Source organism: Nelumbo lutea, chromosome 7, assembly GCF_056320005.1.
Source record: "Nelumbo lutea isolate HS-2025 chromosome 7, American lotus-T2T, whole genome shotgun sequence".
In the NCBI taxonomy this organism is placed as follows: Eukaryota; Viridiplantae; Streptophyta; class Magnoliopsida; order Proteales; family Nelumbonaceae; genus Nelumbo; species Nelumbo lutea.
In genome coordinates, this window is record NC_142690.1 from 46,319,978 (window position 1) to 46,608,335 (window position 288,358).

At 39.7% G+C, this 288,358-nt stretch overlaps 3 protein-coding genes and 1 long non-coding RNA gene across 8 annotated transcripts; 2 read left to right on the forward strand and 2 right to left on the reverse strand.

The window, feature by feature from the left end:
* Nucleotides 1-31,030: 31,030 nt before the first annotated feature.
* LOC148846253 (putative LRR receptor-like serine/threonine-protein kinase At1g56140) lies at nt 31,031-161,418 on the forward strand. 4 transcript variants are annotated; one of them, XM_088954469.1, is made up of 25 exons: nt 31,031-31,051; nt 31,879-32,049; nt 33,805-33,991; nt 34,151-34,222; nt 46,134-46,205; nt 79,975-80,046; nt 80,745-80,816; nt 81,377-81,448; nt 81,569-81,640; nt 81,756-81,827; nt 81,908-81,979; nt 82,066-82,137; nt 82,296-82,367; nt 82,476-82,541; nt 83,088-83,150; nt 84,611-84,655; nt 84,826-84,887; nt 122,475-122,863; nt 157,049-157,247; nt 157,356-157,523; nt 157,862-157,980; nt 159,976-160,186; nt 160,296-160,527; nt 160,655-160,805; nt 160,892-161,418. In XM_088954469.1, the coding sequence occupies exons 2-25, from the start codon at nt 31,932-31,934 to the stop codon at nt 161,201-161,203; spliced, it is 3,042 nt and encodes a 1,013-aa protein (XP_088810595.1). In that variant the 5' UTR covers nt 31,031-31,051; nt 31,879-31,931; the 3' UTR covers nt 161,204-161,418. The 4 variants fall into 4 exon arrangements, with proteins under 4 accessions (XP_088810595.1, XP_088810594.1, XP_088810592.1 ...); XM_088954468.1 differs by lacking the exon at nt 31,031-31,051 and adding an exon at nt 31,057-31,198; XM_088954466.1 differs by lacking the exon at nt 31,031-31,051 and adding an exon at nt 31,174-31,700.
* Nucleotides 161,419-199,092: 37,674 nt separating this feature from the next.
* On the reverse strand, nt 199,093-199,905 carry LOC148846254 (uncharacterized). Its single transcript, XM_088955953.1, has 2 exons — nt 199,405-199,905; nt 199,093-199,299 (listed from the first exon to the last, which is right to left on the reverse strand). Exons 1-2 carry the CDS (start codon nt 199,903-199,905, stop codon nt 199,093-199,095), a joined length of 708 nt encoding a protein of 235 aa, XP_088812079.1.
* Nucleotides 199,906-202,921: 3,016 nt separating this feature from the next.
* Nucleotides 202,922-238,170, forward strand: LOC148846255 (putative LRR receptor-like serine/threonine-protein kinase At1g56140). 2 transcript variants are annotated; one of them, XM_088954463.1, is made up of 24 exons: nt 202,922-203,419; nt 206,479-206,665; nt 208,274-208,345; nt 211,064-211,135; nt 212,684-212,755; nt 214,503-214,574; nt 215,304-215,375; nt 215,488-215,559; nt 215,691-215,762; nt 215,849-215,920; nt 216,026-216,097; nt 216,259-216,330; nt 216,415-216,480; nt 216,770-216,832; nt 219,756-219,800; nt 219,920-219,981; nt 223,328-223,719; nt 224,445-224,640; nt 224,742-224,906; nt 225,261-225,379; nt 236,461-236,671; nt 236,792-237,023; nt 237,149-237,299; nt 237,403-238,170. In XM_088954463.1, the coding sequence occupies exons 1-24, from the start codon at nt 203,284-203,286 to the stop codon at nt 237,793-237,795; spliced, it is 3,138 nt and encodes a 1,045-aa protein (XP_088810589.1). In that variant the 5' UTR covers nt 202,922-203,283; the 3' UTR covers nt 237,796-238,170. The 2 variants fall into 2 exon arrangements, with proteins under 2 accessions (XP_088810589.1, XP_088810591.1); XM_088954465.1 differs by lacking the exons at nt 202,922-203,419; nt 206,479-206,665; nt 208,274-208,345; nt 211,064-211,135; nt 212,684-212,755 and adding an exon at nt 213,473-214,201.
* Nucleotides 238,171-265,097: 26,927 nt separating this feature from the next.
* On the reverse strand, nt 265,098-266,093 carry LOC148846256 (uncharacterized). The gene is made up of 2 exons (XR_016102285.1): nt 265,863-266,093; nt 265,098-265,731 (listed from the first exon to the last, which is right to left on the reverse strand). It is a non-coding gene; the product is annotated as an uncharacterized LOC148846256 (long non-coding RNA).
* Between the last annotated feature and the right edge of the window lie 22,265 nt (nt 266,094-288,358).

Here is a 288,358-nt window from a genome sequence, read left to right on the forward strand (position 1 = left end):
AAAATCGGACCAGATCTGAAACCAAAAGGGAAGTAAGGGATATACCTGATACAAAGTAAAAGGAACTCCCAACATAACTGTTCACGCCTAAAGAGGATACCAAATCTGCCTCCACTAAAGATGACACAGTGTATGTTGAAGCAGGATTAACAAGAACGGATCTTCAACAAAAACCTGAGATTCTTCACCAAGAATCGATTAGAGTGATGTGAGCATGAATTCTGATTGTCTCTTCACCAAGAAACAATACTAAGAACACTTCTTGACCACTCCAGTAGGTGGAGATCGAATTGGGATGGTGCCAAGAGCTGAGGGGGAAAAAAGACTGCAGAAAGGAATTGTGTCTTGTTCAGGGGAATTCGCCCCCTATTTATAATCCCTTCAAGACCAGCTTCCAAATCTGATTAGGAATGTGATTTCCTAATCTAAATCTTATATTTAGATCTGGACTCTCAAGTTGATAAGACTTATCTTATCCAACTATTAATCCCAATCATATTATAAAACCAGAATGGCCTAATTTAATTAAACCATTTAAGCCCAGTTCGAAATGGGCTTTAGACCCATTAAGTCATACTACTACTTTCACCCATTATATGATGGCTAGTTTACACTAATTGTGAGTAGATGCAAGATTATCCCATCAAGTATTACCCTTAATGGCCTTACACTTAACCTCTCATCCCTTAATGATCAAACACTATCTGACAAGAGAAGACCTCTCCCTCTGCTGAAAGGCACAGTGCTGCACTCTCTACTCACATGGATCCTGGGAATTAAATCATTTTTGCAAACAATTTGAAACCATAATATATAAGTATATCTCTATATAATTATATTTTGCAAAACCAAATTTCAAACACATTTGAAATCCACTATCGGCAGTTTAGGTTTTCATCAAAGAGAGTGCATTCCCTGATCATTCCCTTTGTCCAACAAAGGGGCTGATCCTGTCACTATGATCACCCACTCAAGTGAATTCTCAGACTGCCAATACATACCCAAGTTTTGACCCGGTAAAGGATCTCACTGATTGTCATATCAAAGACAGCTCAATTCAACACCTAGCGTAGTACCATAATCGAGTCTAGGGGTCAGGTGTAACATTTTAATTTTGCCCATTTATCTCCAAGGTCTAGGGAAATATTGGAATTTGGTCTGGTTTAGGGTTTTGAAAAAAAAAAATCACACTACATACACCTCAGGTTTCACCCCGGTAGCTGAGACAAGCCACCCAAACCAACTTGATGGCACATTAGTATCAACCTTAACAGGATAAATCTCCCCAAATCTATCCAACGACTGTGAAGATTCTAAACTAACATGAGTTTCATAAGTGTCCAATTTAAGGGTATTACACAGAAATGCACCATAATAACATGAATCAATTATGCACTTTATTCATTTACAATAAATGACAAAAAGTACATCAATCTGATTGGAGCTAAGGGCATACACTGTCTAACAGCTCCCACTTGCACTTAGGTCCAATTAGGTACAAGCTAGAGTTTCATACTTTCCACGTGTTTTTCAAACGTTTTTTGTGTCAATGGCTTAGTTAATGGGCCTGCTACATTTTCCACTGATGCTACCTTCTGAATCAGGATGTCCCCTCTACCAACTATCTCCCGTAGTATATAGTACTTCCTCTCGATATGCTTTGACTTTGAGTGGGATCATGGCTCCTTAGCCTAAGAAATGGCTCCAGTGTTGTCACACAATAGTGGAATGGGTGATATACTAGATAGAACTACTCCTAATTCTTGAATGAACTTCTTCATCCAAACAACTTCTTTGGCAGCTTCACTTGCGGCGATGTACTCGGATTCGATTGTGGAATATGTTGTGGACCCTTGCTTGCTGCTCTTCCAGCTGACTACATCGGACCCCATCGTAAAAATGTAACCAGATGTAGACTCTCTATCATCTAGGTCTGAGTGGAAATCGGCACCAATATACCCTTGGATCTATAGTAAACTACCATCGAATATTAGATAAAACTCTTTTCTCCTTCAAAGGTATTTCAATATGTCTTTCACTACGGTCCAATGCTCCTGACCTAGGTTAGACTGAAACCTACTTACCATGCTCACTACCTGAGCAATGTCGGGCCGAGTGCATATCATGGCATACATGATGCACCCTACGGCTAAAGCATAGGGAGTCTCTCTCATGCCCTCAATCTCCTCGGGAGTCCTGGGAGACATACATTTGAAAAGAGTGACTCCGTGCCTGAAAGGAACATTTCCTTTCTTAGAGTTCTCCATACTATATCTTTTGACAATCTTATTAATGTAAGTAGACTGGGATAATCCTATTATCCTCTTCGATCAATCTCTATAGAGTCGAAGACCCAAGATGTAGGGGGCTTCTCCAAGATTTTTCATGGAGAATTGTTGTGAAAGCCACACTTTCACCGTAGTTAATATCACTACATCATTCCCAATAAGTAGGATGTCATCTACATACAGAACCAGAAACATAACCTTATCTCCCACTGCCTTCCTATAAATACAAGGCTCATCCGGATTCTGCTCAAGGTTAAACTATTTAACGGTAGAGTTAAACCGAATATTCCAGCTCCTAGTTGCTTAAGTCCATATATGGATCGATTAAGTTTATATACCATGTGTTCCTAACCTGCAGCAATGAATCCTTGCAGTTACTGCATGTAGATATCTTCAGTAAGATCGTCGTTCAAGAACATGGTTTTGACATCCATTTACCAAATCTCGTAATCATGGTATGCTGCTACAACTAGTAGGATCCAAATGGATTTAAGCATAGCCACGGGCAAAAAGGTTTCCTCATAGTCGATTCCCTCTTTCTGAGTGTATCCTTTCACCACAAGATAAGCTTGTAGGTCTCAACCTTACCATCAGGGCCCTTCTCCCTCTTATAGATCCATTTTCAACCAATTGCTTTTACCCCAAGGGGCGGATCTACTAGAGTCTAGACTTCATCAGTCTCCATTGAGTCCATCTCAACTCTCATGGCATCTACCAACTTCAAAGAATCTATATCCAACATAGCTTTTGTATAAGTCACGGGATCCTCTTCACTAGTCGTGGCTTCCACCAAGTAACTTTCTTGGTTATAGCCATAATGAACCAGAGGCCTAGAAACCTAGGTAGATCTTCTAGGTTGGTTCTTTTTTGGAGTTGGTGGGACATCTCCCACTACCCCTAGGCTTTTCTTATCAAGAACAACTTCTTGATGAAGATTATCCATGATGTAATCTTCCTCTACGAAGTAGGCATTTCGATAGAAAAACACATTTTGGCCTTTTGGATCATAGAATAAATAACCTATAGAGCCTTTGGGGTAACCAACAAATAGACAACAGCTGGTCTTGGGTTCCAATTTGTCAATACTAGTTCTTTTAACATGTGTTGAACAACTCCAAATATTCAAGTGTCTCACACTTGATTTCTTACTGGTCCAAAGCTCATAGAGAGTCTTAGTAACGGATTTGGTTAGAACCCAATTCAACACGTAAATCGTAGTCTCTAATGTGAAACCCTAAAAAGATGTAGGTAACCCTAAGTGGATGAGAAGTGAATGAACCATATCAAATAGAGTCCAATTTCTCCTCTCTGATGCATCATTTAATTGTGGTGTAGTAGGAGGAGTCTGTTGTGATACAATCCCGCTTTCCTTTAAGTAGTCTTTGAATTCGTCAGAGAGATACTCGTTGTCTCAATCTAATCAGAAGGTCTTAATTTCTCTCCCTAACTATTTCTCGACCTCTTGCCTGAACTCTTTGAACTTTTCAAAGGATTCAGACTTATGTCTCATTAGGTACATGTAATCATACTGTGAAAAATCATCGGTAAATGTTATAAAATAAATGTGCGAGTTACATATCCTAACATTCATGAGACCACATACATTAGTATGTATAAAGTCAAGTGTGCCTATAAATCTTTCAGGCTTTCCCGTAAATGGCCGCTTCGTCATCTTACCCTGAAGGCAAGGTTAACAGGTTAAAAGATCTTCTACAGTTAGAAAATCCAAAGGGCCATACCAACCTTGTGATATGATCTATACTAATGTGGCCAAGTCGGTAATGCCACAAGCACGTGGGATTAATTGTATCACGAGTTCTCTTATTGGGGATTATTTCTGACGTAGTGATTGTTCTCAAGTTTTTCATATGCGAGAAATTTTTTATTCCGTTTAAAAGTATACATATTACTAAATAAGATAGAATAACCATCCAAACATAATTTTGAGACATAAATCAAATTTCTTCTTAAATTAGGTATGAAAAGACAATTCTTAAGTACAATTGTTCCATCTTTGAAAATTAGTTTTACAGTTCCTATAGTTGTAGTTGCAACTGTTGCAGAAATCCCCAAGTAACTACGTTACTTCTCCGTCACCTAGTCTTCTGCTTGTCTTGAACTCCTGCAATGTGTTACATGCATGAGTTAAAGCCTTGGAGTCAATACACCAAGAAGCAGAAGTGACCAACAAATTGGTATCTATGATAAAAGATTTGAAATTACCTTGCTTCTTAGTCTCCAGATATTGAGGACAATTCCTCTTGCAGTGGTCGGTCTATTTGCAAAATTGACAAGCATCTGATGCTTTGTCCTTCTTCTACTTTTTTAGCTTGTTAGTCTTCTTTTAAGGCTTTTTCTTTGCCCTCCTCTTCTTCTTAATCGAATTGCCACCTTCAACAAGCATGGCTATTGGTTTATCTCTCTTAATCAGTTCTTCAGCCCTCTATAACATATTGTTGAGTTCTTGAAAGCTAATATTTAGCTTATTCATGTTATAGTTCATGATAAATTGATTGACTGAAGGAAGCAAGGAATTTAGGATGGCATCAACCTTGGTGACATGATCTAGTCCTAACCTGAGTATCTCTAGTTCATCAATGTAACCCATCATCTTAAGACAATGGTCATGAACCATCTGACTCTCGATCATTTTAGCGGTCATGAATAGCTTCAAGACCTTCTGACGAGTAGAATGATTATGCTCTTCATACATTGTCCTTAGACTATCCAGGATATCCTTGGACACTTTGATCTGATCGAATTGTCGAGGAAGGCTATGATGTAGCACTAGGCAAGAGAGTTCTTCTCTTCCCATTCTTGATACTCTCTCCTACGTGCCTCAGAAGCCCTATCACCCAAATGATCTAGAGCAGGGTTCTTAGCAACCTTGTCCAATTTCTCAGACGTTAATACCAACATAACATTATGGAACTAGTCAACATAAATCAATTCATGTTATTACATAAATATGGCTTTTAATCTATATTCCATTTATTCATCTCAAAGTTTTTCCTCCAATCTCTTAGTTACGGAGACTGCGAAGTATGTCTCTAGAAATGTGGGAAACCACATACAATGCATGGAGCCAACTATTTCAGCTGCATAACCCCACCACCTTCCGTGAAGGATCATATTCACTCATCTTATGAGCTTTCTCTTTGGCCTCTGTCAGACAAGGTTCATTGCCATTTTAGGTTAAACCTTTCTATCCAGTAAGTGCTTACCTATCATATTCATGAACGCCAAAGTACCATGAGAGAGTCTTCCATTTTAGGATAGGCTCCTCCCACATTAATCTATGACGCTCCTATTATCTTATGAAACAATCCAACATATCCAACAGCAAATGGATAACCCAATTTTATGGTGCATCTCCTCATTACTGAAGGATCCATCTTCATGCTAATGATGGAAGGCTTTTAGAGATTTCATCATACGAATCTCCCTATCTCATGCACTTATATTTTGCTGGAGGAAACAAATAATTATGCCCTAGTTTTATTTAGGTCAAACCAAAGTGTCTCCCACTGACTTTCTTAAAGTCATATTCAAATGGGCCCTAAACGGCTAGGGTTCTGCACGGTTCCTCTTGGGGAGGAAACTAATGTGGGGCCCATTAAGAAGGGATGTCATCCAATGATCTTAAGGACACCATGGCAATGATGTGCATTCAGCCATGGTGTGCAAAAGAGCCACTATTGAATTAACATGGTCCATGTATGTAGCATATCACACATCATACATCACATGCATGAAATAAAATCACAATTGATCCAATCAATTTTAATCATCTATAAAACCCTAAAATTAATTAGGTTAAATTAGTATCAGCCCATTAAATCCCATAACATTATCATATAATATTATCTAGGTATATGGGTTGAACTGCAAAGGGCAGTTTGGCCCATATAGCTCTTATGTTGAATTAGGGCTGATGCAGATATAACTTAATTAAATTGTGGCTTTACAGGTAGGGCCGAATTATATCTTGCAATGGGCCATCAAATCCCTAGTCCATAATAAAAGTTCTAAGGCTAAAAACAGTCCCTATTGAACCACAGGTTCGGTCTAATCTGTGTCAAATGGGCATAGGGTTTGATGTCTAATGCAAGATTAATTCAAGAAGATGATGTGAAAATTAAAAGGCTGAAAACAAGACAATCAAGAATCAGCAAACAACAATCAGGGGGTTGTTTGTAAAGCTACAACCCTGCAAAACAAAGGTTAGTTCACAAATTGCAGGTTCCAAATATGCAAAACGTAGTTGGCTGAACTCGACTCTGCAACACTTCACCTCCATGTGCTTCCATCATTTCTTCCAATGAAAAAAATAGAAAAGCCTAATCTTCTATTAATTACATTAGAATTAAATCCTATATATTCCATCTAAAAAAAAATTATTTACAAACCAAGAATGAATAGAATAATAAAACAGGGGCACAAATTCTTAGTGCTAATAAAAGACTTCGATCTCCACCATACGAATAGCCCATAATCCAAGAAATATAAATAGAAATTTCTATAAATATTGCAGATAAATAAATATTTAATTTTCATATCGTTCACCCAAAATCTAGGTATCAATTCCCAGAGAAGCTATAATTTGTGCAAATAAGGTAGACCGATTCTGCCTATTTACGCAGGTTTCAATAAAGTCCGATTTGGTTCAAGAATGTGAACCTGGCTCTGATACCACTGAAGAAATTGGAAACCTATCATATGGATGGTTGAACCCTGCAAGAAGGTTGGGTGAAATTTCAAAAATTTCTCTCTCTCTCTCATCCGGGAATCGTATTCCTTAATTTATAAAACTACACTTTCAAGGTTCGTTCTTGAATCAAAACCGGACCAGACCTGAAACCAAAGGGAAATGAGGGATATACCTATTACAAAGTAAAAGGAACTCCCAACATAGGTGTTCATGCCCAAAGAGGATACCAAATCCGCCTCTTTTAAAGATGACATAGCGTATTTTGAGGCAGGATCAGTAAGAACTTGAGATTCTTCACCAAGAATCGAGTAGGGTGGTGTAAGCACGACTTCTGATTGTTTCTTCACCAAGAACACTTTTTGATCACTCAAGTAGGTGGAGATTGAATTGGGATAGTGCCAAGAGCTGGGGGGAGAAAAGACTACAGAAAGGAATTATGTCTTGTTCTGTGGAATTCGCCCCTATTTATAACCCCCTCAGGATCAGTTTCTTAATTTGATTAGGAATGAGATTTCCTAATCTAAATCTTGTATTTAGATCTGGACTCTCAAGTTGATAATACTCATCTTATCCAACTACTAATCCCAATCAGATTATAAAACCAGAATGGCCCAATTTAATTAAATCATTTAAGCCTAGTTCAAAATGGGCTTTAGGCCCATTAAGTCGTACTGCTTACTTAACCCATTATATGTTGGCTAGTTTGGTTCTCTTTAAATGGCGTGGGACCCTAGCATTAATCTACACATTATCCACATGTGTTCAGGCCAACCTTTGTTGTAAGGCCTGGCCGAATTCACTGTAGGTCACAGTAAACCCCTGAGTTCATCACCAGGGGCTCTTAATGGGCCCAACATTTATACTAAATGGTCTATGGGTTGAGCCATCTTATGAAAACCCAAGGACTGTGGGCATATGCAAGATTAGCCCATTAGGTATTACCCTCAATGGCCTTACACTTAACCTCTTAACCCTTAATGATCAAACACTACCCGACAGAGGACCTCTCCCTCGGCTGTAAGGTACAGTGCTGCACTCTCTATTCACATGGCTCCTAGGAATTAAAACTTTTTTGCAAATAATTTGAAATCATAATATATAAGTATATCTTTACATAAATATATTTTGCAAAACCAAATTTCAAACACATTTGAAATCCACTACCGTTAGTTTAGGTTTCCATAAGAGAGAGTGCATTCCCCGATCATTCACTTTGTCCAACAAAGGGGCTGATACTATCATTATGATCACCCACTCAGGTGAATTCTCGGACTGCCCTAGCATACCTAGGTTTTGATCCGGTAAAGGATCTCACTGATTGGCATATCAAAAACAGCCCAATCCGGCACCTAGTGTAGTACCATAATTAAGTATAAGGGCCAAGTGTAACATTTCAGTTTCGCCCATCTATCTCAAAGGTCCAAGGCAATATTGAAATTTGGTCCAGTTTAGGGTTTCAAGAAAAACTCACACTACATGCACCTCAGGTCTCACCCTGGCAGCTGAGACAAGCCACCCCAACCTGAAGGGCTAGGATATCCATCACATGGACGCCCAAAAGTTGCGGAATAAGGGGTGAATTTTAAAAATTTTTCTCTCCCTTCAACTGGGAATCGCATTCCCTATTTAGAAAATCATATTTTCAATTATCATTCTTGAACCATAAACTGAACCAAATCTGAACCAAAAGGAGTAGGAGGGAGGATGTACTTGATATAGAGAAACAATATCTCCCAATGGAGGTGTTCACGCCCAAGGAAGGATCCAAAATCTGCTCCCACTGAAAATGGCGCAGTGCAAGATGGAGTAGAATCAGCAATGTTCTTCCAAAAGAATGTGACCCTTCGCAAGAATCAACAGGATGGTTTGTGAATACAACTCCAATCAATTTTTTCTCTAAAAGATTGATATCAAGACCAAATCTTGATTACTCCTGTAGAGTAGGAGATCGAACTGCTGGAGGCGGCGACTGTAGAAAGGAGGCAGAAGAGACTATTTGCAGGGAGCAGAAATTCCCTCTTCTTGTGATTTCAGCTCTGAAGACAGGAATTGTGTATTGCATGTTTAAAGGCTTCCGCCCCCTCCTCCTTTTATAATCTTAAAGGGATCAGCTCCTAATTCCATTAGGAGTTGGTAATCCAAATCATATTTGGATTAGAAGTCCATTTAAGTGATAAGGGATAACCCTTATCTTATCTGCAGATCAGATCAGCCAATTCCTAATCTAATTAGGAACAGTATTGCACTCTCTGCTTATATGGATCCCGGGAATTAAAACCTTTTGCAAATCATTTCGAAACCATAACATATATACTTTCATATCTCATATAAAATATATTTTGCAAAACAAATCTCAACGATTGAAATCGGCTGCCGGTAGTCTTGGTTTCCATCAGTGAGAGTGCATCCCCGATCATTACCTTTGTCTGACAAAGGGGCTGATCTTGTCACTATGATCACCCACTTAGATGAATTCTCAAACTGTCCCAACATACCCAGGTTTTGACCCCCGCTAAGGATCTCACTGATTGGTACATCAAAGACAGCCCGATCCGACACCTAGTGCAGTATCATAATCGAGTCTAGGGGTCGGGTGTAACTTTTCAATTTTGCCCATCAGTCTCCAAGGTCCAGGGCAATACTGGAAATCTTGTCCAGTTCAAAGATTCAATTAATCTCACACTGTATGTGCCTAGGGTCTCACCCCGGTAGCTGAGACAAGCCACCCCAACCGACTTTGTGGCACCACAGTGTCAGCCTTGTCAGGATAGATCTCCCCAGACCGACCCACTGGCTGTGAACATTCTAAACTAACACGAATCTCAATAAGTGTCCAGTTTAAAGGTAATACACAGAAACATACCAAGGGAACATGAATCAAATATGTACTTTTATTCATTTACAATAAACTCATAAAGTACATCATCTTGATTGAAGCTAAGGGCATATAAAACTGTCTAACACAACCAACTTGGTGGTACATCAATGTCAGCCTTGATAGGATAAATCTCCCTAATTCTATCCAATGGCTGTGAAGATTCTAAACTAACATGAGTCTTATAAGCGACCAATTTAAGGGTATTGCACGGAAACATACCATAATAACATGAATCAATTATGCACTTTATTCATTTACAATAAATGAAAAAAAGTACATCAATCTAATTGGAGCGGCATACACTATCTAATAGTTATAATAAGCTAGCTTATTTCGCCCTTAATTTGTCTTCACTTTCTAGATAATTAACCATTGATCATCAAGTTCAATTTCTTATTAATTTTTCTTCATTTTCTAGATAACCTATGTGAAGTCTAAAGACTCTAAATTATAAGATGCAATAGAAAGAAAATCTTAATTAACTTGGTCCTTTGTTTGGTGACCTTAAATATTGGTTGCTTGGTAGAAGACATTGACAAAAATTTGTTATAAGAAGGACCATCAATATTTTGTTATGATAAAATATTTAACTAACATTGGAGGGGGTTGATTGGTCAAAGTTCTTGTGGTATCATACCTTTCGGGCATCATAAAATTATCCTTGTCTTGAATGAATGATTTATGAGACATAATATAAAACTCTAACAGAGGAAAACCATGTTTTTGAAATCAGAAATTCAAAACGTTGAGAGGAAAACCTTGAGTTGAGATCCTTTCTGTTGCTTCTATTTCTACTCTCTCATTATGCTCATCTTCCTTGCCATTGTCCTCAAGCGGTAACTACGAGTTCTGCAAAACCAAAAGTTCTCATTATTCTTAATTACTTGAACAGATGTACCATATTTCAAGTTTTTAATAAGATTGGTATTAACTTTTAAGTTCCAATTTGAATTTCCATTGAACCAAGGAAACTTGGTGTATCCACCATAGCTAGTAGAATTTGGAACAGATATACCTTCTCCTTATCCAACTGCTTTGATAGAAATAAAAAAAAAAAAAGCTGGAAAACAATGCATTGATGAGTGTTGTAATTACATCATATTTATAGAATAAAATCAAACATCAAACCAATTCAAACTCAAACTCTTACACTCTCTCTAAGACTATATATTTTATCTTAATCTATCTCAAACTTTATCTTAATGAGAACTCCTAAGTCCAAACACATGGGAATCGGAGATCTTATGTGTTTGATCACAAATGGCTACAATATGATGATAGCTACAAGGATGTGACATGCAGATGATGAAATGGCGATCTTGATGGTGTCCTGTTTTGAGGATGATGACAAGCCTGCTAGGATGATGATGATGATTAGTTGGCATGATGAGATCCTGTGAAAGAGAAGACCTCAATGGATGAATCTCAAAATGCCTTGATGGGCCGGCTTTTCAAGTCAATACAAAATGGGCCACAACAGGCCAACAATGGCCAATAAAGATTTTAAAGGAGACCTTTACCCAAATGTCTTGATGGGCTAGCTTCTCAAGCCAGTATGAAGTGAGCCACAACAGGCCAATCTGAAAAAGAGCCAACAACGGCCAATAAAGATACTGTGTTGCACCCTCTACGGTGCCAACTGTCCATTCTTTGGACCTTGCTTCGGTCATCAGGAACTCAAGAAGAACGAGATGAATGTGTGCTATGTCGATTGTAATCGATGTGTCTGCCAGCACTGCTTCTCCTCGTCTGCTCATTACCTCTACTACTTCAGATCCACAGATATGTCTATAACGACGTGGTCCGCCTCCATGACATGCAGAAGCACCTTGACTATTCCAAAGTCTAGCCATATACAATTAATGGTGCAAAGTCATATTTTTGAATCCACGTCCGCAATCGAAGCCTTCCAAATCGAATTGTGGGTCGTCCTGTTTAGTCTGCGAGAGGGGCTTAACTGAACCAAATTGTTACTACTCAATCGCTTGTAAGGTTTCTGTGCTCAAGGAGGATGCAAAGAGAAAACCGAATCCGCCATATATTACCTTCAAAATTCCGGAATTCAGTAATCTGGAAACAGGAAACAGGAGTCTGCAAGTCAGTTCTGGAACACCAAATAGGGAGTCCCAGGAAAATATGCCGACAACAGGGAAGGCAACACCAAACAGCCGCTGCTGGTTTATCGATTGTTTGTGCCGGCTGGAAAATTAAACAGTGCATCAATCGGAACTTCAAAATCGGAAGAATGAATAAAATTAAGGGGACTATTAAGGAGGAGAAAGGAGCAGCGGCTCCGAATACACCTTGGTCTGATCTTCCAACCGAGCTTTTATGGATGTTTGCAGAGCGGCTAAGTTTCATGGAAAACGTGTTGATGGCTTCTGTTTGCAACAACTAGCGTTACGCAGTTGAAAGTTTCTTTGTTAGGAAGGATCAAAACACCCTCTCCCGCTGTGGGACTCAACCATGGATCATGCTCATCAAAAGTATCAACAGCAACAATCGGGAGTTTGTTAGTGCCTCTACCAAGGACACGTTGAGCCATGGGGATTTCCAAGGAGCTGATCTCATTTCCTTGAAACAAGGTTGGCTGCTGTTGTCGGCAAAATCCCGAACTCGTTCTCTTTGAGCTCTGCTTCTAATGATTTTGCTAAAGCCATGGACGACGGGACGGAAGGTGGGTTCCATAGGCACATCACGCTCAGGAAGTTAAGAATAGAATAGGAGGGTGACCTCATCTTTGCTACCTTCTTTTGTTTTGATAAAATGAGATGAAAAACGTAGAGTTGGAAGTAGAAAAGTAAACAGGAAATCGGGGACCCGATGGGTGGCTAGGATTCCAGCCACCCGCCGGAAATGCAAGAAACACGGTGTGAGTCTCTAGGTTCAGACCTTTGGTTCTGATACCATGATAGAAATAAAAGAAGGCTGGAAAGCAATGCATTGGTGAGAGTTGTAATTACATTATAGACTAAAACCAAACATCAAACTTAATCTATCACAAGCTCTATCCTATCATAACAAACTCTATCTTAGTGAGAACTCCTAATCACCCTTATCATAATAGCCCATGCATCAAATCTTATCTCAATTCCCTAACACTCTAGAGCTTTGAGGTCTGGAGACACACCCACCTTTCTCATTCCAAGCAGCAGATCCCACCATCAAATAGGCCCTACTTAATTAGCTGGGATAGAAATCAGGCTCCTGGAGGCAAAAAATTAGTTCCACAACTAATGAAGAAATCAGATGGTTAAATGCTACCTAAGTGGATTGATTGTTTAGTGCACTCATGATTTTTAATATGTTGAGAACAATTCAATGGTCAGTCCTGATTCTTGAAGCATTGAACAGATCTCAAGGCTATTGAGGTCCAGACCCTTATATGTGTCCTGTATCCCCTGACCCAATACACTCACTACTGTTAGCAAATCTCGGAAGCTAGGCTTTCTGCCTATAGCTTAAAAAAATGTCAAAAGGTTTTCACTAATAGTAAGAACATATTTGATTTCAAGAGTGCCAATCTGCAAGAGATCATCACTTTTTAAATAACTTCAAAAAGAATTGAAGATCTAAGTACAACGTTGGAAACTTAATGGAAAGCAGTCCCATCCTAAGCACAAATATAGAATCATGTTGTATCACAAATGAACTAGAAACTTTCCTGTTTGTAGCATACATTACAGCCTCAGTCCCCATTCTCTCTACAAGTTAATTGTTATCTGAGGCTGCTCCTGCTGTATATATTACAGCCTCAGTCCCCATTGCTGAAGCAGCATCAGAGCCTTTTTCCTGTGAAGTAATCCACCTAATGATGAAACCCACTCATCCACCAACAAATATGCATTCAATATGATTTCTACTATGAGAATATAAGGATATACTCTTAAGGTTGTCCTTCAAACGGTGGTCAAAGATCAGGAAATTTTTATCCTAGGGATCCAATGGTCTCAAGTTAAGTTCGCACAAAATACAAATACATCAACATTTGCAAGAATAAAGTGAAGGCATCTCATCAACTGTTTTTTGTTTCAAGCATCATGTGTTGCATTTCATTAAATGGGAGCAATGTCCGCAGGAAATATTCTCTCTAGAGTTGGGGTTTAAAGGAGATGATTTCTTCTAACAGGTAACATTAGAGATCAGCTTTGTTAAAAAAAAAAAAAACCAAAATAGAGAGGTAATAATTAGTTAGAGAAGAGACAAAAAGAAGACAAGTGTAGCAAAGAAACAAAATAACTAGTTAATAGTCCAGGAAATCTAAGTTATACAACTGGTAAACTGAAACCTAAGGTACATAATTGTAAATTCTATGGGCAGTCAAGTGGCATAGGAATGCATGGACATGCATAGAAGGGTGAGGAACCAATGTGGCAATATTGTCACAAGACCCATATCTGTATGATTCTAACTACTGAACCTATCAATCACTCAATATTCCATAACAAGAAAGGTACAATATCTTCAGTGTTTTATCAGCTAGTAAAATATTTTTTGGACATATCACACATGAGATATCCTACATAGGGGCCATTAAAGGTCTGGCATCCTATACATAATACAATCACTGATGTCCAGCTCTAGTACAACATCCTCTAACAGATGGAAATTTTAGACTTCCTCTTAAGATGTCAAAAATAATCCTAATTAGGAAAAAAAACTCACCTCTTCAGCATTCTCAGCAACATCCATTTCAATTTCATCAACAGTTTCCCAACTAGCAGCGTCATCACTAGCTTCGCCACCAGCCCCGACCGACCCATCATCATCATCCCAGTCAACCACATAATCTTCTTGAGGCCCAACCTGAGACCAAAGGATCACTCAAGGATGAATTGACATTTTATGGTCATTACTAAATATTTTATCAACAAGTTCTCTTCTTCTTTTTCTTTTATTTTGGTCTTTTTCCTGAGTGCCATTAAGTGCCTATGCTAAAAATATGAGGGCTGAGTAATTTTTAGTAATTTTTAGTAATTTTTATTTTGGTCTAATTATGGGATTTGCCTCTATTTTATTTATTCTTGGATTGTGTTGTTTTAATTTTAGTAGTTGTTTTCTGATTATTTGAGTCATTAGTTTTTTTTATAAGTAACAAATAAATAAATAAACTCATAATCACCGTAATATTAAGAGTTGGGTTTCCTAATTAGGTTAGGGGTTTAGCAAGTCAGAATTCTATTAGTAAATCAAAGTCGTAGTCATGAAGTGGGATTTCCTTGTTCCTAGTCCCAAGTCAACTAGGATTTGTCTAAAGTTGAAGTCCTAGTCCTTAGCCAACTAGGTTTTATTGGTGTCTCAATTGTGTTTCTTAATTCTGTTTTGTATTAGGAAACAAAAAATAAAAATCCTATCTTGAACCTTTGGGAGCCTTAGTACTTAAACCTTTCAACTTTCTTGGGCTACATGGAGACATTGAAGCCATTAAGTGGAATGTGTTTGGTTGCCTCAGTCATTTCTTTGAGTCTGCCAAAGGTGTGAAGAATGGATTCTTCTGGGTCTTTTTTTCTTTTTTTTGAAAGGTAAGATAAATTTTATTAGAAACCAACTAGCAAATAGTATAACTGCTCCCTAGCCTCACTGAGATTGTCCAGGAAAGCATATCGGATTACAAATTCCAAGGGAATGGGATCTTAACAACTCAGACACATTCGGGTTTTTGAAATCAGAATTTGCAGATACCCGAGATATCAGTTTGTTAACAGAGAAACTGGTTAAGTCTTATGAACTCTTCACTTTGTTACAGAACTTTCTATTGTTTCTTTTAGTCCAGATAGACCAGATTACAGTTGTAGGAACAGACTTCTAGACAATATTTCCTTTTTTTCTTCAGATCTTGGGAATTCCAGGTGGTGATAGGGCACATGAATATGATTCAAGAAGTTCCACTTAGAATAAATATCTGATTCAATTGGACAAGTAGATCTGCTCACTTTAGCAGATTTTATATAGACAAGATCTGCTCACTTTAGCAGATTTCATGACTTTGGACAAAGTACCTCACAAGGTCAAATCTGGAGAGAAGGGGATTGCAGATCCTGGATCAGTCTTGTGGCCTCTGTGGTCTAGTAACTGAAACCACTAACTACCTTAGTCTCCACTATACTGTCACCTCTAAGGTTTGGGATCACTTTCTCAAGGCTGCTGGGCTGAGCTAGGTAATGCCGAAATCAGTTAAGGAGTTGTTGTGCAGCTGGAATGCTCAAGGTATGAAGAAAAAAAGGAAAGATTGTGTGGAAAGTTGTTCCTGCTGCTGTTCTTTGGTCCACCTGGGCTGAAAGAAACAATAGGATTTTTAGTGACAAAGTGAAGAATTCAGAGGACCTTATTCACTTTGCTGTTTGCAAGCTGATCTCCCGGGTCTCTATGAATGCTGAGTTTAAGAATATGAATGTATCTGAGTTGTTAAGAACACACTCCATTCGGAATTTGTAATCTGTAATCTGCTCAGTTTTTCCGGCCAAGTCTAATGTGGCTTGGGAGATGATGTAATATTTGCGTGATGTTCTAATAAAGCTTCACCTTACCTTTTCAAGAAAAAGATCACAGGTGGACAGGGAGGAGCTATATTTTGGAGTTGTCATACCATGGAGGTTATTGAGTTGGTAGATCTGCAATTTAGCATAGTGTAAGAATGTCAACAAAACAAGATTTTATCTTGGATGTTGGTCCACAAAAAATCACCTAGCATATGGCAAAGAGTGTCTATCATTCTATTAATGATATATGGTATTCTTGATAGTTTTAGTTTAATTTATTAATGATGTACACAATCTGGATCCAACCTGAGTGTGATCTAAATAGTACAAAAAAAGATCCAATTAAACTCCAAATATAAATAGATGAAATTTGCCTCTAGGTATACCAGATTCAAATCAGATTCCTTTGCAGTCCTACTAACTTCAAATCGTTTGGTGCTAGCTAGAGTTGCCAAGCAATTTTAATAAAGATAGATATCATAACTATATTTCATTTCCTTTTTGTATCTTAACTATCTAAAACCCACTTTAGCCTAACATGTCCTAATTAGACCCAAGCTCAACCAACATAGCTGAACCTAGTCCAACTTAACCCAACCATAGCTGATCCCAACCTAACCTATCTGAACCTAGATGAGCCTAGCTGAACCCAATCCAACCTATTTAAAATTGCCTGAACCCCGTCCTACTTAACCTAACCATAGCTAAGCCTAGTTGAACCCGACCCAATCTAGTTAAAATTACTGAACCTAGTCCCAAGTCCCAACCTTAGCTGAACCTAGTCCAAACCATAGCTGGACCCAATCCAACTTGTTGAACCCAACCTAACTCAACCCGTGTAAACTTAGTTGAACCCAGTTAGAACCTAAAACTTGCTCGAACTTAATCCCAAGCACAGCTGAACCTAAACCTTTACATGTCTATAAAGCAGCAGTTTTGGTTATTGACCCTTATATCTGCTTCAAACTATAACAGTAGATCAGCCTTGAACCCACTACCCACAACCCTTATAAATGTTGCAAGTCATAGAGTTAAACCAGCCTTGAACCCACCCTTATCAGCCCTTCTCACTACTGTAATTTATATCAGTAAACCAGCCTTGAGCCTACCTCCTTAGACCCCCCCCCCTCCAACTGCTGCAATTTACAGTAGTGAATCAATCCCAGAACCACCTCCCTTAAACCTTCCAACTACTATGATTTACAGCAGGGAACCAACCTGGACCCACTACTAAGAGACATCCCAGCAATTGCAATTTTCAGCAGTAAACACATCTCCTACACTACTCCTTTTAACCCCTCCATCTGCTGTGGTTTTATAGTAGAAAACTGACCCAAGACCCACTTCCATAAGGACCATCCAACTACTAAAATTTGCAGCAGAAAACTAGCACCAAACCAATCCCAAAACCACCCCCTCTAACCTCTCTATCAGCTGTAATTTACAACATATATACAAGCCAGCCTTAAACCCACTCCCTTTACCCCAGCCAACTGCTGTAATTTGCAGCAGAAAACCAGATGTAAAACAGTCCCAAAACCACTTCCTTTAACCCTTCACCTGCTGTGATTTTACAGCTGAAATCCAGCCTTCAACCCACTCCCTTTACCTCATCCAGCTGATGTGGTTTGTAGCAGAAGCCCAGCAGCAAATCAGTCCCAAAACCACCACCTCAGACCCACTCTCACTGTTGTAATTTACAGCAGTTACCTACAGTAGAAATCACCACCTTAGATCCCTTCTCACTGCTGTAATTACAACAGTAATTTACCCCAAACCCATTTCCTTTAACCCCTCTATCTAGTGTAATTTTCAACAGTAAACCAATCCGAACTCACTCCCTTTACCCCATCCAACTGTTATAACTTGCAGCAGAAAGCCAAACACCCAGTCAGCCCCAAAACCACTTCCTTTAACCCCTGTCTACTGTAAGTTACAGCAGTAAGCCAAACCTGAACCCACTCCCTTTACCTCATCCAACAGCTACAATTTGCAATAGGAAACCAAACCCAATTTGTCCAAACTTAGTCCCAACCTAGGCTGAACCTACCCAAACTTAACCCGACCATAGCTGAACCTGGACGAATCTAGCTAAACCCAATCCAACCAGTGTAAACTTGCCTAAATCCAGTCCAACTTGTTTAAACTTGCTTGAACCCGACACAACCTACTGGACCTAGATGAACCCAGCTGAACCCAACCCAACCTATTTAAACTTGATTGAACCTAACCCAACTTAGCCCAACCTAACTTAACCTAGATAAACCCAATCCAACCAGTCTAAACTTTCCTAAACCTAATACAAGCTGTTTAAACTTGCCTGAACCAAACCCAGCCTAGCTGAACCTATTAAAACCTTGGTGAACCCAACCCAACCTGTTCAATATGATAAACTTGCTCACCCAACCCAACCCTGGTAAATCCAACATGTTAATCAATATGATAGACTTAAGTTCACCCAAGGGTTTTGCATAGAAGGGGTGTGAAAATTGTTAAAGTTCAAGAAGGAATTGCACTTACTCAAATACACAGACATGTAATCATGCACACTAGAATAGAAAATTTGTGATTATAGATACATTTATAAGGGAAAAAATGGAAAATTATGTTGAAAGAGATCAAAATCAAAGCTTAAATGATCACTGGAAGAATGTACAGTGTTTCTTCAACAACAAAAGAATGACTTGAAACTTCAATAGAATGAAAGTTTTCATTTTGATTCTATATTTTCATTTGATAATAAGTGAGATTTCATTACTCAAAAGGATTTGTTCTTCATCTCATTAGATTCCTAAACAACACCGACCTAACTGTTTCTTTTCATTTCCCCTCTTACCTAAAACCCTTATTAATTGCCAATTAAGATTATCTGTTGGTTTGCCAGAGCAGTTACAAAAGGTGCCATCTAGAATCTTTCAATTTTCATCCAACTTGATGAATATCCATATGATGGATGAATTTTGGTGCATTATATATATAAAGATAAACTTTGGTGCAGCAACTCAACTTTGATGGATGAATATCCATCCCTATATCTCATAACAGAAAACAGAAATGTTATGGTGGCAAATTAATATGATTTGAATGGGAGAGAATACAGTGTACAGCAACTCACTCATGAACCTAATACATGGGGCTAGAAGACTAGTGTGCCAAAACAAACACAAAAAAGAATATAGTGTGTCAATGTTCCGTATACATGTGTACAACATGTTTCTGCATCCAAACACCATATTTTGCCAAATTCCTTTCATAGTAAAAATCAAACAGTAAAATCACATAAGAATGCTTTCTGTCTTTGATCTTTCAAAAGTACAAAAGCAGAAGGCTATCTGAACACAGCTTTAGTTTTCCCCTACATTAGGATGGAATCATATCTAGGTGCATTGAAGATGATCTGCATGATTTAGAAGGATAGGAATGATAGAGTCTTCACATATCTGACCTGATATAGAACTGATAGGAATGATAGGGTCTTCACATATCTAAGTGATAATCTCATAAAACCAACTTCTATTATTTTAATAGTAGACATTCAGGACTGCTATCAGTCTTGAACCCTAATGGATTTCAGGTTCGGAAATAGAAGAAAAGGTATAGAGAAGAGAAGAGAAAGAGAAGAGAGAGCAGTAGAACACAAGAGTTGAAAGGACGAGCAAAATCTTAATGTTCTGCCGCCGCCACTTCATTTAGTATTTATAGGTTATGCTCATTACATGAAAATGACAGATCTGCCCTTAGTATTTACATAACAAATAGAACAAAATAAAACTGAAATAAATAACAACTAAAATAACCAACCGACCACCAGTTAACCCTAGGATGACTAGAACACCCTCTACCCAACGAACACGGTGAGATCACAGCTGTGGGACCCACATCAGTGTTCTCTACACTCCCCATCAAGTTGGGAATAAATGTATATCATTCCCAACTTGGAGAGATCTGCCTCTAGCTTCTTCCTTGGTACAGCTTTGGTGAGGATATCTGCTAGCTGCATGTTGGATGTGATGTATGGGAGACACACTTCTTGTGATGAAACCCTCTCTCGTACAAAATGTCGATCAACTTCAATATGTTTAGTTCTACCATAGCTATGGGGCCCACATCAGTGTTCTCTACATTAATTAAGTAACTAACCTACCCCCTGCACTAATAAAAGCAAGTACTTAGTTGACATTTGTAGCTTTTCAAAACTACATATTGGCCTTTGGCACCCTTTCGGATGTTAGATGGATAAAATGCCTTTATTCATATTTCTTGAGGGGATAAATCCTTTTTCCATCAATAAAGTTCAGGTGAGAATGAAATGTTGAAAAAAAAAAACTTAAGAAAAAATAAAAACATGAGATGGTAAGTTAGTTGTCATAATTGGAATTATATTAGGGAAAATCTTTGCTGTCAGAAAGACATGATATCAGAAGGCGTTTGACCAGTCAAACTCTCCCATGAATTTTGATAAATATCATCTGATTGGATACCAGTTTTATGATGTTGGTTGATTGAGTACAAGTTTTTCTAGTATCATAGTTGAACCCACTATATTATTACAAGCATTCCACAAATTAAATGTACATTTTTTTCTTTTGTTTTAACTTTGAGATTCCAGATGGCAGCCCAATGAATAGTCTTTCCAAGAGAGGTTTCCTATTCTTGCTACTAATTTCACCTCATCCACGCTTTTATTGTACATAGAATGATTTAAAATAAAAAAAAAAATCCTTTTCAATGTACTATTCAAACAAGGAGGTCCTCTTATGGCCTAGTTGACACTTGACAGGTTTATTTTTACAATTCCAGTTTTGTAGATACATTGAACAAGTCTTTCAATGTACGCGTTCTCTAGAACTTGTTCATTAGAAATTAAATCGCTTACTCAATTTACAGTATTTAGTTCAAGTTTCATCCCTAAAGTATTTTTATGGGACACATGTCACAAAATTTCCCAAGTAGAAAACTATAAGGGACTAGACTCCCCCGAAAAATGGTGCTATTAAAATTAGTTTTGATGGAAGCAGCCTTAGGCCCTTCTAGTATAGGAGGGGTGTTTAGAAATGCGAGGAGGGAAGTGGTGGGAATGTATTTAGGTCTATGTGGACAAGGGGATTCAATTACAGCTAAACTGACAGCAATAGTATTTGGACTACAAAAGGCAACAAAAAGAACATGCTCTATGGTTTTTTAGGAAAGAGTTCAAGAAAATTAAAAGATTTATAGAAGGTATGCAAGTGGACTTTCAATGGATGTCAAGATTGGCTAACAACATGGCAGATCAGTTACCAAAACATGGAGTACACAAGGAAAGTTGTTTCTAGGCTCAGATGTAATTACTAAAGTAAAATTGGGTATTTCTTATTTTGTACTTTTAGGGGCAACCGAGGCTACCCTTGGTGTATCATTTGGTTTTAATCATTGAGAAATTTTTCTATTATTCATCAAGAAAAAAAATGCATCATATCCAAAAAAATCTATGACTAATCAAATCAACCAGTATCATAAACATATTTTTAGAAAGAACTACATATCATTATAAAGAGGGTGCACATGAGAAGATATACACCATCAAAATTATAAAAAAGTATAGCTATATAGAACCACCCCTCATCCATAAATACCTCATAAAGGTATATAGTTCTTAATTTCAAAAAGGTCTTTCTACATCCAATCTAGCCACGCTATTAGCAATAGAATTAACTTGCATAAGTTTAGATGGACCATAGACCAACAACTTGCATGTGACAAAGTTCATGACATGATTACACCTTTATCAATTGCTAATCTTCACAGATTCCTTAAGGCTTTACAAGAACCAAGAAGCATTATACTCTTTCATATTGGCACAAAAAAATACAATTTGCATATTATTACCATCAACAGTAGTAATAGTGGTAACAACATTAGAACCTTATCCCCTTTTATATTCCTTGCAATCCATCCAAATTGTTTGAACTCGGCAAAGAATATATTTTCCTTCCATTTTGTTCCATGCATCATATCTTTTCTCAAAATACAAGTCTTCAAAATTTTCTCACTACTTTAACCATGTTACTGGACTTTTTCATATCTTGTAAAAAACTTCAGCTATTTCTAAGTTGTTCTTCATCAAATCTGCCATTGAAGGACCATTACCCAAAGTAACTCTGACTATCCCAAAATATTGAGAATGATGGTTTTGTAGGGATAGGAAATCCATCACATGGATGCCCAAAGATTGCGGAATAAGGGGGGCGAATTTCAAAAATTTTTCTCTTCTTTCAACTACGAATCAAATTCCCCATTTAGAAAATCATATTTTCAATGATTATTCTTGAACCATAAACTGAACCAGATCTGAACCAAAAGGAGCAGGGAGAGATAATACCTAATACAGAGAAGTAGTATCTCCCAATGGAGGTGTTCACGCCCAAGGAAGGATCCAAAATCTGCTCCCACTGAAGATGGCGCAGTGCAGGGTGGAGCAGAATCAGCAGTGTTCTTCCAAAAGAACTTGACCCTTCTCAAGAATCACCTAGATGGCTTGTGAATACAACTCCCACCAATCTTTTCTCCAAAAGATTGGTATCAAGATCCAATCTTGATATCTCCCAAGAATTGGAGATCGAACTACTGTAGGCGGCGACTGCAAGAAGGAGGCGGCAAGAGAGTATTTGCAGGGTGCAGAATTCTCTCTTCTAGAAATCTCAGCTCTGAAGACAATGATCTGTGGATTGCATGCCTAAAGACCGCCGCCCCCTCTCCTTTTATAAACTTAAAAAGGGATCAGCTCCTAATCCCATTAAGAATTGCTAACCCAAATCATATTTGGATAAGAAGTCCCTTTAAGTGATAAGGGATAATCCTTATCTTATCTGCAGATTAGATCAGCCATCTCCTAATCTAATTAAGAGGCTTCCAGATCTAAATCTTATTTAGATCTTGGACTCTCTAAGTGGATAGGGTCTGGGCCCAATCCTATCACTTGATCCATCTCAGAATTCGCCCCTTAAGTGACTAATCAAATTAGCCCAGTTTGAAATGGGCTTAAGGCCCATTTAAGGTTATGTATTCATTTAGCCTTCCAAACTGTTGCCCAGTTGGGCTTCCTTGTATGGCGCGAGACCCTAACATTGATCTACACATCAGTCACATGGGTTCAGCCCAACCTTTGTTACAAGGCTTGGCCGAATACACTGTTATGGACAGTGCACCCCCTGAAACCCATCAGATGGGCTTTATGGGCCCAAAACTTACCCTAAGTGGTCCCTGGGCCAAGCCACCTTGTAACACCCAGGGACTGTAGGCAGATGCAAGATTAGCCCATCATGTATTATCCTCAATAGTCTTACACTTAACCTCTCAGCCCATAATGATCATACACTACCCGACAAGAGAGAACCTCTCCCTCGGCTGCAAGGAACAGTGTTGCACTCTCTGCTTATATGGATCCCGGGAATTAAAACCTTTTGCAAATCATTTCGAAACCATAATTTATATACTTTTATATCTCATATAAAATATATTTTGCAAAACAAATCTCAACGATTGAAATCGGCTGCTGGCAGTCTTGGTTTCCATCAGTGAGAGTGCATCCCCGATCATTACCTTTGTCCGACAAAGGGGCTGATCTTGTCACTATGATCACCCACTCAGATGAATTCTCAGACTGTCCCAACATACCCAGGTTTTGACCCCCGCTAAGGATCTCACTGATTAGTACATCAAAGACAACCCAATCCGACACCTAGTGCAGTATCATAATTGAGTCTAGGGGTCGGGTGTAATTTTTCAATTTTGCCCATCAATCTCCAAGGTCCAGGGCAATACTAGAAATCTGGTCCAGTTCAAAGATTCAATTAATTTTACATTGTATGTGCCTAGGGTCTCACCCCGATAGCTGAGACAAGCCACCCCAACCGACTTGGTGGCACCACAGTGTCAACCTTGTCAGGATAGGTCTCCCCAGACTGACCCACTGGCTATGAACATTCTAAACTAACACGAGTCTCATCAAGTGTCCAGTTTAAGGGTATTACACAGAAACATACCAAGGGAATATGAATCAAATATGCACTTTTATTCATTTACAATAAACTCATAAAGTATATCATTTTGATTGAAGCTAAGGGCATACAAAACTGTCTAACAGGTTTCTATATGGACCTAATTTTTTTTACACAAGGTAGATGCCCTCAAACTTGAACCCTTACACAATTGTTAGCCTCAGATTTTACAATTGCACCAAGCAATGGCCCCTTCACCAAATCAGCCATACATTCTTCATCACTAAATGGTGTCATGTGTAAACTACCTGGTGATCCCCTTAATAAATAATCTGGGATTTGCTTTAAATTGACTTGCCTTTCCACTCGTGCCACTTATCCATCTCAATATGCTTATTTCAGGGATTCTCATTCTATAGACATCTTGTCCCCCTAATTGTTCACTATCCTACTTCAAAAGCACGTCTTTTTCATAATTTATCCTTCAGTTCAATGGTGATTTAGCATGTCATGATAACATAATACTATGGAAGGGTGCCACTATTGATAAACTTGTCATTTAGTTGGATCCAATGTTTTAAAACATGGAAGCATAACGTGAGGCATTCCGCTACCTAGAGGCATGAGGTGTAGTTCAGAATGCAAGAGGCATAAGCCTCTTGAACACAAGGATGTGTAAGCCTCCTTAAGAGGAGGGGGGTTAGGAGGAGAATGCAGATGAAGGGGCGATCTCATTTTTTCTTTAGTTTTAATAAAAAAATCTTTTATATTAAGAAGATTACAAATGCATAACATTAGTTGAAAGGGGGGTCTTATCGAAGCGGAGGCAAGCGGAGAAAGACCCCCTAACTCAAAAAAAAAAAAAAAAACAAATTAGGCTGCATCAAAAAGGGGGTGGGGGTCTAGGGGGCAAAGCATTTGCCCCCCCAGCCAAAGGGGCAGGGGGCAAACCACTTTCTTTCCCCTTATCTTTATTTCTCTTCTCTTTTCTTCCCTTTCCTTTTCTTTTGTTTTCTTCTCTTTTTTTCTTCTCTTTCTTTTTCTTTCCCTTCCCTTTCATTTCTTTTCCTTTTCTTTTTCTTTCCTTTTTTTTTCTTTTTTTTTTTTCTGTCTTTTTATATAAGAGTTGGTTATACCTGAAAGGCCTAATTCCCAATCATTAGCCAATGTCTATCTAATAGGATTAGCCACTTGAATAGTTTTGTTGTTGGCATAACAAGTTGCTCAAAGTGCAATTTTTTGGTTAATTTTGGCCTTTCGGGTATAACCATATGGCAAATGGTCAAGTGCAATTTTCTGGTCAAACACTAACTACTTGATAGACGCTACATGGCTACGGATTAATATTTTCAGACCCAACATTAAATGGATCCCACTTAAGATAGAGATGACTATTCTTCAATCATGAAATAAAGAAAATAATATAAAATACATCTATTGATAGATAGAGGAGAGAGAAGAAATACCCTAATCACTATATTTTCACTAATCACATCTCTATCATCATTGACTAACCATCAGAGTAGAAATACGTTACTTGAACTAACCACTTCAACCACTATTAAAGTTGAAAATGTCTTTTGTTCAGAAAAAAACATAATTGCTAATAGAACTTGATGCTATTTGAAAGTTCTATAAACGATCTCTAATCAAAGAACACACTAGATTTGTTGAAAATCTACAACATATATGCTGGAACGTGCAGAGTGTTGTCATTCATGTTATTCTACTACTAAAAAAATTAAAAATTAAGACTTGAAAAAAAAAAAGAATGACTAGAATAAGAAGAATATTACTAGAATAAAGAGTTGTGTTCTTTTTTCTTGATGATTTCTTTCAAACCCTTATTTGGAGAAATGAGAAAAAGGAAGGTCATTTTCTTGTTGATAAATACAAAACGGACTAAACTTGTTGGAAGGTGGAAGCTCAGAGATTTCCGCTCGAGATTCCATCCACATCCCTGTCCTATTTCCCCTCTTTCCTTTTATCAAAAACTACGAATAGGTGGAGAAACTCAGAGATTTTCGCTTGAGATTATATCTTGTAGCATTTCTCTCGCATTTTTCCCTCTATCTCTCTCATTTGGATTCTTCGAATCTCAAAACCAAGCTCATAGATTTCCGCTCAAATTTCCTCCCTCGCAAGGTCGCACCATTTTTCCCTCCCTTTTGATTCTTGATTGAAAATGTGAATAGGCTATAATCAGCAGTTCACTGAACTACTGGCTTAAAGTGAAAAATCATTGGTCTAATATTTATTTATAATGACGGTTCTATGAATCGTTGGCTTAGTCTTTAGTTTCATCGCCTTTAGTTCCATTGCTGACAGATATGTATAAACTGTCGGGAAAATGCTACATCTAACGACAAATTTAAAAAACCACCAAAAAATTTTGTCATCCAAACCCCAATTTCTTGTAGTGCCTAGTGATGTGAACACCATTGTCGCCAATTAGATGATGGGGACATAAGGTATTTACAAGTCTATCTGAATTACTTAACACATCCAATTGGTAGTTTTGGATGTCATAAACACTTGCATATTCATCAAAACTACCAATGGTGAAATAATTTAGGTTTTTTGATCAATCATGATGGAATTTAATTCTATTTTTGTGTGAAGTGTTTGGTTTTCAATGAAGGAAGAGCACCAGAAAAGCTTGGTAGTAGAGTGGCTTCTCAGATCAAACTGCAAAACAAAGTTAGGGCTCCATAAATCTAATGGGACCGTTTTCATGAAAGAATTAAGACTTGATGGTATGTATTGACATGTGTGCTAGAAGAAACCATCCTCGCTACAATTGTAAAATATGGGGGACTTCCAGGCTCTATAGCAATCTTGTATGCACAACCTTGGTCCTTTCCCAACCTTCCCCAACTGTAAAATATGGGGGACTTCCTACAATAAGAGAACATCTACAATATAGGTCATTATTTCTCTTTAGCATCTAAAAATGGATATAAATATTGATGTGGCACTAAACAGAATAGAATGGTATAACAAAATTTCATGTACTATAAGACAGACCATTTGGTAAGTGGCTCGATCTACCAAGTTTTTAAAAACGTCTTTAGAGGCTATATATCACATATAAAGATTAGAAAGCTTCATTTGAAGTTTCCCAAAATTCGGTGTTTTCGGACTTTTTAGGTCTTTCAATACGTGTTTTCTCATCTTTCCAGCTTTTGGTTACAAAATGGAAAATACCAATTTTTGGTCTTTTGATCTTGTATAAGCCCAGAAGACCGCACGGAAAGACTTGACAAATGTCGCCTTAATTAACGGACTGGATTCCAATATACTTATTGGATTGGGTTATTTATAGATTATTATAATATAAATACATATAATAAATTAAACGTGTATGGATTTGTGAGGCAATTTCACAAAAGAGATGTGAAAAGCAAAGATAAAAAACTAATCATAAATCCTATAGCCTTTATCGGTCCCCCTTTTTGGTAAAAGTACCTTATAAGTACTCTTAGGTCTTACCTTTTTGATAGTACTCTAGCCCACTATACCCATTTGAATCTAGGGATTTTTGGACTGCGATCCCCCTCAGAAATGAGTTTGGCTTTAGTCAGGGCAAAGCCCATTCAAGCAGCCTTTACTGCCTCGCATTGAGAACATCTCCGTACTTGTGTGTTTTATTTCATGGAGATATTCCCAATGCAAGGTTGTAAAAGGCTGTTAGAAAGGTGTGGGCACAAATTTCCCTGATAGAAGCCAATCTCCTCAAAAATGGGATTTGCAGTCCCCTCTTAGTCTACTAGTAGCTCCCCCTCCCCCCTACCCCCCTCCCTATAAACTGCATTCTGCCCGTGAAATCTTAGCTCCTGCTAAGGGTGAATTGAATGGTAAAAACCCATTAAATCTATCCACAATTGAAAGTAGAAAAGCAAACCCCGAGACAAGACTTCTTCATCACATGGAATGCGTAATGTTTTTCTTTTATTCAAAGGATTCAGGACAACAAACATGAAGAAACAAACCAACAAAAAGAGAAAACTAGCATAAAAGAATAAGCACTATTAGGACAACTACGCCAACTAGAGTAACCGGCAATATTCACTGATAACATAGAACATAATTCATTTGGAGGAGTTTCAGAAAAGATAAACCATCTACTTTGCCTAGTAGCTAAATTGGCTAAAGTATCTATCTACTATTGGCTTCTCTAAAGCAATGCTGAAGGATGACAGCTCCATGATCTTGCAACATTTGAATCGAAGATTGAAACAATATTTCAGCTTGCCCTAATTGGATAGTTTACCATTAATTGACTATGTGAGAACAATCACTGCTTGTAATTGCAAGTTTTAATTGCCATCACTACAACCTACAAATCAATTATACATACCAGTAGCAATTCGTCGACCAACACAAAGAAACTATTGAGTGAGCTTTGGTGCTTGAGGGGTGCAAGTCAGGTGGGTTGGATTGGGCTTGGGTAGGGATGCAAATCGATTAGATCATGATCCAATATTATTCTATTTTATTGTATTCGGATATCCCCCTAACCCCTTCAGATTTTTAGACCCGATTGGATAAGATAATAGGTTGGGATGAAGATATATGTTGCACTTTTCTAATATGCACTTTTCTCATATGCAATACATACATACATACATACATATATATATATATATATATATATATATATATATATATATTATTTTTCTAATTTTTATATTATTTATTTCTTTTATAAAACACAGAAGGGATGAGGGATCCATCATATGGATGGTCAAACCCTACAAGAAGGTTGGGCAAAATCTTAAAAATTTATCTCTCTCCCATGTGGGAATCGCATTCCCTGTTTTATAATTACATTTTCAATGATCAATCTTGAAACCAAACTGGACTAGATTTAAAACCAAAAGGGAGGAGATGAATATATCTGATATGGAATAATGGTAAACCCCCAATGAAGGTGTTCACGCCCAAGGAGAAGTCCAAAGACTACTTCCACCAAAAATGACATAGTGCAGGATGAAGCAGAATCAACAAGACAGTTCTTCAGCAAGAATCAAATTCTTTAGAAAGAATGTGATGGAGGGCTGGTGAGCACGACTTCAAATTACCTTTTCTATCAAAAGATAATATCAAGAACCTTTCTTGACCACTCCCACAGGTGGAGATCGAACTGACAGGGGCGGAAAGAGCAGGAAAGAGCAAAAGGCTGGAGTAGTCAAACTGCAAATCCTTCTCTCTGTGATTTGCGAACCAAGAATTATTGATTTGATTTATTCTTGTTGTTATTGTACTTTGGAGGTTCACATTGCTCCTCTATTTATAGTCTTTAAAGAAAGGATCTCCTAATCTCATTAGGAGTTTCCTAATCCAAATCTTGTATTTGGATCTGAACTCTCTTTAAGAGATAAGAATAATCCCTTATCTTATCTACAGATAAAGATCAACATTCCTAATCAAATTAGGAGTTTCTTGATCCAAATCTTTATTTGAAACTAGACTCTCTGAGTGGATAGGGATAATCCCTTATCCTATCTATTGATCTAAATCCCATAACTGCCCCTATTTAATTAATCTCATTAAGCCAGTTCGAATTGGGCTTTAGGCCGATTAAGTCTATATGCTCACTTAACCTCCTAATCTGCTGCCCAGTTAGCTATCATTGTATGGTGTGGGACCCAAACATTGATCTACACATCAGCCACATGGGTTCAACCCAACATTTGTTACAAGGCCTGGCTGAATTCACTATAGGAGATAGTGAACCCCTTTGCCCATCTATCTCCAAGGTCCAGAGCAATACTGAAATTCTGGTCCGGTTCAGGGTTTCAAGAAAACCCACACTGCATGTACCTCAGGTCTCACCCTGACAACTGAGACAAGCCACCCCAACCAACTTGGTGGCATACCGGTGTCAGCCTTGGCACGATAAATCTCCCTAGATTTATCTAACGGCTAAAAAGATTCTAAACTAACACGAGTCTCATATGTGTCTAGTTTAAGGGTATTACATAGAAACACACCATAATAATATGAATCAAATATGTATTTTATTCATTTACAATAAATGTCATAATGTACATCATTCTCATTGGAGCTAATGGCATACACTATCTAACAAAAACATGTATATATATGATGAAAATTGTTGGAGAAATGCTTTGTATTTTTTCTTTATATAAACAATTATATTTGTAAAAATTTTCAGAAATAAAATCGGATCGGATCATATTTAGATATCTGACATCATTAATGGATTCGAATTCGAATCAATGCATATGAGAACCAATCAAATCGAATTTGAATATACTCCACTTCAAATCCGATCCAATCAGTTTGCATCCCTAAGCTTGGGCCTAGACCGGACTGGGGTTGGTCAATCAGTCCACATGAAAATCTAATGCAAATATATGTATATACGTATGGATATATGTATATGTGTAGGATTTATTAAAAATGTATGCATAGTCAGGCTTGGATTAGATTAAGATAGGATTAAGTTAGGTAGACTTGAGTCCAGTCCAAAAAAAAAAAAAACCAAACTTTTAATCCAGGCCCAACTTGAAGATCGAAAATCTAAGCCCAATCCGTATAAAATTGTGGATTGGATTGGTCTAAAATCAAAATTGGTCGCGCCCAAATTGCACGACCAACCGCAATTGATGCTTGCCGCCAGGCTGCTATTTGTACAAGTTTGATCGTTGAAGCCCATAAAACCAGAGATTTGCAGATATGGGCTGGTGGTAATCTTTACAACATTCCCACTTTCTCAGAATATCACCATGGAATTTTCAATGTTCCCATGCATATGCATATCCTATCCATATTTTGATAAATAGAATCAACTCGGATATCCGTCAGTCCATTTGAGTCAAATTCGAATGGGTGAGGTGAGATATGCGATAGATAAACAGATTTTTTTTTTTTTTAAATCAGATATGCGACGGATTCAAGACGAATTTGGATATCAAAATTCAAGAAGATTAATTTTTTCTAATCAAATTCGGATATCAAGATTTGTTTATCGAACCGTTTGCAGCCCTGAGTTGCTCAATTATTGCCCTTTTATTTAATAAGCCTAGCCTGGGTTTGACCGTTTGAGCTCAAAACTCAATACCAGTAAACCAGTAAACAATCTCTTCAAAAGGCGAGTTTTGGAGAAGGCAATTTTGGTCATTTCGTTTAGAGAACACCCAAGTTGACCCACTCTCCCACTCTTCTGACTTCTCTCGCCAACTATCCAGTTTCTGTTTCACGGCATCGTCCAGGCTCCCAGTCCCCTCCGTCGTTCGTCGGTCCTTCTTATCTCAATATCTCCAAATATCCAGTCGTCCCGCCGGTGATTGCAGGTTTTGCGGTACCATCTATCCTCTTCTATCGAAAAGATACAAGGTTTTATAAAGAGAAACCCTGTTTTCCTTGGCAATTATGCAATATATATTCAAAGATGAAGTGCCCTTAAGAAGATACAATTAAAACTTTAACTCTGTTTCTCTCTCTAGTTGAGTCGGTTTTACTCGCTCGGGGTACATTCAATCAATAATCTCATTCCGGTTCTTTCTTTTTTCAGAACATGCGGTATTTCTTCAGTGTCTTGCTGTTCACAGAGTGATTACAGGGAAGATGAAGGTCGCGTTGATGTTTCAATCTCCTGTAGTATTTGCCATTATTTGCAGCTGTATTTACCTCTTGTTTCTGATCAGCAAATCCAATGGTCAAGCGACTACAGACCCAATTGAAGGTATCAATAGCAGAGATCTCTCTATCATCTGGTGCTATTAAAGTGCGATGGTCCAAGCTGCATTGGATGATTAGTTAGTCCTTAGTCTACAGTTGAATCCATGCCAATAGATTGTAAGTAGAAATTGAAGGGTTGGGTCAGGAAAACAGTAGCTGTCACCTTCAGTTCGGAACCTCTAATGTTACTCTTTGATATCAGTCTCTAGTATCACCCTTTATAGTCTTCCACGTCCCCTTTTCCTATGGCCAACTCCTCATATGCGCCTAATGGAGTTTGGTAAATACTAATCTAGCCCTGTCAATTATTGCCTAGTGGAGTTTGGTCGGTTTAGGTCTTCAATGATTATTTTTCTAATTTGTTATTGCTTTAACAATAGAGTATATACTGATAAAAAAGGGTATATCATTTTTGAGGGTAACATAGTTTAAAGTATTTATCGGAATTTTGTTTAGTACTTTGCAAAATTGGAAGTTGTAATCACACCACTTTTCTTCAACCTTATTTTAAGGAGGTCAAAACCTTGCGTGTTGTATGATTTTGGTGTCACCTTGGGACATTGGTGTCACCTTAGTGGGGAAGGTTCCTAAGTCACCATGGGACACAGAGATCTTGAAAAGTTACCCAAACTAAAAAATAAGATCACACCCAATTACATTGGAGTACAAAGTTATGGCCTCCAGAAGTTTGCATACATATTTAGTGTGCAAACATGACCCGATTTTCAGATAATGTGGATTTGATGAGTGTGATTTACCTCTTAAAGATGGACAATTTCCAAGTGGATAAAAAATTGCATCCAGTTTTCAGACGCTCACTATTGGATAGACTAGGTTTTCAGATTTGATAAAAATTAGAAAAAACAGTAATGAAAACTGTATAGATGCAAGAAAAGGAGAGGAAGAAAAGAATAGGGGTGCCAAAGGTTCTAGCAGCTGCCCCCTTTAAACTCTTATGAACCCCTAAGAGGAATACTAAGACACTAACAACTTAGAAAATAAATATTAATAGACGAATCAATAAGCCAGAAACTAGAAAATTGCCACTCATGTAGGAATTTGAAGAATTGGGCCAATTTTAAATCATTTGAGGATTATTTTCTATTATGTTAGTGTTTTAATAACATGCTAAGTCATCTAAGAGGGTCATAGTAGTTCAAAGAGTTTTTAGATGGTTTTTCGAAGTTTGGAAAGTTAAAGTTGAAATCGTCTTACTTATCTTTCGCTAGATAGGTTTCCAATTACTCATCCAACAGGATCAAGATCTTATGAATCCCATGTGTTTTGAGAGAGTTATAGCTGTTTTACTAATAGGGTGTTAATCTGTTAAGGAATTTCAGTCTTGCTATTTTCTAGGTCTCTCTAGGTGTTGTTTTTGATTTGTTTGATTATAGTCAATTAAGCAAAGTGTTATTAGGGTTGTTTTAGGTATTAAGAGTCCTTATTTGAGTTTTCTTGTAGTTTATTTATAGGTTTGCCTCTTGGTTTTGGAGTAATCAAAAGTTGTTTTGGATTAGTTTCCTAGTTGTGTTTGGAGTCTATTGTGGGAGTCTGTGTCCTGATGTTAAGTCTACCAAAAGAGTTAGTATACTTGAAATTTAGAAGAGTTTATTTGATGAATAAAAGCTTGATTTAGTAAATTCTGTTTGCAGTCATGGTTTCTTTCCCTTTTCCATGTTGCATTATATTAGGTTTCTTTCTAATGTCTTCATGACATGTTTTGGTTTGCTCAATTAACAAATATTGTGTATGAGCACAGTGAAGGCTTTAAACTCTATCTTCCAACAATGGGGAATATCTGATGTTAGTTCATGGAATATAAGTGGAGAGCCTTGTAGTGGTGTTGCCATCCTTAACTCAACTAATATTGATGATACGGATTTCAACCCTGGGATTAAATGCAATTGTAGCTACAATAATGGATCAACTTGCCACATAACTCATTTGTATGTTTCTTTCTCTCTCTCAACTTGCATATTTTCTCTTTTCCTTTACTATCTCTTTGTTTTCGTTTTGAGGAATTTGTCTTACATGTTGTCTACATCTGCACCTCCATCTCCAACAAAAAAAGGGTTTTATTTGACTTACTTTTTCTGTTTTTCCAGGAAAGTTTATGAGAAAGATGTAAACTCAGTAATTCTGGAAGAGCTTGCCAACTTGACATATCTAACTTATCTGTATGTTTCTTCATTATCCTACTATCTACTAAGATATTTTTAGCAACTGGTGAGCTTGAATGTGGAATATCCTAGCATGAAGAGAATGTTATCCTAGTATTCTTTTTTTCCTTTTCTATTTGATGACGAGAAGTTATTAATGATGAGTAAAAAGGATGAATATTATGATCATTTACTGAAGGCACTAAAGTCAGCGAAAGAAACAGACCTACAATCATATGATCATACAATGAGGAAAGAAAGATACAAAATGGTCAAATTGTGAAGGTCTTGTGAGCCGAATTGAGAGCAAGAAGAAAACAGAATTAGGGGTGTCTAGAATAGTTGACCCCCACCCCAAAGAGTCTCTTTTATATTAAAGAGATAAAAGATATGTACAGTTACAAGAATGCCCTTACAGGGATGAAAGATAAAAAGAACAAATAAAATAATAAGAATATGATACTGTACAACAAGGACTACTCTAATAGTGTACATCAAGGTATATCTTCACACTCTCCCTCAAACTAATGCGTAGACATCAGCATTAGTTTGCCTACAAGAATGAGGTGGCAACTTTTTGTCATGGCCTTGGTGAAGATGTCGACAATCTGCATGTGAGAGGCTACATGAGGAAGAGATATAGAGCCTGCAACAAGGTCTCTAATAAAGTGACAATCCACTTCGATATGTTTAGTTCTCTCATGAAAGATTGGATTAGATGTGGTCTTGATAGCTGGTGTTGTCAGCATATAGAGGGATAGGAGTAGGAAGAGGAGTATCAAGATCTATGAAAAGAGATTTCAGCCAAACAATCTCGCTACATGTAGAAGAAATAGCTCTACACTCGGCTTCAACAGAAGACTTGGAGACAGTTTGTTGTTTCTTGCACTTCCAGGAGATGAGAGAGACCCATGAAGACTTCAGTAGTGGATTGACGAGTGTCAAGGCAACCAACCCAATCGGCATCAACATAAACCCTCAATTGCATAGATGATGAGGAAGAGAAAAACAATCCCTTAGAGGTTGTGTCTCTAACATAACGGATGATGCGGCGAACATCAGTCATATGAGGTTGTTGCGGGGCAGAGACAAATTGACTGACGACCTGAACAACATGAAATATCAGGCCTGGTCATAGTAAGATAGATCAAAGAGCCAACAAGATGACGATACAAGGTAGCATCAGGAAGGATGGGGCCTTCGGATTTAGATAGCTTGACATTCAGCTCTAGGGGGTATCAACATGTTTCTCATCAATGATTCTGGCTAATTTGATGAGATCAGAGGCGTATTTTTGTTGACAAATAAAATACCCTTGACTGTTACGATGAACCTCCAAACCCAAGAAGTGAGTAAGAGGACCTAGGTCCTTCATGTGAAATGAGTTATGAAGTAAGGACTTCAGCTCACAAATGTGGTCATGATCATCCCCAGTTAGAAGCATGTCATCAACATACAATAGGAGGATAGTGATACCCTGGGGTCTTCTCTTAACAAAGAGGGAGTAGTAAGAGGAACTATGATTATACCCAACATCTAGCTCAACAACAACATCCCGGAAGCGCTCAAACCAAGTTCTGGGTGCTTGCTTCAGACCATATAGAGACTTCTTTAGGCGGCAGACATGTGAAGGATCACTGCAATATCCAGACGGAGGTTTCAACAGACTGTTTCCTTCAGTTCACCATGAAGAAAAACATTCTTCACATCAAATTGGTAAATAGTCCAGGAATGAACAACAGATATGACCATAAGAGTCTGAACTGTGGTGATCTTAGCAACCGGGGCAAATGTTTCTTCATAATCAATCCCATATTCCTGACTGTATCATTGGGCAACTAACTGGGCCTTATATCGATCAAGGGAACCATCTAACTTCAGTTTGATCGTATAGACCCATCCCAAGTATCATTCTCATGGAGGGCTTGAATTTCGACATCCATGGCTTCTTTCCATTGAGAACTTCTAATGGCTTTCTGATAAGGTCTAGGGATATTTGTGGAAGAAAGTACAACAGAAAAGGAACTATGGTTTGAAGGAAAACCATAGCAGTCAGGGGGTTGAGAAATACGGGTAAACGACACAGTGGAATAACCGAACTACTATCTGAAATAGGAGGATCTTGGGTCAATAACGGAGATGGATGCTCTGAACTGGGTGGAAGGGGGGTTGTAGACGCAAGAGCCAGGACACATAGCCGCTTGCAGGTGAAGACAAGAAAATCTCTCTCAGTTGAGGAAATAGTAATATCATCTGAATCAAAGTCCTGCAAACAGAGATGGAAGGAGTAGACAATCTAGCAACCCCAGCAAAGGAGATATGTTCAAGAAACACAACATTATGGGAAACCCGAATACGACGAATAGTAGGATCATAGCACAAAAATCCTTTATGGTTAGGACTATATCCCACAAAGGCACACATAGCAGACTGAGCAGATAATTTAGATCGTTTATGAATAGGAAGATGAACAAAACAAAGACAACCAAAAACATGAAGACTAGAGAAATTTGAGGGATGACCAAAAAGTTTTTTGTAAGGGAGAAGTGTTGCTTAGAACAGAGGAGGGAAGAAAGTTGATCAAATACACGGCTGTATTGGCTGCTTTTACCCAAAACGAAGTTGGAGTATGAGACTCTTGTAGTAATGTCCGCACAACACTAAGAATATGTCCATTCTTCCGTTCAGCCACACCATTCTATTGTGGAGTGTTGGGCAGTTGCATTGAGACTGAATTCCATAAATCCTCAAGTAGGCCAGAAAGCCTCCATCTCTATATTCTCCCCCTGAATCTAAGCGAAGGATAGTTACATTGCACTTGAATCGATTTTGCACCATAGTATGAAATAATTTAAATGTGCCAAAGACTTTTGATTTGTGTCGCAGAAAATAAATCCAAGTATATCTGGTACAATCATCTATAAACAATACAAAATATCTGTATCCCAATCGTGAAGTAATAGAAGCAGACCAAACATCACTATTTGTTATCTCAAAAGGTTTAGTGGCATGTTCAGATGTATGAAGAAATGCTAAAACATGACTTTTACTCAAACAACACGTAGTGCAAGAAACATCAAAAGTATGAACATGAGTTTTATTCTTAATCAAATCAGAGTCAAACAAAAATTTTAATTTTTGGGAATATGGATGACCCAACCATTTATGTCATAAATCCCAAATATTATTTCTATAACTCAACAGAGAATCAAACAAAGAAGAACTAAGTAAAGATGAGTATACTCCTGATTGAGATTTCTCAAACTCCTGTGCAAATAGACGACCTAGCCTATGCCCCTTCCCTTTCACCTTCCTAGTGTACCGGTCCTTTATCAAGCAACCATCATGAGAAAAGGTGAGAACATTTCCTTTATCAACAAGTTGGCCAACAAAAATCAGATTAGTAGTAAGGTTGGGTACTAAGAGGGTTTTGGAGAGAGGGAAGGATCTAGATGGTGACAGTTTAAGGGACAAATCATTGCTACCAATGATGTCTAACCTTTCACGATAAGCAGAGAACTTACCAAACAAGCCAATGGCAGAGAAAGCAGAGGAAATAGTAGAAGATACCAATTGCCGAACCTTTTCTTCATCCATGACACTTGTTGAATCACCTTTCACTGAAGAATCACCCTTGGTGGATACAGTGTTTGTTGCTTGTCCATTTGTTGATTGATAGGCCCGGGGCTGAGTCTTTTTCTAAGAACCCTTAGCTGGTCGGACTGGATAGTTTGGAATGATGTGACCATGTTGCTTGCAATAGGTGCACACATTCTTCTTCTTATAGTGAGATGCAATGTGTCCAAAACCTTGTACTCACAACACTGGGTTTTGGAGAAGTCCTTGAAGGTTGTCTTCTTCCCTCCATGAGCAACAAAGGCTGTTTCAGCCCCATCTTCAGCCATCTTCCCATCAAACCCGATTGTAGTGAGAAGTCTAGTCTCTTCCCTCAGAAGTTCCCCTAAAACAGAATCCATATCTGGAAGTGTTCCCCTACTCAGAATGTTGGACTTGATTATCTCATATTCAGGTCTAAGTCTCATCAAGAACTGAGTCACCTTTCTCTTCTCAAAGTGCTTCTGAACATATTTCACACTTTACTGGATCCGAGGGTTCAATATGAACAATCTCATATTCAGCCCATAAATCAAGAAAACCAAAATAATATTCCTATATCCTCCTATCTCCTTGGTTGTGGGAAAATATTTTTGATTCTATCTGATATTGTTTAGATACGTTGGACTGTTGATAAACTTTTTCTAGATACAAGTACATCTCATAGGTTGTTTTCATTCTCCTCATAGGTACAGATATATGTGAAGGGATAGGAAATCCATCATATGGACGCCCAAGATTGCGGAATAAAGGGGGGGCGAATTTCAAAAATTTTTCTTTCCCTTCAACTGGGAATCGAATTCCCTATTTAGAAAATCATATTTTCAAGGATCATTCTTGAACCATAAACTGAACCAGATTTGAACCAAAAGGAGGAGAGAGAGATAATACCTGATACAGAGAAATAATATCTCTCAACGGAGGTGTTCACGCCCAAGGTAGAAACCAAAATCTGCTCCCACTGATGATGGCGCAGTGCAGGGTAGAGCAGAATCAGCAGTGTCCTTCCTAAGAACTTGATTCTTCCCAAGAATCACCTAGGCGGCTAGTGAATACAACTCCTACCAATCTTTTCTCCAAAAGATTGAATCAAGATCCGATCTTGATTTCTCCCAAGCGATGGAGATCGAACTGCTATAGGCGGCGACTGCAGGAAGGAGGCGGCTAAAGAGAATTTGCAGGGTGCAGAATTCTCTCTTCTGTGGTCTCAGCTCTGAAGACAAGACTGTTGCCAGTGATTGTTGGATGTCTAAAGGCTGCCACCCCCTCTTCCTTTTATAGACTTAAAGGGATCAGCTCCTAATCCCATTAGGAGTTGCTAACCCAAATCATATCTGGATTAGAAGTCCCTTTAATTGATAAGGGATAACCCTTATCTTATCTGCAGATTAGATCAGCCATCTCCTAATCTAATTAAGAGGCTTCCAGATCTAAATCTTATTAAGATCTTGGACTCTTTAAGTGGATAGGGTCTAGGCCCAATCCTATCAGTTGATCCATCTCAGAATTCGCCCCTTTAAATGACTAATCAAATTAGCCCAGTTCGAAATGGGCTTAAGGCCCATTTAAGGTTATGTATTCACTTAGCCTTCCAAACTGCTGCCCAGTTGGGCTTTCTTGTATGGCGTGGGACCCAAACAATGATCTACACATCAGCCACATGGGTTCAGCCCAGCATTTGTTACAAGGCTTGGCCGAATACACTGTTATGGACAGTGCACCCCCTGAAACCCATCTCATGGGCTCTATGGGCCCAAAACTTACCCTAAGTGGTCCCTGGGCCAAGCCACCTTGTAACACCCAGGGACTGTGGGCAGATGCAAGATTAGCCCACCAGGTATTATCCTCAATGGTCTTACACTTAACCTCTCAGCCCATAATGATCATACACTGCCCGACAAGAGAGGACCTCTCCCTCGGCTGCAAGGAACAATGTTGCACTCTCTCAAGTATGGATCCCGGGAATTAAAACCTTTTTGCAAACATTTCGAAACCATAATATATATACTTTTATATCTCATATAAAATATATTTTGCAAAACAAATCTCAACGATTGAAATCGGCTGCCGGCAGTCTTGGTTTCCATCAGTGAGAGTGCATCCCCGATCATTACCTTTGTCCGACAAAGGGGCTGATCCTATCACTATGATCACCCACTCAGATGAATTCTCAGACTGTCCCAACATACCCAGGTTTTGACCCCCGCTAAGGATCTCATTGATTGGTATATCAAAGACAGCCCAATCCGACACCTAGTGCAGTATCATAATCGAGTCTAGGGGTCGGGTGTAACTTTTCAGTTTTGCCCATCAATCTCCAAGGTCCAGGGCAATACTGGAAATCTGGTCCAGTTCAAAGATTCAATTAATCCCACACTGTATGTGCCTAGGGTCTCACCCCGGTAGCTGAGACAAGCCATCCCAACGGACTTGGTGGCATCACAGTGTCAGCCTTGTCAGGATAGGTCTCCCCAGACCAACCCACTGGCTGTGAACATTCTAAACTAACACGAGTCTCATTAAGTGTCCAGTTTAAGGGTATTACACAGAAACATACCAAGGGAATATGAATTAAATATGCACTTTTATTCATTTACAATAAATTCATAAAGTACATCAATTTTGATTGAAGCTAAGGGCATACAAAACTGTCTAACAATATGATAATCAATAGAACTCGGAATCCAAGAAACAAGCTTACCATTATCCAACTTCCATTGTTGTAAAGCCTTGGCCTTGGTCTCAGCTGGTTTAGTGACCGTTCCATTCAGATATCCTTCTAAACTTTTCCCTTCAACATAAAAGTCAAAATGGAACTTCCACATCCCATAGTTCTGTCCATTCATCTTCACAGGAATGATATCACCTCTGTCTGAAGCCATTACAGCAAGAAAATAGCACAAAATAGGGTTCGGTTGAAGTTTAAAGGAACTAGACTGAAGTAAAACTTGATAAAAAACGAGTGAAATAAGCTGTAATCGAATCCAAGAGAGTCAAATACTGAGAAAGAAACCCCTTACTTTCACTGGAGATTGTTCAAGATCCAATAGAAGAAGAAAACTGAACACAAAATCCAGAAAAGGAAAGTCCAGATCTCTCTCAAAACTTCACAGATCTCAGTAAAACTTTCAGAGTATGTTGAGAAGTGCTAGGCGACAACTCCTTTCAAATCTTGCTGGAAACGGATGGCAAACGAGAGAAATCCAATAAAATCTCTTTCTCTGGATGCGCAGAAAACAGAAAAAAGGTTCCTGGAAAGATCAAAACAGTCCAAGATCAATCGGCAGATATGCAAGTTCTCAATGGATCAAGAAAACAAGGTGGATCAAAGAGAAAGAAGATCAAAGGGCAGCCTGCTCTGATACCATGTGAACCAAATTGAGAGCAAGAAGAAAACAGAATTAGGGGTGTCTAGAATAGTCGACCCCCACCCTAAAGAGTCTCTTTTATATTAAGAGATAAAAGATATGTAAAGTTACAGGAATGCCCTTACAGGGATGAATGATAAAAAGAACAAATAAAATAATATGAATACGATACTGTACAACAAGGACTACTCTAATAGTGTACATCAAGGTATATCTTCACAGGTCTACAATCATGGTCATATATCTTCTTCTGACTTAGTTTCACTTTTCCACACCACTCCCCAATCCACTTGCCTAGCACCATCGACCACTCTTTGCAACCATAACAAAGTTCTATCATTAACAAGGATTGTACCTTAGCTGCTTTCCCTTATCTTCAAACTGGTTCTTCTTCCTACCTTGCATGTTTCTAGTAGGAAGCTCTTGACTTCAATGTCCAGTCTAGCTATCCAATGTGACGTTTGCTGAAACCTTTCCACTATCATTCTTCTTTTATGATAAACAGTGGAATTTTCTATAGACATGAACACAATCTCAAAAGCATTGCTCCATTTTTCATTAGAGAAATGTTTGTCAAAGAGTCATTTAATAGCCAAAGGAGTGGCTATCACAAATCTGACTTCCCACTCAGTATGGGGATGTCCCACTAATTTCCATATGTTTTTTATCATTGAAAGCAAAACATGATAGGATCTCCTACAACCTTTTTGATGATACATCACCACATTAGGATCTCCTTTTCTTACCAAATTTCTTAGGGTTAAAAACTTTAGTCACACAAATTCCTTGCACAATTGTTGTTATCTCCACTAATATGGAATTACCTTGGCCAGGAGGTCTTGAGAAATATCGCTAGTATGCTCCCATAGGAGTCCGTAAAGGTTCCTTCTATGCCCGAAGGTCATGGATTGCCTCTGCTACAGCCATCAAAGTTCATCATCATTGCAGTCTCTATGGGTGGAGGCTGTTAGGCATGGAAAATGAATTTTTTATTTTTTATTTTTTATGAGAAGTTGCCACCAAACAAACCTAGCTTTTAACAATATCTTCAAGAGAGAGTTTCAAAAAACCTTGATGTAACCCAATGTGCTACCCTTATTGCAATGCCATTAACAATGGTGCATTTATTTATTTTTTTGTTCTTGGTCCTGTTATAAGAAACTTGTTTGTAGGGTATTACCATCACGTTTGTATTTGGTCTGTCCTCTTAATAAAGGGCATTTTTGTAGTTGTAAATATTTTTTCCCTAATCAATAAAACATTGCCCTTTGGGGGGTGGGGTATGTTAATCTGTGTGAGAGAGAGAAGACAGGGAGAAAGCCAAGAGTTTAGATCTATTAGGGTTGATCAATATGATTGAACCAACCTTGAAAGAAAGAATTTATATTAAGATGTGGATGGACAAGATTTTCCTTACAAAAGAAATAAAGGTACAGTGTTGTACAAGATAGAACACTAATGTACATGCTTACTAGTTTACAATAAAGAAAAATTAAAATTACAGAACTACCTGTTGTACAGGAAGAAGAGAGGAGAGAAGAGACAAGAGGATTGAGAGCCTCTAAAAGATACTGCAGGCCGGCACAGTATGTTATATTTATACTAGGGCGACAACAACTAAACATAAAGAGAAGTAAAAGTACAATAGTACCCCTGCGGTACTATACATATGAAAAATAACATCTGTTAACACTACCCTCTATCTTCTCTACACTCCCCCTCAAATTGATGTTAGGGAACAAGCATTAGTTTGTCCATAAGAAAATTATGCTGGGCTTTGGTCATAACTTTGCTGAAGAGATCTGCAAGCTACAATCCTGAGGAGACATGTGGGAGAGACATGTGACCCGCAAGAAGAAGGTCACGAATGAAGTGACAATCCACCTCAATATGTTTAGTATACTCATGAAATACCCAGTTGGATGCAATCTTGATATGATTGCACTCATGTTGTTAGCAAACAAAGGGATGGTGGATGAGTGTTCAATGTCCATAGTAGAGCCTTGAGCCAAACTATTTCACTCCATACAGAGGACATTACTCTATACTCTACTTCAGTAGGTGACTTGGAAACCACTTGTCGTTTCTTGCATTTCCAAAAAATCAGAGAATCACCACAAAATATACACCAGCCAATAGTCGAATGACAAGTGTCAGGGCAACTTTCCCAATTAGCATCTGCATAAGCTCGGAGCTGAGTAGAGGAAGAAGATGAGAAAAATAAGCCATGAGACAACGTTCCTTTGAGATAACGAATGATCCAGAGAACTGCAGAAAAATGGGGCTGATGTGGAGCAGATACAAACTGACTCACGAGCTGGACAGCATAAGAAATATCCAGTATAGTCATAGTCAAGTAGATAAAACTACCTACAAGCTATCGATATAAAGTAGCATAAGGAAGGAGCTCACCCTCATCCTTATTCAACTTACGGTTGAGATCCAAAGGTGTGCCCATTTGTTCGGTATTAGTCAAACGAGCTAGTGCAACTAAATCAGAGGCATATTTCTGTTGGTTGACAAAATAACCTGAGGACATCACTGAATTTCAAGGCCAAGAAAATAGGTGATTGCCCCAAGGTCTTTCATTTTGAAGGAGTTGCTGAGAAGGAGCTTCAAGTTATTAATACCGTCCATATCGTCTCCGGTGATAAAGATATCATCAACAAATACTAGGAGGAGAGTCAACCCTTGTGCTCGCTTGAGGGTAAAAAGACAGTAATCTGAAGCACTTTACTGAAAACCAGCCTCCAACACCACTGTATGGAAGCGGTCAAACCAAGCTTGTGGAGCTTGTTTAAGACCGTATAATGATTTCTTTAGTTTACACACCAAAAGAGGATTCTCACAGTATCCAGGATGTGGTTTCATATAGAGTGTTTCTTGTAAATGCCCATGGAGGAAGGCATTCTTGACATCCATTTGATGAACTGTCCATTGTCCACGAAACAACCGGTGTATTCTCAGTTTTCCATTGTTTCAGTCTTTTGACATCACTAGCATTGGGTATGGATGTAGAGCTATCAATATAGCCCCACGTACCCTTTCCTTCAACAAAATATTGGAAGTGAAACTTCCAAAGTGCATAGTTGCTTCCATCGAATTTGACTAAGATAATTTCACTCTTTTCAAGACCCATGTTGAGTAAAACGCAACGCAAAACTAGCCAAAGTGAGCAATACAAATTGAGAATCAATTGAAGAAAGTCAAAAAATAAGAGAAGAAACCTCTTATAGTCGAGAGAAGGTGTCCAAAGCACAGCAAGACTGAGATCTGAAAGCACAATCCAAAAAAGGAAAGACTGATTGCCGCTGCCTAGAAGAGATGTGTAGATCTCTGTCAATCCTTCTCCAAACTCGATGAAACATTTAGAATATGCAGAAAAGGGCCAGGTGACACTTCCTTTCAAGTTTTACCACAAACGGAGGCCTTTCTAGAGAGATCCAATGAGATTTCTCTTGTTGGTTGCACAGAACAAAGAAGACTGGTTCTTGGATTGATCAAAACAACGCAGAACCAATCTCAGAAGAGAAGAAACCTCAAACAGTTCAAAGGAAAAGGAGATGAATCAGAGAAAAACCTCAAACCCATGTTAATCTGTGAGAGAGAGAGAGGAGACAGGGAGAAAGCCAAGAGTTCAGATCTGTTAGGGTTGATTAGTATGATTGAACCAACCCAGAAAGAAAGAATTTATATTAAGAAGTGAATGGACAAGATTGTCCTTACAAAAGAAATAAAGGTACAGTGCTGTACAAGACGGAACACTAATGTACATGCTTACTAGTTTACAATAAAGAAAAATTAAAATTACAGAACTACCCTCCATCTTCTCTACAGGGTATTCACATGGTATCAGAGACATGAAGATTTCATCTGCACTTGAAAAACAAGAAGTCTCTTGTATTGGTTACTCTTTCTCTCTCCAGCAGCTTCTTGAACTAGGTATTGTGGGAGTTTTGAATCAGTATGTAACCAAGTTTCAGATGGATGTTTAATCTAAGGTATTTTGAGGGATATAGTACATATTTTTCTTGGATTTTTTGATCTCTTTCTGGATCTGAAAGTTCAGATACTTAGGTAAGCAAGAAATTAATTTTTTTTGGTGAATAGCAAGAAATTGGAATTAAAGAGGGACAGTTCTGATCTTCCCTCTTTTTTCTTTAATCTGGCAGAGTTTGGGCAGTTTGGGCAAGGGAACCTAGATTCCCTTCCATTTTTGAGGGACCTTTTGGACTGTTAGGAATTCTGTTCATTAGTCTTTGGTGAAGGGGTATATCAGATTCTCTGTGTTTCTCCTGGTCTTTATTACTTAGTCATCTAGGAGATGCCTGGTTCCTTAGTTTTTAGGACCTTTGTGTTCTGAAAGAGAGTACATGATCTCTCTAATCATGTTAAATTTCATGCATTATATTGTGTCATTTTTCTATTGTTCTCTTCTGTTCCTTTTGAGAGAATAATTGGTCTTATGTTTTGTTTGTAATTCTGTAAGCTTAGGTTCACAAACATGAGATGTCTGGTTCCTTAGTTTTTTAGGACCTTTGTGTTCTGAAAGAGGGTATATGATCTCTCTAATCATGCTAATTCCATGCATCATAGTGTGTCGTTTTTCTTTTGTTCTTTCTGTTCCTTTTGAGAGAATAGTTGGTCTTATATTTTGTTTGTAATTCTGTAAGCTTAGGTTCACAAACATGAGATGTCTGGTTCCTTAGTTTTTTAGGACCTTTGTGTTCTGAAAGAGGGTATATGATCTCTCTAATCATGCTATTTCCATGCATCATAGAGTGTCATTTTTCTTTTGTTCTTTCTGTTCCTTTTTGAGAGAATAGTTGGTCTTATATTTTGTTTGTAATTCTGTAAGCTTAGGTTCACAAACATGGTTTAAATGTTATGATATACCTGTTTGCTCCACTTATTTTGTTCCTACTTCTATGTTACCATTCTTGCAGGAATTTGGATAGGAACTACTTCACAGGATCCATGCCTACTTTCCTCAGCCAGTTATCAGCAATGCAAAACTTGTGAGTCATTTTTTTAAGAAGAAAATTTTACACGGTGAAATTCACTCTATAACATTAGAAAGTGTTAAAAGAAAGATGTTAAAGTACATATTTTTCAATTTAGCATGCGTGTGGTGAGCTTCCAAGTGCTTCAAATATTGAAGATGTAACCACATTTCCTTTTTCTCTCATTTTAAAGATAATGGTTAAGAGACATGATCTTCATTTACTCTTACAAAAAATTTGATGGTCTTCATTTCCAGGAAATTTCGACATGATAACCTGGATATGTAATTTTGAGCAGTGGTGGAATATATATTTTTTGGAAATATATTTGGCCTTAGGATATTTCAGAGAAATATCATTAGCACTACTCCTGTTCTTTCCTTTAGCGGATTTTTTTTCTCAAATCTTCCTTTAGGAGTTCGATCAAAGACTAGAAAATGAAACAAAACCAGGTTTCTGATCCTGCCCATCACTTCCCCTAAATCCTTTATCCTTGGTTGTGTCATGGAATGTAGATGTCTTGAGTCTCAGCTTTCTCTTCATATAACTCTCCTCCCTCCCCAATGGAGAAGTTGAACGGTTGACCAAGTACTTTTTTGTGTTTTCTGGGGGTGGCAAGGTGATTTGGTTGTTTCATATTGTATGTGCGCTTTAAGCTGTAGAATTCACTTAGTTGAGTCATATTAAAATGGTATATAGATACTCTTTTTTTTCCCAGGGATGTTTTGATATGATAAAAGGTTGATCCTAGTCATTATGAAATACTTAAACCTGAGGTCAATCTATGTAGCTAAGAAGAAACTGAAGAGTGGAGGCAACAAGAAGCTGATAGAAGTTGAGGAAAGCAGCTGAAGGAAGTCAACAAGTTGATGACAAGCAGCTGACAAATGTTACTTGCTTGTGAAGATATTAGTCTGTCCAAGTGTTTATATACTCTCTGCTCTAATCTTTGAGATAATAAAATTTGAGTACTTGAGTCCATGACTTCGGTGGCTGATTTGTAAACACACTGAGTTGTTCTGGTTTTTCCTCTCACTCTGCTCTCATTCCCTCTCTCTAGTTTCCTTATTTCTACAGACGTATCACCCCAAAGAAGATATTTTAAGTCTTGGAAAAAGTGGATTAATCTATAAATGGACTAGAAATTTGTTCATAAGCTATTTACCCAGATATAGGGGTGCAAGTTAGATGCCTGATCAGAAGAATTTACATTGCATTGGGCCTAGTTCATTCATATTTTAACAACTACTCAACCCAAGCCCACCCAAGTTGTATCCCTATCCAATGCAAATAGGACATGGGTGAAAAAGGTTTCGTATATGAAATCTACATTGAAAATTTAAGTATTTTGCATGATAAGACACTTATGTTAAGGTATCCTGGTATCATTGTGTAAGAGCCATGGATATGCTTGACACCATTGGCTAGCATGAATGGGTATGCAAAGCAGTCACCCTGTGAAACAGTCTCATATGCACCCTGATGTGTGAAACAGTACTACAGTTAACATCATATGGCTGGATTGATGTTGGGGGACACGCTTGGACCTGAGAGAGATGCTTGGTCCAGTACCAAGTTTCCTTGTTCCTTTCTTGTACCCACTTGTGCTGATCTGGCATAATTAATTGAAATACCTTTTTGACAAAAAATATTCCTACACTAATCATGTCCTTGCTTTTCTCATGACACCCTAAAGGCGGGAGAAAAGAGAAGAGCAACTATAGAAAAGGGTTAATTGAGAAACTTTAGAGGCAAGAGTTCGTATCTGACTTTGGACCCTTAGAATATTAAGAATACTCAGATACTTGCAGAAGTATCAGAGCCTTCATCACAACTTTCCTTACTCAGAGGAGGATCACATTCTCCTCCCCTATCTCTCAGTTCAGCAAATCCCTAACTACCCCATTCTCCAGATCAGGAGTCTCTGCCTTTTCTCCCGATCCAATCTCATCACTACCTGCAGCTAACTTTCAGAAACTCCACAGACCATTGCTACTCCATCACCTTACATTAAGAACCTCTGGTTGTTTTTCTGATCTCAACCCTTTCCAGCTCCAATCTCATCACTACCTGCAACATTCACTCCATCACCTTACACATTGTTCATTACTAAAAACTTCAAGTTTTCACAAATCCTTGCTTGAAACATTAATTTTTGTGAATTTTCTATAGTTTTTATTTATGATCTGTATTTGACCATACTAAGCCAATTTTCCATCTTGGTCCTGCATTAAATTGATACTAGAGAACTTGTTCGTTAAACTCCACAAACCACCTTATGTCAATTTGGTATTAAGAAATTATTCCTACATCTCTCTCTCTCTTCCCTCCCTCCCTCCCAACCCTGAATCCCATTTATTATTTGATACTAATAACTGGCTGGACCAAACCAAACCGAAGTCATGTTCCATTTATTTGATTGTGTAATATTTTATAATATTCTTTTCATTCATTTGCTCTATCTCTCTCTCTCTTACACTCTCTCTTATTTTAAGTTCACATGGTAAGACTTAATGTCTTAAAATAGATAACAGGTCAATTCTTACCTGCTATCCCTTAGGGCTTAGCATGCTAGGCATGATAGCCCAAGCTGGCTTAGTTCTACTTATTTATTATGCTTGGCTAGACCTGTTTACCTTTTTCTTGTGGGTAATGGACCAAGGGAATGCATTAATAACAAATCAAAGTAGGTTTTAAAAAAATTGAAAAAGACAAGGGAATTAGATGAGGAGGCCTTGAGTGCTTTAGAGGAGGATAGAAAAGAGAGATGGAAGATTAAGAGAGAATTAGAGGGCATCTTGAGGAAAGAAGAGATATTTTGGAGGCAAAAATCCAGGTGCAAATGGCTTGTGGAAGGGGATGGCAATACAAAAGTCAAAAAAAAAATGGCAATACAAAATTCTTCTATTCCTTGGCAAGTGGGAGAAGGAAAAAAAATCATTTACAATTTAGTGGTTGGGGTAGTACCAATAGCTAAGTAGCAGTTTGGGAAGTGGAGGAAGGGGATAGAGAAACAAAATGATTTGTAGACCCAGTCAGATGGTCTGAGGCTCCAGATTTTATAACCCAAGATCTAGAAGAAGATGTAAGATAAGTTATACTTGACTTAGTTAGGGTAGCAAAGATGGATGAAGTTTTTCATACTCTTCATGGGTAATGGATATCATCTCCTTCTCCTTCCCAGAATTCAAGGCAGAGGAGTCTTTTTTTTTTTTAAGAATAAAAATAAAATTTCCTGAGAAAAGGAAAAAGAATACAATAGGAAGGTGATAAGACATCACCTGAAGAGGAAACACACCCAAAGAACTCAACAAAGACCTCAAAAAGCCCCATACTAAAACCCAAAAAACCACTTAAGTAACAAAACTTTAAGATTCACCCAATCAACCTCAAGCAAAGACGAGGGAAAAAACCCAAGAGGAATCCCCGTGAAAGCATATACAACCAACACAACCTCTGATAAAAAACGCAATCCCTCCTTGCACAACAGCTGAGGCCTTGATCTTCCTCCATGAGCTCATCCTCCTGGCTTGGATCATCTTTGTCCCAAATCTTGTCTCCTTCCTGATGAACTTTTTTGTTCAACTTCTCTTCCCATCTCCTCCTTTCAAACTCCTCAAAAGACTCTTCTAACAAACTCCTCATCACCCCAGAAAAACAAACCCTGGCTCTTACCAATCATGACCTCTCTATCCACCTATTTCCGGAGAGCCACACACCCTGATCTAGTGTCATTGCCATCATTATTTATCATCATCCCGCTCGGACCAGAATAAGAGTCAAGACCACTCATTTTGTTCTCCTGTTTCTTCTTCCTCAAAGCAGAGTCAACACCACTCATTTGGGCAGTCATCAAGGTTCACACCTGTTCCACCAATAATCCTCTGCTTACTGCTCTTATCATACTTGGTGATCACCCGAATACACCTTTCTCCCTTTCTCTTTCTAATTCCAGACGAGACACTTCTATTCAGTGTCCCACTTCTTTTGAAATTTGGTCTGTTAAGACCTAAGACCTTTCTCTTGTTAATCTATCCTCCCTGCTCTGATTTTTCTTCCTTCCATTAAATAGATCAACGCTGCAAGCTTGAGCTTCATTTGAAACTCCAATTGGACGAGATGCAAACTTTAGGCAAGTACCTTGAACTAAGGAAGATGGTGATAGATGTGAATCACAATCTTTAATGAGACCCACTTGGCCATGTAATACTTCACACGGAACCAGTCAAGCCACATGCTCAGAACCTCGAGACATTCTGTTGGGTCACTCAAGGGCCTTTCCATTCAAGTCACGATTATTTAAATAATCACCTAACCTGATTTAGTTGTATGACAGTTCTCTCCAACTAAAGCACAATTGCCCCATGTAGATGGTGGGTCATGTAAATCATAACTGAAGTTTGTTGTGTGTCCTTCACATCCAGAATGGACACACTCACTATACCACGTCCTCCAATGCCTTGACCTCTAACAGCCCCCTGCATCACTACCACCTCCATGACCATCTCTAACAATACCACCTTTGCCATACAGACCACCCATAGTTGTCAAGGCATCTAGGTGATTCTTAGTTGCTTAGTCTCCTAGGTGGGCACCTAGGTGATGCCCAGGCCATAAGAATTTCATAAAATAAAAATACTAAATTTTTCTTAATTCCCTAGTTTTATATACCTTTCAACAGGAATATTAACTAAGAAAAGCATTTTCTTTTTTAAGAACATTATAAGTCTTTCAAAACATGACAAATCAACATATCCAGGACAAGGGTAGAGCTGCAGCAGCTGCTGTTGTTTTATTTAAAGTAAGAGGGAGAGAGCAAAAAACAGAAAAAAAAACAAATAAAAAGAAATTGCTTTACTTATATGCTTTATTTCCTTTTATTTTGTCCTTAAAACCCTTGGATCTTTTTAAATTTGAATAGTATAACTTTAAAACAACATACAAATGACATATGTAGTATATAATAGAATGTATCAGGCCATTGGCATACATATTAGTAACATATGGCAGTATGAATGATCAGTTATTTAAAAGGCATGCCTAGGTGCATAGGCGCATAGGCGAGGCATATTTTATGGTATGCGCTTCACCTAGCCCCTAGTTCCAACACTTTCAAAAGGTGTGCAACTGGTGCGCCTTGTGCTTCAGTCCAGGCACACGCCTTTTGAAATTTTGTGACTTCTTTATTTTTTTTTTCTGTTTTTTATGCTTAGTGGCTGGGCCGAGGCGTCCACCCCTATGAAAAAGATTTTCTTACTTTAATTGTCTTTTTAAAAATATCTTTTATTAAGATGAATGAGCAACATTAGAAAATATGGGGTTTTCAAAGCTTTGATGAGGTGAGAAAAGTTATAAAAGATACTTTTAAAAGACACATAAAGTTATAAAATCTTTTTACACGGGCTGGGCTTGGATTTTCGGTCATCGGGGTGGGCATGGGACCATGATGTCAAGATTTTTTAATTTTTGGGCTGGGCCCAAGCCTAGTTAGCCCGAACCTGGCCCAAGCCCGGTGGTCCAACTATACTCATTCATACATACATATGTATATACGTAAAATTTTCATACATTTTTACATATATACATACATATATATATATGTATATGTAAAATTTTCTACATATTTACATATGTACATACATATATATATATATTGTTAGAGTTTGACCTGCCCTAGAATTCTGTCTTGTTCGTTGACTGTAAAGTAAAGTAAAGTAAAGTAGGAGAAGAAAGAAGAAGAGAGAAAGATGAGGAAAGAGAGAAAGGCTGGTTCGAATTAGAGAAAGATCATTCTCCCTAGATTCGGCCAGACCTGTTATTATATTATTAACTAAAATGAAAAAGACTTAAGTGCCCTTCTTTAAGTAAGAAGCACTCGAACTAACATAACAGTACACATCAACCTTCTCAACAAGTACAAAGACTGAAATACCCCTTCACTAACACCACTAACACTCCCCCTCAAGCTAGTGAGTATATATCATATAATCCTAGCTTGTTACATATGTAGGCCACTCTCCCCCGACTCAAACCTTTTGTAAACAAGTCTGCTCACTAGTTTCCCGTACTAACATATGCAGTTTCTATCACCCCATTCAGCACCTTCTCTCTCACAAAATGACAGTCAACTTCGATGTGCTTGGTTCTTTCATGAAACACTAGATTGGAAGAGATATGAACTGCTGCCTGATTGTCACAATAGAGCTTCATTGGAGTACTGATGTCATATCCTATCTCCTGTAGAAGGTTCCTCAGCCACACTAATTCACAAGCAGTATGTGCCATGGCCCTATATTCTGCTTCTGCACTGCTTCTTGCCACAACTGTTTGCTTCTTACTTTTCCACGTTACCAGGTTACTCCCCAGAAAGGTGCAATAGCCTGTGGTGGATCGTCTGTCAGACATAGAACCTGCCCAATCAGCATCGGTGTATCCTTCTACTACTAGTTTTCCACCACTCCTGTACAACAAACCACGACCAGGAGCTCCTTTCAGATACCTCACAATCCTTAGCACTGCATTCCAATGTGGGACCAAAGGTTTCTGCATGAACTGACTCACCACACTAACCGCAAATGAAATATCTGGCCGAGTAATGGTTAGATAGTTTAGTTTGCCTACAAGCCGTCGATATCTGCCAGGGTCTTCAAATACTTCACCTATATCACTGCTCAGCCTCGTATTTGTTTCCATAGGTGTCTCAGCCAGTTTAGTACCCAACAACCCTGTTTCTTCCAATAATCGAGCACATAATTCCTCTGACACAAATTAATGCCATGCTTAGATCTTGCTACCTCTATGCCCAAAAAGTATTTCAACTTGCCAAGGTCCTTTGTCTGAAAGTGTTCCTGTAGGAATGCCTTCAATCTGTCAATGCCCATTTTGTCATTCCCTGTCACAATGATATCATCCACATACACCACCAATATTATTTTGCCTGCTGAAGACAGAGTGATCGACTTGGCACTGTTTCATACCAAACTTCTTGACCACCTCACTGAACCTACCAAACCATGCTCGAGGGGACTGTTTAAGTCCATAAATGGCCTTCTTAAGTCTGCATACCTTACCATCCTCCCCCTGAGCAACAAACCCTTGTGGTTGCTCCATGTAGACCTCTCGAGCAAATCACCATGCAAAAAGGCATTTTTGATATCTAGCTGATGGAGAGGCCAATCATACATAGCTGCAAGAGAGATGACGGCACGAACTGATCCTATCTTAGCAACCGGGGAGAATGTCTCTGTGTAGTCAATGCCATAGGTTTGGGAGTACTCTTTGGCAACCAGCCGCGCCTTCAGGCGCTCAACAAGACCATCTGGCAAGTACTTAACACTATACACCCACTTATAACCGACAGCCTGTTTCTTAGGAGGAAGGACGGTGAGATCCCAAGTGTGATTATGATGCAGAGCAGAGAGCTCTTCTTCCATAGCACGGCACCACTCTGGAGAGGTAAGGGCTTCCTGGACATCCTTAGGAACAACCACGGAGGATAACAAAGAGATGAACTGGCGATGGGAGGCGGGGAGGTGGGTAAGTGAAACAAAATTGGAAATAGGGTGAAGGGTGCAAGTACGTTTATCTTTCCGGAAGGCAATAGGGAGATCTAGGTCGGAGGCTGGTGTCGGAGCCGGAGCTGGATCTGTCGACGGTGATGAAGCTGGAGGAGCTGCAACCGGTACACATGGGCCATAAACGTGACGGATGGGTGGACGGTCAACCGATGGTGGCACCGGAGGCAAGGACGTAGGCATGAATGGAACCAGAGGAGGTGGATCAGCCACGGGAAGAGGAAGAGGAGGTGGTGATGAGGAGGAAGCAGCAGCACTGGACTTGACGAAGAACGGAGTAGACTCGAAGAATGTAACATCAGCACATACCAAGGAACGACGAGAACTGGGATGATAACACTTGTACCCTTTCTGAGTTTGGGAATAGCCAAGGAATATACATTTCAGGGAACATGCATCTAACTTGTCAGTCCCGGGACCCAGATTATGAACGAAGCAGACACACCCAAATACCCGAGGAGGAAGAGGAAACGGAGACATGTTGGGGAATAAGACACTAAAAGGAGAACGACCATCAATGATAGATGTGGGCATCTGATTAATTAAGAAACAAGAGGTGAGCATTGCATCACTCCAAAAGGTTTTGGGAACATTCATGTTGTGCATGAGGGGGCGTGCCGTTTCTACAAGATGACGGTTCTTTCTCTCAGCCACCTCATTTTGTTGCGGAGTGTAAGTACATGAAGTTTGGTGTATAATGCCATGTTGGTCCAAGTATTCTTGAAAAGATGAAGACAAGTATTCACGTCCATTATCAGAACGGAAAATTTTGATGTGAACGCCAAATTGATTGCGGATCTCAGCATAAAATTTCTGGAAGATGGCAAATAATTCACTTCTTTCTTTCATTAAATAGAGCCACGTCATTCTTGAACAGTCATCAACAAAAATAACAAAATATCGGTATCCATTATATGACATCACTTTATAAGGACCCCAAACATCTGAATGAATTAAAGAAAAAAGACTCGACACACGATTATCGACCCTAGAACGAAAGGGAACACGATGGTGTTTCCCAAATTGACACGACTCACAATCTAAAACAGAAAGTTGACTCAATGAAGGGACTAAGGACTGCAACACTTTCAACGAAGGGTGACCAAATCTACAATGCCACTGGAGAGGAGAAATGGATGACTGAAGGGCCGTTGACGTTCGTCCACCACCATCAAGATAATACAGTCCACCGGCTTCATGCCCTCCACCAATCTTAATCCCCGTCTTGAGATCCTGAAAAACACACATAGAAGGGTAAAATGTGATGGAGCACTTAAGGGACTTGGTCAGCTTACTAACAGACATAAGATTAAATGGAAACTTAGGTACATATAAAACAGAGGATAGGGATACAGGGTCTAGGTCAACATTACCAACACCACAGATAGATGATGTGGAGCCATTAGCAAGGGTAACAGATTGTGATGTTGAGCAATGAGTGAGAGATGAAAACACACCTGGAGTTCCCGTCATGTGATCGGAGGCTCCAGAATCAATAATCCAGGGGTTGGGTGTGGATGCCAAACAAGCCATACCTGAGTGTGCAAAGGAAGCTGTGTTTTGCTACGATTTGGATTGAACAAACCTCTCATACTCATCTCGAGGAACACTCACCATCTCCTTGCCTGGGCCATCTGAGGGAGTAGAAGGCAACGGGTCAGCTGACCGGCTCTCCTGTCTAGAGCTGAAACTGGTGTCACTAGTCATGTCATGGTTGGCCCACGTTGAGGGAGGACCATGTAAGTCGTAGCAGTAGTTAATGGTATGTCCATCCAATCCACAATGAGTACACTTCCGTAGACCCGAGCCACGTCCTCTACCACGAGCTCCCCCTGAATCTCTGCCTCCAGTACGACCACCACCACGGGTATGTGTAGATCCACCACTACCACTTTTGCCAGGCTGGGCTCCTCGAGCCCCACTTCTGCTCGACCTCTCGACACTGCAAATGCTGATTTATCGGAGACATTAAAATCCATAGATCCAATGGAAGCCCTCTGAAGATGGGCAAACACCTCCTCTAAAGATGGAAGAGCAGATCCCCCTAGTATCTGAGCTCGTATTGGTTCATACTCAGACTTCAGCCCCACCAGAAACCGTGTCACATCAAGCTGCTCTCGCTGTTGCTGTTGAACTTTGACATCAGAAGTGAGAGGATGATAGACATTTAACTCATTACGGATATTCCTCACACTGGCATAGTACTCCTTAAGGCTCTGACTTCCCTGTTGCAGATTGAAGTATTCCTGATACAGTTGATATACCCTAGTGGTATTATCCTGACCTGAATACAATTTCTTAACATGATCCCACACCTCTTTGGTTGTGTCAAGAAACATGAAGTTCACACTGATTTTGGGTTCCATACTGTTCCACAACCATGTAATGATCTGTGCATCTTCCTGTTCCCAGTCTTCATACTCTTGAGAATTAGCAGGGGGTTTCTCCTCTCTTATATGCTTCACTTTCTTCTTTGCCTTCAGAAAAACCTCTACAGACTTGGCCCAAGGAACATAATTCTCTCCATTCAGTTTAATGGAGGTCATTTGGACATTCAGGTAGTCAGTAGAGATCATGACACTAGGTTTACAATCACTGTTATCTGCCATTTCCGAACTCCTTATCACTGAATTCTGAGCACTGAATTATGAGCACTACACATTGCACACTACACACAGACACTTAACCGAAATCTGCACACTGATTTCAACAGTAATAAATGCTGAGAACTGCAACACCACAAACCCTACTCACGAAATCTGCACACTGATTTCAGCAGTATTAAATGCTGAAAACTGCAACACCACAACCCCTACTCACCGAAGTCTACACACTGATTTCAGCGATATCAAATGCTGAAAACCACACTTGTAACACCACAAATCGTAATCCACAGTTATAGAGAGTTTCACCATTAAGTAGACACTATTGCCCTTCGATTCACACACAAACCAGAATAAACCCTAACATAAACCCTAGCCCCTAGCATACTGCAATCTGAAAACTCATCATGCGAACTGTACTACACCTCTCATGTATTCCATAGCAGATAATAAAAAAACTTTACCTCATTGCCTGAAGGCCAACCACACGAAGGGCTGAGACACCACTGTACCACACGTACCAGCCCTAACTAGGGCTTAGAAACCACAGCAACCAATCACCAACGACACAATCGGAGGCATAGGAACCTCCTAGGGAAGAGGGCGATCACTCCTTTTCAGCCCTTTTCCCAGTCTCCAACTCACAGCTGAGAAACCCAAGAGAAACCCTAATTCGAATGCGCAAAAGACAGAATTTTAGCAAGTTTGATTTGTTGAACCTCGCTCTGATACCATGTTAGAGTTTGACCTGCCCTAGAATTCTGTCTTGTTCGTTGACTGTAAAGTAAAGTAAAGTAAAGTAGGAGAAGAAAGAAGAAGAGAGAAAGATGAGGAAAGAGAGAAAGGCTGGCTCGAATTAGAGAAAGATCATTCTCCCTAGATTCGTCCAGACCTGTTATTATATTATTAACTAAAATGGAAAAGACTTAAGTGCCCTTCTTTAAGTAAGAAGCACTCGAACTAACATAACAGTACACATCAACCTTCTCAACAAGTACAAAGACCGAAATACCCCTTCACTAACACCACTAACATATATATATATACTACTTATAAAAGAGCGAATGCCCTTTTTTTCTTTTATTGGACGTTTTTACCCTTTTTTCTAAGCATATAATGAGTATAAAGAAGGTATATATGTCCTTTATTCTCAATTTAGAAACTACCCACTTATAACCATTCAAAAACTACCAGGGTATTGGAACCATGAATCGTAACTGTTCAGAAACTGCCCACATAATACCTTAATTAATTTTTGGATAAATAAATTATAAAAAATGATCATAAATTATAAATAGTTTTATCTTAGAGATATTGCCACGTGCAAATGCACGTACGCGTTTACTAGTACATACATACATACATACATACATACATACATTTGTATACATGTTTACGTATACATATTTTGCTTACATATTTACATATATACATAAACACATATATATGTGTATAATTTTAGAGTGGGTTCATTGACCAACCTGAGCTCAACCCGGGTCCGTGCCCAACCTGAGTGCATCAAATTATAGTGCGGGCTGTGCTCGGGTTGGGAAGATCAGGCTTGACCTCGGGCTCGGGCCTTAAGCCCAAATTTTAGGGCCGAGCCTGGGTTGACCATAAACTTGACTAAACCCTCCCAACTCGCACCTCTAGATATCATCTACTTCAAACCCTTGGAATGATTCCATTGTTTTTATCCAATGGATAACCCTGTACATTGTACCCTCCAATAATATCTTCCTTGGACCTGCACCTTTTCTTAAAAATTCTTTTGTTTCTTTCTTCCCAAAGTGTCCAGATAGTCACTGCCCTGGCTTCCTTCCATAAATTTTCTCCCCTCTTCTTTGGTTGCAAGACACCAAGGCTAAAACAAGTTTGTCTAAGGGTGAGTCTGACCATTTGCTTTTTGTTGAGTTGGGTTGATTTCAAGTTATTGGGCCCAGTCATTTATTTTTTATTTTTAAGTTGTTAAGTTATGAAGTTTTTGGGCTTTAGGCCCATTAGTTTATGTTTTTAAGTTGACTGTTCAGCTACTTAAAGTAGCTGCCCTACTAAGAGCATTCTTGTAATCTTTCATTATTTTATTCTAAGTATATGATTCAAAGAGGGGTTGGCGGCCAAATCTATTCAATTCTGGCGACATCTCACTCTCTTTTCTTCTCTACTGTTGAAACCTTTCAACTTCTTCTCTTTTCTTCACAAGGCATTCATCTAAAACTGTAATCAGCAACTTCTACTTTGTATCAGAGCAGGCCGAAGGTTTCTTGAGCTGCTCTATCATGCAGCCCTAGATCGGCCGACTGCATGGTGATTTGAGAGGCTGATCGAAGATCTCAGGTAAGCATAGTTTTTGGATTTTTTGGTGGACCTGTTTTGCCTTGTAGCTGGTCTAAGGTTTTTCATCAAATTCAGGAAGAACTGGAGAAAGGGGGAGAGTCCTGGTTTTGTAGGACTCTTCAATTTTGACCTAGGAAGTGGCGCCCTAATCTTTTAGGGTTCCTTGGAGTTTTTTGAAGAGGGCAGTTCAAGTCCTACCTTTTTTGGAGGTCTTTGGAGAGAGCGGCTACCTCTTCTCTCTCTTTTCCCGTCACGTAGAAAGGGAATCTTTTGTGGGAGAATAATCTGGGGTACTAGAAGGGTGTCTGTGGTATCTGAAGGGATTTATTTCATATTCTTCCATCTTAAAGTGACCTTCTAACCCTATTTTGAGAATTATGGAGGGTAACGGAGCTGAAAACAAACCCGGGAGTGAAATGAGACCAGTGAGAGGTGTCGGAGACCTTTTTGGGGTTGGAACCATCACTACAGTTAAGTTAGATGGTACAAACTATTTAGAAAGGTCACAATTTGCAAAGATGGCCATTGGTGATCGTGGGAAGTTGGGGTATATCACTGGTGAGGAAGTGAAACCCGAGACTAACAGTTCCCGGTGGGCACAGGAAAATTATATGGTAATGACTTGGCTATGTAATTCGATGTTGCCTCATTTAAGTAAAAATTTTTTGTGGGCAAATACAACTAAGGAAACATGGGATGGGTTTGTAGAAACCTACTCACAGAGTGAAAATGTTGCTAGGACCTATCAGTTGAGGAATCAGATTATTGCTACTAGGCAGGGAGATAGACCTATTGCTGTTTATTTTTCAGCCCTTGAAACCCTGTGGTAGGAGATTGACCATCTGGAGATAGTTGTTTGGGAAACCACCAAGGATGCAGCTGCCTACCAGAAGCTCTTAGAGAAGTATAGAGTCTTTTAATTTCTTGCTGGTCTTAATCTCGAATATGATATTGCAAGGCAACACATTGATAGGCCCCCAATTAATTTTACATACACCAGGAAGGGGAAAGGTCAGCTGGCGGCCAAGGGGGGGAAATAATTGAACATGGGGGAATTTATGGCTGGAGGGAATTAGGAGAGTTTTTGTGGCATTTATAGCTTGTCAGTTGAGAATAGGAAGAGTATAGAGCATTTAGCATTTATAGCTTGTGAGTTGGGAATAAGAAGAGTGGGGCATTTATATTTTGGCCAGTTGGGCATTTATTATGGAAGGCAGTTTTGCTGTAAGATGTGTATAAGAAGGGGCTTTGGGGGATGGAGAAGAGGGACTTTTGCTGAGTACAAAATTCTGAGAGTGCTTGGGAGAGCCAGCGGTCTCTCGAAGAACCGACCTACTGTAAGTGATCTTCTTTTCTTCTGAATGAATATCAGTTCCCTGTTCAAGTACTAGTGGTTTGGATTCTGCTGTGAGTTCGTGAATTGCGTGTCAAATTTCTAGGACATATCAGTGGTATCAGAGCACATTTTTCCTCGGCCATGGTAACAGCTAAGGAAGTGGCACCGCAGGGGGAGGGTTTTGAAGAACGCTTGACTTCTCTGCATTCTGAAGTGGATGGCTTGCGTGATGAGATAACAGTTGGACTGTCGAAGATCACATCCCTGGAAGGAGGCGTTCAAGACTTGGTAAGGCGTTTTGATCTGTTGCTGCAGCAACAGTCCTTGTAAGCTCCTTTGTCTACAACTGACAATGTTCCTCTTGTATCCGCATCAAGTTGTGCGGCTGACAAAGGGAAGGGTGCAGCTTTCCTGACGTCCCCTTCAATGACAGTCCCGGAACATACTTCCGATTCACTTCCTCAGAAGTTGGAGCTGCCTATTTTTGATGGGGAAAACCCATACGGCTGGCTTTTTCGCACGGAGCGCTATTTTGAGATTAATGGCTTGCTTCCGGTGGAACGTCTACGGGCGGCAGTGGTCTGTTTAGAGGGTGATGCATTTTCGTGGTATTATTGGGAGGATGGTTGGCGACCCTTTCGTAGCTGGGCAGAATTCAAGGAACTCCTCCTTGAATCTTTCCGATCAACTCATGAGGGAAACTTGCAGGAGCAGCTTCTATCATTACGTCAATCCACTACTGTCAAGGAATATCGTTGCCATTTCGAGGTGCTTTCTACCCCCTTATGTGACCTACCAGAATCAGTCCTTGAAGCAGCCTTTGTGAATGGGTTGTGCCCAGATATCCAGGCCGAACTCCGACAGAGGAAACCGTTGGGCTGATTAGAAAAATGGTTGCAGCCCAGAAAATTGAGGAAAAGAATCAAGCCTTATGGGCTTATCAATCCAGTTCATATCCTCGTGGGCCCGCAACGTCCCTCTCTGGAACCCACTTTAACTCACGGGTTTCGCAAGTGACTACTTTTGCTGTCACCCAACCTACACGAGCTGCAATCCCTCCTTCTCCTGCATCAGCCCCTATTATTAAGGCTCCACTTCCTGCTTTCAAAAAGATGACCGACAAAGAGATGCAGCAGAAATGAGCAAAGGGTCTATGCTTTCGTTGCAACGAGAAATACAGCCCGGGACATCGTTGTGCTCAGAAATCACTTCAGGTTTTATGGGTTCAAGATGATGTGGAGGAACTTGATTCTGATGCGTCTAATTGGGACTGCACTTCTGGGGACACTGAAATTGCTCCGGCTCCAGAGTCGACCGCACTTTGTGTCTCGTCTCTTGTTGGGTTGTGTGCGGCAAATTCCCTTAAGGTGTGTGGACGCATTTTGTCACGTGAGGTGGTCATATTGGTAGACTCGGGTGCATCCCACAACTTTATCTCCACAACTTTAGTGGAAGAATTGAAATTACCCCACACCCTTACACACGAATTTGGAGTTCAGATGGGAAACGGTGATGAGGTGAAAACTTCCGGAGTCTGCCGTCAGGTTTGCCTCAACTTACCCGAATTGGATGTCATTGCTGATTTCTTTCCCTTAAAGTTGGGTTCTACGGATGTCATTCTTGGTTTTCCTTGGTTAGCATCCCTCGGGGACTTAGTGATGAATTGGGGCAACATGTCTATGAAGCTCAATTTGGGAGGTGTTCGGGTAAAGTTGTAGGGCGACCCTTCTCTCTGTTCCTCTCAGGTATCTTTGCATGCCATGATGCGCAACTTACAACATGAGGGACAAGGGGTTTTGATACAATTAAAACAATTGCAGATAGTGGATCCTCCGCTGAACTCTGTCTTGCCTACATCCCCACCAATCTCCGCCTTACTAGATGACTTCAAAGATATTTTTGACATGCTTACGGGCTTACCCCCTGCACGGGCTACGGAACATGCTATTGTCTTACAGGAAGGCACCTCTCCTATCTCTGTTCGTCCTTACAGATATCCTCAATTCCAGAAAGATGAGATTGAACGTCTTGTCTCTGAGATGCTGGTTGCGGGTATTATTCAGCCAAGTACAAGCCCCTACTCGAGCCCGATCCTTTTAGTCAAAAAGAAAGACGGAAGTTGGCGTTTTTGTGTGGATTACAGAGCCCTTAACCGTGCTACGGTTCCAGATAAGTTCTCCATTCCGGTCATCGAAGAACTTCTCGATGAGCTCCTTGGTGCTTCTATTTTCAGCAAAATTGATCTTAAATCGGGCTACCACCAGATTCGGGTCCGCTGTGAGGACATTCCCAAGACTGCATTTTGCACCCGCGAGGGCCATTACGAATTCCTTGTCATGCCTTTCGGTCTCACCAATGCGCCCTTGACCTTCCAATCATTAATGAATACTGTATTCCATGATTTCCTCCGTCGCTTTGTCTGGTATTTTTTGATGATATTTTGGTTTACAGTGCTTCCAAAGCTGCCCATTTGGATCACCTTCGACAGGTCTTCTCTGTGTTTCGCGCCCACCGTCTCTTTGCCAACTCAAAGAAATGTATCTTTGCTCAGCCTAGCATTGAGTACCTGGGTCATATTATTAGTGTGGCTGGTGTTTCTACTGATCCTTCTAAAATCCAGGCCATGGTTGACTGGCCTCAACCATCTTCACTTAAAGCTCTTCGCGGTTTTCTGGGACTTACATGCTATTATCGCCGTTTTGTGCATAACTATAGTAAAATAGCATGACCATTGACGCAACAGCTTAAAAAGGATGCTTTCTCAAGGAATGCAGATGCTGAGAATGCATTTCAGGAGTTGAAACGGGCTATGACGACCGTATTGGCCCTTCCAGATTTTTCCTAGCTCTTCTTGATCGAGATAGATGCATCTAGGGTAGGTCTCGGGGCGGTATTAATGCAGAATAATCGGAGTAGATGTTCAAGACTGATATCAGCCTTGAACCCTGATAGATTTCAGGTTCGAAAAAGGAGAAAAAAGGTATAGAGGAGAGAGGAGAAAGAGTAGAGAGAGAGCAATAGAACACAAGAATTGAAAGGAAGGACTGAATCTGAATGTTCTGCCGCCGCCACTTCTATTTAGTATTTATAGGTTATGCTAGTTACATGAAAGGACAAATCTGCCCTTGGTATTTACATAACACATAAAACAATATAAAACTGAAATATAAATAACAACTGGAATAACAGATTGACAATCAGCTAACCCTAGGATGACTAGGGCACATTCTACCCTACGGATAGAGTGGGACCACAGCTGTGGGGCCCACATCAGTGTTCTCTACACTTCCCCTCAAGTTAGGAATAAATGTTTATCATTCCCAACTTGGATAGATCCGCCTCTAGCTTCTTTCTTAATATGGCTTTAGTGAGGAGGCATACTTCTTGAGATGAGACCCTCTCTTGTGCAAAATGTCGGTCAACTTCAATGTGTTTGGTTCTGTCATGCTGCACTGGATTATGTGCTATATTAATAGCTGCTTGATTATCACAATACAACATCAGGGGCTTCTCATACTCAATACCCAACTCCTCAAGTAGAGATCTCAGCCATAGGATTTCAGCACTCCGTTAGCCATTGACCTGTATTCTGCTTCAGCACTAGATCGGGAGACAACACTTTGTTTCTTACTTCTCCAAGAGACAAGATTACCTCCCACAAGAGCACAATATCCTGAGGTAGACCTTCTATCATCAACACTCCCAGCCCAATCGGCATCCGTATAGACCTCCACCTTCATGTGGTTATTGTTCTTGAATAGTATACCCCTACCTGGGCATCTTTTCAAGTATGCTAATATTCTTTCTGCCACAAGAAGATGTATGGTTCTAGGAGAATGCATGTACTGGCTGACAACACTAACAACATAAGTAATATCTGGCCGAGTGAGGCAGAGATATAGGAGCTTTCCTACCAATCGCTGGAACATAACCTTGTCTTCCAGAGGCTCCCCACTCTCTGCACTAATCCTGTGGTTCTGTTCAATGGGTGTATCCGCAGGTTTGACACCTAACTTTCCAGTTTCTACCAGCAGATCTAGGACATATTTCCTCTAAGAGATAAAGATCCCCTGTTTGGATCTAGCAACCTCAATACCCAAAAAATACCGAAGTACACCAAGGTCTTTCACCTCAAATTCTTGATGAAGGAGCTGTTTAAGGGACTCAACCTCATGGCTATCATTCCCTGTCACCACAATGTAATCAACATATACTTCAAGTAGTGTCAAGGAGGACTCTATCCTCTTGATGAATAGAGTATGATTTGACTGGGCCTGTACGTAACCAAATTTCACAAGGGCTAGTTTGAATTTATCGAACCAAGCCCTAGGTGACTGCTTCAAACCATACAAAGCCTTGTTGAGTCGGTAGACCTTCTTACTTGTTTCTGCATCATAGAATCCAGGAGGCAAACGCATGTAAACCTCTTCCTGCAGGTCTCCATTCAGAAAAGCATTTTTCACGTCCATTTGGTATAAAGGCCAAGTGTGACTTGCTACAAGGGATAATAGGACTCGAATGGTGGTCATCTTGGCTATCGGGGCAAAGGTCTCCAAGTAATCTATACCATAAGTCTGGGTGAACCCTTTTGCAACTAACCGAGCTTTATACCTCTCAATGGATCCATTTGCATTGTGCTTCACGGTAAATACCCATCTGCAATCAACTGGTTTCTTTCCTTTGGGAAGATCAACTAGCTCCCAGGTGTTATTTTTCAACAGGGCATCCATCTCAACCTACATTGCATCTTTCCATTCCGAGACGGATAGGGCTTCTTGCACTGTTCTTGGAATAGGGGCATTGGCAATGGAACTAAGGTAGGACCTGTAGGTAGGAGATAGGCGATCATAGGATAAAAACTGAGAAATACAGTGGGCTGTAGATGTGGTACAATGTCGTTTCCCTTTACGGATGGCAATCGGAAGGCCAAGGTCATCTGCAGGAGGTGAAATGGCAACAATAGAGGAAGTCTCTGTGGGCCCTGGGACTGTAATACTTGGACTTAGAGCTGCAGATGAGATTGGAGCTGGCCTGAACTGCTGATGAACGGGATCAACCTACCTGCATCGCCTGTGATAGACCCTCAACTCCTGATCCCTCTGATCACCCTCACCATTGCAGCTCTCATCGCCCAATGGAATAGGTAAAGGAACTGCCCCACTCTCACTGCTCTCCCCCTGAAGAAAAGGACTCAAACCCCCCCTCTCACTGCTCTCCCCTGAGGAGAAACCCGAGGATAATAGGGTGTCTCCTCAAAGAAAGTGACATCCATGGAGACAAACTTCCTCCCTGAGACAGGATCATAGCAGTAATAACCCTTTTGAGTTTGTGCATAACTAAGGAAAATGCATTTGGAGGCCTTGGGTTCGAACTTGGAGTGATGGGGTCCGAGAAGCTGAACAAAGCAGGTACAACCGAATGTTTTAAGGGGAATAGAAAACAACTCCTCACTTGGGTATAGAAGGGAAAAAGGAGATCTCATATCAAGGACCTGGGAAGGAACCCAATTAATAAGATATACCACTGTGAGGATAGCATCACCCCAGAAGCGAAAAGGGACATTGGAGGTAAACATAAGACTTCTAGCCACCTCCAAGAAGTGCCTATTCTTCCTTTCTGCAACTCCATTCTGCTGAGGTGTATGAGGGCAAGAGCTCTGGTGTATAACCCCATGATTAAGAAGGTAAGATGCCAATGGTTTAACAAAGTATTCCTTTGCATTATCGGATCTAATAACTTTGATCTTGGCATCAAATTGGGTTAGGATCATTTGGTGAAAGTTTTGGGTCAGAGCAGAAACCTCATCTTGTGAACGCATGAGATAAACCCAAGAAAAACGGGTATGGTCATCAACAAATAACAAGAAATATCTGTACCCACCCATGGAAGGGATGTGATAGGGCCCCCAAACATTAGTATGCACAATATCAAAAACATTATTACTCCTTTTATTACTCAATAAATAAGACTTTCTACAATATTTAGCAAAGTCACAACTTTCATGCTGCAACTGAGACAACTCAATAGACTCAAATAAAGCATGAAACACTCTTTAGAGACTGAAAGGACAAATGACCCAATCAGTTATGCCAAAGCATAACCGGACTCACACTCTGAGAAACAAATGACATCTTCTCTACTGACTCTTCCTGACGAGACCTCTCCCCAAGCAGATAGATCCCATTCGTCTCACGGCCAGTCCCAATCACCTTCTTCGTCTCCAAGTCCTGAAAAACACATCGGTCAGGGAAGAAGGTTATTGAGCAGTTCATATGCTTGGTAATACTACTGACTGAAAGAAGATTAGTATCAAGCTTAGGAACGTGCAAAACAGATGACAGAGAGATAGTGTCTGATAACTTGATGTCACCCTTCCCAGAAATAGGAACCAGGGAGCCATCAACAATAGATACTTTATTCCTATCAGAAGACAAATGGTAAGTGGTAAACAGTGAAGGCAAGCTAGTCATGTGGTCAGATGCACCTGAATCTATTACCCAACAAGGTTCAGTAGTACCTGGAGCTGAGGCATGGTAGGTTGAACCTCGAGTACCTGAATGTGTGAAGGTAGATGTGGCAGGAGCTGCTGGTGACTGTGGTGGCTGAGCTTAATTTCCAACTTCCTTTTCTAACTGTATTAGGGCAGCCCGAACTGCAGCTAAGGTCTCTAAAGGTGTTCCTCTTGTGCCAGATGAGGATGCTGAATTAGTGTTCATGGCCACATGAGCATTACCCTTCTTGCTTCTCAACTTTGCCAGAACCAAGTGAGGATGCAGTTTCCAACATGTTTCTTTTGTATGTTTGGGTTTTTTACAATGTTCACATACCACATTCTTTTTGTCTTCCTTCCTCCTGTCCTTCTCTGAATCACCCCCTAATTTGGGTTTGACAACTACAAAGGCTGGTGTCAGAGGCTGAGGTTGCATCATAACTTTCTTTCTGGTCTCTTCACTATGTACTAAGGAGTATGCTTGAAAGAGAAAGTCACACTCTCCCACTCATGAGTCTCTTAGTGATCAATCTCACGCCACAGAGACTGCAAGGTAGAGAAGTATACAGAAATCGGTTTCTCTCCTTGTTTAAGGTTTTTCCCTTCACATTTCAATTCATATGCTCTGGCAACATTAAGGGGTTGGGAATAAGTTTCTTTCATAACATCCCATATCTCCTTAGCTGTCTTTGCCCACAAGTAATTTTGGCTAATATGAGGCTGCATAGAATTACACAACCATGTCATAACCAGGTAGTTTTCTTGGATCCACTTGGTATACATAGGGTATGTTAGACAGTTTTGTATGCCCTTAGCTTCAATCCGATTTGATGTACTTTTGTCATTTAGTGTAAATAAATGAATGCATGTTTGATTCATGTTGTTTGGTATAATTCTGTGTAAGACCCTAAAGCTGGACACTTATAGAGACTCGTGTTAGTTTTAAATGTTCACAGCCATTGGATAAGTCTAGGGAGATTTATCCTACCAAGGCTGATGCTGGTATGCCACCAAGTGTTGGGATGGCCTGTCTCGGCCACCAGGGTAAGACCCAAGGCACATGCAGTATGGGATTACTCGAATCCTTGAACCGGACTAGATTTTCAGTATTGCCCTGGACCTTGGAGACAGATGGGCAAAACTGGAAAGTTACACCTGACCCCTAGACTCGATTATGATACTTCACAAGGTGTCGGATCAGGCTGTCTTTGATATGCTATTCAGTGAGATCCTTAGCGGGGATCAAAACCTGGGTATGCTGGGACAGTCTGAGAATTCATCTGAGTGGGTGATCATAGTGACAGGATCAGCCCCTTTGTCGGACAATGGTAATGATCGGGAAAGGCACTCTCTGATGGAAACCAAACTGCCGACAGTTGATTTCAATCGTTAGAATTTTGTTTTGCAAAATTAAAAAAAATTATATATATATATATATATATATGTATATGTACGGTTTCAAAATGTTTGCAAATGGTTTTAATTCCTGGGATCCATGTGAGTGGAGAGTGCGGCACTGTCCCTTGCAGCCGAGGGAGAGGTCCTCTCTTGTCGGGCAGTGCTTGATCATTAAGGGCTGAGAGGTTAAGTGTAAAACCATCTAGGATAGTACCTGATGGTCTAATCTTTCACCTGCCCACAGTTCCTAGGTTTTCATAAGATGGCTTGGCCCAGGGACCACTTAATGTAAGTGTTGGGCCCATAGGGTCCATGTGATGGGCTCAGGGGTTTACTGAGCTTTTCAGTGAATTCGGCTGGGTCTTGTGATAAAGGCTAGGCTGAACCCATGTGGCTGGTGTGTAGATCAATGCTTGGGTCCCACGCCATACAAAGAAGCCCAACTGGGCAGCAGATTGGAAACTAGTTAAGCACTGAACATTTAATGGGCCAAAAGCCCATTTCGAGCTGGGCTGATGTGATCACCCATCTATGGGGCGGACCTGAGATTAATGTTAGCAAAACGATAGGGCCTTTTAACCTTATCCACTCTGGGAGACCAAATTCAAATCAGATTTGAATCTGGTAACCTTCTGATAAGAACAGGAGTAAGCTAACTTAATCTGCAGATAGGATTAAGATCATCCCCTATCCAAATACTGATTTGGATTGGGATAACTCCTAATTAGGAGGTTACTTAATCAAGAAGAAAAGAGGAGAAACCCTAAGAGAAAAGCATTAGATTTCGAACAAGGGTTTTTGGGAAAGCAAGAAAGCATCCTGCGAACTGAGATTAGATCTCATTCACACTCTAGAGAGAAGAGAGGCAAATCTGCCATCTTCATCCCAAGAGTTCTCCTCTAGCCGCCGCCACTCTTTCTGACAAGATTCGATCTTTGAAGAAGAAAGAAGTCAAGAAATCAGTTCTTGACATTAGTCATGCAGAAAAGACTGAAAAAGATTCAGTGTTCGGAGTTTCTAGAGGATTCTTGTGAAGGATCCAGTGTGTAGGACGCACTCTGCTGGTTCCGTTTCACCCACAGTTGTGTCATCTTCAGCAGTCCGTACAGTTCTCACCCCTTAGGAGAGTTCGAAAACCCCAAAAGGATCTGAAAAATCAGCTTAGAAGCAGGTCTGATATGCTTGGCAGAATTAGGGTTTTAATAAGTCCTTAAAGAAAACATTTCAGTTCCATATTCCAATCAGTACTGTACAGATAGACTTGCAGTAGGGTTAATATGAAACCCTAAAAGCTGATCAATGCTAACAAAACTTGAGGACAGCTCCAGGTAAATTGCAAGGTTCAATCTAACATTAGGGCTTGGCGCAAGCTTATTAGGGTTTGCCGCAAGATCACTTTCAAACCCTAGAGCAGGAGAAAAGAACCCTAAGGCAGTTCGGCCCAACAGTAGGGTTTGCTGTAAAACCCTAGAGAATAGAAGGGAGAAAACTCTAGAATGGTTCGGCCTCCCTTTCCAGATAGGTCCAACCTATCCTCTCTGATAGTACTTCTCTTAGAAAATAAATAACTTACTAGAAAAAAAATTGTTCGCTGCCTTCCAAGGTTACCCGAACCTTAGTCTTCTCTGGTTCTTCCTGAGCACCAACACTCTGCAACCGTGACAAGTCTTCAACGGCTGCTAAACCCTCTGGCGATCTCCAAGAATCAGTCCATGAACTCCACTTTCTCAGCTTCCATCCCTAGGGGATTCTCATGTGGTTAGCTGGACTAGATTCACATGAGAAACCCTACCCTTGCTCTGATACCAAGTAGATGTTCAAGACTGCTATCAGCCTTGAACCCTAATAGATTTCAGGTTCGAAAAAGGAGAAAAGAGGTATAGAGGAGAGAGGAGAAAGAGTAGAGAGAGAGCAGTAGAACACAAGAACTGAAAGGAAGGACAAAATCTGAATGTTTTGCCGCCGCCACTTCTATTTAGTATTTATAGGTTATGCTAGTCACATGAAAGGACAAATCTGCCCTTGGTATTTACATAACACATAAAACAATATAAAACTGAAATATAAATAACAACTGGAATAACAGATTGACAATCAGCTAACCCTAGGATGACTAGGGCACATTCTACCCTACGGGCAGAGTGGGACCACAGCTGTGGGGCCCACATCAGTGTTCTCTACAATCGGCCTATAGCTTTTTATAGCCACAAGCTTCGCCCGTTGGCACAGTCAAAATCTGTCTACGAGAGGGAATTAATGGCCATTGTCTTTGCTATTAAAAAATGGCACCCCTATCATCTTGGAAGATGCTTTATTGTTCGGACTGACCAACGGAGTCTCAAGTATCTGTTGGAGCAGCGGATTGTCGAAGGTGAGCATCATAAGTGGCTTCTTAAGCTTATGAATTATGACTTCGAGATTCAATACAAACCAGGTGCCGATAATACCGTGGCTGACGCCCTATCTAGAGTTCCTGCTGAAATGCACTTAAACTCGCAGTACCTATTTTTCTTGATTTTGATGACCTTAAGGAGCAAGTTGATGATGATCCTTTTCTGGCCAACATCAAGCATACCATACAACAGGATCCGGCTGCCTATCCCGCCTATTCTTTTGTTGGGGAGCACCTACATTATCATGGTAAATTGGTTCTACCGGCTTCTTCCCCATTTATCCCATCTTACTTAAGGAGTTTAATTCGGGAGTTGTGGGAGGACACGCGGGTATCTGCTGGACATATAGGCGCATAGCAGCTGAATTTTACTGGTGGGGGATAAGGCGTTTTGTCCAGGAGTTTGTGCAGGCCTGCAATGTGTGTCAACGCAGTAAATATGAAGCCATGTCCCCTGCTGGCCTTTTACAACCTTTACCTGTACCTGAACAGATCTGGGAAGATATTGCTATGGACTTTATTGAGGCTCTTCCTAAATCAAAGCGGTTTGATACAATTATGGTGGTGGTCGATCGTCTCTCCAAGTATGCTCATTTTATCCCTCTCAGTCATCCCTTCTCAGCTCTCACGGTTGCTCAGGCCTTCTTGCACAACATAGTCCGTTTACATGGCATTCCCCGCTCGATTGTATCTGATCGTGATAAGGTTTTTATGAGCTTCTTTTGGCACAAGCTTTTTACCCTACAGGGTTCAGAATTGCGTCGTAGCTCAGCTTACCATCCTTAGACAGATGGACAGTGGGAGGTGGTTAATCGCTGTTTGGAGACTTATTTGAGGTGCTTTGCGGCTGATTCCCCCTCCCGCTGGTCTTCTTGGATATTGTGGGCAGAATACAGCTATAATACCTCTTTTCACACTGCTGCTGGCATGACACCTTTCAAGGTGGTTTATGGGCGTGATCCTCCTCCGTTAATCTGCTGATGTTGAAGCTGTTCTCCTTCAGCGAGATGCTATACTCAGGGAGCTGCGTGCTCATCTACACCGGGCACAACAAAAGATGAAAGATTCAGCTGATGTGAACCGCCGTGATGTTAATTGAGGTTGGGGATTTGGTGTATGTACGAGTGCGACCTTATCGGCAGCAGTCTCTAGCTCGCCGAGCCAATGAAAAGCTTGCCCCTCGATTTTATGGACCATTTGCTATTGTGGAAAGAATCGGTGCTGTCGCTTATAAACTTCAACTTCCTCCAGAGGCAAGGATTCACCCTGTTTTTCATGTCTCGCAACTCAAGAAGACAATTGGCAATCATATCTCTTCTTCTGTGATTCCTTCCACTCTGTCAGCTGATATGGAAATGCTGGTGGAACCTGCGGCTGTTCAGGGGGTGCGTCCATCCACTATGCCTGGAGTTACTGGTTCGGAAGTGCTTATCCATTGGCAGGACCTGCCTGATTTTGAAGATTCATGGGAGCATTTTGACTTACTTCGCGACCAATTTCCTCATTTCAACTTTGAGGACAAGGTTAGACTTTGGGCGGCGGGTAATGATAGGCCCCCAATTAATTTTACATACACCAGGAAGGGGAAAGGCCAGCTTGCGGCCAAGGGGGGAAATAATTGAACATGGGGGAATTTATGGCTGGAGGGAATAAGGAGAGTTTTTGTGGCATTTATAGCTTGTCAGTTGAGAATAGGAAGAGTATAGGGCATTTAGCATTATAGCTTGTGAGTTGGGAATAAGAAGAGGGGCATTTATATTTCGGCCAACTGAGCATTTATTATGGAAGGCAATTATGCTGTAAGATGTGTATAAGAAGGGGCTTTGGGGGATGGAGAAGAGGGACTTTTGCTGACTACAGAATTTTGAGAGTGCTTGGGAGAGCCGGCGGTCTCTCGAAGAACCGACCTACTGTAAGTGATCTTCTTTTCTTCTGAATGAATACCAGTTCCCTGTTGAAGTACTAGTGGCTTGGGTTCTGTTGTGAGTCTATGAACTGTGTGTCAAATTTCTGGGACATATCACATATCCTTTCCAGGGACAATGTTACACTCTCTTAGGCATATGCCTTTGTATAAGGGGAAGAGAGTAGGAGGAATGTGATGATGAAGAATTCTAGTTTTGAACAATCAGCCGTGGTCAGTATTGTGAAGCCTAAACAGAGTGGAGATCGGGGTGGCAGTGAAATTAGGAAGGAAGATAATAAGGATTTTCTTTGTGATTACTATAAGAAGCCTAAACACACAAGAGATACCTGCTGGAAGCTTCACCCTCATTTTGTGCCGAATAGACTTAAAAACAAGAAGGGAAATGCTAACATGGCAGTCACTGATGACATACCTGGCCCCCCTACTACAGCTACTTTGGAGTCTGTTGCAGCTGCTGCAGTGAGGGCCGAACTTGAGAGGTATGGGTAGTTCCTAAATCAGCGAGATACAATCAGCCCTAATCCAGTACCAGGTGGACAGATAGGTACAGGTGGTTCTGGTGGAGCACATTCTACTTCCTTTGCTCATACTGGTAGTTCACATGCCATTACAAACTATGTTTCTACTACAGGTAAGGAAGGATTTCCTTGGATTATAGATTCTAGAGCCTCAGAGCACATGACCCATATTTCTACTATTTTTTCTTCTTACCAACTTTGTTCTGGTAGAGACAGAGTCTCCATAGCCGATGAATCTCATGTTCCCATTGCTGGGAAGGGGTCTATCAAGATTATTGATTCCATTTCCCTAACCTCTGTCGTTTATGTTCCCAAATTGAGTACTAACTTGTTATCTGTTAGTAGTTTGACTAAGAACTTGAATTGCTCAGTGATTTTTTTCTCCTGGTCATTGTGTTTTGCAGGATCTGGATTCAAAGAGGACGATTGGGAGTGGTCGTGAAGTGAATGGTATCTACTTCCTGAATGTGCTTCCTCATCATCAGGGTCATCATGTTAGCAGGGATATTGAGTTAGAGTCTATGAGTCAGATTGTGCTTCAGCATAATTGTTTGGGTCATTTGTCTTTTTCTTCTTTGCGTTTCTTATTTCCAAAGCTATTTGAGTCTGTTAATTTGTCCAGTTGAGAGTGTGAAGGTTGTTAGCTTGGAAAACATTGTAGACATTCCTTTAAAGCTAGTAATAAAAGGTGTTAATCTGCTTTTGATGTGTAGGGACCATACTATGTTCCTTCTATGGGTGGCTATCGATATTTCCTTTTATTTGTGGATGATTTTTCTTGGTATTCTTGGATTTATTTAATTAGTTCTCATGATGAGGTACCATCCTTGGTTCGGTAATTTCATCAGATGGTGCTAACACAGTTTCGGGTACAAGTGAAGGTGTTTAGATCAAACAATGCCAAGGAATATTTTGAAAAGAACCTTGCTTCGTATCTGTTAGAGTATGGAGTTATCCATCAAAGTAGTTATTACATTCCACAGTAGATTGTTGCAAAGAGGAATAACAAACACATTGTTGAGATTGCAATAAGCATGATGACCTACTGTTCCAATTCGGTTTTGGGGTGATGCAGTTCTCACAGTAGTCTTCTTGATTAATAGGGTGCCCTCTCGTATACTTGGATTCAACACCCCATTCAACCTCCTTTTTCCTAAGGGGGAGATGTTCCACATTCCTCTCAGGGTGTTTGGGTGTGTTTGCTTTGCACATGTTCTTGGTCCTCACCGCTCGAAGCTCTATCCAAAGGCAAAGAAGTGTTTTTTCTTGGGTATGTAGAAAATCAGAAAGGGTACTGCTGCTATGATCCAGTCTCTAGGAGTCGGTATGTTCCTATGGATGTCACCTTTTTTGAGTCCACATCCTTTTTCTCAAAGGATCATTCACAGGGGGAGTGTTTTGGGGAAGTGAGTGAGTAGTCTTTACCACCTCCCTTGTGTCCTGCTTCTCAGTGTTACGATAGCGACTTCACAGGGAGGTTAATTCCATTGCAGAAGAACTCACATCACTTCTGTTAACAGGTTTAATATATGTACTGTTCACAGACTTAGTACCCAGAGGGGTATTTTTGTAATTCTGTAGACATATTGTTACGTAAGGCCAGAATAGTATAAATGCAAAAGCTTCACTCGACTGAAGCTAAGTTTTTTGAGGCCTTAACTCTGTAGCCTCTTCTTCTTCTTCCTTCTTCTCCTTCTGCTCAACATGGTATCAGAGCAGGACTGTCCAGGCCTGGAAAACAACCAACTGAGGTCTCTCTGCACTGCTGCATAGAAGCTATAGTCCTGATGCTCGAAGACAAGGAGAGGAAGCATTCTCTAGTACTGTGGATTGTCTCCACTGTCGAGTTGGGTTCTGCTACATGAAAGCTGATTGTTCAACTTTTTGGCGCAGAAAAAAGGGGTTCTGCTACTGACTGTTCAACTTCCAGCCTTAGGTGCTGGTAGCTGGTGTTGCTCGGCTAAGAAGTCTATGGAAATCCAACCCAGATGTTCGAAGGAAGGTTCTGTCCTGAAGAGAAGTTCGAATCCATGACTGTTCTACCTATTCACAGTTCGGGTGACATAGGGACTGAAACCTTTTTTTTTTTCTTTTCTTGTTTATGGCTCTCTTCTTGCACGACTGTTAATGTCCCAAAAATCTGTGTAGGGACTGTTCCCCTTCCTCTGAGTGTATGTTGCTCTATTCAACTCTCAAAGGGACTGTGGTTGAACCCTAGACCCTAAGTGACTGTTCAACTGTCCTGGAAAGTGGATATCAGCCGACTAGGTGTGGTGTGCCACCACTTGTATTGCTGTTTCTATTGAGTTTTTTTTTTTTTCTCTTGGTTGAGAAACTGTATTGAAGTTGCAAAACTGTAGATCATTCAGATCTGGTTACACTGCAAGAGCAGTTCGTATATTGTTCTGTGGACTCCTACACAGTGTAGGTCATACATCCTAGTACTGCAACTGCAGTGTTTGTGTTTGGTTCTTTGTGAAACTGAAAATCAACAAGTGCCTAGTTGTGGACTGTAACAACTCTGTAAGGCAGTGTACCCGTGTTTTTTGAGTACTTCTAAACCTAGAATCATGAATAAGGAAAGATTGTGGTGCACTAATTGTCAGAGGCCCCGACACACCAAAGATACTTGTTGGTATCTCTATGGGAAACCAAAGTGGGTTCAGGATTTATCTAAGAAGCAAGGCTCAAATGTAATTAGAAGACTCGGGCAACAAGGTACCAAGAAACACCACATGGCAAATATGGTTTCTCGAAAGAATCAGCCCTCCACTTCTACTGTGCCTCAAACACCACATAGCCAATACAACTACTCTGGATCAGACCCAAGGGAGGATATTGTAAACTCCACCACCTCTTTTGCATCCATATCAGGTAATTCTGCCACTGCTTTCCATGCTGCCTCACACAACCTTGACTCTCCATGGATCGTCGATTATGGAGCATCAAAACCAATGACTGGTATGTCCTCTTATTTTCAAACTTATCACCCTCTTTCTGGAAGAGATAAAGTGAGACTAGCTGATGGATTACACTTCCATAGCTGGTCAAGGAACTCTCTCTCTTCCCTCCGGCCTTAACTCTTTCTGATGTTCTTCATGTTCCAAAATTCCCTATGAATTTGTTCTCAGTCAGTAGTATTACAAATTCCTTGAACTGTTCTGTGACTTTTTTCCTACCTATTGTGTGATTCAGGATCTGGCCTCGGGGAGGACGATTGGTAGGGGTCGTATGGTTGATGGACTCTACATGTTGGAGAATACGGCTGGCCTTCATGTTACAGAGTCTATGAGTCGGTTCAAAAAGAGTAAAATGTATTTGTGGCATTGTTGTCTGGGTCATTTGTCTTTTGAAACCTTGAAATTGGTTTTCCCAGAACTGTGTAAGTCAATGTCTATTTCTAATTTTTCCTGTCAAATGTGTCAGTTAAGCAAGCATTGTAGAACTCAATTCCCTAAAAGAAATAGTAAATATGAGTTTCCTTTTCACATTGTGCATTCTGATGTGTGGGGCCTTGTTACTTTACCTTTTGAGAGTGGCTATAAGTACTTCATTACCTTCATTGACGATTATTCCAGATACACTTGGGTATATCCAATGTGAACCCGTGAGGAAGTACCAAAAATTATCCAAGATTTTCAGCGGATGGTCTTCACCCAATTTCAAACCGAGATTCAAATATTCCAGTCAGAGAATGCAAAAGAGTTTTTTCATAGTGACCTCACGGAGTTCTTTGCTTCACATGGCTCTCTTCATCGGAGCTCTTGTGCCCGTACGCCACAACAAAATGGTGTGGCTGAACGGAAGAACTGACACCTCCTTGAAGTGGCACGGGGTTTACTACTCCACATGAATGTTCCCAAACGATTTTGGCTTGAGGCTGTCATTTGTTCTACATACCTCATTAACCGAATGCCCTCTCGTTGGTTAGAGTACAAAGCCCCACATCAACTTCTCTTTCCTAAGGCCCCTCTTCTTTCTATCCCTCCTCGTGTTTTTGGTTGTCGGTGCTTTGTCCAAAACCTATCTCCCACCCTGGGGAAATTGGACTCTCGTGCTATCCCGTGTATATTTCTTGGCTACTCATTCTCTCAGAAAGGGTATCGTTGCTTTGATCCTGTTTCTCGGAGATTCTATGTCTCCATGTATGTTACCTTCTTTGAAGATGAGCCCTTCTTTCCTGTTTCTCCTCAGGGGGAGTGTAGGCATGAGGAGAAACTGGTTCAGCTTTCTCCTCTTCCTAATCCTTCTCCTTCTCCCCTTTCTCTTCCTGATCCTCCACCTTTACTTTTTTTTTCTCGTCGTCATAAAGGCTAACCAAGTTCAAGAGCTATGGAGAATCCAGAAGCTGTACCTCAAGTGCCATCAAACTCCTCGGGGGAAGATCATACCCTCTCAGGTAACTTGACTCCCAATGATAGTCTTGACCTTCCTGTTGCTAATGATCTTGACCTTCCTATTGCTCACAGGAAAGGTGTTAGGTTGTGCACCACAAAACACCCCATTTCCAACTTTGTCTCCTATGAGAACATTTCACATTCATTTCGTGCCTTCCTTACCTCCATTGACAGTATCCCTATTCCCAAGAATGTGGCAGAAGCTCTCTCAGTACCAGAATGGACAAATGCCATGAAGGAAGAAATTGATGCTCTTCATAAGAATGACACGTGGGAACTTGTTGATCTCCCTAAGGGTAAGGTTCCAGTTGGATGTAAATGGGTGTTCACTGTTAAGCATGGGGCTGATGGAATTGTGCAGAGGTATAAAGCTCGTTTAGTGGCAAAGGGTTTTACTCAAGTATATGGAGTTGATTATGCAAAAACCTTTGCCCTTGTTGCCAAAATGAACTCTATTAGAGTACTTTTCTCTCGTTGCCAATCTGAATTGGGATCTACATCAGCTCGACATCAAGAATGCCTTCTTGAATGGTGACCTTGAAGAGGAAGTTTATATGGCTCAACCCCCTGGTTTTTTGGCTCAAGGAAGTGAACAGAAAGTGTGCAAGTTAAAGAAGTCTTTATATGGGCTGAAGCAATCACCAAGAGCTTGGTTTAGCAGATTTCATACTGCAGTTCAGCAGAGGGGATACAAGCAATGTCAGTCAGATCACACACTGTTTGTAAAAAGGGTAGAAGGTAAAATGGCTGCCCTAATAGTATATGTGGATGACATAATTGTTACTGGTGACTGGGAGGATGAAATTCAAAGTTTGAAGGGCTTCCTTGCCACTCAGTTCGAAGTGAAAGATCTAGGACCTGCCAAATACTTCCTTGGAATTGAGGTTGCCCGATCAAAAAAGGGTATCTTCATCTCCCAAAGGAAATATGTCCTAGACTTGCTTAAGGACACTGGAAAGATTGGGGTTAAACCAGTTGACTCTCCCATTGACCCCAACCATAAGTTAGGTGACAGCCAAGGTGAACCTCTTAAGGATGTGAAGCAATTTCAGAGGCTTGTAGGAAGATTGTTGTATCTCTCTATGACTCGTCTAGACATAGCATATGCTGTTGGTGTCCTCAGCCAGTTCATGCATGCACCTAGGTCCACCCAGTCACCCGTAACAATTATGATGCTGTACTGTGATAATCAGGCAGCAATTAACATTGTCCACAACCCAGTTCAGCATGACAGGACAAAGCACATTGAAGTGGATAGACATTTCATAAGAGAAAGAGTGATTTCAGGGGAAGTTTGTCTTCCATACATTGCTTCTGATTTGCAACTTGCTGATGTTCTCATAAAAGGTGTTGCAAAGAACAAACTGGAGTATGATCTACGCAAGTTGGGAATGTGTGACATTTACTCTCAACTTGAGGGGGAGTGTTGAGTTGGGCCGATTTCAAGTTATTGGGCCCAGTGATTTATTTTTTATTTTTAAGTTGTTAAGTTAGGAAGTTATTGGGCTTTAGGCCCATTAGTTTATGTTTTTAAGTTGTGACTGGTCAACTACTTAAAGTAGCTGCCCTACTAAGGGTATTTTTGTAATCTTTCATTATTTTATTCTAAGTATATGATTCAAAGTGGGGTTGGCGGCCAGATCTATTCAATTCTGGCGACATCCCACTCTCTTTTCTTCTCCTTTCTTTTTCCCTACTACTGAAACCTTTCAACTTCTTCTCTTTTCTTCACAAGGCTTTCATCTAAAACTGTAATCAACAACTTCTACTCTTTTCAAAGTTTGTATGATTCTTTTATTCAATATTTTAGAGAAGGGAATGGTATGGCAGATATATTAGCTAAACTTGCTTGTGATCATGAGGCCAATAAACTATTCGAAAGCATTGGGGATGTCCCTTCCCAAATAAACCAAGCAATCATCCTTGATGGCCTTGGCATTCCTTATATTTAACAGACATAATTATCTTGTATTGTTTTTCTTTTTAATGAAATTTCAGACTTGTCTTGTTATAATATGAACTGGAATTTCATCTTGTATAGAATCTCTTTGGATTATTACTAATAAAATTTATGGTGGCTACCCTCCATTGGGTAGGGATGTGCTACCAACAAAACACTACCAACCCTGTCTTAACTGGCCACTGCAGCCTCACATTGGGAACATCTTCCTTGTCATTCATGGAGACATCTCCTGATGTATGGCTGCAATGGATGGTTAGGATGCTGTTGGCACCGTGTGTTGGTAGCTGATCCCAACTACCGTGGGGCTTAAAACTATAAAAAGTTAAAAAGAAAGACCCATATCAACAGAGGAGATAATTGCAATCTCACATAGAACTGAAGGTCACAAGTACTAGATGTTTCAGGACCTCCCTTTTTCTATTAGATGAGGTATTTGGAGAGAGTCGGGCAAACAGATATTTGAAGATAAAGTATGACCAAGATGTAAACTAGCTTCTAACATAGGATCATGGTTGTTGATTGGGCACTATCACATTCAGAGTTTAAAAAATTGAGAAAGGATTTTGGTCTAACTTATGGGCATCTTAGAATGTATAACATGGGAACATAATGTTGGATGGGAGTTGCTTTGCTTTTTCTAGTTAGTAATAATGCATTTCATTATGGTGAAAACTCTTCACAAAATTTGCAACCTCTTTTCCTTTTAATTTAATGAAAATACTACTTAGTATAAAACATTCTTTTATATATTAACGGTTATCTTGGACAAGCTTATGAAATAATTAATACTGATACTCCGTTTGTTATATACCATTTTCTATTTTAATATTTACTTTTCATTTATCCTAGGTCACTTGCAATCAATGCGTTATCTGGAACCATTCCCAAGGAGATCGGAAACCTCAAGGACCTGACTTCTCTGTAAGTTATCCCCATATATATATATTTTTTCTGTATCTACGTGTTTGTTTTCTAAAACCAAAAGGGAAAAACCAATTGAAGTTGATAACCTAGGAATAGGAAAGTTCCCAATTTGACTACAGCTGCAACTTGAATGCATGGTGCTGGATTTAGGAGCAACCAGGGTGAACTCAATGACCTCAAACTTTGGTTCTACCTAAGGTCGAATCCCAAATAGGCCAATTCAAGCCCAGCATGAACCACATACAACATTAATCAGGCTGGATTTGGGCGGGATTAGTTGGGTTTGGTTGGGTTGGTTGTGCTTGGAATTTCTTTTCCTCATGTTTTGCACTTCTTCCAGTCATGAAAGATCTAGTCTTTTTTAGAAACAAAATAAAAGAAAAATACATAAAGATTTCATTACATAAAACATATAAATATAATGTACATAGTTTCAAAAAGATCCATGTACATAACATGCATAATGTATGTCTGTGTTTGTACACATTTGTGCATAGGTTTGGATCTTGGTTGATTATATAGTTTAGATGTACATGCTAGTGTAAATATGTAGTGTACACTTATTTATATAACATGCACAATATCAGGTTGAGTTGGGTGGGATCATATGTCATGCTAAAAAGTACAGATGAATAAAAGAGCTTAGATTTATTGGTAAATGAGATGATTATATGCTAATATTGTGTTTTGTATAGGTCTTTTAGCTCAAATAATTTCTCTGGAGCACTTCCTTCTCAATTTGGGAATCTAGTCAAACTTGAAGAGTTGTAAGTATTAATCATGTGCATGTACATATGTTGTATTCTTGAGAAAGAGAAATATGGATCTGATTTCCTACTGTGAGGTTTTTCAATGAGTCTAGCAGTATGTATCTCGGATCTCTCTTGAGGGTACTAATGTGCTTGAGGCCTGTACTCAGGAATTCAGGCTTTGCCAAGCCAACTGTTGTACCAATTTAAATCCTTGAGGAAATTATCTTAACCCACTTGTTAAATGGCAACAATGGTAAAATTTGGCATGCATATACTTGGTTGGGCTTAAGCTTTGTTGGTGAATAGCCTAACAAAACTTGCTGCTGGTTGTTTTGTTTATAGCCTTTGTATATCATGTGAGTATGTCTCAAGCATGAGCATACTTATCAATGATAGTTAAGAAGTATCAGCTGTTTTTCCAATCACAATTATGCATTAAATATGCATTGCATTTTTTATTTCTCTAAATTCCACTAGAGTATTCAATAAGAAGATTAAAGAAAAAAATGACAGAGTGAAAGAATGACCAAGAAAATTTGGACCTGAGTTTGATTCTTTCTTTCTCGACTTCACAGGTACATAGACAGTTCTGGAGTAAGTGGAGAGATCCCTACGTCATTTGGTAGCCTAGTAAACATGCGGATTATGTAAGACATTGTAATTATTACTAGCTTATTTAATTAATAGTGTTTTGTTTTCCTTGAATGAGTGGTGACATACCTTTTGATGCATGGTTGTTTTTGTTGGAAAACCTTTTTCTATGTCAGGTGGGCTTCAGATAATAATTTTACAGGAAAGATACCTGACTTCATTGGGAACTGGACGAAGCTTACTGAATTGTAATCTAAGATGATTTTGTCTTTGAATACATCTTTGTACTGTTTATAGGGTATTAGTAGTATACGTTCCTTTACATTGAACTGCATTTCACTAATAACGTTAATCTTTTTGCAGGAGATTTCAAGGGAATTCTTTTCAAGGTCCAATACCAGCTAGCTTTTCTAACTTGACTTTATTAACAGATCTGTGAGTCTTTTAGTCATTCTAAAATCCGGTTGCTTCTTACACATGATTTAGTTTTCTAACTGTGTGATACTATTATATAGGAGAATAAGTGAATTATCTAATGTCAGTTCTACGTTGGATTTCATTAAAGATATGAAGGCTTTAACCACATTGTAAGAAATTCTCCTAATCCATGCAATATATACTTATTTATTTACATGCATGTTTCGTAACTGACATTAACACTTATTCTATAAAGAGTTTTGAGAAACAATATGATATCTGGTACCATCCCATCAAACATTGGAGAGTATGAAAAGTTGCAACGATTGTAAGTAATTACTTTCTCCATAGTGATACATATTCTTGTTAATAATCTTACAGCAATCATTCCTGTTAAGAGAGAAAGGAGAAATGAAGAAATAAAAGAAGGAAAGAATAACATCGGTGAATCATGTTCTAATTTCAGTTTTTTGAGTTGATATGCAGGGATTTAAGTTTCAACAATCTAACTGGCCAGATTCCAAGCTCTCTATTCAATTTGAGTTCTCTCTCTCACTTGTAGGGTTATCTCTTCCCCTCACTTATATGTAAGAGGGAGGCTTTCCCTAGCCCTTGTTGGAGATTACTTTTTTCCTAAACTTAGCATTTGATTATTGCAATGAACAGGTTTCTCGGAAACAATAGTTTATTTGGTGCTCTTCCTTCTCAAAAGAGTTCAAGTCTTCTCAATATGTATGTTCTTATGGCCAATGGCATTTAACTTTGTATGATTTGGGCACTTCCCACTTTTGGCATATAGGAAAGCCTCTTATCATTAGTTCAAACATATGGTGTTTAAAAGACAGAATAAAATGGAAAGAACCCTATAATGAATTTTATCATTATAAACTTCTTTATCTTTTCAGCAGGGATAGGTCCATGTTTTGGAAAATGGTATTAATGCCAACTAGTTTCTTTGGTGAAATTTACCTAGTCAAATTACTTGTATACTTTTTTGCCAATTAGTTTCTTTGGTAAAATTTACCTAGTCAAATGACCTGTATACTTTAATACTAAATATGCAAAACTATAAATCTAACTACTACTTTCACTTATTGTGTTACACTGCCTTGATCCGGAAATTCTCCTTTAGTGAAAACCATCAAATGATGCATTAGGGTTTCTGCACTTAAAGCACTAGCTATTTGATTAAGCCTATATAATGTCATTATTTTCAAGAAGCTTACTTGTTTTGCTTAAATGTGTTCTAATTATTATTATTATTATTTTTGGTAACAGTGATTTGTCATATAACCAACTCTCAGGAAGCTTTCCTTCATGGGTGACATCAGACCTACAACTGTATGTATGAAGAAGCTCAAGAATATCCCTTTACTATTTAAATTTAAGTAAAATATATGGTGTTATTAGATGTTGTTTTACATGCCTTCTTTACAGGTTTGGCACTAGAATCCTCTTTTTTCACTTATAATGAGGTAGAATATATTTTAGAAGCTTGCAATGGATGCTAATAGTTTTACTATTAATTTGGTGGAAGATAACACAATACAAGTAATTTTAGTTAAAAGGTAGTAAAAAACATTTACTAGGTATTGTAATAGTTTTAGTTTAAAGGTACCTGATGTTGGTTTAATCAACTTAGTTAAACAGAATTGCACAGATGATGGGCTGAATGGGCCTTAGTTTCTTTCTTTTATTTAGTTTTGTTTATGTTTTATGTTTATGAGTAGTGGGCCTTATTTATTGGGCCTGTTTTCTTATTTTTAATTATTGTTTCAGTGCTGGCCTCCCTAACTAAGGGTAGTCATGTAATTGTGTTCACATTACAATTAAAGAATAAAAGATAGCTTTGGGGGACTGGAGAGATGTTCAAATTATTCTCTTCCTTTTTCCCTTTCTTCCATTTCTTCCTCCATTGTTTCTCTCTCTTCCATCTTCAATCTTCTTCTTCTCTTCTATTTTCTATTTTGTTTCAGATTATGGCAGGCATATAGTTGTCAAATTACTCTTGACAAGACCCCCCCTTCAACTAATGTTGGTCTTCTCTTAATTCTTGATAGAATTGCTGAGATTTGTCTTATTTCTGAAATGGTGTTTCTTTTTGTTTTGTGGCTTTACATTTCTGTAATCAAGAGGGGGTGACATCTTGTCACCTAGTTATGATGTACTGTTTTTCCTTTTAGCAATAAAATTTCTTTTTATTTATCTTCAAAAAAAAATCAGTTAAAAGAAATAAAAGATGGTTAACAGGCCCATGTGGACAAGGCCCATTAACACTAACATAACAAATAAGAGAAAAAGAAACAAAGTAAAGCACTAGGGCCCATCTGGACCAGTTTCTCTACGAGAAGAAAAGAAGAGGAAAAAGAAGAGAGGTTACGGGACAAGAGGGTGTGTTACTGTTAACACCCAGAACACTTCATTTTATACTAAAGAACATAATTACATTAATGTCCATATATGGGTGCCCAAAATACAATTATGTTTTAGTGCTAGCCGCCCTACTAAGGGTATTCATGTAATTGTCCTCACATTACAATTAAAGAATAAAGGATAATTATGGGGGACTAGAGAGATTTTCGAATTATTCTCTTCCTTCTTCCCTTTCTTCCATTTTCTTCTTCCTCCATTGTTTTTCTCTTTTCCATCTTCTTCTCTTCTATTTTCTATTTTATTTCAGATTATTACAGATTGGATCTACAACTAGAATCTATTCCAAAATCCTTATTCTTTCTTTTTTGTTAGTAGTATGAGTGATACCATTGATGTTAATGCAATTTCCTTTGTTTTGAAATGTGTAGGAATTTGGTGTCAAACAACTTTATATTTGATAGTTCAAATATCAGGTGAGATTATGTTGTATTCATACAAAATCTAAAACCATTGCCTAAACAGTGGCATGGTTTCTAAAAAAACATTCCACCTTATCTTGTACTATATCCCTTCCACTTTTATTCTTCTAGGATATCTATTGTGTTTACTACCAAAGATTATAATACTATCATTGTACACACAGCATTTTTCCAATGCTAAATTGTCTTCAGCGAAATTTCCCATGCAATAGAGCGCCTCCACGCTGTAAGTCACACTCCTCTCTCTCCCCCTCCCCCACTTTTCTCTCTCTCTCTCTCTCATAATAGCTTACTTGTTTCAGTTTATAATTATTTCTTCTTTTGTATATTGAACTTTATATGCTATAATATCTTCCCTTTCAGATTTAGGACATTTACTTAAATAAGCTTGTAAAAACTTGCATATTATATAAGATAGTCTCCTAACCAAGTCAAATGTAGAGGCCCTCTAGATGCCATGTAAGAACCCTATTACTGATTTTACTAAGATACTTGGAAAATCTAAATAAATCAAGGAAAATTTTCAAAAAGTATGGATTTGTTAAATCCATGGTTTGCAATATCGGTGAGATTTGATGAATACCCCTCAAAATCTTCCCATTTTTCTAGGGGCAAGGGCAATACATAATTTTCCAAGAATCTTTTTCCCTATTATCTCTGACATACTGCTGATATGTTGGCAGTGTTTCAAATTTCATTAACAAAACTATGCATTTAAGACTTAAAATTTTAGAATATTATTTTTTGTTAGGAATTTTAAAATATTATTAATTTTTTTCCAATATTTTATTTAGAATCATTATAATTTTTCAAAGGAGAAATGGAGATTTGGTGATCAGATAATTGGTTTACTATTCTGATATGATTCACTTACCAAGTCTTTATAATTCAAAAGAAAAAGTAAAAAGAGGCCTAAAACTACAAAAAATGATTATCTAATCAAAATGTATACTAACAAAAAAGAAAAAAAAATCAAAATAGAAAGTAAATGTCATATGTATTGAAGAGAAGATGAATATGTGATTAAAAGGGAGACAGAGAGAAAGGTACCTATTTAAGTTTCTTAATCTTCTCTTATTTAATTTATATAGTTCTTTGCTATGGTTTTCTTGATTTTTTAGATTTTCCAAATATCTTAGTTAGATTAATAAAATACCCTTGAAATTTCCCATCTTTACATGGCAAACTCTCCATCATATAAAAAATTGTGAACCATGGTTAAAACTTAATAGAATTGGTTGGAAAAGTGTAATTGCACATTTAAGGTTAAAGAAAAACTAGATCAAACAACTGTATATATCAAATAAGAGAAGATTAAGAGACTTAATAGTTTCTCCCTTCATCTTTCTTTTAGTCTTTTAGCCATCTTCTCTTCTTTACTTTTGTCATATAATTGCCACCTTAACTTCTGTCTCATGTGACAATATGTTTTAATTAGATTGAGTGTCTTCTTATGTGTTTGTGTGCCTTCTTTTTCATTTGTATTGTAGTGATTTACTAAGCGAATCATATAAATATTGAAGTTAAAAGTCCAATAATTGAATCCCCCATTTGTTATATTAGGAAAATAATTTCACAAAAAATTTGATGTTCTTAATGAAATATCAGAAAATTTCAACGATACAATAGAAATTTAAATCTTTATTGTATAGTTTTGGGGATCCAATCCAACGGTATGAGTGTCATGTGGGGCTATGGGAGTTGCTTCCTAGTTTTTCCAAAAAAGAAAAGAAAAAGAAAGAGGGATTTTTTTTTTCAAATCAATTTGGTCTAAAAATGGGGAAATTTTTGTAAAACTAATTATATGACTTCAAAAATTAATCGCTAATCAGACTAGATTAGGACTATGTTATGAGAATGGAAAGGGTTAGGCACCCATTTTCAAAAAATAAAAGTACAATTTTCAAAAAGATAAGGCTCAATTATCAACTTTGATTAAGTGTCCTCATTTTTCCTCTCAACCTCCTTAAGCGGAAGTTTTGCCAATGGTGAGAGAAAATTCTTCATACAACTTGCAATCAACCAACTTATTCTACATCCCTATGATTAAAATTATAAAATCATTATTTTTTGTGGGGATAACATGGACTTATTTGGACTTGCCTCAAGGGGCTTTGTACAAAGATGGCTCATAGAATCAGGAATGCAAAATGTTTAACAACACATTAGCTATTTGAAATAATGCAATTGGGAAGAAATATGGAGATTGAAAATTTTACATTCTTGAATATGTTTTATATGTTATGTTTTATTTTATTTTTAAATTTTTATTGTGAATATGTTTTACATGTTATATTTATGTTCTTAATTTGAGATAATAGATTTTTTAAAGCATTTATTTTAAAATTTAAGTATATTTTTAATTAATATTATGTTTAATATTCTTAACATTTTGTTTTTTTCTTCATTTTGCACCTTGCTTCAAAAAGGCGTGTGCCTTGCCTTGCACCTTGCACCTTAGGTGCAAAATGCCTCGTGCACCTTTTAGAATATTCCCTTTGCCATACCATTTCACACTTAAATTAGGTCCTAACACCTTTCCCTGTTTTTCTGATGGGAAGGGAGATCCATCATATGGATGGCCGAACCATGCAGGGTGGCTGAGCGAAATTTCAAAAATTTCTTTTCTCCCTTACGAGAATCATATTCCCGGTTTTAGAAAAACTGCATTTTTTAAGGATCGTTCTTGAAACAATCCGGACCAGATTTGAAACCAAAAGAAAGGGAGAGTAATACCTGATACGGAACCCACACGTGTAGCTCCTAACGTAGGTGTTCACGCCTAAAGAGGGTACCGAAACCCACTTCCACTGAACATGGTGCAGCTTAAGATGAATAGGTTCAGCAATGTAGTTCTTCAGCAAGAACTACAATCCAACGGCTTGGATCAAGCAAGGAGTGTGAGCATGAAATCCGATCTGATTTTCTTGCAAAACCAGAGGTAGGAACTGATCTCTATCAGTCCAAAAACTAGAGATTGAATTAGGGTTTTGGTGGCAAGAACAAAGGGAGAGAACTAAGAGCAGAAAAGGTTAAGACTGAAGCAGTTTGCCCCCTCTATTTATAAGCCTTAAAGATCATTTTCTCCTAATCCAATTAGGAGCTTCCTAATCCAAATCTTTATAAGCCTTAAAGATCTGGACTCCTTATGTGGATAAGAATTATCCCCTTATCCTATTATCTAAGCCCATATCCATACCCAAATTCGCCTAAATTAATCTAGTTAATTATGGGCCTTAGGCCCATTAAACTAGCAGGCTCACTTTTCCTTTTAATTGCTGGCTAATTTGGCTCTCTTTGTATGGCGTGGGACCCTAACATTGATCTCACAAAATCCATATGGGTTCAGCCTAGTTTCTGTGACAAAGCCTGGTCGAATTCACTAATAAACAACAGTGAACCCCTGAGTCCATTAGTATGGGCTCTTAATGGGCCCAACACTTACAGTAAATGGTCCTTGGGTCTAACCATCTTATGAAGGCCCAAGGACTATGTTCTTAAGTGAGATTAGCCCATTAGGTATAAAAGCCCTAAATGGTCTTACACTTAACCTCTTAGCCCTTAATGATCAAACACTGCTCGACAAGTGATGACCTCTCCCTCAACTACAAGGTACAGTGTTGCACTTTATGCTTAGATGGATCTTGGGAATTAAAACCTTTTGCAAACATTTTCATAAAACATAATATATATATTTTTTCATATGAATATATTTTGCAAAACAAATCTCAAACACGACTGAAATCGACTGCCGGCAGTTTTGGTTTCCATCAGAGAGAGTGCAGTCCCCGATCATTCATTTTGCTCGACAAAGGGGCTGATTCTGTCACTATGATAACCCACTCAAGTGAATTCTCAGACCGCCCCAACATACCCAGGTTTTGACCCCCGAAGGATCTCATTGATTGGCATATCAAAGACAACCTAACCCGACACCTAGTGCAGTATCATAATCGAGTCTAGGGGTTAGGTGTAATTTTCCAATTTTGCCCACCAGTCTCCAAGGTCCAGGGCATAACTGGAAATTGGTCTGGGTTCAGTGTTTCAAACAAACACACACTACATGTGCTTTGGGTCTAACCCTGGCAGTTGAGACAAGCTACCCCAACCTACTTGGCAGAACATTAGTGTTAGCCTTGGCAGGATAAACCTCCCCAGGTCTATCCAACTGCTGAAAACATTCTAAACTAACACGAGTCTCTTAAGTGTCTAGTTTAAGGGTAATTACATAGAAACACACCAAATATAACATGAATCAATTATGTACTTTTATTCATTTACAATAACTGTTTAATGTTCATCAATCTAATTGGAGCTAAGGGCATACACTGTCTAACAGCTCCCACTTACACTTAGGTCCAGTCGGGTACAAGTCGGAGTCCCATACTATCCACGTGTTTCTCAAACACTTTCTGTGTCAATGGCTTTGCCAATTGGTCTGCTACATTCTCCGCTAATGCTACCTTCTGAATCTGGACATCCCCTCTACCAACAATCTCCCGCAGTACATGGTACTTCCTTTTGATGTGCTTTGACTTCGAGTGGGCTCGGGGCTCCTTAGCCTGAGCAATGGCTCTAGTGTTGTCACACAACAGTGGAATGGGTGATGTGCTGGATGAAACTACTCCTAAATCTTGAATGAAGTTCTTCATCCATACTGCTTCCTTGGCAACTTCACTTGCTTTAATGTACTCAGCCTCAGTCGTGGAATCTGCTGTGGACCCTTGTTTGCTACTTTTCCAACTAATAGCACAGGACCCCATTGTAAAGATGTAACTAGATGAAGACTTTCTATCATCTGGGTCTAATTGGAAGTCGGCATTAACCTAGGATCTGTAGTGAAATACCATCAAATACTAGACAAAACTCTTTTGTCCTCCAAAGGTATTTGAGTATGTGCTTTATAGCTGTCCAATGCTTCTGTCCTGGGTTTGACTGGTATCTACTTACCACACTCACAACCTGAGCAATGTCTGACCGAGTCTACAACATTGCATACATGATGCTCCCTATGGCTGAGGCTTAGGGAACTTCTCTCATGCCCTCAATCTCCTCAGGGGTCTTGGGAGACATACCCTGCTCCCTATGGATGAGGCTTAGGGAACTTCTCTCATGCCCTCAATCTCCTTAGGGGTCTTGGGAGACATACCCTTGGAGAGAGTGACTCCGTGTCTGAAAGGGACAAATCCCTTTTTGGAGTTCTCCATGCTGTTTCTTTTGACAATCTTGTCAATGTAAGCAGATTGGGATAATCTTATTATCCTTTTCGATCTATCTTTATAGAGTCAAAGTCCTAAGATGTAAGAGGCTTCTCGAAGATCTTTCATGAAGAATTGCTGTGAAAGCCATACCTTCAGCATAGTTAACATTCCTACATTATTCCCAATGAGTAGAATGTCATCTACATACAGAACCAAGAACGTAACCTTATCTCCCATTGCTTTCCTGTAAACATAGGGTTCATCCGGATTCTGCTCAAAGTCAAACTGTTTGACAGTAGAGTCAAATCGGATGTTCCAACATTTAGAAGCTTGCTTAAGTCCATAAATGGATCGGTTAAGTTTACACACCATGTGTTCCTGACCCGCAACAATGAAACCTTGTGGTTGCTGCATATAGATATTTTCAATAAGATCTCCATTCAGGAATACAGTTTTGACATCCATTTGCCAAATTTCATAGTCATAGTGTGCTGCTACAGCTAGCAGGATCTGTATGGATTTAAGCATGGCCACTGATGAAAAGGTTTCTCCATAATTGAATCCCTCTTTCTGAGTGTACCCCTTCGCTACAAGATGAGCTTTATAGGTCTCAATCTTCCTATCAGGGCCCTTCTTCCTCTTGTAGATTCATTTGCAACCAATTGCTTTCACCCTAGGGGATGGATCTACGAGAGTCCAGACCTTATTGGTTTCCATCGAGTCCATATCGGCTTTCATGGCATCTACCCACTTCAAGGAATCTATGTCCAACATAGCATCCGTATAAGTCATGGGTGAAAGGGATGGTAGAATCCATCGTATGGACGCCAAAAAGGTTGCGAATGGGTGGGCGAATTTCAAAAATTTTCTACCTACCTTCCAACTGGGAATCGCATTCCCTGTTTTAGAATCAAGATTCAAGGATCCTACTTGAACCAGAACCGAATCGGATCTGAACCAAAAGAGAAGGGAGTGATTATACCTCAGAGAAATAATATCTCCCAAAGTTGGTGTTCACGCCCAAAGAAGACACCAAGATCCGTTCCTGTTGAAGATGACACTACAACTGTGGAACAGAACTGGCAGAGTGCGTCCTACGCACTGAATCCTTCACAAGAATCCTTTGGAAGCAATGAGCACCAAACTGAATCAGCCTTTCAGCAAAGACTGATATCAAGAACTTTTCTTGATCTTTCTTTGACAGAGAAATCAAACTGCAATAGATGGTGGCGGCTTCAACAGGAGGAAACTAGAGAAGAAGGTGGTGAACTGATTTTCTTCTCTAGGGTTTCTGAGATTCTATCTCAAAACTGCAGGATGTGTTGTGTGTTCCCTAGGGTTCGAATTATTGTAATTCGAATAGGGTTTCCTCCAGTTGCTTAATGATTAATAAAAATTCCTAATCATATCAGGAGTTGCCCTTATCCAAATCTGTATTTGGATTAGAACTCTTCTTAATCTTAACTGCAGATTAGATAAGCTATTGGACTCATCCTAATCTCAGATCCACCCCCTAATAATGACTAATCAAATCAGCCCAGTTTGAAATGGGCTTTAGGCCTAATAAGAATCAAGTGCTCAAATGTCTTCCAAACTACTGCCCAGTTGGGTTTCTTTGTATGGCGTGGGACCCAAGCATTGATCTACACACCAGTCACATGGGTTCGGCCTAGCCTCTGTTACAAGACCTGGCCGAATTCACTGGAGAGCCCAGTGAACCCCTTGAGTCCATCACATGGACCCTATGGGCCCAACACTTGCACTAAGTGGTCCCTGGGCCAAGCCATCTTATAAAAACCTAGGGACTGTGGGCAGGTGCAAGATTAGCCCATTAGGTATCATCCCAAATGGCCTCACACTTAACCTCTCAGCCCATAATGATCAAGCACTGCCTGACAAGAGAGGACCTCTCCCTCGGCTGCAAGGAACAATGTTGCACTCTCTACTCACATGGATCTCGCGAATTAAAACCATTTGCAAATATTTTGAAACCATACTTAGATATATATCATATATATAAATTTTGCAAAACAAAATTTCAACGATTGAAATCAATTGCCGGTAGTTTGGTTTCCATCAGAGAGAGTGCATCCCCGATCATTACCTTTGTTCGACAAAGGGGCTGATCCTGTCACTATGATCACCCACTCAGATGAATTCTCAAACCGTCTCAATATACCCAGGTTTTGACCCATGCTAAGAATCTCACTGATTGGCATATCAAAGACAGCCCAATCCGCCACCTAATGCAGTACCATAATCGGGTCTAGGGGTCAGGTGTAACTTTCCTGTTTTGCCCATCAACTCCAAGGTCCAGGGCAATACTGGAAATCTGGTCCGGTTTAGGGGTTCAAGAAATCCTACACTGCGTGTGCCTTGGGTCTCACCTTGGCGGCTGAGAGAAGCAACCCCAACAGTTGGTAGCACACCAGTGTCAACCTTGGTAGGATAAATCTCCCCAGACTTATCCAACAGCTATGAACATTTAAAACCAACACAAGTCTCATTAAGTGTCCAGTTTTAGGGTCTTACACAGAAGTATACCACACAACATGAATCAAACATGTACTTCATTTATTTACATTAAATATGAAAAGTACATCAGAATTGATTGAAGCTAAGGGCATACAAAAACTGTCCAACAATGGGATCTTCCTCACGGATCGTGGCTTCCATCAAGTAACTTTCTTGATCATAGCCGTAAAGAACTGGAGGTCTAGAAGCCCTAGTTGATCTTCTAGGTTGGGTGTTACCTAGAACTTGTGGGACATCTCCCACTACTGTTGGGCTCTCCTCATCAGGAAATTGTTCCTGATGAGGATTATCCAGAATGTAATTTTCTTCTAAGAAATAGGCATTTCAACTACAAAACACCTTTTACTCTCTTGGGTCATAGAATAAGTATCCTATAGAGCTTTTGGGGTAGCCTACAAATAGACAATGACTGGTCTTGGATTCCAATTTGTCAGCACTTATTCTTTTAACATGTGTCGGACAACCCCAAATCTTTAAGTGTCCTACACTTGGTTTCTTACCGGTCCAAAGCTCATAGGGAGTCTTAGGAACGGATTTGGTTGGAACCCTGTTCAACACATATATCGCATTCTCCAGTGTGTATCTCTAAAAGGATATAGGTATCTCTGAGTGGACAAGAAGTGAGTAGACCATATCTAATAAAGTTTGGTTTTTCCTCTCTGATACACCGTTTAATTGTGATGTAGCAAGAGGAGCTAACTATGGTACAATTTCATTGTCCTTTAAGTAGTCCTTGAATTCGTTGGAAAGATATTCGTTTCCTCGATCAGATCGAAGGGCCTTAATCTGTCTCCCCAATTGTTTCTTGACTTCTTGTCTGAACTCCTTGAACTTTTCAAAGGATTCAGACTTATGTCTCATTAGGTACACGTAACCATACTGAGAGAAGTCATCGGTAAAGGTTATAAAATAAACGTGTTGGTTGCCTGTCCTAACATTCATGGGACCACATACATCAATATGTATCAAGTCAAGTATGCCCGTAGATCTTTTAGGCTTTCTTGTAAATGTCCGTTTTGCCATCCTACCAAGAAGGCAAGGTTCACAAGTTAGAAGATCTTTTATAGTTAGAAAATCCAAAGGACCATCCTTTACCAACCTTGTGATACGACATATTAATGTGGCCAAGTCGGTAATGCCATAGGCATGTGGGATTAACCATCACGCGATCTTTTCCTAGGGATAATTTCCAACGCAATTTCGGTTATGTTTGTTTCCAAAAAAGGACCAAGGACATAGAGACCATTCTCAAGTTCTCCGTAAGTGAGGAATTTGTTATTCAGTTTAATAGTAATCGTATTACTAAACAAAATAGAATAACCATCTTTGCACAATTTTGAAACAGAAATTAGATTTCTTCTCAAAGTAGGTACATAATGACAATCTTTAAGCCTAGCAACTTCTCTGAAAATTAAATCTACAGTTCTTATAGTTGTAGCTACAATTGTTGCGAAAGTCCCCAAGTAAAGCGTTATTTGATTGTCACTCAGCCTTCTGCTTATTTTGAACCCCTGCAATGTGTTACATGCATGAGTAGAAGCCCCGGGGTCAATACATCAAGATGCAAAGTGACCAACACATTGGTTTTCATGACAAGAGATTCAAAATTACCTTCTTTCTTCATGGTTTCCAAATATTGAGGGCAGTTCCTCTTCCAGTGTTCGGTCTGTTTACAGAAGTGACATGCATCCAATGCCTTGTCCTTCTTCTGCTTTTTAGGCTTGCCAATTTTTTTCTGAGGTTTTTTCTTAGCCTTCCTCTTTTTCTTGTCTGATTTGCCACATTCAACAAGCACGACTATCGGCTTATCCTTCTTTATCAGTTCTTCGGCCCTTTACAACATATTTCTGAGTTCCTGAAGGCTAACTTTTAGCTTATTCATGTTATAGTTCATGATAAATTGATTGAAGGAGGGAGGCAGAGAGTTTAAGATTGCATCAGTTTTAGTGTTGTCATCTAGCCCAGAACCAAGAGTTTCCAATTTGTTAATGTAGCCTATCATTTTAAACAATGGTCATGGACCTGTTGGCTCTCAGTCATCTGTGTGGTCATCAACGGTTTGAGGACCTTCTGTCGGACAGAACGATTATGCTCCTCATACATTGTCCTTAGACTATCCATGATATCCTTGGACACTTTGATCTTATCAAATTGTCTCTGTATCGGATTGTCTAAGGATACTATGATGTAACACCGGGCAAGAGAGTTCTTCTCCTCTCATTCCTGATACTCTTTCTTACGGGCATCGGAAGCCCTGTCACTCGGATGTTTCAGTGCACGATTTTTGGCAACCTTGTCCAATTTCTCGAACGTCAGAACCAGCATAAGGTTACGAAACTAGTCAGCATAATTAGGTCCCTTAAGCTTATTGTCATCCAAGAGCTTAGCGAATTGTTTGTTTGCCATTTCTGTTAAAAGGCAACATAAATTAGTCCATGACCTAAAATTGATTCATATTAACTACATAGAAATGTCTTTTATCTATGTTCCATTTCCATTTCTTCGTCTCTGAGATTTCCCTCCTATCTCAGTGACGGAGATGCAGTTATGTCTTTGGAAATGTGGGAAATCCTATAAGTGCATGGAGCCAACTGTTTCAGCTGCAAAGCCCTATCACTTTCTGTGAAGGATCTTATCCACTCATCAAATGAGCTTTCCCTTTGGCCTCTGTCAGATAAGGTTCATTGCCATTTTAGGTTAAACCTTTCTGTCTAGTAAGTGCTGACCCATCATATCGTGGACCCCAAGGTACCGTGAGAGAGTCTTCCACTTTAGGATAGGCCCCTCCCACATCGGTTTGACGCCCCTATCATCTTATGAAGCAATCCAACAAACTGGACCAGCAAATGGATAGCCCAATTTTATGGTGCATCTCCTCATTGCCAATGAAAGAATGGTAGGATCCATCTAATGGACACCATGAAGGGTGCGGAATGGGTGGGCGAATTTCAAAAATTTTCCTACCTTCTCCCAACTGGGAATCATATTCCCTAAATTTAGAATACAATATTCAAGGATTCTACTTGAACCATAATTGAACCAGATCTGAACCAAAAGGGAATAAGAAGGATTATACCTGATCTGGAGAAACAATATCTCCCAAAGTTGGTGTTCACGCCCAAAGAAGATACCAAGATCCGCTCCTGCTGAAGATGACACAACTGTGGATGGAATGGAACCAGCAGGGTGCGTCCTACACACTGGATCCTTCGCAAGAACCCACTAGAAACTCTGAACACTGAATCCTTTTCAGTATTTTCTACAAGATTGATGCCAAGAACTGATTTCTTGACTTCTTTCTCCTACAAAGATCGAATCTTGCAAGAGGGGTTGGCGGTGGCTGGAGGAGAACTCCTGGGACGAAGATGGCTTAGTAGCTTTTCTTCTCTCTTGAGTTTTGAGATCTAATCTCTGTGTGTAGAAGACTTTCTTCTCTCTTGGAAAAAACCTCTTGTTCGAAATCTGGTATATTCGAATTGTTTTTCTCCTCCTTTCTTCTTGATTAAGAAATCCTCCTAATTAGGAGTTATCCCAATCCAAATCAATATTTGGATAGGGGATAATCTTAATCCAATCTACAGATTAAGTTAATTTACTCCTGATCTTATCAGGAGGTTACCAGATTCAAATCTAATTTGAATTTGGTCTCCCAGAGTGGATAGGGTCAAAAGCCCAATCCTTTTACTAACATCAATCTCAGATTCGCCCCTTAAATGGGTGATCATATCAGCCCAGCTTGTAATGGGCTTTTGGCCCATTAAGTGTTCAGTGTTTAACTAGTTCCCAATCTGCTGCCCAGTTGGGCTTCTTTGTATGGTGTGGGACCCAAGCATTGATCTACACACCAGCCACATGGGTTCGGCCCAACCTTTATTACAAGGCCTAGCCGAATTCACTGAAAAACTCAGTGACCCCTTGAGCCCATCACATGGACCCTATGGGCCCAACACTTACAATAAGTGGTCCCTGGGGCAAGCCATCTTATAAAAACCCAGGGACTGTGGGTAGGTGCAAGATTAGCCCATCAGGTATTATCCTAAATGGTCTTACACTTAACCTCTCAGCCCTTAATGATCAAGCACTGTCCAACAAGAGAAGACCTCTCCCTCGGCTGCAAGGAACAGTGCCGCACTCTCTACTCACATGGATCCCGGGAATTAAAACCTTTTGCAAATCTTTTGAAACCATACATATACACACACACACACAATATATATATATATATATATATATATATTAATTTTGCAAAACAAAATTCCAACGATTGAAATCAACTGTTGGCAGTTTGGTTTCCATCAGAGAGAGTGCATTCCCAATCATTACCATTGTTCGACAAAGGGGCTGATCTTGTCACTATGATCATTCACTCAGATGAATTCTCAGACTGCCCCAACATGCCCAGGTTTTGACCCCTGCCAAGGATCTCACTGATTGACATATCAAAGACAGTCCGATTCGACACCTAGTGAAGTGTCATAATCGAGTGTAGGGGTCAGGTGTAACTTTCCAGTTTTGCCCATCTGTCTCCAAGGTCTAGGGCAATACTGGAAATCTGGTCTGGTTCAAGGATTCAAGCAATCCCATACTGCATGTGCCTTGGGTCTTACCCAGATGGCCGAGACAAGCCATCCCAACACTTGGTGGCACATCAGTATCAGCCTTGGCAGGATAAATCTCCCCAGACTTATCCAATGGCTGTGAACATTTAAAACTAACACGAGTCTCTATAAGTGTCCAGTTTTAGGGTCTTACAAAGAAATATACCAAATGACATAAATCAAACATGTACTTTATTTATTTACACTAAATGTCAAAAGTACATCAAATTGGATTGAAGCTAAGGGCATACAAAACTGTCTAACAGCCAATACAGTCCATCTTCATGCTAATGATGGAAGGCCTTTAGAGAATTCATCATATGAAATTCCCTATCACTTGCACTTATATTATCTGGAGGGAACAAATTAAAATGTCCCTAGATCTGATTTAGGTCATACCAAAGTGGCTCTCACTAACTTTCATAAAGTCATATTCAAATGGGCCCAAAACGGGATAGGGTTCTGAACGGTTCCTCTTGGGGAGGAAGCTGATATGGGGCCCATTGAGAAGGGAGATCATCCAATGATCTGTGGACATCATGGCAATAATTTGCATTCAGCCATAGTATGCGCAGAGAGCCACATACAAATAAACATGGGCCAAGTACTTATGGCCCATGTGCGAATCACATTCAGCACATCACAAACATTCTCATCCACAAATTGATCCAATCAATTAATTAACTTGTAAAGATCCTAATTAATTTTAAGTTAACAGACAATCAACCATTAAGCTCATGTATTATCAAATAATAACATCTAGGTAGGCAGTTTAGCCCATATAGCAGTTATGTTGTAAACTGGGCTGATCTTGCTTTAACTTAGTAGAAATTAGGTCTTACAAGGGAGGGCCGAATTATTTCATGTAATGGGCCATCAAACCCTTGGCACATAACCGAATTTAAGCCACTTAAAACGTGACCCATGGGGCTAAGATCAGACCCCATCGAACCATGGTTCGGTCCAACCAGTTTGGACCAAACTAGGTCAATTCGGCCTAGGGTTTGGTGTCCAAGACATGTTACAATTTTCAAGATTTTGATCTGAATTAATTAACAACCAAAATTGACATTCAATCACAGTAAGAAAACAAATAACATAGGGTTTCAAGTGTGATGGTCTGAATCTGATTCGGACAAACTACAAGCCTGTAAGAAAAGGGTTAATCGCAGATTGCAGATTTGTTTTATGGAAAAATCTTCTCCTCTGTGTGCTCCAGCAAGTCTTCCAATGTAAAAAAAAATAGAAAAACCTAATTTTCTTTTAATTACATTAGATCGAGTCCTATACATTTTGTCTAAAATAAAAAAAAATATTATTTATAGACCGAAATTGAATAGAATGAAATTGCAGGGTGCGCAAATCTTGGCGCCATAAAAGAATTCGATCTCCATCACACAAACAACCCAAAAAATCAAGAAATAATCATAGAACCTTTCCAAAATTATTGCAGGATAATAAAGACTTAATTTTAGATCAAAACGCCCAAATCAGAGAACCGAGTTCTTAGAAAAACTGCTAGTTTGCGCAAATCGGGTAGAACAGTTCTACCGATTTGGTCTGCTTCAGATCTGATCTAAATTTGGTCCAAGACTTAAGCCTAGCTCTGATACCACTGAAGGGAAGGGAAGATCTATCATATGGATGGCCAGACCATGCAGGGTGGCTGGGAGAAATTTAAAAAATGTCTTTTCTCACTTATGGGGGTCGTATTCCCAGTTTTAGAAAAATTGCAGTTTTTAAGGATCATTCTTGAAACAAACCGGACCACATCTGAAACCAAGAGAAAGGGAGAGAAATACTTGATACGGAATCCACACGTATAGCTACCAACGTAGGTGTTCTCGCCCAAAGAGGGTACCAAAACCCGCTTCCACTGAAGATGGCGCAGCTTGAGATGAAGCAGGTTCAGCAATGCAATCCTTCAGCAAGAACTACAATCCAACGACTTGGATCAAATAAGGAGTGTGAGCACTGTTGACAGGTGTATTATATGTACTGTACGCAGGTTTAGTGCCCGCAGGGGTATTTTTGTAATTTTGTAGTTCTTTTGTGTTGTACGGCCAGTATAGTATAAATACAAATGCTTCACTCGCATGAAGCAGTTCTTTTGAGGCCTTAAGTCTGCAGCCTCTTCTCTCTTCCTCTTCTCCTTCTTCTTCTTCTTCTTCTTTTTTGCTCAACATGGTATCAGAGCAGGACCGGCTAGACTTGGAAAACAACCAGCTGAGGTCTCTATTCACTACTGAGTAGAAGCTATGGTCCTGATGCTCGAAGACAAGGAAGAGGAAACATTCTCTAATGCTGCAGTTAGTCTCCACTGCCGAGTATGGTTCTGCTACAAGAAAGCTGACTGTTCAACTTCCTAGTGTAGAAAAGAGTTCTGCTACATGTTTTCTGGGGTTGCTCGGCTAAGAAGACTGTGGAAAAAACATCCTAGATGTACAAAGAAGGGTTCTGGCCTGCAGAGAAGATTGGGTCCATGAGTGTACTGCCTATTCACAGTTCGGGTGATCTGGGTACTGAACTGAAGTTTCTCTGTTTATGGTTCTCTTGCCCTCTTTCGATGGACTGTTAATGTCCTAAAATCTGAGTAGGGACTGTTCGTTTTTTTTTTCTCCCTCCTTCGACTGTTTGCTGCTCTATTCAGCTCTCTAAGGGACTGTTGTTGAACCCTAAACCCTAAGTGACTGTTCGGCTGCCCTGGAAAGTGGATATCAGCCGATTTGGTGTGGTGAACCACCACTTGTATTGCTGTATTGCTGTTCCTACCGATTAGGTGTGGATATCAGCACTTGTATTGCTGTTCCTACTGAGAAGCTGCATGAAAGTTGTAAAATTGTAGGTCATTTAGACCTGGTTACACTGCAAGTGCAGTGTTCGTATGTTGTTCTGTGGACTCCTACAAAGGGTAGGTCATACAAACTAGTACTGCAACTGCAGTGTTTGTGTTTGGTTTTCTGTGAAACCGAAAATCAGAAAGTGCCTAGTTGTGGACTGTAACAACTCTATAAGGCAGTGTGCCTTTGTTTTGAGTACTTCTAAACCTAGAATCATGAATAAGGAAAGATTGTGGTGCACTAATTGTTGGGATCTCCATGGGAAACCAAAGTGGGCTCAGGATTTACCTAAGAAGCAAGGCTCAGATGTAATTAGAAGACCCGGGCAACAAGGTATCAAGAAACACCACATGGCCAATATGGTTACTCGGGAGAATCAGTCCTCCACTTCTATTGTGACTAAAACGCCACATAGCCAACACAACTACTGTGACCATTTGGAGCTTTATGGTAGAGCAATTCACCAGATGGATGCTCCTCCCTCCACCTCTTTTGCATCCATATCAGGTAATCCTGCCACAGCATTCCATGCCTCTTCACACAACCTTGACTCTCCATGGATCATCGATTCTGGAGCGTCAAAACACATGACTGGTATGCCCTCTTACTTTCAAACTTATCACCCTCTTTCCAGAAGAGATAAAGTGAGACTAGCTGATGGATCATACACTTCCATAGCTGGTCAAGGAACTCTCTCTCTTCCCTTCGGCCTTACTCTTTCTGATGTTCTTCATGTTCCAAAATTCCCTATAATTTGTTCTCAGTCAATAGTGTTACAAACTCCTTAAACTGTTCTGTGACTTTTTTCCCTACCTATTGTGTGATTCACGATTGGTAGGGGACGTATGGTTGATGGACTCTACATGCTGGAGAATACGGCTAGCCTTCATGTTACAGAGTCTATGAGTCAGTTCAGAAAGAGTAAAATGTATTTGTGGCACTGTCGTCTAGGTCATTTGTCTTTTGAGACCTTGAAATTGGTTTTCCCAGAACTGTGTAAGTCAATGTCTGTTTCTAATTTTTCTTGTCAAATGTGTCAGTTAAGCAAGCATTGTAGAACTCAATTTCCTCAAAGAAATAGTAAATTTGAGTTTCCTTTTCATATTGTGCATTTTGATGTGTGGGGCCCTGTTACTTTACCTTCTGAGAGTGGCTACAAGTACTTCATTACCTTCATTGACGATTATTCCAGATATACTTGGGTATATCCAATGCGAACCCGTGAGGAAGTACCAAAAATTATCCAAGATTTTCAGCGGATGGTCTTCACCCAATTTCAAACAGAGATTCAAATATTTCAGTCAGACAATGCAAAAGAGTTTTTTCATAGTGACCTCACGGAGTTTTTTGCTTCACATGGCTCTCTTCATCGGAGCTCTTGTGCCCGTACGCCACAACAAAATGGTGTGGCTGAACGGAAGAACCGACACCTCCTTGAAGTGGCACGGGGTTTATGAAGGGATAGGAAATCCATCAAATGGACGCCCAAGATTGCGGAATAAAGGGGGGCGAATTTCAAAAATTTTTCTTTCCCTTCAACTGGGAATCGAATTCCCTATTTAGAAAATCATATTTTCAATGATCATTCTTGACCCATAAACTGAACCAGATCTGAACCAAAAGGAGGAGAGAGAGATAATACCTGATACAGAGAAATAATATCTCTCAATGAAGGTGTTCACGCCCAAGGTAGAAACCAAAATCTGCTCCCACTGAAGATGGCGCAGTGCAAGGTGGAGCAGAATCAGCAGTGTCCTTCCTAAGAACTTGATTCTTCTCAAGAATCACCTGGACGGCTTGTGAATACAACTCCTACCAATCTTTTTTCCAAAAGATTGGAATCAAGTTCTGATCTTGATTTCTCCCAAGCAATGGAGATCGAACTGCTATAGGCGGCGGCTGCTGGAAGGAGGCGGGTAGAGAGAATTTTCAGGGTGCAGAATTCTCTCCTCTGTGATCTCAGCTCTGAAGACAAGACTGTTGCTGGTGATTGTCTTGGATATGTAAAGGCTGCCGCCCCCTCTTTCTTTTATAGACTTAAAGGGATCAGCTCCTAATCCCATTAGGAGTTGTTAACCCAAATCATATCTGGATTAGAAGTCCCTTTAAGATAAGGGATAATCCTTATCTTATCTGTAGATTAGATCAGCCAACTCCTAATCTAATTAGGATGTTTCCAAATCTAAATCTCATTTAGATCTTGGACTCTTTGAGTGGATAGGGTGTGGGCCCAATCCTATCAGCTGATCATATCTCAGAATTCGCCCCTTAAAGACTAATCAAATTAGCCCAGTTCGAAATGGGCTTAAGGCCCATTTAGGGTTATGTATTCATTAAGCCTTCCAAACTGCTGCCCAGTTGGGCTTCCTTGTATGGCGTGGAACCCAAACATTGATCTACACATCAGCCACATGGGTTCATCCCAGCCTTTGTAACAAGGCCTGGCCGAATACACTGTTATGGACAGTGCACCCCCTGAAACCCATCAGATGGGCTCTATGGGCCCAACACTTACCCTAAGTGGTCCCTGGGCCAAGCCACCTTGTAACACCCAGGGACTGTGGGCAGATGCAAGATTAGCCCATCAGGTATTATCCTCAATGGCCTTACACTTAACCTCTCAGCCCATAATGATCATACACTGCCCGACAAGAGAGGACCTCTCCCTCGGCTGCAAGGAACAGTGTTGCACTCTCTCAAGTATGTATCCCGGGAATTAAAACCTTTTGCAAACATTTCAAAAGCATAATATATATACTCTTATATCTCATATAAAATATATTTTGCAAAACAAATCTCAACGATTGAAATCGGCTGCCGGCAGTCTTGGTTTCCATCAGTGAGAGTGCATCCCCAATCATTACCTTTGTCCAACAAAGGGGCTGATCCTGTCACTATGATCACCCACTCAGATGAATTCTCAGACTGTCCCAACATACCCAGGTTTTGACCCCCGCTAAGGATCTCACTGATTGGTACATCAAAGATAGCCCAATCCGACACCTAGTGCAGTATCATAATCGAGTCTAGGGGTCGGGTGTAACTTTCCCGTTTTGCCCATCAATCTCCAAGGTCCAAGGCAATACTGGAAATCTGGTCCAGTTCAAAGATTCAATTAATCCCACACTATATGTGCCTAGGGTCTCACCCTGGTAACTGAGACAAACCACCCCAACCGACTTAGTGGCACCACAGTGTTAGCCTTGTCAGGATAGGTCTCCCCAGACAGACCCACTGGCTGTGAACATTCTAAACTAACGCGAGTCTTATTAAGTGTCCAGTTTAAGGGTATTACACAGAAACATACCAAGGGAATATGAATCAAATATGCACTTTTATTCATTTACAATAAAATCATAAAGTACATCAATTTGATTGAAGCTAAGGGCATACAAAACTGTCTAATAGTTTACTACTCCACATGAATGTTCCCAAACGTTTTTGGCTTGAGGCTGTCCTTTGTTCTACATACCTCATTAACCGAATGCCCTCTCGTTGGTTAGAGTACAAAGCCCCACATCAGCTTCTCTTTCCTAAGGCCCCTCTTCTTTCTATCCCTCGTGTTTTTGGTTGTCGGTGCTTTGTCCAAAACCTATCTCCCACCCGAGGGAAATTGGACTCTCGTGCTATCCCGTGCATATTTTTTGGCTACTCATTCTCTCAGAAAGGGTATCGTTGCTTTGATAATGTTTCTCGGAGATAATACCTGGTACAGAGAAATAGCATCTCTCAATGGAGGTGTTCACGCCCAAGGTAGAAACCAAAATCTGCTCCCTCTGAAGATTGTGCAAAGCAAGGTGGAGCAGAATCATCAGTGTCCTTCCTAAGAACTTGATTCTTCCCAAAGAATCACCTGGAAGGCTTGTGAATACAACTCCTACCAATCTTTTCTTCAAAAGATTGGAATCAAGATCCAATCTTGATTTCTCCCAAGCAATGGAGATCGAACTGCTATAGGCGACGACTGAAAGAAGGAAGCGGCTAGAAAGAATTTGCAGGGTGCAGAATTCTCTCCTCTGTGATCTCAGCTCTGAAGACAAGACTTGAGTCTGTTGGATGTTGTGTCTAAAGGCTGCCGCCCCCTCTTCCTTTTATAGACTTAAAGGGATCAGCTCCTAATCCCATTAGGAGTTGTTAACCCAAATCATATCTGGATTAGAAGTCCCTTTAAGATAAGGGATAATCCTTATCTTATCTGTAGATTAGATCAACCAGCTCCTAATCTAATTAGGAAGTTTCCAAATCTAAATCTCATTTAGATCTTGGACTCTTTGAGTGGATAGGGTGTGGGCCCAATCCTATCAGCTGATCTTATCTCAGAATTCGCCCCTTAAAGACTAATCAAATTAGCCCAGTTCAAAATGGGCTTAAGGCCAATTTAGGGTTATGTATTCATCAAGCCTTCCAAACTGCTGCCCAGTTGAGTTTCCTTGTATGGCGTGGGACCCAAACATTGATCTACACATCAGCCACATGGGTTCATCCCAGCCTTTGTTACAAGGCTTGGCCGAATACACTGTTATGGACAGTGCACCCCCTGAAAACCCATCAGATGGGCTCTATGGGCTCAACACTTACCCTAAGTGGTCCCTGGGCCAAGCCACCTTGTAACACCCAGGGACTGTGGGCAGATGCAAGATTAGCCCATCAGGTATTATCCTCAATGACCTTACACTTAACCTCTCAGCCCATAATGATCATACACTGCCCGACAAGAGAGGACCTCTCCCTCGGCTGCAAGGAACAGTGTTGCACTCTCTCAAGTATGGATCCCGGGAATTAAAACCTTTTTGCAAACATTTTGAAACCATAAGATATATATATACTTTTATATCTCATATAAAATATATTTTGCAAAACAAATCTCAACGATTGAAATCGGCTGTCGGTAGTCTTGGTTTCCATCAGTGGAAGTGCATCCCCGATCATTACCTTTGTCCGACAAAGGGGCTGATCCTGTCACTATGATCACCCACTCAGATGAATTCTCAGACTGTCCCAACATACCCAGGTTTTGACCCCCGCTAAGGATCTCACTGATTGGTACATCAAAGACAGCCCAATCCGACACCTAGTGCAGTATCATAATCGAGTCTAGGGGTCGGGTGTAACTTTCCAGTTTTGCCCATCAATCTCCAAGGTCCAAGGCTATACTGGAAATCTGGTCCAGTTCAAAGATTCAATTAATCCCACACTGTATGTGCCTAGGGTCTCACCCCGGTAGCTGAGACAAGCCACCCCAGCCGACTTAGTGGCACCACAGTGTCAGCCTTGTCAGGATAGGTCTCCCCAGACAGACCCACTGGCTGTGAACATTCTAAACTAACACGAGTCTCATTAAGTGTCTAGTTTAAGGGTATTACACAGAAACATACCAAGGGAACATGAATCAAATATGCACTTTTATTCATTTACAATAAACTCATAAAGTACATCATTTTGATTGAAGCTAAGGGCATACAAAACTGTCTAACAAGAACAAAGGGAGAGAACTGAGAGTAGAAAAGGTTAAGCTTGAAGCAATTCGCCCCCTCTATTTATAAGCCTTAAAGATCAACTTCTCCTAATCCAAATCTTTATTTGGATCTGGGCTCCTTAAGTGGATAAGAATTATCCCCTTATCCCATTGCTGATCTAAGCCCATATCCATACCCAAATTCGCCCAAGTCACGTGACTGCTTAAGCTGTCAGATGACATCTTAATTAATCTAGCTAATTATGAGCTTTAGGCCCATTAAGCTAGCAGGCTCACTTTTCCTTTTAATTGCTGGATAACTTGGCTCTCTTTGTATGGTGTGGGACCCTAACATTGATCTCACGAAAGCCATATGGGTTCAACTTAGTTTCTGTGATAAAGCTTGGCCGAATTCACTACTAAACACAGTGAACCCCCCGAGTCCATTAGTTTGGGCTCTTAATGGGCTCAACACTTACACTAAATGGTCTTTGAGTCTACCCATCTTATGAAGGCCCAAGGATTATGTTCTTAAGTGAGATTAGCCCATTAGGTATAAAAGCCCTAAATGGTCTTACACTTAACCTCTTAGCCCTTAATGATCAAACACTACTCAACAAGAGAGGACCTCTCCCTCAATTGCAAGGTATAGTGTTGCACTTTCTGCTCAGATGGATCCTAGGAAGTAAAACCTTTTGCAAACCTTTTCATAAAACACAATATATATATTTTGCAAAACAAATCTCAAACACGGCTGAAGTCGATTGCCGGTAGTTTTGGTTTCCATCAGAGAGAGTGCAGTCCCCGATCATTCATTTTGTTCGACAAAGGGGCTGATTCTGTCACTATGATCACCCACGCAAATGAATTCTTAGACCGCCCCAACATACCCAGGTTTTGACCCCCGAAGGATCTCATTGATTGGCATATCAAAGACAACCTAACCCGACACCTAGTGCAGTACCATAATCGAGTCTAGGGGTTAGGTGTAATTTTCCAATTTTGCCCACCAGTCTCCAACGTCCAGGGCATAATTGGAAAATGGTCCGGGTTCAGTGTTTCATACAGACACACACTACATGTGCTTCGGGTGTAACCCTGGTAGTTGAGACAAGCTACCCCAATCTACTTAGCAGCATATTAGTGTCAGCCTTGGCAGGATAAACTTCCCCAAGTCTATGCAATGGCTGAGAACATTCTAAACTATCACGAGTCTCATAAGTGTCTAGTTTAAGGGTAATTACACAGAAACACACCAAGTATAACATGAATCAATTATGTACTTTTATTCATTTACAATAAATGTTTAATGTACATCAATCTGATTGGAGCTAAGGATATACACTATCTAACATTTTCATCTTCTATAGAGCCTCTTTTTCTTTAGTAGATGTAATTTTGCAAAGGTCCATGTTATTTTTACACTATTAGTGTTACGAATTTGATGGTACTCGTCCTTCAAATCTATCTTTGAAAAGACTTGTGAGCTAGCCAATGTGTCTAACATGTCATCAAGGCGATGTATGGGAAACCTGTATTTAATTATAATCTTGTGAATAGAACAGCTACCGACACACACATGCCAACTACCATCTTTCTTTGGCGTGAGGAAAGCTGATACAACACATGGGCTTAAGCTCTCACGAATCAGCCCCTTATTCAACAACTCTGTTACTTGTTTTTGGAGCTCCTCATGCTCTCGGCATTAAATCTATATGATGTTATATATCTCTTAGGGGAGGAAGGCCATTGGGTAATTCCTCAAGCATCACATCAGCATACTCATGAAGTAGCTTACCATCTCTAGAATAGGTGTTTCTTTGCTAGCTTCTTTTGCAACCAGCACATAAACAACATCCAAATTTCCATTTTGATCCAATTTGTTTGAGGGAAGAGAGTAGTGGTTGTTTCGGTTTCCTTCTTTGGAAATGAATCAAGTTGCATTGGTTTGAGAGATCTTCTTATTGTCTTTCAAAAAGTTGTATGTGTTATTGTCCACTTAATGTATGGTCTTATGGGTCATATTGGCATGGGCATCCCAAAAGAATATGGCATGCATTCATTGGGACAACTTAACATCATACCAATTCTTCAAATGTATTACTAATAGAGAAATTAACTAAGCATTTAGTAGAAACTCTTATCTCATTTCCTTTGTTGAACCACAAAATATGATATGGGTGTCGAACAGTCTTGAGCTGTAATTTATCCATCATCTCTTGAGAAACAAGATTCTCACTACTCACTGTCAATGATCAGGTTATACAACTTCCCACCAGCTGTACAATGTGTTCTAAAGATATTCTTTCTCAACCAGCCCCCTTGTAGTGGTTCTTGAGGTGCAACCATAGTGTGTCATATCACTAGAGCTTCACCCTCAATGTCCCCATCCAATTTTTCTTCTTCTAGAGTATTCGTTTTAGTAGTTTTAGGCACTTATCCATCCTCAACATGGCCTATATCATCTTGTTGTTCATTAATGACTTCATCAACCAGATGTGTTTTCCCTTCAATCCTTCTCTTAGGACATTCATTTGAACGATGTCCCAACTCCATACACCTGAAACATCTAATAGTAAGCTGACCTTAACCCTTAACCGCTCTTTGCTGCATTTGAAGTCCTTTGGATTGTAGGTCGTGTTTGGTTGCTCACATTACCCTTACCAGCCCCAACACTTCGGCCTACTGATGAAGATGTACCTTGGACAACACTTAGTATTCGCCTCGAGCTTCGACTCTGTTAGAGTCGACTAAAGAGGGGTATTTTAGTCTTTTGCATCTAAGTAATGTGTTAGTTATATGCCTCATAGATATGCAGGGGCATTTCTATCTTTGTATACCAATTTGTTAAATTTAATTAGATGGTTGACTGGGTTAGACTCTTTGTCTTCTCAGTTCGACACTTTTATCTTCTTCCTCTTCTTCTCTCCCTTCTTCTCTCTCTTTTCTTTCTCTGTTCTCAATTCGACTAGACAGCTTTGACATGGTATCAAAATGCCACTGATAAAGGACGATTACAGCCTTCTCTCAATTAGCTCTTTTCCCTTCCGTCTTCTCCTTTTATTTTCGTTTTTTTGGGTGAGCAATCTGGTGTAGAAGTCTGCGGTGAAACCCAAATATCTGCGGCAACCTCTAGGGTTTCGGTGGCTTGATTTCTGGTGACAGGGGGAGAGTGCAACAGTTTGAGTGAACAGAAAAAAAAAACAAATTTTTTTGTGGACTGCTGGTGTAGCAGTGGTGGTTGAGTAGGTGAACTCGTGGTAGTCTGAACCCTCTAATGAGCAGTTTCAAGAGGGATTCTTTGTGGTTATAATACTGCCTGTTCGCAGTACAGTAGTGTTCAAAGTGGTCGAATGTATGCTAGGGCAAGTTTGTGGTGATTATAAGTGTGTTTGTGTGGTAGTTGAAGAACAGTAGTTGCAGTGTGGAACTGATATTTTTCTTTGTGAACAGGCAGAACCAGCTTCGTAGATTGAAATGGCATCGATTGGCAATGCGAGTGGTGACCAGAAATCGAGTGTAATGATCTCATTTGATTTTTTAAGTGTGCAGATGACATCCATCAAACTCAATGGTGAAAACTATGTTCTATGGGCCAAGTTGGTGGATGTGTTTTTGAAGGCTAAGAAGAAAGTGAAACATGTACGAGAGGAGAAACCTAGTGCTGAATCCCCGGGTTTTAGTGATTGGGAGCAAGAGGATGCTCAAATCATGACGTGGCTATGGAACAATATGAAACTTAAAATCAGTGTTAATTTCATGTTTTTAGATACAACAAAGGATATATGGGAACATGCCAAGAAACTATATTCTGGACAAGACAACACTACAAGGGTTTATCAGCTTTATCAGGAATACTTCAGTTTGAAGTAGGGAAATCAGACTCTTGAAGAATATTATGCCAGTATGAAAAATCTTCGGAATGAACTTAATGCCTATCATCCCTCAACTCCGGATGTCAAAATTCAGCAGCAACAAAGGGAACAACTAGATGTTATACGGTTCTTGGTGGGGCTGAAAGCAGAGTAAGAACCTGTCAGAGTATAGATATTGGGAGGGTCTGCTCTCCCTACTCTAGAAGAAGTGTTTGCCCGTCTCCGGAGGGTATTTCTTAGCCCTACAGAGAGTAACATACCTTCCAACAGAATAACACTTGTTGGCACTCGATGAGGTTCTTATGGGCATAGAGGAGGTAGTTGTATAGTTAAGGGAGGCCATGGTAACCCTATGGGTGGTCGTACTAGTGGAGGAGGTCGTGATTCAGGGGGAGGTCGTGGTAGAGGAAGGGGGAGCACTACTAGGAAATGCACACATTGTGGGAGAGAATGACACAATTAACTTTTGTTATGATTTGCATGGCCCACCATCCACATCGGCTAAATATGTAGTTGTTGATGGTGGTGAAGTCAATGATACTCAACTAGTTGATCCAACATCTTCTACAGTCACAACTACTTCTGGGAAGGAGATGATGAATATTCCAAGAGAGGAGTATGAGAGATTCCTTCAGGCCACTTCACATCAGAATACTGCCGCCCTTGCTCATTTAGGGATAGCTTGCCTAGCATCCAAAGCTTCACCCTGGAAAATTGACTCTAGAGCCTCTGATGACATGACCAGGACTCTAGGTGTGTTTTCCTCTCTTTCTCCAGCCTCCACATCAAATAATGTTACCCTTGCCAATGGATCTACATCCCCCATTTACGGTGATGGTAATGTTTGAAAGAATGGTAGGATCCATCTAATGGACGCCATAAAGGTTGCGGAATGGGTGGGCAAATTTCAAAAAATTTCCTACATTCTCCCAACTGGGAATCATATTCCCTAAATTTAGAATACAATATTCAAGGATCCTACTTGAACCATAATCAAACCAGATCTGTACCAAAAGATAAATGGGAGGAATATACCTGATCCGGAGAAGCAGTATCTCCCAAAGTTGGTGTTCACGCCCAAAGAATGCTCCAAGATCCGTTCCTGCTGAAGATGACACAGCTGTGAATGGAACAGAACCAGCAGGGTGCGTCCTACACACTGGATCCTTCACAAGAATCCTCTGGAAGTACTAAACACTGAATCTTTTTCAGTCTTTATTGCAAGACTGATGTCAAGAACAGATTTCTTGACTTTCTTTTCTGCAAAGATCTAATCTTGCAATGGCAGATGGCGGCGGCAGGAGGAGATCTCCAAATCGAAAAAGGCTGAACTGCTTTTTCTCTTTTCTGGAGAGTATGAGATCTGATCTCAATTCGCAGGAACCTTTCTTGCGATTTTTCTTGGTTTGAAATCTGCTGTAATTCTCTCTATCTTGGTTCGTTTTTCTCCTCCTTTCTTCTTGATTAAGAAACCTCCTTATTAGGAGTTATCCCAATCCAAATCAGTATTTGGATAGGGGATAATCTTAATCCTTTCTGCAGATAGAGTTAGCTTACTCCTGATCTTATCAGGAGGTTACCAGATTCAAATCTAATTTAAATTTGGTCTCTAAGAGTGGATAAGGCTAAAGGCCCAATCCTTTTACTAACTTTAATCTCAAATTCGTCCCAAGGATGGGTGATCATATCAGCCCACCTCGAAATGGGCTTCTGGCCCATTAAGTGTTCAGTGTCTAATTACTTTCCAATCTGCTACCCAGTTGGGCTTCTTTGTATGGCGTGGGACCCAAGCATTGATCTACACACCAGCCACATGGGTTCGGCCCAGCCTTTAATACAAGGCCCAGCCGAATTCACTGAAAAACTCAATGAACCCCTTGAGTCCATCATATGGACCCTATGGGCCCAACACTTACATTAAGTGGTCCCTGGGCCAAGCCATCTTATAAAAACCCAGGGACTGTGGGCAGATGCAAGATTAGCCCATCAGGTATTATCCTCAATGGTCTTACACTTAACCTCTCAGCCCTTAATGATCAAGCACTGCCCGACAAGAGAGGACCTCTCCCTCGGCTGCAAGGAACAGTGCCGCACTCTCCTCTCACATGGATCCCGGGAATTAAAACCATTTGCAAACAATTCGAAACCGTACATATATATATAAATATATTAATTTTGCAAAACAAAATTCCAACGATTGAAATCAACTGCCGGCAGTTTGGTTTCCATCAGAGAGAGTGCATTCCCGATCATTACCCTTTGTCCGACAAAGTGGCTGATTCTGTCACTATGATCACCCACTCAGATGAATTCTCAAACTGCCCCAACATACCTAGATTTTGATCCCCGCTAAGGATCTCACTGATTGGCATATCAAAGGCAGCCTGATCCAACACCTAGTGAAATGTCATAATCGAGTCTAGGGGTCAGGTGTAACTTTCCAATTTTGCCCATCTATCTCCAAGGTCCAGGGCAATACTGGAAATCTGGTCCGGTTCAAGGATTCAATTAATCCCATACTGCATGTGCCTCGGGTCTTACCCTGATGGCTGAGACAGGCCATCCCAACACTTGGTGGCACACAAGTATCAGCCTTGGCAGGATAAATCTCCCCAGACTTATCCAACGGCTGTGAACATTTAAAACTAACATGAGTCTCTATAAATGTCCAGTTTTAGGGTTTTACACAGAATTAAACCAAACAACATGAATCAAACATGCACTTTATTTATTTCCACTAAATAACAAAAGCACATCAAATCAGATTGAAGCTAAGGGCATACAAAAAACTGTCTAACAGCTCCCACTTGCACTTAGGTCCAATCTGGTACAAGCCGGAGTCCCATACTTTCCACATGTTTTTCAAACACCTTCTGTGTCAGTGGCTTAGTCAATGGGTCTGCCACATTATCCGCTGATGCTACCTTCTGAATCAGGACGTCCCCTCTACCAACGATCTCCCGCAGTACATGGTACTTTCTCTCGATGTGCTTCGACTTCGAGTGAGCCCGAGGCTCTTTAGCCTGGGCGATCGCTCCATTGTTGTCACACAACAACGGGATGGGAGATGTGCTGGATGGAATCGCTCCCAATTCGTGTATGAACTTCTTCATCCACACGGCTTCCTTGGCAGCTTCACTTGCGGCAATGTACTCGGCCTCGGTTGTGGAGTCTGCAGTGGACCCCTGTTTGCTGCTTTTCCAGCAAACAGCACACGATCCTATCGTGAAAACATACCCAGATGTAGACTTTCTATCATCTGGATCCGACTGGAAATCGGCATCGGTATGCCCTAGCATTTGCAGTGAACTACCATCGAATACCAGACAAAACTCTTTTGTCCTTCGAAGGTATTTGAGTATGTTCTTCACAGCAGTCCAATGCTCCTGCCCTGGGTTTGCCTGGAATCTGCTTACCACACTCACCGCCTGAGCAATGTCAGGGCGAGTGCACAGCATGGCATACATGATGCTCCCTACGGCTGATGCATAGGGAACGTCTCTCATGCTCTCAATCTCCTCAGAAGTCTTGGGAGACATCTTCTTGGAGAGAGTGACTCCGTGCCTGAAAGGAACGTTTCCTTTCTTGGAGTTCTCCATGCTGTACCTCTTGACAATTTTGTCAATATAAGCAGCCTGGGATAATCCAATTATCCGCTTCGATCTATCTTTATAGAGTCGAAGACCCAGTATGTATGAAGCTTCTCCAAGATCTTTCATGGAGAACTACTGTGATAGCCATACCTTGACCGAAGTCAACATTCCTACATCATTCCCAATGAGTAGGATATCGTCCACGTACAACACCAAAAAGGTGATCTTATCCCCACTGGACTTCCTATAAACACAGGGCTCATCCGGATTCTGCTCAAAGTCAAACGTTTTGACTGCAGAATCAAAACGGATGTTCCAACTCCTAGAAGCCTGCTTAAGTCCATATATGGATCTATTAAGTTTACATACCATGTGTTCCTGACCAGTAGCAATGAAGCCTTGCGGCTGCTGCATGTAGATATCTTCACTAAGATCTCCATTTAGGAACGCGGTTTTGACATCCATTTGCCAAATCTCATAGTCATGGTACGCTGCTACAGCTAACAGGATCCTAATGGATTTAAGCATGGCCACGGGCGAAAAGGTTTCCTCATAGTTGATGCCTTCTTTCTGAGTATACCCTTTCGCCACCAAGCGAGCTTTAAAGGTCTCAATCCTGCCATCAGGGCCCTTCTTCCTCTTGTAGATCCATTTGCAACCAATTGCTTTTACCCCGGGGGGCGGATCCACTAGAGTCCAGACTCCATTGGTCTCCATTGAGTCCATTTCAGCTCTCATGGCCTCCACCCACTTCTGGGAGTCTATGTCTAACATAGCTTCCGCGTAAGTCACGGGATCCTCTTCGCTAGTCAAGGTTTCCACCAGGTAACTATCCTGGTCATAACCATATCGGACTGGTGGTCTGGATACCCGGGTGGTTCTTCTAGGTTGGTCATTACCTGGAATTGGTGGGACATCTCTCACTGCTCCTGAGCTCTCCTCATCAAGAACTATTTCCTGACGATGGGTGTCCAGGATGTAATCGGATTCTAAGAACTGGGCGTTTCGACTGCAGAACACTTTCTGCTCACTCGGGTCATAGAATAGATAACCCACCGAATCCTTTGGGTAGCCTATAAACAGGCAACGACTGGTTTTAGATTCCAACTTGTCCGCACTTGTTCTTTTAACGTGTGCAGGACAACCCCAAATCTTCAAATGTCTTACACTTGGCTTCCTTCCGGTCCAAAGTTCATATGGAGTTTTCGGAACTGATTTGGTTGGAACCCGATTCAGCACGTAGATAGGAGTCTCTAATGCGTATCCCCAAAAGTATGTGGGTAAATGTGAGCGTACGAGAAGTGACCGGACCATGTCTAACAAGGTCCTATTCCTCCTCTCTGAAACACCGTTGAGTTGAGGTGTAGCAGGAGGAGCTAATTGTGACACTATCCCATTGGCCTTTAAGTAGTCCCTGAATTCGTCAGAGAGATACTCGCCACCTCGATCTGATCGAAGGGCCTTAATTTCTCTCCCTAACTGTTTCTCGACTTCCTGTTTGAACTCTTTGAACTTTTCAAATTGATTCAGACTTATGTCTCATTAGGTACACGTAACCATATCGTGAAAAATCATCTGTAAAGGTGATGAAGTACACGTGTTGATTCCGTGTCCTAACACTCAGGGGACCACATACATCAGTATGTATTAGGTCAAGTGTGCCTTCAGATCTTTCAGGCTTACCGTCAAATGGCCGCTTAGACATCTTACCTTGAAGGCAAGGTTCACAAGTGGGAAGATTTTCTACAGTTTAGAAAATCCAAAGGACCATCCTTTACCAACCTTGTGATTCGGTCAATACCGATATGGCCAAGTCGGTAATGCCAGAGGCACGTGGGACTTACTGTATCACGATTCCTTTTCTTGGGATTTTCAACCGACGTAGTTTCGGTTAAGTTAGTTTCCAGAGAAGGATGTAGAACATAGAGACCGTTCTCTTGTTCCCCGCATGCGATGAATTTATTATTCCGTTTAACAGTAATCACATTACTAAAATAAACAGTATATCCATCAGCACAGAGTTTTGAAACACATTAAATTTCTTCTCAAGTTCTGTACATAAAGACAATCTTTAAGTACAAGTATTCCTTCTTTAAAAACTAATTCTACGGTTCCTATTGCCGTTGCTGCAACACTTGCAGTTGTTCCCAAGAATAATGTCACTTCACCTTCACTCAACCTTCTGCTAACTTTGAACCCCTGCAGTGAGTTACACGCATGAGTTGAAGCCCCGGAGTCAACACACCAGGACACAGAAGTAACTAACATGTTAGTTTCTATGACACAAGTTTCGATGTTACCTTTCTTAGATTCCAGGTAGGCAGGACAATTCCTCTTCCAGTGGCCGGTCTGCTTGCAGAAGTGACAGACATCAGATGCCTTGTTCTTCTGCTTCTTAGGATTGGTAGCCTTCTTCTGAGGCTTCTTTGCCTTTCTCTTTTTCTTGCCCGATTTGTTAGCTTCAGCAAGCATAACCACAGGCTCATCCTTCTTGAGTAGATCCTCGGCTCTCTGCAACATATTGCTGAGTTCCTGGACGCTGACATTCAGCTTATTCATATTGTAGTTCATTGTGAACGCATTGAAGGAAGAGGGCAAAGAATTGAGGATGGCATCCACTTGCGTGCCAAGATCTAGCCCGGATCCAAGAGCTTCAAGTTCGTTAATGTAACCCATCATCCGAAGACAATGGTCATGAACTTTCTGCCCTTTGGTCATCTACGCGGTCATGAACAATTTCAGGACCTTCTGTCGAGTAGAACGGTTCTGCTCTTCATACATTGTTCTTAGACTGTCCAATATGTCCTTGGCTAGTTCGATCTGATCGAACTGCCTCTGTATTGAGTTGTCTAATGAGGCAACGACAAAGCAGCGGGCTAGGGAGTTCTTATCCTCCCACTCTTGGTAGTCCCTCCTACGGGCCTCAGAAGCCCTATCACCCGGACGTTCCGGTGCCGGATTTTTCACCACCTTGTCTTACTTTTTGGAAGTTAGGACCAGCATAAGATTTCTGTACCAGTCGGCATAGTTTGGGCCCTTTAGCTTGTTATCGTCTAGAAGCTTTGCAAATTGACCGTTTGCCATTTTCTGATAAAATAGCAAAATCATTAGTCCACAACCTTAGTTTGATTCATGTTACCTACATAGATATGGCTTTTAATCTATGTTCCATTCCCATTTGTTCATCTTTGAGATTTCCCTCCTTTCTCAGTGACGGAGACGACGAAATGTCTCTGGAAATGTGGGAAATCACATGGGGTGCGTGAAGCCAACTGTTTCAGCTGCATAACCTCACCACCTTTCTGTGACGGATCATATCCACTCATCAAATGAGTTTCCCTTTGGCCTCTGTCAGACAAGGTTCAGAGCCGTTTCCAGGTAAACCTTTCTGTCCAGTGAGTGCTTACCCATCATATTCAGGTTACGCCAAGGTACCGTGAAAGAGTTCCCATTTTCTGGTGAAGCCCCTCCCACATCGGTCTATGACGCCCCTATCATCTTATGAAACACTCTAATAGATCCAACAGCAAATGGATAGCCCAATTTTATGGTGCGTTTCCTCATTACTGAAGGACCATCATTGTGCTAATGACGGAAGGCCTTTAGAGAGTCCATCATATGGGTCTCCCTATCACATGCATTCATATTTGCTGGAGGGAACAAAAACGCCCTAGTTTTAATTTAGGTCAAACCAGAGTGGCTCCCACTGACTTTCATAAAGTCAGATTTCTAGTGGGCCTTAATCGGCCAAGTACTTATGGCCCATGGTCGCAGCACATCAAACATCCAAACATCACATGTAAAGGAGGAATTGATCCAATCAATTAACTGCTGTAAAGCCCATTGAACAGCCCATTTAAAAACTAAGTCATTAACAATTAATGACTACTAGGTGTATGGGCTGAATCGCAAATAGCAGTTCGGCCCATACAGCTTATCTCACAGTAATGGGCCTTTTGCAGTTTTAACCCTTTAAAACTAGGCTTTACAGGTGGGCCAAAGTAATCCTTGTAATTGAACATCAGATTTGGAACAGCAAGTGTGAGAAATACTGACTGAAAAACAGTCCCTATCGAACCCTAGATTCGGTCCAAACAGTTTTGGTCCAATCTAGTCCGAGAGGATCCAAAACTGATTTTCAATTCAAGAATTAATTCATGAAAGATCTGAAATTAATAATTTTGATTTCAAACAATCACAAATGAAACTATGGACTGTTCGCACCACCTGCAAAACAGAGGTTAATCACAAGGGTTGCAGTTTCACAAACTGCAAATCGCAGAAAGCGATTTCTCCAACTGCAAATCTCCAGCGCCGCCTTCTTCTTCCTTCTTCTTTAATCAAGAAAAATAACAGAAATCCTATTTCTATTAATTACATTCTTGATCAAATCCTATACATTCAGTCTAAAATAAAAAAAAATTATTTACAAACCGAATATAAATAAATAGAAAGAAAAAGGGTGCGCAGACTATCTGTGCCAAATCTGCACTATGATCTCCAGGTTCGAACAGTCCATTAAATCAAAATAAATAAAGAACAATTCTAAATAAATCTTGGATTTAATAAAATTAATTTCAGATCAATCCCCCTTAACAAGAAACTGTTTCTTGAAATAAAGAAAACAATCTGCGCAAATCCTGAAAGAACACCTTCTATCCATCTGCGCAGGGTCAGATCTAATTTTCTTTTGGTTCAAGATTCGAACCTGTGGCTCTGATACCACTGAAAGAATGGAAGGATCCATATAATGGACGCCATAAAGGTTGCGGAATGGGTGGGCGAATTTCAAAAAATTTCCTACCTTCTCCCAACTGGGAATCATATTCCCTAAATTTAGAATACAATATTCAAGGATCCTACTTGAACCATAATCAAACCAGATCTGTACCAAAAGATAAATGGGAGGAATATACCTGATCCGGAGAAGCAGTATCTCCCAAAGTTGGTGTTCACGCCCAAAGAATGCTCCAAGATCCGTTCCTGCTGAAGATGACACAGCTGTGAATGGAACAGAACCAGCAGGGTGCGTCCTATACACTGGATCCTTCACAAGAATCCTCTGGAAGTATTAAACACTAAATCTTTTTCAGTCTTTTTGCAAGACTGATGTCAAGAACAGATTTCTTGACTTTCTTTTCTGCAAAGATCTAATCTTGCAATGGCAGATGGTGGCGGCAGGAGGAGATCTCCAAATCGAAAAAGGCTGAACTGCTTTTTCTCTTTTCCTTCAGTCCTAGAGTTGATAGTCGTATGTTGAGTCCTTTTGATTTAGTTCATTCAGATGTTTGGGGTCCAATCAGAATTGAGTCATAATGGTTACAAATATTTTGTTATCTTTGATAATCCTGGAAGGTATAGAAGGCTAGTGGGGAAACTGAATTATCTAACTATCACTAGGCTTGATATCTCATTTGCTATCAGTATGGTAAGCCAGTTATTGCACCTTTCTTGGAGGAAATCTAGTGACATGGAAGAGCAAGGAGCAGTGCAGAAGTAGAATATAGGGCCATGGCACACACTACATGTGAACTAGTGTGGTTGAAGAATCTATTGCAGGAAATCAGGTTCTCAATAAGCAAATCATGAAGCTATACTGTGACAACCAGGCTGCAATTCACATCTCATCCAACTCAGTTTTTCACGAGAGAACTAAACACATAGAGGTAGATTGCCATTTTGTAAGGGAAAATGTCATCAATGGTGTGATAAGCACAGAGCATGTGAGAACAGGTGATCAGTGGACAGATCTGTTCACAAAAGGGTTGAGTTCGGGAGGAGTGAATTATATATGTAACAAGCTGGGATTATATGATATATATTCTCCAACTTGAGGGAGAGTGTTAGAGTCGACTAAAGAGGGGTATTTTAGTCTTTTCCATCTAAGTAATGTGTTAGTTATATGCCTCATAGATATGCAAGGGCATTTCTATCTTTGTATACTAACTTGTTAAATTTAAATAGATGGTTGGCTAGGTTAGACTCTGTGTCTTCTCAGTTCGACACTCTTCTCTTCTTCCTCTTCTTCTCTCCCTTCTCTCTCTTTTCTTTCTTTGTTCTCAGTTCGACTAGACAGCTTTGACAGACTCAATTAAGCTTCAACCTTCAGAGCTTGCTGATATGCATCATTTACCTTATATGGGCAGTGTAGGCTGACCTGATCTTGTGTTGGCAACCTTAAACCATTGATATATCTACTAACTTTTTGTTGTTCAGTTTTTGTCATATTACTCCAAATAGTTAATTTGTTAAACTCTTTTTGTGTACTCCTTTAAACTCTTTTCCCAATGCCTTAAATTCTGCACCTTTTGGTAGAGAGTTTGCTCATAATTTTTCCACCAATCCAAGGCTGTCTCACGCATCTTTTACAAGTCTCACTTTTCTTTCTTCATTCATTTCTTTCCAATCAAAATAATTTTCAATGCTGTCCAACCAGTCTAGAAACTTTTTAGGTTCCAACTCACCATTAAACTCGTTAATATGAAGTTGAACACCTTGACCTTGATTGAATTGTAAAGCCTGCACTATTCGATCTTCCCACCGTTGGTTGTTATTCCTTTCATATTGATCACCTTCAGTTTGCTCAATGTCTTCACTTGATTCTTCACTAATAATGTCAATTGGCTGTTCATCAACTCTAAGAGCTTGTTATCTTCTTCCTAGCCCCAAATCACTTCCTACATCACCATTCCTAGCAGCATTTTGAGCTACCAGTTGAGCAAGATGCTCAATTTGTTCTTGCAGCCCTCTTATAGCCTCTTGGAAACCACTACAGTGACTTGTTGTGGTCTTCTACCACCCCTTGCAGCCATAATAATATAGCAAAACACATCAAGGAGATGAACTTTGAAGCAAGCCCATGAAAGAACTTACTCTGATACCCACTTGATGTGGATAGAAAAACAAATTACATGCAACACTTAAAGAATACAACAATAAGCACAAGAAAAACCAAGCTGAAAACAACAAAACAAGTTGGATTTTTAGGGATTTCAAACCTGAAACTGAAGTAAAACTCCTCCTGGAACAGTTCTGCTATAGTAACAATCGTAGCATGCTGGCCTCTTGCGCGAACACGCAACAATAGAGGAATTGAAAGGTGCTAAAATGGGTTGACTCCTCAAAACCCAAGTTCCCGATACTTGATGTGAATAGATCGATTAGCCCTAGATTAGTTCTAGATAAGAAGAAGAAGAAGAAGGATAAAAAGAGAAAGAGAAGAAGAAATGGTTCGGTCTAGAGAAGAAAAAATCATTCTCTCCTAGCCGACCCACTTGTATTTATATTGTATATAAGCTGAATTACAAAAGACTGTATTCCCTCATTATGTATGGGACACAACTTAAACTTAAACAAACAGATTATTCACTCTCAACTAGATAGACAAATGACCAAAATACCCTTGTACTGTCCACTCTAACACTTGAAAACCTTAGCTGGGGCTGAGCTACAGCTTAATCAAAAGAGAAAGAACTAAAAGCCCCTATAGAAGCAACCCCCTTCTCTTTTATAAGACACAATGGCTTGCTGGAGAAGCCAATTAAAATATTTGCACATAAGCCCCTAGAATGTTTCCCCCTCACAAGTCACAAGAAACTGCTTAAGAACAAAACTAACTTCAAATGAACCCCCAAAAGATAACTTTTGTTACAAAAGACCCAAGAGACAAAAACCTAATAGATGTGCACCCAACTGCCCTTGACCAAAATGTCAAAAATACCCCTGGTTCCAAACTGTAAAAAAGCTACCCAAAAACAACAATTTGTTGTCCTACTACAAAATCATGCAAAACAGAATACATTCACTTTTTTCTTTTGTTTTTCTTTTTTTCTTTTTTTGCCTCATCATTTAGATTCTTATCCTAACTTCTATCTTGATAACATCCAACTCGTTCTCAATCCTTGTATTTATAGAGAAATTATCTCATGATCTTCCAAATCAAGCTTTTTGACTATGGTGCCATTTGACAAGTCTTTTTTGGAAAGATCTTCTAGAAGATCTGACATCCAAAAGATGTAGTGGGCTTTTATATAGAGATCTTGGCAGCCCACAGACCATTTGGTTGGAGGCACGTCTTTTCACGTGAAGACGAGACAGAAAAAGGTGATAAGCTTCATTTTTAGCTTCTTGAAATAAGCTTGAATCGAGCTTTTCATATCTTTTTGGGGCTAAGTCTTTTGGCGACTAGATCTTCCCCCAATCAAACGAGAAGAGACAAAAACGCCGGCTTCCGGGCTTCTAAAGACAGCCCGTGCAGAAAGGTGCTCCAAATGGGGCCTATGTCATCCATTTATTGGGTTGACATTCTTTGAGAGTTTCAAACCCAAAGGATGTTACAATAAAAAAACCTAATTTCTGCACTAATTAATTTGATTAAATTCTATGAATTCTTTTAAAATTAAAGGATTTAGATGCTCCTTCCGGCTTTTTATTTTATTATTGTAAATTAAAGATGCTAACCAATAGCTTTTGAAAGAAAACACAACAAAAGCTCAAATTAGAAGAAATTAATGTGGATGCCTGGCTGTTATGATTCTGGGATTACCCTAGTCATGCAGTTGCCCGATCTGCTATATATCTACTTGTGCAGCTGCACGGTTATGTAGACAACTGTTTAACCATGTATGGAGCTGCTCAACAATTGATACTTCCAAAGCTCCTTAAAAACACCTAATGAAGCCTCTATTTACATGTTCAATAAATTTTTTCTTATCTGGTCCACTTTACTAAAATGCCCCTAATAATTCTACAAGTTAGGCAGATGATAGAGGGTCAAAATGGGGAGTCTACAATGGTTTACCAATGAAATTTAAAATTTTGCCACTATATAAACAATGTATTAGAATCATTAGGAAAAAAATAGATTTTTGAAATATTTTGCATCAGAACCTGGCAAAATGGGGAGATTGTGATCATAGTTCTCCAAATATCACCAATATTGTGAACTGTGCTTCTGCAATCTGCATTAGAATGAGTTAACTGCTTGTTGCTCCTTCAATTCAATAAATTACCTCCAACAAGAGTTCAATAACCAATATAGATCTTTTATCATCAATTTCTCAAACCTAACCAGCATCTTTGTAAGCTTCTACATTAAGATGTCTATGATTAGCAAGCAATAATTTCTTGCTAGGAGATGACTTCAAGTACCCAGGTACCAGGACCTTGTTAGCATATTCTTGCTGTGGCTCCCATGGAACATGCTTTTATTGGCTTATAACCCCAGCCAGATATGCAATGTTAGGCTTAGGTCCAATTAGAGACAAATATAGAAATCTTCCCACTGACCTCTGAGATTTTCATACCACAAAGTTACTGATGATTAGGATCAATTTAAGTGCTAGTTTAGCTTCCAATTTCCTTGGTTCTTTCAATAAATCCAATTATATCCTTTCAGGAAAAAAAATGTCCTTTGCAACTTCAATAGCCAAAAAATACTTAAGTTCACCTTGATCCAAGGAATTTACATACTAATTTCAAGCTTAAGATTTTTTTTTTTTTTTTACATCTATCACAAACATTTTGAAATGACTTTCTTTTCCTTTGTTAACACATGAAAGAGCCATTACCAAATGTTTGTCCTAGCTACCTGGGATCTTCAGAGTGGTGGACTGGATAAGGACCTGAACTTCAACATTTTTTGTATAATAACTCCAAAACCTTATGTTCTCAGATGGACCAAATTGAATCATTTTAAATGTTTTACTGGTTTACAGATTCCAGTTTTGCAATCAAGTGTGGTGGTCCAGAGCTGACAGCTCTAGATGGTGTAGTTTTTGAGAGGGAAAATAAATCTCTTGGCCCAGCATCGTACTATGTAACAAATTCAAGCAAATGGGCTGTTAGCAATGCTGGGATGTTCTATGACAGAAAGGGATCATTGTACACCCAAAACTCTTTGGCACAAATTACAGGTGGAGGAACATTAAACTCTGAATTCTTCAGGACAGCAAGACTATCTCCAGGATCATTAAGATACTATGGCCTGGGTTTGGAGAATGGAACATATAATGTAAGCCTACATTTTGCTGAAATAGGATATGATGATCAAAGTTCACGCACCTGGAAGAGTCTTGGAAGGCGCGTTTTCGATGTTTACATACAGGTATGCATGATATGATGGACATCTTGTAAGATCAAAAAATCTTGATCATTATGCCTGTCTATATCTTTCCCTAACTCAATCCCTGATTTTCAGAATTTTCAATGCGAGTATATAGGGCCGTTTTTCATTTACATCCCTAAACTATTGCTTTATATTTTATGAAGTATTTAATTTAATTCAAAGATTTTGGACATGTGGAAGCCTAGAAATGACTACATATCCCACCTTCCAGGGGTTGATCTGGTAAGTTCCTACATTACTGGGGAATATACCCACACTAACCCTCTTATCACCAAAATAAAATATATTAATTACTGACTGATAACTAACATTAAAGAGGAGTTGGGAAAAGCCTTAACCCCTTCCTAGAGACAACCTTAATTCTATTCCACCCTCCCATGGTTGGGGTGCAGGGGTGGGCAAACTGTGGAGAGGGTGACATAGACCTTCTGTCACATGCTAGCCATCCGAAAGATTAAGCAAACTCAGTTCTCTATTGGATCAGTTCTAACAGAAATAGGAGAATGTAAAGACACTTTGTTTTTGTTATTTTTAATCCATATCTACCATATATCTTCCTAAAGAAACAGAATTTACACTCATACAATAAAAGTCTATCATGATATAATTAAGTTTGACTTGAAAACCAAATAATCCACATACAATGATTCTTTAATCTACATATGATGGAAAATAAACTCAATATATGGTCTTAAATAATGTAAATAAATCATTTTCTAGTAGGGGCTTTAAAACAAGTTTCCCTAGACAAAACTAAATATAAACAAAAATAAAAAACAAGGTGGATAACTAATTCTTAATTGAACTGATTTAAATTACAAGAATCATATAAATCTTAAGATTTATGAATCAAATCATAGGATTCAAAAAGAATCATAAGTTTTTCGTAGAAGGGATTCAGACATAAGATTCAAACCAAAACCCTTGGAATTGATGATTCAAATTGTGAAACATATCATCAATTACAAGATTTTGAGAACATTGAATTGCATTACAAATTTGAGCAGAAATTTTCTGCAATGGATCATAAACTTGAGAATTAATTGCCAGGTTGGAAGGATTTCTTACAATGAAGGTATTGTTATTGGTTACAACTTTTTAAATACCACATATAATATCTCAGCCTACTTCTTTGGCACTGAATTCTCAGCTCTTTATTCCTACACTGCCCTCTATTGCACCTATTGTTATATTGTAATGTTTATTGTAGGGGTATTTAGTCTTTTTCTGTTATGTTCTCTCTACTATTTATCACTTCACTTATTTAGGGGTAATAATGTTATTTCAGATTCATTAAAACAAATAAAGAGATGGGCAGCTGTTGAGAACCAGTTACTAACTTGACTGGGTTTCAGCGCTTTTTTCTTCTCCAAGCTCTTCTTCTCTTCTCTCTAAACTTCTATTCCTACTCATTATGGGAAATTTCTACACTTTTTCCTTTATTTATTGTCACCAGCCCAGTTTGTACAAGAGAAGACACAAACTTAATCACAGTTCGGCAAGCCAAACCCTAGAGTAAACTTGAACACAGTTCGGCCCCTCTTTCTAGATAGGTCCAACCTATCTCGGCTGATTGCAATCTCTAAAAATCAGTAAAGAAACAAACTTACTTACTGATTACCTGCCTTCGGTGTACTGTCTTCTAGGGTTACCTGAACCCTAACCTTCGCTGCCTCTTCCTGATTACCAACTCTCTGCAGGCTGCGACAAGTCTTCAATTGCTGCGAACCTCTCCTGGTAATCTCCAAGATTCAGCCGCCGAAAAACTTCTTCAAGACTTCCAGCCCTAGCTAGTTCTCATGTGGTCGGCTGGACTAGATACACATGAGAAGCCCTAGATAGGCTCTGATACCATGTAGAAGATCAAGACTGTAATCAGTCTTGAATCCTAAAAGGTTTTAGGTTTGTAAAACAGAAGAGAAGATGAGAGAAAAGGAGAGAATAGAAGAGAAGCAAGAGAACACAACTGAAAGGAGGGACAGATTCTAACAGATCTGCCGCTGCCACTCTCTTAATATTTATAGGTTTATGTTTTGTACATGATGAAAGGACACATCTGCCCTTGGTACTTACATAATAAAGAAAGTAAATAAAACTGAAATAAATAACAGCTGAATTAGCAAACTGACTCAAACTGACACTACTATAACTGAAACAAATACTGCTGTCCTACGAACACAATGGGGACCACTGCAGTGGGGCCCACATCAGTGTTCTCTACATCAGTGTTCTCTACATCATCCACGTACATGACTAGCAAGATTTTCCCATCCTTTGAGTTATAGCTGAACACAGAATGATCAATCTAACATTGTTTCATCCCAAAGGTTTTCATCACTTCACTGAACCTGCCAAACCAAGCACGTGGAGATTGTTTCAGTGACATAAATTGCCTTTTCGAACCTACACACTTTGCCAGACTCCCCCTGAGCAACAAACCCTGGTGGTTGCTCGATATACACCTCCTCAACTAGATCACCATGCAGGAAGGCATTTTTTGTGTCAAGTTGTACAAGAGGCCAATCATACATAGCAGCTAATGAAATCAGCACCCAAACAGAACCAATCTTAGCCACAGGAGAAAATGTCTCCATATAGTCCACACCATACATCTGAGAATAACCCTTGGCCACCAACCTCGCTTTCAATCGCTCCACACTGCCATCAGGAAGAAACTTCACTGTGTAGACCCATTTACACCCAACTGTGTGCTTACCGGAAGGAAGAGCGGTGAGTTCCCATGTGTGATTATGTTGTAGAGCAGAGAGTTCTTCTTCCATGGCTTGCCGCCACCCTGGGGAGGCAAGAGCTTCTTGGACAGTCTTGGGAATGGGAACAGATGAGAGTAATGATATAAATTTGCAATGAGAAGTAGAAAGGTGAGCAGTAGAAACATAGTGTGAAATGGGGTGAGAAGTACAAGTACGTTTACCTTTTCGCAGAGCAATAGGAAGATCAGGATCTGAAGGAGCAGTAGCAGGATCTGTCGACAGGGGCTGAAGTGGAGGAGGGCCCGATGCACTTCTGCGGGTATACACTTGAGTGATTGGTGGCTTCTTAGTAGTAACAGGCATAGGATGTGCATCTGCAGTAGAAACAGGAGCTACTGGAAGGATGTTCACAATAGGTACAAGAAGGGGAACCACAGAGGGAGAGGAAGAGACCCCAACATCTGAGAAGAACGGAACTGACTCAAAGAAGGTGACATCAGAGCACACAAACGATTTATAGGATTTTGGGTTATAACACTTATACCCTTTCTGAGTCCTTGAGTAGCCAAGAAAGATACACTTAGTAGCTCGAGCATCTAGCTTGTCTAACCCAGGCCCCAAGTGTTGAACAAAACAAACACAACGAAAGATTCTTGGGGTAAGAGGAAATGGAGATAAAGTGGGAAACAACACGGAGAAAGGGGATTGACTTCCAAGGATTGACATGGGCATCCGATTGATCAGAAAACAGGATGTGAGAACAGCATCACTCCAAAAATGTTTTGGGACATTCATATTAATCATCAAGGATCGAGCAGTTTCAAGAAGATGTCGATTTTTTCGTTCAGCTACACCGTTCTGTTGTGGGGTGTAGGCACAAGAAGTTTGATGAATGATCCCATGATGTTCTAGGTATTGCCGAAATGGTGAGGAGTTGTATTCTTTGGAATTGTCGGAGCGAAGAATTTTAATATGAACACCAAATTGAGTGCGTATTTCAGCATAAAATTTTTGAAAAATAGGGAACAACTCACTACGATCTTTCATAAGATAAATCCATGTCATCCTTGAAAAGTCATCAACAAAGATTACAAAATACTTATACCCATTGTATGACACCACTTTAATTGGACCCCATACATCGGAATGAACTAAAGAGAAAGGACTTGAGACACGACTATCAACTCTTGGACTAAATGAGACTCTATGATGTTTACCCAATTGACATGACTCACAATCTAATGATGAAAGATGACTCAAGGAAGGAACCAGTAACTTCAAGGCCTTGAGAGAAGGATGACCAAGTCTGCAGTGCCATTGAAGAGGAGTAAGAGATAACTGAAAAGCTACTGGAGGACCACCACCATCAAGTTAATATCATCCACCTGCTTCATGCCCTCCACCAATTTTCCTCCCCGTCTTGAGATCCTGAAACACACAAGAAGAAGGGTAGAAGGTTACAGAACAATTAAGAGACTTGGTTAATCTGCTGACAGACATAAGGTTAAAAGGAAACTTAGGAACATATAAAACAAATGATAAAGGCAAGGAGGAGAGATTAACATCACCAACACCACAGATAGGAGATGTAGAACCATTAGCAAGTGTAACTGTTTGAGGTGTGGAGGAGTGGGAAAGGGAAGAAAATACATCATGAGTCTCAGACATATGGTCTGAGGCCCTAGAGTCAATGATCCAGTGTGAGTCTTTGGAAGCTAAGCAAGCCATACCTGAATGGGCAAGTGTAGCGGTGTTCTGCTGAGATGTTTGAATGAACTGCTCATATACTTCACGTGGTACACTCACCATTTTCTTCTCAGAAGCACAAGTAGATGTGGAGAGGATTGGGTCAGTTTGCTGACTTTCAGTAACTGTGTCACTACCCTTAGTCCTAGCATGGTTAGCCCAAGTGTTGGGTGCACCACGCAAATCATAGCAGAAATTAAAAGTGTGCCCCTCTAAACCACAATGTGTACACTTTCTCCAAGTATTACTCCTTCCTCTTCCCGGACCTCCCCTTGAGTCTTGGCCTCCAGTCCGGCCACTAGTCCTTCTAAACATGTGACCACCACGGTTGCTTGGGAGTCCACTCTTGACACCACCACTTCTATTTCCACGACCACCCCCTTTAGTCACTACCAAACCAGATCTGTCAGAGAGAGAAGAATGTTCTCCCGACTCAATAGATGTCCTCTTAAGACGAGCAAAGACTTCTTCAAGTGAGGGAAGAGCAGATCCTCCCAATATTTGTGCTCTAACAGGCTCATACTCAGCCTTCAACCCCACAAGAAACCTTGTCACATCAAGCTGCTCACGTTGCTGTTGTTGGATCTGAACATCTGATGTTAGAGGATGATACACATTAAGCTCATTACGAATGTTCCTCAAACTTGCATAGTTCTCTTCTAAGCTTTGACTCCCTTGCTTCAAATTGAAATACTCTTGGTACAACTGATACACCCTAGTTGTATTGTCTTGTCCAGAGTATAACTTCTTAGCATGATCCCAGATTTCCTTAGCTGTATCTAGGAACATGAAGTTCACACTAATCTTTGGTTCCATGCTGTTCCAGAGCCATGTCATTATCTGTGCATCTACTTGTTCCCAGTCACTGAACCCAGGGGAATTAGAGGGAGGTTTCTCCTCTCTTACATGTTTTACCTTCCTCTTGGCCTTCAAGAACACCTCCATAGATTTTGCCCATGGTACATAATTCTCACCATTCAACTTGATGGATGTCATTTGAACACTTAAATAGTCTGGAGAAAGCATGACACCTGTTTTGTTATCATCCCCATTTTCAAATGAAGCCATCTTAATTATTTCACCTTCAAATATACAACACAACCTCACACTCTTTCACAAGAGTTATCTCACTTATAACACCACCAATTCCAGCTTCTTTAAATACACATTACACACCACACACTAAGGCTGAAATCACTCAGTCTTCACATCAAACACCTGGGCTGCACACTGCAGAACCATTCACCATCAACACACTAAGACTGAAACCACTCAGTCCTCACATCAAACACTTGGGCTGCACACTGCAGAACTGATTACACACAAGGTATAGGAGATCACTTTTAAATATTTTGAAACATAGATACACCAATCACCATGACACAACCACCACCAATCTACTGCTGTTGTGAACTTCAGCAGTCGACAACTCTTCTTTCAACATACATACGAAGAGAAATGCAGAGGAACACGACTGAGATGCATATCAGTCGCACTTGGACAAACAATAGTAGTGTTCATACCTATCCACATTCAGCCCTCTTCGATATTGAATAGAGGGTTTAGTATACCACTCCAACGACCACCACAGCAACGACCGGAGGCATCCTCACCTCCAGGCCCACAAAACGACAGCTCCTTTTCAGCCCCTTATCGAACCTTCACTCAGGTCAGTCGAAAAGGAAGAAGATGACTGTGAAAGTTGGTAGCAAACCCAGAAAGAGAACAACAGCAAGAAAGAAATGAGGATACGACCTTACAGCTCTGATACCATGTTAGTAAACCCTAGCAGATTCTAGGTTGAAGTAGAGAAGAAGAAAGAAAAGAGAAAGAAGAAGAAGAAGAAGAAGAAGAAGAAGAAGAAGAAGAAGAAGAAGAAGAAAGAAAGGTTCGGCCAGACTAGAAGAGAGTCAAAAATCACTCTTCCCTAGCTGACCCACTTGTATTTATTCAAAAACATAGAGTTATAGGAAAGACCATTTTGTCCCTCATAGAAGATGGGACACATAACTTAAACTCAGATACAATAGACCTTTCACTCTCAAGAAGATAATCCATAATGACCAAAATACCCCTGACTCGAGCATTCTAACAGTAGAGATGGCAACACCAAAGGAAGTGGTCGTGGTGGTGGAGCGAGAGGGGGTTGTGGTGGTTGTAGAGATGCAAGCATTAATGGTCATGGTACTAGTAGTTGTAGCACAGTAAGGGAGTGTAGTTATTGAAGAGGACATATAGGGAATTTCTATTATGATTTACGTGGCCCTCCATCTACTTGGGCATATCATATTGTAGTAAGAGAGGATGGTGCATTGATTTAAAAGACGCACCTCAGGCACACAAGTGAGGCGCATTTTGGGGTATGCGCCTCGCCCATGTCCTAGGCGCAACCCTTTCAAAAGGCGCACGCCTGGTGTGCCTAGGCATGTGCCTGATGCGCCTTGCGCCTCAGCCCAGGCGTGTGCCTTTTTAAAATTTTGCGCTTTTTGTTGTTTTTTGAGTCTAACGGTTGGGCTAATGTTGTTCATTCATTGCAATAAAATATCATCTTAAAAGGCAATGAAAGTTATAAAATCATTATTTTTTATGTGAGAAATAAGAATTTTAGACCCTAACATAGACTTTTTTAGGTTTGCCTCATGGGACGTGGTACAAAGGCGACTCATAGAATCAAGAATGCAATATATTTTACATCACATTAACTACTTGAAGAAATGCAATTAAGGAGAAAATGAGATTGTGGGTTTTACATGCTTGAAAATGCTTTATATGTTTGCTTTTATTTTTAAATTTTCATTTGAATACGCTTTACATGTTATGTTTATGTATTTTAATTTTAGATAATAGGTTTTTTAAAATATATATTTTAAAATTTAAGTTTATATTTTTTATTAACATTATGTTTAATATTTTTTGAATTTTTTGCATTTTTTTGAATTTTCTGCCTTTTTATTTGATTTTTTAGCTTTTTTTTTTGTAATTTTGCGCCTTTCTTAAAAAGGCATTTGCCTCGCCTTGCGCCTCAGGCGCAAATTGGCCATTGCGCTTTTTTTTGCACCTTGCATTTGTAAAACACTGGGATGGTGGTGCTATAGGTGATGACTCCACTGTTTTAGGATCTAGGAAGGAGAAGGAGATGGTCTCAATCACCCAAAAAGAGTATGAGAAGCTTCTTGTTCTGGTATTATTGTAACCCTTGCAAAGTTAGGTAGAACTTGCCTTGTTTCATCTTCTAAGTCTTGGATTATTAATTCTAGAGCCTCAAATCACATGTCTAGGCCTTCGGACTTGGTTGTATCTTTATCCCCTCCCTCTACCTCCCAATCTATCACCCTAGTTAATGGAACTACATCCCTTATTTCTTGTACCGGTAATGTAGCTTTACATTTTGACTTCTCTACCTTCTGTGTTGTATGTTCCTAAATTTCCCTTTAGTCTAATGTCAATTAGCAAGTTGACGAAAATGTTATATTGCTCTATCTCATTCTTCCTCTCCTATTGTGTTTTCCAAGATTTAAGGACTGAACTAGAACAGACAATACATTTTGAGATATTGTGTAGACAAAATCATAGGAGTTGTGGTCAAAGGAAGGTAATGAAAACACTACATACGTTCAAGCTTCAGTAAGGAGAAGGAACAAGATTTTATGGATTCAAACTCAAGACAGAAGATTGGACAAGCAGAATGAGATTGTAGAAGAGATAAGGAGATTTTACATGAAATTATATAAATGCTACAACCAATCTAGGTATTGACCTGCTGTCTGAGCTGCTCTAGTTCAGCTGGAAAATGAAGTTGGTAATTCAGTTTCACCGCCTCAGACACCATCAGCACCCCTACTCAGCTTTTGCTCATTCAGGTAATCGGGCCTCAGCTCACCATGCCTCAGTTACAGGTAATGTAGAACATTCATGGATAATAGATTCTGGAGCATCTGACCATATGAGTGGCTTGCCGTCACTATTTACTACCTATCACTTTTCTTCAGGCAGAGACAAAGTGTCCATTGCTAATGACTCCCTCGTTCCTATTTCTGGCAAGGGAGACATCAGGTTGCCTAATGCTATTTCCTTATCTTCAGTTTTGCATGTTCCTAAGCTTGGTACTAAGTTGCTTTCAGTTAGTAGCATTACAAAAAACCAGAATTGTTCAGTAACCTTTTTTTCGGATCGATGTGTTTTTCAGGATCTGGAGACAAGGAAGGTGATTGGGACTGGCCGTGAGGCAAATGGAATCTATCTGCTTGGAGGGAGTCCTCATTGGGAAGATAGTGAGACTAAGAGGTCTTGTGTTTCTTAGTTTGTTGATCAGGCTATGCTTTGGCATAATAGGATGGGTCATTTATCTTTATGGGCTTTGAAGAGTTTGTTTCCTAATTTATTTGAATCTATCCAGATGTCTAATTTGAAATGTGAGAGTTGTGAACTTGCAAAACACTGCAGGACAACCTATTCATTAAGTAATAATAGAAGCAATATTCCCTTTGAAATTGTGCATACTGATGTTTGGGGACCTTACCATACCATTGCCATGGGGGGTACAGACATTTCCTATTGTTTGTTGATGATTATACTCGTTTTTCGTGGATTTATCTCATGCATTCTTGAGATGAGGTTCTAGCATTAACCCAGATCTTTCATAAGATGATTTTAATCCAATTTAGGGTCAAAATCAAAATTTTTAGATCTGATAATGCGAAAGAATATTTTGCAAACCCATTAGCCTCCTATTTGCTTGAACATGGGATTATCCATCAGAGTACCTCTCCTCATAGACCACAGCAAAATGGGATTATCCATCAGAAGCATTATGTTTACCTCCAATGTGCCTATACGTTTCTGGGGGAATGTTGTTCTTACAGCAATGTATCTCATCAATAGGATTCCTTCACGGGTTCTCGACATGAAATCTCCATTTACCCTCTTATATCCTGATAGAGAGTTATTTACCATTCCCCTTAAAGCCTTTGGTTGTACATGCTTTGTTCAGATTCTTGGCCCTCATCGTTCCAAGTTTGATCCTAAGGCCTCAAAATGTATTTTCCTTGGTTCTGCACAAACTCAAAAGGGATATTACTGCTATGAACCTACTTCTGGGAAAAGATTTGTCTCAATGGACATCACTTTCTTTGAAGATGTACCCTATTATCCAAGGGTTTCTCCTCAGGGGGAGAGTAGTAAGGATGGGGTTAACTCGCTAGAAGTTCCTTTACTTATCTCATTAAGTGATGAGAGGTGTAATGAGGAGGGTTGTCAGTGATGTAGGGATGTGAGAGTCTATCACAGACGATGGAGACAGATTGATTTCGGAAATCAACAGTGCAGGCTAGTCCTAGTCTCCTTTGCAAATCCAGATCCCGGTACCACAGTAGCCCCAGTTCCTTCTGCAAAGCCAGATCCAGGTACCACAGATACTACAGATGAAAGACATCCCACCATGGAGCCTTCACCTTCATTAGATGATCTTGATCTTCCCATAGCAATTCGTAAGGGCAAGTGCCATTGCCCCACATCTACAGCTCACAGCATTTCTCAGTTCTTGTCCTATGATCATTTGTCTCCCTCCTATAAGTCTTTTGTCGCATCCATTGCCGATGTTCCCATTCCCAGAACAATACAGGAAGCATTGGAAGTACCAGAATGGAAAGATGCAATAAAAGCTGAAATGGATGCCCTCATCAGAAATAATACTTGGGAGATAGTTGATCAGCCTAAAGGTAAGAAACCGGTTGGATGTAGATGGGTATTCACTGTGAAACATCATGCTGATGGTTCTATTGAAAGGTATAAGGCCCAGTTAGTTGCAAAAGGATTTACTCAGACATATGGTATTGACTACTTGGAAACTTTTTCACCAGTAGCAATGATGACCACTATCATAGTCTTATTATCTCTTGCAGCTAGTTTCTCTTGGCTGTTGTATTAGATGGATGTTAAAAATGCCTTCCTCAACGGAGACTTGCAAGAAGAGGTTTACATGTAGTTGCCTCCTCGATTTTATGGTACAGAGACAGGAAAGATGGTTTGTCGGTTGAACAAAGCCTTGTATGGACTAAAACAGTCCCCCAGATCTTGGTTTGATAGATTTAGACAAACCCTTGAAAGGTTTGGATATGTACAGGCCCAGTCAAACCACACCTTGTTTATTAAGAAAGTGGATTCTTCCTTAACCTTGCTTGCTGTATATGTGGATGATATTGTAGTAACAGGAAATGATAACACTGAGATTGAGTCCCTTAAGCAACTCCTGCATCAAGAGTTTGAGGTAAAAGATCTGGGAGAACTATGATACTTTTTGGGTATTGAGGTAGCCAGATCCAAGCATGGGATTTTTGTTTCTCAAAGAAAGTATGTTCTTGACCTGTTGGAAGAAACAGGAAAGTTGGGTGTTAAGCCTGTTGGCACACCCATTGAACAAAATCACAAGATCAATGCAGAGGGTGGAGAACCCCTTGAAGATAAAGCTATGTTCCAACAGTTAGTTGGAAAACTTCTCTATCTTTGTCTCATTCGACCCGACATCAGTTATGCAGTTAGTGTGGTTAGTTAGTATATGCACTCTCCTAGGACTACTCACTTCCTTGCAGTTGAGAGGATACTAGCATATTTGAAGAGGTGCCCAGGTAGAGGCATTTTATTCAAGAGTAATGATCACATGAAGATAGAAGTTTTCACAAATGTTGATTGGGCTGGGTGTGTTGATGATTGAAGATCTACCTCTGGATATTGTGCTTTTGTAGGAGGTAGCCTTGTCTCTTGGAGGAGTAAGAAACAAAATATTGTTTCTCGTTCCAGTGTTGAAGCTGAATATAGGTCCATGGCAAATGGTGTAGCTGAGATCCTATGGTTGAGATCATTATTTGAGGAGTTAGGTATTGTTTATGAGAAACCCTTGATGCTGTACTGTGATAATAAAGCTGCATCAATATAGCCCATAATCCGATACAACACGACAGGACTAAGCATATTGAAGTGGATCGACATTTTATCAAAGAAAGGGTTACATCTCAAGAAGTATGTCTTCCATACATCACCTCCAACATGCTGCTGGCAGACCTTCTCACCAAGGTGGTTTCAAGGAAGAAGTTAGAAGCAAATCTATGCAAGTTGGGAATGACAAACATCTATTCCCAACTTGAGGGGGAGTGTAGAGAACACTAATGTGGACCCCACTAAGGTGGTCCCCGTTGTTCGTATGTCAGCAATAAGTTATGATTAGGATTAGTTCTTTATGATAAGATTGAAGGGATGAGAGATCCATCATATGGACGCCCAAATCTTACGGAATAAGGTGGGCGAATTTCAAAAAAAAAATCTCTCCCTTTCAACTAGGAATCGAATTCCCTATTTAGAAAATCATATTTTCAATGATCAATCTTGAATCATAAACTGAACCAGATCTGAACAAAAGCAGTAGGAGATAATTATACCTGATAAGGAGAAGTAATATCTCCCAATGGAGGTGTTCACGCCCAATGAAGGATCCAAAGACTGCTCCCACTGAAGATGGCGCAATGCAGGATGGAGCAGAATCGGCAGTGTTCTTCTCCAAGAACCTAGTTCTTCGCAAGAAATAGCAGGATGGCTCGTGAGCATAGCTTCCTATCAGTCCTTTCACTAGGAACTGATATCAAGATCAAATCTTGACTTCTCCCACAACTAGAGATCGAACTGGCAATGTAGGCAGCAAGAAGGAGGCGGCAAGAAAGAATTCTGCAGGGTTGCTTAATTCTTTCTTCTAAAGGCTGCCGCCCCTTCCTTCTCTTGTAACCCTAAAGGATCAGCTCCTAATCCAATTAGGACATGCTGATCCAAATCTGATTTGGATCAGACATCCCTTTTGGTGATAAGGATAAACCTTTATCTTCTCTGCAGATTAGATTAGCCTTCTCCTAATCTTATTAGGAGGTTTCTAGATCTGAATCACATTCAGATCTGGACGCTCCGAGTGGATAGGGTTAAGACCATATCCTATATGCTAATCCATCTCAGAATTTGCCCCATATTTAACTCAATAAATTAGCCCACTTCGAAGTGGGTTTAAGGCCCATTAAGGTTATGTGCTCACTTATCCTTCCTAACTGCCGCTCAGTTGGGCTTCCTTGTATGGCGTGGGACCCAAGCATTGATCTACACATCAGCCACATGGGTTCGGCCCAGCCTTTGTTGCAAGGCCTGGCCGAATACACTGTTATGGACAGTGCACCCCCTGAAACCAATCAAATGGGCTCTATGGGCCCAACGCTTACCCTAAGTGGTCCCTGGGCCAAGCCACCTTGTAACACCCAGGGACTGTGGGCAGATGCAAGATTAGTCCATCAGGTATTATCCTGAATGGTCATACACTCAACCTCTTAGCCCATAATGATCAAACACTGCCCGACAAGAGAGGACCTCTCCCTCGGCTGCAAGGAGCAGTGTTGCACTCTCTGCTTATATGGATCTCGGGAATTAAAACCCTTTGCAAACATTTTAGAAACCATAATATATATACTTTTATATCTCATATAAAATATATTTTGCAAAACAAATCTCAACGATTGAAATCGGCTGCCGGTAGTCTTGGTTTCCATCAGAGAGAGTGCATCGCCGATCATTACCTTTGTCCGACAAAGGGGCTGATCCTGTCACTATGATCACCCACTCAGATGAATTCTCAGACTGTCCCAACATACCCAAGTTTTGACCCCCGCTAAGGATCTCACTGATTGGTACATCAAAGACCGCCCAATCCGACACCTAGTGCAGTATCATAATCGAGTCTAGGGGTCGGGTGTAACTTTCCAGTTTTGCCCATTAATCTCCAAGGTCCAGGGCAATACTAGAAATCTGGTCCAGTTCAAAGATTCAATCAATCCTACACTGCATGTGCCTAGGGTCTCACCCTGGCAGCTGAGATAGCCCACCCCAACCGACTTGGTGGCACATCAGTGTTAGCCTTATTAGGATAGGTCTCCCCAGACCGACCCACCGGCTGTGAACATTCTAAACTAACACGAGTCTCATTAAGTGTCTAGTTTAAGGGTATTACACAGAAACATACCAAGGGAACATGAATCAAATATGCACTTTTATTCATTTACAATAAACTCATAATGTATATCATTCTGATTGAAGCAAAGGGCTTACAAAACTATCTAACAGCTCCCACTTGCACTTAGGTCCAATCTAGTACAAGCCAGAGTCCCATGCTTTCCACATGTTTCTCAAACACTTTCTGTGATAGTGGCTTCGTCAATGGGTCTGCTACATTTTTCGCTGACGCTACCTTCTGAATCAAGATGTCCCCTCTACCAACAATCTCCCGCAATACGTGGTACTTCCTCTCGATGTGCTTCGACTTCAAGTAGGCTCGTGGCTCCTTAGCCTGAGCAATGGCTTCATTATTGTCACACAACAACGGGATGGGTGATGTACTGGACGGAACTACTCCCAACTTGTGAACGAACTTCTTCATCCACACGGCTTCTTTGGTAGCCTCACTTGCGGCAATGTACTCGGCCTCGGTCGTGGAGTCTGCAGTGGACCCTTGTTTGTTGTTTTTCCAACAAACAACACATGTGTTAGACAGTTTTGTATGCCCTTAGCTTCAATCTGTTTTGATGTACTTTTGTTATTTAGTGGAAATAAATAAAGTGCATGTTTGATTCATGTTGTTTGGTTTAATTCTGTGTACAACCCTAAAACTGGACATTTATAGAGACTCGTGTTAGTTTTAAATGTTCACAGCCGTTGGATAAGTCTGGGGAGATTTATCCTGCCAAGGCTGATACTGGTGTGCCACCAAGTGTTGGGATGGCCTGTGTCGGCCACCAAGGTAAGGCCCATAGCACATGCAGTATGGGATTACTCGAATCCTTGAACCGGACCAGATTTCCAGTATTGCCCTGGACCTTGGAGTTAGATGGGCAAAACTGGAAAGTTACACCTGACCCCTAGACTCGATTATGACATTTCACTAGGTGTTGGATCGGGCTGCCTTTGATATGCCATTCAGTGAGATCCTTAGCGGGGATCAAAACCTGGGTATGTTGGGGCAGTTTGAGAATTCATTTGAGTGGGTGATCATAGTGACAGAATCAGCCACTTTGTCGGACAAAGGGTAATGATCGGGAATGCACTCTCTCTGATGGAAACCAAACTGCCGGCAGTTGATTTCAATCGTTGGAATTTTGTTTTGCAAAATTAATATATTTATATATATATGTACGGTTTTGAATTGTTTGCAAATGGTTTTAATTCCCGGGATCCATGTGAGATGAGAGTGCGGCACTGTTTCTTGCAGCCGAGGGAGAGGTCCTCTTTTGTCGGGCAGTGCTTGATCATTAAGGGCTGAGAGGTTAAGTGTAAGACCATTGAGGATAATACCTGATGGGCTAATCTTGCACCTGCCCACAGTCCCTGGGTTTTTATAAGATGGCTTGGCCCAGGGACCACTTAATGTAAGTGTTGGGCCGATAGGGTCCATATGATGGACTCAAGGGGTTCATTGAGTTTTTCAGTGAATTCGGCTGGGCCTTGTTTTAGAGGCTGGGCCGAACCCATGTGGCTGGTGTGTAGATCAATGCTTGGGTCCCACGCCATACAAAGAAGCCCAACTGGGTAGCAGATTGGAAAGTAATTAGACACTGAACACTTAATGGGCCAAAAGCCCATTTCGAGGTGGGCTGATATGATCACCCATCCATGGGGCGAATTTGAGATTAAAGTTAGTAAAAGGATTGGGCCTTTAGCCTTATCCACTCTTAGAGACCAAATTCAAATTAGATTTGAATCTGGTAACCTCCTGATAAGATCAGGAGTAAGCTAACTCTATCTGCAGAAAGGATTAAGATTATCCCCTATCCAAATACTGATTTGGATTGGGATAACTCCTAAAAAGGAGGTTTCTTAATCAAGAAGAAAGGAGGAGATTTCGAACCACCTTGAAGAGATATAGGATATCTCCTGCGAATTCAGATCAGATCTCATTCATACTCTCCAGAAAAACAGAAAAAGCAGTTCAGCCTTTTTGGTTTTGGAGATCTCCTCCTGCCGCCGCCATCTGCCATTGCAAGATTAGATCTTTGCAGAAAAGAAAGTCAAGAAATCTGTTCTTGACACCAGTCTTGCAAGAAAGACTGGAAAAGATTCAGTGTTTAATACTTCCAGAGGATTCTTGTGAAGGATCCAGTGTGTAGGACGCACCCTGCTGGTTCTGTTCCATTCACAGCTGTGTCATCTTCAGCAGGAACGGATCTTGGAGCATTCTTTGGGCGTGAACACCAACTTTGGGAGATACTGCTTCTCCGGATCAGGTATATTCCTCCCATTTATCTTTTGGTACAGATCTGGTTTGATTATGGTTCAAGTAGGATCCTTGAATATTGTATTCTAAATTTAGGGAATATGATTCCCAGTTGAGAGAAGGTAGGAAATTTTTGAAATTCGCCCACCCATTCCGCAACCTTTATGGCGTCCATTTGATGGATCCTACCATTCTTTCAACATGATCCTATCGTGAAAACATATCTAAATGTAGACTTTCTATCTTTTGGATCCAATTGGAAATCGGCATCTATATACCTTTGGATCTGTAGTGAGCTACCATTGAATACCAGACAAAACTCTTTTGTCCTTCGAAGGTACTTGAGTATGTTTTTCACAACAGTCCAGTGCTCCTACCCTGGGTTGGCCTGAAATTTGCTTACTACACTCACTGCCTGAGCAATGTCAGGACGAGTGCACAACATGGCATACATGATGCTCCCTACGGTAGAGGCATAGGGAACGTCTTTCATGCCCTGAATCTCCTCAGAGGTCTTGGGAGACATCTTCTTGGAGAGAGTAACTTCGTGTTTGAAAGGAACATTTCCTTTCTTGGAGTTCTCCATGTTGTATCTTTGGACTATTTTGTCAATGTAAGCAGATTTGGATAATCCTATTATCCGCTTAGATCTATCTCTATAGAGTCGAAGACCCAGTATATACGAGGCTTCTCCAAGATCTTTCATAGAGAATTGCTGTGAAAGACATACTTTCACCGTAGTTAACATTCCTACATCATTCCCAATGAGTAGAATGTCATCTACATACAGAACAAAGAAGGTAACCTTATCTCCACTGTACTTCCTGTAAACACAGGGTTCATCCGGATTCTGCTTGAAGTCAAACGATTTGACAACAGAGTCAAAACAGATGCTCCAACTCCTAGAAGCTTGCTTAAGTCCATAAATGGATCTATTTAGTTTACATATCATGTGTTATTGACCAGCAGCAATGAAGCCTTGCGGCTACTGCATATAGATATCTTCAGTAAGATCTCCATTCAGGAAAGCAGTTTTGACATTCATTTGCCAAATCTCATAATCATGGTATGTTGCTACAGCTAGCAGGATCCTAATGGATTCAAGCATGGCCACGGGAGAAAAGGTTACCTCATAATCGATGCCCTCTTTCTGAGTGTACCCTTTCGCTACTAGACGAGCTTTGAAGGTCTCAACCCTACCATCGGGGCCCTTCTTCCTCTTGTAAATCCATTTGCAACCGATTGCTTTTACCCCGGAGGGTGGATCTACTAGAGTCCAGACTCCATTGGTCTCCATTGAGTCCATCTCTGCTCTCATGGCCTCTACCCACTTCTAGGAATTATGTCCAACATAGCTTCCGTGTAAGTCACGAGATCCTCCTCTCTAGTCATGGTTTCCACCAGGTAACTATCCTGGTCATAACCATAGCGGACTGGTGGCCTGGATACCCGAGTGGATCTTCTAGGTTGGTCACTACCTGGAACTTGTAGGACATCTCCCACTGCTCTTGAGCTCTCCTCATTAAGAACAATTTCCTGACGATGGGTGTCCAGGATGTAATCGGTTTCCAAGAAATGTGCATTTCGATTGCATAAAACTTTCTGCTCACTTGGGTCATAGGATAGGTAACCTATAGAGCCTTTTGGGTAGCCCACAAACAGGCAACGACTAGTCTTGGATTCCAAATTGTCTGCACTCGTTCTTTTAACGTGTGCTGGACAACCTCAAATCTTCAAGTGTCTGACACTTGGTTTCATTCCGGTCCAAAGTTCATATAGAGTATTCGGAACCGATTTGGTTTGAACCCGATTCAACACGTAAATCACAGTCTCTAATGCGTAATCCCAAAAGGATGTGGGTAACTCTGAGTGTATGAGAAGCGACCAGACCATATCTAATAAGGTCCTATTCTCCTCTCTGAAACACCGTTAAGTTGTGGTGTAGCAGGAGGAGCTAATTGTGATACTATCCCATTGTCCTTTAAGTAGTCCCTGAATTTGTCAGAGAGATACTCGACACCTCGATCTGATCAGAGGGCTTTAATTTCTCTCCCTAACTGTTTCTCGACCTCTTGTCTGAACTCTTTGAACTTTTCAAAGGACTCAGACTTATGTCTCATTAGGTACACGTAACCTTATCGTGAAAAATCATCGGTGAAGGTGATGAAATACACGTATTGATTTCATGTCCTAACACTTGGGGGGCCACATACATTAGTATGTATAAGGTCAAGTGTGCCTATACATTTTTCAGGCTTACCATTAAATGGCTTTTTGGTCATCTTACCTTGCAGGCAAGGCTCACAGGTGGGAAGATCTTCTACAGTTAGAAAATCCAAAGGACCATCCTTTACCAACCTTGTGATTCGGTCAACACCGATGTGGCCAAGTTGGTAATGCCACAGTCACGTGGGATTAACTGTATCACGGACTCTTTTGTTGGGGATTTCAGACAACGTAGTTTCGGTTATGTTAGTTTCTAGAGAAGGAAGTAGAACATTGAAACCGTTTTCCAGTTCCCCGTATGCGATGAATCTGTTATTTCTTTTAATAGTAATCGTATTACTGAAAAAGACAGAATAACCATCTGCACACCGTTTTGAGACAGAAATCAAATTTCTCCTTAAATTTTGTACATAAAGACAACCTTTCAATACAATAACTCCTCTAAAAATTAACTCCACGGTTCCTATAGCCACGGCTGCCATAGTTGCAGTAGTCCCTAAGTAGAGCGTAACTTCTCCTTCACTCAGCCTTCTGCTTACCTTGAACCCCTGTAGTGAGTTACACGCATGAGTTGAAGCCCCGGAGTCAATACACCAGGAGCAGAAGCTACCAATAGATTGGTTACTATAACACAAGATTCGAAATTACCTTTCTTGGATTCCAGGTGGGCAGGACAGTTCCTTTTCCAGTGGCCGGTCTTCTTGCAAAAGTGACAGGCATCCGATGCCTTGTCCTTCCTCTGCTTCTTGGGTTTGGCAGCCTTCTTCTGGGTGATACAGTGAATGTTCCTAAACGCTTTTGGAGTGATGCAGTTCTTACAACTTGTTTTCTCATTAATTGCATGCTTTAATTTCATTCTTGGAGGTCATTCTCCGTTTTCTATTTTGTTTCCTACTCTATCTCCATATCCCTTGACTCCCAGGATCTTGGGGTGTGTGTGCTTTGTTCATAATCTAAGTCCTGGTTTATATAAGTTGGATGCACGATCAATTAAGTGTATCTTTCTTGGCTACTGTAGGAATCAGAAAGGGTATAAATGCTACCACCCCATTACTCGATAGTCATTTGTTTGCCCTGATGTTACATTTTTTGAGTATGTGTCGTTCTTCTCAGGTTAATGTCTCTCTCTCCCACATAGGTCCCTCTTCCTCTTCCCCTTCCAATTGATGATTCCTTTCTCGTTGTTCCTATTGTGACAGTCTCCACCTCCTCTAGTGCAGGATCATACTGAACGACCACCAATCCACCAAGTGTATACTCATCGACAAAGACCAGCACCTCCTCTAGCTTCTACTTCATCTGCAAATCCAGTTTCTTCTACGCCCAAGTTGCCTTTTGATCTTGATCTTCCTATCGCACAACGGAAAGGTAAACATAGTTGTACTTTGCATCCTATATCCAATTATGTTTTTGTTTCTCACTTTTTCGCTTCACATCGCCAATTTGTTTCTCCGTTATCTTCTGTGTCTACACCTAAGAATGTCCAGGATGCTCTTACCTCACCAGGGTGGCATAAAGCTATGGAAGAGGAACTCTCTGCCCTTAAACACAATCACACATGGGAACTCACCAATCTTCCCCCACGTAAGCATGTTGTTCGTTGTAAATGGGTGTATACTATTAAATATCTACTAGATGGGAGAGTGGAACGGCTGAAAGCCCAACTAGTTGCCAAAGGATATTCTCAACTATATGGTATAGATTGACTCAGTCCGCGTTTTGATTTCATTAATAGTTATGTATGAGTGGCCCCTATTTCAGCTTGACATTAAAAATGCCTTCCTCCATGGTGATCTTCTAGAGGAGGTGTACATGGAGCAACCACTAGGGTTTGTTGCTTAAGGGGAGGATGGTAAGGTGTGTAAGCTTCAGAAGGCAATTTATGGGCATAAATTGCTGCGAAAGCCATACCTTGACCAAAGTAAACATTCTTACATCATTCCCAATGAGTAGGATACCATCCACATATAACACCAAAAAGGTGACCTTATCCCCACTAGACTTCCTATAAACACAGGCCTCATCCGGATTCTGCTCAAAGTCAAACGATTTGACGGTAGAGTCAAAACGGTTCCAACTCCTAGAAGCCTGCTTAAGTCCATATATGGATCTATTAAGTTTACATACCATGTGTTCCTAACCAGTAGCAATGAAGCCTTGCGGCGGCTGCATGTAGATATCTTCACTAAGATCTCCATTCAGGAACGCAGTTTTGACATCCATTTGCTAAATCTCGTAATCATGGTATGTTGCTACAGCTAGCAGGATCCTAATAGATATAAGCATGGCCACGGGCAAAAAGGTTTCCTCATAGTCGATGCCTTCTTTCTGAGTATACCCTTTCGCCACCAAACGAGCTTTGTAGGTCTCAATCCTACCATCGGGGCCCTTTTTCCTCTTGTAGATCCATTTGCAACCAATTGCTTTTACCCCGGAGGGCGGATCTATTAGAGTCCAGACTCCATTGACCTCAACCGAGTCCATCTCAGCTCTCATGGTCTCCACCCACTTTGGGAATCTATGTCCAACATAGCTTCCGCGTAAGTCACGGGATCCTCCTCACTAGTCAAGGCTTCCACCAGGTAATTATCCTGGTCATAACCATAACGGACTGGTGGCCTGGATACCCGGGTGGATCTTCTAGGTTGGTCACTACCTGGAACCTACGGGACACTCCCACTGATCTTGAGCTCTCCTCATCAAGAACTATTTCCTGACGATGAGAGTCCAAGATATAATCCGTCTCTAAGAACAGGACATCTCGACTACAGAACACTTTCTGCTCACTTGGGTCATAGAAAATATAACCCACTGAATCCTTTGGGTAGCCTACAAATAGGCAACGACTGGTCTTGGATTCCAACTTGTCCGCACTCGTCTTTTTAATGTGCGCATGACAACCCCAAATCTTCAAGTGTCTGACACTTGGTTTCTTTTCGGTCATAGTTCGTATGGAGTTTTTAGAACCGATTTGGTTGGAACCCGATTCAGCATGTAAATTGCGGTCTCTAGCGCATATCCCCAAAAGGATGTGGGCAATTCTTAGCGTATGAGAAGTGACCGAACCATGTCTAGCAATGTCCTATTCCTCCTCTCTGAAACACCGTTAAGCTGGGGTGTCATAGGAGGAGTCAACTGTTAGATAATCCCATTGGCCTTCAAGTAGACCTTGGATTCGTCAAAGAGATACTTGCCACCTCGATCTGATCGAAGGGCTTTAATTTCTCTCCCTAACTGTTTCTCGACCTCTTGTCTGAACTCTTTGAACTTTTCAAAGGATTCAGATTTATGTCTCATTAGGTACACGTAACCATATCGTGAGAAATCATCGGTAAAGGTGATGAAATACACATGTTGGTTGCGGGTCCTAACACTCAGGGGACCACATACATCACTATGTATAAGGTCAATTGTGCCTGTACATTTTTCAGGCTTACCGTTAAATGGCTGCTTTGTCATCTTGTTTCTATGGCAAGTCTCACAAGTGGGAAGGTTTTCTACAGTTAGAAAACTCAAAGGACCATCCTTTACCAATCTTGTGATTCGGTCAATACTGATGTGGCCAAGTCGGTAATGCCACAGGCATGTGGGACTATGTCACGAGTCCTTTTCTTGGGGATTTCGACCGACGTAGTTTCGATTAGAATAGTTTCTAGAGAAGGATGTAGAACATAGAGACCGTTCTCTAGTTCCCCGCATGCGATGAATTTGTTGTTCCTTTTGATAGTAATTGTATTACTAAAAGAGACAGTATATCCATCCACACAGTTTAGAAACGAAAATCAAATTTCTTCTTTGATTTTTTACATAAAGACAGTCTTTCAATACAAGAATCCCTTCTCTAAAATTTAATTCTACGGTTCCTGTCGCCGTAGCTGCAACACTTGCAGAAGTCCCCAAGTAAAGTGTCACCTCTCCGCTCAGCCTTTTGTTTACTTTGAACCCCTGTAGTGAATTACACGCATGAGTTGAAGCCCCGAAGTCAACACACCATGACACAAAAGTTACTAATAAATTAGTTTCCCTGACACAAGTTTCGAAAGTACCTTTCTTAGGTTCCAGTTTGGCAGGACAATTTCTCTTCCAGTGGCCGGCCTGCTTACAGAAGTGACAGGCATCGGATGCCTTGTCTTTCTTTTGTTTCTTAGACTTAGTGGCCTTCTTCTAGGGTTTTCTCTTTGCCTTCCTCTTCTTTCCAGACTTGCCAGCTTCAATAAGCATGGCTATCGGCTCATCCTTCCTTATTAATTCCTCAGCTCCTTGCAACATATTGTTGAACTCTTGGACGCTGACATTCAGCTTGTTCATATTGTAATTCATAATGAACGGGTTGAAGGACGGAGGCAGAGAGTTGAGAATAGCATCGATCTGTGTGACCAGATCTAGCCCGGAATCAAGGGCCTCCAGCTCGTTTACGTAGCCCATGATCCGAAGACAATGGTCATGCACTTGCTGCCCCTTAGTCATCTATCCGGTCATGAACTATTTCAGGACCTTTTGTCGAGTTGAACGATTCTGCTCTTCGTATATAGTCTTCAGACTATCCAATATGTCTTTAACGAGTTCGATCTGATCGAACTGCCTCTGTATCGGATTGTCCAAAGAGGCTATGATATAGCAGCGGGCCAGGGAGTTTTTATCCTCCCATTCTTAGTATTCTCTCCTTCGGGCCTCAGAAGCCCTGTCCCCCGAACAATCCGAAGCAGGATTTTTAGCCACCTTATTCAGTTTTTCTGAAGCCAGGACCAGCATAAGGTTTCTGTACCAGTCGGCATAATTGGGTGCCTTAAGCTTGTCATCGTCAAGTAACTTAGCAAATTGTCTGTTTGCCATTTTCTAGTAAAACAACAAAACATTAGTCCACAACCTTAGTTTGATTCATGTTGCCTACATAGATATGGCTTTTAATCCATGTTCCATTTTGATTTGTTCATCTCTAAGATTTCCCTCCTTTCTCAGTGATGGAGACGAAGAAAATGTCTCTGGAAATGTGGGAAATCACATAGGGTGTGTGGAGCCAACTGTTTCAGCTGCATAACCCCACCACCTTTCTGCGACGGATCATATCCACTCATCAAATGAGTTTCCCTTTGGCCTCTGTCAGACAAGGTTCAGAGTCGTTTTCAGGTAAACCTTTCTGTCCAGTGAGTGCTCACCCATCATATTCAGGTTACGCCAAGGTACCGTGAGAGAGTTCCCATTTTCTGGTGTAGCCCTTCCCACATCGGTCTATGATGCCCCTATCATCTTATGAAACACTCTGACAGACCCAATCTAGTCTGTGATGGTCCGAAACTGATTTTCAATTCAAGAATTAATTCAGGAAAGATCTGAAATTAATATTTCTAATTTTACACAATCGTAAATCAGACATGGACTGTTCGCACCACCTGCAAAACAGAAGTTAGTCACTAGGGTTGCAGTTTCATAAACTGCAAAACGCAGAATGCGATCCCTGTTAGACAGTTTTGTATGCCCTTAGCTTAATCAAATTGATGTACTTTATGAGTTTATTGTAAATGAATAAAAGTGCATATTTGATTCATGTTCCCTTGGTATGTTTCTGTGTAATACCCTTAAACTGGACACTTAATGAGACTCGTGTTAGTTTACAATGTTCACAGCTAGTGGGTCGGTCTGGGGAGAACTATCCTGACAAGGCTGACACTGTGGTGCCACCAAGTCGGTTGGGGTGGCTTGTCTCAGCTACCGGGGTGAGACCCTAGGCACATACAGTGTGGGATTAATTGAATCTTTGAACTGGGCCAGATTTCCAGTATTGCCCTGGACCTTGGAGATTAATGGGCAAAACTGGAAAGTTACACCCGACCCCTAAACTCGATTATGATACTGCACTAGATGTCGGATTGGGCTGTCTTCGATATACCAATCAGTGAGATCCTTAGCGGGGGTCAAAACCTGGGTATGTTGGGACAGTCTGAGAATTCATCTGAGTGGGTGATCATAGTGACAGGATCAGCCCTTTTGTCGGATAAAGGTAATGATCGGGGATGCACTCTCACTGATGGAAACCAAGACTGCCGGCAGCCGATTTCAATCGTTGAGATTTGTTTTGCAAAATATATTTTATATGAGATATAAAAAGTATATATATATATATATATATATATATATATATTATGGTTTTGAAATGTTTGCAAAATGTTTTAATTCCCGGGGTCCATACTTGAGAGAGTGCAACACTGTTCCTTGCAGCCGAGGGAGAGGTCCTCTCATGTTGGGCAGTGTATGATCATTATGGGCTGAGAGGTTGAGTGTAAGGCCATTGAGGAAAATACTTGATGGGCTAATCTTGCATTTGCCCACAGTCCCTGGGTGTTACAAGGTGGCTTGGCCCAGGGACCACTTAGGGTAAGTGTTGGGCCCATATAGCCCATCTGATGGGTTTTCAAGGGGTGCACTGTCCATAACAGTGTATTCGGCCAGGCCTTGTAACAAAGGCTGTGATGAACCCATGTGGCTGATGTGTAGATCAATGTTTGGGTCCCACGCCATACAAGGAAGCCCAACTGGGTAGCAGTTTGGAAGGCTTAATGAATACATAACCCTTAATGGGCCTTAAGCCCATTTCGAACTGGGCTAATTTGATTAGTCTTTAAGGGGCGAATTCTGAGATAAGATCAGCTGATAGGATTGGGCCCACACCCTATCCACTCAGAGAGTCCAAGATCTAAATGAGATTTAGATTTGGAAACTTCCTAATTAGATTAGGAGCTGGCTGATCTAATTTGCAGATAAGATAAGGATTATCCCTTATCTTAAAGGGACTTCTAATCTAGATATGATTTGGGTTAGCAACTCCTAATGGGATTAGGAGCTGATCCCTTTAAGTTTATAAAAGGAAGAGGGGGCGGCAGCCTTTAGATATCAAAGAGACTCACCAGCAACAGTCTTGTCTTTAGAGCTGAGATCACAGAAGAGAGAATTCAGCACCCTGCAAATACTCTCTAGCATCCTCCTTCCTGCAGCCGCCGCCTATTGCAGTTTGATCTCCATTCCTTGGGGTAAATCAAGATTGGATCTTGATTCCAATCTTTTGGAGAAAAGATTGGTAGGAATTGTATTCACAAGCTGTCCAGGTGATTCTTGGGAAGAATCAAGTTCTTAGGAAGGACACTGTTGATTCTGCTCCACCTTGCACTGTGCCATCTTTAGTGGGAGCATATTTTCGTTTCTACTTTGGGCGTGAACAGCTCCATTGAGAGATATTGTTTCTCTGTATCAGGTATTATCTTTCTCTCCTCCTTTTGGTTCAGATCTGGTTTAGTTTATGGTTCAAGAATGATCATTGAAAATATGATTTTCTAAATAGGGAATTCGATTCCCAGTTGAAGGGAAAGAAAAATTTTTTAAATTCGCCCTCCTTTATTCCGCAATTTTGGGCGTCCGTATGATGGATTTCCTATCCCTTCAGTGGTATCAGAGCCATGGTTCAAATCTTGAACCATTCTGTTTCAGATCTGAACCTACGCAAATAGGGAGAAGGCGTTCTACCCAATTTGAGCAAATATGGGTTTTGGGAAATTTGTTCCCAAAACAGATGGGAAAATAATCTGAAATTATTTTTAATTAAATCTGATTATTATTTAGAATAGTTCTTTATAATTTTCTAGATTTATGGGTTGTTCGTACAAGAGGAGATCGAAATCTTGATTTGCGTAGGGAGAACTGCAAGATTTGCAGTTTTTGAATTGAATTTATTACATTTGGTCTGTAAATAATTTTTTTTTTATTTTTAGATTCAATGTATAGGCATTCGATCTGATGTAATAATTAATAGAAATAGGATTTCTATTTATTTTTAATTTTGGATCGAAGATGGCGGTGCAGAGAAGGAGATTTCGCAGATGGGAGATTCGCTATCTACGATTTGCAGTTTGAGAAACTGCAATCTGTGATCTAACCTCTGTTTTGTAGGATGGAGTGTGCGGACAGCCCTATCCTAACAAGGTTGACACTGTGGTGCCACCAAGTCGGTTGGGGTGGCTTGTCTCAGCTACCGGGGTGAGACCTTAGGCACATATAGTGTGGGATTAATTGAATCTTTGAACTGGACCAGATTTCCAGTATTGCCCTGGACCTTGGAGATTGATGTGCAAAACTAGAAAGTTACACCCGACCCCTAGACTCGATTATGATACTACATTAGGTGTCGGATTGGGTTGTCTTTGATATACCATTCAGTGAGATCCTTAGCGGGGGTCAAAACCTGGGTATGTTGAGACAGTCTGAGAATTCATCTGAGTGGGTGATCATAGTAACAGGATCAGCCCCTTTGTTGGACAAAGGTAATGATCGGGGGTGCACTCTCACTGATGGAAACCAAGACTGCCGGCAGCCGATTTCAATCGTTGAGATTTGTTTTGCAAAATATATTTTATATGAGATATAAAAAGTATATATATTATGGTTTCGAAATGTTTGCAAAAGGTTTTAATTCCCGGGATCCATACTTGAGAGAGTGCAACACTGTTCCTTGTAGCCGAGGGAGAGGTCCTCTCTTGTCGGGCAGTGTATGATCATTATGGGCTGAGAGGTTAAGTGTAAGGCCATTGAGGATATACCTGATGGGCTAATCTTGCATCTGCCCACAGTCCCTGGGTGTTACAAGGTGGCTTGGCCTAGGGACCACTTAGGGTAAGTGTTGGGCCCATAGAGCCCATCTGATGGGTTTCAGGGGGTGCATTGTCCATAACAGTGTATTCGGCCAGGCCTTGTAACAAAGGCTGGACTGAACCCATGTGGCTAATGTGTAGATCAATGTTTGGGTCCCACGCCATACAAGGAAGCCCAACTGGGCAGCAGTTTGGAAGGTTTAATGAATACATAACCCTAAATGGGCCTTAAGCCCATTTCGAACTGGGCTAATTTGATTAGTCTTTAAGGGGCGAATTCTGATATAAGATCAGTTGATAGGATTGGGCCCACACCCTATCCACTCAGAGAGTCCAAGATCTAAATGAGATTTAGATTTGGAAACTTCCTAATTAGATTAGGAGTTGGCTGATCTAATCTACAGATAAGATAAGGATTATCCCTTATCTTAAAGGGACTTCTAATCCAGATATGATTTGGGTGAGCAACTCCTAATGGGATTAGGAGCTGATCCCTTTAAGTCTATAAAAGGAAGAGGGAGCGGCAGCCTTTAGACATCCAGACACACAATCACCAGCAACAGTCTTGTCTTCAGAGCTGAGATCACAGAGGAGAGAATTCTGCACCCTGCAAATTCTCTCTAGCCGCCTCCTTCCTGCAGCCGCCGCCTGTAGCAGTTCGATCTCCATTGCTTGGGAGAAATCAAGATCAGATCTTGATTCCAATCTTTTGGAGAAAAGATTGGTAGGAGTTGTATTCACTAGCCGCCCAAGTGATTCTTGGGAAGAATCAAGTTCTTAGGAAGGACACTGCTGATTCTGCTCCACCCTGCACTGCGCCATCTTCAGTGGGAGCAGATTTTGGTTTCTACCTTGGGCGTGAACACCTACGTTGAGAGATATTGTTTCTCTGTATCAGGTATTATCTCTCTCTCCTCCTTTTAGTTCATTTGGTTCAGTTTATGGTTCAAGAATGATCATTGAAAATATGATTTTATAAATAGGGAATTCGATTCCCAGTTGAAGGGAAAGAAAAATTTTTGAAATTCCCCCTCCCCCCCTTTATTCCGCAATCTTGGGCATCCATATGATGGTTTCCTATCCCTTCAGTGGTATCAGAGCCATGGTTCAAATCTTGAACCATTCTGTTTCATATCTGAACCTGCGCAATTAGGTAGAAGGCGTTCTACCCAATTTGCGCAGATATGGGTTTTGGGAAATTTGTTCCCAAAACAGATGGGCAAATAATCTGAAATTAATTTTAAATAAATCTGATTATTATTTAGAATAGTTCTTTATAATTTTCTGGATTTATGGGCTGTTCGTACAAGAGGAGATCGAAATCTTGATTTGCGTAGGGAGAACTGCAAAATTTGCAGTTTTTGAATTGAACTTATTACATTTGGTCTGTAAATAATTTTTTTTTTAATTTTTAGACTCAATGTATAGGCATTCGATCTGATGTAATAATTAATAGAAATAGGTTTTCTATTTATTTTTAATTTTGGATCGAAGATGGCGGTGCAGAGATGGAGATTTCGCAGATGGGAGATTCGCTATCTGCGATTTGTAGTTTGAGAAACTACAATCTGTGATCTAACCTCTATTTTGCAGGATGGAGTGTGCGAACAACCCTGATTAACTGTTTTTGTTTTTCTTTTATTAGTTATTTAATTTCAGATTATTTTCTTGAATTAAGGATTTAATTAAAAATCAAACCCTAGACCCATTCGAACCAATATTGGTTCAAACTGTTTGGACCAATTCTAGGGTTTAATCAAGGCTGAAAGTCAGCCCTAATGGGCCTAAGGATTGATATAATTAAATGGTTAATTCGGCCCAGCCTGTAAAGGCCCAGTTTTAAATAGTTAAAACTGCAAAAGCCCATTTTAAAGGATAAAGCTATATGGGTCGAACTGGGTAACCCTAATTCAGCCCATATACCTAGATAATATTAATGGTTAATATTATGGAATTTTAACGGACTTCCAACGGGCCTTACAGATAATTAATTGATTGGATTAATTTATCCCTACATGAGATGTATGGATGTGTGATGTGCTGCGTACATGGGCCATAAGTACTTGGCCCATGCTCATTCGACAGTGACTCTTGCGCACACCATGGCTGAATGCACATCATTGCCATGGTGTCCCTATTGCAGTTCGATCTCCATTCCTTGGGATAAATCAAGATTGGATCTTGATTCCAATCTTTTGGAGAAAAGATTGGTAGGAGTTTTATTCACAAGCCGTCCAGGTGATTTTTGGGAAGAATCAAGTTCTTAGGAAGGACACTGCTGATTCTGCTCCACCTTGCACTGCGCCATCTTCAGTGGGAGCATATTTTCGTTTCTACCTTGGGCGTGAACACCTCCATTGAGAGATATTGTTTCTCTGTATCGGGTATTATCTCTCTCTCCTCCTTTTGGTTCAGATCTGGTTTAGTTTATGGTTCAAGAATGATCATTGAAAATATGATTTTCTAAATAGGGAATTCGATTCCCAGTTGAAGGGAAAGAAAATTTTTTTAAATTCGCTCTCCTTTATTCCGCAATCTTGGGCGTCCATATGATGGATTTCCTATCCCTTCAATCCCTCCATCTGCAAATCTCCAGTGCTGCCGTCTTCTTCAATCAAGAAAATAAAAATAAAACAGAAATCATATTTCTATTAATTAATTACATCCTTGATTGAATCCTATACATTCAGTCTAGAAAAAAAAAATATTTTATAGACTAAATTTAATAGAAAATACAAAAGGAGAATGCGCGGACAATCTGCGCCAAATCTGCACTTCGATCTCCAAGTACGAACAGTCCATTAAATCTAGAAATAAATCAAGAACAATTATAAATAAATTTCAGATTTAGACAAAATTAATTTCAGATCAATTGCCCTCAACAAGAAACAGTTTCTTGAACAAAAATACAGCAATCTATGCAATACCCGGATAGAACAGCTTCTACTGAATTGCACAAGTTCAGATCTGATTTCTTGGTTCAAGTTTCGAACCTGTGGCTCTGATACCACTGAAAGGGATGATAGAATCCATCGTATGGATGCCAAAACTGTTGCGTAATGGGTGGGCGAATTTCAAAATTTTTTACCTACCTTTCAACTGGGAATCGCATTCCCTGATTTTAGAATCAAGATTCAAGGATCCTATTTGAACCAGAACCGAACCAGATCTGAACCAAAAGAGATGGGAGTAATTATACCTGATCCAGATAAATAATATCTCCCAAAGTTGGTGTTCACGCCCAAGGAAGACACCAAGATCTGCTCCTGCTGAAGATGACACAACAACTGTGGAACAGAACCAGCAGAGTGCGTCCTACACACTGAATCCTTCACAAGAATCCTTTGGAAGCAATGAGCACTGAACTGAATCAGCCTTTCAGCAAAGACTGATATCAAGAACTCTTTCTTGATCTTTCTCTGACAGAGAAATCGAACTGCAGTAGATGGTGGCGGTTGCAGAAGGAGAAGGCTAGAGAAGAAGATGGCGAACTGCTTTTTCTTCTCTAGGGTTTCTGAGATCCTATCTCAAAACTGTAGGGTGTTCTGTGTAATCCATAGGGTTCGAATTCTTGTAATTCGAATAGGGTTTCCTCCAGTTGCTTAATGATTAAGAAAACCTCCTAATCATATCAGGAGTTGCCCTTATCCAAATCTATATATGGATTAGAACTCTTCTTAATCTTATCTGCAGATTAGATAAGCTTTTGGGCTCATCCTAATCTCAGACCCGCCCCCTGTTAATGACTGATCAAATCAACCCAATTAGAAATGGCCTTTAGGCCCAATAAGAATCAAGTGCTCAAAAGTCTTCCAAACTGATGCCCAGTTGGGCTTCTTCGTATGGCGTGGGACCCAAGCATTGATCTACACACCAGCCACATGGGTTTGGCCCAGCCTCTGTTACAAGGCCAGAGCCCAGTGAACCCCCTGAGCCCATCACATGGACCCTATGGGCCCAACACTTACACTAAGTGGTCCCTGGGCCAAGCCATCTTATAAAAACCTAGGGATTGTGGGCAGGTGCAAGATTAGCCCATCAGATATTATCCCAAATGGCCTTACACTTAATCTCTCAGCCCATAATGATCAAACACTGCCCGACAAGAGAGGACCTCTCCCTCGGCTGCAAGGAACAGTGCTGCACTCTCTACTCACATGGATCCCAGGAATTAAAACCATTTGCAAATATTTTGAAACCATACTTAGGTATATATCATATATATAAAAATTTTGCAAAACAAAATTCCAACGATTGAAATCAACTGCCAGCAGTTTGGTTTCCATCAGAGAGAGTGCATCCCCGATCATTACCTTTGTCCGACAAAGGGGCTGCTCTCGTCACTATGATCACCCACTCAGATGAATTCTCAGACTATCCCAACATACCAAGGTTTTGACCCCCGCTAAGGATCTCACTGATTAGCATATCAAAGACAACCCAATCCGATACCTAGTGCAGTACCATAATCGGGTGTAGGGGTCAGGTGTAACTTTCTAGTTTTGCCCATCAATCTCCAAGGTCCAGGGCAATACTGGAAATCTGGTCTGGTTCAAGGGTTCAAATAATCCTACACTGCATGTGCCTTGGGTCTCACCCTGGTGGCTGAGACAAGCCACCCCAACAGTTGGCAACCCACCAGTATTAGCCTTGGTAGGATAAATCTCCCCAGACTTATCCAACGGCTGTGAACATTTAAAACCAACACAAGTCTCATTAAGTCTCTAGTTTTAGGGTCTTACATAGAAGTATACCACACAACATGAATCAAACATGTACTTCATTTATTTACATTAAATATCAAAAGTACATCAGAATTTATTGAAGTTAAGGGCATACAAAAAACAGCCTCTCCATGCTTGGTTTGGCAAATTTAGTGAAGTAGTGAAATAGTTCGGAATAAGATAATGTCAAGTTGACCACTGAGTATTCAGCTATGATTCTGAAGCCGGGAAGATCTTGCTAGTGGTTTATGTGGATGACATAGTCATAACTGGTAATAATTGATGTGGGATTGATAGACTGAAGGTCTTTCTACAAGATCACTTTCAAACAAAGAATCTCAGGAAGTTGAAGTATTTCTTGGGTATAGAAGTTGCTAGATCGAAGCAAGATATAGACATGTCAGAGGAAATATGTTCTCGACCTATTGGAAGAAACTAGACTATTAGGTGCTAAGCTAGTTGAAACTCCCATGGAACCAAATGTGAAGTTGGGCAGTGATACAGGTGAATTATTTGGTGATCCCAGAAGGTATAGAAGGGTAGTGGGAAAACCGAATTACTTAACTATTACTAGACTAGATATCTCCTTTGCTATTAGTGTGGTAAGTCAATTCATGCAAAGCCCTTGAGTTCCTCATTGGGAAGCAATTCTTATAATTGTACAGTATTTGAAGGGGGCTCCAAGCCGTGGGTTATTGCACAAGCCAGGAGGAAGTGTCGAAATAGTTGGCTATACAGATGCAGATTGAGCAGGTTCAATATCTGACAGGAGATCCACTACAGGTTATTGTACGTTTCTTGGAGGAATTATGGTGACGTTGAAGAGCAAAAAGCAAACTGTTGTAGCAAGGAGTAGTGCTGAAGTAGAATATAGGGCCATGGCACACACTACATGTGAACTAGTGTGGTTGAAAAATCTTTGGCAGGAAGTTAGGTACTCAATAAGAAAACCCATGAAATTATACTGTGAAAACCAAGCTGCAATTCACATCTCATGCAATCTAGTTTTTCATGAAAGGACTTAACACATAGAGGTAGGTTGCAATTTTGTAATGGAAAAAGTCCTTACTGGTGTCATAAGTATAGAGCATGTAAGAACAAGTGATCAATGGGCAGACTTGTTTACAAAAGGGTTGAGTTTGGAAAGAGTGAATTATATATATAACAAGCTGGGACTATATGACATATACTCTCCAGCTTGAGGGGGAGTGTTAAGAGTCAGCTAAGGATATTTTTGTCTTTTCATCATGAGTTAAGATGTGTTTTGTTTGTTTTGTACTGCGTTAAGTTACATGTCCCATACTTAAGTAGGGGCATATTAGACATTGTACTTTGCTTTGACAAATATATATATAAATATATATGGTCGGCTGAGAGGGTCTCTTTGACTTCTCAGATCGACACTTATTCTTCTCTTCTTCATCCTCTCTTCTTCTCCCTTTCTCTTTTATATTTTTGAACCTGGTTCGACTGAACTATCAACAGATATACATTATAATGAACTAAGAATATGCTCAGCCCACAATAAGAAAGAACAAACACATTTTTTTATGAGCAATGGAGCATTTTATTAAGATTTATAAAGGTAAACTGACAAGTGAATACAAAAGCAGATTTCTCCCAAAAGGCACTAGTTGTTGCCTTGAAAACAAGCAAAATTACAATTGAGTCCAAAATAAGTGATCCCTGTTCACCCCTTTCTTAGCTAGTAGGTCTGCCATCCCATTTGCCAATCTCCTCTCCCAAACACATAAACAGAAAACTAACCAGCCCATTAACCATTAACAACCATAAACATAAAAGGTCACTACACTATATATAGTCTTCTTTGCATGCTTCCCAGCCATCTTAGTCTACTTACCCTTATTTTATCACCTATTTAAGCTACTTCTAGATCTCTTTGAAAAGTTCATTTCTGATACTATCCTTTCTATAGCTTTCCCACTCATGCATCTCAACATTTACATTTTTGAGGGACTCATTTTTTGGACATGTTTCTTAATTACCAAACACCCTGGTCCACATAATACTGCTAGTCTTGTAACTGTTTTATAAAATTTTCCTTTTAGCCTGGGTGGTATTCTCCTAACTCATGAGGCTCTAGATGTACACCTCCATTTTTCCCATTCTACTCTAATTATATGAGGAACATCCTCCTCAATCTCTCCCTTGTTATTGATTATCCAACCAAGATAATGAAAGAGGACATATTGAGATATCTCTTGGTCTCCAATTCTAAATGTGTTCGATCTCCAATCCCATTTTTATAAAATTTGCATTGCATATATCTGTTTATATCCTACTTAATTTAAAACCTCGTGTTTCTAAGGTATTTGTCCAGAAATCTAATACTGCATTTAATTCTTCTTTACTTGTATCAATTTATACTATATCATTAGTGAATAACATGTACCATACAACCTCCTCTTGAATATTTTTAGTCATTTGATCCATGATTTATGCAAATAACTAAGGGCTAAGTGCTGACCTTGGTGAAGTCCCACATAATTGGAAACTCTAATGTCTCTCTCATTCTTTCTTGAAACTCTAACATATGATTTGTCCAGATGAATGAATACATATTAATGCACTCCTTTCTCTAACCTATGTTCTAAATCTCCATAGAAATGCAGAACTAAAAGATATTGAATTAAGAAGAGAAATAGGTGGCTCCTCTAATGGTGAAAGCTGAAAGAGTAGTTTTCAAAATTAGCATTTTCTACAATAGTAGTGAATAATCCTGAGTATGTAACCTAAGTTAATGTCTATTGCAGTTCATTTATTTGATGGAATGGATTTTTTTAGCTTCTAATCTCTCTGTGTTTATACCCCAGGGGAATCTGGAATTAAAAGATTTTGATATAAGAAAGGAAACAGGTGGCTCCTCTAATAGAGCCGTTCAGAAGGATTTGAATGCTAACGTAACGGAAAATTTCCTCGAAATTCATCTTTTCTGGGCTGGAAAGGGCACTTGCTGCATACCTGAGGATGGTTATTATGGACCATCTATCTCAGCTATTGGTGTTACTTCAGGTAATATATCACAAATTAACAAACCAAGTTTAATTTGTTAAAACCTACAATGTACCAATGTTTCTCTTCTAATCAATTCATGTGTTGTATCAAAATTTGGTAGTTCAGACTTTGCAACATCTGGTAGTGGCCTTCCACCAGCAACAACTTCATCTAGAAAGAAAAAGACAAGCTTGATTGTTGGAGTTGTGGTTTCTGTTGTTGTTGCAAGTTTAGTGTTGGTTTTTGCAATTTTGTACTTGAGAATGAAAAGGCTATACACCGATGAGGAAGAAGGTAATATTGTCAATTTCAATATTGGTTTTTATAGTGTCTCCATAGTTGTTAGGTTGAGATCAAATTGTGGAAGCAAAATTGACTTACCCATATAAATTGTTGAAGCAAACTTAAAATCCATTTGCTGATGGACATCTCATGCTTTGTGATCTACTTCGATGCTTAATAGAACACTGAAAGAGGGATGTGATCCTCCATTCAAAATATTGTGGATTGGTTTCATTCATTTCTTCTTAATATTACTAAAATTGAGTGGATGGAATCAGAATGTTATGACAGAAAATATTCAAGAAAGCACTGCTATAAATTGTAATCTTGTTTCTGGTATAAATTTGCAGAGCTTCTAGAAATAGGTCCCAAGACCAACACTTTCACTTATGCTGAATTAAGAGCTGCTACAGAAGACTTCAGTTCAAATAATAAGCTAGGAGAGGGAGGATTTGGACCTGTTTATAAGGTAAGATGCATAAACATTGTATAATCCCAATTCCATCTTCCAAAGATGCTTTACCTCTTTAATTCTGTTTCTACCAAAGTCAACTCAAACTCCTGAGGATTAGAGTCCAATCCCAATCCCATCTTCCAAAGATCTTTTCATTGTTAATTCTGGTTCTAACAAAAATATAATTAAACTTTAATTAAAAGATTGAGTGACTCATACCCCGTTTGGAATGAAGAAAGATTTACAATTATTATGAAGCAAAGTAAATGGCATTTTGGATACTCATTCATAGAGTTTTGTTTCAGTTTTTTATTGTGGTAGAGAACACTAATTGCTTCAGTGATGTATCCGTTTTTTGGGGTCCTCAAATCAGCTTGAGTCTCTCTGAGATTAAGCTATTTTTTCTCCCAAAGGTTTTATCTTTATAATTTTATTAGTTCAGGTTCTATACCCAGTTGTTTGTGTGGGAGCTAGGCCCCTAGGAAGTGATTGAGCTAGGCCTGTTCTATGCAAAATTTCATTTGATTAAATTATTATAAAAGGAGAAAGATCATTATACCATGTTGTAAGACTTGGACCAGACCCGACAGTTGGACGATCAGGCTCAGGAACCAGAGGGCATTCTGGAATTTTCAATCCTGTTTTTTCCCCCAGTAACTGTCTGCTACTAACCAGGGCGAACTGTTGAAAACTTACTAGGTTTGAATGACCCAGCTGATTCTATGACCTACTTGGGTCACCACTTTATCATATATTACAAAATAATAAGAGGGGACTTGAACTAGCATCTATTTATAAAAGAAATGCATATCACCATCAAACGACAATACTATTTGTGTTTGTTTTTTGTTTATTTGATGCCTATACTAATCAAATATGTATCTATTTTTTATAAAAACATGATTTACAAGACTTGAACCAGAACTACTTAAATGATGATTATAAAAATGACCATATAACCACAGCAATACACATGATATGGGGTGTGTGTGTGTGTACAGTTTGATACATGGTCAAGCCTTAAAACATTGATGCACACAATATATGTATGGCATATTTGTGATACTATTGCTTGGTGCAATAGTAAAATCTCATGCCGACTAGGGATGTAAACGGATCGGATTGGATTCGAATCAGGGTATAACCGAATCCAATCCGACACTGTTAAGGGGAGATCCAATCGGATCTCATAAATGTGGATTTGAATTCAAATCCAATGAGACCGTCAGATCTTCGGATCTGATCTGATCTGATCTGATATTTTAAAAAAATAAAGAAATTATTAAAAGAAAAATAAAATATAACAATTTAAATAAAGAAACACAAAAAGTACAAGTATCTTTCAACTATTAGTATTTTGATCATATATACATGTTTTTATTAAAAAATAAATAATATAATAAATTTACAAAAATGTAATATAAATAATATATTTATAAATAAATAAATAACATATATATCGGATCGGATCTTCTCTGATCGGATAGGGGTGATCCAAATCCAATCTGATTTCTGATTGGATCCTATTATCTGACCCAAAGATCTGAACTGGGGAGATCCAAATTTGACAAAATAGGATCGGATCTGATCCATTTGCACCCCTAATGCCAACAAATATGCTTGTGTGCACAGTTTGATGAATGGTCTGAGCCTTAAAACATTGATGCACACAATATATGTATGGCATATTTTTGATATAGCTAGGGGCTATTGCTTGGTGCAATAGTAAAATCTCAGGCTGACAGTGTGAGAAATGTTGGTTTGAGTTAGAGAACAGTCGCTTTGTGTAGATAATGCCTAATGCCTAATGGCCTATATCTGGAACCAACATTGGATAACAACCCTTGTCTTGGTGATTTTTGTTACTTACGCTACCCGTAGTTATTTTTCTCTCTTTTTTTGTGAACCTTATACATACTTTTTCTCAACCAAATGAGATTAACATATCTGTAGATTTATATATAAAGACGGCGCCCATTGACTTCCTGCTGGTTATCTGTTGTTTTAAAGGGAACGCTTCCTGATGGGAGGATCGTGGCTATAAAGCAACTCTCATTAGGATCCAACCAAGGAAAGAGACAGTTTTTAACAGAGATTGCCACAATATCTGCAGTGCAGCAACGCAACCTTGTGAAATTGAATGGATGTTGTGTTGATGGCAAGAAACGGCTGCTAGTTTATGAGTACCTTGAAAACAAGAGCCTTGATCAGGCACTCTTTGGTAGGAACTTGTTGCAGTAGTCATAATTTCTCCTTGCAGCTCTATAAGACACTTCATCTGTAGATGCTCTGAAAAGTTATCTTTATCCAAATTTACCACTTCTTTGCAGGGAAAAGTGGTCTACATCTTGATTGGCGGACCCGCTATAAAATATTGCTGGGGACAGCAAGAGGTCTAGCTTACCTTCATGAGGAGTCAAGGCTTAGGATTGTGCACAGAGATGTGAAGTCTAGCAATATTCTGCTTGATGCTAATTTTGATCCAAAAATTTCTGATTTTGGTTTGGCCAAGTTGTGTGATGACAAGAAGACCCATATCAGCACCCGAGTTGCGGGGACAATGTAATACCCAATCTCCAACCGTTCACCTGCCTCACTTATTCTATTCTAATTGCTCGCTCCTCATGTTCACTTGTACTCATTTATATTAAATTATCTGTGTTCATCTCTAGTTTTGATGTCCTTGTAGTGGTTATCTTGCGCCAGAATATGCTATGCGTGGCCATCTAACAGAAAAGGCTGATGTGTTCGGATTTGGAGTTGTTGCTCTAGAGATCCTGAGTGGGCGACCAAACTCTGACGCAAGCTTGGATTCAGAGAAAATGTATCTTCTTCAATGGGTATGAAAGTTATTTATGGTTCTTTTATACTACAAACATTTGTGGACTTAACCTCCTCTATATCGCCATTTTATTATACCTTTTAGGTATGGAATTTACGTGACGATCACCATGAATTGGAACTCATGGATCCGACACTGAATGAATTTGATGAAGTTGAAGCTCGTCGAGTTATGGAAGTAGCTCTACTGTGCACTCAGGCTTCACCAGTGCTGCGGCCATCCATGTCAAGTGTCGTGGCCATGCTAGAAGGAGATATTGAAGTGAGCACAGTTACTACTAGGCCCGGTTATTTGGTATATTGGCAATTCAATGATACCATCAGTAATATATCTTCAACAAACTATATTGCATCAACATCAAATCCAACCACCATGCTTGATGGAAACCTTTCTTGAAGTATTTTTGCAGTCAGATGGTGTCTAAACATGAAAGATCATTAGAAGGTGGCACTTGGTTAAATCACATTCATGTGTAATAGTAGCAATAATATTTGTAATAAAATACTAGGATAGTACAGATCCGTGCTGTCCTTAACAGTGTAAGGTACCATGAAGAGCATCCATCAAGCGTTCCTCCCCTTTTTTGTAGTTCCTTGGGAGAGAGCAACCAATCGCAAGGAAATTTTAAGAATGTATTATGATACATTCTAGATATGAATAGATATGGTGAAAAAAAATTACGATATGTACTAAAAAAATAGAGTAATAACACTAGATATCTATAAATAAGTTGCATACATACAATAAAACATACTTCAATGGTTTATCCAAGTGTGGACTAGGGGTGTTCATATGTGCTTTTGACCGTCAAATCGCACCTGTGATCATACCTGTATTTTATAAAATAAACAAAAAATCCTAGTGTAATCCCAGGATACAAAGTAGCAACAGAGAAGTAGAGAAGAAGAAGAATACAAAAGGAATAGTGTTAAGAACAAATTACATAAATGCCCCTGATTATGTGACTTACAACAGAAATAAGAACCATAAACAAGAAAAGGAAAAAGATCGAAAAGAGACCCTGCACAAACACTAAAATATAACAGCACCAAACCAAATCGTAATTGGTGGTTTGGTCTAGTTCGACTTTGCAATGGTTTAGTGAAAGCCCTTCTTTTACCATCTTCAGCATCATAGATTTTTCTATGGATTTTTCGGAAAAATTAGTAGTTTTTTCAGAAATACTGACATAATGGACTAATTTATATCAGATTTTTTTTTTTTTTGAAAATGAATTTATGTCAGATATACCTTCTACCAATTCTGTTGAAAGGTATATTTCATAAAATACGTCCATAAGAACAATAATTAGAAGCATTACTGACTTGAAGTTGAAGCCAGGCAAGGGAGATGTTACTAAATATTACTAAAATGAACAACATTTCGATGCACTAATGACTTGAATGTATCACCCAGTTATTCTCTTCCCATAATGCCTTAACCTTAATAAGGGCATTTTAATAATTTTAATCTCTATTAATGGAAAAAGATATTGGCCAATGGAGGTGTTTAAATGTGATGTTATCAAAGATGGTAATGAGGGTAATTTGGAAATTTCAAAGTATTGGTATTGGGTATCATATCGGACAACTTAGATATAGATATGCTTGCGAAACGCATGGATATGCACAAAAAATATGGAAACGCTTGGATACGTTAAGGAAATGCAAAAAAAAATTATAAATATATTAATAACATTAAGTTTAATTTCAAAATAACTATAAATAATGTATAAATACATAGGAATTGTATATATTAAATAATATATATGAAGAAATATATTATAATTAATATTGCTGGACACATAGATATTATACAATTTTATTAATAATGCATCAATCAAGAGTCTAAGGCACATATTATATAGATTTTTATAAATTAACACTTGCAAAAAAAAATATTATTTTATTATCTATTAAAGGGTAAGGCATAAAGCATATGCAACTATTGTATCAAATTTTTTCTATTTTACTATTTTTATTTTTTCACATTAACAAAAACTCAACTAAAAATTAATTCTCAAATGTTTAGTAAACAATATTTTTACTTTTGTAAAGAATAAATATCTTCTTATAAAATATAAATTAAATATATATTAATAATTTATAAAAATATATAATCTTAACTTAAAATATATCAAATCTATTAAAGTTTTGAAGATGCATATCTTATGAAAGTTCATAAATTTTAATTACTAAAACAATTACTTCATTATTAATATTTTATTTTTATATAATTTCTAAATTAAAAAATTATTTTTATATAAATTGTAGAATAATAAATTTGATAGATTCAATTTATATTATATTTTCAAATACTTTATAGACAATATTTTTATTTTTGTATAATAAATACATTGTTATTTAATGCTAATTAAAATGATAATTAATAATTTATAAAAATTTTAAGAAATATATCATGTGCAAATTTATCAATTTTAAGTATTAAAGTAATAATTCTATTATTACTCTCAAAAAATAATTACTTTGTTAATAATATTTTATTTGTATAAATTTTAGAAATTATAATTCATGTTATTGATATATATATATATATATATATATATATATACATATGTGTGTGTATGGATTTTATAAATTATTTATTCCGTTGGTTTATAAACCAATTTTGAATATTTTTCTTTTTAATTTGCTGTTGGAGTTGTTGAATATAAATGTATGCTTTTTTTTGTTTGCATGTAGACAATAATTTTAATAAAAGTTAATTTGTTACACTTATTGACAAAATAATTAGTGTTTTGTGGTTAAAGGTACTTGTGCGCTTGGACAATGACCAACCTATGTTCAAATCATGCCACTCCTTTTTATAGTGAGGCGCTCATTTGTTGAAACTAGGGTTTCTTTTCTATATCAGTGTATATTGGCCGATACTAAATGCTACACACCAATATGATGGTGTATCAGGCCGATACACACAACTAGCAAGATACACCTGCAGTCGTAGCGTATCACATCTCGGTGCAGTTCGATACCAATACGATACGCCCCGTATTGGGTGTATCATGCTGATATTTGAATCATTGCTTCTAAGGTGAATTGGCTAATGATCCCACTTGTGAACACAAAAAGACATCAGAGGCCTCAAGGTCTAGTCCTAGTGACACTAACTCCAATGGTTAAGTTAGCCGAGGTGAAGACAAAGTCAAGTTATTGAGGTGAGAGCAAGAACAATAGCAAGAGTAGTAGAGTGTGTACCAAAGACACCTATGGCCTCCTATCTCAATTTATAGGTGATACCTCATTAATGGTGGCATTTTAAAGGTGTTTTCTAATGACCCTACACATCAAGTTGAGTTAATTGTTGTCTTCATTAAGGCTAGGGCCATGTGAACGAGCGTTACTTGAACATTTAATGAGCCCATCTCGAGTGCTTGTTAGAGAACATTATGCCTCATAGTAAGACCTATTGATAGGAAAAATTAGAAGAAATATGGAAGAAGAATAAGGGGAGGAGAGAGAGAGAGAGAGTGAGAGAGAGAGAAGAGAAGAAGTTGGAAGTGAAAATCAGTTATGGTGGCACCAGAATTCCTTATTATATAGGGTGACACTTAAAAAAGGAGATAAAGACTCTTATGCCCTTGTGGCACTTATAGAACATAAAACTATATAAAATATCAGTTATTCTAACACTCCTCAAGTTTGAACATAGATATCAATCATGCTCAACTCATCACACAAATCATTGTGTAGTGACTGATGGAGACCCTTGGTGAAAATATTTGCAAATTATTCTTCTGAGTTGACAAAGGGAGTGAATACATCTCCACTCACAAGTTTTTTCCTAATAAAATTCTTGTCCACTTCAATATGTTTTGTCTTACCATGGAAGACTGGGGTGGCGGCAATGTTGATAGTAGCTTTGTTGCTACAACAAAGTGACATAGGGTTGTTAAATGCGAAGCCCAATTCACCTAACAAGTTCTTTATCCACATGATTTCATCTAAGGATTAAATTGTCGGTATCAGGTATCGTATCAGACAAGTCAGATATAGATACGGATACAAATAAGCTTTGGAAATACATGGATAGGAATGAAAGATATAAAAATTCTTGGATACACTAGGGAAATACATAAAAATCACATAAATACTTAATAATACTAAACCAAAAGCTGAATTGTCTATGAATAAGGTATAAACACATGAGAACGACATACTTCAATAGGTTATATAAAGAGAAACATTACAATAAAAAATATCGAGACTCTACTACATTCAAACATCATACAATAATTATCACTCTTTCAATTTTTATAATTATAATTTTCCATTTTTATTAACTTTTGGGAATATTTATTAATTTAGTATTTTTATATAAATAACAACGCATTTTTTAAACATATAAGTTATTTAAGGTATATAAAATAAATTATTTATAATTTTTTATTTTTACAAATTTTTTTGGGAAATTAAATCTTAAATTATTCATTTCAGTTTTTTTAATTATAACTTTCTATTTTCCATTAATTTTGTTGGGAAAAATTATTTATTTAGTATTTTTATATAATGATTCTATTTTTTAAATAATAACTGTGTTTTCATTTTTAACATATAATTATGCGTAAAATATAATATATAAATCATCTAAGGTAGATGAAATATATTACTTTTATAATTTTTAGTTTTTATTATTTTTTTGGAAAACTAGGTGTGGATATGCCTCTATATCAATGTGTATCAAGCCGCGATACAGTGTGGTACGGCCCGTTATGGAGGCATATCATGCCGATACACACGACTCATTAGATACGTATGCAGTCATGGCATATCCCGTATCTGTGGCCATGGATACAGGTACGCCTCGCATCAGGAGTGTCATATCAATATTTCAATCCTTGATTTTAGCAACTCCATGAGACATAGCTCTACTACTTCAACATTGGATATAACCACCACACTTTGTTTCTTACTTCTGTAAGTGACTAAGTTTCCTCCCACAAAAGTATAATACCCACTAGTATACTTTCTATCATCAATTGCCCCTGCCCAGTCAGCATTTGTATACACTTCAACTTTTAAATGCCCATATTTCTAGAGTAACAAAACAATCCCTAGGAACTTCTTGAGTAGGGATGTCAAAGGATTGGGTTAGGGTTTTGATTTTTTTACCAAAGTTAGGTTCATGTTTAGTTTGACCCGCCCCACTAGGTCATGATACCCTACATATATACCAAGTATTCTTGCAATTTTTTTACTTCTAACTTTATAGACTTAAAGTTTATGATTTATTTACATGTTGATTTTGGTCTCTTTTTTTTAAATGGAAAAAGCAATGCCTTAGAATCTATAAAACAATTTCCTAACTTAAACTTATGTATTTTATGTTTTCAAAATCTGTTAAAAATACATTTGAAATGCTACGGGTCAAGTCGGGTCGATATCAGGTTAAACCCTTTAGGATTGGGTCGAGTTTGGGAATCCTGTATTTTTAAGTCGGGTTAGGTCAGGTTGGGGTGTTGGAGGATCGGATTAGGGTTGAGGCAAACCCATGTCAAACTCAATCCATTGACATCCCTATTCTTGAGGTATCTAAGGATCCTTTCTACAACTTCAAATTGGGAAGTCTTTGGATTATGCATGAACTGAATAAGGACACCCACAACATAAGTAATGCCAAGTATGGCCATGGATAGATATAAGAGTCTCCCTGCAAGTCTCTTGAACTTCTTTACATCTTTCATATCCTCCCCCTCATTGTTACCCAACTGATGATTAGGGTCTATAGGTGAATAAATTGGCTTCACTTCCAATTTGCTTGTGACTTCTAATAGATCTAGGACGTATTTCCTTTAAAAAATAAAAATGCCCTTTTGAGAGTGGGAAATATTAATCCCAAGGAAATAACATAAGGGTCTTAGATTTTTCACCTTGAACTAAGTGGGTAAGATTCAGTCTTCCAATCTCCTATAACCACTATGTCATCAACAAACACTATTAGAATTGCAATTTTTCCTTCACCTTTCCTCACAAAAGAAGTATAATTTGACTGGCATTGTTTAAACCCCATCTGTTGTACAACCAAGTGAAACTTATTAAACTAAGTCCGATGTGAATATTTCAACCCATATAATGATTTTTTAACATGCACACCTTCTACTCACTACCTTTGCCACAAAAACTCGGAGGTTGAGTCATGTACTCATCCTCTAGGTCACCATTCAAGAATGCATTTTTTATGTCCAATTTGTAAAGTTCCTAATTAATATTAGTTACTAGTGAAAGGAGAATTTTGATATAGTACATCTTGTTTATTAGAGCAAAGGTCTCCGCATAGTCTACTCCATACACCTATGTAAACCCTTTTGCCACCAATCTGACTTTGTACCATTCTACCATACCATCAGCCCTATGCTTCACTGTGAACACCCACTTACATCGCATTAGTTCTTTTCCTTTAGGAAGATCCACCAACTTTCAAATGCCATTCTTGTCAAAGCATTAATTTCTTCCTTCATTTCATCTGTACATTCAAGTATGAATAAAGGTTCTATCACATTCTTAGATATTGAAATGTTTTCAATGGAGAAAAGAAAAGCATGATATGGAGGTGAAATATGATCATCAATAACAAGAGGAAAGAAAAGATGATTAATAGTACAAGATCTAACAACTTTTTCTCTTAGTAGTAGGAACATCAAGATCATCAATAACAAGAGGATCATGCATATCAATAGGAACAAGTATATTTGATTGATGATGATCTACCTCTAGAAAGTTTAATGATGTTGATAGCTAGGGATGGCAACAGAGTGGGTTCAGGGAGGGTTTTGTAAATTCTAGAGCCTACCTACCTTCCTTAACCTTCCTACCTGTACTGCCCTAAAACCCGTAGTAGGTTAGATTTTGAGCATCCAAACCCTACCTCTACCTGAAAAAGCAAAACCCTCCCTAACCCTACCCTCCCCACATTCAAGGGTAGGGGCGAGTTGGATTTAGAACCCGTATCTAATTCCTATTATTTCTTGTTATATATAAGAAATAAATAAGTAAAATAACACAAATAAACGACAAAGTTTTCAATTTTTTGAGTAAGACACATAGAAAACACATAAGCTATCAATTATCTTTTACATAGAATTCAAAATATTATTAAATTTAACACTTGGTACATAAAGTTTATATGCTTTCCAACAATATGTGGGTTGGGAAGGGTCGGGTTTAGCCTAATACTATACCCCACCCATACCTGCACAAGTTGTAGAATCCTAAAAACTTGTCATTGCCCAAAACCCATCCTTCAAGCAAAAAAAAAAAACCAACCCCATCAGGTAGGGTAGGGACGAGTACCCACTAAGTAGGGTAGAAATTGCCATTCCTATTAACAACACATACAGTATTAGGTTCCACAACTCTTGAACTTTTCTAGCTCTTGTGGCAATAAAGAAATACACAAAATGGAGGAGGGTTGAGAAAATGAGGTAATTGAACCTAAGTGTATTTCTCCTTAACCTTACTCCCCCTAAAGAGAAACAGAAAAAAAAAGGTTGACACTCAAAGAAGGATACACCCATGGAGACAATATTACTTATGTGAAGCAAGATCATAGCATTGGTAGCCCTTTTGTTTGCCCCAAAGTTAAGACTCAATGGAAGAAAGACCATTGGATATTTATTAAATTGAGAATCAAACTATGAGGGGGAACGTAAAACCTTACCCCTCTAATCATTGTACAAAGAGTAAAGAAATAAAGAATAAAAATATTGCTAACAAAAGTTAAAAAATTGAAAAATTCAATGAACTCAAAGCCATGGAAGTTCCAAAGAGTCATCAACCATAGCAAGATCAACTAGTCTTGGAAGAAGGTTTCTTGCATGAAAAATCTGATTAGTTTTAGTTTTACACCCAATGTTTGCTAGAGTGTCAACCATTGTATTCCCTTCCCTTATAATATGTTGAAATGAAATTTGCATGTCCCTACTAGCTGAGACAAGCTGCTGTTTAGCAGCACACCAATGTCAGCATTTTCAAGATAAACTTCCCAAGTCAATCCAATGACCGAGAACTTTCTAAACTAACATGAGTCTCTTAAGTGTTCAATTTAAGGGTTAATTTACAATATATATATATATATATATATATATATATATATATATATATATATATATATGAACATAAAACAATAATGTACTTTATTCATTACAGATAAATGTTTATATACATGAATCTGATTGGAGCTAATGGCATACACTGTCTAACAGAATGTGATATTTTATTTGTAGTTTGGGTGTATTTTGATCTATTATAGCCAAAGAAAAAGGCATTTATGAAGCTGAGAAGTTCATACTCATTTTTTTTGTCTTTTGGGAGAAAGTCTTTCAAGTACCCTTTTCTATAAGGCTTTCGATTTCATTCTTTAGCTATCGGCATTCGTTCATGTCATGATTGACGCCACGGCAGTACTTATAGTACTTATCCTGGTTATCTTTCTTGCCATTCTTCTTCGTCTTTGCTAGCAATCAAACATAGTCTTGCTTCTTGATCTGCATGTGGATGTGATTTTGGGAGGCATTAAGTGGAGTATAGGTCTCGTATGATGATGAAACTTGCTTAGATGTCTTGTCCTTTATCTATGAGCCACTAGGCCAATGCTCATTTTTGGCTTTTCCCTTCTTGTCTACCTAGTCTTCTTCCATCATGCACTTGCTATCTTGGGCCTGTTAAGTATTTATGTATTTCTCAACCCTGGATAAGAGTTCGACTATGGTCTGAGGTGCTTTCTTGGCTAATGAAAAGCTTAAAGGAGTGAGTTCAAGTTGTTGATGACCACTTGGTCAAAATCCTTGACCTCCAAGGCCTTGATATTGAAGCATTGTATTCAATCTTGAAGTTGTTCATTTGGCTTTTGTTAAATTGACAATAGTCTTACCAAGGTCTTTTGGAAATGTTTGCTAATAATGAAGTGTGAGGAAGATGTTTGAGAATTAGTCCTAGGAATTGATAAACAAAGGAGAAAGTTCAAAGAACCATCACCGAGTTGCCATCTTCAGCATGGCTTGGAAGGCTCGACACATCATTGTGTCGAAGTGATGGAAGGTTAAGATCCATCATATGGATGGCCAAACCATGCTACATTGCTGGGTGAAAATTCAAAATTTTCTTAATCTTCTAAAAATCAAATTCCCTAATTTTTGAAAAACTGCACTTTTCTAGGATTGATCTTGCATTGAAACCGGATCAGATTTGGAACCAAAACAAGAGGGAGATGTACACCTGATATGGATTCCATGAATGTAGCTCCCAAGGCAGAATTTAATGCCCAAACCAGTCCCTAAAACTAGATTCCACTAAAGATGGTGCAACTTGACGTTGAAGCAGGTTCGTTAATGCGGTTTTCAGCAAAACTACAATCCAACTGCTTGAATCGAATAGGGGAGGTGAGCATGAATTTTCTTGGAATTTTTCTTGCAAAAATCAGAAAAAGAATTGATTTTTATCAATCCCAAAAGCTGAAGTTGAACTAGGGTTTCTTGGGCAACAAGACAAGGAAAGAGAGAGAAAGAGAGCAAAATTTGTAGTGTCCTTGAGCATTTCGCACACTTCTTCTCTTATCTCAATATCGAGCACTTCTCCTAATTAAATTAGGAGATTATCTAAATCTTTATTTGGATTTGGACTCTATCAAAAGATATGTCTTATTTTCTTAAGAGAATGGGTGCTCCATATGCATTTTCAAACCCAAATCCACCCATGTCACATGATAGCTTAAATAGTCATGTGACATCTTAATTAATCATATGAATTATGGGCTTTAGGCCCATTAGCTATATGGCTCACGACCCAAGAGTGATTCTTGTTCAATTTAGTTTTAATTTGTATGGCATGGGACCCCACAATGACTTCACTTAATACCACATGGGTTTCACCTAGCCTTTGTGAAATGGCCTAGCCAAATTAACTGCTAAACACAGTGAACCCTTGAGCTCATCACTATGGGCTCAAAATGGGCCCAACATTTGTAGTTAAATGATCCTTCAATCTAGCCATCCTATGAAGACCCAAGGCTAATGGAATTAAGTAAGATATAGCTCATCAGGTAATCAACACTTAATGGCCTCTTACACTTAACCTCTCAGCCTACAATGATTAAACACTACTTGACAGAGAAGGACCTACACCCCTGACTGTAAGGTGTAGTGTCACACTCTCTGCTCAAATGGATCCTAGGAATTAAGCAAACACTTTTCCTAAAACATAATATATATATATTATGTATTGCAAAATAAAATCTCAAACACGGTTTAAATCCACTGTTAGTAGTTTAGGTTTCCATCAGAGAGTGTAGTGTCCTATCACTATAATCACTCACTTAAGTGAATTCTCAAACTGGCCCAACATACCCAAGTTTTGACCCATAATGGATCTCACTAATTGACATATCAAATACAGCCCAATTCGACACCCAGTGCAGTACCATAATCACGTCTAGGGGTTATGTGTAAAATTCTAGTTTTACCCATTAATCTCTAAGGTCCAGAGCATAACTGGAAAATGGTTTGGGTTCAGTGTTCCAACCAAATACACACTACATGTGCTTTGGGTCTAACCCTACCAGTTGAGACAACCTGCCCCAACTTCTTTGGCAGCACATCGATGTCAGCCTTAACAGGATAAACTTCTCAACTCTATCCAATAGCTGAGAATATTATAAACTAACATGAGTCTCATAAGTGTCTAGTTTAAGGGGTAATCTTCATAGAAATATACCAATATAAACATGAAATAATAATGTACTTCTATTCATTTACAAGAAATGTATTTGTACATCAATCTAATTAGGCTAAGGGCATACACTATCTAACAACTCCCACTTGTACTTGGGTCTAATCGGGTACAAGCCTCAGTCTCATATTGTCCACATATTTCTCAAATACTTTCTGTGTTAGTGGCTTAGTCAATGGGTGTACCACATTCTCCGATGATGCTACCTATTGAATCTAGATGTCCCCTCTACCAACAACCTCTCATAGTATGTGATACTTCCTCTCGATGTGCTTAGACTTTGAGTGGGCTCTTGGCTCCTTAGCCTGAGCAATGATTCTATTGTTGTTGCACAATAATGGAATGGGTGATGTGCTGGATGGAACAACTCATAATTCATGGATGAACTTCTTCATCCATACTGCTTCCTTAGTAACCTCTCTTGCGGCAAAGTATTTGGCCTCGATCATGGAATCTATTGTGGACTCTTGTTTGTTGTTTTTCCAACTAAAAAGACAAGACCCAATCATGAAGATGTATCCAGATGTAGACTTTCTATCACCTGGGTCAAATTGGAAGTTGGCATTAGTGTTAGACAGTTTTGTATGCCCAATCAAAATTGATGTACTTTATGAGTTTATTGTAAATGAATAAAAGTGCATATTTGATTCATGTTCCCTTGTTATGTTTCTGTGTAATACCCTTAAACTAGACACTTAATGAGATTCATGTTAGTTTATAATGTTCACAGCTAGTGGGTCGGTCTGGGGAGACCTATCCTCACAAGGCTGACACTGTGGTGCCACCAAGTTGGTTGGGGTGGCCTGTCTCAGCTGCCAGGATGAGACCTTAGGCACATACAGTGTAGGATTAATTGAATCTATGAACTGGACTAGATTTCCAATATTGCCCTAGACCTTGGAGATTGATGGGCAAAACTGGGAAGTTACACCCGACCCCTAGACTCGATTATGATACTGCACTAGGTGTCAGATTTGGCTGTCTTTGACGTACCAATCAGTGAGATCCTTAGCGGGGATCAAAACCTGGGTATGTTGGGACAGTCTAAGAACTCATCTGAGTGGGTGATCATAGTGACAGGATCAACACCTTTGTTGGACAAAAAGGTAATGATCGGGGATGCACTCTCACTGATGGAAACCAAGACTGCCGGTAGCCTATTTCAATCGTTGAGCTTTGCAAAAGGTTTTTCCCGGGATCCATATAAGCAGAGAGTGCAACAATGTTCCTTGTAGCCGAGGGAGAGGTCCTCTCTTGTCGGGCAGTGTATGATCATTATGGGCTGAGAGGTTAGGTGTAAGACCATTGAGGATAATACCTGATGGGCAAATCTTGCATGTGCCCACAGTCCCTGGGTGTTACAAGGTAGCTTGGCCCAGGGACCACTTAGGGTAAGTGTTGGGCCCATAGATCCCATTCGATGGGTTTCAAGGGGTGCACTGTTCATAACAGTGTATTCGGCCAATCTTTATAATAAAGGCCGGGCCAAACCCATGTGGCTGATGTGTAGATCAATGTTTGGGTCCCACGCCATATAAGGAAGCCCAACTGGGCAGCAGTTTGGAAGACTAAGTTAAATGGGTGAATTCTGAGATGGATCAGCTGATAGGATTGGGCCCAGACCCTATCCACTTAGAGATATAGTGAAATAATTTGTTGATAAAATTAAATCATTTAGAAAAAAAAATAAATAGAATTTTTAACTTACTAAATTAAAAATATAAATTGACTAGTGAGGAAATGACAGAGTACTAAAAAATATCAATTTCCTCCCTGGGCTTGACTCAAGAGATAGACCTGATGGTTGGGTTGGGCTTGAAGTTGCGCTTCAATATATTCTATTGATATAAAGACAAAGCCCTTCCCGAACATGCCACTACCTATGAATAGATAATACAAAGCCCTTCATTAATTAAAAATTTAGTAAATTAAGTAAATAAAAATCTATAGATAATACATAACCTTAAATGGGCCTTAAGCCCATTTCGAACTGGGCTGATTTGATTAGTCACTTAAAGGGGTGAATTCTGAGATGGATCAGCTGATAGGATTGGGCCCAGACCCTATGCACTTAGAGAGTCCAAGATCTAAATAAGATTTAGATCTAGAAGCCTTCTAATTAGATTAGGAGATGGCTAACCTGATCTACAGATAAGATAAGGGTTTTCCCTTATCACTTAAAGGGATTTCTTATCCAAATATGATTTGGATTAGAAACTCCTAATGGGATTAGGAGCTGATCCCTTTAAGATTATAAAAGGAGGAAGGGGCGGCAACATTTAAACATGCAATACACAACTCCTGTCTTCAGAGCTGAAATCACAAGAATAGATAATTCTGCTCCCTGCGAATACTCTCTTGCCGCCTCCTTCCTACAGCCACCGCCTCCAGTAATTCGATCTCCTCCTCTCTACAGGAGCAATCAAAATTTGATCTTAATACTAATTTTTGGAGAAAAGATTGGTTGGAGCTGTATTCACAAGCCATCCAGTTGATTCTTGCGAAGGGTCTAGTTCTTTTGGAAGAACACTGCTGATTCTGCTCCACCCTACACTGTGCCATCTTCAATGGGAGCAGATTTTGGATCCTTCCTTGGGCGTGAACACCTCCATTGGGAGATACTGTTTATTCGTATCAGGTATAATCTCCCATACTCCTTTTGGTTCAGATCTGGTTCTGTTTATGGTTCAAGAATGATCATTGAAAATATGATTTTCTAAATAGGGAATTCGATTCCCAGTTGAAGGGAGAGAAAAATTTTTGAAATTCGCCCATTATTCCATAATCTTTGGGCGTCCACGTGATGGATATCCTATCCCTTCAATTAGTATACCTGACCATTTGTATTGAACTACCATCAAAGAAAATACAACAGTCTTTAGTCCTCCGTAAGTATTTTAGTATGTTTTTCACAACAGTCCAATGCTCCTGTCCAGGGTTAGATTGGCATCTACTTACCACACTTATAGCCTGAGTTGTGTCTGGCCGAGTGCACAACATGGCATACCTGATGCTCCCTATGGCTAAGGCATAGGGAACCTCTCTCATGCCCTCAATCTCCTCAGGGGTCTTAGGTGATATTACTTTGGAGAGAGTGATTTCGTGCTTGAAATGAACAAATCCCTTCTTGGAGTTCTCCATGTTGTATTTTTTAACAATCTTGTCAATGTAAGTAGATTGGAATAATATTATCCTTTTCAATCTATCTCTATAGAGTCAAAGTCTCAAGGTATAGGAGGCTTCTTCAAGATATTTCATGGACAATTGCTACAAAAGTCATACATTCACCGTAGTTAACATTCCTACATCATTCTTAAAAGTAACCATTTCTCCCACTATTTTTCTATAAACATAGGGTTCATCTAGATTTTTCTAAAAGTCAAACTTTTGACTGTTGAGTCAAATTGGATGTTCCAATTTCTAGAAACTTGCTTCAACCCATAAATGAACCTATTTAGTTTACACACCATATGTTCTTGACCCGAGGCAACAAAGCCTTATGGTTGTTGCATATAGATATTTTCAGCAAGATCTCCATTCAGGAATGCGGTTTTGACATCCATATGCCAAATTTCATAGTCATAGCGTGCAGCTATAGCTAATAGAATCCGTATGAATTTGAGCATGGCCACAGACGAAAAGGTTTCCTCATAATCAACTTCTTCTTTCTAAGTGTACCCTTTCGCTACAAGTTGAATTTTATAGGTCTCAACCTTTTCATCAGGGCCCTTCTTCCTCTTTTAGATACATTTGCAACCAATTGCTTTCATCCCAAGGGTGGGTCTAAAAGAGTCTGGACTCTATTTGTTTTCATTGAGTCCATCTCGACCTTCAGGGCATCTACCTAGTTCAAGGAGTCTATGTTTAACATAGTTTCTATATAAGTCACGGGATCTTCCTCATTGATTGTAGCTTCCATCAAGTAACTTTCTTGATCATAGTTGTATCGAACTGGAGGTCTAGACACTTGGGTAGATCTTCTAAGTTGGGTATTATCTGGAATTTGTGGGTTATCTCCCACTACTCCTGAGCTCTCTTCATCAAGAACAACTTCCTGATGATGATCGTTCATGTTATAGTCTTCTTCCAAGAAGTAGGCATTTCGACTAGGAGTAGCCTATGAATAAGCAACGACTGGTTTTGGATTCAAATTTGTCCGCACTTATTCTTTTAACATGTATTGAACAACCCCATATTTTCAACTATCTTACACTTGGTTTCTTGCCGGTTTATAGCTCATAAGGAGTCTTAGGAATTGAATTGGTTGGAACCCGGTTCAGCACGTATATTGTAGTCTCCACTGCATGCCCCCAAAAGGATGTAGTTAACTCTAAATGGATGAATAACGATCGGACTATATGTAATAGTCTGATTTCTTCTCTCTAACATACCATTTAATTGTGGTGTAACAGGAGGAGACAACTGCAATTTAATCTCATTGCCCTTTAAGTAGTCATTGAATTCGTCAAAGAGATATTTACCTCATCGATCTGATTGAAGGATTTTAATGTGTCTCCCTAATTGTTTCTTGACTTCTTGTCTAAACTCCTTGAACTTTTCAAAGGATTCAAACTTATGTCTCATTAGTATGTGTAACCATACCGAGAATAATCATTGGTGAAAGTTATGAAATAACAGTATTGGTTTTGTGTCCTAATATTCATGGGACCACATACATCTGTATGTATAAGGTCAAGTGTGATTGTAGATCTTTCAGGCTTACCTATAAATGGTCATTTTATCATCTTGCCTTAAAGGCAAGGCTTATAAGTTGGTAGATCTTCCATAGTGAGAAAATCTAGAGGACCATGCTTTACCAATCTTGTGATACATTCTATATTTATATGCACAAGTCGGTAATGCCACAAGCACATGGGATTAACTATGTCGTGTTCTTTTCTTGAGGGTGAGTTCCGACATAGTTTTGGATATATTTGTTTCTAGAGAATGATGAAAGATATAAAAACCATTCTCAAGTTCTCCATAAGTAAGGAACTTGTTATTTAATTTGATTGTAATCTTATTACTAAGTAACAGTACATAAAGACAATCTTTTGATGTAACAATTCCTTCTCTAAAAATTATATTTACTATTCCTATAGTAGTAGCCACAACAGTTACAATAGTCCCCAAGTAAAGTACCACCTTCTCATCATTCAGTCTTCTGCTTTCCTTAATCCCTTGCAATGTGTTACATGCATGAGTAGAAGCCCCAAAGTCAATAGACCAGGATGCAGAAGTGACCAACATATTGATTTCTATGACAAGAGATTAAAAATTACTTTCTTTGTTCTTGCGGGATTCTAGATACGGAGGACAATTCCTCTTCTAGTGCCTAATCAGATTGCAGAAGTGGCATTCATTTGATGACTTGCCTCTCTTCTGCTTTTTCAGTTTGCCTCCCTTTTTCTGAGGCCTCTTCTTGCCCTTTCTCTTTCTCTTTCTAGATTTGCCACCATCAACAAGCATGGTTACCAGCTTGTCCTTCTTTATCAGCTCTTCAGCCCTTTTGCAACATATTGTTGTGCTCTTGCAAGTTAACTTTTAGCTTGTTCAAATTATAGTTCATGACAAACAAATTAGAGGAAGAGAGTAGAGAGTTCAAGACGATATCAGTTTTGGTGTCATCATCAAGTTAGTAGCCAAGAGTCTCTAATTCATTTATGTAACCCATCATCCGCATGACATGGTCTTGAACTGGTTGGCTTTTGGTCATCCTCGTGGTCATCAACAATTTGAGGACCTTTTGTCAAGCAGAATGATTCTACTCCTCATACATCATTTTCAAACTATTTAGGATATCTTTACAGATATCAATTTTGTCAAATTATCTCTTGATAGAATTGTCCAAAGAGGCTATGACATAATACCAGTCAAGAGAATTTTTCTCTTCCTATTCCTGATATTCTCTCATTCGGTGCTAGGTTCTTGGCAACCTTGTTCAATTTCTCAGACGTGAGCACCAGATTAAGGTTACGATACTAGTCTACATGATTGGTTCCTTTTAGTTTGTTGTCGTTTAACAACTTAGCAAATTATCCGTGTGCCATTTCTAATAAAAGGCAAGAATTAATTAGTCCACGACCTTAATATTGTTTCATGTTATCTTTCATAGAATGAACTTTTATCTATGCTCTTATTTATCTATGAGATTTCCCTCCTTTCTCAATGACAAAGGCACAATTTATGCCCCTGGAAATGTGGGAAAACACATAAGTGCATGGGGCCAACTGTTTCAACTACATAACTCCACCACTTTCTATGAAGGATTATATATCCACCCATCCAATGACCTTCCCTTTTGGCCTCCATCAGGCAAGGCTCATTGCCATTTTAAGTTAAACCTTTATATCTGGTAAGTGCAGACCCGTTATATCGTGAGCCCCAAGGTGCTGTGGAAGAGTCTTCCATTTTAGGATAGGCCTTTACCACTCAATCTATAACACCCCTATCATCTCATGAAGCAATCCCACTGACTGCATCAACAAAATGGATAGCCCAATTTTATGATGCATCTCCACCCACCAATTTAGCCTGCTTTCCTACTAATGACGGAAGGCCTTTAGAGAAACTATCCTATGATATTTCCTATCTCATTGTACTTATATTTATCCAGAGGGAACGTGTAAAGTAGTCCCTAGGTCTGATTTAGGTTATACCAAGGTGGCTCCTACTGACTTTCATAAAGTCATATTCGGATGGGCCCATGATGGGCTAGGGTTCTCGCGGGGTTCTTCTTGGGAAAGAAGCTAGAAAGGGGCCCATCAAAGAAGGGAGATCATGAATTGATCTATAGGCATCATGGCAATGATATACACTCGGTCATGATGTTTGTAGAGAGCAACATAAGTCAATACATGGGCCAAGCACTTATGGCCCATGAACAAATCACAACCATTCAACACATCACAAGCACACACAAAAACTTGATCCAAATTAATTAAAGGCTTGTAAAACCCATATTTATTTAGATTAGCATATAATCAACCTATTAATGGACCAAAATTTGTAGTTTAGCCCATATAGCAATTCATGCTAAAATGGGTTGATCTTGCTTTAGTCTAACATAAAGGGGTTTTCAAGTGAGGGCTGAATTGGTCCATGCAATGGGTCATCAAACCCCTGGCCCATAACCAATTTTGAGTTACTTAAAATGTGACCTAAGGGGTTGTGATTAGACCCCCCAAAAACCATAGGTTTGGCCTAACTAGTTTGGACCAAAACTAGGTCAAATCGACCTAGAGTTTGGATTCCAAATCATGCGGCAATTCACAAGAAATAATCATCTAAAATTTTTAGTTGAGATTCATAATCAAGAGAGCAAATAAACAACAAATAATAAAGTTAGGGCTGATAATGTGATGGTCCGAATATGATCCAGACAAACTACAGCCCTGTAAGAAACTACAAATCGTAGATTGATCAATATCTGCAAATCCTGTCTTCTCCATGCACTCCAGCAATTTCTCCGATGTAAAAAAAAATAGAATAGACCCTAATTTTTATTACTTACATCAGGGAAAACCTAACATAATTTTCTAAAAATAAAAAAAAATTATTACAGACCAAATAATTAGAATAATAATTTTCGAGTGCACAGATCTTGGTGCCACAAAGATTCTGATCTACATCACAAAATCAGCCTAAGAATTCAAAAAATCACAATAGAACAGTTCTAAAATATATCAAAATATAATAATGAAAATTTCATATCAATTTGCCCAAATCTGAGAACTAATTTCTCAAAAAAACTACAAACTGCTCAAATTAGCTAGACTAGTTCTTACCGATTTGAGTTTTGGTTCAAATTCTATATGGTTCAATTCAATGCTGAACTTGGCTCTGATACCACTAAATGATGGTTAGGATCCATTATATGGATGGTCAAACCATGCTAGATGGCTGTACAAAAATTCAAATCTTTCTTAACCTTTCAAGAATCGAATTCCCTGATTTTCAAAAAATTGCATTTTTCTAGGATCGATCTTGCATTGAAATCGAATCAAATATAAAACCAAAACAAGAGGAAGATATATACTTGATATGGATTCCACAAATTTTTCTTCCAACGTGGAAGTTCACGCCTAAATCAGTCCACTGAAGATGGTGCAGCTTGATGTTGAAACCAGTTCAGCAATGCAGTTTTTAACAAAGCTGCAATCCAACTACTTGGATCAAATTGGGGAGGTGAGCACGAATTTTCTCTGAATTTTTCTTGCAAAAATCAGAGAAAGAACTTATCTTTATCAGTCCCAAAAGCTGAAGTCTAACTGCGGTTTCTTGAGCGATAAGAGAGAGAGAGAGAGAGAGAGAGAGAGAGAGAGAGAGCAAAATTTGCAGTTTGCCCTCTTCTTCTTTAATCTCATTATGGAGCACTTCTCCTAATAAAATTAGGAGATTATCCAAATATTTATTTGGATTTTGATTCTATCAAGAGATAAGTCTTATTTTCTTAAGAGAATTGATGCTCCATACCTATTTCCAAACTCATATTCGTCGTCCATGTCACATGACACCTTAAGCAGTCATGTGACATCTTAATTAATCATATTAAATATGAGCATTAGGCCCATTAGATATATGGCTCATGACCCAAGAGTGATGCTTAGCTAATTTAGGTTTGATTTGTATGGTGTGGGACCCTACAATGACCTCACATAAGCCCACATGGGTTCGGCCCAACTTCTGTGAAAGGGCTTGGACGAATTCATTACTAAACTCAGTGAGCCCCTGATCTCATCACTATGGACTCAAAATGGTCCCAACATTTATAATTAAATGATCATTGGATCGAACCATCCTATAAAAACCCAAGGATAACGGACTTAAGTAAGACAAAGCCCATCAGGTAATCAATCTTTAATGCTCTCTTACACTTAACTTCTCAGCCCACAATGATCTAACATTACCCGACAGAGAAGGACCTCTCCCCTGACCGCAAGGTGTTGTGTCACATTCTCTACTCGAATGGATCCCAGGAATTAAAACATTTTGCAAACACTTTTCTTAAAACATTATATATATATCGTATAAATATATTTTGCAAAACCAAATCGCAAACACGGTTGAAATCCACTACCGACAGTTTAGGTTTCCATCAAAGAGAGTACAGTCCTGATCATTCACTTTGTCCAACAAAGGGGCCGATCCTACCACTATGATCACCCATGTAAGTGAATTCTCAGATTGCCCCAACATACCCTGGTTTTGACGCATAACGGATCTCACTAATTAGCATATCAAAGATAGCCCAATCTGATACATAGTGCAGTACCATAATCAAGTATAGGGGTTATGTGTAACTTTCTAATTTTTTCCATCAATCTCCAAGGTCCAGGGCATAATTGAAAAATGGTTTGGGTTTAGTGTTTCAACCAAACACACACTATATGTACTTTGGGTTTAACTCTAAAAGGTGAGACAAGATGCCCCAACTTTTTTGGCAGTACATCAATGTTAGCCTTAGCAGGATAAACTCCCCATATCTACCCAATAGCTGAGAACGTTCTATACTAACACGAGTCTCAATAGTGTCATGTTTAAGGGATAATCTTCACAAAAATATACCAATATAAATATGAAAAAATAATGTACTTTTATTCATTTACAATAAATATATTTGTATATCGATCTGATTGGAGCTAAAGACATACACTGTATAATAGGAGAACCCTTGGAATAGCACTATTGCCCAAAAGTTCTCAATCTAGTCTATCTTGTTGGTCGTCGAGTCATAGGTCTCAAAGTTGGAAGGCTTGAAATTTGAAAGGAGTAGCTCTAAAATGATCTCATCAGCAACTGCGTCCATCTTGCCCATTGAGTGGTTATGACCGGAGGAGGCTTCCATCTTTCCCTCCTTAACCTCCTTGGTTTTGATGCGAAAAGCACCGAGCTGGGTGGTTAGTTCATCAAACCTTTTGTCATGGTCGCTTTGTAGGGCGTTGCTTACGGGTGTCTCCTTGACCCACGTAAATTCTGGGTCATTCTAGGAGTGTCTTGATACTTCAGGGATGTCTCCTCTCTAAGCATAGTCGGTTTTGAGACGATTGCAGAGGTCTAATACTAGAACCAATGGGTCTGGTCAGCCCCTAGCGCCACTCTATTGGCTATTACAAATATGGTGACTAGTGTGCTGACCAGTACTCGTTCGAGAGTGGAAACAACTTCCGAGGCGGTTGCTACATTTTGCCTTGAAGATAAAGTCATTTTTGGTATGGCTCCCAAGACAATGGCTCAAGGATGGTGGGTTGATAGGCCTTCGGCCAAGGTCATTGTTGGCATCAACGGGTTGTCCATCTTGTTGTCTGCCACCCATCAGTTTCCACAAATGGCATACCTCATCGGCAAGCAGAACAACCCATTCCATTAATCGTTGAAAATTTGAAATAGCTCCTAGGTGACGAGAGCATCAAAGATGGTGATAAGGATAGTTCGGAAACTTACAAGGTGAATTGGTAAAGGGTCCTACCTACAGATAGGCACAAAAAGACGTCGAAGGCCCTGGGTGTGGTCCTAGGGGCAGTAACATTGACTGTTAAGTTAGCCTAGGTGATAAGAAAGCCGAGGTGCCGAGGTAAGAGCAAGAGCAATAGCAAGAATAGTAAAATATGTAAGAGAGATATCTATGGCTTCCTCGCCCAATTTGTAGGCAATACCTCATTAATGGTGGCATTTAAGGGTGTCTTGTAATGGATCCACACATCGAGCCGAGTTAATTGTTGTCTTTGGTAAGGTTGGGGCCATGCAACCGAGCATTACTTGAACATTGAAGGAGCTCAGCCCGAGCACTCGGCCGAGGGCGTAATGCCTCAAAGTAAGACCCGTCACTAAGGCTAAGGGTAAAATATCACAAATACCCTTTGAGGCATATGAAAATATGAGGTTACCCTCCAAAATGGGCACGTATCAAACATGGATTGATGCAAATAATCTTGGCCATGTCAACACCTTTTTTTTATCAAAACGTAAGGCTCAGTTTGAAAGGAATATAAATACAAATATGTAGAATACAAAACTTTGTATCTTATATTGTTTTGTACCAATTTATACTGTAGATATTTGTATTTGTACTCCTTCCAAACTGAGCCTAAAAAAAAGATTTTGTTAGGAATTGTTAGGGCCAAAACACATGCAAGTTTATTATAGGTAATATGATTGTCACAAAACTAAAGGGAAGCTTTTGTAATTTTTGCTTAAAATAATATAGTTATAAATTTTTTGTTATATTATCCCCATTTTATTTATACATCCTTATTACATGTTGTGCTATGTCTTATAAATCTGCATTTAATATCTTACAAGTTATAGAAAAAAAAATCTGACATCAATACCTCTTTGACTCTACAAGAAGAATATTTAATAAATGTAGATATACATATAAATTATTATGTGAATAAACGATGGCATGTTAGGCATTTATTAATCATGCAGGCGTCAGTTGAGACCATTACACCCAACAACCGGTCCCAAGAGTCCCTAGAGTCATTACATCCATGCATTGGGACCATCACCTTTGTCCTCGCATCAGCCATACTGTATTATGATATGTTGAAATAGCATGAAACTAGAACCAACATGAAATTTTACATGGGTTGGGTTTTGATTATTGATCCATAGGCAGCCCAAGTACTATATATATATTATTGGAAAATTTTAATTTAGTGATTTTCATAAATTAATTTTCATGTTTTTGGTAATTTAATTTAGTGAAAGATAATTTAGAAAAATCTAATTTACTGCAAATTTTTTTTATATTTTCAATCATTAATTATTCATAAATTCAAATTTTTTTTTGAAAATTAATTATTCATGTCAATTCTTATATTTATTCACAAATTTTTTATAAGTAATTTATTCATATCAATATTTGTACTAAGGATTTTTAAGTTATTCAAGTTTTCCTTTCTATTTTTATTTTTCTGTTCTACAAACAACAATAAATAGAGATTTTTTATTAATTTAGTTTTAAACATCCCTACCAAAAGTGTCAACTGGTTGGTTGTGTAGTCCCATGGAGCAACAATTTTTAAACAACCTTCCATGTACTTTGACCTCTATAGAAAAATCCCATCAAATTTCTAATATTCTTATCTAGGGCCATTTTAAACACATTGGACTCAATAGGGTCAATTGAGTCTAAGTGATCAACTCAAGCCCAGACCCGAGCCTAAACTCAATGTGTCAAACTTTATTTTAGGCTAGGCTAGGACTTGATAAATAAAGTTTGACCTCAAGCTTTGGTTTGGATTCGTGCCTTGAGCCTAGTGATTAGGGTTGTGTTTGGGTTGACCTTAAACCTAGTTTAGTGTGAGATTGTCAGTGTTCTGGATAAATGGCAAATTCGAGTAAGGATTAATTAAATTTGATAGCTGTTGATCAATTATTTTGCTCTACTCCAATCATAAAATGCATATGACCCATGATCACTATTCTCATTTGCATTTTTCTGGCTGATGTAGAGCAAAATGATTGGTCCCACAGCCAATAAAACAGCTATGAAATTCAGCTAATCCTCATATCATTTGGTCATCTCCTCTGGTTAGGGGAATTGGGATTGTCTAAATTTCCCTCACTAGATCTAAGACAGTAAAACTAGGAATAGCTGATGGTAGAATGAAAGAAAGTAAACTGAGATGATTTAATCATGTGCATAAAGAACACCTACAACACTCATTCTTGTTTTTCTTAATCAACATCTACAGCACTTTATTAGAAAATATGATTATTATAAGCGGCAAGGGACCAAAAAAGGATTTGGAATAAAATTATTAAGAAATGATTTAATGATTCATAATTTTACGATGGAATACAATGAGAACGGAATATTAAAACAATATCCACGTAACCAGCCCAATATAGTCAGGACAAGGATCAGAGGCCGTTATCCGTTGAGGCCAACCGATAGATTCCTTAACTTTAATTCAAGGGAAATTGTCAAAATGAGTTTTCAGCATTTCTCTTAAATTTATCATAACTTTTCAAAATGTCTAAAACTCACCATGTCCCTAACTTGACGTTAAATATATTAACGGGAGTTAATATATTACCATTTTACCCTTCACAGAAAAATATAAAATACATACATACATATATATATACATACATATATATATATATATATATATATATATATATATATTAACTACAAAAACATGAAAAAAAAATGAAAATGTTCAAAAAATATTTTCAAATATAAAATACATTAAAACACATAAATTACAAAAAATATAAAAACAACTATAGAAATTGACAAACAAAATCAAAAAATAAAAAATATAGAAAAATACCTAAAATTATAGAAAAACACTGAAATTGCAAATAAATAACAAAAAATACAGAAAACTATAGATGGTAGAAAATAGAAAAATGTAAAAAAGAAATTAAAACAAAACATTGGAAATGATAACAAAACAATAAAAATAAGAAAATTGAAAACTGAAAAAGACAAAAAAAAAACAAAAAATATAAAGATTGGATTAAAACAGAAATTGCAAATATACATAAAATGATAAAAATTCAAAAATTATATATTATAGAAAAAAGTAAAAAATTGTAAAAACACAAGAAAGTGATAAAAAATTCAAAAAGATAATAAAAACCTACACAAAAATACATAAAATGATAAAAATTTAAAAATATCAACTAAAAAGCAAAAATAAAATAAATGATATTTTTTAAAATTATATAATTTAGAAAAATAAAAATTTCAAACAAACTAATAAAATGATAAAAATTTTCAAAAAATAAACAAAAATTAGGCATTGAATCTGAAGATTATTGCAACAAAGTTTCAAAAAAAAATATTTCAAACAATTAGATAAATATTTGCAAATAATATTTTTTTGCATAAATTTCTAGAACCCTTGATGGGGATTTACATTCTAGATTCAAAAGAGTACATCGCAAATGTTTCAAAACATAAGAAATCTTTGAAATTTCTCATCGTCCTCTTTCAAATCTTAAAACCAATAGATCTGTGCGGCAGCGACCTTCAAGTGAGAGAGAGAGAGAGAGAGAGATAGAGAGAAGATTTGAGCGAGAGAGAATGTGCTACTATGGTGGCAAGATCCAAAGAGGGTGGTGCAGTAGCTACCTTCAAGATCTAAGCGAGAGAGAAGGTGGTGCAGCGACAAGATCTGAAGAGGGTGGTGCAATGACAAGATCTAAGCAAGAGAGAGAGGGTGGTGCGGTTACCTTCAAGAGCGAGAGAGAAGGTGCTATGGTGGTGGCAAGATCTAAGCAAGAGAGAGGGTGATGCAACAACTACCTTCAAGATCTAAGCGAGAGAAGGTGGTGCGGCAGCCAGATCTGAGTGAGGGAGGCAAAGTAGAGAGAGAGGATTTCGATCTAACCCTAACCTAAATGACCCTTTTAAGAAACACTAACGATGCACTAACGGAAAGTCAGCTTTGAAAAATAAAATTCAGTAAAATGGGTTCCCTAAATGTTTTGAAAAGTTGTGATGAATTTAGGAGAGAAATGCTGAAAACTCGAGTTCACATCTCCGCCCCACAGCACATTCCCGTCATATATTGGGAACATCTCACTATGATAGTAGCAGAACCAATGATGTCATCATCGGGAGATGTTCCTAAAACACGGCAGGGATGTGCTGTGCGGCATTGTTGGGCGGCCCTTTTTGGGGCGGAGATGTGAACTCTAAAAACTCATTATGAGTTTTAGACAATTTCTCTTAATTCAATATTGATAATAGATAGGTTGTCATTTTGAATCCTGATTGTCAATGGTCCATTGGTCCTCGATTTGGTCCAGTTTTCAAAAAAGCAATTCAGATATAATCCTTTCCAATCCTCCCACCTGTCTTCTTTTTTTGTTTGAAGTTAGCTGCTCTTTTAGGATATTTTTATAGCCTTAGTAATTACTAATTTTGTCCTCTAACTATTGATGCCTATTGCCGCGCAGATTAGCCGAGGGCAACAAGGTAAATTCAATCTTCAGGTTCAGAGTGTTAACCAAGGACCTCGGGGCCTCGGAAGAGATTGACCAAAGTCAAGGACTACAAGCTGAGGTGAAGTGTTCCTTCCAAGGATTACGATAGCCGAGGATTGCTGGTTGAGGCGAGGTGTTCCTTCCGAGGACTATGGTAGCCGAGGATTGCAAGTCGAGGCGAAGTCCCAGGTGGCCAAAGATACTACAAGACAAGGAGTGTCAGAGGCCTCGGGATGGATACGCGAGGTAGAGGCTCCGACGCTCAAGTTAGTACGAGGTGTAGAGTAAGGAAGGGTGTAGGAGAGCCGTTGAAGAGAGTCCTCGGATGCACCAAATCTCCCTGAATCAATCCTAGGTAGACAATGTTGGTGCAGGGAGTAAATGAACGAGTGATGTTAGAGTTTCTCTATTCCAGCCCCTTTTAAGGGGAAGTTACTTCTTATTTATACTTGAGTGTGCTGGGGGTAGGTGAAGATGAATGCCCCAGATGAGAGTTGTACGAGGTCAGGCTGTAGGCCCTGGCGGGTACACCAAAAAACTATGTGATTGGCTCCGTAAGGAGGCAGCTGGGCTCCCTAATTGTTGCTAACGCTAGCAAGCATTAGTGGGCTGGGCCAAGCTGACCCACATCACTTGCTCCCCACTCCTGAGACTAAGGTGAGGCCTTGGATTTTGCTCATAATGAGGGTAGTAATCGGAGCAAGGCTTTGGCTTCGGTCGTTGGGAGTAGTGGTCGTTATGCCTTCGTATTCGTTAGCCAAGGGATGTCCTGTAGTGGTGTTATTTTTACATCTCGCATTGTCCCACTTTGATTTGGAAGAGCGAGCGATGTGGATGCCACGACTTGGCGAGGGTGTCCCGTATCACTCCAGGTCATCCCAGGAGTTTAGTGTTTTCCGAGTTGAACGGTCCACCTGGTGGTCCATGATGAGCGGGCCTTTCGGTTCGCTCGTCGGGTTGTCACGGGTGATCTCCGTAGTCCACTCGATATTGTTTCGCCTTCCAAGGCTATGCGCTAGGAGGTGTAGTGAGATTGGCTCGCAAGAGTGAGGAGCTCCCGCATCCGTTAGATCTACGTCAATCTGGACCATTGCTTTGGGCGTTGTTTTGTCTCCCGACGGCATACTCTAGGAGGTGCAGTGGGACAAGTTCACAGGAGTGGGGGGCTCTCGCATCCGTTAGATCTACGTCGATCTGGACTGTTGCTTTGGGCATCGTTTCATCTTCCGAGGGTCTGCTCTAGGTGGCGCATCATAGTTGGATGGTGGGAGCAGATTGGTTTCAGCCGTCAGATTTGGAGAAATCCAAGTCATTCGTTTTCTTTTAAATAGGGGCCCTAATAGTGATTCTCTTCTCCATTTGAACTTAAACGCCCTATCTCTCGAGTGAACGTAGCTCCCCAACTCTCAATTCTCCAGAACTTTTCTACTTCTTCCCTTCTTTGGGACATTTCACCCTTTCTTAGGTAATCAAAACATGTCGTTTTCAGATTATGGTCCTGAGTGCCATGAACTCCTGAACATCTCGGGAGGGAGCTCTCTTGCAACCCCCTCACCCTTGTCTTCTCTAGGTTCTTTAGCCATAGCCCCCCTTCAACGGGAGGTGGTCGTTTTGAGGGAGAGGTTAACCTCGGGGGGTGCTGAGGGAAGTCACCGGGGAAAGGACTCTCCCCATGAAAGCGTCGTCTTGGCATTGCCAAGGGATCTCCTCTCTCCGAGGATGATGCCGTGGAACTCGTCGCCGGACCAGTGGGAGTGTTGCCCGAAGTGTGGCTGATGTTGGTGTCTCGTGTTCAGAGTTTGACAGCTCCTTAGACATGTGCCAAGTCAAATCCTTGGCGAAGAAGTTCCACATACCCCGGTTTCATAACCTAAGGGTCCCCGACGTGGGCGATAGGCTGTGGACCCCTAAGGAGGGGGAAATCTGTATCTACCAGCATTTTTTAGAGTGGAGCCTTACGTTTCCCCTCCCAACCTTAATCTCCGAACTGCTAGAGTGGTACGACATCACTATCAGCCAGCTCATACCCAACACACTTAGGACTATCGTGGCGATGATGGTGTTGGGTCAGCTCAATGGCATGGGGCTGACGTTGAGATTGTTCCGCGCCATGTTCGTGCCGAGGAAGCATGATTCCGAGGCCAACATGTATTACTTCCACCTGAGGAGGGGGAAGCCAGTGCATAACCCCTCATTCATTCATAGGTGGAAGGATATATTCTTCTACGTCTCCTGCACCAAGGGCTGGCATTTAAGGTCCGACTGGGGGGAAGCCTGCGTCAATGTCAAGAGATGTTCCCCAACGCTCTGAGACGAAGAGGCTGCAGTCGTAGCTTACCTACTTGTAATGGGAACATTCTAGGCAAAGTCGTTGGTGGAGGAGGAGGTCCCCCTAGTCTTCGCTGGGATTAGCCCAGCACCCCTCGGTAGGAGAGGATTTGTGGTTAGTGCTCTCCCACGTTCTTTTCTTTTTCGCTAATGTACTAACTGTTGTCCTTTGCTGTTTCGCAGAAGTGCCAATGGACGCCAAGCAACGTTTGTTGGAGAAGGCTCGGGAAAAGCAGGCCAGGAAGAAAGCCAGAGGGTAGACGCTGAAGAGGTCCGATGGTGAAGCTGCCCCCTGCCCCAGTGAAGGGGGAGATTCACAGGTTATCGCCAAGGGGAAGCAGTCGCTGGCGGCACCGAAGAAAATAGTTGAGGTTCCAAAGAAGCCCACCACTGGGGTAGATTGAAGGGATAGGAAATCCATCACATGGATGCCCAAAGATTGCGGAATAAGGGGGCGAATTTCAAAAATTTTTCTCTCCCTTCAATTGAGAATCAAATTCTCTATTTAGAAAATCATATTTTCAAGGATCATTCTTGAACCATAAACTGAACCAGATCTTAACCAAAAGAAGTAGGGAGGGATAATACTTGATACAAAGAAACAGTATCTCCCAATGGAGGTGTTCACACCCAAGGAAGGATCCAAAATCTGCTCCCACTGGAGATGGCGCAGTGTAGGGTGGAGCAGAATCAGCAGTGTTCTTCCAAAAGAACTTGACCCTTCACAAGAATCAACTGGACGGCTTGTGAATATAACTCCCACCAATCTTTTCTCCAAAAGATTGGTATCAAAATCAAATATTGATTTCTCCCAAGAACTAGAGATCGAACTGCTGGATGCGGCGGCTGCAGGAAGGAGGCGGCAAGAGAGTATTTGTAGGGTGCAGAATTCTCTCTTCTAATAATCTCAGCTCTGAAGACAGTGATCTATGGATTGCATTGCATGTCTAAAGGCTGCCACCCCCTCTTCCTTTTATAGACTTAAAGGGATCAGCTCCTAATCCCATTAGGAGTTGCTAACCCAAATCATATTTGGATTAGAAGTCCCTTTAAGTGATAAGGGATAACCCTTATCTTATCTGCATATTAGATCAGCCATCTCCTAATCTAATTAGGGGTTTCCAGATCTAAATCTCATTTAGATCTTGGACTCTCTAAGTGGATAGGGTCTGTGCCCAATCCTATTAGCTGATCCATCTCAGAATTCGCTCCTTTAAGTGACTAATCAAATTAGCCTAGTTCGAAATGGGCTTAAGGCCCATTTAAGGTTATGTATTCAATTAACCTTCCAAACTGCTGCCCAGTTGGGCTTCCTTGTATGGCGTGGGACCCTAACATTGATCTACACATCAGCGACAAGGGTTCGGCCCAGCCTTTGTTACAAGGCCTGGTCGAATACACTGTTATGGATAGTGCACCCCCTGAAACCCATCAGATGGGTTCTATGGGCCCAACATTTACCCTAAGTGGTCCCTAGGCCAAGCCACCTTGTAACACCCAGGGACTGTGGGTAGATGCAAGATTAGCCCATCAAGTATTATCCTCAATGGTCTTACACTTAACCTCTCAGCCCATAATGATCACACATTGCCCGACAAGAGAGGACCTCTTGTTTGGGGGACCGAACAAGACTGGCAATGGGTCATGTCGACAAGGTAAAGAAGGAGAAGAAGGTCGTGGAGGAAAAGCTCCAAAGGGAAAGGAATAAGCTCCAGAAGGGAACTGCCACCGCCGAGGAGAAGCACCAGAAGTTCCGAAAGATGCTTCTGGATGAACAATCGCTTTGGGATCGTCTTGACGCTCAGCTGAAGGAGGCGTGGCAAGGGCTTTCCAAATAGCAAATTGAGCGGGTGCGGCTGGAAAGCATCGTCATGGAAGCGGAGAGACGAGCTGCCAAGGCCGAAAAGAAGGTTGACAAGGCGGAGGCGAAAGCTATCGAAGCCCTAGCTTCGGCAAAGGAGTCAAAGAAGGCAGTGGCTGAGGCAGTGGAGGTGTACAAGAAGTCTTCCAACTACCTAGATGCGTAGGTGGAGTATGCTTCATCGTCCTACCTCAATGGTATTGAAGATACCAAGAAGTCACTCCTACAGATGCTACCAGATTTTGTTGTCAAGGGACTGCAAGTGATCCTTGACGCTCCTGCTAAGGCTTACCCAACCGAAGATGTTGTTCCCCTAGCCAAAGACGAGGCGCAGGCGTAGACTTTTTCCCCTTTTTTATTTTTTATTTTTATCGTTGTAATACTTGCCATTTGTTTTTTTTTAAGCCAATACAAAATTTTTGTAAAGGCTATACAAGACCAACATTGAATAGTGAATGAAGTCACTTTTTGTGTATATTGTGTTTCAAGCATGTTGTTTCTTCCCTTTTCTCTTTCTCTCTCTTTCCTTTTTTTTGTGAGAGGTCCTTGCCCCTTCGAAAGGTTGAAACCACAATACACAAGGCACACACGATTCGGTCGTAGTGTTTGTTTATTTGCATGCTCATCTCGGCTTGTCGGGATATTAGGAGGTGAGGCAGAGTCATACGTCAGAGGCGGGGCTCGCCTGGCTTCCAAATCCTGTGCTATCCCAGGCGAGGCCGAAGAGAGTGCAGCATTGTTCCTTGTAGCCGAGGGAGAGGTCTTCTCTTGTTGGGCAGTGCTTGATCATTAAGGGCTGAGAGGTTAAGTGTAAGACCATTTAGGATAATACCGGATGGGCTAATCTTGCACCTGCCCATAGTCCCTAGGTTTCTATAAGATGGCTTGGCCCATAGGGTCCATGTGATGGGCTCAAAGGGTCACTGAGTTTTTCAGTGAATTTGGCTAGGCTTTGTAATAAAGGTTGGGCCGAACCCATGTGGCTGGTGTGTAGATCAATGCTTGGGTCCCACGCCATACAAAAAAACTCAATTGGGCAGCAGATTGGAAACTAGTTAAACACTGAACACTTAATGGGCCAAAAGCCCATTACGAGTTGGGTTGATATGATCACCCATCTAAGGGGCGAATCTGAGATTGATGTTAATAAAAGGATTGGGCTTTTGACTTTATCCACTCTAGGAGACCAAATTCAAATTAGATTTGAATCTGGTAACTTCCTGATAAGATCAGAAGTAAACTAACTTAATCTACAGATAGGATTAAGATTATCCCCTATCCAAATATTGATTTGGATTGGGATAACTCCAAATTAAGAGGATTTCTTAATCAAGAAGAAAAGGAGGAGAAAAAGAATTCGAATATACCAGATTTCGAACCAAGTTTTTCCAAGAGAGAAGAAAGTCTTCTGCATACAGAGATTAGATCTCAAAAACTCTAGAGAGAAGAAAAGCAGTTCAGTCATCTTCGTCCCAGGAGTTCTCCTCCAGCCGCCGCCAACCTCTCTTGTAAGATTTGATGTTTGTAAGAGAAAGAAGTCAAGAAATCAGTTCTTGACATCAGTCTTGTAGAAAAGACTAAAAATGATTCGGTGTTCAGAGTTTCCAGTGGGTTCTTGCAAAGGATCTAGTGTTTAGGACGCACACAGCTGGCTCGTTCCATCCACAACTGTTCATCTTCAGTAGGAGTGGATCTTGGTATCTTCTTTGGGCGTGAACACCAACTTTGGGAGATAATGTTTCTCCGGATCAGGTATAATCCTTCCTGTTCCCTTTTGGTTCAGATCTGGTTTGATTATGGTTCAAGTAGAATCCTTGAATATTGTATTCTAAATTTATGGAATATGATTTCCAGTTGGGAGAAGGTAGACAAATTTTTGAAATTCACCCACCCATTCCGCACCCTTCTTGGCATCCATTAGATGGATCCTACCATTCTTTTAGATTTCAAGTCGGATCGAGATGATAGAAAATCTACATCTGGATATGTTTTCACGATAGGATCGTGTGTTGTTTGTTGCAAGAAAAGGAAACAGGGTCCACTATAAACTCCATGACTGAGGCCGAGTACATTGCCGCAAATGAGGCTGCCGTGTGGATGAAGAAGTTCGTTCACGAGTTGGGAGTAGTTCCGTCCAGCACATCACCCATCCCATTGTTGTGTGACAACAATGGAGCCATTGCTCAGGTTAAGGAGCCACGAGCCCACTCGAAGTCGAAGCACATTGAGAGGAAGTACCACGTACTGCGGGAGATTGTTGGTAGAGGGGATGTCCTGATTCAGAAGGTAGCGTCAACGGAAAATGTAGCAGACCCATTGACGAAGCCACTATCACAGAAAGTGTTTGAGAAACACGTGGAAAGCATGAGAATCTGGCTTGTACCTGATTGGACCTAAGTGCAAGTGGGAGCTGTTAAAAAGTTTTGTATGCCCTTAGCTTCAATCAAGATGATGTATTTGATGAGTTTATTGTAAATGAAAAAAGTGCATATTTGATTAATGTTTCCTTGGTATGTTTCTATGTAATACCCTTAAACTGGACACTTAATGAGACTCGTGTTAGTTTAGAATATTCACAGCTAGTGGGTCGGTCTGGGAGACCTATCCTGACAAGGTTGACACTGTGGTGCCACCAAGTCGATTGGGGTGGCCTGTTTCAGTTACCAGGGTGAGACCCTAGGCACATACAATGTGGGATTAATTGAATCTTTGAAATGGACCAGATTTCCAGTATTGCCCTGGACCTTGGAGATTGATGGGCAAAACTGAAAAGTTACACCCGACCCATAGACTCGATTATGATACTGCACTAGGTGTCGGATTGGGTTATCTTTGATGTACCAATCAGTGAGATCCTTAGCGGGGGTCAAAACCTGGGTATTTTGGGACAATATGAGAATTAATCTGAGTGGATGATCATAGTGACAGGATCAGCCCCTTTGTCGGACAAAGGTAATGATCGGGGATGCACTCTCACTGATGGAAACCAAGACTGCCGGTAGCCGATTTCAATCGTTCAGATTTGTTTTGCAAAATATATTTTATATGGGATATAAAAGTATATATATTATGGTTTCGAAATGATTTGCAAAATGTTTTAATTCCTAAGATCCATATAAGCAGAGAGTGCAACATTGTTCCTTGCAGCCGAGGGAGAGGTCCTCTCTTGTCGGGTAGTGTATGATCATTATGGGCTGAGAGGTTAAGTATAAGACCATTAAGGATAATACCTGGTGGGCTAATCTTGCATCTGCCCACAGTCCCTGGGTGTTACAAGGTGGTTTTGCCCAGGGACCACTTAGGGTAAGTGTTGGGCCCATAGAGCCCATAAGATGGGATTCAAGGGGTGCACTGTCCATAACAGTGTATTCGGCCAGGCCTTGTAACAAAGGCTGGGCTGAACCCATGTGGCTGATGTGTAGATCAATGTTTGGGTCCCATGCCATACAAGGAAGCCCAACTGGGCAACAGTTTGGAAGGCTAAGTGGAGATAAGGTTAGTTTCTTCTTTCTATATGTAGATGACATTCTACTCATTGGGAATGATGTAGGAATGTTAACTACGGCGAAAGTATGGCTTTCACAGCAGTTCTCCATTAAAGATCTTGGAGAAGCCTCCTATATACTGGGTTTTCGAGTCTATAGATATAGATCGAAGCGGATAATAGGATTATCCCAATCTGCTTGCATTGACAAAATAGTCAAAAGATACAGCATGGAAAACTCCAAGAAAGGAAATGTTCCTTTCTGGCACGGAGTCACTCTCTCCAAAAGATGTCTCCCAAGACTTCTGAGGAGATTGATGGCATGAAAGACGTTCCCTATGCCTCAGCCGTAGGAAGCATCATGTATGCCATGCTGTGCACTCGTCCTAATAAGATCAGGAGTAAACTAACTTAATCTATAGATAGGATTAAGATTATCCCCTATCCAAATATTGATTTGGATTGGGATAACTCCTAATTAGGAGGATTTCTTCATCAACAAGAAAAGGAGGAGAAAAAGAATTCGAATATACAAGATTTCGAACCAAGTTTTTCCAAGAGAAAAGAAAGTCTTCTGCATACAGAGATTAGATCTCAAAAACTCTAGAGGGAAGAAAAGCAGTTCAGCCATCTTCGTCCCAGGAGTTCTCCTCCAGCCGCCGCCAACCCCTCTTGCAAGATTTGATCTTTGTAGGAGAAAGAAGTCAAGAAATCAGTTCTTGACATCAGTCTTGTAGAAAAGACTAAAAATGATTCGGTGTTCAGAGTTTCCAGTGGATTTTTGCGAAGGATCCAGTGTGTAGGACGCACACTGCTGGCTCCGTTCCATCCACAGATGTTCATCTTCAGTAGAAGTGGATCTTGGTATCTTCTTTGGGCGTGAACACCAACTTTGGGAGATATTGTTTCTCCGGATCAGGTATAATCATTCCTGTTCCCTTTTGGTTCAGATCTGGTTTGATTATGGTTCAAGTAGAATCCTTGACTATTGTATTCTAAATTTATGGAATATGATTTCCAGTTGGGAGAAGGTAGAAAAATTTTTGAAATTCGCCCACCCATTCTACACCTTTCTTGGTGTCCATTAGATGGATCCTACCATTCTTTCAGATTTCAAGTCGGATTGAGATGATAGAAAGTCTACATCTGGATATGTTTTCACGATAGGATTGTGTGTTGTTTGTTGGAAAAGCAGCAAACAGGGATCCACTGTAGACTCCACGACTGAGGCTAAGTACATTGCCACAAATGAGGCTGCCGTGTGGATGAAGAAGTTCGTTCACGAGTTGGGAGTAGTTCCGTCCAGCACATCACCCATCCCATTGTTGTGTGACAACAATGGAGCCATTGCTCAGGCTAAGGAGCCACGAGCCCACTCGAAGTCGAAGCACATTGAGAGGAAGTACCACGTACTGCGGGAGATTGTTGGTAGAGGGGATGTCCTGATTCAGAAGGTAGCGTCAACGGAAAATGTAGTAGACCCATTGACGAAGCCATTATCACAGAAAGTGTTTGAGAAACACGTGGAAAGCATGAGAATCTGGCTTATACCTGATTGGACCTAAGTGCAAGTGGGAGATGTTAAAAAGTTTTGTATGCCCTTAGTTTCAATCAAGATGATGTACTTGATGAGTTTATTGTAAATGAAAAAAGTGCATATTTGATTCATGTTTCCTTTGTATGTTTCTATGTAATACCCTTAAACTGGACACTTAATGAGACTCGTGTTAGTTTAGAATGTTCACAGCTAGTGGGTCGGTCTGGGAGACTTATCCTGACAAGGTTGACACTGTGGTGCCACCAAGTCGATTGGGGTGGCCTGTTTCAGTTACCAGGGTGAGACCCTAGGCACATACAATGTGGGATTAATTGAATCTTTGAAATGGACCAGATTTCCAGTATTGCCCTGGACCTTGGAGATTGATGGGCAAAACTGAAAAGTTACACCCGACCCATAGACTCGATTATGATACTGCACTAGGTGTCGGATTGGGTTATCTTTGATGTACCAATCAGTGAGATCCTTAAAGGGGGTCAAAACCTGGGTATTTTGGGACAATCTGAGAATTAATCTGAGTGGATGATCATAGTGACAGGATCAGCCCCTTTGTCGGACAAAGGTAATGATCGGGGATGCACTCTCACTGATGGAAACCAAGACTGCCGGCAGCCAATTTCAATCGTTCAGATTTGTTTTGCAAAATATATTTTATATGGGATATAAAAGTATATATATTATGATTTCGAAATGATTTGCAAAATGTTTTAATTCCTAATATCCATATAAGCAGAGAGTGCAACACTGTTCCTTGCAGCCGAGGGAGAGGTCCTCTCTTGTCGGGTAGTGTATGATCATTATGGGCTGAGAGGTTAAGTGTAAGACCATTAAGGATAATGCCTGGTGGGCTAATCTTGCATCTGCCCATAGTCCCTAGGTGTTACAAGGTGGTTTTGCCCAGGGACCACTTAGGGTAAGTGTTGGGCCCATAGAGCCCATAAGATGGGTTTCAAGGGGTACACTGTCCATAACAGTGTATTCGGCCAGGCCTTGTAACAAAGGCTGGGCCGAACCCATGTGGCTAATGTGTAGATCAATGTTTGGGCCCCACGCCATACAAGGAAGCCCAACTGGGCAGCAGTTTGGAAGGCTAAGTGGATACATAACCTTAAATGGGCCTTAAGCCCATTTCGAACTAGGCTGGTTTGACCAGTCATTTAAAAGGGGTGAATTTAAGATGGATCAACTGATAGGATTGGGCCCATACCCTATCCACTTAGAGAGTCCAAGATCTAAATAAGATTTAGATATGGAAACCTCCTAATTAGATTAGGAGATGGCTGATCTGATCAGCAGATAAGATAAGGGTTATCCCTTATCACTTAAAGGGACTTTTTATCCAAATATGATTTGTATTAGCAAATCCTAATGGGATTAGTAACTGATCTCTTTAAGAATATAAAAGGAGGAGGGGGCAGCAACTTTTGGAGATGCAAACAACACATTCTTGTCTTCAGAGTTGAAATCACAAGAAGAGAGAATTTTGCACCTTGCGAATTCTCTTTTGCCGCCTCTTCCTACAGCTGCCGCCTCCAGCAATTCGATCTCTTCCTCTCTACAGGAGTAATCAAGATTTGATCTTGATACCAATCTTTTGGAGAAAAGATTGATTGGAGCTGTATTCACGAGTCATTCTGTTGATTCTTTCGAAGGGTCAAGTTTTTTTAGAACACTGCTGATTCTGCTCCATCCTGCACTGCGCCATCTTCTGTGGGAGCAGATTTTGGATCCTTCCTTGGGCATGAACACCTCCATTGGAAGATACTGTTTCTTCGTATCTGGTATAATCCCTTCCTACTCCTTTTGGTTCAGATCTGGTTCAGTTTGTGGTTCAAGAATGATCCTTGAAAATATGATTTTCTAAATAGGGAATGCAATTCCTAGTTGAAGGGAGAGAAAAATTTTTGAAATTCGCCCCCTTATTCTGCAATTTTTGGGTATCCATGTGATGGATATCCTATCCCTTCACCATCCAAGATGGTTCGGCCTCTACGGGGAGGATTTGGATGTCCTCTATGGAGGGTCAGGCCAATCTTTCCACGTGCACAGTGTGGCCGAGGACCACGCCCAATGTGCTCGCCAATTTGGAGAGGGCGTCGGCTCGGGTGTTCTCAGCTCGCAAGACTTGTTGTAGAGAGAAGCATTGGAAGTGGTGAGCTAACTCTTGAACTCTGACGAGGTACTTAGCCATGCTTTGTTCTCTGGCCTCGTAGTCACCATTGACTTGATTCGTCACCAGCTTTGAGTCATTGAGGACTTCAACGTGCTTAGAGTCAAGGTCTCGGGTGAGCTGCAACCCTGCCCAGAGAGCTTCGTACTCGACTTCGTTTTCGGATGTAGGGAACTCGAATCTTAGTGCATACTCTATGACAACATCATCAGGGGTGAGGATAATGAGGCCCGATCCACTCCCTTTGGTGTTGGATGAACCATCGACAAAAAGTCTCTACGCAGGGGAGGCCTCCTAGGTCGGTCGTGATTCCTCTAACTCATCTTTGAGAGGCCGGCTGAGGTGCCTGGTGAAAGTGCTTTCTGCTATGAAGTCAGCCAAGGCTTGCACTTTGATCGTTGGCCTTAGCTGGTATTGTATGTCAAACTCTGATAGTTCTTTCACCCACTTAATTGGGCATCCCAAAGTCTCTGGCTTAGCGAGGACGACCCTAAGGGGCTGATTTGTCAGGACCACTATGGTGTGGGCTTGGAAATACGGCATGAGCTTTCTAGTCGAGATGATGAGGGCGTAAGCTAGCTTTTCCACTTCGGGGTACCTAGCCTCGACGTCGTTGAGGACTTTGCTGACATAGTATACTGGTCTCTGGATTCTATCATCTTTTACCAAGAACGGGTTGACGACCTCGTCTCCGACTTATAGGTATAAATATAGGGTTTCCCTTGATACAGGTCGAGTGAGGAGCGGGAGTGAGGCGAGGTATAGCTTGAGCTCATCGAAGGCACACTAGCACTCCTTCATCCACCGAAAATCTTTTAGCTTCTTGATGGCGCAAAAGAAGGGAAGCAGCGATCTGCCAATTTTAACATGAAATGGTTGAGGGCGGCTATCCTGCAAGTGAGTCTTTGAGTCTCCTTTACTAACCGAGGGGGTGCCATGTCTAGTATGGCCTGTACCTTGCATGGGTTGGCTTCGATGCATCTTTGAGTGATGACAAAGCCTAAAAATTTTCCCAAGGTAACCCCGAAGGGGCACTTGCTCGAGTTGAGCTTCATCTTGAATTTATGCAGAGAATCAAAGATCTTGGCCAGGTCCAAGGTGTGCGGTTCGGCTTTCAGGCACTTCACTACCATGTCATCCACATAGGCTTCGACGTTCCTCCCCATCTGATTCTTGAAAACCTTGTTGACAAGGCACTAGTAAGTCGCCCCTACATTCTTAAGGCCGAACGACATTACCTTGTAGCAATGCGTGTTGTGCTCAGTGATGAAAGATGTCTTCTCCTCGTTGTCGGGGTGCATCTGGATCTGGTTGTACCCGGAGAAAGCATCCATGAAGCTGAGTAGTTCATACCCTGCGGTGGCGTCGACGAGGAGGTATATCCTTGGCAAAGGAAAACTGTCCTTCAGACAAGTTCGGTTGAGATCTGCGAAGTCAATATAGATTCGCCATTTCCCATTAGCTTTTCTTACCAAGACGATGTTAGACAGTCAGTTGGGGTAATGTACCTCATGGATGAAACTGGCGTCGAGTAGCTTATCAACTTCCTCTCCTATAGCCTTCCATCGCTCTGGTGCAAAGTTCCTCTTCTTTTGCTGGACTAGCCTAGAGATCGGGTCCACGCTCAGCTTGTGAGTAATGATCGAAAGGTCAATTTTGGGCATGTCAGCGGCAGACCAAGCAAAGACGTCGGCATTAGTTCTGAGGAAACCTACCAGTTCAAACAGACATTCACGGGGGAGATTGAACCCGACACGGACCATCTTTTCTGGGTTTGATTCATCCAGGAGAACTGAGACGAGGTCCTCGGCTCGCTGGCTCTTCCCGTGGGTCGAGGCCTTCCAGTGACAAGGCCTCCTTATTTTTCCTTTTAGTGTCGCCACATAGCATTGGCGGGCGATCTGCTGGTTCCCACGAACGACTCTGATGCCGTGCTCGGTGGGGAGCTTAAGGGCTAGGTGATAAGAGGACATGGCTGCCCCTAGTGCATGAAGGGTTGGTCTTCCCATTATCGCGTTGTAGGGAGAGGCAACCTTCACCACAAGGAACTCATGCATCCAAGTTACCTAGTGTGGAATTGTCCCTACCATGATGGGTAGGGTAGTTTTTCCTTCTGGCCTAATGATGCTGACGGAGAAGCCAACGAGGGGAGCATCGGTGGGCTGGAGCCACTCTGGCGCGAGCTTCATTCTCTCATAAGTGTCATAAAAAAGGATACCGGTTGACGAGCCACTATCCACTAAGATTTTCTTTACCATAAAATTGGAGATGATGGCTGTGACCATGAGGGAATCGTCATGGGGTATAGCAAGCCCCTCTAAGTCTTCGCTGGTGAAGACAAGGGCATGTCGACAGCTCGACCTCAACGGAGCATCCGGGTACTTCTGCTTCTTCGGGGCATGGATGTTGGGCTGCCTGGTGTAGGCTTTTCGAGTTGAGGTCGAGGCCAAGGCTCCACTCGAGGCCATGCCCCCGGTGATGACGTCGATGACACCTGCCACTTGCTGGTGCTGCTGATGCTGCTATTGGGATGACGAGGTGCTGGCCTCTCCTCCAACGAACTGCTTAAGGTATCCTTGGCGGATGAGGGACTCTATTTCATTCTTTAGATCATAGCAGTCCTCTGTGTCATGCCCAGTGCTATGGTGGTACTTGTAGTACTTCGTAGGGCTCCCCCTCTTGGGGTTTCACTTTAGCTTCGTTGGCCTCTTCACAAACATTTCTTCCCCGATCTGCATTAGTATCTAGGTGCGGGTGGAGTTGAGTGGTGTGTAATCCTTGTAGGCCGAGGCCAGAGTTGGCGGCTTCTTGTTGTCTTTTCCGCCATTGTTGCTGGGGTGGTGTTGGTCTCTACCTTGCCTCTTCTTCTCCGGGGGCCCGTCGTGGTGCTCGGCTACCCTTTCTTGCCTGTCCTCGGCCACGATGTATTTTGGGGCCTTTTTGAGGAATTCAAGTTTAGTCTTTGACGAAGTCTTAGCAACCAAGCACTTGAGAGATGAGCCAGGGCGGAGTCCGTTGATGGCTGCGTGCATGGAGACCATAGGGTCAAGGTGTCGAACTTTGAGCTCTTCTTTCTTAAAGCGATCGATGTAAGACCGCAGGCTTTCACCCGACTCCTGTTTGAACGACATTAGAGAGACCACACTCTTCTGGCATCATCTACTACTAATGAAGTAGGCGAGGAACAAGGGTGTAAATTGCTTCCACGAGCTGATTGATCAAGGAGGAAGGCTAGAGAACCAGCGGCGAGCGACCCCCCTAAAGGTAGCCTGTATGGTCTGGCACGTCAAGGCGTTGGAGTAGCCGTATAGTATCATGAGCGCCCTGAAACCCTCCAGGTGGTCATCGGGGTAAGTACTTCCGTCGTACATCTCTAGTGTGGGAGCCTTAAAGTATGGGGGGAGAGGCTCTAAGATGATTTCCAGGGTGAATGCGTCCATGCGGCCGGTGGAGTTGTCGTGACTAGTTAAGGCATCGGCTCAGCTCTCCTTAACCTGGCAGAGCTTGTCCTTTACGTCCCCAATCTCGTCTCTAAATTTAGCGAACCATAGGTTAACACGAGCATGGGACCCGCTCCTGTCTTCGCGGACCCGGTGGGTGTCAGCTCGGACTCCTAAATATTCCGAGATAGGGTCGCACGCTCCTCTACAGGCGCGACGGTCATTCAAAATGCCCCTTAGATTTGATACGGGAGTCGGGGTGAGGTGGCATCGGCTCTTTCTTTGGGAGTGAACTTTAGGGCGGTCGAGGTGCCCGCCATCGTCCTGGGGGGCCTCCTTACAGCGGCGGTGGTGCTGCTTCGAAGATTGATGACTGTCCTCGGATTGAGCGGGCATGCTCTCCCTTTGGCTAGGAAGACAGATATTCCTTCGAGATGAGTCCCAGAGGCGGTTATCGCCCGATTTTAACGATTTAGCCAGCAGATTTTCGTGGCCGAGAGCTGGTGGCTCAATGTTCTCATGTCGGCCCTCATCTTCTGACACCCCAACGGTGCAGTCGCCTTGAGAGGGACCTCCTACTCGTGGGAAAACTTCCTCCATTCGTTGGGTGAGGTAGTCCAAACGATCGATGACGACTTGAAATTGCTCATAGGTGACTAGGTTCTAACTGTTCCTGGCTCTCCTCACCATGACTTTTGAGCTTATGGGGGGTTTGGATTTTGAGTATTATTACTTTTTATCCTAAAGTGGGTATCGTCTTAGCAACGGGTTCCCACAGACGGCGCCAATTGTTGCTGTGCGGATTGGCCGAGGGCAACGAGGTAAATTCACTCTTCAGGTTCCGAGTGTTAGCCGAGGACCTTGGGACCTCGGAAGAGATTGATCGAAGCTGAGGCGAAGTGTTCCTTCCGAGGACTGCTGGTCAAGAAGAGGTGTTCCTTCCGAGGACTACGGTAGCCAAGGACTGCAAGTCGAGGCAAAGTCCCAGGTGGCCAAAGATACTGCAAGACAAGAAGTGTCAAAGGCCTCAGGATGAATACCCAAGGCAGAGGCTCCGATGCTCAAGTTAGTACAAAGTGTAGAGTAAGGAAGTGTGTAGGAGAGCCCTTGAAAAGAGTCCTTGGATGCACTAGATCTCCCTGAATCAACTAGGTAGAGAATGCAGGTGCAGGAAGTAAACAATTGAGTGATGTTAGAGTTTCTCTGTTCTAACCCCTTTTAAAGGGTAGTTACTTCTTATTTATAGGGATAGGTGAAGATGAACATCCCAGATGAAAACCATACGAGGTCAAACTACATGCCCACGAATACGCCAAACAGCTATGTGATTGACTCCATACCGAGGCAACAGAGCTCCCTAATTGTTGCTGACGCTAGCAGGGCCTCCCAGCTAGTGCGCTAGGCCAAATTGACCTACATCAATGCTTATAAATTTATTTCTCAACTCATTGACGCGGAATAAATCCAATCCCGCAACCAGCACTTTGGGAAAAAAAGCGGTTAAAGGTGAAAATTTATAGAAAAAAAAAAACTCAATCAGAACTGCCCACATATATTTACTTGATTTATGAACTTTAACTTTGCCTTTCTGATCCCCACACCTCCCATGTTCATTGGAAGAGAAGCCTCAAGTAACAATTAAAGAAACAAAATGAAAATGTGGAGCAGCTGGAGCTCATCCACCAGCACCAATGCGAGCAAAGTAGCTCTCTCTGGCTCGTCCCAAGCTTCCCACGGTGGCGTCTGCCCAACAACATTGACTGAGGTCGTGACCGTGTCTACGTCACCTTACTTTTTGACAATTGGCCTCCGCATTATCAAATCGTGTTCACTTTGACATGTATCATTCTTAATTGCTTTTTGCTCCTCAGACATCAGCTTTAAAATCCCTCTCTCTTTGTCTCTCTCTCATAACTGAATGCTCAGTTACCTCTTGCCCTTCACAACATGATAGATTCTAAACAGAAGATGAGGGTTATGTCGACGTTTTCGTGTTCTCTAGCTGTTGCCGTCGTTTGGAGCTGCATTTTCTTCTCTTGCCTGGTCGATAGATCCCAAGCTCAAGCTACTGATCCAATTGAAGGTACCTCTCTCTCTCTCTCTCTTTCTCTCTCTCTCTCTCTGTTAATATCTCTCTATCTCCTTCTCTGTCTTCATCAATATATGCGTATAATTGGTAATTAATTTGAATGTTTGATAGACCATATATAAAAACATCGTTAATCATCAGATGATGCTACTGTCTGCCAGAAAGCATGTCCAGATCTAACAGTAGATAAGTCGTTGGCAGATCCGATTGACCATAACCTTGAGATTCTACAATCTCAATTAGTGACTGCGATTCAAAACGCCGAATCTGCGTTCTATTATACCTGCGAATTAAACTCCAGTTCTCAGCGCTCTATTTCGCCGCAGAGCTGGATCTATCAGCCTCAGTATTCAGTAACCTGAATTTATATATCAAAATCAAATTCATTTCTATCGTAGTGACTTCTCGGTGGTCATATAATCACTCTGTGTCTCCGTCAAGTTTACGTTTCTCAATCGCTTTTGCCGGCTGCCGTTGTTGAAAAACTCAGCTAGGGATTCCGGCCGGCTGGGCTGCCGGCCACACCCTCCAACTCCAATGGTCCAATCTATCTTTCCTCAGCTGTCTCCTATTGTCAAAATCTATCCGACTACCACGTTAATGTTTTCCCTGTCCTTATCGATCGGATGTCAAACTATCGAAAGTCCAACAAATCTCTCTGGAGCAACGTCATCGCCGACCATCCGGGAACCCTGTTCCCATCTCCCAGACGTTCCCAAAAATTCCAACAAATCTCTCTGGAGCAAAGTCAAAAGATTTTTCTGGGTCTGACCACATACCGCCAACCGAATAAGATGGTTATAATTAACGGTGAAGATTGAAGGGCCAGCAACCTATGTCATGTCAGTAGTGGGACCCTTTATATCAATGCATTAAGACCATGTACAGAGATATGCATGTGGTCCTCCTGCATGTTTATTATATCGTATATTTCTCTTTAAAAATTAAAATAATGTAGTTATGAAGTATTTTATATTATTTTGCATCGTCCCTATCATATTCTTATCCATAATTCCATATATGTTTATTGAGACATGACGTGTCATGTTTGACCGATCTGTATAAAATATCTTACAAGTTACTTAAGAAAATAATCTGCAAAAATATTAAAGATATATTTTTTTATAAAGTTTATTTTTATTTGAGTCAAATTACAGAATGTAAAACTTTATATTTTATATTATTTTGTATGTATTTACGTTAGGGCAAATATCCCCTCTACGTCAAAATGGGAAACTTGCTAAATTCAGGGTCCGTGTGCGGTTTATACAGGTTGGCTCTAGAATGAAGTCTGAATCCTCTTGATGATTAGCTGTAGAAATGGCAGTTGGTCGGGTCCGGTGGTAAATCCATGCTAATCGGATCTCTTCAAGCAAGGTTCCACTCAGTCTTCATCAGGTTTAGGGTTGGGCTTGGATTGGATTGGCCGATGTCGAATCTGAGTTGTTGGCATAGTGACACTTAGGGTGTAAGTTCATCATGTTTCATTAAGGTCCAAATGAGTTCGGGTTGAAATGGCTTTAAGTTAGCTTAGGTTGAACCAAAAACACAAACAAATAATTCTAACACATTTAGGGTGTAAGTTCGGCCGGGTTAGATTTACCCTAACCATTGATGATTGGGTTGAACTAGGTTTGGGTTAAGATTGGTCTAATTTCTTCATTTTTTGTTAAAAATGTTCTTACTACTCAAACTTAAAATTAGTGGATTAAGGTTGACTGACATTTATATATGGGTTTGAGTATGATAGTGGAAATATTTGTAACGAATCAACCGGTATTATAATAGTGGTAGTTGGGGTGAGTATTCGTTATGATTAAAAATCAAATAAATCATAACTCTTAAAACCAAAATTAAAAATTAAAAATCGAACCAAAGCCAAATTATATGTAAACCAAAATAATCTAAATTGAAATTTTTGGTTTAGCTTTCAATTATTTTGGTTAAAACTGTATTTCAATAATATATAATATATTATAACCTATAATATATGTTATGAGAACCAAATTTCATTAAAGTCGGTTTGGGTCGGTTTGGGTCGGTTTCGACTCTACTTAATGGTGACTTAGTTGTTGTATAACCTAATTTAAAGTGTAAGTAGGATAGAGATAACTTAGTTAACTAGGAATTAAGTATGTTGTAACTACTAACTAGGAACTAACTACTAAATCGGTTTGGTTTGGATCGGTTTCGGTTTTCACACATGAAAGTGCTAAAGAAAACCAGGTTGACTTGGATCGGGTCAGTCAGGGTTGGTCGGTTTGGTCGAATTGGGTCTTGAACAGCCCTAATTTACACCACCTAACCAAACCCACTGGCATCTCTAGACAGAATACTAACAATTGGGGCAAAGTGCTAAGAATTTGAAAGATCATGGTGCTTAGTTTTATACAAATGAAAGTTTGGAAGGTTAAGTATCATTATTCCCAAATAGAAGGTGGCAGTTTGTAATTTATCCAAAAGAAAAGTTATTTATCATTGATTTTTTTAAGTAACTTATCATTGAATCTTGAAATCTTTGGTGGCTCTTTGAAATTATTTTACAAGTAAACTCCAAAAACACCAAAACTATGGGATTGTGCCTTAGTTATGAAAAGTTTCAAACATGCCTCTACATTTTTACATGTTAAGTGGCATTAACAGCGAGAGGAAAACAACCACATTAGTGCATTACCCCATTAGTTTGGTTTTATTTCTATATTTTCATTGAAATAAGCCTCTGGTATTGAAGTTCAGGTCCATAGCCATAGGACCATAGATGTCATACTAAAGCTGTAAAAGTCATATATGATAAGCAAAAAATCTCATACACCTCTACCCTAGGAAAACTCAAATGAGGTAAAAAAAAAAAAAAAAAAAAAAAAAAAAAAAAAAAAAAAACCTTAAAAATGTCACGTGATATCCACATGACCATTTTTTCTATCAATATTTTTTACTGAATTTACCAACAGAGGATGTTATTTGATACACATAAAAGTTTGGGTAGCTGTTTTGTGAATACGAAACATGTTTTTCCTTGGATATTTATGTGACGGATTTGATGTATGAAACAGTAACGGCCATAAATTCTATCTTTCGAAGATGGAATATCCGACCCGCTAATTCATGGAACACGACTGGAGACCCGTGTAGTGGTGCTGCCATCATCGAGTCAACCAACATCGACGACTCCAGTTACAACCCGGGGCTCAAGTGCAGCTGTTCTTACGATAATGGAGCCACTTGTCACATTACACATCTGTAGGTTTCTCTTTCCATCTCTCATGCTGTAAAAACTGGACACGAAATTGGTGATCAGCTCATCTCATCTTTATTTTGGTTAGATCGGGTCACCCAACCCGGTTTTCAAAACATTGGTCTGACCTCAACTGCTCAACATCCTTATTCTACCTTAATTCACGAATCAATGTTGAAATTATTTTACCAAAATGACTGAAATTAGGGGATGCAAAGTTGGGTCGAATAAGTTCGGGTTGAGGTTAACCCTATCCCAAATCCAACCCGAGTTATTGAAACTCCAATCCGACTTTTTTGGGTTGGGCTTGGGTTGACATGAATTAATATTTCATAGGGAAAATTCCTGATTGGTATCATGTATTTTGGGCATAATGCTACTTTGGTTCTCGAATTTTGAAATGTGACAATTCAGTATCCAAACTTTCAAAATGTGCCAATTTGTACCTATCATTAACCAGCCCATTAACTAGCTGTTAAGTGGCATTTAAAAAGACATTAGTGTCGTCTAATTTTCTTTAGGGAGAATGACAATTCAGCCTAGGGTAAGAATTCATAGGCATAAAACAGTTGGGGTATGTGCCAGCTTGGAATTGATGCCAATTCATGGGTGGGCATTGATGCATAGGGTATGGGTAATTGACCTTTCTAAATGTTGTAGATCTACAGTGAAAATCAGAATTCTACAATTGGCCTATCCGTTCTTCTCCATTTTCTTTATCAAACTATCCAAACATTGATAAAAAATAAATAGTCCCAAATCCTTTCCTCTTCTGTTCAAGAAAGTTGGGATCACCAAAATGCCCACTGAGACATGACCCCAACTTTTTCGAATAGAAGAGGCAATGACTTGGAATTGTTTATTTTTTGTCAATGTTTAGATGATTGATAAAGAAAATTAGATAATATTCAAAGGGCATTTATACATTTCCAAATGCCATTTAACAATTGGTTAATGAAAAATACTGAATTGACACATTTTGAAAATCTAGCTATTAAATTATTTGTTGGTTTGAGCCGTTGAGCGGGGGTTCATTTAAATTTTGATAAAAGTTCTAACTTTTTTTTTCTGAAAATGATAAAAGTTCAACTCATCTGCCGAAGTTGCATCCCTTCATATCTTATAATATTTATAGTTTTTTACATACAAATTTGAATTTTGAAGACATGCTGAATTCGAATTGGGTCGGATTGACAATCCATAGTTAAAATTAGGTTCATATCTTTCAAATCCTAACCTAAACTTCAATTGGACCCAACCGAACCTGATGTTTTCAGATTGAATCAACCCCAGTTGCACCCTAATCGAAATCATAGAATTTTCTCAGTAGGACATGTAATGTAAGGAGAGGGTAAGGTTTGAGACCAGATCAATTCTAAACACAAGCTTCACGGGTTTGGACCATTGAAAAATTCCGTATTCAAACACCAGCTCTGGCTTTTGATGATGTGAATCTGCAGTAAATTTGATTGAATCAATCGTTCAGTTCCTTTAAGACCTGACCCAGGTCCAACTCGTCTGACAAATCTGTTCCAAATTCGAGACCCAGGTCCAACCCTACCTGGCCAACCATCGTAATTATTTATTCTCATGAATTTTGTTTGCGTTGCCAGGAAAATACTTGAGATGAATTTGCAAGGAACAATTCCAGAAGAGCTTGACAATTTGAAATATCTCGTTTTTCTGTAAGACTTTTCAACGTCTATCCTGTCAATCTATTTTTTATTTTCAGCTTTTTAATTATACTGATTGCTGATTAGCTTGAATTGGGGATTTTCTTATTACACATGCGAAAACAGTTCTGAACCCGGACTGACAAAATTTCCTTTATGGCTTGTTCGAAAAGACTGGCTAGTGGCTAGTATATATTCGGGTCATGGTTCGACTAGGTCAAGGCCTGCTATTGGTATTGGGCTAGCCATGAAACGACCGACATGGGAGCAACCCAACTTGAATTCCACCTAGCAAGTAATAGACAACTGGGCATCTTAATTGATTGATATGCCCAGGCCCATCGGTCCATAAACAATAACCCATTCATAGGTACTTTTTATTGACTAACTAATGTTGCGTTTGGATAAGCTTCAAGGTTTGTCCTTTAAAACTCAAAAAGGACAAAGTCCCAGTTCTAAGTTTTCTGCTTTGGGTCTTCAAAGTGATTTGGCTTCAATATTATGTTTCTACAAGCATCTTTTTATCAAACGCATAATACACTTTTGACCCATCTTTATTTTCCTGAGCCCAAAACTCAAAACAAAAATTTATCCAAACGGAGCATAAATTATTTATAGAAACCAAAACATAAACGCTTGTCCCCTAATATAATGTTTTCTTTTCTATAATTTTTAATTATTTTGATTAAATGGCATATTAGAAAACAGGATAACATGTTTATGAAAAACACAGATATGGGAACGTGCCAACCAAGCTTCTATCCCTGTATATTGTATAACACGGATGAATAGTCAAAGATATCCTTATTTTGACAATACAACCAATATTTGTCTCACCAATTTATCAATCTGGCTCAATTAATACAGGCCAACAAGCCCATATACCTGATTCTCAAAGCTTTACCGAGCTTTAAAGGCAGAGCTAGGCCTTAGTACTAAATCAGCAAGAAAAAGTAGGCCCCATTTAACGTGCTTTTTCATGTGGTCTATCGGTTATTTACAAGTTTAACACATTTACTCATTAAAAGTCGTTGCACTGAAAAAATGCAAAAAGCCTAAATCAGGCGGTTTTTTTGGAAGTTCTAAATAGAGTTTTACTTTTTTTTTTCTATTCGTCTTTACATAGAAATACATGCCTTAACCAAACAGATTTCAGGCTGCTAAGATCTTAATGCAAATGCTCAATACATGTTTTAACTGTCAGAACTAATAGAATATCTTCCAAAAAATACTTGTCAAATGACCCGTAATAAACAGATTCTATTGCAGCTTTGAATCCTTGCCTGGTCTCATGAAATAGATCCATGTCTGCTTCATTTATGTACATGGGCCAGATTACGGGTCAGATCCTACAAAGGAGATTGCATGCATGGATTGGGTTCCTGTTCATTTATTTTAAAATGTGGATCTTTGTAAGGATCTGTACCCACTGACTTCGGATATGGAACAGAGTTAGACTATAGGTAAACCTGCTGTACTTCATTATCTAATCCTATTATAAGGTCCATCTATGACCTATCAAATGTTGCAAAAAATCAGCAATACTGGATAAATTGGTTGCATGATTTTTAGGGTGTCTCTCGAGTCTCCTAAATTGCTTCGCACCTAGAAAATGTGTAAATATGATGGTAATAATAACGATAGTAGTAATAAATAGTAATAATATGCGTCCAAATTTTATTATAGATTTTTATGTCCATTTATAAAAATAATTCTTATTTATCACATTTATCTTTTAACATAAAAAATATATATAATATTAGATATGTGCTCAAATGATTTTTTACAAAATTTATATTTTTTGTAATATTTATCTTTCTTTTAATTTTTATTATTTAATTATGACATCGAAGGTTGACACATTTGACCCAAAAGGTTGAATTGTTGACTCGCAATCAAATTGGAAAACAACAAAAACAATTTTTATTTATCACACTTATTTTTCTTTAATATGATTAATGTAAAATATTAAAGATATGCCAAAAAGTTTTTACAATTTTTTATTTTATTTTTATATTCAGTTCTATTTTGAAAATGGTATTACTTAACAATTTCATATTGTGACTCATTTTACCTAAATGGTTGAATTGCTTACCTGCATCTAAGACTACATGGAAGAACAATTTTATTTTTGGGTCAGCTTTTAAAAAACATAGATTTCATTTTATTTGAAGTATTGGATATAGATCTAATTAATATAATTAATTAGTGAGAGAAAATACATGAAATGTAGGATTTAATTAGAGAAAATATGAGCTAATACCTTTAATATAAGATTTAGTAAGAGGAAATTGAATGAAGTAAAAAGTAGTAGTTCAAATTAATTTTCTTTCTCTCACAATTAGAGAGACACCAAATTCAAGAATAAAGGTGTTTTAGTCAAGAAGAAAAGTTCTACAATCTCATTTGTACTTTTAATAGTAGTACAAATATAGACATGGATAATTTATATTTCCACCTCCAATCATTCAATCTTGTTGCTATTTTTTTTGTTAGATAATATCTTAGCATGAAAAAATATCTGGTTTTAGTTCAAGCCTATAACGAAATTCTTCTATCAGTTCATATTAGATAGATGTTCTGCTGAATCTTCTTTTTTAATGGCAGTGATAAGATTTGTTTATTGATGGTTTATACAAGTCATATTTAATGATGCACAATTAGAAAAAAAAATTGTCAGTCCACTTAATTACTGCTAATAATGAGTATTGCTATTTACTATTCTTGCAGGAAGTTGGATCAGAATTACTTAACAGGTCCCATACCTGCATTTATTGGAAATTTATCTTCATTGGATGTTCTGTAAGTCAAATTCTTTCATGAGAAAACATAATAAGTTCAAGATTAATTCAATTGAAATTTAAGGGTTATAAGCCAATATATATGATATTGTTTTTGAAAACAAAAACAACTTCAATGTCGATAAAACTAACATGTTTTCCTGATGTGGAAAATTGTTGTTTTGAAAAAAAATCATACATATTGGCAAACACCCCTTAAATGCATAAGATCAAGGAAATTGAGCTTATCCCATATTATACTTTCCACTTTTTATATTAAGAACCTTTTAATTTCAACAATATATTCCTTGTAGTAGATTTTATTTCTAATCATTCTATAAAAGACTACATCATATCATTCTACTCTATTTATCACATTTTTAACCATTTATAGTTTTTCTATTAGTACTATTTAAGTTCTTCATGAGAAAAGTACATGGAGAGCCTTATAATTTTTAGATTAAACCATAAAAGAAAGGAATTTTAGGATTTGAAGAAACTAGATGGAAAAAGTAAAAATGTTATATATAAAATTAATTATCCATGAATCATGAGGATAATCAATTACTAAACAAATAAATTAATAAGATGGTGTTGATACACTATTTATGTAAAAGGGGGAAAATGCTAGGAGAAAGATACAATTGAATTGGATGGGCAAAATTGTCCTCAGAAATCAGGATGCAACTAATTAAGTTATATGTGGGTCATTAGATATACGATTCTTTTTTGGTCTTCTTAAGGTAGTATTATAAGCCAACTTCCAAACCCTGAATCAATGCCACAACAAGGGGTAGAAAGCCTATTTTGCATAGGTTAAAGACATCTTAAATTGGTTGTTCTCGTTCATGGAATTTCTTATAACCAACTTGGTCCAGTTTTGAATTGAGCCGATGTTGCATGGAGAAGGGCACAATAATCAGAATCTGGCACGCATATAAGATTTTTCAGCAAGAGAAAGAAAAACGAGGACTCAACACCTCTGTGTAAAAGTATATATAAAACTATTAAAATAATTCATATTTCCTTTTTACTTTTCTGGTAATACAAGGAAAAATAATTACACAAACTGGGGATAGCTCATGCCATGGTCCATATTTCTTTTGAAATTTAAGTTTATATATAGGCTCGTAACTGCATCCGATACATATATATATATACACTCCCATCATTTAAGAGAATCCATCAACACTGCTTAGAATAGAGCAGAGATAACATAGTTGAGACTTGAAAAGGTAAACAACCAAACCATAGCAAGAAAAATTAAATAAGAAACCGGATTTTTACGGTAAATCAGCAAAGAGAACCATATCCCTGCAAACAACAGACAATGCATGGTCTACATCTCTCCTCTATCCAAGTTACAAAATAAACAATTAAGCCCACATATAGCAGTTAGCTTTTCTGAACAAGTCAGATATAAATATAACTGGAATTGCAAAAGGAGCTCATCATAACTTGAACTTACAGTAACACCCTAGATAAAATTGAAATTACAATAATAGTTATTTGTGATTACTTTCTCAGTTATGCTAGTTTGTTTTTGTAACTTATAGTTTGATCTTGCTAGGTCACTTGCTGTTAATGCATTATCTGGGACTATTCCGGAGGAGCTTGGCAACCTTAAGCTACTGAGAGTATTGTAAGATATCTCCATAATCATTTCCTGATATTAATACTATAGGTATCGATTGAAATTGGTTTCTTAGGAAGGGAGAACATTCTCAATTAAAGCATTAGTGTTTGGAGTTCCAATGGATCTTCATGGGCTTATACATTTTAGTGCCCATTTGGTCACGCTACTTTTGGCGTCGCACGAGACCATGAGTAAAGAAATTTAGAAATAGAGCTGTGCACGCAAGCCGTGCCAGGCATGGCATGAAGGTATGGGCCGTGCCGGGCTTGAGTTTTCAGGCCCATTAGCCGGCATGGCCATTATATTATGTATACATTATATATGTGCAATAATAATTATATAATGTATTAAAGTGTATAAATTTTTATTTTTAATTTTATTATATTAATTTATTTCAATTATATTGTAATTTTTTTGTAATTTCATTTTTACATAAAAAATCATATAAAAATATTATATTATTTCATACTATTTTGTTAATTTATTTTTAAATTTTATTATTTTTTTAATTTTTTTTAAAAATTCATGACATGGCCCACGGTCTGACCTAGCCCAAGGCTCAGCCTGGTTATCTCAAAAGAGACAAGCACGGCCCGGTCTAACCTGCGGACTGACATGACGCAGCCTGCACAAACCATGAGTTGCATATAATTTGGCATGGCCGGATTTACATCTCAAGAGTGCCGTGAATATTTATTTGGGAGGTGATGGGTAGAACCCAACTGACCAACCGCTAAAAGCAGCGAAACCAAGCAGAAAATGAAAATCCCATGGACACATGCAAATTAGTATATGAAAAGTTGGTACATTATATGTTTACATTTCAATCCGATTATGACTAAACGGCATGAGTTTATCTGAATCCCAACTAAATGAATCATACTCGAATTCAAATTTTGGATTAAATTCTATCTGTTTGCAGAATTAGGTTCAGTTCTACTTCTTAATAAGTTCAGCACAACCGAAACCGATGCCAACCCAAATATAATCGCGACATGTAATGCAGACCCATACCCTCAACCCTATATATTCTTTCCTTGCTTCCTTTTAAATCCTACGCCATTCTTTTAATTCTCTGAAAAATCTAGAGCAGAAGTGTCTCATCACACAAAGGAAAAGAACAAGGTTTTTATTGACCACCAGCAAATGTTTTGCGATCATCATATCCAAATTAATCCCCTTTTACACCTTGTTTACCTCATCAGATTTCCCTTTGAACAGCAGAGAAAATCCTTTTAAGTGGCTTACCTCCAACTATGGCTTAGGAAGACAGAGAAGTGAATAGCAACCCTGCTTCAGAATCTCTGACCATTACCAGAGATGTGCCTCAGAGCTTGTTCAAGATTGAAAGCTTCTGCGTATGCCCAAGGTGGTCTCCCCTCCAATGCAGAATGTTTGGGGATAAAAAATGTTCTATGTTACCACGACATGGCAAGGGCATGGCTGGATAAGGTGTCGATAATGAAATTTACAAAAAAAGTTTATTTATCTGATACAATATAGTACTCTTTGTACAAGTATCTGACTATCATAGCTTCTATCAATTGTTTCGCTCATAGGTGAGCTATAAATGGAATGATCCTAATTGCAACAAGTAGAAATTTTAGTTTATTGACAATATGCACGAAACTATGAAAATGAATTCTAGTAATTGTTCGTGTTCATTATTTTATGGTAAGAAGAGCAAATTGATTATAGCACCTTGAGATTTACTTGTTAATCAGATGTTTGTTTTCTGATTTGTTTCCTGCAGATCTTTTGGTTCAAACAATTTCTCTGGACCACTCCCTTCGCGTCTTGGGAATATACCTAAACTTGAGCAAATGTAAGTCCTAACTGCAACAGTATGGTTTTCATTTTTTCAATGAACTGCGTCTAGCTTTTCATATCTCGCTTGAGAAAACTTACAGGCTTGAGGTCCAGATCACATGAATTCGGATTTTCACTAGATTTAATAATGATATTGTGCAATTAAATATAATGACTATAAGATTGGCATAAATGCCTCCATGAAAAGTAACGATGGTGATATTGAGTGGAAATTACTTGTTTGGGCTCAGTCTTGGCTATTTTCATACCTTGTACACTTGACATTAGGACAGTCTAACACTATCTACAAGCATATTATCCATCTTGAAACTTTAATATGCATTGCCCTCTTCAAATCTTCAGACTCAACTTTAATTCAATATGCACCCATAAAAAAATCTACTTTAATTTAATATGCAAATGAAAGGATTAAGTAGAAAAATGAGATAAGGTTGTGCTTTGGTTACTGAATTAGAAATTTGGACTTTTGAAAGGTGGGGGAGAGTACAATTCCAAAAGTTTCTTAATCTTTTCTTTCTTTTGGTTTTGATTTTGTAATTTATCAGACTTCTGAAAAAATTCGATTTTAAGCCTCTAGTTCTGCATTAAGCAATTTGGAATTCCACATGTTGTAGATTCAGTTTCATTTCAACCAAATAAATCAAAAATAAATTAAAAGAAACACAATAGAGAGAAACATTGTAGGGCAGTCCTGATTACATATTTTTCTTGTCCAATTTGACAGTTACATGGCCAGTGCTGGAGTGGGTGGCGAGATTCCTTCAACATTTCAGAACCTAGTAAACATGCTAACTTTGTAAGGCTTTGTGAAGATAACTAGCTCTATCTAGTTTTTAAGATTTGTTTCTTCTAATGTTTAAAAAAAATATCAACCTCATTTTTCTGTAAAAATTATTTTTGGATGTCAGTTGGGCGAATGATAATCCATTTACAGGGAAGATACCTGACTTCATTGGAAACTGGACAAAACTTACAGATTTGTAAGCTAAAATTTTTGTTCATTGAATTATTCATTATTGCAATAGAGTCCTCTATTTATTTACTTTTTATTGTTGTTGTTGTTATCATCATCATCATCATCCCTTCGTAAAGCACTTAATGTTTTATGTAGGAGATTATATGGTAACTCTTTTGAAGGTCCCATACCAAATAGTTTTTCTAATTTGATTTCGTTAACAGATCTGTAAGTTCCTTATTTTTAGTCATTTCAAGATTTGATGTCATCTCATCAATTTTATGTTTCACTAACCATTGCACATTATTATATAGGAGAATAAGTGACCTGTCTAATGTTAGTTCAACACTGGATTTCATTAAAGATATGAAGGATTTAACCAGATTGTAAGTGATTTTCCTAATCCAACTAGTAATGCCGATATGTATAAATGCCCATTTGTATTCATGTTCACTACCTCATTTACTTACATTAACCATTCTTTCATACAGGATTTTGAGTAACAATATGATTTCCGGTACCATTCCATCTAATATTGGGGATTACCAAAAGTTGCAAATATTGTATGTTATACATTTTCAGAAATTCTTATAGATGTATTTTCTCAAATGACAATCTCATTGTAGTTATCATAGTCACACAAAAAGAAGATAATGATAACATGAATGATGAAAGAAATTGGAAAATCTTGTTCTAATTTCCATTTCTTGATGGATCTTTGTAGAGATTTAAGCTTCAACAATTTAACTGGTGAAATTCCAAGCTCTCTATTCAATTTGGGGTCTCTCTCTCATTTGTAAGTAACATATTGTTGTTCCTGACCTACCAATAAAGATCATTATATTTCCCTTCACTTCTGTTTGATCATTGTGATGAACAGGTTTCTTGGGAACAATAGCTTATCTGGTACCATTCCTTCTCAAAAAAGTCGAAGCCTTCTATACATGTATGTCCTAATCACTAGTTTCTATTTAATTGAAGTAATTAACTTTTCGGCTGAAATTAGCACGATCAGATAATCTTTAGATCTAAATATTGTCATTCCTAATGAATACTTTTATAAATCAAAATATTAGGATCACTAGACTGTTATAGTATTCTGGTTAGAAGATCTCCTTATTAGAAACCATTGAATAGTGGAACAGGTTTTCCAGCATGTGCAGCACTATATTTTCAGTTCTCTCTCTCTCAGCTTAAAGTTTATACTAATTATTACTAATATGTTTTGTATACAGAGACTTGTCATACAACGAACTTCATGGAAGCTTTCCTTCGTGGGTTAAACCAGATGTACAAGTGTATGTTTGACAAATGCAAGAATTTCTTTTCAATGTTAGCATTTTTTTGTTTTAACAAACTGCTCAATAGAACTAGTTGCTACTCTATCTTCTTTCTCTGTATGAATAGCATATAACCTCATCTTCTGATATATAAGGTCAAGATATTGTGACCATGTATAGGTGCCAAAAAGTTTTAGCATTAGTTAGATTGTCTAGATACCACTGATGCAATAGTGTAGGACAGGCTTCTTTTTTTCTTCTTTTTTTTTTTTTGAGTTAAAGATTATCATTGTCAAAATAAGGACTTAAGGGGACTGATAGTGATAGTGAACTATTAGGAAACAAATTACAAAAGGGGGACAAAGTAGGGAACAACACATGCTAGATAATTGATCAATAGTGTTGGAATGGAGGGCTATGTAAGGAGAGCCCAGTGCACAAGGCTTCCACCAATGTGGGGTCTGGGGAGGAACAGTTGTATGTAGCATTACCATTGCAAATACACACAGAGGTTATTTCCAAGAATGGAAGGCTATTTATGGAGATAAATATAGGATGCATGTTTATGGTATTAGAACATCAGATTGGCATCAAGAGAATAAATGTATCTTTCTAACCCAATAAATGTGAAAAGAGTGCAAGTTCTAGCAAACATTTATGTTACTATACCATAAATAAATATCGTTTTTCTTTTACAGAGTGCCCTATTATGAGAAATATCCAATAAAAATCTACTTGAATTTGTTAATTAAACTCCTGAAGTTCAATCTATTTGTAAATGAATAACAGGTTTGGGCCAGCCCATTAAGATTCCTGTTTGTAACTTAAAACAGCTTAAAAAGGATACATTTAGAAAGATGGAGACCTTTCTGTGGTAAGTAGATTGTACATCTAGTATACTTGGAGAAGAAGAATAGGGAAGATGATTTATTCTTCTCCAGAGGTGCTTAATCAGTCTTCACGAATCATGCAGCTCCTTTTACTGGTGGGTTATCTAGTGTTACCCTTTGCCTTTGGTGCTTGCCTCTCTTTGTGGCTATTGGAGGTGCCTTGGGAGGTTCCTTTGCTGCAGATAGGAAATTCCCAAACTATTGAGGCTGGTATAGTATTGATGATTCATTCATCTTTTAGATAGCTGGAAACAGGGGATAGGAGATTGTTAGAGACAGAGAGAGAGAAAGAAATTAAATTCATATCTCTAGTAAAAGGAGTTACTGTTTTTTTCTTTCCTTGTCCTTGAAATTTTGTATGTTTGGGAATAAAATTTGTAAGAAAGAACTATATATTCAGACATAGTAAGTGGAATTTGATTAGGCAAGTAAAGTGATCTCTTAGTGAGAGCTTAAATATATTAAGTGTTGATTAGGTGTTTGTTTGGAGAGAGGTATGAGGGCTTGGAGATATATGAATGGTGGGGCATGGGAGCCATCGGTTACATGGCAACTTTGAGAGTCCCTTCTAAACAATGGTTAACACCATGTGGATGAGAGGGAAAACTGCTACTTTGTCATAATTTGAGAACTTTGCTAAAACTCAATGAATGGCTATGAAATTTGAAGCATAATTAAGATACGATTAGAATAATGACTCCTAATAGAGACCATAGCAAGGTGTGATATTTGTAACCAGGGGCAGTACTATCCTTTTACTTCATGTTGCAACTTCCATATAAATAACACCGATAGAGTGGGTGTGAGATATACATTGATTCAGAAAATTTCTTTTCCCTTTCCTATTTTATTCTTCTTGTCTCTTACACTTTAAGATTCTCTTTTAGATCTTAGTTATTTCTAATTGGTACCAGAACAGATAGGGGAATATTTTTTACAGACTGAGCAAACAGGGAGGATGCTGACATTATCATCAGTACAGATGATGTTGGCAACTGTAGAGATGCTAGCCCAGACTTTTAAACACATGTATTTTGGAAGAAGATTAAAATTTAGGGATTTATTTTCGTGTTAGATTCATGTAGACAACGTATGTTAGGTATTTTTCCGTTTTTTTTTTTTGTGGAATATACAAAAGATTGGGATTTGGAATTTCAGGCTTATTCTCTCAATTGGGTATGTTTCTGGTGTTGTTTCTTACTTGTTTTGGTGGGTGCAAAATTGTTGGGAAGTATGATGGTTTGGATCTTATATTTTTCTATCACGTGGTGAATATCTTGTGATTTTTCTTAGGGTTCATATTTGGCATTTTTCCATTGCTGAACCTCTATTTATTTGTTTTTTGGACTCCGGATCTCCTGCTCACAAGAGCTCTATCCACGCCTACCCACAAAACACCACCTCCGTGCATTGGGAACATCTCCCCCTGCATAATAACATGTAAGAGGATGAGATGTTCCCAATTTGTGGCTGCGATGTTATGTGGGTAGGAAATCTGGACTTTGTTTTTTGCTACTGGAATCAGTTGGCTGATGTTTTCTGTGTTGAACTAAATCTATCATAAGTTGTTGATGGTTGTGATGGCAGATTACATGTGTATCCTCTATATATTGACTATGATGAAGGTTGTGATGTACTTGATGAACTTGAACTACATGATCTAATGTTGAGTTTAGCTGCGTGTCATTTGAACATTTGTTGGACCGCTTTCTTCCTTTTATAGTTCTATTATATGTTTGAAGGGGCTTAGGATCCTATTTAATAACTTATTTGTACTTTCTAATGAAAAATCTATAGGATTATATAATCCATTACAACTTACTTTTGCCCATGATGGTATATACTAGCCTCTTATTGTTATTTAGCTTTCAAAACTTCCAACAATGATCATTGTGTCAATAACAAGTGCTGTGGTTGAATTTAGTTCAGTTAGTAAATCTTTTATGGTAATCATACAGAAGTAGATTTTCTGTATATTTATCAGTACTTTCTGAGAGTGTTGGTGATGCTCATGATCGACTATAAGATCCTTGTGATGTAAAATTTTGCAGGAATCTGGTAGCCAACAACTTCATATTTGATAAAACAAATATAAGGTGAAATAAATGTTCTTGAACCATCTAAATTCCTATCCATTTTGTGCTTAATCTTCTAGTTTGTGTACACAGCATGCATTATATTATTGACTCTAGGAACATTATGATTTTGAGTGCAGTATATTCCCAGGGTTAAATTGCCTTCAGAAAAATTTTCCATGCAATAAGGGATTTCCACGTTGTAAGTAACATTCTTCTCTCTGTCACATGTTGTATAGGAGTTCCTCTTCCGTTAATATTATTTAACTTGATAAGCTTTTTACATCAGCAACTTCAAGATGACAGATACTTAAAAGAAGTGCAGACAAAATTATAAATAGTGCTTAAGAAACAATAAAAGAGAAAGAGAAAAAATGCTAACCATTTTTGGGTAAATTCACCATTATTTTGTTGTAATAGAGAGAGAATTTAGTCTGAATGGAATTTATAGCCTATCATCCTAAAGGCAATAAATGGACTGGATATGAATAGATTCTGTATCCAACAGGACTATTACATATCAAACTATCTAGTATAATTGATGTTTTCCTTGGATATGATTAGACTCAAAAGTCTCTTCAGAAATTAACACTTGGAAATACAATAGATCCATTATTTGTGTAGCCTTCTTATAAAGTCACATCTAGTCTTATATATATTTTCAAAAGAAAAAGTCACATCTAGTCTTTGTAAATGTTTTGCATAATGATGGTTTTCATAAGCTAATAAATTCAGGACCAGAAGACATAGATCTAGGGTCTGCTTTCACTCTGGTGTTTCTGATTCTTTTTCCTTCTTTTTTTTTTTTTTTTTTTTCATTTTCATGGTTCAATTGTGCTTTTTATTGATTATGATACGAATGCTATAGGGAAACTGATCCTAGGATCAAAAGTTTCCTATCCTGATGAAGTTAAAGCTGATTTGAAGTCTCTTTTTTAACCTTCATTCCTAATATTACTGGAATCTATTTTTTAAGGGTAATTAGGTGTTTCCTTATGGAGGATGTGAAAAAGGAGTGTAGAAACTTCTACCAGGGCTTGGAGTTGGACCAGGGGAGTACCAGATCAAGGGAAGAATTTCAATCTCCATTTAATGGGCACTGACTTTGATCCCAGTATGAATCACCAATTACACATCTGGGGTTCTTGGCACTTTGCCATACTGTGTTCTACCTCATTTTATTTGGATCTGATAATCAGATCTATCAGGAAGGTGTAGAAGCTTGACAGCCCTACTTGGGCAACGACATGAGTTAGCATGGCTATAGTTCGTGCTGAATTGCATTTCACAAGTTCTCACCCTGACAGAATATGATTCATATTGGATGGTGAGGATGCTAACAACCCAGCATTCATTAAAACCCTCCTTCCTGTTGCAGGTCTTGCAAATAATGGTGGTATATTCACTTGTAACGAACGATGTGATAATAAATAACATCAGCATGCCAACATTGTGTTTGGTGAAGAAAATCTTTCTGTCCTTATAAAAATGACTTATCAAATAAGAAGGTAACATGGATATGATAAGGAAAGAAGAAATTAAATTGGTGAAGAGAATCTTGTTTATCCTAATAAAAACTATTCTGTTGTCTTAATGAAACCATTGGTAAGATAAAGGAAGAAATTGAATTGGTGCAGAAGGAAAAAGACGGTGAGTTGATTAGTATCATAGTGGACCGTAGTTCTAATCCACCTAATAATCCTTTTTCAAATTATACTGATTATGTTGTAGAAATCGAGATAAAAGGTGACAGTCTGTTATGGATTTTCAAAGGTGAATCCATCTCAATCTGAGGAATTATGGGATGGTACCTAGATACCTGTAGGTCCTGTACAAGGGTTCTGTACTGTGATGGTGCTTCAATTTTTAGTGTAAATTTTGTATTTCATACCATATCCATCTGTGTCCTTGCTGTATGTGGGTAACAACATAGGATTCTACTGGTGGCATTCTCTATGTATATTCTGGTCTGGTTGGTCATGGGACTGCTATTAGGTTGTAGGTTTTAGCTATAGTACAGGAACTAAAATATGTACTTGTTGGGTTTACAAAAGATGAAAGTGTAAGAAGATTTGCAGATGATTATTAGCTGGATTAAAGGTGATACAAGATACATTAGCTAACAGAGCTATTGGCAAACGTGGCATCAAACCAGAGGAGCTAGAGCTCTTGCTTCTAGAGTGAAGATCCCATTTACTTAGATCAGGTGATATGAAAATGTATTAGCTGATAGCTTAGTCAAGTCAGGGGTAGGAGAGAGCAGAGTTGCATCTGGGGACTACTGATCTATATGGACTGATAACTTGATAACTTGATGTATTTTATATTGGTTTTAGCACTAGGGTGGTCTTCTTAGAAGAGACTGAGGATGTGCCCATATACCATGGTTTGTATTTCTCTTATACATGCACATCTCTTGACCAATCAAATTTGTTTTTTCACTGATAATAAATGTAAGAAAAATTTTAATTAGCTGAAGATAAGGTTTTCACCTATGCTACAAGCTTTCATGGCCAGGGAGAGAGGATAATGATAAACTAGATGAACAGAGTTCTGCTTCAGTAAAAGAAAATAATAATATCTAGATATAATTCTATTTGGGGAATCTTTCTGATCCATTATTTATTTTCTCAAGGGAGTATAGTTAGGTATTTGCAGAAGGAGATAGTTTCTGTTAAACATCCTCCTATTCTCTTTATGATAGTTCTTGTAGAACGAATGCAGTTGGTGCCTTTCTAGTAGGAAAAGTTATCATCCAAACTCAAGAAACTCATGGGTCATGGAGAAATGAGAATACGAGATGACTGATAAAAAAATGGAAAATAAGACATAGTATGAACATTCTCTGGGCTTCAGTGAGACTATCAATTATAAAATAATGGATGTACTAAAGTGGTCTACCACCATCATAATCAATAGAGATCTTTTCTTTTTCATTTTTTTTGCAACTAAGAATACTAGGCCAATAGAATTCATTCTCTATTTCTTCATTTCAGCCATCCATGATGGTACCATCCTGATTTTAGTACAAGCTTCAAGGTTCATTGTAAGTTTATGATTAAAAAAGTAAATGTACATTAATTGATACCTCAATTTGGTAATTGGAAATTATGATCATTGTACTTCATGCATAGAGATACATCAAATCTAATCTAGGGGTATGCATAAAAACCTTGTCTAGCATTTCTTGCTACAGGACTCAACTCGTCTCATTTTGCCCTACAAAGTGATGGTTGTGTGAGTTTGAGGATTCATCATAGTTTGAAATGAAGCTGTCATGGAAATTGTTTTGATCTTTTAATCTTTAGTACAAAGAAAAAAGAAATACTTTCTTCATTGACAGATTATAGAAAACCACAACATTCATGTTTAAGTGCACTAAGGTGGAAGCATTATAGCTGCCTTATTTTTTATTTGATTAGTAAAAATATAATATAATAAGAAGCAGAAAAGGGTTTCTGAAGCCCATTTATAAAGGACTATATTGAGAATATATACTATCTGAATATGGATATACAAGATTCACATCAAATTTACTGGTTTTACAGATGCCAACTTTTCAATCAAGTGTGGTGGTCCAGAAATGACATCTCCAGCTGGTGTAGTATTTGAGAGAGAAAATAAAACTCTTAGTCCAGCATCATATTATGTAACTGATACAAACAAGTGGGCAGTTAGCAATGTCGGGCTGTTTCATGACAGGCAGGGGGGAGATGTTTATATACAAAATACTTCAGCACAAATTGCAAATGCAGGAAATTTGAGCTCTCAATTCTTCCAAACTGCAAGGATATCTCCAGGATCACTGAGATACTATGGCCTAGGCTTGGAGAATGGAGTCTACAATATAAACCTACAATTTGCAGAGACTGGATTTGACAATGAAAGCTTACGCACTTGGCAGAGTCTTGGAACTCGTAGTTTTGATATTTATATACAGGTATGCATAATGGAATAGATATATTTCCTAATAACTAAGAATATTTAAGATTGTTCCTGCTCAGAAGTTCCCAGTAAATTGAACGTAGCATTTAAGAATATTGACATAACAACTAGCTCAACAATGTCCCTTTACCTGGAATGACTAAAATCACCAGTTATCTTTTGCTACATTAGACCATGTTTTGAAGCTCAATTTTTTATCTCCAACAAATATTGAATTAGCTTTACTCATGTAAATAGTTAAAATAATCACTGTTAAAAGTTTAAGTTTTTCTAGAATTAAAACTTATTGTCTGAGTTTAAAACAAGTGTTATGTTCCGTGGAATGCAGGAAATAGAATACATTTCTCCTTTTCAGCAATCAATCTCCCATCTTTCTACTACTCTATTGCTTTAATACCCTCATTCATTGCTACACAATAATTGCTAAGTATATATACATATAATTACATGTATCAAGACTAACAATAACATTATATACATCAACAATACATGTTGCTTGCATAGATTTTTTTGATGCCTTGGCACCTAGTACACTATGTCACTAACTAGGTGCCTATTTAAGTTTATGGCATCATAACGTAACCTCCGTGGAGACCTTATCACTTGTCTTGCCTACTTTGGTACCTAGGCAATGCCTTAACAACTATGCTCCTGATATGGCAGTTTTACTAATGTAGAACCAAATATTCCATGTTAAGCCTTCATTTATCAATTCTCCAGGGAAAACTGGAAGTAAAAGACTTTGACATACGAAAAGAGGCAGGTGGGGCCTATAGAGCAGTTGAGAAGGATTTGAAGGCTAATGTATCAGAGAATTACCTTGAAATCCATCTTTTTTGGGCTGGAAAGGGTACTTGCGCTATACCTCTAAATGGTTATTATGGATCACTAATTTCAGCCATCAGTGTTACTTCTGGTAATATATCACAAACTAACAGCTGAACTTTGATTTAAAATGTCTACCTATATGCATTAAAGTGCAATTGTTCTATATGTTGTTCACAATTTTTTTGTTAGATTTCATACCAACTGTAAGTGGCCTTCCACCAACAACTACAACAAAGAAGAAAAAGACTGGCTTGATTGCTGGTATTACAGTTGCTGCTGCAATTGCAAGCTCAATGTTAGCTTTCACGATCTTTTTCTTGAGAAAGAAGAGGTTAAACACCAATAATGATGAAGGTAATGTTAATTTCAGTATTGGTAATATATGGGTCTTGTTAGTCTTTTCTTAGTCCTAGTTGGGTGTCTTATCCAAGAAAAATTTAAAGGTTCATCTAAATCTTACTGACTAGTCACATTTAAATCAGATTATATCCATTTTCTGATTCACAACTTGGTGTAAATATTCTCATTTGGTTTAAGTTTGGAAGGTTGCACTCTAAAACAGGGACCTTATCTTAGAGACCATTTATTTGGGTTCATCAAATTTTGCTTGCTGTTGGTAAAAATAAATTGATGGTATTAGAGAAAAATGATATAAATACCTTAAAGAAAATTTGTGGTAGAATTTTGAACTTCAATAAATATTTGCAGAGATTCAAGCAATAGGTTCCAAGGCTACTATTTTCAGTTATGCTGATGTGCGAAGTGCTACAGAAGACTTTGATCCTAAAAACAAGCTAGGAGAGGGAGGATTTGGACCTGTTTACAAGGTAAGATATAATGAACTGACAAACTGTGATAATTTAACATCATGATCAAAAGACTTATTTGCTCATATTTAAGATAAAAAAATGGTTAGTTAGGACTGAAAAGCTTCACCAATGGACACATTGGTCTTATTTCTTATATTGGGTCAGGACAAGTAATTTTGTCTATATGTATTAAATCTATGAATAGTTGATATAGGAAAAATGCTGGTGATAGAAAATAGTGTTTGTATCAATATGTATGCCTATGAATATGTATTGCATGGGTCTGTGCATGTGTATGGGAATGGATTTGGTACTTTAATGTTTTGTTTGTTTTTTCTTTTTTTTTTTTTTTTTGATAAGTAAACAAACTATATTTTAAGAAGGAGAGGATCCCTCAAGAAGATAATCACAAAATCTATAATTCTAACTTAATATGGGTTGTGTCGAGCGATACAAAAAGATATAATACTACAAAATCCTTGTCCCCATGGTTGCTGAAATGATGACAGGAAACTCCAAAAAACTCTTTGAAATTGCAAGCCTAAAATATAATGTTGTGGAAAACCCAAGAAAAACAAATTCAAATGGCATCCAAAATGAAAGAAAAACAGAGATAAAAAGAAGCAAGCAAAGAGAACACACAAATTTATGTGGTTTGGCTTATAGCCTACATCCATGGGCGAAGGAGGAGCAGAAATCTACTATATAGTCAGCAATGGAGAAGGAATACAGAGTTGTGCACTCACAACCTTACTCACAGAAAACCCTAAACCCCAAATACACCCAAGGCCTCACTCTTCTCTCACAAGACAAAAACTAAGTATATAATAGAGAAAACCCCCGAAATACATAACTCCTTTTATAGGTTTAGCAGCCCAAGCCCTACACTTCCACCACAAACCACCATGAAATTTTGCCTTTGGGTGTTTCTCAAATTAATTTGGAGCAGATTCATGAAGCGGCTTGCCACAAAGAATTCATGGCACAAACATAACATATAATTAGCTTTTCCATCTTGGCTATCAGCGCATTTCCATCTTCCTTCAAATATTCTGCTATTGCATTCCAACCATAATGTCCAACAGACATCTTCAGGTGTCAACTGCCCCAAGGCCCTCCTTTTACTTAAGCCTTGCAAGGACCAGGCAACCAGGAAGAGAACAATGATTCCAGGTCCTTTCAGAGTGGCCCATATGCACCCAAATAATCTTAAGAAATAAGTCCAAATGCTGTAAGACTCCTTGCAGTGGATCAAAAGATGGTGCAGACTCTTCCATTAGTCTACAAAGATAGCAACAATTATCCAACACAATTCTCTTGGACACCATATCCAAGGTACATCATCTCCCTGATGAGCCAACAACACCTTGTTAAATGGCTTGACTGTGAATATCCCTGACTGTTCAGCATTCCTCTTTCCTCTATTCTGTGACTGTATTTGAGGCATCTCTAGGTTCAGTTCCTCCATGATGGCCAAAAGTTCATCTATCTCCCAGTCATGTAGACTTCTTCTGAGTTTTGTTGCTTAAACAACTTAGTCATCCGTCACTTCATAATAATCCTTGATTGAGGCATTTCTATCCATAGTTGTAACAAAAATTTGAGGGTAGACTTGGGATAAGGATCCCTAACCACACCAACATCATGCCAAAATTTCACAAAGTCTCCTTGACTCAATATTGAAAGAGGGACTTCCTATGACTTGTAAGAATTCATTCTGATTTTCATAATTCCTGTCCAAAAACTCAAGCCATATGAGCTTTGGGTGGGGGCACTTCCCAACCAAAGCCACTATCACCATGCTTATGAATTAGATTCCTCCAAGGATCTCCTTATCATTTCCATTATCTCCATAGCCCTTTTCTTAAAAGTACTCTATCCACGAAGCTCAGAGATCTTATGTTCAGTCCGCCCTTGTTTTGGGGAAAGCAGATTAACAAGATATAAAATGCAGCTTCTTCTCCTCATTCAGGCCATCCCATAGGAAGTCCCTCCTTATCTTTTACAGTGATTGAATAACTGAGGTAGGGGCTCAAAACATAGATGAAAAATAAATGGTCAAATTCAATACTGCAGTTTGAATCAAAGCCAGTTTACCACCTTTTGACAACTAGCCTCTTTTCCATCCTGCTAGCTTTGTTCTTACTCTTTCAATCACTGGCTCTCATAGTTATTTGGCCTTGTATTTGGCTCCTAAAGGGAGACCGAAAATTTTAGATACTTGGATGTAAGTGTGCTTTTACATCCTAAAGTTTGCTGCCAATTCATCAATTTTTGGAACATCCTCAACTTCAAACAGTTCATTTTTTTGAATGTTAATTCCCAAAACTGCTTCAAATCATATTGGTAGGCATCTCATAAATAGAATATTGGAACGCCTAGAATGGGAGAAGAAGATTAAGTCAGAAATTAAAGGAGGACAATGACATTGCTATCATTCTAAATTTTAGATCGTTGAATGTTATCACCTCAACCGTCCTATTGATCAGCCTACTTGGAGCTTCTGTGACAATAATAAAAAAAGGGTGAGAGAGGACCTTCCTGCCATAGACCTCTCCCCCCTCAAAAGAATCCAAAGGGGTTCTATATACTAAGATTGAGAATCTATCTGTAGAGAGACACAACAATCCAGCTCCTCCATCTGATAATGAAACCCAGTTTATGCAACTAGTCTAGGAAATTCCATTGGATATGGTCATACACCTTCTCCATGTCCAATTTACCAATCATCCCAGGCTCACTTTGTTTTCTTCTTCAACCAATGAGTATGTTTGTTATTAGTAAACCATCCAGGAAATGATTTTCCTCTACGAATCCCCTTGCGGTGGAGAGATGATTTTAGGACCTGTAGTCCTTCCTAAGCTGATTGGCCAAAACTTTGGCGATTAGTTTATAGAACCAATCACACTAATGGACCTGTAGTCCCTTAATTCAACAACTCCCTGAAGCTTTGGAGCTAGTGAGATGGTGGAATTGGCTGCATTGCAATTTCAGCATTATCATGGAACTCCTATAGAACCTTCATGAAGTTATTCTTTAGGAACTTCTGGCACTTTCTATAAAAGGCCACCAGGAACCAATATGGACTTGGGGATTTGTTCCATTTTAGATGTTTATAGGCTTGTAGTACCTCTACTTGATGCAGCAGCATGCACTTGGTTAGAGTTTGAGCCTCTTTGGAGACCCAAAAAGAAGTTAACAGATTTGAGGAAAAGGAAGAAATTGTTTGAATAAGGCTTTTGGCCTCATTCTCATCTAGAAGGAAATTTACAGAAGAATTGGTGAAAACTAAAAGTGGGGTCTACTTAGATTTTGTTATCTTGAAAGACATACTATTTATAGTAATTCTCACAACTACTCTTTGTAGTTGGATTAGGAAAATGTTGTTTAGGAGTTGGAGTCCTTATTTAAGTGTCCTAATGGGTTAGTTATGGATTTGTCTTAGTTCTAAAGCATTTAGGAGTTATCTTGGGTCAATTTCGTAACCCAAATTGGAGTCTGAAAGGGGAAATCCGAGTTAACAAATTGAATAAATAGTCATTGTAATTGGATTCAAGAAGAGTGATTTAATGAAATAAAGATTGGTTTAGTGAATTCTGCTTGTTGCCGGAAGTTTTTTTTTCTTTCCCCCTCTTTCTTTCTTTCTCTCTCTATTTCTTCTTGTAAGTGATCTCTCTTTGCTGTTCTCCCTAACAGCAAGAGCTCACCTCTTTCTTCTAATTTCGTACTCATTCTTTGGTGCACAACAAGAACCCTATTTTCTTTTCCCTTCATATTTTTCATCTCAAATCACCCTCACAGCCCGCCACCATATCCTAAATTAGTGGGACCCTTACCCATCCTATATCACTACCTCAAAACTTTTCTCCAAGATGTCTCTTGTCTTTATCTGATATTCAGTTGAAAGCCATCCTTCTAGCTTTGCTCTAGTTATATCATGGGCATAGTTCTTTTAGAAGTCCATGATGGCCCAACATACCTCCCTTTTATCCTAATAATGATGCTCCCCGACCTGAAATCTGGAAATGATATTACATCTCCTTTTTGCATTTGCAATCTTATGAAAGAAGGCTGCCACCTTTGTTGAGCCATTGAATCCTTGACTTGTGACAGCATGAAATTTCGTCTATATTGGCTTAGTCTCGTATATTCATCTCTTGCAGTCTCCCTCTGAAACCTTTCTTCTGCTGATAATTCACTAATTCCCTCGTCATCCAGCTCACTGATTCTAGCCAAGGATTTGGTACTTAGGTAATTTGGAGAATTCTAAGAAAACTAGGAATCTTCCATGTGATAGAATGGTTGGGTCCAAAAAGGGTCGAAAATGCTGAACTCACCATCCTCTCTATTTATGAGGAAAATTTCAGCCTAAAAGCCAATTTCCACATCTTCAAATTACACCTTTCTTATAGGACTGATATTACTTGGGGGAAAGCTCCAATACAGAGGTTGTGTGCACTGTAAGGTCCAACATGGAATCGGGGGGTGGGGGGACACATGACCAATCCAGAGAGTCCCCTATCTGGTGATAGTTTTGATCAGAAATATCATCCCTCCATGTGGCAGAAAAAGGTAGTGTCATCCAGACCAGAACCTTACCAGATCAGGCTACCTTTCCTTGCCACATGTATGCCCATAAATACAATGCATGTGTTTGGTTATAGCTGGCTCTCTATTAAAGTCTCAAGCTGGTTATAACGGAGACCTTGGAACAAGCCTAACCTTCACCAGGGTTGGCAGAGGTGGAGCTTTTCTCTCTCTTTTTTTTTTTTTCACGGGGGAGGGGGATAGACATGGATGGGGCCATGAGGGGGCCCCATGGGGGAGGAGAACCAAGTGGGGAGGGTTGGGAGGTAAGTGGTTTATGGGAAAATGCATATGCCATACTTATCTTAGGATCATATATTTTGTATGAAGTTTGAAATGTACGAGGAAAAATGTAAACAGCAATGCTTCATGATTTGTTGTCTTTGAGTCTGATGATAAAAGAGAAAAAAAGAACAAAAAAAATGTAAACAGTAGAAAAAGAAAAAGAAATATATTCCCAGTTTACCAAAGGAAAAAAGAAAAAGAAAAAGAAATATATTCCTAGCTTACAAACGGAAAAAGAAAAAGAAAAGAATATCCACTTCGTTAGCTTTAGGGATGTCAATTGGTTGGGCTTGGTACAGGTCTGACTCAACACGAACCCAACCTAAAATAAACTAGCCAACCCAAAGTAACTTTGACCTTAACCCAACTTGGTTGAACAAGGATGAAAAATTGAACCTAATCCGACCCATTACACATATAATACACCGATAATTGATTAGTTATACAAATGTTTCAATATTGCAATGTCAACAAGTTGGCCACTTTAACCTGACCCGCTGACATCCCTAATGAGCTTAAATATGAGTCAATTAAACATACATAAAATGACTTCTATTACCCCTCATCATGAAAAGTAATTATGAAAACAAGATCACCTTCATTCTCACACCATTCGTAACAGGTGCTTGGTTATTCTTCATATATTTAGTCTTCTTTCTCGTTTCTTGCTTTATAATTTTTGTGACCTTAGGAGCTGTATTCGAAGTAGTAGAGAAGAGAAGAAGACCTCTGAAATGCTGTGAATGTCGAACTAAATAGCTCAGTCGACAATACTGTTATTTATATTAGAATGTAGTACAATGATACAAGGAATTACTGGAATGCCCCTGATTAGTGATGGGACACCCAGACAACTTAAAACATTAAACAGGCTTAGGCCCATTAACACAGGCCCAGTACAGGATAACTTAAACTTAAGTATAGGCTAATAAGAACTCTTATCAGCCGCACACTCATACATAAAGAGACTTCAATCCAACACTCCCCCTCAAGCTAAGCATGGATATCAATCATGTTTAGCTTGCCAAGTATGTCCCTGAACTTTGCTGCTGCCAGCCCTTTAGTCAATACATCTGCAATTTGCATCTCAGATGGAGTATAAGGCACACAGAGTTCACCCGAGACAATTCTCTCTCTAACAAAGTGTCGATCAATCTCAATATGTTTTGTCCTGTCATGTTGCACGGGATTGTTGGCAATGTTGATGACAGCTTTATTGTCACAATATAGCCTGAGAGGACCTTCAGCCTTAATGCCAAGGTCATTAAGAAGAGTTCTGAGCCATAAGAGTTCAGCAACCCCATGGGCCATAACTCGATATTCTGCTTTTGCAATTGATCTAGCCACTACATTCTGCTTCTTACTGCGCCATGTGACCAAGTTTCCTCCCACAAATGTATAGTAACCTGAGGTTGATTTTCTATCTCCAACAGATCCAGCCCAATCTGCATCAGTGTAGGCTTCAATTTCAAGTTTACTGTTTTTTCTGAATAGAATTCCCTTCCCTGGGCAAGTCTTCAAGTACCTGAGAATTCTTTCAATTGCTCTCATGTGAGGGATCTTTGTTGAGTGCATGAATTGACTGACAACATGCACTGCATAGGCAATATCTGGCCAAGGGATAAGTATATCAGCTTTCCTACTAATATTTGATATCTCTCTCTATCACAGTAGTCCTCACCCATTGATTCTTGTAGGCCATGGTTCTGTTCTATTGGAGTGTCTGCTGGCCTGCATCCCATCATGCCTGTTTCCTCTAGGAGATCTAGCACATATTTCCGCTGACATATGTAGATTCCTTCTCTTGATCTAGCAACTTCAATCCCAAGAAAATATCTCAAATTTTCCAAGTCTTTGATCTCAAATTCTGAAGCTAGGAACTTCTTCAGTCTCTTTGTCTCTTCCAAGTCATGTCGGTAATCACCATATCATCCACATAAACAATGAGAACCGTAAGCCTGCTATCCTGTCTCCTTGTAAACAAGGTATGATCTGCACCACTTTGAGTGTACCCCACTTTCTTCATGGCCATACAAAGTCTCTCGAACCAACATCATAGCTTGGTGGAGGTTCCATGAATACCTCTTCATGAAAATCATCATTTAGGAAGGCATTCTTCACATCCAGCTAATGAAGTTCCCATGAGAAATTTGTTGCTAGTGACAATAGAACCCGGATTGTGTTGAGCTTTGCTACTGGGGCAAAGGTTCCTTTGTAGTCAATTCCTTCCTTTTGAGTAAATCCCTTTGCCACAAGTCTGGCCTTGTACCTCTCAATTGACCCATCCTCCCTGTGCTTTACTGTAAATACCCACTTGCACCCAACAGTGCCCTTCCCCTTTGGCAGGTCCACGAACTCCCAAGTTCTTGCTTTCATTAGGGCTTTCATCTCTTCATTCATAGCTTCTTTCCACCTTGGATCAGATGCTGCCTCTGAGTACCTAGAAGGAACACGTACAGAGGAAGAGCAGACACAAAGGAGTGATAGGTAGGAGATAAATGTGAGTAAGAAACAAAATCAGCTATGGGATGCCGGGTGGTACAAGAACGGACAGGCTTACAAAGAGCAATAGGAAAATCCAAATCCGAAGTATGTGAGTCAGAATTACCTTGAATTGCAGAGATAGATTGATCTGAGTCCAACTGGTTGCAGTCATGAGGTTGAGAGCCCTTTTTTCCTTCTGTTGTGTGTAAGTATCTCCTACTATTGCCTACTAGAATCTTCAGGAGCATCCATTGCATCAGGAGGAGTAGTTGGCACATTTGGAGCCTTATTAGGTTAACCCGGAATGTCACAACTAGGAGTAGTGGAAGGTGATGGAAGACCTGAGTCAGATAGGGGAACAAAAAAGGAGGGAGAATGAGAATCCTCTTCCAATCCACTAGTCTCCCCCTGAAGAGGATTCTGAGAAGACTAGAAATAGGGTTGAGACTCAAAAAAGACTACATCTCTAGTGACATACCTTTTCTTGGAGATAGGATCATAACACTTGTACCCCTTTTGTGTAGGAGAGTACCCCAAAAATATTCCCTTTGTAGCCTTGGGATCCAACTTGGTTTTCTTTGGATCCTTCACATGTATGAAACATATACAACCAAAAACCCGTGGGGGAAGAGGAAATTCTAGAAGAGTGGGACACAAAACAGAGAAAGGGGTCTTCATACCCAATACCTTAGATGGCATCCGATTTATTAGGTATGGTGCAGTGAGTACAACTTGAGACTAGTATTGCTTAGGCACTTTGTGCTGGAATAGTAGGGCTCGAGTTGTCTCCAATAGATGTCTGTTCTTGCGCTTAGCAACTCCATTTTGTTGAGGGGTATTAGCACAGGATGATTGGCGTAACATGCCAGCATCTTCCATGAATGAGTTCAGGGATTTTTCATAGTATTCAGCAACATTGTCTGACCGGAATTGCTTAATCTTCTTATCAAATCGTGTTTCAATCATCTTGCAAAAAGCCATAGTTATCCGTGGTACTTCATCTCGTCCTTTTAACAGATAAATCCATGTGCACCGAGAATAATGATCAATAAAATTGATAAAGTAACAGAATCCATCAATGGAAAAAATGGGTGAAGGTCCCCAAACATCAGAATGAACCAAATCAAAAGGAGCTTGAATTTCATTACTGGAAGTTGGATACACTGTTCTACATTGTTTTGACATTTGACACACATCACAAATTAAACTCTGACTTGGAATGCCCTTAAACAATTCGGGAAACAACATTGCTAATGAAGAGAAAGACACATGACCTAGCCTAGCATGCCACAGGTGCAGCCTAGCTATTGACTCCACACTTTCCGGACTAGTAGCAGTAGAAGCTTGTAGGGCTAAGTCGATGTCTGCATCAAAATAGTAGAGGCCTCCATGCTCATGACCACTCCCAATCGTTCTCCTCGTCAATCTGTCCTAGAAGACACAATGAGTTATACTGCAGTTCAAATTTTTTGTAAGCTTTGAAACAAACAAAAGATTTGAGGTAAGACTAGGAACACGTAGGACTGATTTAAGAGAGAGGTCCTTGCTTAGGTTAACCACTCCCTTTCCAGAGATGGTGGAGAAAGACCCATCATCCACTCTCATCTTATCCTGGCTAGACAACAAATGATATGAAGAGAATAAGGACATATTTGTCATATGGTCAGTTGCACTAAAGGCAGAGACTGTACCTGATCTGGCAAGAGAGGTGGAAGCAAAATAATTGTTTTTTAGATGGGCTAATGCCCGGCTGAGAACCTCTACCTCACTAGCCGTGAAGCCCAAAGTACCAGGTCCAGAGGAGTCAGCAACCTGCCCTATGGAGGAAGAAGACACTGTTGGAGTACATTGTGAGTTGTCACCACTGTTGTTGTTGGTGGCAAGATTCCCACTTGCCGTATGACCCTTATGTTGTCTCTTGTCCTTTCTCAATGCAGCTGGCTTCAGATGAGGATACATGACCCAACATTTTTCTTTTGTATGTTTCTCACCACCACAGTGGGTGCACTTGAGGGACTTCTTGTCTGGATATCTGTTTACCTTAGTGGAGACTAGGGCTGAATGTTCTCCAGATAGTTTAGTTGACTGTGTCTGAGAGTCAACTTGCATCTCCTTTCTCCTGACTTCTTCATTTCTCACCAGGTAATAGACATGGTGTAGCTCTGGCAATTCATCTCCCTTGAATTTGTGACCTTATACCCTCATACACTAGGTCTAGGTCAGCCAAAAACTTGAAGGCTCTGCTCTCTTCAATTTGCTTATCATGTCTCTCCTTGTCCCTGGCATTTTCCCAATCCAATATCAAGTGATGATCAAGCTCTTCCCAAAGGCCTTCCAGAGTTGCAAAGTATGTTGCAACCGTCATATCTCCTTGCCTTAGAGCTGCAATGTCTTTGTTCAGTCTGTAGATTCTAGCATTGTTCTTCTTCTGGCCGTAGATCTTAGATACCTTTTCCCAAATCTTAGCAGCTGTAGGGAAATGATGAACAGTTCTGGCAACCCGAGGAGTCATGGAGGCCAGCAACCAAGACATGACTGTGGCATTTTCCTTACGCCACACGGGCATGCTCAGGACTGCCGACTTCAGGTTCCTTTTTGTCCCCATCTAAATAACCTGTGAGATCACGGGAAGTAATGAAAAGCCTTGTTGAGATGGATCACTCTCTGAAGTTATACTCATCCAGCAGCACACTTGTAATCTGCAAGCTGTGCAGATTAGGGTTTTCCAGGTTTGAGAACCTTGCGGCAGGTCTGTTATCTCTAGAGGAAACTTCTCCGGATAGTGAGGACATCCTGACTTCAGTCCTAGAGTAGATGGCTCTGTTTAGAGCTGGCCGAAGTGTTCACCGTGCTGGACAATCAGGTGCTGGTAGGTCGCAAGGTAGACTTCACTTGAACTGAAGTAGTTCGTGTACAGCAGCAAGTGAGAGGTTTTGGGCTGATAACCGACCTGAAATTAGGGCTCTTTACCACTGTGCCGTGCAAGTCTTGCTGGAGCTTCGAAGCTGCAACTGTAGAAGAAGCTCTCTCCCTTTCGGCTAGTGCTAGGACTGCTGAAATCAGTCCTCAACTAGGTTTGTCCTATACAGACCTCTCTTAGTAGCCAAATAGCTACTATTTTTTGGAAATAACCTAATAGGACATCTGCTTCTGGGTCTTACTTCCCTTGAGCCCTACAACCAAGGGAAACCCTAGGTTTGAACTTGCTTTGTTCTCTTACAACCCTAGGTTTTCACTGCAGCAACCCAGAAAAGAAGAAAGAAGATGAAAAGACAGCAAGAGAAGAGAGAGTGCGCCGGCTGAAACCAGGGAGAAGCTAATGCTCTGATACCATGTGAGCTTAGGAGCTGTATTCGAAGTAGTAGATAAGAGAAGACGACCTCTGAAATGCTGTGAATGTCGAACTAAATAGCTCAGTCGACAATACTGTTATTTATATTAGAATGTAGTACAATGATACAAGGAATTACTGGAATGCCCCTGATTAGTGATGAGACACCCAGACAACTTAAAACATTAAACAGGCTTAAGTCCATTAACACATGCCCAGTACAGGATAACTTAAAACTTAAGTATAGGCTAATAAGAACTCTTATCAGCCGAACACTTATACATAAAGAGACTTCAATCCAACAATTTTCTTAGATATCTTTCTTAACCAGATATTATTTACATTGCTTTCCATAGATATGTACTTAGCAATTATACATGTTCCTTTTGCTGACTTGTGTACTGTTTCCCAGGGAACACTTGCTGATGGGAGGGTTGTTGCTGTGAAGCAACTTTCAGCAGTATCTCACCAAGGAAAGAGTCAGTTTGTAACAGAGGTTGCCACAATATCTGCAGTGCAACAACGCAACCTTGTGACTTTGTATGGATGCTGTATTGAGGGAGATAAAAGACTCCTAGTTTATGAGTATCTTGTAAACAAGAGCCTTGATCAAGCACTCTTTGGTATAAACCAGTTGCAAAACTCTATACTTTCTCATCTATGATCTCAATAAAGTTCTTTGTGAGGACTCATGGTATACTTTGAAAAATCATGTTTATCCAACTGCTGTCACTACTTTGTAGGGAAGTGTGCTATATATCTAGATTGGAAGACCCGCCATGAAATATGCTTGGGGACGGCGAAAGGTCTAGCTTATCTTCATGAGGAATCAAGACCTAGAATTATACACAGGGATGTCAAAGCAAGTAACATTCTTCTTGGTGCTGATTTGAACCCAAAGATATCGGATTTTGGTTTGGCCAAGTTGTATGAAGACAACATGACCCACCTCAGCACTCGTGTTGCAGGAACAATGTAGATCTCCTCTAACCATTCAATTGCATTATTCTTTCCATGCTACTGTTTTTTTTCTTTCTTTTCTATATTTTTCTGTAATATATATCAAAAATAACATCAGACTTGGTTTGATGTCTTTGAAGTGGCTATCTTGCACCAGAGTATGCCTTGCGTGGGCATCTGACAGAGAAGGCTGATGTGTTTGGATTTGGAGTTGTTGCTCTGGAGATCCTCAGTGGGCGGCCAAATTCTGACCCAAGTTTAGATGAAGAGAAGTTTTACCTTCTTGAATGGGTATGGAAATTAGCAAATGATATACTAATCATTGTTGTATGCCAGCAAAATTTATATGGTACTTGATCCCTTCTCAACATAACCATTTTCTTTAATCTTGTAGGCATGGAATCTACATGAAAAGAATTGCGACTTGGAACTTGTTGATCCAAAATTGAATGAATTTGATGAAGAAGAAGCTCGTCGAGTTATAGGAGTAGCTCTCTTGTGCACTCAGGCATCGCCAACGCTTCGTCCATCCATGTCACGTGTTGTGGCCATGCTTTCAAGAAAGACTGAAGTGAGTGCTGTTACAAGTAGACCTGCTTACTTAACCGATTGGCAATTTAGTGATATCACCAGCAGCTTTGCAACTAGCAATTCCTCTACAAGTATCCCAATATCAACATCACCAAATCCAAGCATTATGCCTTTTTCAAGCCCCTCTCCACCAAAAGGTGCTGAATCATTACTCCATGATACCGTTGAACAAGATCCAAAATCCACAAACGTATGATGGTCCAATGCATTTTATAAAAATACTAGCTCAAGCCGACTGCATTGCATAAGTGAGATAAATGAATGTGGGGCTTCAAAAAAGAAAAAAAAAAGGATAAATGAGTGTTTTGTATTGGGGGATGTCTTCTTTCATGGTAGTTCCTCTTTTGTTTTAATGTATTAATTATATATCCATTGGTTGCCTTATTAAGGCTCCTTGGCCCCCCTCTCTGCCCTTTTGGAGATTGGCTGTTTGTATTTTCTCTTTTCTTTTTTTTTTGTCATTTCCAATAAGATCTCTTATTACTGATCCAAGAAAAACATATATGAGAGAGAAGTCGTTTTGAATGATAAAATAAGATGACAAATTTGACAATGTCCGATTATATTATTATCTTCTTGGACAGGAAAACCCAGATTTTGTTTTCCACATTAATTCCAAATGTACTTGGTATCCAAATGTTAAGCCACAACTAGGCCAGGATAAAACCAATAGTAAATTTCTGAGGGAGTAAGGTAACCTTTAAAGTTAAAATTAGTTCTTGAAAGAATTGTTCCAAGCATGTAATTCAGTAATTGTAATCTCTTCCTTTCAACTTTTAAGCGATGGGAGAGCCAGATGTAACAAGATTAGTGCACGAGTAAAATTGAAATAGAGGTATTGTTTCTAAAATACTTATGCAGGTTCTTAATGTTGTCAAGAAGGAGACGAATCATGCTTCAGTCATCCCATGGGGTTTCTCTCAAAACATTGATGATGGCAAAAGCTTCTCTGTACTGTGTTTGATTGGCGATGTAGAGATATTGGTAGATGAAAACAAGTTGACAACCAAGGAATGAAGTCTGGAACTTGTGTTTGGTTGGGTAGGAAATGAGAGAGGTGAAATTCTCAAGGAGTTTCACAATTAGGACCCTTTATTACCCTTAACAAACTCACGAAATCACTCATGAAACTATGCTCGAAAACAATCTTAGATCCTAATCAGATGTTATAATCTTCCTTGTCTGAGAGAGCATTTCATGAAGGAAATAAGTATACTGACCCCCCACTGAATGGGGCTAAATTATATCTGGAACAGCACTGTTGTGTTGCAAGGTCACCTTATTAAAACCTCGTAAGGCCACCTCACTGAAGCCTCACGAGGTTGCTATGCTAAAACCTTGCGAGATCACCTCGCTTATTGTTTAGGCCCTACCCTGTGAGCATGACCTTAGTCTTTGTTAGAGTAGTGAAGTTGACTCCTAGCCCTTGGCCACTGCCAAACCAACCCACAAATAAAGATCACAGAGAAAGTAAAGAAGGCTAGAAGAGCCCCACTAAACGTCGCCACTGGTCAGAGGAGGGGGAGCAGAGACCTTGATGCCTTTGGCAGCCTCATCAACAATCGCAACTGAAGCCAAAGGAGAGTTAGGGATCACCTTTAGCCCGTCAACATCGAACTCATGCATCACTTGCTGGATGGCCCTCTTAGTGTCCTCGGTCCCATCTAGGTAGATCACAGAAGCATACTCGGCGAGGGCATGCTGGTACTCGACAGACCGCTTGAAAGCCTCCACCGCTTCAGCCTCGCCTCTCGGCCTTAGATGCCCACCTGTCCACCTCGACTTCCCGTTTATCAGCCTCAGCTGCCTACTTGTCCTTCTCGGCTACTCATTCCTTGGCCCGCCTTGCCTTCCAGCTAGACTCTATGGAGAGGATATCGAGATGAGAACTCTCCTTCCGCGGGCCTCTTCGTGCAATCTGCCGGCCTCTTGTCGCCTTTGGCTGCTGTCTTCTTGTCATCTTCAGCCGCTGGCCTCATGCCCTTGTCCCCTCGATTGACAGGGACTTGCTGTGCGTTCCCCCCGATGGAGGGGCGGGAACCTGGTCGTTCTTTATAGGCTTCCCCTCGGCCGGGCCCTTCGGAGTTTGCCCTCCGGCCTTCTTCTGGGCCCGAGCCCTCTACTTGGCCCGCGCCTTCTCTACCAAGAGCTTCTTGGCGTCCATCGGTACCTTTGTAAATAAACAAGAAGGCGCTAATATACCAAGCCGAAGATAAAGGGAACGTGTTAAAAAAAAACTACAACACCTCTCCTACCGAGGGGAGCAAGACTGAGCCCCACGAACACCAGTGGGAGTTCCTCCTCCACCAAGAGTAGGGCTGGACTCTTCCCAGAACGAGTAGGTGAGCTAGATCAGTAGCCTCCTTGTCCCGAAGCAGGGGGCACTCTTCTCCACCATCAGGCGAGCCTCTCCCCATCCCGACTTGAAAGACCAACCCTCGGGGCAAGATAGGAAGAAGAACTTACTCTTCCAATTGTGGACGGATGAAGGGTTGTCTATGGGCTTAGTCCTACGAGGCTGGAAATAGTAGATACTGGCCTCGGAAGTATGCTTCCTTAGCATGAACATAGCTTGGAAGAGCTTCGGTGTCAGCTTCACCCCTTGAAGCCAAGCCACTACCAGCATGGCGACCATGGTCCTAAGAGCGTTTGGGTACTAATTGGATGAGGGTGATCCCATACCACCTCAACAGCTCGGAGATTAGAGGGTGAAGGGGGAATCTAAGGCCGAACTAGATGAAGTGTTGGTAGACGCAGATCTCCCCATCCTCGGGAGTCCACGGCTGATCACCTACATTGGGCACCCTAATGGTGTAAGTCTGAGGTATGAAGTATAGCCTAGCTAGGGACTTAATCTGATTCACATCCAGAGAACTGTCAAACTTCGGACATGGAAGACCAGCCCTGGCCACCCCTTGGGCATCACTTTCAGCCACCATCCCTGGGGCGAGATCTGGGGTCTCCTCCCTCTCGGCTTAGGGGGACCCCTCCAGCTCCCTCGGCATCACTGATGTGGTGCTCTCACAAGGAGGGTCACTGCCTTAGTGGCTGCCCTCAGCGCCCCTAGAGGCTATCCTCTCCATTAGCACCATCACCTCCCACCGAGGGGGGGATGGCTACCGAGGAACCTGGGGAAGAAGGGGATGAAGTCAAAGGAGAACTCCCTTTCGAGCCAATCGGAAGCTTGCAACACTCCGAGCGAGAATCAGAATGAGACATGGTGAAAAGAATTACCTAAAGATGAAGGGAAGGAGGAAGATGAGGTGTGTTGGAAAATTGAAGTTCTGGGAGCAGTGGTTCACTCGAATGCGAGGTTGCCTAGAGACAAATGGCGGAGAAAAATCGGGACTAAGGCCCCTATTTAAAGAAGAATGAACGATTAGATCTTGCCGAATCCAATGGCCAAGAAACCTCTGCTTCCATAACCCAACCGCGGCGCACCACTCGGCGCCTAACCTCAGAATACGAAATGACAACCAAGCAATGACTTAGATTGCGACAAATCCAACGGCCGTAGGGACCTCCGCATTAGCAACCCAATAGTGTTGTATCCCTAGGCATGCACCCTCGAAAGATGAAACGACATCCCGGCGAACCAATGGACCTAGTCACCGTGACCTGCTGGATCAGGACCTTTAACCTGGCAAAGGCACACATCGACCTACCTGGAAGGCCATTTAGCACACGGAAGTCTCACCTAGTCTTTGAATCTGTGTTGGGCGCGGTTCCCACGTGCCAGCCCGAGATGCCAGCGCCGCATGCACCTTCGAGTTGCTAATATGAGAAGGCATGGGCTTGGCTCTCTCGAGGCTCTACCGCTTGACCTTCCTAGAAGGCTGAAGCATTCTAGCAACCTTGTCCCTCGCTCGTGAAAGATGAGCCGTGCGAAAGCACGAGAAATTCAACGCCACTGTAGGGTACCCCTTAGTTGCCGGGCCCACTGAGGCTCACCATTGCTAGTCTCCTTGGCCGAAGCCGAAGTCTCTGCCTCGACCTCAAGAATGAGGGGCAACTGATGTAGGGTAACCTGGCCCAGCCCATTACGAGTTGGAGGGCCCAACTCACGGATTCTAGCCAGGGTCCCGTTCTAGCACGACAGGGGCTACCCTACTCCCCTTGTACGGAGCCAATAGCGGAGCGCCCCACCATCCCCTCTTCTCCCGCTGACCGCCCTCGTACGAAGCTCATTGGGGGCATCCATATCCACCAACCTCTAGGTAGTTCAAGTATAAATACAGGGTACCGCCCTCCAGGTAAAGGATCCCTAAATACCAACTCTAACTCTAAACTTAAGTGAATGACCTTACCTCCTAGGAGCCTAGTGCATACGAGCACCCTCTTTAAAGCCCTTGTTTGCACCAGATCCCTCTCTTCAACCCCCGTACTAACTTGACCATCGCAGCCTCTGCCTCGGGTTCTCACATGGGGTCTCTGACATATATTGTCTTGCAAAACCTCTGACTACCAGGGACTTCACCACTTAACCGACAACCCTCGGCTATAAGCCATCATCTTCTACGGTACTCAGAAACGATCCGCCTCGACTTACGGCTCTTGGCCTCGGCACACCGCCTTAGTGTTAGATAGTCTTGTATGCCCTTAGCTTCAATCGGATTTGATGTACTTTTGTTATTTAGTGGAAATAAATTAAAGTGCATGTTTGATTCATGTTGTTTGGTATAATTCTGTGTAAGACCCTAAAACTGGACACTTATAGAAACTTGTGTTAGTTTTAAATGTTCACAGCCAATGGATAAGTCTGGGGATATTTATCCTGCCAAGGCTGATACTGGTGTGCCACCAAGTGTTGGGATGGCTTGTTTCGGCCATCAGGGTAAGACCCAAGGCACATGCAGTATGGCATTGCTTGAACCCTTGAATCGGACCAGATTTCCAGTATTTCCCTAGACCTTGGAGATAGATGGGCAAAACTGGAAAGTTACACCTAGCCCCTAGACTCGATTATGACACATCACTAGGTGTCGGATCGGGCTATCTTTGATGTGTCAATCAGTGAAATCCTTAATGGGGGTCAAAACCTGGACATGTTGGGGCAGTCTGAGAATTCATTTGAGTGAGTGGTCATAGTGACATGATCAACCCCTTTGTCGGACAATGGTAATGATCGGTAATGCACTCTCTCTGATGGAAACCAAACTGCCGGCAGTTGATTTCAATCGTTGGAATTTGGTTTTGCAAAATAAGATATATATATATATATATATATATATATATATATATATATATATATATATGTATATATGTATATGTATAGTTTCAAAAGATTTGCAAAAGGTTTTAATTCCCGGGATCCATGTGAGTAGAGAGTGCGGCACTATTCCTTGCAGCCGAGAGAGAGGTCTTCTCTTGTCGGGCAGTGCTTGATCATTAAGGGTTGAGAGGTTAAGTGTAAGAACATTTAGGATAATACCTGATGGGCTAATCTTGCACTTGCCCAAAGTCCCTGGGTTTTTATAAGATGGCTTGGCCCAGGGACCACTTAATGTAAGTGTTGGGCCCATAGGGTCCATGTGATGGGCTCAAGGGGGTCACTGAGTCTTTCAGTGAATTCGGCTGGGCCTTGTAATAAAGGCTGGGCCGAACCCATGTGGCTGGTGTGTAGATCAATGCTTGGGTCCCACATTATACAAAGAAGCCCAACTGGGCAGCAGGTTGAAAACTTGTTAAACACTGAACACTTAATGGGCCAAAAGCCCATTTCGAACTGGGCTGATATGATCACCATTTCATAGGGCGAATCTGAGATTAGTGTTAGTAAAAGGATTGGGTCTTTGACCTTATCCACTCTAAGAGACCAAATTCAAATTAGATTTGAATCTGGTAACCTCCTGATAAGATCAGGAGTTAACTAACTTAATTTGCAGATAGGGTTGATATTAACCTCTATCCAAATACTGATTTGGATTGGGATAACTCCCAAATTATAGGGAGGTTTCTTAATCAAGAAGAAAGAGGAGAAAACCCTAGCAGAAATATCAGATTTCGAATTAGGGGGTTTTGAGTAAGCAAGAAACACATCCTGCAATCTGAGATTTGATCTCTCACAGACTCCAAAGATAAGAGACAATTCTGCCCTCTTCGTCCCTGGACTTCTCCTCCTTCAGCCGCCGCCACTACCTGTTGGAAGATTGGATCTTTGCAGCAACAGGAAGTCAAGAAAGCAGTTCTTGACAATAGTCTTGCAAGAAAGACACTAGGATTCGGTGTTCAAGGTTTCCAGAGGGTTCTTGTGAAGAATCCAGTGTTTAGGATGCACCCTGCTAGTTCCGTTCCATCCACAGCTGTATCATCTTCAGCAGGAGCGGATATTGGTCACTTCTTTGGGCGTGAACACCAACTTTGGGAGATATTATTTCTCCGGATCAGGTATAATCCTTCCTATTTCCTTTTGGTTCAGATCTGTTTTGTTATGGTTCAAGTAGGATCCTTGAATAATGTATTCTAAATTTAGGGAATATGATTCCTAGTTGGTAGAAGGTAGGAATTTTTTTTTGAAATTCGCCCCCCATTCCGCACCTTTCTTGGCGTCCATTAGATGGATCCTACCATTCTTTCAGTGGTACCAGAGCCACAGGTTTGAATCTTGAACCAAAAGAAAATCAGATCTGACCCTGCACAGATGAACAGAAAATGTTCTGCCAAGATCTGCGCAGATTGCTTTCCTTTTTTTTTTTTCAAGAAATGGTTTCTTGTTAAAGGCGTTTGATATGAAATTAATTTTGTTAAATCCAAAAATTTATTTAGAATTGTTCTTTATTTATTTTTGATTTAATGGACTATTCAAACCTGGAGATCGCAGTGCAGATTTGGCGTAGATAGTCTATGCACCCTTTTTTCTTCCTTTTATTCTTATTCGGTCTGTAAATAATTTTTTTTTTTTTTATTTTTCTAGACTGAATGTATAGGATTTGATCAAGAATGTAATTTTTCTTGATTAAAGAAGAAGGAAGAAGATGGCGGCGCTAGAGATTTGCAGATGGAGAAATCACATACTGCGATTTACAGTTTATGAAACTGTAACTTTTGTGATTAACCTCTATTTTGCAGGTGGTACGAACAGTCCATATTTTTGATTTGTGATTGTCTAAAATAAAAAATTATTAATTTCAGATCTCTCTTGAATTAATTCTTGAATTAAAAATCTGTTTTGGACCATTTCGGACTAGATTGGACCAAAATTGTTTGGACCGAATCAGAGATTCGAAGGGGGCTATTTTTCAGTCCATATTTCTCACACTGATTATTCCAAATCTGATGTTCAATTACAACGATTAATTCGGCCCACCTGTAAAGCCTAGTTTTAAAGGGTTAAAACTGCAAAAGCCCATTGTTGTGAGAAAAACTGTATGGGCCGAACTGCTAACTGCAATTCAGCCCATACACCTAGTAAACATTAATTGTTAATGCTTTAAGTTTTAAATGGGCCATTCGATGGGCTTTACAGCAGTTAATTGATTGGATCAATTCTTCCTTTACATGTGATGTTTGGATGCTTGATGTGCTGCGACCATGGGCCATAAGCACTTGGCCCATGTTAATCCGTTAGTGGCTCTTGCGCACACTATGGCTGAATGCACATCATTGCCATGGTGTCCCTTAAGGTCATTGGATGAACCCTCTCTACTTGGTGGGCCCCACAACCCTGAAAAGGGATGCGTACGGAACCCCTAGCTGATTGAGGCCCATAGGGTCCATTTGATGGGCTCAAGGGGGTCACTGAGTCTTTCAGTGAATTCGGCTGGTCCTTGTAATAAAGGCTGGGCCGAACCCATGTGGCTGGTGTGTAGATCAATGCTTGGGTTCCACATTATACAAAGAAGCCCAACTGGGCAGCAGGTTGAAAACTTGTTAAACACTGAACACTTAATGGGCCAAAAGCCCATTTCGAACTGGGCTGATATGATCACCATTTCATAGGGCAAATCTGAGATTAATGTTAGTAAAAGGATTGGGTCTTTGACCTTATCCACTCTAAGAGACCAAATTCAAATTAGATTTGAATCTGGTAACCTCCTGATAAGATCAGGAGTTAACTAACTTAATCTGCAGATATGATTGAGATTAACCTCTATTCAAATACTGATTTGGATTGGGATAACTCCCAAATTATTGGGAGGTTTCTTAATCAAGAAGAAAGAGGAGAAAACCCTAGCAGAAATATCATATTTCGAACTAGGGGGTTTTGAGTAAGCAAGAAACACATCCTGCAATATGAGATTTGATCTCTCACAGACTCTAGAGAGAAGAGACAATTCTGCCCTCTTCGTCCCTAGACTTCTCCTCCTTCAGCCGCCGCCACTACCTGTTGGAAGATTGGATCTTTGCAGCAACAGGAAGTCAAGAAAGCAGTTTTTGACAATAGTCTTGCAAGAAAGACAATAGGATTCGGTGTTCAAGGTTTCCAGAGGGTTCTTGTGAAGAATCCAGTGTGTAGGACGCACCCTGCTAGTTCCGTTCCATCCACAGTTGTATCATCTTCAGCAGGAGCGGATCTTGGTCACTTCTTTGGGCGTGAACACCAACTTTGGGAGATATTATTTCTCCGGATCATGTATAATCCTTCCTGTTTCCTTTTGGTTCAGATCTGGTTTGTTATGGTTCAAGTAGGATCCTTGAATAATGTATTCTAAATTTAGGGAATATGATTCCTAGTTGGAAGAAGGTAGGAATTTTTTTTTGAAATTCGCCCCCCATTCCGCACCTTTCTTGGCGTCCATTAGATGGATCCTACCATTCTTTCAGTGGTACCAGAGCCACAGATTCGAATCTTGAACCAAAAGAAAATCAGATCTGACCCTGCGCAGATGAACAGAAAATGTTCTGCCAAGATCTGCGCAGATTGCTTTCCTTTTTTTTTTTTCAAGAAATGGTTTCTTGTTAAGGGCGTTTGATATGAAATTAATTTTGTTAAATCCAAAAATTTATTTAGAATTGTTCTTTATTTATTTTTGATTTAATGGACTATTCAAACCTGGAGATCGCAGTGCAGATTTGGCGTAGATAGTCTGTGCACCCTTATTTCTTCCTTTTATTCTTATTCGGTTTGTAAATAATTTTTTTTTTTATTTTTCTAGACTGAATGTATAGGATTTGATCAAGAATGTAATTAATTAATAGAAATAGGATTTCTGTTTTTTATTTATTTTCTTGATTAAAGAAGAAGGAAGAAGATGGCGGCGCTAGAGATTTGCAGATGGAGAAATCACATACTGCGATTTACAGTTTATGAAACTGTAACTTTTGTGATTAACCTCTATTTTGCAGGTGGTACGAACAGTCCATATTTTTGATTTGTGATTGTCTAAAATAAAAAATTATTAATTTCAGATCTCTCTTGAATTAATTCTTGAATTGAAAATCAGTTTTGGACCATTTCGGACTATATTGGACCAAAATTGTTTGGACCGAATCAGAGATTCGAAGGGGGCTATTTTTCAGTCCATATTTCTCACACTGATTATTCCAAATCTGATGTTCAATTACAGCGATTAATTCGGCCCACCTGTAAAGCCTAGTTTTAAAGGGTTAAAACTGCAAAAGCCCATTGTTGTGAGAAAAACTGTATGGGCCGAACTGCTAACTGCAATTCAGCCCATACACCTAGTAAACATTAATTGTTAATGCTTTAAGTTTTAAATGGGCCATTCGATGGGCTTTACAGCAGTTAATTGATTGGATCAATTCTTCCTTTACATGTGATGTTTGGATGCTTGATGTGCTGCGACCATGGGCCATAAGCACTTGGCCCATGTTAATTCGTTAGTGGCTCTTGCGCACACTATGGCTGAATGCACATCATTGCCATGGTGTCCCTTAAGGTCATTGGATGACCCCTCTCTACTTGGTGGGCCCCACAACCTTGAAAAGGGATGCGTACGGAACCCCTAGTTGATTGAGGCCCACCAGAAATCTGGCTTTATGAAAGCCAGTGGGAGCCACTTTGGTTTGACCTAAATTAGAACTAGGGCGTAATTTTGTTCCCTCCAAGCAAATATGAGTGCGTGTGATAGGGAGATCCATTTGATGGACTCTCTAAAGGCCTTCCATCATTAACACAGTGATGGGTCCATCAGTAATGAGGAAACGCACCATAAAATTGGGCTATCCATTTGCTGTTGGATCTGTTAGAGTGTTTCATTAGATGATAGGGGCGTCATAGACCGATGTGGGAGGGGCTTCACCAGAAAATGAGAACTCTCTCACGGTACCTCGGCGTAACCTGAATATGATGGGTGTGCACTCACTGGACAGAAAGGTTTACCTGAAAATGGCTATGAACCTTGTCTGACAGAGGCAAAGGGAAACTCATCTGATGAGTGGATATGATCCGTCACAGAAAGGTGGTGGGGTTATGCAGCTGAAACAGTTGGCTTCACGCACCCTATGTGATTTTCCACATTTCCAAAGACATTCCGTCGTCTCCGTCACTGAGAAGGGAGGGAAAATCTCAGAGATGAATAAATGGGAATGGAACATAGATTAAAAGCCATATCTATGTAGGTAACATGAATCAAGCTAAGGTTGTGGACTAACGTTTTTGCTGTTTTATCAGAAAATGGCAAACGGTCAATTTGCAAAGCTTCTAGATGATAACAAGCTTAAGGGCCCAAACTATGCCGACTGGTACAGAAATCTTATGCTGGTCCTAACTTTTGAAAAGTTAGATAAGGTGGTGAAAAATCCTGCCCCGGAACGTCCGAGTGATAGGGCTTCTGAGGCCCGTAAGAGGGACTACCAAGATTGGGAGGATAAGAACTCCCTAGCCCACTGCTTTGTCATTGCCTCATTAGACAACTCAATACAGAGGTAGTTCGATCAGATCGAACTAGCCAAGGACATATTGGACAGTCTAAGAACAATGTATGAAGAGCAGAACCGTTCTACTCGACAGAAGGTCCTGAAATTGTTCATGACCACAGATGTCCAAGGGGCAGAAAGTTCATGACCATTGTCTTCGGATGATGGGATACATTAATGAATTTGAAGCTCTTGGATCCGGGGTAGATCTTGGCACGCAAGTGGATGCCATCCTGAATTCTTTGCCCTCTTCCTTCAATGCGTTCACTATGAACTACAATATGAATAAGCTGAATGTCAGCGTCCAGGAACTCAGCAATATGTTGCAGAGGGCCGAGGATCTTTTAAAGAAGGATGAGCCTGTGGTTATGCTTGCTGAAGCTAACAGATCGAGCAAGAAAAAGAGAAAGGCAAAGAAGCCCCAGAAGAAAGCTGCCAAACCCAAGAAGTAGAAGAAGAACAAGGCATCGGATGTTTGTCACTTTTGCAAACAGACCGGCCACTGGAAGAGGAATTGTCCTGCCTACCTGGAATCTAAGAAAGGTAACATCGAAACTTGTGTCATAGAAACTAATATGTTAGTTACTTCTGTGTCCTGGTGTGTTGACTCCGGGGCTTCAACTCATGCGTGTAACTCACTGCAGGGGTTCAAGGTTAGCAGAAGATTGAGTGATGGCAAGGTGACAATATTCTTGGGAACGACTGCAAGCGTTGCAGCTGCGGCGATAGGAACCGTAGAATTAGTTTTTAGAGAAGGAGTCCTTGTACTTAAAGATTGTCTTTATGTACAGAACTTGAGAAGAAATTTAATTTCTGTTTCTAAACTGTGTGCTGATGGATATACTATTTATTTTAGTAATATGATTATTGTTAAATGGAATAACAAATTCATCGCATGCGGGGAACTGGAGAATGGTCTCTATGTTTTACATCCTTCTCTAGAAACTAACCTAACCGAAACTACATCGGTCGAAAATCCCAAGAAAAGGAATCGTGATACAATTAATCCCACGTGCCTCTGGCATTACCGACTTGGCCATATCAGTATTGACCGAATCACAAGACTGGTAAAGGATGGTCCTTGGGATTTTCTAACCGTAGAAAATCTTCCCACTTGTGAGCCTTGCCTTCAAGGTAAGATGACTAAGCGGCCATTTGACGGTAAGCCTGAAAGATCTGGAGGCACACTTGACCTAATACATACTGATGTTTGTGGTCCCCTGAGTGTTAGGACATGGAATCAACACGTGTATTTCATCACCTTTATAGATGATTTTTCACGATATGGTTACGTGTACCTAATGAGACACAAATTTGAATCCTTTGAAAAGTTCAGAGAGTTCAGACAAGAAGTCAAGAAACAGTTAGGGAGAGAAGTTAAGGCCCTTCGATCGAATCGAGGTGGCGAGTATCTCTCTGACGAATTCAAGGACTACTTAAAGGACAATGGGATAGTGTAACAACTAGCTCCTCCTGCTACACCACAACTCAACGGTGTTTCAAAGAGGAGGAATAGGACCTTGTTGGACATGGTCCGGTCACTTCTCGTACACTCAGAATCACCCACATCCTTTTGGGGATATGCATTAGAGACTGCTATCTACGTGCTGAATCGGGTTCCAACCAAATCAGTTTCGTAAATTCTATATGAACTATGGATCGGAAGGAAGCCAAGTGTAAGACACTTGAAGATTTGGGGTTGTCTTGCATATGTTAGAAGAACAAGTGCGAACAAGTTGGAATCCAAAACCAGTCGTTGCCTATTTATAGGCTACCCAAAGGATTCAGTGGGTTATCTATTCTATGACCCAAGTGAGCAGAAAGTGTTCTGCAGTCGAAACGCCCAATTCTTAGAATCTGAATACATCATGGACACTCACCGTCAGGAAATAGTTCTTGATGAGGAGAGCTCAAGAGCAGTGGGAGATGTCCCACAAGTTCGAGGTAGTGACCAACCTAGAAGGTCCGTTCGGGTATCCAGACCACCAGCTCGATATGGTTATGACCAGGATACCTACCTGGTGGAAGCCTTGACTAGTGAAGAGGATCCCGTGACTTACGCGGAAGCGATGTTAGACATAGATTCCCAGAAGTGGGTGGAGGCCATGAGAGCCGAGATGGACTCAATGGAGACCAATGGAGTCTGGACTCTAGTGGATCCGCCCTCCGGGGTAAAAGCAATTGGTTGCAAATGGATTTACAAGAGGAAGAAGGGTCCCGATGGCAGGATTGAGACCTACAAAGCTCGCTTGGTGGCGAAAGGGTATACTCAGAAAGAAGGCATCGATTATGAGGAAACCTTTTCACCCGTGGCCATGCTTAAATCCATTAGGATCCTGCTAGCTGTAGCAGCATTCCATAACTACGAGATTTGGCAAATGGATGTCAAAACCGCGTTCCTGAATGGAGATGTTAGTGAAGATATCTACATGCAGCAGCTGCAAGGCTTTATTGCTGCTGGTCAGGAACACATGGTATGTAAACTCAACAGATCCATATATGGACTTAAGCAAACTTCTAGGAGTTGGAACATCCGTTTTGATTCTGCCGTCAAAACATTTGACTTTGAGCAGAATCCGGATGAGCCCTGTGTTTACAGGAAGTCCAATGGGGATAAGATTACTTTTTTAGTATTGTACGTGGACGATATCCTACTCATTGGGAATGATGTAGGAATGTTGACTTCGGTCAAGGTATGGATGTCACAACAGTTCTCCATGAAAGATCTTGGAGAAGCTTCATACATACTGGGTCTTCGAATCTATAGAGATAGATCGAAGTGGATAATTGGATTATTACAGGCTGCTTACATTGACAAAATTGTCAAAAGGTACAGCATGGAAAACTCCAAGAAAGGAAATGTTCCTTTCAGATATGGAGTAACTCTCTCCAAGAAGATGTCTCCTAAGACTTCTGAGGAGATTGAGGGCATGAGACGTTCCCTATGCCTCAGCCGTAGGGATCATCATGTATGTCATGCTGTGCACTCGCGCGGACATAGCTCAGGCGGTGAGTGTGGTAAGCATATTCCAGGCTAACCCAGGGCAGGAGCATTGGACTGCTGTGAAGAACATATTCAAATACCTTCGAAGGACAAAAGAGTTTTGTCTGGTATTCGATGGTAGTTCACTACAAGTTATGGGGTATACCGATGCCGATTTCCAGTTGGATCCCGATGATAGAAAATCTACATCTGGTTATGTTTTCACGATAGGATTGACGGGTTTGTCGAAGCCCTCAAAATTATTACTAGTCCCACAATAAAATATTTGCAGTAAAAGTGGTTCTAGGTCGAATCCCACAGGGAGCAAATCAATAATCTCTTAGCCGAATGGGTAAAGCAATTGTGTGGGAAAATTAAATAACTAAAATTAAAAGAATAACAAACTAAACAAACAATAGAAAATCAGTCTTACCGAATTCTGGTTCAAGCGTTAGGGTTGAATAGATTGGCCATCGATCCTAGGTACAATTCAGCATTCTTGCAATTCAAGCATTTAACCTTAGATTTATTAGGATAGCCATAATAAACCTTGTGTTTTCCTAATTCAGTTGACCAAACCCAGCATTCGATCAACACTTATCACCACTCAATTGGGTACGATAGCGTTCCATTTTAAACAATGATAGCATTAAGATTTGTGAAAACAGTTAAACCAAAATAACAATAATTGAGATAGCTGCAATTATTGGAGTAGGGATCATACTTTCTTTGGGGATGGCTCGGGAATCCTCCTACGGCACTCACTTGCTGAATCGACTCATCCTATAGTGATGGACACATGTCCGTAGGATGTCCAGGAATCGAACAGATACCACACACCCTGGCAGTTTGAAATTGTCCTACAGCGAGTTGTCTTACCAAAGCAGTTAGGTCAGAAATCTGATTTTCTAAATTTACATGGCTTACCTCATTAACCCTTCTAATGGTACCGTCTGTCCTTGCACCAAAATGTTGTGAATTTTTGGCTATGTTGGAGATTAACTCCCTGGCCACTTCGGGTGTCTTGTTCACCAAGGCTCCTCCACTGGCTGCATCGGCCATACTTCTATCCATGGGCTGCAGCCCTTCGTAGAAGTATTGGATTAACAGTTGTTCAGGTATTTGGTGATGTGGACAGCTAACAACAAGTTGTTTAAATCTTTCCCAATATTCGTATAGTGTCTCACCACCAAATTGCCGAACTCCACATATTTCTTTTCTTATATTTGCAGCCTGGGATGCAGGAAAATATTTGTCCAAGAATATCCTATTCATCTCATCCCATGTGCATACTAAACCGGGAGGAAGAATATACAACCAATCTTTTGCTTTATCTCTTAAAGTAAATGGAAAGGCTATGAGTTTTACCTGGTCCTCGGTCATACCATGGGGTTTCATGCTTGAACAGACGACATGAAATTCCTTAAGATGTTTGTGAGGGTCATCACCTGGGAAACCATGAAACAAAGGTAATAATTGAATCAAACCAGATTTGAGTTCAAAGGCTACCTCAAGAGTGGGGTACGTGATGCATAAGGGCTGTTGGTTCATAATTGGTGCAGCCAACTCCCTTAATGTCCTCTCTCTGTCAGCCATTCTTTCTACTTCTTCGAAGATGGGAAAATCACAAGTGGGTAGATCGAGATCTGAGTTCACCCTTTTAGGTGAACGATCCTTCCTTTGCTTAGCCTCTTTCCTTAAACGATGGGTGGTCCTCTCAATTTCGGGGTTGTACTCGAGTTCACCTCGTTGACAAGCACGAGTCATAAAACAAGAAGGTTAACAAAAAGAAGGTAATAGCTAAGAAATTAACGTTGCTCCCCGGCAACGGCGCCAAAATTTTGACGGGTTTGTCGAAGCCCTCAAAATTATTACTAGTCCCACAATAAAATATTTGCAGTAAAAGTGGTTCTAGGTCGAATCCCACAGGGAGCAAATCAATAATCTCTTAGCCGAATGGGTAAAGTAATTGTGTGGGAAAATTAAATAACTAAAATTAAAAGAATAACAAACTAAACAAACAAGAGAAAATCAGTCTTACCAAATTCTGGTTCAAGGGTTAGGGTTGAATCGATTGGCCATCGATCCTAGGTACAATTCAGCATTCTTGCAATTCAAGCATTTAACCTTAGATTTATTAGGATAGCCATAATAAACCTTGTGTTTTCCTAATTCAGTTGACCAAACCCAGCATTCGATCAACATTTATCACCACTCAACTGGGTACGATAGCGTTCCATGTTAAACAATGATAGCATTAAGATTTGTGAAAACAGTTAAACCAAAATAATAATAATTGAGATAGCTACAATTTTTGAATTTTGTTCCATCGATTCTTTTAGGTTGAACCGTGTTAAAACATTGGTCAGAGGCTGTCACAAACAATTGACCCAAAAATATATCAACCTAATTGCTACTTGTACCATTATTCGTGACAATTACGGATCACCGAAATCATGGATAGCAGTAGGAAAATCAACATTAATTCAGTTTGTCAGACTAATTAACATTAACATCCAATAAAAATGTGCACAAGAACCAATGAATACTTGAATTAAAAAGGAAGAAAATAAAGTAACTACAGAACCTCACAATGGCACAATCGAACCTCCCCCCTTGAACCAGAAAAAGAAGCTTAGCTGGTCATGATCTGTGCAATCTCCATGCTTTGCTTCTCCATGGCCGAACTGATCTTCTTGAGTTGCTTGATGCTTGATTGCTGGATGATTGAGTGATTGCTAGAGCTGGTTCGCCCCCCTCTTTATATAGCCAAAGGAGAGGACTGTTTTCCTACTCCTTCTAGGAGATCATCTTATCCTTAGGGAGTCTTGATCTTATCTTCTTCGAACTAATCCTATCCTATCTCTTATCTAATGCTCTAATCTCAATATTCTTATCTCTCTAGGATTACATTCAAGAATTTAGATCTGATAAAACTCTCTCCTTGGAGATTACATTCGAAATTCGGACTCTTAACTCTTGAGTTCGAGTTGGGCTGCTTTAAAACTTGGGCTGCTTCAAGGTACTTCTGCGAGTTGGGCTTAAGTTGTGAAATGGGCCTGGCTGCGAATTTGCTCCGACTTCGGGCTCAATGACGTACTTGATGCGAGCCGAATCTGTCAAAACCCAAAACATAAAAGTTGTGGGCCTTCCTTTAATCTTTCTAATGCTTCTTGAATTGTCCAATTCGGTGTCCGGAATTGATAGTTAGGCCCAGATTAGTGATTATTGCCGAAACTGTGCAAAATCACCCGATTTGCCCTGTTTTCTTCCAATTGCCTTCTTTATTGCCTTGAATCGAAATACAAGAGTAATGAGTCCATTTAAGTGCTAAATAAATGTAAAAGAGTGAATATTAGGGGAAAAAATTAGGGTTCCTTTTGGTCTCATCAAATCCCCCCTCACTTAAACTTTGCCCGTCCTCGGGCGAGGCAAAAACTCAAGTAATACAAGAGAGACTAACTATTGATTTTCAATCTTTCTTTTTCTCTACATGAGGCCTGGTTCATTTCATGCTTTAGTTCAGACTTGGTAACCTTTCCCTTTTCATCTCTTTCTCACCTATTTCTTGTCCAAGAGTGATCGCATATCACCATTCCTCATGGTCCCAAGTTAAATCGATAGTCAAGGAGACAAGCCTTCCAGGGCTGAAACTCCTTGGACTGCACGGGTGCTCATTGCTTTTAACAAACCAATTCAGCCAGATGCAATTACTTCCCTTTGAATAAAAAAAAAGTGTGTTTATTGCCATAAGCTTGCTATGTATCACATCTTCACCACTTAGTGTGAATTCCTAGGATCTGAAGGTGAGAATGGGGTTGGGGTTCTAGGGTGAGTGCATTTTATGCTCCATCTTACCCTTGCCTTCTTTTCAAGATGTGAGTGCATTTTATGCTCCATCTCACACTTGCTTTCATTTCTAGATGTGAGTGCATTTTATGCTCCGTCACACTTGTTTTTTGTTTCTAGATGTGAGTGCATTTTATGCTCCATCTCACATTAGTCACGATTTTAGTTTCAAACTCCATTTCTTTTTTTTTTTTCACAAGAATCATAGGGTTACACCGCCTGATCCATGAATTCATTGATCGTGGTCTCTATATGCCTAACACAACAAGTTCTAGAATAATCAACCCATGTTTGATAGATAATTATGTGAAAATCAATCAAACCCTTATGCATCTTGCCTATTGATCGATTAAAATCATGAGGTACCATATGCAGCCAAGAAAGATTCAGTTAGTCATGCTTGCATCCTATCTTATCTATTCAGCCTAAGCACATGATTCCTGATAAGTTGAAATCGTTCAAGGATAAGTTTCCGGGAGCAGAAATTTGTAGAAGGTAAGGTATCCCAAATTTCCATCAGATTTTCCTAATCCCCCCACACTTAAGTTATACATTGTCCCCAATGTATGTGATTATACATAAAGTAGAAGGATTTGGGGGTACTTCCCTGTTTGTTTTGTTGGGTTCCTGCTAAACACAAAAATCAAAACCAAACAAAATAACAAAATTAACTAAACACAATGGGTTGCCTCCCACAAGCGCAATTGTTTAACGTCGTTATGCTTGACGTCCTCCTTTGCTACTTTAGCTCTCCTGGTTTCAGCTTTCGGTGTGCTCCCCTTCCATCCATCATGAGCGGGTTCAAATCTGGAATAGGGGCCTTCGTATCCAATTGTGCACTCGATTCTAGCTCCTCATTCATATCTTTTTCAAAAAATTCCTACATAGTTGGATCAATAGTGTCAACTGAATGGTCTTCATTTGGGTACTTCATAGCTTTAAAAATATTAAATTTAATAGTCTCCCCGCCGATTTTGACGGAGAGGGTACCCTCATCCACATCTATTTTGGTTTTGGCCATTTTCATAAATGTCCTGCCAAATAAAAGTGGGGCTGAACTTTCGATCGTGTCCTCCTCCATCTTCAGAATGTAAAAATCAGCTGGGAAAATTAAATTGTTAACCTGCACCATTACATTCTCAACAATCCCTTCTGGGTAGGTGTTAGAACTCAGCTAATTGGATAACAACTTTAGTTTCCTTTAAAGGACCTAATCTCAAAGCATAGTAAATCGAGTATGGCATGACATTGATAGATGCACCTAAGTCTAGCATGGCATGCTCGATTTGCTTATTGCCAATCACACAAGGTAGGGTGAACATACCTGGATCAGCATGTTTTTCTGGTAAGGTCCTCTTGATCACGACTGAAATGTTCTCTCCAACTCCTACCTTAATGGGGCTTTCATTTGAGTCCTGTATCTCCTCTTCTTCTTGTCTTTTATCTGCCTTCCTTGGTGAGGTAGGTTCTAGCTGCAGTTCCTTCCCGCTTCTCAGCACCACTGCACTTACATTCTCCTTGGGGTTGACTACCGTTTGTGATGGTAGTTTCCCGGAGCTCTATGCCTCCAACTTGCAAATGGAAGTGGCAAGTTGGCTGATTTGATTCCCCAAATTCTGAATGCTGGCTCTTGTTTCCTGCTGAAATTGCTGAGTATTAGTAGCTAGAGCCTTAACTATATCTTCTAATGACGTACCTGAATTCGGGGGTTGGCCTTGCGTTGTGATGGGTGTTGAAAACTGGGGTTGTCGACTGAAAAAATGGGGCTGGTATTGCTGCTGTCCTCCTCGGTTCCCGTAGCTTAGGTTTGGGTAATCTCTCCACCCCGGATTGTAATAATTGGAGTAGGGATCATACTTTCATTGGGGCTGGCCCGGGAATCCTCCTACGGCACTCACTTGCTGAATCGACCCATCCTATAGTGATGGACACATGTCCGTAGGATGTCTAGGAATCAAACAGATACCACACACCCTGGCAGTTTGAAATTGTCCTGCAGCGAGTTGTCTTACCAAAGCAGTTAGGTCAGAAATCTGATTTTCTAAATTTACATGGCTTACCTCATTAACCCTTCTAATGGTACCGTCTGTCCTTGCACCAAAATGTTGTGAATTTTCGGCTATGTTGGAGATTAACTCCCTGGCCACTTCGGGTGTCTTGTTCACCAAGGCTCTTCCACTGGCTGCATCGACCATACTTCTATCCATGGGCTGCAGCCCTTCGTAGAAGTATTGGATTAACAGTTGTTCAGGTATTTGGTGATGTGGACAGCTAGCAACAAGTTGTTTAAATCTTTCCCAATATTCGTATAGTGTCTCACCACCAAATTGCCGAACTCCACATATTTCTTTTCTTATATTTGCAGCCTGGGATGCAGGAAAATATTTGTCCAAGAATATCCTATTCATCTCATCCCATGTGCATACTAAACCGGGAGGAAGAATATACAACCAATCCTTTGCTTTATCTCTTAAAGTAAATGGAAAGGCTATGAGTTTTACCTGGTCCTCGGTCATACCGTGGGGTTTCATGCTTGAACAGACGACATGAAATTCCTTAAGATGTTTGTGAGGGTCCTCACCTGGGAAACCATGAAACAACGGTAATAATTGAATCAAACCAGATTTGAGTTCAAAGGCTACCTCAAGAGTGGGGTGCGTGATGCATAAGGGCTGTTGGTTCATAATTGGTGCAGCCAACTCCCTTAATGTCCTCTCTCTGTCAGCCATTCTTTCTACTTCTTCGAAGATGGGAAAATCACAAGTGGGTAGATCGAGATCTGAGTTCACCCTTTTAGGTGAACGATCCTTCCTTTGCTTAGCCTCCTTCCTTAAACGATGGGTGGTCCTCTCAATTTCGGTGTTGTACTCGAATTCACCTCGTTGAGAAGCACGAGTCATAAAACAAGAAGGTTAACAAAAAGAAGGTAATAGCTAAGAAATTAACGTTGCTCCCCAGCAACGCTGCCAAAATTTTGACGGGTTTGTCGAAGCCCTCAAAATTATTACTAGTCCCACAATAAAATATTTGCAGTAAAAGTGGTTCTAGGTCGAATCCCACAGGGAGCAAATCAATAATCTCTTAGCCGAATGGGTAAAGTAATTGTGTGGGAAAATTAAATAACTAAAATTAAAAGAATAACAAACTAAACAAACAAGAGAAAATCAGTCTTACCAAATTCTGGTTCAAGGGTTAGGGTTGAATTGATTGGCCATCGATCCTAGGTACATTTCAGCATTCTTGCAATTCAAGCATTTAACCTTAGATTTATTAGGATAGCCAGAATAAACCTTATGTTTTCCTAATTCAGTTGACCAAACCCAGCATTCGATCAACACTTATCACCACTCAACTGGGTACGATAGCGTTCCATGTTAAACAATGATAGCATTAAGATTTGTGAAAACAGTTAAACCAAAATAACAATAATTGAGATAGCTGCAATTATTGAATTTTGTTCCATCGATTCTTTTAGGTTGAACCGTGTTAAAACATTGGTCAAAGGCTGTCACGAACAATTGACCCAAAAAGATATCAACCTAATTGCTACTTGTACCATTATTCGTGACAATTACGGATCACCGAAATCATGGATAGCAGTAGGAAAATCAACATTAATTCAGTTTGTCAGACTAATTAACATTAACATCCAATAAAAATGTGCACAAGAACCAATGAATACTTGAATTAAAAAGGAAGAAAATAAAGTAACTACAGAACCTCACAATGGCACAATCGAACCTCCCCCCTTGAACCAGAAAAAGAAGCTTAGCTGGTCATGATCTGTGCAATCTCCATGCTTTGCTTCTCCATGGCCGAACTGATCTTCTTGAGTTGCTTGATGCTTGATTGCTGGATGATTGAGTGATTGCTAGAGCTGGTTCGCCCCCCTCTTTATATAGCCAAAGGAGAGGACTGTTTTTCAACTCCTTCTAGGAGATCATCTTATTCTTAGGGAGTCTTGATCTTATCTTCTTCGAACTAATCCTATCCTATCTCTTATCTAATGCTCTAATCTCAATATTCTTATCTCTCTAGGATTACATTCAAGAATTTAGATCTGATAAAACTCTCTCCTTGGAGATTAAATTCATAATTCGGACTCTTAACTCTTGAGTTCGAGTTGGGCTGCTTTAAAACTTGGGCTGCTTCAAGGTACTTCTGTGAGTTGGGCTTAAGTTGTGAAATGGGCTTGGCTGTTAACTTGCTCCGACTTCGGGCTCATTGTCGTACTTGATTCTAGCCGAATCTGTCAAAACCCAAAACATAAAAGTTGTGGGCCTTCCTTTCATCTTTCTAATGCTTCTTGAATTGTCCAATTCGGTGTCCGGAATTGAGAGTTAGGCCCAGATTAGTGATTATTTCCGAAATTGTGCAAAATCTCCCGATTTGCCCTGTTTTCTTCCAATTGCCTTCTTTATTGCCTTGAATCAAAATACAAGAGTAATGAGTCCATTTAAGTGTTAAATAAATGTAAAAGAGTGAATATTAGGGGATAAAATTAGGGTTCCTTTTGGTCTCATCAAGGATCGTGTACTGTTTGTTGGAAAAGCAGCAAACAGGGGTCCATTGCAGACTCCACAACCGAGGCCGAGTACATTGCCGCAAGTGAAGCTGCCAAGGAAGCCGTGTGGATGAAGAAATTCATACACGAATTGGGAGTGATTCCGTCCGGCACATCACCCATCCTGTTGTTGTGTTCCAACAATGGAGCGATCGCCCAGGCTAAAGAGCCTCGGGTCCACTCGAAGTCAAAGCACATCGAGAGGAAGTACCATGTACTGCAGAAGATCGTTGGTAGAGGGGACGTCCTAATTCAGAAGATAGCATCAGCGGATAATGTGGCAGACCCATTGACTAAGCCATTGACACAAAAGGTGTTTGAGAAACACGTGGAAAGTATTAGACTCCGGCTTGTACCAGATTGGACCCAAGTGCAAGTGGGAGCTGTTAGACAGTCTTGTATGCCCTTAGCTTCAATCGGATTTGATGTACTTTTGTTATTTAGTGGAAATAAATTAAAGTGCATGTTTGATTCATGTTGTTTGGTATAATTCTGTGTAAGACCCCAAAACTGGACACTTATAGAAACTTGTGTTAGTTTTAAATGTTCACAGCCAATGGACAAGTCTGGGGAGATTTATCCTGCCAAGGCTGATACTGGTGTGCCACCAAGTGTTGGGATGGCTTGTTTCGGCCATCAGGGTAAGACCCAAGGCACATGCAGTATGGGATTGCTTGAACCCTTGAACCGGACCAGATTTCCAGTATTGCCCTAGACCTTGGAGACAGATGGGCAAAACTGGAAAGTTACACCTGACCCCTAGACTCGATTATGACACATCACTAGGTGTCGGATCGGGCTGTCTTTGATGTGTCAATCAGTGAGATCCTTAATTGGGGTCAAAACCTGGACATGTTGGGGCAGTTTGAGAATTCATCTGAGTGAGTGGTCATGGTGACAGGATCAGCCCCTTTGTCGGACAATGGTAATGATCGGTAATGCACTCTCTCTGATGGAAACCAAACTGCCGGCAGTTGATTTCAATCGTTGGAATTTGGTTTTGCAAAATAAGATATATATATTTATATATATATATATATATGTATATGTATAGTTTCAAAAGATTTGCAAAAGGTTTTAATTCCCGGGATCCATGTGAGTAGAGAGTGCGGCACTATTCATTGCAGCCGAGAGAGAGGTCTTCTCTTGTCGGGCAGTGCTTGATCATTAAGGGCTGAGAGGTTAAGTGTAAGAACATTTAGGATAATACCTGATGGGCTAATCTTGCACTTGCCCACAGTCCCTGGGTTTTTATAAGATGGCTTGGCCCAGGGACCACTTAATGTAAGTGTTGGGCCCATAGGGTCCATGTGATGGGCTCAAGGGGGTCACTGAGTCTTTCAGTGAATTCGGCTGGGCCTTGTAATAAAGGCTGGGCCGAACCCATGTGGCTGGTGTGTAGATCAATGCTTGGGTCCCACGCCATAGAAAGAAGCCCAACTGGGCAGCAGGTTGGAAACTAGTTAAACACTGAACACTTAATGGGCCAAAAGCCCATTTCGAATTGGGCTGATATGATCACCAGTTCATAGGGCGAATCTGAGATTAGTGTTAGTAAAAGGATTGGGTCTTTGACCTTATCAACTCTAAGAGACCAAATTCAAATTAGATTTGAATCTGGTAACCTCCTGATAAGATCAGGAGTTAACTAACTTAATCTGCAGATATGATTGAGATTAACCTCTATTCAAATACTGATTTGGATTGGGATAACTCCCAAATTATTGTGAGGTTTCTTAATCAAGAAGAAAGAGGAGAAAACCCTAGCAGAAATATCATATTTCGAACTAGGGGGTTTTGAGTAAGCAAGAAACACATCCTGCAATCTGAGATTTGATCTCTCACAGACTCTAGAGAGAAGAGACAATTCAGCCCTCTTCGTCCCTGGACTTCTCCTCCTTCAGCCGCTGCCACTACCTGTTGGAAGATTGGATCTTTGCAGCAACAGGAAGTCAAGAAAGCAGTTTTGGACAATAGTCTTGCAAGAAAGACAATAGGATTCGGTGTTCAAGGTTTCCAGAGGGTTCTTGTGAAGAATCCAGTGTGTAGGACGCACCCTGCTGGTTCCGTTCCATCCACAGCTGTGTCATCTTCAGCAGGAGCAGATCTTGGTCACTTCTTTGGGCGTGAACACCAACTTTGGGAGATATTATTTCTCCGGATCAGGTATAATCTTTCTTGTTTCCTTTTGGTTCAGATCTGGTTTGTTTATGGTTCAAGTAGGATTCTTGAATAATGTATTCTAAATTTAGGGAATATGATTCCTAGTTGGAAGAAGGTAGGAATTTTTTTTTGAAATTCGCCCCCATTCCGCACCTTTCTTGGCGTCCATTAGATGGATCCTACCATTCTTTCACTCAGAACCCCTCAAAGCCTTCGACCAGCCTTCAGAGCTCGGGAGTGTTTTTACCTTGTTGCCCTCAACCAATCTAAATAGCAACAATTTTATTCATTAAAATTGATACAAATAAATAAAAAGCATAATTTAATGAAAATAAAAAAATCAAAATTTAACTTTATAAAAAAGTAACTCTCCTTAATTCCTTCTAGATTTTTATTTATTTTTAATTTATTAGACAATACATAGCCCAAGAATAAAGCTAAGGGAAGATAACAAAAAAGAAATACAATTTTGTTAAGAGACATAAAAATGATATGGGAAAAACATGGTATTGGAAGAGTTTTGCCCAATCAATGCACCCCGTGAATTTTAATGAATACCACTTGATTGGTTACCTCTTTTATGTACTGGTTGATATGTTGTAAGCTTTTCCAGTATCATGGTTGAACCTAAAAAGAATGGTGGGTTATTATTTAGAAATAAAACTTGCTTTAATCTCCTAAATTATATAACAAATTTATATATAAAAAATATCAAAAAAATAATAACTTAAATTTACAATAGAAAAAATGCATATTAGACAAAATTTATCAAAATACATGAATAAAAAAATATCGCCCAATAGATAATACAGGATTTATTGAAGGATGAGCTAGGTGTGTATGTTTTTGTCTCTAGCTAATCCGCTCTCATTTAGCCCTTGACAGAGTTAAAATTGGAATTGTGTAAATATCATGGTTTTTAAAACTGACCTAGAGATCGAATTGGTCAGGGGTTTGGTTATCGGGTTGAACGGTCCAACCGTTCGAACCAAAAGGTCAACCTGTTTTGACAAAAAAAAAAAAAAATGTAAAAAGAATAAAAAAGGGCAAAACCGTTTGAATGGTTAACTGCCTGGTTCAACGGTTTGCTGACCAAAATCAACAATTTTTTGAGAAATCCTGGTTTTGGGGAAAAATGAAACCAGTCACCTGACCAGTTTCCGATTTTTCCAGTCCAACCGTCTGGTCCGGTCCGGTTTTTAAAACCATGGTAAATATAGCCTTTGCTAAGAATGCTGGTGTTGTTTTATGATCCTATTCTAATTAATTGGGTAAGAATAATTAACTTCGAGTTAGGCTTGGGTCATGCCAAACTTGTCCCATTGCCGCTGGCATCCCCAACCACAACATCCTCTTACTCCTAACTTTTCTTTAAAACTGGTTTAAAAGAGAAACAAAAAAGGAAAGGTATGAAACTTAAACAAGATTTTTTTTTTTTTTAGGTTTGTATGGATTTTTTTACCTTTTTCTTCTTTTTACTATCTTTTCTTTCAAACCAAACACAGCCTAATTGGTTCCTTTATAACTTATCTAGACTTGTCCAAGAAAAACAACTCTTGGTTTATTATTGGTATTTTCAAAAAGTTGGAACCAGGGAGGTCTTTTCTTGCAAGCGAGGTTGCTTGATAATTCGTCCCTAAACTTTTCAAATTGGACCTCCATCTGCCAAGTAGCCAAATTTAATAATGAAAGGATGAAGAAGAAGACAAAAAGAAACTGCTTCACACTGCAAGAGTAGAATTGGATTTGAATCATAATCCAGTTTAATTCTCTGGAGTTGGAGAACATGTCATTTTGAGTTCTGCTAAAATTTGGAATTGTCAATTTGGATAGTTCCAATTCCCATTATTTCCTATTTTAAATTCAACTTTTGGCCAAGGATCAAAGTATTAGGCATTATCATATTTGGTGCATAATTCTTTCCCTTGCGACTTTGGTGATCAGGATTCTTGGAAACAGTTTCTATGGGGTAAAACCGCATACATCTATCCCTTCCCAAATACACATAGATACACTGATAAAACTTTGGAATGAAGATGTATTTCTTTTTAAAACATATAAATAATAAAATAAAAAATAGAGTATCAGTAATCTTCAATGGATTAAACACAAGAGATCCCAACTTGAGGATTTTTCCTTTTTCATTACTCTTTTTCGCTTGCACGCCACACTGTCTTCACTTTCAATTATTTTCATAATTAATAGAGGTTTGACAAAAGCGTCCAATAGATGAATCGTGCCGTTGCTTTGAGTCGGTAAAAAGGAGGAAGCAACTATTGGGGCCACTAAAATGATGAATCTCTGGTGGGTATTGATCTTCTTAATTAGACACGTGGCAGCTTGGGAGGGCATTTCATTGCTATTATGATGGAAATCACATAAGCAGAAGCTTATATACCTAAAGTATAAACCCATCTTCAAATTCCTTTAAATTGGATCAATAATTTGGGGCCCGTTTGGGGTATCTATTTTGGAAGTTTTGACATGCAAAAGATTGAGCTTTTGCATGAAGATCTGAATAGCCTAAAGCATGTTTGGCAGATGTGCGTTTTTTCGTGCGAGATTAAAATGCGAAAGACACGAGATGGGCTTTTTATGTCTTTTCGGTGCTCCATCTTTTAGTGGCTAGATTTCCACAAGCCAAACAAGAATATACCGAAAATCGGTCTTTCCGGCTAATAAACAACTGAAAGACCGAGTAAAAAAACACACCAAACGGACCATTCTTCTTCCACAACCACAATGGCATACCCCATTAAAGGCTTGTCCTAATTTGTTTTCTCAAGCATTTCTTCCAATTTGAAAAAGAAAGCAATGCATGTCATCAGATTCAGACCAGACAGAAAACCAAAATTTTTACAGGGTCACAATTTTACTGGTTTAATCCGCTTGTTAGATCTTCAACCCATGAAAATCATCAAATAACCAGGACCAAGAAAGCTCGCTGGATCACTGGTTCAACCATCCGGTCCTGTCCGAGTCTGACAATACTGGAAAAAGTATGTCGATCAGATATGGGGATGACCCACAAAATGAGTCTGATCATTATATAGTTTATCTCTTCAACAAGATTATATTCAAGTAATGGTAATGGGCCACTAGTACTAGTACATAGATAGAATTAAACATATCAAGATATCATCTTTACTTTCCTTATAAGCAATTACAACTCCACTTTGACAAGGTACAACTACAACAACAGGAAGCCCAATCGATCTGTTTATGCTTTATGTATAAAAAAGTTGAAAAATTAAGTGTTCAATAAATAACAAATTAACAAACTTGATTAAACTAATTAATTACTCATCAAATCATTTTGTTTAAATGTGCATGATCATCAATATGAAAAATAAAATAGAATGACCTCTGAAGAGCTTTCTGCAGCCAAATTTGCCTTAATTGAGAAAGAGGAGGTGATCACTTGTTCATATATTGGTCTCATTTCCTTGCTTCATGTGGGTTGGATGAGGATTGTTGTAAGGAGAAAGGAATTGGGGAGGAGGAACAGAAGAAAATTCAGGGGGAGAAGGGACAGGATTAACGCCTGGTGCTACCACTCCAGGCGGTACAACATTAATACCAAACTCCTGGGCTGCCAACATCCGCCCTTCTTTCCGCCCCTTGTCCCTCCCCAGGATGTAGCATCCAAAGCTCAGAAGAATTAAGAGAATGAAAAATGGGAGAGAAATAACCACAACATATCCCATCTATTCAATCTCTTCTTTCTTCACAGATGAAGGCAACAGCCCTTTTATCTGTCATTTGAATGAATAGAAACAAATGAGATTTTAGAGATAATTGTTGAAAAATCTCTTACTTTTGCGAAGAAAATTGGAAACGAATTAATGGAGGAAGAAAGAAAGAAAACTAATGAAAGGCTACCTACCTTGCTCTTAGAGAGAGAGAGAGAGGTCACAGAGCGATGTGCAAACTGAAGAAAACCCTACTACTTATGTAGACGAATGGAGCTCAACATCTTGTCTTTTGTGTAATCTGATCAATAATTAAATTTGACTTTGCTTTGTCAACTATGCGGTGGCATGCCATGGATATGTTTTTGCCACTCTCTTTTCTTGTCAATGGATTTTTCCCAGCACAGTCTTTAGCTCCATTGTTTGTGTAATGAATGCTTCGGTGTAACTTCATTCAAAAAATACTTAAATGGGTGGGTCGGGTCGGGTCGGGTCATGTTGATTTTAACGCCATGGAATGAGCTCAACTCTCTCTACCTGTTAGTTAATCAGACAAGACCGATTAGAAGGTTAGGCTAAAGAAACTACGGAGGATTTGATCGGGTTGGTGGGGCCACTGTTTGGGTGGACCACACCACTATTTGGGTTTTTTCATTTGTTAATTTTCTTATTTTCTTGGTATCAGGACATGAGGGGTCCCATGAAAAAGAATCCGTGTCTCGCACTCTTCATGTATCCGGGTTCAACATTGGTCAAAGAAGCTTTGCTTAAACAGGCGACCCGATAAATCTGGCCTACATGTGCGGTGTATCGACTTTCTTGGCAATATCCAACGCTTCCAACCAAACCTACAACTCGGAGGATCTCGAGAGCGGATTAGCTGGAGATTAAAGCATACACACCCAGCTGAATTACCTATTACGGTTGAACACACCAGTCTTAAGTATAGCCGGGTCCCAGATGGGTCCCACGGTGAGCACTGGCGTGTTCAATTGTGATATAGCTTGATAGGTAGTTCAGCCGGGTGTGTATGATTTTGTCTCCAGTTCATCTGGATTGGGGCTAAATATCAACATAATTCAATTGGGTCGAATCAAAGTAGGTTTAGAACTTAACGTGAGACAATGATTTTCCTACTTATGAGTTGTGAATATTCAAAGGCTAACTTTGGGGGTGTTCTATAGTGTGGATGAGAAATTGGTGGATGTGGATTGGTCCACACCACACCCTGTGGCAGGGACCAATCCACACCACACCATAGTCCATAATTGTTCTGAACTGTAGATAGATTGTGTGGCTTGAATTAGTCTACACCCCACGGTGGCATTCTGTAGGTGTGGTATGAACTAATCCACACCATATTTTTTTATTCTATGTATCTCATATACATTTTATGGGAGATCTATATAGTCAATCATAAATGTCTAATTTTTGCATTTTAAATGATAAATAATTTGAAAAAAAATGTATCAATATGTAGATAACATTTGCATTTTTAAATAATTAAAAAATATTATTTTAAATATTAAAAATAAAAAATTAATATTTTAAATATTAATTTATTGATAAAAATATTAAAAAAATTAATATTTAAATAATAAAAAAAAAGTGTTGAGAACGAGAACCATTGAACTTGTGCTAGAATTAACATTAAAATATATTATTTTATTGATAAAATATTAAAAATTAAAAATAAAAAAATTATTAAAAGATTAAATAAAATGAGAGTAATTGGACCAATATAACTTAAGTGCGCTACACTAAAACCTTCCCATACTAAAACCCATAGTGTGGACCATCCATGAGAAAATACTATGGACAATAGATTGGGGTGTGGCCCGTCCTTGTCCACGCTATTTTGTGGAGGAGGACCGTCCACACATAACAAAACACCATATCTTATCGTGGATGGGACCACACCGGCTCCATTACGATATATACACACTACCGAACGCTACCTTTATTGTTAGACACTGCAGCATGGGAGGCATTAATTCTCACCAATCACCAAATTCACAATAAGGTCTCTTTGCGTATCAGTCAATGGCTCAAAAGTTTTAAATGAGTAAATAAAAGAAAAAGCATTTTTATTGTTCAGCCCACCTCATAAACTTTAGTACATTTTATAAAACCGGAACAGTGATAAGTGAGGGAATGAATCAGCAATGAATTATAGGTGGAGGTATGGATAAATAAAATTATAAAAGTAATAAAAATTTCTTAAGTGAACTGAACTCTAAAATTTCTTTAGATTATTTATATGCTCAAGTAAAACACAAGGAACTGAAGAAAGTTATTATATAATTAAAGGACCAGGCTCAATGAAAGTGCCCTCTTCGTAACTGCAATGTGATGCCTTCCTTCAATCACCATGTGACCCGTATATTATAAAGGATTTGAGTCCACCATTGAATAAATCTTACCCTAAGACTGGGAAAAATTTGTTGTTTGGAAAAAACAGTCTGGGGTAGTTGTTTGGGAGTTTCTTGTGCATAAAAGTTACCTAAATCAGTTCCTTGCCTGTCTTTTTGAATAAAACAATATTAGCTGCAAATACTCACCCACGGTACATGTGTTATTTAAAGCTTCCAAACAACTCAGACTGTTTTTTCTTCTTCTTTTTTTTTTTTTTTCAAATAGTCAAACTTTTAAACCCACTTTCTATATTAGAATAGATATTATACCAGTGGGATAATTTAATTGTGATAACAATTAAACACTTAGTATGCACAATTCTTGGATTTCACCCAACACGCAAGGAATGCAAGAGTTGCATACACCCATTTACCAATCTGTATAAACCCACTTTCTATATTAGAAAAAAAAGTTCCAAAAAGTCAAAATTCCCTTCTCTTTTCTTGAGGAAATCGGATTTCCATTTAGTTGACTTTTCCCTTTTCTTATCAGAGAATGTCTTGGGTTAGGACCAGGGACCCTGGACTTGCCCCCAATGACTTGCTACCTCTCCAATTATTCAGATAATTTTCAATATTTCTTTTTATAGTTATTAACTCGACCCAATTAAATACAATATAATAAGATTGGTCAAGGTGTTTAGTTTAGGCCCAGATCATCTAATAAGTAGGACCCATTTGATGTTGATTTACCAATTGGGTGAAGATCAGCTAACTACATCTGGCAAACTTTTATTAAAACTCACATGCTTTTCTTTACATAGGGCTGCAAATGGATCCAATTGAATTGAATAGAACTAGATTCAAAATTGATTCATTATGCTCCATGGAAGGAGTACAAATACAAATATGTAGAGTGCAAAACCTTATATTTTATATTTGTATTTGTACTCCATCTAACTGAGCCTTAGGCTCAGTTGGAAAGAATACAAAGTCAACTATGTAGAGTGTACAATCTTTTATTTTGTTTTATTTTGTGTTGTTCACATTTGTATTTGTACTCTAGCCTTAATATCTGAGTGCAAATCAAATCTAATTTATCAGATGATTTATATTAAGTTAGAATTGGATCAATTTTTGATTGAAATAAGATATTAAATATCATTAATAAATTAAATTAGAAATGATCAAAATAGTATATATTATTAATAAAATGAATTAAAAGTAATTTGTATGAAACTTGCGTCTATGAATCCAACATTCAAACCAATCTTATCAATATTAATTTGATCAAACCCAATTGCATTGGATTGGATAGGGATGGATCTATGTTCAATTCAAATACAATAGAGATTGAACCAGCCCAATTCAGCATGCATGCTGGGGCTCTGATCAGATCAATGTAATTGATGATGTGCGAACTAATCGCTCTCTGCTGGAAGGCAGTTCGGACATTGGACTGCAACACTTGCCGAAGGGGTTTATCGGTGAGGGCGATGATAGTCTGGGCTTGGAAGTAAGGCCATAGCTTCCGAACTCATATGATTAGTGTAAAGGAGAACTTCTCTATATCTAGGTGTCTAGTCTTGGTTGTATGTAAGACCTTGCTCACATAATAAACAAATTTTTACACTTTATCTATGTTCCGGACCAGTACTGAGATGACTACCTCATCACTCACAGAGAGGTATAATTGGAGTTTGTTCCTAGGCTTCGGCCTTGTCAATAACGATGTCGAGATGATATACTATTTTACCTCATCGAAAGCGGGTTGACACTCTTTGGTCCACTTGATGTTTTTATGCTTTTTTATGGCTTAGAAAAATGGTAGGCATCACCCTACCGACTTTGACATGAAACGATAGAGGGCAGTGATATGGTCTATTAGCCTTTGGACTACATTAATTTTCTCAGGGTTGGATTTGATGCCACATTGGGTGACTATGTAACCAAGGAATTTACTTGATGTGATGCTAAAGACACACTTATTCGGGTTGAGATTCAACTTATATTTTCTTAAAATGGTAAATACATAGGTTAAATCAACAATAAGCAAATTAAAACTTTTACTTTTTGCAACCATATCATCTACATAAACTTCTACTTTATTTCCAATTAATTTTGAAAAAAATTTGTTTACAAGACACTATAGGTCACCCCAACATTCTTTAGGTCGAAAGGTATGACCTTGTAATAGTATAACCTAGTTTCAATTACAAAAGTTATTTTCTCTTGGTTTGGTAGATACATTTGGATTTGGTTTTAACTATAATTGGCATTCATGAAGCTTAGTAGGTCGAACCTCGAGGTGGCATCTACTAGTTTGTCTATTCTTGGGAATGGAAAACTATTTTTTGGGCAAGCTCGATTCAGGTTGGTATAGTCAATGCACATATACCACTTCCCATTTGCCTTTTTGACAAGCACCACGTTCATTATCCAACTCGGGTACTTTACTCCTTTGGTGAGGTTGGCACTAAGGAGCTTTCTGACCTCTTCATCAAATTTCCAACACACAAATTTTAGGGCTTGGACCTACATTAAGCCCAAAAAAAATAAGGCTAGGCTTGGGCCTAATACTTTAAGCCTGACCTAGGCTTGATTCAACTCGTAATATATATATATATATATATATATATATATATATATATATATATATATATTATTTTATACTAAATATAAAAGATTTACATTTTATTTTAACATGTAAATGTTAACAATTGAATCAATTCAATTATGAGAATTGTCCTCCTAACCAAAGCCTTATATAGGTGAAGGAAAGTCTTCATTCTCATTCCCTAAGCAATGTGGGACTTGGAAAAATACTCAATGGTTGCACTAATTATTTAATGTTGTTCAAAGTCTCATATTGCTCAAAAATGAGAAGGAAGGCCTTGCCTTCCTCTATAAAAGGATAGATAATCCAAGCCAATTCAAGTATAACAATTAAATGAGGCTCATGCTTAGTTTTTGTGCCATAGGCTTAGAGCCTATCTAAGCCCAATTTAACTTTGGCTTGTATAATTTTTTTGTATGTATTACATTTACATATTTCTTAATTTAAAAATTTAAATAATTAAATTTTATTATTTTATTTCATGGGTTTAAAATCTTTAATCGTTAGGCTTAGAAAGCATGTAAGCCCGAATCGGGCCTGTGTAGGGCTAGGCCTGGGCTTGCAATCTAGGCTAAGGGTGCAGAGTAGGCCAGGCCCAAGCCTAGATTAAAAGCCCTTATCATTGGTTCTAAGCCTGGTCCGACCCAATCCATGATCAGCCTTATCATCGATGGTCCTCCACCACTTTGGGCCGAAGTTCTTTTTCCTTACTTTATAGGTTTAACCAAGGGATTTGCATTAAGTCTATGGGTAATAATAGAGGGGTCTATGTTGGGCATGTTGGCAGGAGACCAAGCAAACACATTAATATTAGAACGTAAAAAACTTACCAATTCAAAGTGTAGAGGGTCCTCGAGCCATGACCCAATTTAAACCATTTTCTCGGGCTCATCATTTGAGGCTAGCACCAGGACAACATCTTCTATTTGCCAATTTCTGTCCTCATTGAACTTTGGGAGCAGCTCTTGGTCAACTTCCAACAGTTTCTTTCCTTTGCCTTTTAAGGCTTCTACGTAGCATTTCTAGGACTTTAATTGGTCCCTGCACACTACCCCAATTTCGTGCTTGGCTGGGAATTTCATAGCTAAGTGGTATAGCGCTCAAAGTGCATGCAAGATGGGGCAGAAAATAATGGCATTGTATGGTGAAGGTGTATCTACAACAAAAAATTGTGGTAAAATGAAATCCTGTTTGGCATGGTCCCCATTGTAACTAACATATTGATCTTCCCTAGAGGGTTAGACAATGTCCCCATTGAAATTGACGAATGGAACGTTGGTAGGGACGAGGTCCTTCATCTACAACTGCATCTTCTCGAAGGCCTCCCCAGGAATAGGATGTTCGCTGAACTACCATTGTCCACTACGATGCACTTCACCTCATAGTTGTGGATGATCAAATTCACTATGAAAGTGTCATCATGGGGGTAGTGTACCCCTTTCATGTCATCTTTAGTGAAATAAATCACCTTCTCTGTCCTTGGCCTATTTGGGGGGGTTCTCTTTGTCTTGCTTAGGTCATGCACCAGTTCTTTTCCAATGGATGAGCTACAACCCACTACTATTGACCCACTGATGATCATGTTGATCACCCCGATGAGTGGCTATTCATTCGGTTGGGACTGGTCTCTCTACAGGTTCCTTAGTGGCTCGGTCTTCCTTCTTGATGGACTTTTCCAAGATCTTCAATCTCATCTTTCAAGTTCTAGCAGTTCTCGGTGTCATGCCTCTTCCCTTTATGGAAGTGGCAGTATCAATCGTGATTCCTATCGGATTTCCCTTCAAGCGAGGTGGCCACTTTAGGTAGTTGGTCGACTTAATTTCCATTAGGATCCCTTTTTCTCGTCTCCAACTAATGTAAAGTTCTTGTACTTTTTCAAGAAAAGCATTTTTGTTTTCTTGGTGACTCGTTGCCCAATGAGTAAGAGATTCTTTGGGTCCGAGGACCAAGGTACGGTGTGGGAAGGTGTTAAGCACCCCACACATGTCCAGTTAAACCGGTCTTTACTTCACCAATGTTCCAAAGATGATTTTAACAATTTTGGGCATAAAATATTTATCAAAATTTGTTAGACAGTATATGCCCTTAGCTCCAATCTAAATGATGTACATTATGACATTTATTATAAATGAATAAAGTACATATTTGAAGCATGTTATTGTCGTGTGTTTCTCTATAATACCCTTAAAATGGACACATATTAGATTCGTGTTAGTTTAGAATATTCATAGTCGTAGGATAAATCTGGGGAGATTTATCTGGCTAAGGCTGACACTGATGTGTCGCTAAGTTGGTTGGGGTAGCATGTCTTAGCTGTTAGGGTGAGACCCTAGGTACATGCACTGTAGGTTAACTTGAAACCCTGAACCAGACCAGAATTCCAGTATTGCCCTGTACCTTGGTGATTAGTGGGCAAAACTAGAATGTTACACCTGACCCCTAGACTCGATTATGATACTGCATTAGGTGTCAGATTGGGCTGACTTTTATATGCCAATCAGTGAGATCCTTAGAGGGGGTCAAAACTTGGGTATGTTGGGATAGTCCGAGAATTCATTTGAGTGGGTGATCATAGTGACAAGATCAACCCCTTTGTCATACAAAGGTAATGGTCGGGGATGCACTCTCTCTGATGGAAACCAAAGCTGCTGGCAGCCGATTTCAACCGTTGAAATTTGCTTTGCAAAATATATTTATATAGAGATGTACAAATATATATTGTGGTTTCAAAATGTTTGCAAAAGGTTTTAATTCCCGGGATCCATGTGAGTAGAAAGTGCAACATTGTTCCTTACAGCCGAGGGAGAGGTCCTCTCTTGTCGGGTAGTGTTTGATCATTATGGGCTAAGAGGTTAAGTGTAAGACCATTGAGGATAATACCTGATGGACTAATCTTGCATCTGCCCACAGTCCTTGGGTTTTTATAAGGTGGTTGGGCCCAGGGACCACTTAGTGTAAGTGTTGGGCCCATTAAGAGCCCTAGTGATGGGCTCAGGGGTTCACTGTCCATTACAGTGAATTCAACTAGGCTTTATAACAAAGGCTAGGCTGAACCCATGTGGCTAATGTGTAGATCAATGTTTGGGTCCCACGCCATACAAGGAAGCCCAATTGGGTAGCAATTTGGAGGCCGAATGAACACATGGACTTAATGGGCCTAATGCCCAATTCGAACTGGTATAATTAGATTATTTAAAGAGGGGCGGTTCTGGGATTTAGATCAGCAGATAGGATAGGGAGTTATCCCTATCCACTCAGAGAGTCTAGATCCATATAGAGATTTGAATCAGGAAGCTCCTAATAAGATTAGGAGGGCTGATCTAATCTGTAGATAAGATAAGGGATTGTCCTTATCTCTTAAAGAGAGTCTAGATCCAAATAAGGATTTGGATTAGGAAACTCATAATGAGATTAGGAGCTCTCTTTAAGGCTATGAAAGAAGGAGGAGGGTGAACTCCAGTCACTCAACTCAATCAGATCTCAGATCAAAGAAAGAGAAAAGACAATAACAATAAGACCACACCATCTTTTGCTCTTGCGCCCTCCTCCTGCTGTCGCCATTTCCAGTTCGTTCTCCACTGTAGGAGCGATCAAGAAGGGTTCTTGATATTAGTTTTTGGTGAAAAATTGATCCAAAGTCGTGCTCACATAGCCTCTATCGAATTCTTGCTGAAGGATTCTGTTCTTGTGAAGAACCACCTGCTGATTATGCTCCACCCTACACTGTGTCATCTTCAGCGGGAGCAGTCTTTGGAGTTTTCCTTGGGTGTGAACACCTTCGTTGGGAGTTACTGCTACTCTGTATCAGGTATATCCCTCTCCTACCTTTTGGTTTCAGATCTGGTTTGGTTTAGGTTCAAGATTGATCATTGAAAATGCAGATTTTCTAAAATAGGAAATGTGATTCCTACATGGGAGAGAGAGAAATTTTTGAAATTTCACCCTACATATCTGCAGGATTTGGCTATCTGTATGATGGATATCTCATCCCTCCAATGGTATCAGAGTCACGGTTCAAATCTTGAAATGAAATAGATAAGATCTGAACCTGTGCAAATGGGTAGAAGGCATTCTACCCGATTTGCGCAGATAATTGATTTTCTAGGAAATCGGTTCCCAGATTAAGGGTGAATGATATGAAATTAAATCTTTATAAATCTGATATTTATTTGGAATTGTTCTTTATAATTATCTTGATTTATGGGTTGTTCGTACGATGGAGATCGAATTCTTTAATGGCGCAAGAAAACTACAGTTTACAGTTCTTTAATTTTTGGTCTATAATTATTATTATTTTTATTTCTAGACTGAATGTATAGGAATTTGATTTACTATAGTTTTATTAGAAAATTAGGGTATTTCTATTTTATTTTATTGCAAGATCGAAACCGGATGCACAGGAGAAGGAGATTTCGTAGATGGAGAAATTGCTATTTGCGATTTGTAGTTTATGAAATTGCAAGCTGTGATCTAACATTTGTTTTGTAGGTTGCAGATGTGTGAACAACCCTAGTTCTGATTTTTTATTGTCTTTAATCATAATTTATTTTTTTTAAATGAATTCTTGAATTATTTTTTGAATTAAAAATCAAACCCTAGACCCATTCGAACCAGATTGGACCAAACTGGTTGGACTGAATCTGTGGTTCGATGGGGGCTGATCTCAGCCCTAATTTCTCTCTCTTGGGTCAAGGGATTGATGTTTAATTGTAAGACTTAATTCGGTCTACACCTGTAAGGCCCAGTTTTAAAATGTTAAAACTGCTTAAGCCCACTAACTACAGAAAAGCTATATGGGCCGAACTGCTTAATGCTATTCAGCCCATATGCCTAGATAATATTAATTAGTAATATTATGGATTAAATTGGGCTATTATGATGGGCTTTACAGATATTAATTGATTGGATCAATTCTATCCTTGCATGTGATGTATGGATGTGTGATGTGCAACGTTCATGGGCCATAAGCACTTGGCCCATGCAGATACCATGGTGGCTCTTGCACATACCATGGCTGAATGCACATCATTGCCATGGTGTCCCTAAAAATCATTGGATGATCTCCCTTTTTGATGGGCCCCACACCTCCCTAAAAGGATCCGTGTAGAACCCTAGCCGTTTAGGGCCCACCGAAATCTGGCTTTATGAAAGTTAGTGGGAGCCACTTTGGTTTGACTTAAATTAAACTAGAGTGTAATAACTTTGTTCCCTCCTGCAATATGAGTGCATGTGGTAGGGAGATTCATATGATGAACTCTCTAAAGGCCTTCCATCATTAGCATGAAGATGTGTCCTTCAGTAATGAGGAAACGCACCATAAAATTGGGAATATCCATTTGCTGCTGGATCTGTTGGAATGTTTCATAAGATGATAGGGCCGTCATAGACCGATGTGGGAGGGGCCTATCCTAAAATGGAAGACTCTCTCACGGTGCCTTAGCGTTCACAAATATGATGGGTGAACACTCACTGGATAGAAAGGTTTAACCTAAAATGGCAATGAACCTTGTCTGATAGAGGCCAAAGGGAAAGCTCATACAATGAGTGGATATGGTCTTTCACAGAAAGGTGGTGGGGTTATGCTGCTGAAACAGTTGGATCCATGCACCCTATGTGGTTTACCACATTTCTAGAGACATAAGTCGTTGTCTCCGTCATTGAGATGGGAGGGAAATGTCTGAGATGAATAAATGAAAATGGAACATAGGTTAAAAGTCATATCTATGTAGATAACATGAATCAAATTAGGTTGTGGACTAATGTTTGCTTTTTACCAGAAATGGCAAGCAGACAATTTGCAAAGCTGTTGGATGACAACAAACTGAAAGGACCAAACTATGCTGACTGGTACCGTAACCTTATGTTGGTCCTAACTTCTGAAAAATTGGACAAGGTGGCTAAAAACCCTGCCCCGGAGCATCTGGGAGATAGGGCTTCTGAGGTTCGTAGGAGGAACTACCAAGAATGGGAAGAGAAAAATTCTCTGGCCCAGTGTTACATCATTGCCTCTCTGGACAATTTGATACAGAGACAGTTCGATCAGATCGATCTGGCCAAGGACATATTGAACAGTCTAAAGACAATGTATGAAGAGCAGAACCATTCTACTCGCCAAATGGTCTTGAAGTAGTTCATGATCGCACAGATGTCCAAGAACCAACAGGTTCATGACCATTGTCTTCGGATGATGGGTTATATCGATGAACTTGAGGCTCTTGGATCTGGGCTGGACAATGTGACCAAGGTAGACACCATCTTGAATTCTTTGCCTCCTTCATTCAATCCGTTCATCATGAACTATAACATGAACAAGCTGAATGTCAGCACTCAGGAACTCAACAATATGTTGCAGAGGGTCGAGGAACTGATAAAGAAGGATGAGCCTCTTGCTATGCTTGTTGAAGCTAGCAAGTCGGACAAGAAAAAGAGGAAGGCTAAGAGAAAGCCCCAGAAGAAGGCCACCAAGTCCAAGAAGCAGAAGAAGGACAGAGCATCAGATGCTTGTCACATCTGCAAATAGACCAGCCATTGGAAGAGGAATTCTCCTCAATACCTAGAATCCAAGAAAGGTAATTTTGAATCCTGTGTCATAGAAACCAATTTGTTGGTAACTTCTACTTCTTGGTGTATTTATTCCGGGGATTCAACTCATGCATGTAACTTACTGCAGGGGTTCAGGATAAGCAGAATGCTGAGTGATGGAGAAGTAACTCTTTACTTGGGGACTTCTGCAAGTGTTGTATCTGCGGGAATAGGAACTGTAGAGTTATTTTTCAGAGAATGACCAATTGTACTGAAAGATTGTCTTTATGTACAAAATTTGAGAAGAAATTTGATTTCTGTTTCAAAATTGTGTGCGGATGGATATTCTATTATTTTTGTTAATACGATTACTGTTAAAATAAATAATAAATTCATCGCATATGGAGAACTTAAGAATGGTCTTTATGTTCTCCATCATTCTCTGGAAACAAACATAACTGAAACTACGTCAGTTGATATCCCCAAGAAAAGAACCCATGATATAGTTAATCCCACGTGCCTCTGGCATTATCGACTTGGCTATATCAGCATTGGTCGTATCACAAGGTTGGTAAAGGATGGTCCTTTGGATTTTCTAACTATAGAAGATCTTCCCACTTGTGAACCTTGCCTTCAGGGTAAGATGACAAAACGGCCATTTAACGGTAAGCCTGAAAGATGTACAAGCACCCTTGACCTTATACATACTGATGTATGTGGTCCCCTGAGTGTTAGGACATGTAACCAACACGTTTATTTCATAACATTCACCGATGACTACTCTCGGTATAGTTATGTGTACCTAAGGAGACATAAGTCTGAATCCTTTGAAAATTTCAAGGAGTTTAGAAAAGAGGTCGAGAAATAGTTAGGGAGAGAAATTAAGACCCTTCGATTGGATCAAGGTGGCGAGTATCTATCTGACTAATTCAGGGACTACTTAAGGGTCAACGGGATAGTATCACAGTTAGCTCCTCCTGCTATACCACAACTAAACGGTGTATCAGAGAGGAGGAATAAGACCTTATTGGATATGGTCTGGTCACTTCTCGTGCACTCAAAGTTACCCACATCCTTTTGGGGTTACGCATTAGAGACTGCAATATACATGTTGAACCAGGTTCCAACCAAATCAGTTCCGAAGGCTCCCTATGAGCTTTGGACCGGAAAGAAACCAAGTGTAAGACACTTGAAGATTTGGGGTTGTCCAGCACATGTTAAAAGAACGAGTGTGGAAAAATTAGAATCCAAGACCAGCCGTTGCCTATTCATAGGCTACCCCAAAGGCTCTATGGGTTACCTATTCTATGACCAAGGTGAACAGAAGGTGTTCTGTAGTCGAAATGCCCATTTCTCGGAGGATGATTACATCCTAAACAATCATCATCTGAAAATTGTTCTTGATGAGGAGAGCTCAGGAGTAGTGTGAGGTGTCCCACAAGTTCCAGGTAGTGACCAACCTAGAAGATCTTCCCGGGTTTCCAGGCCTCCAGTTCATTTCGGCTATGACCAGGATAGTTACCTGGTGGAAGCTACGACAAGTGAGGAGGATCCCATGACTTATATGGAAGCTATGTTGGACATAGATTCCTTGAGATGGGTAGATACCACGAGAGCTGAGATGGACTCAATGGAGACCAATGGAGTCTGGACTCTAGTAGATCTGCCCCCTGGGGTAAAAGCATTTGGTTGCAAGTGGATCTATAAGAGGAAGAAGGGCCCCGATGGTAAGGTTGAGACCTACAAAGCTCGTCTGATGGCGAAAGGATATACTCAGAAAGAGGGCATCGATTATGAAAAAACCTTTTCACCGGTGTCCATGCTTAAATCCATTAGGATCCTACTAGCTGTAGTAGCATACCATGATTATGAGGTTTGGCAAATGGGTGTCAAAATTAAGTTCCTGAATGGAGATCTTACTGAAGATATCTATATGCAGCAACCGCAAGGTTTCATAGCTGCGGGTCAAGAACACATGGTATGTAAATTAAATAGATCCATATATGGACTTAAGCAAGCTTCTAGGAGTTGGAACATCCGGTTTGGCTCTATCAAAAAATTTGACTTTGAGTAGAATCCGGATGAACCCTGTGTTTACAGGAAATCCAGTGGAGATAAGGTTACGTTTTTGGTTTTGTATGTAGAAGACATTCTACTAATTGGGAATGATGTAGGAATGTTGACTACGGTGAAAGTATGGCTTTCACAGCAATTTTGCATGAAAAATCTTGGAGAAGCCTCCTATATATTGGGTCTTCGACTCCATAGAGATAGATCAAAGAGGATAATAGGATTGTCCTAATCTGCTTACATTGACAAGATAGTCAAGAGATACAGCATGGAGAACTCCAAGAAGGGAAATGTTCCTTTCAGGCATGGAGTCACTCTCTCCAAGGGGATGTCTCCCAAGACTCCCGAGGAGATTGAGGGCATGAAGGATGTTCCCTATGCCTCAGCCGTAGGGAGCATCAGGTATGCCATGCGGTGCACTTGTCTTGACATTGCTCAGGCAGTGAGTATAGTAAGCAGATTCCAGGCCAACCCAGGGCAGGAGCACTGGACTACTGTAAAAAATATACTTAAATACCTTCAAAGGACAAAAGAGTTTTGTCTGGTATTCGATGGTAGGTCACTATAGATCCAGGGGTATACTGATGCTAACTTCCAATCAGATGCAGATGATAGAAAGTCTTGAAGGGACAGGAAACAATCATATGGACGCCCAAGATTGCAGAATAAAGGGGGGGCGAATTTCAAAAATTTTTCTTTCCCTTCAAATGGAAATCGAAATCCCTATTTAGAAAATCATATTTTCAAAGATCATTCTTGAACCATAAACAGAACCAGATCTGAACCAAAAGGAGGAGAGAGAGATAATACCTGATACAGAGAAATAATATCTCTCAACGGAGGTGTTCATGCCCAAGGTAGAAACCAAAATCTGCTCCCACTGAAGATGGCGTAGTGCAGGGTGGAGCAGAATCAGCAGTGTCCTTCCTGAGAACTTGATTCTTCCCAAGAATTACCTGGGCGGCTAGTGAATACAACTCCTACCAATCTTTTCTCCAAAAGATTGGAATCAAAATCTGATCTTGATTTCTCCCAAGCAATGGAGATCGAACTACTACAGGCGGCGGCTGCAGGAATGAGGCGGCTAGAGAGAATTTGCAGGGTGCAGAATTCTCTCCTCTGTGATCTCAGCTCTGAAGACAAGACTGTTGCTGGTGATTGTGTGTCTGGATGTTTAAACGCTGCCGCCCCCTCTTCCTTTTATAGACTTAAAGGGATCAGCTCCTAGTCCCATTAGGAGTTGCTAACCCAAATCATATCTGGATTAGAAGTCCCTTTAAGATAAGGGATAATCCTTATCTTATCTGTAGATTAGATTAGCCAGCTCCTAATCTAATTAGGAAGTTTCCAAATCTAAATCTCATTTAGATCTTGGACTCTCTGAGTGGATAGGGTGTGGGCCCAATCCTATCAGATGATCTTATCTCAAAATTCGCCCCTTAAAGACTAATCAAATTATCCTAGTTCGAAATGGGCTTAAGGCCCATTTAGGGTTATGTATTCATTAAACCTTCCAAACCGTTGCTCAATTGGGCTTCCTTGTATGGCGTGGGACCCAAACATTGATCTACACATTCGCCACATGGGTTCAGCCCAGCCTTTGTTACAAGGCTTGGCCGAATACACTGTTATGGACAGTGCACCCCCTGAAACCCATCAGATGGGCTCTATGGGCCCAACACTTACCCTAAGTGGTCCCTAGGCCAAGCCACCTTGTAACACCTAGGGACTGTGGGCAGATGCAAGATTAGCCCATCAGGTATTTTCCTCAATGGCCTTACACTTAACCTCTCAGCCCATAATGATCATACACTGCCCGACAAGAGAGGACCTCTCCCTCGGCTGCAAGGAACAGTGTTGCACTCTCTCAAGTATGGATCTCGGGAATTAAAACCTTTTGCAAACATTTCAAAACCATAATATATATACCTTTTATATCTCATATAAAATATATTTTGCAAAACAAATCTCAACGATTGAAATCGGCTGCCGACAGTCTTGGTTTCCATCAGTGAGAGTGCATCCCCGATCATTACCTTTGTTCGACAAAGGGGCTGATCCTGTCACTATGATCACCCACTCAGATGAATTCTCAGACTGTCCCAACATACCCAGGTTTTGACCCCCGCAAGGATCTCACTGATTGGTATATCAAAGACAGCCCAATCCAACACCTAGTGCAGTGTCATAATCGAGTCTAGGGGTCGGGTGTAACTTTCTAGTTTTTCCCATCAATCTCCAAGGTCCAGGGCAATACTGGAAATCTGGTCCAGTTCAAAGATTCAATTAATCCCACACTGTATGTGCCTAGGGTCTCACCCCGGTAGCTGAGACAAGCCACCCCAACCGACTTGGTGGCACCATAGTGTCAGCCTTGTCAGGATAGGTCTCCCCAGACCGACCCACTGGCTGTGAACATTCTAAACTAACACGAGTCTCATTATGTGTCCTGTTTAAGGGTATTACACAGAAACATACCAAGGGAACATGAATCAAATATGCACTTTTATTCATTTACAATAAACTCATAAAGTACATCAATTTGATTGAAGCTAAGGGCATACGAAACTGTCTAACAGCTCCCACTTGCACTTAGGTCCAATCAGGTACTAGCCGGAGTCCCATGCTAGTACATTTTCCGTTTTGATAGTGGCTTTGTCAATGGGTCTGCTACCTTTTCCGCTGACGCTACCTTCTGAATCAGGACGTCCCCTCTACCAACAATCTTCCTCAGTACATTGTACTTCCTCTCGATGTGTTTCGACTTTGAGTGGGCTCGTGGCTCCTTAGCCTGAGCAATAGCTCCATTGTTGTCACACAACAATGGGATGGGTGATGTGATGGATGGAACTATTCCCAAATCGTGAACGAACTTCTTCGTCCACACAGCTTCCTTGAAAGCCTCACTTGCGGCAATGTACTCGGCCTCGGTCGTGGAGTCTGTAGTGGACCCCTGTTTGCTACTTTTCCAGCAAACAGCACACGATCCTATCATGAAAACATACCCAGATGTAGACTTTCTATCATCTGGATTCGACTGGAAATCGGCATCTGTATTCCCTTGGATCTGTAGTGAGCTACCATCGAATACTAGACAAAACTCTTTTGTCCTTCGAAGGTACTTAAGTATGCTTTTCACAGCAGTCCAATGCCCTTGCCCTGGGTTGGCCTGAAATCTGCTTACTACACTCACTGCCTGAGCAATGTCAGGGCGAGTGCACAGCATGGCATACATGATGCTCCCTACGGCAGAGGCATAGGGAACGTCCTTCATGCCACCAATCTCCTCAGAAGTCTTGGGAGACATCTTCTTAGAGAGAGTGACTCCGCGCCTGAAAGGAACATTTCCTTTCTTGGAGTTTTCCATGCTGTATCTTTTGACTATTTTGTCAATGTAGGTAGATTGGGATAATCCTATTATCCGCTTCGATCTATCTCTATAGAGTCGAAGACCCAGTATATAGGAGGCCTCTCCAAGATCTTTCATGGAGAATTGCTATGAAAGCCATACTTTTACTATAGTCAACATTCCTACATCATTCCCAATGAGTAGAATGTCATCTACATATAGAACCAAGAAGGTAACCTTATCTCCACTGTACTTCCTGTAAACACAGGGTTCATCCGGATTCTGCTCGAAGTCAAATGATTTGACGGCAAAGTCAAAACGGATGTTCCAACTTCTAGAAGCTTGCTTAAGTCCATAAATGGATCTATTAAGTTTACATACCATGTTTTCCTGACCCGCAACTATGAAGCTTTGCGGCTGCTGTATATAGATATCTTCAGTAAGATCTTCATTCAGGAATGCAGTTTTGACATCCATTTGCCAAATCTCATAATCATGGTATGCTGCTACAGCTAGTAGGATCCTAATGGATTTAAGCATGGCCAAAGGCAAAAATGTTTCCTCATAATCGATGCCCTCTTTCTGAGTGTACCCTTTCGCCACCAGACGAGCTTTGAAGGTCTCAACCCTACCATCGGGGCCCTTCTGCTCTCTTGGCCTCCACCCACTTCTGGGATTCTATGTCCAACATAGCTTCCGCGTAAGTCACGGGATCCTCCTCACTAGTCAAGGTTTCCACCAGGTAACTATCCTAGTCATAACCATAACGGACTGGTGGCCTGAATACCCGAGTGAATCTTCTAGGTTGGTCACTACCTGGAACTTGTGGGACATCTCCCACTGCTCCTGAGCTCTCCTCATCAAGAACAATTTCCTGACGATGGGTGTCCAGGATATAATCGGTCTCCAAGAACTGGGTATTTCGACAGAGAACACTTTCTACTCACTTTGATCATAGAAAAGGTAGCCTACAGAGCCTTTTGGGTAGCCTACAAATAGGCAACGGTTGGTCTTGGATTCCAACTTGTCCGCACTCGTTCTTTTAACGTGTGCTGGACAACCCCAAATCTTCAAGTGTCTGACACTTGGTTTCTTTCCAGTCCAAAGTTCATATGGAGTGTTTGGAACCGATTTGGTTGGAACCTGATTCAGCACGTAGATCGTAGTCTCTAATGCGTAGCCCCAAACGGATGTGGGTAACTCTGAGTGTATGAGAAGTGACCGGACCATATCCAATAAGGTCCTATTCCTCCTCTCTGAAACACCGTTAAGTTGTGGTGTAGCAGGAGGAGCTAATTGTGATACTATCCCATTGTCCTTTAAGTAGTCCCTGAACTTGTCAGAGAGATACTCGCCACCTCGATCAGATCGAAGGGCTTTAATTTCTCTCCCCAACTATTTCTCGACCTCTTGTCTAAACTCTTTGAACTTTTCAAAGGATTCAGACTTGTGTCTCATCAGGTACACGTAAACATATCGTGAGAAATCATCTGTGAAGGTGATGAAATACACGTGTTGATTCCGTGTCCTAACACTCAGGGGACCACATACATCAGTATGTATTTGGTCAAGTGTGCCTGTACATCTTTCAGTCTTACCGTCAAATGGCCGTTTTGTCATCTTGCCTTGTAGGCAAGGCTCACAGGTGGGAAGATCTTCTACAGTTAGAAAATCCAAAGGACCATCCTTTACCAACCATGTGATTCGGTCAACACCGATGTGGCCTAGTCGGTAGTGCCACAGACACGTGGGATTAACTGTATCACGGGCTCTCTTCTTGGGGATTTCAGCCGACGTAGTTTCGGTTATGTTAGTTTCTAGAGAAGGATGTAGAACATGGAGACCGTTCTCCAGTTCCCCGTATGCGATGAATCTGTTATTTCTTTTAATAGTAATCGTATTACTAAAGAAGACAGAATAACCATCTGCACACAGTTTTGAAACAGAAATCAAATTTCTTCTTAAGTTTTGTACATAAAGACAATCTTTGAGTACAATTTTTCCTTCTCTAAAAATTAACTCCACGGTTCCTATTGCCGCTGCTGCAACAGTTGTAGTAGTCCCCAAGTAGAGAGTGACTTCTCCTTCACTCAGCCTTCTGCTTACCTTGAACCCCTGCAGTGAGTTACATGCATGAGTTGAAGCCCCGGAGTCAATACACCAGGACGCAGAAGCTACCAATAAATTGGTTTCTATAACCCAAGTTTCGAAATTACCTTTCTTGGATTCCAGGTAGGCAGGACAATTCCGTTTCCAGTGGCCGGTCTTCTTGCAGAAGTGACATGCATCTGATGCTTTGTCTTTCTTCTGCATTTTTCCCTTGGTGGCTTTCTTCTGAGGCTTCTTTGCCTTCCTCTTTCTCTTGCCCGTTTGCTAGCTCCAACAAGCATAGCTACAGGCTCATCCTTTTTAATCAGTTCTTCAGCTCTTTGCAACATATTGCTGAGCTCTTGCAAGCTGACATTCAGCTTGTTCATGTTATAGTTCATGATGAACGGATTAAAGGAAGGAGGCAAAGAATTAAGGATAGCGTCTATCTGGGTTGCGAGGTCTAGCCTGGATCCAAGAGTCTCCAGTTCGTTGATGTAACCCATCATCCGAAGACAATGGTCGTGAACTTGTTGGCGCTTGGACATTTGAGTGGTCATGAACTGCTTCAAGACCTTTTGCCGAGTAGAACGATTCTGCTCTTCATACATCGTCCTTAGGCTGTCCAATATGTCCTTGGCAAGTTCGATCTGATCGAACTGCCTCTGTATTGGGTTGTCCAAGGAAGCGATGATGTAACACCGGGCTAGGGAGTTTTTCTCCTCCCATTCCTGATAGTCTCTCCTTTGGGCCTCAGAAGCCCTGTCTCTCGAACGCTCCGGGGTAGGATTCTTTGCCACTTTGTTCAGCTTTTTTGAAGCTAGGACCAGCATAAGGTTCCTGTACCAGTCGGTGTAGTTTGGGCCCTTAAGCTTGTTGTCATCAAGAAGCTTTGCAAAAGATCCGTTTGCCATTTTCTGATAAAAGAGCAAACATCAGTCCACAACCTAATTTGATTCATGTTCATTTCATAGATATGGATTTTAATCTACGATCCATTTCCATTTATTCATTTATGAGATTTCCCTCCTTTCTCAGTGATGGAGACTACGGGTTGTCTCTGGAAATGTGGGAAATCACATAGGGTGCATGGAGCCAACTGTTTCAGCTACATAACCCCACCAACTTTCTGTGAAGGATCATATCCACTCATCATATGAGTTTTCCCTTTGGCCTCTATCAAACAAGGTTCAGAGCCATTTTCAGGTAAACCTTTCTATCCAGTGAGTGCTTACCCATCATATTCATGAACGCCAAGGTACCGTGAGAGATTTCTCATTTTCTGGTGAAGCCCCTCCTCATCGGTCTATGACGCCCCTATCATCTTATGAAACATTCAGACAAGCCCAACAGCAAATGGATAGCCCATTTTCTGGTGCGTTTCCTCATTACTGAAGGACCCATCCTCATGCTAATGATGGAAGGCCTTTAGAGAGTTCATCATATGAATCTCCCTATCACATGCACTCTTATTAGTTGGAGGGAACAAAATTACGCCCTAGTTTGATTTAGGTCAAACCAAAGTGACTCCTACTGACTTTCATAAAGCCAAATTTCGGTGGGCCTTAAATCGGCTAGGGTTCCGCACGTGACCTCTTGATGAGGTGTGGGGCCCACCACTGAGGGAAGTCATCCAATGACCAATAGGGACACCATGGCAATGATGTGCATTCAGCCATGGTGTGCGCAAGAGCCACTGTCGAATGAGCATGGGCCAAGTACTTATGGCCCATTTACGCAACACATCACACATCCATATATCTCATGTAGGGATAAATTGATCCAATCAATTAATTATCTGTAAGGCCTGTTGGAAGCCCGTTAAAAATTCCATAATATTAACCATTAATATTATCTAGGTATATGGGATGAATTAGGGTTACCCAGTTCGGCCCATATAGTTTTATCCTTTAAAATGGGCTTTTGCAGTTTTAACTATTTAAAACTGGGCCTTCACAGGCTGGGCCGAATTAACCATTTAATTAAATATCAATCTTCGGCCCATTAGTGGGAAAATTAGGGCTGACTTTCAGCCTTGATTAAACCCTAGAATTGGTCCAAACAATTTGAACCAATCTTGGTTCGAATGGGTCTAGGGTTTGATTTTTAATTAAATCCTTAATTCAAGAAAATAATCTGAAATTAAATAACTAATAAAAGAACAACAAAAACAGTTAATCAGGGCTGTTCGCACACTCCATCCTGCAAAATAGAGGTTAGATCACAGATTGCAGTTTCTCAAACTACAAATCGCAGATAGCGAATCTCCCATCTGCGAAATCTCCTTCTCTGCGCCGCCATTTTCGATCCAAAATTAAAAATAAATAGAAATCCTATTTCTATTAATTATTACATCAGATCGAATGCCTATACATTGAGTCTAAAAATAAAAAAAAAAATTATTTACACACCAAATGTAATAAGTTCAATTCAAAAACTGCAAATTTTGCAGTTCTCCCTACGCAAATCAAGATTTCGATCTCCTCTTGTACGAACAACCCATAAATCCAGAAAATTATAAAGAACTATTCTAAATAATAATCAGATTTATTTAAAATTAATTTCAGATTATTTTCCCATCTGTTTTGGGAACAAATTTCCCAAAACCCATATTTGCGCAAATTGGGTAGAACGCCTTCTACCTAATTGCGCAGGTTCAGATCTGAAACAGAATGGTTCAAGATTTGAACCATGGCTCTGATACCACTGAAGGGATAGGAAACCATCATATGGATGCCCAAGATTGCGGAATAAAGGGGGGGGGGCGAATTTCAAAAATTTTTCTTTCCCTTCAATTGGGAATCGAATTCCCTATTTAGAAAATCATATTTTCAATGATCATTCTTGAACCATAAACTGAACCAAATGAACTAAAAGGAGGAGAGAGAGATAATACCTGATACAGAGAAACAATATCTCTCAACGGAGGTGTTCACGCCCAAGGTAGAAACCAAAATCTGCTCCCACTGAAGATGGCGCAGTGCAGGGTGGAGCAGAATCAACAGTGTCCTTCCTAAGAACTTGATTCTTCCCAAGAATCACTTGGGCGGCTAGTGAATACAACTCCTACCAATCTGTTCTCCAAAAGATTGGAATCAAGATCTGATCTTGATTTCTCCCAAGCAATGGAGATCGAACTGCTACAGGCGGCGGCTGCAGGAAGGAGGCGGCTAGAGAGAATTTGCAGGGTGCAGAATTCTCTCCTCTATGATCTCAGCTCTGAAGACAAGACTGTTGCTGGTGATTGTGTGTCTGGATGTCTAAAGGCTGCCGCCCCCTCTTCCTTTTATAGACTTAAAGGGATCAGCTCCTAATCCCATTAGGAGTTGCTCACCCAAATCATATCTGGATTAGAAGTCCCTTTAAGATAAGGGATAATCCTTATTATCTTATCTATAGATTAGATCAGCCAGCTCCTAATCTAATTAGGAAGTTTCCAAATCTAAATCTCATTTAGATCTTGGACTCTCTGAGTGGATAGGGTGTGGGCCCAATCCTATCAACTGATCCTATATCAGAATTCGCCCCTTAAAGACTAATCAAATTAGCCCAGTTCGAAATGGGCTTAAGGCCCATTTAGGGTTATGTATTCATTAAACCTTCCAAACTGTTGCCCAGTTGGGCTTCCTTGTATGGCGTGGGACCCAAACATTGAACTACACATTAGCCACATGGGTTCAGTCCAGCCTT

Excerpts from the sequence above, each read along its gene's own strand:
- LOC148846253 (XM_088954469.1), top strand. The coding sequence starts at position 31,932 with ATGAAGGTCGCGTTGATGTTTCAATCTCCTGTAGTATTTGCCATTATT. Across the intron at positions 46,206-79,974 it reads TTATCAGCAATGCAAAACTT|GTCACTTGCAATCAATGCGT; the intron begins GTGAGTCATTTT and ends CATTTATCCTAG. Across the intron at positions 160,187-160,295 it reads CCTTGATCAGGCACTCTTTG|GGAAAAGTGGTCTACATCTT; the intron begins GTAGGAACTTGT and ends ACTTCTTTGCAG.
- LOC148846254 (XM_088955953.1), bottom strand. The coding sequence starts at position 199,905 with ATGGGAAGACCAACCCTTCATGCACTAGGGGCAGCCATGTCCTCTTAT. Across the intron at positions 199,300-199,404 it reads ACGCCAGTTTCATCCATGAG|GACAGTTTTCCTTTGCCAAG; the intron begins GTACATTACCCC and ends ACTTGTCTGAAG.
- LOC148846255 (XM_088954463.1), top strand. The coding sequence starts at position 203,284 with ATGATAGATTCTAAACAGAAGATGAGGGTTATGTCGACGTTTTCGTGT. Across the intron at positions 219,982-223,327 it reads CAATAAGGGATTTCCACGTT|ATGCCAACTTTTCAATCAAG; the intron begins GTAAGTAACATT and ends CTGGTTTTACAG. Across the intron at positions 223,720-224,444 it reads GTTTTGATATTTATATACAG|GGAAAACTGGAAGTAAAAGA; the intron begins GTATGCATAATG and ends TCAATTCTCCAG.